Genomic DNA, 259,979 nt, shown 5'->3' on the forward strand with positions numbered 1-259,979 from the left:
AGCCGACCTTGGATCCCTGAGGGCACCTTCACTCAGTAGGTACCTTATTGTAATTAACCTGATTAATGGCGCTGTCAGCGCTGCGTCCAAGGCCAGGGGCGGGATCAGAATCCCACCTTGAGAATCTATTTCCTGCGAGTCTGCTGCCAACAGTCAGGGTTCAGTCTGGAAAACAGAAACCGGCTCTGCTTTTTTTGGACTGAAAGAGCATATTATTTTTTAACATTGGCATATAAGGAGCTGAAAAGGTACAGAGTGACGGTAAGATAAGGCCAAAACACACACACACACACACACACACACACACACACACACACACACACAAACGGCAAGGCATAGCTAGCACTCCCGGGACAGGGGCAACGAAGGGAAGAGGCGAGGTTATGTAGAACCTGGAGGCAGGTGGTGCTGCCTCCGAAGCTCAGAGAAAGGGCCTGCAGAGCGGGGACCAAGACCTGGAGGAGGGGGCCCCGGCCAGCAGGTCCTGGTATTCTCAGGGGAACACATCAGGCTGGGTCTAGGACACCAGGGGAAATACCCCGAGAACTGGAATCCAACAGCCACCATCCCGAGGAAGAGTCATTGCTGGGGTGATGCTGGTAGAGCAGGAAACAGAGAGGAGGGGGCAAGCCCCTGGTCCCCACTGCAGCTTTCCCGCGACCCTCAGCGCCCCCTGCTGGCAGAGCTGGCAAAGACCGCAGAGTCCGCTCCTCACATCACACAGTGGAGAAACAAGGTGAATCGGCAACTGACCGACGGTGGCCTAATAACCCACTCGGGTCAGTGGAATTGTTCAGATTTTAACAGATGGGGGAAGGAAGGCTTAAGTCCACAGCACTAGCAGAGGCAGGAGCCAGAACTTAAAACCCACTCCGTTTACTGCCAGCCCTCATTTACTTTGGGATTTTCTTTTACCTTTTAATTTAGGACATGGTTAAGATACTATTGTAAGTCGACAAGCCTCATTTGAAAGCTTTTAATCCACACACACCTACTGTGGACCAGAACTATAATAGGGTGTCAGGTAAGCAGCTCTTGGAAAAACAGGCAATGCTTCATGCAGACATGACCATTTAAAACAAAACAAAACAAAAAATACTTCCTAAGAATGATTTGAGTACGAAAGTTAAATTTGGACTTGTATTGAAAAGAAGCTTAAGGTAAATGCATTTAAATAGGTTGTTGAGTCTACTTTGCAAACACTATTAACATAGACTTTTAAGGAATGGTCAAAATTCTAAAATTACTAGCTTCATGATATCAAATCATTATTTGCTTTGGCTTACAATTGCATTTAAAAATTACAGATTATAGAGGCGCCGGGCTGGCTCAGTCAGAAGAGCATACAACTCTTGATCTTGGGGTCGTGAGTTCGAGCCCCATGTTGGGTGTAGAGATTACTTAAATAAATAAAATTTTAAAGAAATTATAGATTATACAGGAAGTATAGCCTAAGGATACTTTATTGATAGAAATAAACTTTACTGATATAAATATAACTCACGAATATGCTCGTATTACTCATGAAAGCTAGCTTTAGCTAAAATGCTCTATTCCTGTGGTTTTCATAAACCATGTGCAGCCATAGAAAGGATTTAAGTGAATCCAAAGTTTAAAATATCAGAAACTTAATTTAAAATGAATTCTAGGGCGCCTGGGGGGCTCAGATGGTTAAGCGTCTGCCTTCGGCCCAGGTCATGATCCCAGGGGCCTGGGATCCAGTCCCACATCAGGCTCCTGGCTCAGTGGGGAGCCTGCTTCTCCCTCTGCCTCTGCCTCTCCCCCTGCTCATGCTCTCTCTCTCTGTTTCTGTGTCTCAAATGAATAAATAAAATCTTAAAAAAAAATTAAAAAAATAAAATAAAATGAATTCTAAATGCAGATGTCAAATTTGTGTAAAATATTAGTGCTTAATTTGCTGATGCTATTTGAGTGTCCTTATTGATTTTTTCCTTCTAAAGCAATTAATGATTTTTTTCTTTGTATATATTTTTCTTCTTTCTTTCTTTTCTTTCTTTCTTTCTTTCTTTCCTTCCTTCCTTCCTTCCTTCCTTCCTTCCTTTCTTTCTTTTCTTCCTTCCTTCCTTCCTTCCTTCCTTCCTTCCTTCCTTCCTTTCTTTCTTCCTTACTTCCTTTCCTTCCTTTTTCTTTCTTTCTTCCTTACTTCCTTCCTTCTTTCCTTCCTTCCTTTCTTTCTTCCTTTCTTTCTTTTCTTCCTTTCTTTCTTCCTTCCTTCCTTCCTTTCTTTCTTCCTTTCTTCCTTCCTTCCTTCCTTCCTTCCTTTCTTTCTTTTCTTTCTTTTCTTTCTTTTCTTTCTTTCTTTTCTTCTCTGTACCCAGTGCAGAGCCCAAGGCAGGGTTCAAACTCACGACCCTGAGATCAAGACCTGAGCTGAGATCAAGAATTGTATATATATTTTTTAGGATTTTATTTGTTTATTTGAGAGAGAGAGAGAGCATGCGCAGGAGTGGTGGGGGGAGGGAGAAGCAGACTCCCCGCTGAGCAAGGAGCCCAATTCAGGACTCAATCCCAGAACCCTTGGGATCATGACCTGAGCTGAAGGCAGATGCTTACCCGACTGAGCCACCCAGGCACTCCTATTTTAACCATTTCTAATTGGAAAGTCTCCTCCTCTGAGCATTCCTTTTTCTCGCTAGTAACTTGAAAGTGTGGCCCTGCATTAGTGATTTTCTCTAAGGCTTCTTGAAAGTATTATATGGATTCTATAGCTGTTGATGAAGTATAGCCAATTCTTGATTATGTCGGCCACTGACAGGGATAGGGATGGGGGTGTAGGTGGGGGTGGGAGGACTCAGGCCAGGGAAGGCTCAGCATAGCTCTTGGCCCCAAATTCCATTTCATTAAGATAGCTTCAATTTTGTTGGTTTCACACGTTGGGGTTGGTTTAGAGAAAAATCTCAAAACGATATTTGAGAACTGATGGGCTACATGATCTCCAGAGCCCTTTCCAGGTGAGACATCACACTGACATCTCGCTTGTTCGTTCCTCAAGAATCTTCTACACCCATGGTCTTGCTCTGCAGACTCCGTAGGTCCCACACATGCCCTTCTCAGACACCCCTCACTTACCTATGAAATGCTTCACCTATAGCTGTAGAAGAGGGCAAACAAACTACATTTAATGGGCATGAAAATTCTGGAGCCAGTGTCCACTTTGGTCCTTGGTCACTAAGAAATATGCCCTCCCCAATGGCATTCTTAAAGTGGTGAGGATGTTTTCATTCTGGATTAAGGTTTTGCGCCATCTGCTGGACATTTATTTTGCACCTACTCTAGGAACTAACGTTTATTCTGAGACTTTTAAAATATGTATTACTGCTTTTAAAAATTGTAAAATATATGTTTATCCTAGGAAATGGGCCAGTGTAGAGAATAATAAAGGGTAAGACAAAAACCCTAGAGATACCTACTGTTCTTAATGACATTTCCTTGTACACAAACACACACAAGAATCTGTTGTCTTTTTTTTTTAAAGATTTTATTTATTTATTTGTTAGAGAGAGCGTGGGCGAGAGAGAGTGAGCGAGCAAGGGTACAAGCAGGGGGAGCTGCAGGCAGAGGGAGAAGCAGGCTCCCTGCTGAGCAAGGAGCCTGATGCGGGATTTGATCCCAGGGCACTGGGATCATGACCTGAGCCGAAGGCAGACGCTTAACCGACTGAGCCGCCCAGGTGTCCCAGGAATCTGTTGTCTTTTGGTTTTGGCTTGTGTGTGTGTGTGTGTGTGTGTGTGTGTGTGTGTTTTAACACAAATTTGAGATCAACACTATACTGGTTTAGGCTGTGGCAGTAGTAAAAGGAGAGGACACATTGCGTGTCTAAGATTCATGGGGAGGGACTATTAGGTGATTCACTTTTCCTATGCAGGGCAGGAATCTTATGTTCCAATTTAACCGGGCAAGGTGGAATAGAGGTAAGGTTAGGGGTGTGGATGAGATCCTGGAAAAGTGCCTAATATTGCTCAGAGTCACAGGAAACAGATCCCCAAATTATTATTTCCAGTGGCAAATGTGGCATCACGCTTTTCTGTTAGTAGATATATCTTTAGCCCCAATGTTCTAGTTGCTGAGACACATATTATAGAACAGAGACGCCTTATAGACCCAGGAGGAGACAGACGTGTGTATAGAACTAACTAGAAATATAAGCTTGGAAACACAGAAGCAGGGGTGCTTATCCTAATCGAGCAATGGGACTGTGAGAAAAACGTAAGTGGGTCCTGGAGGTGGGGGCCTTCCTGGCATTTAGGAATGGCTAATGGAAGTCAGATTGATGGAAGGAAAGGAGACTTAGATCACATCATAGAAGGCCTGAAATACATACTGAGGATCACAAAGCATCACCAAGGTTTAAAAGAGGAAAGTGACACAATGGGACCCATGTTAGGAGGATGTGACTAAGGCCATGCTATGTGGAGATGGAAAGGACCAAAGGCAGAGAAACCAGGTTTGAGTCTGAAGCTGGCCTGGTGAATATGGGGGGTATTAAACAGAGATGAAGATTCATTATTCTGTGCCCCTAGAAAACAGAGCACAATCAGAAAACCACAACCCATAAATAATTACTGCTAAATAAAGCAAATTTGGACCCACTTGTGAAAGACATTGGAAAGCAAACATATGGTTCTGTGGATCTTTAACAATACACAGTCCTCCACATTGCCTAGAGCACCCTGAGGGAAACCGGAAATCCTTGGGATTGCAAGCCTCAGATGGGCTTCCTGAGCGTCCCTCTGGCCTGAGAGACATCATGCAGTGACAGAGGAAATGGAACGGAATGGGTACATGAACAGACAAGCTACTTTGCTACCGGAATGGTAGGGAAGTACAAACAGGGTGGATGGCAGTCAGCCCTGCACACGCCAACCTTGATCAGCACAGGACCAGAGGCATTCCAAACTTAATTGTAAGCCAGGAGCACATACAGAGCCTTGTGCCCAGAGCAGGGGGTTGGTGGGAAAATTTCCAAATCAACACACCTCTCCCTATTCTGCTCCCCCCCCCCCCCCGGTTCATCTCCTCAGTCCCTCAGTCCCTCTTCCTATTATCCTTCATCAAATAGCTGTCTCAGAAAGAATGGCAGCCACACAAAGGCTCCAGATAATCAGAAAAGATCAGTATAGAACCTCCACAGAGGCATTGGAAGAAAAATAACAAATAACTGATAAAGAACACATGGGAGAAGAAATATACCATAAGCAGAAGAAAATATGAAAAAACTTCAACACGGATTAAAAAATTTAGCAAACATTTCTTCTTTGAGATAAGAGATCAAATTACATGTAGGACTCGAAAGAAATATGTTAAAAGGAGAGAAGAAGGTAAGAAATAAATCGAGCTGGCGAAGCGGACCTAACAAGATTTATATCCACAAATGCTTGTATTAGACCAAAAAAAAAAAAAAAAGGAATGAAAACTAATGAGCTAAGCATACATCTTAAGACGATAGAAAAATAACACAAAACATACCCAAAATAGAAAGCATGAAATAGAAACAAAAATATAAGAATGAAATGAATGAATGAATGAAAAGAAAGAAGAAAGGAAGGGACAAATTTAGAAAGGAAGGAGGGAAGGAAGGAAAGAAGGAAGAAGGAAGAAAGAAAAGAAAGAAAGAAAGAAAGGAAAGAAAGAAAGAAAGAAAGAAAGAAAAGAAAGAAAGAAAGAAAGAAAGAAAGAAAGAAAGAAAGAAAGAAAGAAAGAAAGAAAGAAAGAAAGAGAAAGAAAGAAAGAAGAAAGAAAGAAAAAAGAAAGCTTTTCCTTGACAGGATGAGAAATGTCTAAGAGAGAAAGCACACATAACATTAGGAATAAAAAGGGAGACAACCACAGATATTTCTGACATAAAAGAAAACATAATGATGTTTTGAACAAATTTATGTCGATAACTGAAAACTTGGAAGAAATGGCTAAGCTCCTAGAAAAATGTGATTTACCAAAATTGTCTCTAGGAAAAAAGAAATACCCTCTAGATTCTCATTGTGAAATGTGCTTTCTTAACAATCACAGTGTATCTTTCTTCCTGCCAACAAATGCATTTCCACTGTATCATTTTAATGGCTACCTTGTATTACATAATTTTGTTTGCTAACAGAGTTGTTAAGTTTTTTTAAAAAGATTTTCTTTATTTTAGAAAGAGAGAGCGAGCAGGGGCAGAGGCAGAGGGAGGGGGAGGTGGAAAGAATCTCAAGCAGACTCCATGATGAGTGCAGAGCCAGCACAGGGCTTGATCTCACAACACTGAGATCACGACCTGAGCCCAACGAAAACCGAAAACCAAGAGTCGGTTGCTTAACTGACTGAGCCACCCAGGTGCCCCCGAAGTTGTTAAATTTTTACTCTCCCAACCTAGCCACTCTATAATCCAGCAATTAATACAAGATACTAAATTTTTGGAAAGAGCTTGATCTTTCCTTAAAGAAAATTCCCCAGAGTAATTGCTGGGTCAAAGATACCTATTTTAAGGCTTTTTTTTTAATGCCCCACATGTCTATAATTTTTTTAAGACATGATGGGAAGGCATTTCTAGAAGAGAAAAGAACAGAAACAATTTGAGGTACAGAAAATACAAACTGTGTCTGGAGAATAGGAAGTAGTCCATGAAGTAATAATACATGTACTATGACATTAGTTAATGAAATTAGCACAGCAATATTTACATAATAGTTATACTAATAGCAATGGTAAATATACATACTATACGTCATAGTAGGCAATGTAACAGTAATAATAGAAAAACAATCTTTAAAAAAAAAAAAACTTGTTCACTTGCACATGATATAAACTTATCCGGATCTCTGTTCAGGTTACAAATTGTGTAAAGTCATTTTACTAGTCTTCCAGAACAGAGCTGCTGGAGCTCTTGAAACTGCATACCTCTGCTTACTCTCTTCTCCCTTGCCTTATGCCGTCCGCCGGCCAGTCCCTCCATTTTTGTCACTGGGAAAGACATTTATTAGATTCTGTATAAATAGATGCTACTGCAGTGCGCTCGTGGTTTCAGCCTTATCATAGCCTGGACAAGCCCTCCCCCTCCCACGAGACCCTTCCGAGAGATGTAGACTTCTGCTACATTCGGCTCCTGCTCAGAGCAGGTCCATCTACCTAGAACGCCCTTTCCACTCCCTCTCTGCCTGGTGTTCCCTGTTCATCTTTTTCTTTCTTACTTTCTTTTTTTTTTTCCCTAAGATTTTTATTTATTTATTTATTTGACAGAGAGAGAGAGAGAGAGCATGAGCAGGGGGAGGAGCAGAGGGAGAGAGAGAAGCAGGCTCCCTGCTGAGCAGAGAGCCCGACTCGGGGCTCGATCCCAGGACCCTTGGATCATGACCTGAGCCAAAGGCAGCCAGGCGCCCAACCGACTGAACCAGCCAGGCACCCAACCAACTGAGCCACCCAGGCACCCCTTCCGTGTTCATTTTTTTAAAATTAACTCAATTGCCACTTCTTCCCGGGAGCCCTCCTTGATACCTCCCTTCCCAGGGAAAGCCATCAGTCTCTCCACTCCCTCCCCTGGCCCCGGCAGAGTCCTGAGCAATTGTGATGCACATGTAGTATTTATTTGATTACATATCTGCTTCTAGACTTACGAGCTCTATAAAGAGGCACCATGTCTTAATTGTGTTGTCATCTTTCACACAGTTCCTGGCACGTAACAGGTATTTAATCAATGCGTGCTGAGTGAATGATGGATACCCCCTGGGCACCTCCGGAGATGGAGCCACTGCTCCTGGCTCAGGTTATCAGCTCCGTGCACTCACTGGACCTTCTGGGTGATTCCCACTAGGAAGTCTGCCTTTGCAAAAGGACAACTCATTACCAGTTCATAGTGTGACAGCACCTTAATCAAACACCAGCCACAGTGAACCTGCCACAATAGTACCCAGAAAATAAGAATTATTCTCAATTGGATTTTGTCATCAGTCCGCTAATAAACCCATGAAAGCTCGTTCAGTAACTGCTGAGGAGGCTAACATATTTAGCCAGATAAAGCTGGAGACTTTCCTACTGTAGCCCCTCCCTAGATGCTCATGACTCTCAGAGCTGGTGACTTTTTAATTATTTCATAAGCCATGCCCTGCGTTATATTGAATTGATTGAAATTATTTGGCTACAAGTAATAAATTGTGCATAGGTAGTGTACTTCCTTACACGGAGGGTAAATACTCTGTTGTACTCTGTTATTTTCATTAAATGGTATAGTCTGTAAATCACTCCATATCACTGCATAGAGATCTTCCTTACTCTTTTCTCACAGATGCTTTGTATTACATGCTTGTGGTACACATGGAAATACCATGGTTTATTCAACCACTTGCCTATAAATGGGTATTCCAATATTTTGCAATAACGAATGATACTACAGTAAATAAGCTTCTGAACTGTGTTACTTATAAAGCACAGTGTATATTACACATCAATATACAGCTAGCTACAAACTGATAAAATAAGTTAATACAACTCACAAACATAAAAAGTTTTACTCTCCAGGAATTAGAAAGTGAACTGAGGAGTGTTTTAGTATGAGAATCCTTCACTTGAAAAAGCAACCAATTTTAAATTACATTCAATTTATGCTCCAGAAAATCTGAGGACATCTAAAGAGCAAGAAATAATATCTTCTTAGCAGAAGTCATGTTGAAATTGCAATAAAGGGGTGTGCCTGGCTGGTTCAGTCTGTGGAGATGCAACTCTTGATCTTGGGGTCACGAGTTTAAGCCCCATGCTGGGCATGGAGCCTACTTAAAATAAATTCGGGAGTAGCAAATTTGCGAGGTATTATTAACTTTAAAAAATACTCCATCTTTTATGATTAAATTTTTATCTTTTTGAAAACGTGTTGTAAAGTCTTCTAGAGGGTTGCCAGTTAAACCATTAGTTTGAATAGCTAATAGATTTTGTAGGAGAAACTTGGAAATAATATAGGATAATTATTTCGTATGATTTATTTTCCTTCTTACATTGAAGAAAGAAGGGGAAGCAATAATTTTCAATCCTCTGGTTCACTATTCTTTCTTAGCACTTTAATTTTTTTTTTAAGTTTTCAGTTGGGACTTCAGGTTAATGAAAATCCTTATTCTTTAAAAGACTTTCCTCCATCTGGTTTTTAGAGGATTCCTGTCCTGGCATTTGGCCCTTGACGTGTTTGTGCTTTCTGTGTTCATCTTGTGTGGTAAAATCAGGGAGGGCTCCCTTTTCCTGTTGGGTGTATAAGAACAAAGCCAAACGTGGGTCCAAGAATGTTTATCTGTAAGGTGTGATTGTGGAAAAGCCTGGTAGGATTTTAACCCCTTTGAGGTTTTTCAATCCTTAATTAGCAGGATGGGATTGGCAATCCTTAAATGGCAAGATGGTACCTTTTTTATAGGCAAAATTTCCTGTGCGATCTCAAAAATGTAGCCGTTGCTTAGCGGATATAAAGTTCAGATGAAATATACTTAATTCTGGCACCACGCCAAGAAATTGTGTCATTGCCGGGTGGGTTGCAAGCTCTTCTGACTGAAGATTTTGTTTCATCTCCTTGCTCTTTGTAACAAAAGTAATTAGGGTCGAAATGGAGGTTTCTACCCTCTAATTCACCAGCGAGCGGGGTGGATATGAACCTGCCAGTGAAGTGGTTTTAATGACTCACAGCATAATAGCTGAGCCTTCACAGCAGAGGCCAATGGTGAGGGGGCTGTGATTTAGAGATTAATATATATATTTTAGGCACAACTTATAAACATGATCTAGTTTCCTCTTGGGATGACATAGTTTTTTCCTAAGTGGATTTTAGCTTAAATATATATTTTTTTAAATTTTGACATGCAAAGTTTACTGTGGTTAATCTCAAAAATATAGCAGTTGCTTAATGGATGTGAGGTTTAAATCAAAGATAATTAATCCTGGCACAACCTTAAGGTTTTGTAGCATTGCCAGATGGGTTGCAGGCTCTTGTAAGTGAAGAATTTTTTTCCTTTCCTTGTTCTTTTCAAGAACCTATATATGTACTTGATACATATACTATATAAATAAGAATGTATAGATAATATGTAATATATTACATAAAGATGATATAATATAAATAATATATCTTATATATAAGTTATATATGATACAAATTATGTATTATATGTTATATATAATATGTTATATATCTATTAGATAAATAATATATGTTATATAATAATGTAAATAATATAAATAATAAATATGATAATATAGAAACAATATATAATTTACAGTGATAAAGTATTAATATACTTATAAATTATATAATATAAATTATATAATAATATAAACTATACTCTCTATATACTATATATATGTGTGTGTGTGTGTGTCTATGTGGGGGTGTGTGTGCTATTTGCACTGAAATATAAATATAGCCGGGGGGGGCAATTGGTGTTAATATTAGTTGAACATTTGAAGTCAACATATGAGACTCAAAAGTAGAGTCAAAACTAAAGCTCGAGATTCACTGCTTATTGTGGATGCAATCGTTCCCTGATGTCGTATGATTTTAGAATAGGCTGTCGGTGGAAGAGAGAGTTGATATGGCTAACCAGCCCCCACCTCCCCGGCTTCCCACCTCTCCTCCTCTCAGCCATTATTAAAAAAGCATTCAATTGTAGGAGCACCTTGGAGGCCTTGTGTCTTTCTCCCCAGAGGGCTCTACAGTTTCTCAGCAAAACAAAGGAAACAAGGAAGTACAGTTTCTCTTATGTTCAGTATTTCTTCCTTCTTATTCATCCAACGGAAAGGTATGTGCACTTTCTCTTTACCACTGGCCACGGCGCTTGCCGAGGCAACTGTCCTTAGGAAGGAGTGACAGAGGTAGATCAGTCCTTGCAAAGACACTCTTTTTCTAAGGATGCATTTACAACTTGATTCCGTTTGAGGCTGGTAGGGAGAGATGAGGCTAAAGCTGGCCACCAGATGTTGACTCTGAATATATATTGTGGTTAAGAGTGGAAGGGAATTGGTGTCCTTTTGTTGCAGCATGGACTGAAATAAAAATGGAAGCAAAGAAATGAGCATAAGAGAACCTTCGGGGTCTGGAGAAAGAACCTCGAACCTCCACACTTAAAATGTGGGATGAGTGGTTGGAAGTGTATTTATCAGGACAATGCTGTGTCAGGGAAGGAAGAATTTCCTCTGCCCTTCAAGATTCTTCTAGCTGGACTTAGAATCAAGTTGACAGTAGACGAATTAACAGGAGAAAATCAAATGTAATAGCGTACGAACAGGGAATCCACACGGACATGGGAATTCCAAAGAGAATGGGGCAAAAGACACTTATAGGAGCTAAGGAGAGGGGCAGGATTTTGAGGATACAAGGAGGAGGAAGACCATTGGCAGGAAGGTGAGAGGAGATGTTTGGAAAACAAAGGGGTTGCCTGGTTATGTCCGTATGTTTCTTCGGTAAAGGGGAGTGTCTGTTAATAGCTCTTTTCCTAGTACAAACAGGCAGTTGAGCGGGGAGGTAAAGAGCTTTTACTGAATCTGCTGGGTTTTGATTGCTTTTACCTCAAAATAATGTTCATGACACAGTGGCCCATTTTGGGGTGGCCTGCCCTTGGCCCCTACAGCTGAAAATGGCCTAATCTTCTGATCTCCTTAAAAAGTCGCCTTCCTTCTCCCTTTTTCCATTGACAGGGCCAACTACACACACAGATTTCTGGTTTTTGTAATCTTTAAAATTGCAGGGAAGAGGGAAAATGTATAATTCAGGAGATCCAGATTATGAAGAAGGTGTGAGGGGAGAGGCCCTCATGGTTGCAGATCTGTTCAGTGAGCCAGATGGGCTTTGCGGGAGGTTTGGTCTCAGAGCGATGCCAGATTGCCACATTCTAGCAGCAGCAAGAACAGCTCTGTGGTCACACTGTGCTCCTCCCCTGAGCATCCCTTCAAATTACTTTAAATACAGGATATTTGTTTTCACTTTTTTGTTTTTTAAGAGAGAGAGAGAGCAGGGGAGGGAGAGAGAGACTCTCAAGCACATTCCCTGCCCAGCATGGAGCCCAATGTGGGGCTCAATCTTACGACCCTGAGATCGTGACCTGAGCCGAAATCAAGAATCAGACACTTCACCGACTGAGCCACCCAGGCGCCCCTGTTTTCACATTATTTTATACTGAGCCACAGAAGTGTGTGTGTGTGTGTGTGTGTGTGTGTGTGTGTAGGAAAATACAGCATAGGATACACACTTATATTTTGTAAATAAAATTGTTTCTAAAGCATTTACATTGTTTATCTAAGAACACTCCCAAAAGCTTAGATGCAAATTACTGTTCATTCTTATGGAAAAATGGCCACGGAGATTTTGTTGGAGGTTATTGTGCAGTTTTGTGGCTTTGAAAACAGCTGACTGAGCTGGGAGGGAGCAGCAGGGGAATGACTTATTTGATCACCAGCACCACGTCTGTTTCTCTCTCCCACCCGCGTCCCTGGTGGGATCTGTCTCACTCGTCCATTACTTCAATGACTTGTCATTTTTACCAAGTAGAGGAAACAAAGACTGGAGACAGAATGAGATTAAAACAGTTTGAATCTGTTCTGTGATTCACAGCTTTTAATGAAAACCTTTCCATTAAGTCACTACTGCATTACGCATTTGAATGTTCTCTGTGGATGTCTACGTGTGAGTCTTTTCTAAATTTTTCTGGGGAGTGTCTTATAGATAGTGTCTCAGAATAAATGGCTTTCTCAGCTCCTGAATAAAAGCAGAGACCAACTTTTTGGCTAGAATTTAAACAGGTTTTTCTTGCTTTGATAATCTGTTAGTGTCCTTAGGGATAAAAAGTAGAAAAAAATACTTTACTATGCAAGATATAATCGGTCCTCAAAAACTCAACTGTATGGTGCTGGGGGGCATCCTAAGCATGAGTGTGGGTGACTCAAACATGAGCCATTTTGCCTGCCTTGCCTTCCCTGACCAGGGTGAAGGGGAAGACGATCCTGATCCAGAGCTGTTTCTAGGGCAACCCAGTCCCCAAGGCCCCCATAGAGTGAGCAACTTGCCAGGGAGGTGATTCCGAGGTTTAAAGGTAAACAATTTATCCATGATGCCTCCTATGCATAAGCCAACTATTTCATTTGATGTTCAATCTAAGAAACAATAATCTATCCCATTGCTGGTGAAATGTCTGGCTATATAGCACTGTTCCCTATGCAGCATTTTCTGAAAGCATTTTCAAGGTAATTTTGTCTGCATGTGACTTTCTTCTGCTGCTTCTTTCTTTCTTTCTTTCTTTCTTTCTTTCTTTCTTTCTTTCTTTCTTTCTTTCTTTCTTTCTTTCTTTCTTTCTTTTTTTGAGTGATCTCTACACCCAGCATGGGGCTGGAACCCACGACCCCGAGATCAAGTGCTGCACGCTCTCCTGACTGAGCCAGCCAGGCACCCCCGGGGGCTTCCTTCTTTTATGCTGTCTTCCCAGTCCCATCCTGAAATCAGATGTGGTTCCTGTGCCTGAGATAGGGGCAAATTTGAGATTATCTAAAGTGCATCCTTCCTTATTCCTTCTCCATGCTTCTCTTTGAAAAGGCTCTGTGTGGCTGGCGTTAACCACATCCCCTCCCTCGGCTGTGTGCTGTGTAGACATGGTGGTCATCATTAAAACAAACCTTAAGGCTGTGTAACCTCCTGAAAAAAGCTTAGCCTGGGGACCCAGATAGGTCTGAGTTTCAAACTCATGCAGCCTATGTGTACCCAGGGGGACGAAAGGATCTTGCTGGGCCTCAGTTTGGTCATCTGAACGATAGAGATAACATCTAATTCACAGTTGTCATGGAATTGAATGAAGTAGTATATGTAAGATGTTTAGCCCAGTGCCTGACACATAGTAGGTCTCTAATAATTGGCATCCACTAGCATAATATTCATGAGGTATCTACTGAGTGTTGTATACTGGTTCCAGGCTTGCTGGGGGGTAGGTAAGAAAAAGGTGTTAAGACTACTTCCAGAGCTAAAGACCTAATAGAACTCCAGTGCTTCTCAAGGTCCCTGATCTGGTGAATTACAGAGCTTGTGCCAGAATGTATTCTCGGTGAACGGCCTCCTCCAGGAAGACCAGCTTGCTATGAAGAAAAATGTCCGCTAAACTACCCAATATTCTTACTGAGTCAGTGGATTTCCATTCCAGCCCAAGCCTGCTACTAACAAGTGGCCCTACCCTTGGGCTGCACTTGGAGGAGCCCTGCTCTGTGAGTCTGTGCCACCCCCACCCCGAGGGGAGCCTCTTCTTTTTGTGCTAGACCGTATTTTGGCTCTTTCAGATGTAATCGGTTGTAATGTTAGGACAAAACACAGAGTTGGTCAAATTGATGTCCTCCACTTTGTGTTCCGTTGACTGCAGTAACCTAGGATAGACTGCACTGTTCCCCGCTCTGTGCTTGAAAACGAGCCTCTTTGACAGCCAGAATCTGTGGTTTTTTGTCTCTATGATCAGCGAAGGTGGGAGCATGGGGTCCTCCCTGCATCTTTGCCAGGGTTCTTAATCTTACTTTTGTGTCCTGGACCCCGTTGGTCAACTGTGAGATCTATGGACAATTTCTCAGAAAGTTTGTTTGTTTAGAATGATATTTTAATTTTTTTAATTATTTTTTAAAAGATTTTATTTAAGGGCGCCTGGGTAGCTCAGTTGGTTAAGCGACTGCCTTCAGCTCAGGTCATGATCCTGGAGTCCTGGGATTGAGTCCCACATCGGGCTCCCTGCTCAGCAGGGAGTCTGCTTCTCCCTCTGACCCTCTTCCCTCTCGTGCTCTCTGTCTCTCATTCTCTCTCTCAAATAAATAAATAAAATCTTTAAAAAAAAAGATTTTATTTAAGAGAAAGAGAGAGAGAGAACACTCAGGAGCATGGGGGAAGGGCAGAGGGAGAGGAAGAAGCAGACTCCCTGCTGAGCAGGGAGCCCGACGTGGGGCTCCATCCCAGAACCCCGAGATCACAACCTGAGCCCAAGGCAGGCACTCAACTGACAGAGCCACCCAAGTGCCCCTTTTTAATTATTTTTTAAAAATTTTTTATTTATTTATTAAGATTATTTATTTATTTATTTGACAGTGAGAGAGGGAACACAAGCAGGGGGAGTGGGAGAGGGAGAAGCAGGCTTCCCGCTGAGGGGGTCGAGTCCTGATGTAGGGCTCAATCCCAGGACCCTGGGATCATGACCCGAGCCAAAGGCAGATGTTTAACGACTGAGCCACCCAGGCACCCCTAAAATTTTTATTTATTTAAGTAACCTCTCCACCCCGCGTGGGGCTTGAACTCATGACCCCAAGATCAAGACCCACAAGCTCCTCTGACTGAGCCAGCCAGGTGCCCCTGGAATTCTTATTTAATTAAATTAATTAATTAATTAATTAATTAATTAATTTTAAGATTTTTATTTATTTATTTGACAGAGAGAGACACAGCGAGAGAGGGAACACAAGCAGGGGGAGTGGGAGAGGGAGAAGCAGGCTCCCATGTGGGGCTCGATCCCAGGACCCTGGGACCATGACCTGAGCTGAAGGCAGACACTTAACCACTGAGCCACCCAGGCACCCCTGGAATGCTATTTTTAATCATATGAAATAAAATCTGTAAGGTTGCAAAGGAAATCAGTTATCTGGAAATACACTTACCAAATGTTAAAAACAATTTGTGGTAGTAATGTGTGTGTTTCATTATTAACCTATCAAATACATCCGAGCAGTGGACCTAAGAACTGCCATCATTTTGAAGAAGTGAGAAGTGTAAATAACATCTTGACATAGATCTATAGCAGCTCTAATGGGAGATGAAAACATCTGTGTTTTCTCAGGCAAGAAAGTCACAAGTCCTGCTAACACTGTTATTTGTTGGCTGCCTTTTATAATAGAAGGAAATGCCAGAATTTCAGTTAGAGGTTAGTGGGAATAGATGTGTGCTGTATTCTTTACTCATCCAAGATTAAGGGCCCTGTATTCCTTCTCTGGTTAAGAGCCCCTGTCTTGGGAAAGCTACGCAGGGAAAAAGGGGGAATTCAGCACACTTTCATTACTTTTTGTGGGACAGATAATTTGGGCTCAAAATAAAATCCAATTAAATTTCAGTCCCCAGTGAAATTCGATTATTATTTCCTTTTGCTTTATTTGGAATATAAAGGAGCAAGTCTCCCCCCGCCCCCGCCCCCGAAACACACAACCTCTTTGTGGAGAACTGTATTTCACAAAGGACTTAAATAAAAAGCCTCTCAGGCAGAGGATTTTCATAAGATACTCATTTCTCCCCTTGTAGTTACATGGATGCTGTTTTAGGAAAAATTCTCGTTTGCAAAGATGGTCATAAGGTCATATTTATTCCCATGAGGAGGAAAATGTATTACATGAAGATGGTAGAGCGTTTAGGGTCCCTTTGAGGGGGAGTTTTCTTGAGGAAGCACCACAGAGAGCCCCGGGGAAGAAGGGGCCTTCAAGGACTAGAGAGGTCAGGGGAGGTTTCTGGAGGCTTCTCGGAGCTGAGACCAAGGTTCAAAGGTGAAGCGCTGAGTTAGGTAGGAGATGGGAGGCGTGTTTGTTAATGGGAGTGGCGAGGTCAGGTAGGCTTGGCCCCAGAGGAGGTGTGCGGGGAGCTGAGCCTAGGCAGGTGGGTTGAGAGTAGTTGTGAGGGACCTTCTCTGCCATGTTGAGCTTGTGGGATATTATTGGCAGAGGGGAGTCACTGAAGTCTTTTAATAGGAATGAGATAAAGAAATATCTGATTTAGGAATATGAACACAACCGCAATGGTTTGGATGAATTTGAGGGTGGGAAGAAAATACAAACAATAATTTTAGGATCAGATGGCAAGACTGGATGGAGAAAATTCTACCTACTTTCCCTATCTTATCTCTTCCCATCGTTGCTTAAGGAGAGGATTCTCCTGCGGGGCTTATTAATTATACAGATTACCAGGATTCTCCTCTGCACGTTATAACCCCAGTAGGCCTGGAATTTGACAGGGTAAGTGGGGCCTCGGGGTTCAAGAACACTGATTCTGGGGCTCCCAAACAGACCAGGTTCGGCTACTCTCCGCTGACAAAGTCCAAAGGCAGAGAGAGACGGGCCAACAAGAAAGGAATTTATTTCTTGTCCAACAAGAAAAGAATTTATTTCAGTGAGGCCAACACTGGGAAGACAGCGGAGGAACAGCTCAAAGACCATCTCCAAAGTGCTAGAAATACTAGGTTTATACAAGGAAAATGTGGGACGAAGGTCGGTGGGTAAGTGCAGTAGAGATCAGGTGTATCATTGTCTTGGGGTCAGTCACGGGGTCTTGCTGGCTCACGGGGGTAGTTTTGTTCCCATCGGGGGATGCCTTGCCCGCAGGGTCTTTTGCCTGAGTTAAGAGTTAAGTTGGAAAAAAGAACTTAATTAGGAAGTCGAGACTGAGGTCCCACTGGAGAGAGTTTGAAGTCCTCTTTCAACAGGGAATTTCTAATTCTTCAAACAGCTCCCTGTGATTTTTTTCTGCAGTCTAATTGGAAAAGACTCCCCAAGAATGTTTGGCTGATCAGATGTGAAGTGGCATGGGAAGGAATTGCAGGAGACAAAGTTAAACAAGGCAAAGAAGACTTGATTCAAGGCTGTGGTGATGGGGTGGGGGTGGCGTGGGGACCGGAACTCAGCGTGAACTCAGCGTGAAACAACAGGCAGAAGGAAAAGGCTGGGGGACTTGAGGGAGGTTCATCCATGGGATGTGTCGGGTACATGGAGTTATTCCCGAGTTTGCAAATGTTTTTCTCTGTGATTAAGCCACCTGTGTGTGCTAATCGGCACCCACCAATTAGCAAGTTAGGCTTCTACCTTTCCCACAGAGACTGGCAAAAACAGGCGCCATCTTTCTGGCTGATTACATTTCAAAGGGACGCCTCCTAATCTTTGAGGAAGACATTCCTGGGTTGTAAACCTGGCAAGAGGCTAGGAGAAGATTTACATCGCAATGGGACAGAGAAAGAATGTACAGGGATGAGTTTTCTTAAGTAAAAGCTCTAAGGTAAAGGAGGTCAGGGCCAAGAGTCAGGAAGAGAAGCCTGGTGTGGGGTTTTGTCAAGCTGACAGGAGCGTTAAGGCTGTCTTCGTCAAGGGTAAGTAGTATTAATACTACTACCCTATCTGGAGGTGGATTCCGTCCAACAGCAAATGAAAAGGAAAATCAATGTTAGGGATGCTAGGAAAGAAACATCAGTTTCTTAACCTAATACTGGGAACTGGAGAGGGGGCGGTCAACGTCTAGTGACCCAGACCTGGGAGTATAGAGATGGACTGTCCAGGTGGCAGGCAGGTCGGGGGGCCATGTGACCCAGACCCCCTTGGTCAATCATAGCTCAGACCCCTTTAGTAGAAACAGTGCCCTGAGCATGGCCCCAGCAGTGGAAATGGGAGAAGAGAATCAGAGGGCTGTGGAGACCTCCTTGGGAGCTTGGTCCTTTGTCTTTTCTGAGCGAGCACTGCAGAACAGCCTGGACTGTGCATTTGTGATTAGCATCCTGTGTTGACTTCACCCGAGTCACACACACATCACGGTGCCCCAGGTATACAACCAAAGTAAATTACAGGCGTGTCAACAGCTGGGTTTTATGGAAAACCGGTTGTACTAGAAATTTGTCAGAAAATTTAGCCCCAGTTGTACTAGAAATTTGTCAGAAAACATGAGTGAGGAGGTCAGGGATTTTAGAGGCACCCTGAGGGACTCTCTCTGCAAAGAGGTGACAACCAAAACCACGGGAGGGGATAAGATCTTCATGGCGTTACTGGGGATGTAGGACATCAATGTGTCTTCCTTCTTTTCAAGGGACTGAGTGTAAGGAGGGGAGAATGGAGGTCTAAGAATTCATACTCCTCTTAAAGAGAAGTGGATGGTCCCCGTGTTGCCTGCTCCAGCAAGGTCTGCGATGCTGAGAACTATAAAAGGTACGTTTGACTTGCTCATGGAACATCCAGAAGAGAAGAGTGTCCGTCAAGTGGTCTGAGTGGGTGTGGGGGGCAGATGCAGGGTCTAAGAGTGAGCGGTAAAAGAGCAGCCAGGAGGGTGGATGGCTTTTTCAGGAAACCTGGCTTTGCAAGAAAGCAAGCTGTAGGGCAAGAGCCGGAAAGTCGCCGGATGAAGTTATTGCAGACGTGTGATATGAATGTGTCCTACTTTTTCCCCCCATTACTCTTTTCAGGGATCAGAAATGAATGAACAATCAGACAAAAGCACTTTCACCCGCGAGGGACGCACAGGTCAAAGTTCTCCTGAGAACAACTGTCGGATTGGACAGAAGCAACTGGTATGGCAAATGGGTATTAGGGTTTCATGGTATTTGGAGAGGTCTCAACTTGGGGATCGCGGAGGTGAGCCTGGACTTGGATGGAAGGTGGATCCAGTCAGGATTTCATGGGAAGGTTCTCCGCTCCTCTGTGCTGATGGGGCTTCCCCCTCCCCCTTTTCACTCAGCTCTCTGCGGGGCTGGTCTCACTTCACGTGCCTCCTCTCTGTCACTGACCTCCCTTGATTTATAGCCCAGTGTTCTGTGCAATAAAATCCCGCTCCCTGGAGAAGAATATTTGTGGAGAATATAGTGTTTTTATAGTGTCCAGTGTTTTTATTTTAAAAAACCTAGTCCCCCCCCTTTTTAAAGATTTTTACTTATTTATTTGAGAGAGAGAGGGAGCATGAGCAGCGTGGGGAGGGGCAGAGGGAGAAGCAGACTCCCCGCTGAGCAGGGGACCAGGACCCTGAGATCATGACCTGAGCCGAAAGCAGACACTCAACTGACTGAGCCACCCAGGCGCCCCATGATTCTAAAACTTTGCATATATTAATTCACCAAATCCTTCTCACAAGATAATCCTGTTACCCCATTTTGCAAAAAGGAGACACCGAGGCTCAGAGAAGAAGCTTGGTCAAGGCACGCCACTAGCAAGTGGCAGAGCCCAGATTTGGACACAGAGAGGCTTACCCTCGTGTCTCTGTTCCTAGACTGAGAATGGTAATGGACGGTCCGAAGTTGTATTTTTTTTCACAGCCATACCTAAATACGTAATTCTCTCATAAGGTTAAGTTTGTAAAAAACAAACCCGTACACACACACCGAGATGAAAATTTAAAGAAATATATTTATATTATTTTAGATAGCCTGGACTATTATTAAGATAAATAAATGGCATATAAGGCTGAGATTCTGTTACTAATCTGTTACATTGAAATTCACACTTTGAAAGTTTCCCTTTTGTTTCCTGGTAAAGTATTTCATCTGTATGTCAGTCTGTGTGTTTGGGGGCCATTCAGATTATATTCTTTTTTTTTTTTTTTAAAGATTTATTTACTTATTTTGAGAGAGTGAGAATGAGAGAGAGAGAGAGAGAGAGAGAGAGTACATGAGAGCGGGGAGGGTTAGAGGGAGAAGCAGGCCCCTCGCCAAGCGGGGAGCCCGATGCGGGACTCGATCCCGGGACTCCAGGATCATGACCTGAGCTGAAGGCAGTTGCCTAACCAACTGAGCCACCCAGGCGCCCCAGATTATATTCTTCTAAAATCTTTCAGAAGATCATTCCCTTCCCTCATGATATATGTGCTACATTTTTGAAATAAGGTATCAGGATTTATTGAAGCATCTTTGTTGCTCTTCTCCATTAAGCTCTGTTTCTTTTCCAATTGTTAATGTCTCCAGACGGAGTCTTTTGAAACTTTCCGCTAACACTCTAGAAAGCTATTCTAGGAAATTTTTTTTTTTTTCAAATCTGGCTTTTACTGAGAGTGGATCATTCAGGTGGCTGCAAAGCCCTGATGGGGTCCACACGCCCAAGGTCATGATTATTCTGAAACATATCTCAGAACACTAAAGGCAGGGGAAGGGGGCTGTGTGCACCTTGGGTCTCACGTGGTTTGAAACACTTCAGGCATTCCACCTGAGTTTGTCCAGCCAACAACTGCAGAAGGGTTTTAATCCCTTGTTCTTGTCCTCCATAAATGCTAATTTGGACTTTCAGACCCATCAGATTTGAGAAGCCAACTGGTATTTTGCAAGTATAAAAGGAATTCTGTTCCTGCTTGGTTGTTTATATATATTATGTTTATATGTTATATATGTATATATTTTATACTTATATATATTTGTATTATATATTATATCATTTAAATATTTAGATATATTTATAAGTATAAATATGTATTTTTATATTTATTTATTTATTTTAAAGTAGGCTCCATGCCCAGTGTGGAGCCCAACATGGGGCTTGAACTCACAACCCTGAGATCCAGACCCAAGCTGAGGGGCACCTGGGTGGCGCAGTCGGTTTAGCGTCCAACTCTTGATTTTGGCTCAGGTCGTGATCTCAGTGGTGAGATTGGGTCCTGCGTGGGGCTCTGCACTCAGCAGGGAGTCTGCTTAAGACTATCTCTCCCTCTCCCTCTGCCCCTTCCCTGCCTCTAAAATAAATAAATGAATCTTAAAAAATAAAACAACAGAAAGACCCAAGCTGAGATCAAAAGTCAGAGGCTCAACCGACTATATTTATATTTATTATATGAGATGTATACTATGGATTTCTTTATTCAGAATCACCTAACTTGAAGAAATTTACAACATCTTTTGAAACTTAATCAAATTAAGCTGTTTCTTTCGCTAGGTAAAACATCTGTACTTTTGTGACATTATGGCAAAAGTTACAGAAAGTTTATTTTGATACAACATAATTATCCAGTTCTTACTCCAAATACATATTATTTGTTTCATAGCAACAGATAGAGCGGCAGTTAAAATGCTTGGCGTTTCAAAATCCTGGGCCACAGGTAGCGGACTTTAATCCTGAAACAAGGCAGCAGAAAAAGAAAGCTCGGATGTCAAAGATGAATGAATATTTTTCTGTAAAATACAAGTAAGATCATGATTTATTATATTTGATTTGTGGATTGTAAAATGCATGAGTTCTTCTTGACAAAGGAAAGATTGCCTCTTTTTTATGTTTTAAAAATATCTTTTCTGAAGTAGAATATCGCTCAATGTGTTTGGAAGTTAGGAACTTCAAGAAGTAGACAATAATCCCAAACCAGGAATCAATTTTTTTAATACTTCAGATGGTTTGAGATGCTTAGAGTAAAAGCTTTAGTAAGAAAGATGATTAAAAGTAAGAAAGATGTATCATTAGATGGAGAAATAATATAACTGTGGGAATGAATTCAGGTATCAAATGTGTGCAGATATATCATAAGTGCAATGATAGTTGATGTAGGAAAGATGGGCCTTGGAGCTGATGGCCAAGAGAGAATTCCTGAGACGTCTTTGGTGCAAAAAGGTGATTTTATTAAAGTAGAGGGACTGACCCGTGGGCAGAAAGAGCTACACTGGGGTCATGAGGGGTGGCCCATTATATGCTTTCAAGTTGGGAGAGGGTTAGAGATAGTGTAAGTCTCTAAGGAATTTTGCAAGCAAGGTATCCAGACCTTGAGGGGGCTAGCCATTGTTGGGAAAAGGTCATTTATTACCGTCTAATAAAACCTTAGTCACGAGACCCTTCAGGTGTATATCGGTGGGCCATATGCTTGGGGGATGATTGTCAACACAAATCTTAGGGGGTAGAGATAAAGGAAGTTTCCAACGGAATTTTTATATGTGAAAGTAGACTAACAGGGTCCTTCGGGTCGGGCTAAGATTGTCTTTTGCCCTTAGTAATGTATCAACAGAGAGGCAGCTGAGTCCCTAGAGGAATGTCACTCTGCCTGGTTCAAGGACTTGTGAATGGGCTGTAGGTAGTAAGGAAATTTAATAATTTTTCCTTTGCCTTTGTTTCCCACATTAATTGCTAGCACATCACAAGTATAAGCAAACCATTAAGCAACCAAAAAGGTTGATGAATTTGACTACATTAAAATTAAGAATTTATACCCATTAAGAGACACCTTAAAAATAATGAAAGACAAACCACAAGATAGGAGAAACTATTTCTAATTTGAAAGATCAGTATCCAAAATACATACAACCCAATAAGAAAAAGATAAACATGCAAAGAGAAAAATGAACCAATCAATGAACAGGCATTTCGTAGAAGAAAAAGCTAAATAAATCCTCAGGATACAGAATCTCATCAGTGTAGTATGGGGCAGCACCCCACTCCCCAGAGAGGCAGCATGTAGTCCGATGATATCAGTGTTGATGAAACTAATGGACATGAATTGAGTGTAATATGTGTACAATCACTATTTAAAAACAGGCTCGTATAACCTATATACCTTATGACTTAACATCTTCACTCCTAGATATATATCCTGGAAAAACTCTTATATATTTACAACAGGAGACACATTCAGGGGCACCTGGGTGGCTCAGTCGGTTAAGCATCTGCCTTTGGCTCAGGTCATGATCCCGGGGTCCTGGGATCGAGCCCCGCATCGGGCTCCCTGCTCGGCGGGAAGCCTGTTTCTCCCTCTCCCACTCCCCCTGCTTGTGTTCCCTCTCTCGCTGTGTCTCTCTCTGTCAAAAAAATAAAATCTTAAATAAAAAAAAAGGAGACACATTCAGAAATCTCATAGCATTGTTACAATAGTAAAGAAAATAAGGTAGTAATAATCAAAATGCCCATCCATAATGGAAAAGATGAGAAACTTGTATATTCTTACAGCGGAATGCGTATAGAAGTGAAAATATTTGAATAACAGCTAGTACCATCATGGATGAATCACAAATCACAATGTAGGGAAATGCAATGTGCTTGGGGATTCATACACATGTAACTAAGGCAGGGAGATGAATTTTTTTTTATGCCCAACATGGGTCTTGAACTCATGACTCTGAGCCCCAGGACCCCAAGATCAAGAGTTGCATGCTCTACCAACTGAGCCAGCCAGGGACCCCAGGGAGATGACTTTTGTAACAGCAAGCTGTGGTTCCTCTTGGAGGGCGGGGTTGAAGGATGCAGTGGGCGGGGCATGAGGAGGACCTCAACCCTGTTATACCTTTTTTTTTTCTCCACCTGCCAATCCAGCAGAAAGGCTTTTTAATTTATTCCTGGAAAATTAAAACAATGACAATAAAAGATCAACTAACCGGGTTCTTGTAAGAAAAGTCACCTTGGAAGGTGGGTCATCTACATGTCTCAGGTTCTGAGCTCCCTGCCACCATGGGAGGGACCCAGCTCCTGTGCTGGGGGGAAAGGACCCTGTTATACCTTTTATCACGTTGGGCAGGGAGAATGTGGAGGTTTGCTTTATTCTTCTTTATCTGTGCACGTGTGTTTTCCATACTTTTGTGTGTACGATAGTTTAGAATTTTATAAAAGATAGCATCAGGTGGGCAGGAAACTATAAAATTTGCCTCTTGGTGTCTGAGTTAAGGCGAGGGAATATTTGGGTTAAGGCAGAGGGACAAGATCCGATATGGGCAATCTGGTGGTTTCACGACCACCCACTCCCATGATTTCCATCATGGATTTTAAATCTCCTGGTCTGCTCATACCTGCATTTCCCGGTGGGCATGGGAAGGAGTGGAGCCCTCCTCCCACAGATGAAATGCTTCAGATCTAAATCCCCATCGGAAGGTATTCCTGCCCAAGTGAGAAAATCAGGCAGCAAGTTTCCATAATGATCCTTGGCCTTCCCTGCCTTGTTAGGAGAGGGAAGAAGAGAGAACAGCATTACTTAGCCTGAACAGGAAGGAGAGCAGGTGTCAAACCTGTTTCAAGACAAAGGGTGGAGAAGTTCATAATCTCACCACACCAGCTGAGGGCCAGCCTTTTTTTTTTTTTTTTTTTTACTTCCAGCTGTTAATAATGGATACAAGCTGTCTAGAGATACTTGGTCCTCCTCACGCTTTCAAGCAGCTCAATTCTGAAGGGTTTATTTCAAAAGGGCCTGGTTTTGAGAAGGTGGTAGAATTCCTGTGACAGCTTCTGTTTTCTGGGCACGTTGTAGGGGCTGACAGAGAAAGTGTGGGGACTCAAGTGGGGTGTAGTCTCTGGTGCGTTCCTCTGGCACAAAACACCTTGCCTTCAGTCAGAGCTTCAGAGAGAGGCCGCCATCTTGGTCACCTGCCTTCTCGCTCCACACTGGGTGACAGAATCAGAAAGGAGCTGAAGCGTGGCACCTGGAGACTGTTACCAAAGGAGTTTTGTGTGTGGGGGTGGGTAGGTGTATATGTGTGTTTTTCTGTTAATGATGATGGTGCAGTCATGGACAGTTCTTCTATTTATCTTGAGTCATTAAAAACCATAATCATATTATTCACTAAGAGTGCTTTTTTGCAGAAAGGAAAAAGAGCGTAATTTATCAGGGAAAAATCCCATCAGGAATGATTATATGTTTAAAGAAAAATGGGGGGGTGGCATTTGTAGGAAGAAGCTTTTACAGCTCCTCTTTATAATCGACTTCGGTGGCATATCACCTTCCTGGGAAAACGAAGGGTCCTGTCAGTGACGAGCACGGGGCACATGGGCTGAATTTCCTGGGGACACCACTGCCATCTACTATTGGGAATCGTGGCTGGGGAATCCTCTGGGTGCCGGTTCCCTGGAATCAAGGGATTGGATTTAGGGAGGTGGCTGCAGAGTGGTTCATGCTCCGTGCGGGGGGAACCTGGCACTGTCTTCTGTTCTCCCCACAGAGTTAGGAAGAAGTATGACAAAAGCGGCAGGCTTATCTGCAATGATGCTGATCTGTGTGATTGCTTGGAGAAGAACTGTCTGGGCTGCTTCTACCCTTGTCCCAAGTGCAACTCCAACAAGTGCGGGCCCGAGTGCCGCTGCAACCGACGCTGGGTGTACGATGACATTGTCACCGAATCCGGGGAGGTGGTCAGCTCGCTGCCCTATCTGGTGTCTGACTAGGGGCCATTGCATGCGGGCTGGTTTGGTTCTTCTTCCCGACAGCTAAGCCAACCTCTTTCTCCGGGATGGATTTTAGGGCGTGGGGAAGATGCTGGGAAAACATACGGAAGACTCCTGTTCCCTGAAGCTGTTAGAACAATATAGCATGAGTGGTTGCTCTGTTCCCTTTTCCTGTGTCTTCCCCAATGCCTTCACCTTGTACCCAGAGAAGGATGGTGCATGATCTCAGCATCGCCTCCCCGGGACACCTCCATCTCCACTCTCAGTGAAAAATCTCTTGCCTCTTTACTGCCTGAGATCGTGTGGTTTTAAGAGTTTCAGAATACTGCAGCTCGGAGCTTTTCTTACATAGCACGTACAATCAGACCTACTGACCCTTGCGCCAGTTCCAAGTCAGAATTGCTCTTTGAATGAAAAACACCCCCATGTCTTGTGATTTTGCACTGCATATGCATAGTCTTATTTTTTAAATTAATGTTTTAATAACATTCTGATTAATTTGGTCACAGCTTGGCAATATTTTTATGAACAATTTGTATTTTACTTGTCAAATTGAGAAATTGGGACTTGAATGTCCTAAGAGTTAGTGGTTTCCTTTCCCCCTCCCCCCATCTTAGGATCAGTATTTTCAGAATTTTTTTCAAAAGGAGGAAACAAGTTATTATATAAAAGTGTACTGTTTTGTGTTAGCTCAGGGAGGGTATTAATATACAGTTGACTGGACACATGATGTGATTTTTTTTTCAATTCTGAAACATTGTGGGAGGTATGCAGAAATTTGAACTAAGCCTTCTTCGGATTTGCTTTTTTTTTTTTTTTTTAAAGATTTTATGTTTAAGTAATCTCTAGACCCAATGTGGGTCTTGAACTCACAACCTGAGATCAAGATTTGCATGCTCCACTGACTAAGCCAGGTGCCCCTCTTTTTAGTTTCAAAAGCCTTTATTTCTGCACAATCCACAGGTGTCAGAGAAGGTTCCTAATAATTCTTGACTTGTTACGTGACCATATATTTTGGGACTAAAGTAACAAAAAGCCTAAAAGCCCTCCTGTGACTACAGTTTTCCTGTATGTGTAGCAGGAGAACTTACCCTGTTTTCCGCATAATTTCCTGGGGTTCCGGATTCAACTCACTTTTACTGAGCCTCTACTGACTTTTGTGAGCCAAACAGTCATGCTAAGTGCATCCAGTTCATTACCTTGAACCCTCCCATCCTATGAAGAAGGCATGAGATCAAGTTACCCAAGTCTGATCCTTTGAAATACTTATCAGCGATGTGCCAAGCAAAAGGAGTGGGTGCTTTATTTATTTATTTTTTTTGGTTTATATTTTGTTTGGGTTTGAGAATAACTATTGTTTTGTACATGGCTGACCAAATGAATTGTTTTATTACTTACTTATTTTTAGAATCATATAATTTTTACACTTGAAAAGGGATCTTGCCTGTTGTCTAGCTAGTGAAGTAGTCAACAAATAATATCTGGGAGGTTCTTAGGTGCCAGGCACCAGGCAAGGCACAGGGGACCCAGTTGTGAGCATAGCCCAGTGGTTCCTGTCTTCAAGGAGATTATAGACTAAAACCCTTCTTGTTCTATTTTTACAACTGTAGACTTAGCCCCGGTAAGATAAAGTGACTCAATTAAGGACACACAGAAGAGCCTTAGTGTTTTGAACACCATGACTAGGTCAGTGTTCTTTCCCTGACACCAGGTATTTCCCGAATTTGCCTGATTGCAAAGCTTCTTCAACTGCTTTTAATAATACGCATTCCTGAGCCCCATCCCAAACCTCAGGAATCAGAACCTCTAGGGATGAGGCCTGGAAATTCTCACTTGTCATCTAAGACCCCAGGTCAGTCTTGTGTTCAGCTAAGTTTGAGAAACACTCCCTTATTACTAGCTGTCCTATTCTCGTATTTAAAAAAATAATCTTAGGCAAATTAACCTTCAAGTATCTTTCCCTTTTGTCTCTTCTCATCTTTTAGTCTTAAACGTTAGATGAGATCATCTCATTTAAAACGGACTGGTTTAAAAAGTGTGTTGGCAGATTATGTTGGGAAGTTTTCCAAGTAAAGCAAAAAATGAAGTAAAAAATCGTATGATTATGAAGCAGACACCTCATACTGCTTTTATGGAACCCTAGCAAAACATTTGATGGAGTGCTTTTTTAGAAATCACATTATTTCATCTGGCTCTAATGCCATTTCTATGCATTTTTAAAAAGGCTCCCACACTAAATGATCAGTGCACAAATAAATTTATGTGAATTGTCAGAAACTTATTTTGCAAGTGTCTAATTTTGTCACAAAATGAACAAAGCTCTTCAGAGATTTTAACGAAATTCAGATTAGCAAGGAATATAGCTGTAATGTCTGGTGACATTAACCAAGGAAATTGTCTTGTCAGTAGAACAAGATATTCCTTTCTCTGCTTGGCTCTCTTTCAAAACTGGTGGTGTGTCTTCATGAATATGTATGGCAATTGTAGATATCACTGTGTTGTTCTGTAATGCCTTGGAAACCGAAACATTTATTTGAGCCGGTCGGCAGTGTTTGGCCAGCTAGGATATTTGCTGTGCATTCAGGGGGTGCCTTTCGCATGGACGACACTGCCAGCAGCACCCCCTACAGTTGTTCAGCAAAGCGGCCCTGCAAGCAGGTGTCATTTGATGTGTGGATTTCTTGATTTCTTAGGATGTATTGACAGTATGTGGTAGGCATTGAATGGTTTAGATCACCTCATATTCTTGTATAAAATAATGGAAAGAAAGTCCTTATTTTTTTTTTTTTAGGTTTTATTTATTGGAGAGAGAGAGAGAGGGAGTGAGAGCGTGAGCGGGGGGGGGTGGGGGGCAGAGGGAGAGGGAGAAGCAGGCTCCCCTCTGAGCATGGTGCTTGACATGGGGCTTGATCCCAGGATCCCAGGAGCCTGGGATCATGACCTGAGCTGAAGGCAGACACTTAACCCACTGAGCCCCCCCAGGCGCCCCAGAACATCCTTATATCTTATTTCTTTTCCTTCCTTCTCCATGGTGTCGACAACAGCAGGATTGAGTTTTCAGGTTATTCAGGATTGAATGGTCCAAGCAGTTTTATACTATGTTTCTTTCTCAGCATCTCTATTTTAATCCTGTATTTGGTATGTTCGTTTTCATCTTCTCAGATTGCCTAAAATTCTTCCTTTTTGCATGGTACTGTTCTTCATTCTGTAGAAAGGAAATGACATCATCACTAGTCATGGCTACGAAGCAGTTGATTTTTGTTTATGGTTTGTAGTTTTAGCAGATACCCCCCCTCACCTTGTGTGTTCTTACATTGGCCAATGTTTAGGGCATATATAATAAATTCAGAGGTCAGGGACTGAGTTTAATTGTTTTTTCTTCAATAGTGTTTTCGATAGTCCTTCATGCTTAATAGATCCACTACTTAGTGATCCCTCATTCATTGATTTATTCATTCATTCATTTACCAAGCACCTCTTACTTGCTGGACACTTTATTAGGTGCCAGGGATACAGTGGGTAAGAAAGAAAGAAAAAATCCTAGGCTATATGAAGTAAAAAGAAAACCCTTGCCCCTTCCCAGTGTAGCCTTCCTTCTGTCTGAGGTCCTTATCCATCTGCCAGCCTCTCTCCACCTTTCAGAGTCCTCTTAATGTTTGTTTTGTTTATAATGTCCGTCCTTATCTGTACTTACTGAGAGGAATAGAAAAGATACATCTACCCCATCTTTCTGGAAATGGAAGTCCCTTGTTTGGGTTTTGATATCCAGGTAATGCTAGCTTCATAAAAGGATAGAAACTACTTTCTCTTTTTTCTTCTCTGGAAGGCTTTGTTTCACATGACATTCTTTTTCCTTAAATATTTGTTGGAAATTGCCAGTAAAGCCATTTGGGCCTGAACTGTTTGTTTGGGGTTTTTTAATCCATTTTAATTAAATTTTCAAATTTGTGAACATTAAGTCACACAAAATAAACTGTTCTCATTTTTATGTAGAAAATATCTTCCCCAAATTTTAACTACAAACCACTAAAAGTGTAATGCAAACCAGTATCCTTTCAATAAATTCCTTTCCCCTCTTAGATTGGGCCAAAAAAGGGAACACCCTGACTAATGCAGGTACCACCTAGAAAATGGAGAGACACTTATACTTGCAGCAAATTCCTTTTCAACGAACTTTCATGAGAAACCCGTTCCTTTTCTTTCCTGAGGTAGCCCTGAGGCCTGATTTCAGAGGTCTGTGTTAGAGGCTCTCTGGCTTCTTCTCAACACACCTGTTTCCAGTATGAACCAGGACGCTCCCAGCAGTGACAAGTGAAAAAGTGTTGTTATACAATTCAGAATGTATAAGTTGAAATAGAATACAAATTACCTACTTTTCAGGAGTTATTACAAGCCAGTCCCAGAGAGGGAAGAGAGGAAGAGAGAGGAAGGGAGGGTGGGGGGGGGCGGAATCCTTCTTTTCAGAACTACTTGAGATTCAGAATCTCCCTCCAGCTTTAAAGTTTTCCATACAGCACGTGGCAGCAGAGTAGCGTTAAGTTATATGATTTCTATGATTTTTGCATATCTTTTGGGAAGATGAGGTTCATTTGCATTTTGCAGTTTTTAATAACCCATTTTCCTAAAAGATTTGTGAAGAATAAAAAGTTACATGCGTGGTTTTGGCTCCCTCTGCTGGCCATTCTTGGGTACTTTAAGTTTTACTCTGCGAACAAAACCAACGTTCCATTCCTGAAATAGATTTGGGTTTTTTTCCCCTCAAAGTTGAACTCAACATTTTAGTTTAACATTTCCAAATCTATGACAGACCTTTAGGTTTGGTAAATAAATTTTTATTTTGGTACTTTTTTTTTGCTTCAGAACTATAACTGAAAATGATCCATTTAGCAGAAAAATAGTTTAGAAAATATTTCAGATAAAAAGCGTAACTCCCACTATGTCGCTTTCTCAAGCTGTCTGTGGTGAAGATACCCAGTTAGTTATATGGACTGATATGGGGCCTTTTTTTTTTTTAAGTTTCTTTGTTGGTTTTTCACGATCACCCTATAGACATGCTCACAACGGCCAGGGTTGTGCAACTACGAAGAACTCTGGCTAATTGAAGCCCAAAAAAGGGCCCATCACATATAAGGAAATGCACAAGAGCTGGCCTCGGGAAGAGCAGGTGCCAGGGCAGCTCTATCGGGCTGGGTAACCTTGCATTATAGACCGTGACCTCCAAGACTAGTTGTCAGATGCTCAGTTGAGCTGAGGGAGAAATGGGTTGTTAGGTGTCACAGTAGCTGATTAAAGCTACTTGATAGGAGTGGAAAGGTACTAGCTACTGAGTCAGAGTGGGGAAAAGTGTCTCTTAGATTCCCTCCCTCCCCCCCCCCCCCCCCCCCCGCCATAAGGAGCCCTCAGCAGAAGTGCCTGAAGAAGACCGGTGCCCAAAGCCTCAGATAAAGACACCAAGGAATGAAGGCACCTGGAGAGAAATGCAGATGTGCCAAGAGCATGAGCCAAAGGGGCTTAGTCCTTGACTGCAACTCAGTGCACTAGCTGTGTGCACCCCACTGGCATGGGGCGGGCAACTTTCCTCCTGAGATGTGCCAGGGAAGGTTTCCAGAAGGTCAGGCTGAAAAATCACACAGAGGTTTTTAACCCGGACTCCACATCATTGTTAGGGTGAATCAACTCTAACCATTTTTGTCCTGGTATCAATCACTCACGTTTTAAAGTCCTCAGGGACAGTGTTGAATGGTCCTAAGGTGGGTCAGAACCTCCCCTCTCCCCTGCCTCAGACTTCCAGTCCTGACAAGACAGCATGGAGTGCAAGAAGAGGAATACTCAAATAAAATCAGGTGCTGTTGCAAAACCGAGTGGAAGAGAAGCTAGGCAGGTCAGCTCAAGACCCACGCACTACCATGCTCTGATCTCCCCATTCTTAGAAAAAAAAACAAGCAGAACAAATTATAGAAAAGCTCCCTCTTTGGGTGGATGTCTGTTGCTGACCTCTCCCATTATCTGAACGGTCAGGCTTCTAGAAATAATACTCAGCACTCAGTGTATCCATTTCTTCTTTAATTTTTTTAATTTAAAAAAAATTTTTAAAGTAAACTCTACCCCCAAGACGGGGCTTGAACTCACAGCTCTGAGATCAAGAGTTACACGCTCTACCAACTGAGTCAGCCAGGTGCCCCTCCGTGCGTCCATGTCTGTCACATATTCATTTGTCAACTCACTGTGTTTGTCATTGGCTCCCCCCACCGCCGTGGACCTCAAACTTCCCTTGCCGAGATCCCCAAGGACCCCACTGTGTTTAAAGCCCAAGGATCTTTTCTTTAAAAAAAAAAAAAGATTTATTTATTTATTAGAGAGAGAGAGAGAGAGCACGAGCAGGCGGAAGGACACAAGGAGAGGGAGAGAATCCCAAGCAGACGCCCCTCTGAGCATGGAGCCGGATGCAGGGCCGATCCCACGACCCCGAGATCACAATCCGGAGATCACGACCCGAGCCCAAACCAAGAGTCAGATGCTCAATTGACTGAGCCACCCAGGCACCCCAAGCCTAAGGACCTTTATATCATCATTTTGCTTGACCCCTTCTTGGTATTTTGATGTTGCTGGCCACACTCTGTCTGGCGAGAGCCCTCCTGAAGGTCATGCTCCTTGCTACCTTCAGCCTTTATGGAACTGTCAGCAGGACAGTGGTTAAGAGCCGGGTCTGGAGTTGGCACTTGGCGTTCAGGTCCTGGCTCTACCCACCACCATTGAGTGACCGTGGGAAAGTCATGCAAATTCTCTTTGTGAGTTTCCTCATCTATGCAAGTGGACCTGCCCACAGGACTGTCGTGAGGCCCAATGAAATAATGCTCGTAAAGCGCTTACCACCGTGCTGAGCACACAGTAAGCATAGCTTGAGAAAGGGTGAGTATCACCGTGGACTCCGAGTATCCACAGTGACCCGTGTTCACATCAATCATGGCACTCTTTTTCTACTTTGTGTTGTCTTTTTTTATTTTTTATTGTTATTTTATTTTATTTTATTTTTTTTTTTTTGTATAAATTTTACCTGCGTTTGTAAGTTCTTCGCGGGGAAGGACTGTGTTTTTTAAAATACCGGATCTTGGATTACTATGGGCTATTTGTTACAATTAATAAACCAATACTGATACATTACTATTGACTCAAATTCATACTCTATTCAGATGTATGAACTTTTACCTAATGTCCTTTTTCTGTTTGAGAGCTTATCACAAGGGAGAAATGACTCCAGTCTACACACAGAGCTGAGAATGGGCTGGCATGTTGTTGGAACAATGAGGAAATTGGGTGAAGTGTCGAACAGATCCTACGAGTTACCAGGGGTTCTAATGAGACCAGTTAGGACCTCTCTGGATATTTTTGACTTATTAGAAGAATCGCATTATCTTCAGTAATGCTATGCTGACTGATTGTGAAAGAAAGTAACCGCGCCCCCTCTTGTCAATTCACTAATCTAAGCAAACATTAAAGGGAAAACCTCTTCAAATCCTGTGTAAACAAAGGATGGGCAGTTATGCTGAAGAGACAAATGATCACATTCTTTCCAAATGCAGTATTATTAATAATTTACTTTGAACCTTTCTTTTGTTTTTTTTTTTTTTAAAGCAGGGGGAGTGGGAGAGGGAGAATGCGGGGCTCGATCCTGGATTCATGACCTGGGCCGAAGGCAGACGCTTAACAACTGAGCCACCCAGGCGCCCCTGAACCTTTCTTTAACACTAAAAAGACCTTAAGTGAATTCTGATGATGATTAATGAATTATTATTATTTACAAATTACCACGAGAAACGATGTCAATATTTGGGTCACTCAAAATAATGTTATTGATATATAATCTCTTTTAGCACCTAATGTAAAAAAAACCTGGGCACATAAGTAATTCACTTTGTTTTCATTATGTTTTGAATGATGACTTTACTTTTTCTGTACAAACAACAATACATTCCCATTAGTGGAAATTCCAGCAAGACAGAGAAGTACAAAGTAGATGGTGAAAAATTATAGAAAAATCTTACCAACCAGAAACTGTGAACATCTGCTAAACTGAATTCTAGTTTTCTCTGTATGCGTATTTATGTCTAGGTCTCGCTCTGTATGTGATATATGCAATCTACCTATAGACATATAGAAATGATTTTAGTAAAGTGGTTAAGGGAAGGAAAAGAAACCAAAGAAATTATTTTAGATTGTTGTTTCTTTAACAAAGGCATGTGTGTTCCTAAAATACTCCTCTAAAGCAGGGGTCTCAAACTCAAGTGCCTTCAGGAGTAGAATATGATTCATGAAGCAAGCTGTAAATATCAAGTCACTTTGTATTGTTCTCAAAATAAAGATCTCTCTGGTTACATTGCCTCTGTCATCACCAAGGAGATCAAACAAAATGAGCAAAATATTTCCACAGGAATATTGATGGACCATATTCAGACCACAGCTCTCCAGATTGTTACCCTTACAAAGATTAAGAAAAGATTAAGAAGTTATAGTCAATTTATTGCTTAAGTGACGTATTTCATTTAAGACAGTGTGAAAGATTTAGAAATTAGTACTCTTAAAACTTGATTGCACCTATTTTTGTCCATTCTGAAACTAGTTCTCTTAGCAATACATTAATTTTATACTACCAAACATTAAAATACTTATACTGAATTTCATCAACCTAATTTCCATTTTAACAAAACCTTGGTTCTATATGGATTTAATGTTCACTAAATGCCGAAGCACCGCAATTCCTGACTTCTTTATTTTCATTAATCTCTTGGTTGACTTGTTTTCAGCTATCAGCTTTCCCAAAAGGAACTCATAAAAACGATGAAATGCAGTCCTGGTTGAGAATATGTAACTTTTGCTTAATAATTGAACAGCATCTTGGCTCAACATAAGCATTTTTTCCCCCTCAAAACTTTGTAGACATTGCTATGGAGAAGTCTGAAATTTGTAGATTCTTTTTCCTCTTACCTTTTTCACTTGGATGCCCAAAGAATTTTCTCTTTATCCTTGGAGTTTGACAACTTTACCAAAATATGTCCCAGGATCGTCATTTTATATCAGGTTCTTCGGAACACAATATCCTCTTCCATCAAGCCACACACACAATTTTTCCAGTCTTATGGAGAAATGTCTTCTGGCATATATTTGTTGTGATTGTCCCATAGAAATGAAGTGGACTCGCCCCCAGCTGGAACGGGTGGCGAGTCCGATAGTGAGGCTTTCTGGGAGGAGTCTCCCAGGGAGGTCCATAAATGGCTTGGGAGAAGGGAGAAGGGCTCTTGGCATGAGGTTGCGTGGTGTTTAGCGAGTGGGGCCAGCATGAAGATTATCCCTTCTGACCAGCAGTTTGTGTGTTTTGAACTTCTTGCCAATGCCAAAGGAGGGAGCCCCAGGTTTCCTGATCAGTCGGCCTGGGTATGGGGCAGCACGGGGGAGGGGGTGATGGGGTCTTGAAGGCTGTGAGCCCTCAAACATCAAAAATGGAGTCAGACTCCTTACTACAATATTTGAATGTGTTTTTGTGTCTATTTGTTGGGTTCTTTGCCTTGGGGACATAGTTATCGTTGGGTCGGCCTTTCTGTGTTCTCGGCATCTACTTTGTGTTTGTCTCTCCTTTGCTGTGAATAGTCCTTCCTTTCTGTTAAAAATTCAATTTGCAATTGTGTTTAGTCTGTTTCTCTCCATTTCTAGTTTATGTATTAGTTAGGAAATGGTGTGCTTTTAGCCCTCGTTCTCTTTCACTGGTTTCACAACGCCTTCTACAGCTAATTTTGATGTTTTTTCAAGTTGTCTTTTAGCTCTTGTTCCACTGAATTAATTTTCTTACTAAGTGCTATCTTGAGTATTCACATGGGATTATCTTCTACCTCTTAGGCTATATTTTATTCCAGATTGCACTTTTCATCTGCTTTTTTTGCATACCATATCGCCCTTTTCTGTGTATTTTCAGGATGACTGCAGAGTTGCCATGTCGCTTTTTCTCATCCTATGTGTTGTGGAGCGTGGACAGTTCTGCCTAGACCTCTGATGTGGTGCCAGAGTTTTCTAGTTCTTTTGCCTGCTACAGTGAGATCTGTTTGCTTTTCCATCCAGGATGCCAGCCCGATGGCTCAGTATTGCCTTCCATCTATTTCTCTCCAAAAACTTAAGGGGAAGTTGGGGCTGAGGGTAGCATTTTTTTGTGCATTTAATTTTCAATTTCTCAACTCTGAGATTTTATTCACTGTCCTGTATTAGGATTTACTCCACTTTTAGGGGCATGTTCAGTTCCTGAGCAGGGATGCCCTAGGTTTTAGATCAGCCCTTCATTAACTGTGGTACCACAGAGCCTCTGCCTCCTCCTGAGCCAGCCCTGATGCTCACTTCCCTATTCCGTAAGATTTGTCTTATTTATTTATTTATTTATTTATTTATTTATTTATTTATTTATTTATTTTTGAGGTGGGAAGGGGTAGAGGGAGTAGGAGAGAAAATCTTTAGCAGGCTCCACACTCAGCATAGAGCCTGATGTGGGGCTCAATCTCAGGACCCTGAGATCATGACCTGAGCAGAAATCCTGAGTCAGATGCTTAACCTACTGAGCCATCCAGGTGCCCCTCACTTCCCTATTTCATTCTTTTGATTTCCACTTCGTATAGGGGAAGGGCTGTGGTGCCTGTGGATTTCAGCCATTGTTAACAATGGAGGGGGGTGCCTGGGTGGCTCAGTTGGTTGAGCGACTGCCTTCGGCTCAGGTCATGATCCTGGAGTCCCGGGATCGAGTCCCGCATCGGGCTCCCTGCTCGGCGGGGAGTCTGCTTCTCCCTCTGACCCTCCCCCCTCTCGTGCTCTCTATCTCTCATTCTCTCTCTCTCAAATAAATAAATAAAATCTTAAAAAAAAAAAACAATGGAGGGGGTGGGGTGTTGAGGGAAGTCTATTTTCACTGCAGCTTCAATGTAACTGTTCCCATGGCTTTTGTCTACGGATATCCTTTCTTCTTATTTTCTCTTTTCTTTTTTTTTTTAAGATTTTATTTATTTATTTGAGAGAGAGAGAATGAGAGATAGAGAGCACGAGAGGGAAGGGGGTCAGAGGGAGAAGCAGACTCCCCGCCGAGCAGGGAGCCCGATGCGGGACTCGATCCCGGGACTCCAGGACCGTGACCTGAGCCGAAGGCAGTCGCTTAACCAACTGAGCCACCCAGGCTCCCCAATTTTCTCTTTTCAAATTTCCGACTCCTTACTCCTCATTTGGAATACTAGATATAGTTTTGTTTTTTCTGCCTTACCACTCTACTTTTTCCCTTGCTCAGAGGCAACAAAAGAGTGATTCCTGCAGGTCCCTCCACTGAGTCCTGTGTCAGCCTTCACAGACTTAAAGCCTCCAGGGATTTCCCACACCTTCCCCTTGGCTATTTACCTCCCATTCTGCTCCTCTCTAAATTGGGGAATATATAAACTGAGGAATTCTCATGGCTTTCTGGATGCCTTCTTTTTCTAGCACTGTTTTAGCAGGTGGGGGATCACTTTAGAGTCCATCTTAGGCAGGGCAGATGCTTTGTTTCTTTTCCTGGCAGACACTTTTTCAAATGTGTTATTAACTTACGCTTTTCTCGTTTGCCATTGAGGAGTGAATTTTTCTTTTTCTGTTGCACGTTTGTGGTGTCTACCACTTTTATTTCTTTACTAGTCACTGGGTAAAAGGCAATCTGTAACAGCACCACATGCAATACGTGTGGGAAGCGCCATCAACTTATTTTCCAACTGTGTTCACTGGTGGAAATTACCGAAGAAACCATTTAATCTTTCACACCTCTTATGTGTAAATATCAGTCCCGTTAATGGCACAGGCCTCGCGGAAGTAGAATGGAGGAAACTAGGTGCAAATTAAAATGGAGGGGTGATAATTTGAGATGGTTGTCAACTTGAAGAATAGATCAGAAAGGGATCTGTTCATGTATCACAAAGTATATATTTGTCACATTTTATTTTTTTATTTTATTTATTTTTTAAAGATTTTATTTATTTGACAGAGAGAGACACAGCGAGAGAGGGAACACAAGCAGGGGGAGTGGGAGAGGGAGAAGCGATGCGGGGCTCGATCCCAGGACCCTGGGATCGTGACCTGAGCCGAAGGCAGACGCAAATGTGGCTTGATGCTATTCCTTCTCTTCTCTTCTCTTTTCTTTTCCTTTTTTCCTAAGTTTCTCACTTCCTTTCCCCATCACAGCCTGGTGTGCAAATACTCAGAGAACAGATGATGCTCATGCATTCTTTATTCCTGATGTATCTCACACCAAACAGGAACAGTCATATGACCGACTCATAAATAAAAATATGCAATTTTGAAACTTCATTCCCCTGAGAACTGACGGAGAAAATGTGGAAGGAACAATTACATGTTTCTCATCTAGAAGGGTGTTCTTCAGTTCCACTCCAGCTGATTCCCTCACACCTATGAGCAAGTGCTGCCTAGAGAGCTAAAAACAGGGCTCACAACTGTGACCGAGGCTTGGTGTGGAGAGGGGGAGGTGTGTGTTCCGTGTGGTGTTGAGGAGGAGAAAAACCGGGCCGATGGCTTCTGCAAACGAATGCAACAAAGCAGCTGAATGTGAATTTTGTATTTGTAGTTGTCTGGGGATAGGCCGGTGAGTAGCAGATAGCTCTAGTCCTCCACCCTATGTGACTCTAAGCTACCTTTGATAGTTCACCTGAGAAACTCAGGATGAGTTGTAGGACTACAGACTTTCACAGAGTTAAGGACCTGGGCCAAATGCTTAGCTAACCCACTTCCAGGCTACTCTGGGTGCATAAAATAAAATGCCTATACGCCTCAGTTTGACAATATATATCAAGGGCTTACTTACAAGTTCGTCCCAGCTGGACTGGGTTTCCTGGGGCTCAGATACTAGTCTGTTGGGTGAGTAGGTGTTACCCTTCCTCCAAATATAACCGTTTGCATTGTAAATGCACCCAGGGTTTACTTATGTGTTGGTGGAGACTTTGGAGATCGGGAAGGCTCAGATCTTGTATCTACTTCATTGAGTGTCAAAGATATAAATCATGCCTAGTGGGGAGAGAGTGGGTGCAGGCTATATTGCAGGAAATGGCCATGGGGCCCTTGAGAAGGAACTCACCCAGAGGGGCAGGCTCCAAACAGGACAAGGGTCACACCCAGAAGGAAGTGTTAGCTCCCAGGACACAGTGGACCTCACTCCAACCTGAGCTGTTGTAGACTTGGCTAAAACAACCAGGCATATGTGAACTAAAAAGGCTGCATCACCAAAGAGCTAAAAAATTCAAGGCTCAAGCAACTCTTCAGGTGAGATTCCACCCAAGGCGTAAAACTCTCTCTGAGTGATGTACCTCTCCAGATATGCTCAGCCTGACTGCATCTCAGGCAGTGCATTGTTCAAATTTCCCAATAAAGGGGCCCCTGGGAACTTTGAACTGTTGGTCTTAAAGCCCCTGCCGCTTGCTGCCATCCTTGGCAGGTGGGGGGGTGGGGTGGGTGGGAGAGGAGCATCTGGAGAGGAGGATGGGCAGGGATCGTGCCCTGAGCTCGCCTCTCCTACAGGTTTGGAACTCGGATCCCACTCTAGATTTTCCAGTGAATGCCTACAGGTGCCAGGGGATATACCCTGTGAGTCCAGGGGAGGTTTGAGTGGACAAATTCTGATCAACAAGAGACGGAAGATTGCAAAGAGTCTGCAGACAAATTTGCTCACTCCCCCCTCTTGGCTGTTTGAAGGCACAGTACCTCAAAATTGTGTGTCTGGAAATATCACAGTGCTGAGAAATAGACCAGGTTTTCAATCTGTAACCAGCTGGATAACACACCATCTTGTATTTGCTTCCCTCCTGTCCGTCCTTCCCTTTTGCACTCACTCCTAATTCCCTACAGTGACAGTCCCCATGGATGCTCTAGCATGTAACTCAGGCTGTTTTCTAGAGAACCCAGGCTAACACAGAATGAAAGAAAAAAGTTGGATTTGGCAAAAGTTGTAATGAAGGCAAGGATATGGAAGAAATTTGGGGGCATTCAGAATGTTTCACAGCCATAACAGATCAGGGGCAGCTGATCTGGGCTCTGGATCCATCAGCAAGATGGGTTGACAAGTCTGAGGGTTAGGGGCAAAGGGTGCTATGGAACGGTGTCTCCAGGAAGTACATATCCTGTCTCTAGCAGGTGGCCACAGGTAGACAACTACAAAGGACTTTTCCATGGATCCATATGGAACCAGAGACCACAGAAATATTTTGGGTGAGGGTCTCACCTAAGGGGTGAAATTATTCTCTGCCTCAAGCCTTTATAGCAACAAGTACCAATACTTGAAGAAATTAAGAGAAATTAAGAGAAATCCTGGAGACTTTTTTGCTAAAGCCTTGGAAGTCTATGCTTTGTGTTATAAAGGAGGGGAGAGTGCTTCTCCCTTATACACGTCACACTGTTTAATTCTTACCACAGCCCAGGGGAGCGAACACACATTATTCCCATTCCCATTTTACAGATCAGGAATAAGAAATTTAAGGGAGGTAAAAGTGCTTTGTTCCAGGTTACATGGATTCAGGGCTCGAAAAATCCTGATGCCCTTTTGCTCAAAATCCCAGCTATGGTTGTGAAGGAGCTGAGGAGGTAAATTTCACTAGAGATTCCAAATGGTTTTAGCTGGTTAGTGGCCCTACTTCAGGCAATGAATGAAGACAAAGGGAAATTATTCAGAAGTCGAGGGAACTGGGGCCCTTCTAAAATTATGCCAGGTAAAGTAATCTGTGTTTGTATCAGAGACCTATAATTTATGTAGATTCACATACATCTTTTTCAGGTACTGCACAAATTGGGGAGTGTGTGGAGTGTTGTGGAATTAAATGTATTTGTATGTGTTCAACACACTGTATAATTGACTCAATTATCCATGTAGGGATTATTCACTTTTAATTTGCAATCTGGCTTCTCCTTTCAGTTAGGATGTTTTTGGGGCTGCTCTAGGAATGCCAACTAATTTAAATAATAATTTAAGTAAAACGTAATTAGGTAAGAAAATTAAATTCAATCTTTTGCCAGCTCCCGAAGATTCTACAGCTGAAATGTAACGCTAACTCACTTGCTATTTTTTTTTTTCACTCTCCAAAGCTATTTTACTACCACAGGGTTTATTGCTTTCCATAGATTATTGCAATAGTTCCCTGTTTGACTTTCTGCTTACCTCTTTCCAATCCAATCACCATTCCGCTGACAGTAAGCTTCAAAAGACAAAAACCAAAAAGAAGACAAAAAAAGAACAGCGGCTCTCATCACAAAAATTTCTCTGCATGAAAACGTTAATGACTCCCCATTTCTCACTAGCTCAAGGGCACCTCCCGTAATCTATCATTCAAGACCTCATGCCACCTGCAACAGGAAGTTTTCCTGATCCTACCCCTGGGGTTTTACCACTCTTTTCACCTCTGAATTCCTGGAACGCCCTACATGTTTTTCTCTGAGGCATACAAAGGTATTCGTGAACCCACCTTGGGTCCTTGCTCTACTGTGAGATTCTGAGTGGCAGTCTCGGCGGGGATGACTCCCCCCTATTATGCAGTACCTAGCTCAGCACCAGACAGCAGAGGGCGCAATGAAACTTGTCCGTTTGGCCTGCCGGCAAACCCCGAGGGCAAGAATTTTGGTCTTTTGTATCCCAAGGGCCTAGCACAGTATCTGGTATACAGTAGGTGCTCAATGAATACAGGGATACAGATACAGGAAGGGCTGATAGCACAGTGCCAAGGCTGGAGCTGGTGGCATGACCTCTCCTGCGGATGGATGTGTGACATCCCCGGGCTGCTTTTGGGGAGAGCTTTCCACTGCCTGCCCCTCTGTCGCACAGGATAGTCACTGGCTGCGGTGGGATACTTATACTTTCTGTTAAAAAAAAAAAAAGTCTATGTATAGGTACACGCACCTAAATATATGTTTATACATGCCGACGACATAAAAATCCATATCCATATCCAGATATATGTACAGTTGACCCTGGCACAACACAGGTGTGAACAGTGCAGGTCCACTCATGCTCGGATTCTTTTGATAAATACAGTCCAGCATCGTCGTGTATTTTCCTTAGGATTTTCTTAGTAACATTTTCTTTTCTCTAGCTTACTTCCGCTTATTTTATTGTAATAATATAGTATGTGATAAATACAGCATACACGAGTCCATCGAGTACGTTATCGGTAAGGCAAGGCATCGGGTCAAACAGGGGCCTGTTGGTACTTAAGTTTTGGGGGAGTTAGAAGCTACGCGTGGATTTTTGACTTGCGGCAGGGTGGGCAACCTTAACGGCTAGCTCCTCAAGGGTCAGCTGAGCATGTATAATAGTGTATAATGTATAAGATAAATAGATAAATATAATAAGTTAAAATAGGCAAACAGGCTTAAGGCAGAGCAGAACAGTGACAGCGGCGGGAGGACAACGAGGAAGGTCCCTCTCCCCCTGGAGGACCCGGGGCACGATCCGGTCCCGCGCCGGGAGGAGGAGGAGGAGGCGGCGGCGGCGGCGGCGGCGGCGGCGCGGCTTGGGCCTTCCGCCGTTCCGTAGGCCTGCCGTCATTGGCTGCGCCGGAGACAGCTGACCGGCGGCGGCAGGCGTGGGAGCTTCGAGGATGGCGGCCGCCGCGGCGCTGATCCTGCCGGAGAGCCCCAGGTAGCCGCCAGGGGTGGCGCGGGCGGGGCTGCGCCAGGACGCCTCTGCGGGCTGTCGCCTTGGCTCCGAGGCGGGGCCCGGCCGAGGGGGTGGGCGCGGGGCTGGCGAAATCGCGGTGCGGCCCCGCAGGAGTGCCGGGCGCTGTGGGCGTCCCACCCTGTAGGCGGCTCGCCTCCGTGCGGCTCCGGTGCGCCCGGCCGCCGGGGTCGGTAGGACGGTGTGTGGTGTGTGTCATCGTTGCCAAGAGTGTGGCATCTGGAAAACCCAGGCCTGCCTGCAGTGGTGCTGAATCACGTGCAAAGCTCTGCCCTTTCTCTGTTTTCGGCTCGCTCTCGGGCCTGGTTATGAGAAAGGCTCGCAGGGGCGCCGGACGGTCGTTAATCCCTAACACGCGTCAGTATCCCTCTTCAATCCAGTTGGAATAGCGCTCAGGCCGGGAGTTTGGGGGTCACAGTACCTAGCCAGAATTTGGTAACATGGCTTTTGATTTCATTTTATTTATTTTTAGTTCATTTCTGCTTATGGTAGGTAAGGTCGGCTGCCCAGGGTGGTGATACAAAGTTCTCTCCTAAAATGCGGTTATTTAAATAGAAATGACTCCCATTTCATGAAAAATAAATACTAGAGCAGGTAGTGTGCGGATGCGGAAAAAGTGCTGAGGTCTACCGGTAAATAATTGGAGTTGGAAAGTAACTTCCTTGTCCCTGAATTGGGCAGGAATCTTGAAGAAGAGAGTTGTCATTTCAAAGTTTTTCCCTCTTTCTGGATGCGTTGAGTTCTGATGGCCGGTTCCTCCCGTCACATCAGTGTCCTGGTTAACACTCATCACATGAGTAAGCCATAACCAGTAGTGTAATTTAAAGTTGATTATTACCATTGAATCACAGTTTTTTTTTTTTTAAGATTTGATTTATTTATTTGGGAGAGAGAGAATGAGAGATAGAAAGCACGAGAGGGAAGAGGATCAGAGGGAGAAGCAGACTCCCCGCCGAGCAGGGAGCCCGATGCGGGACTTGATCCCGGGACTCCAGGATCATGACCTGAGCTGAAGGCAGTCGCTTAACCAACTGAGCCACCCAGGCACCCCATTGAATCACGGTTTTAAAACAACTGTGTACTGTTACCCCAAATGATTTTATGTGTTATATATATATGTATACACACACACACACACACACACACACACACACACACACACACACACATTCCGTTATCTGCCATGCAGCATTCTTTTCCTTGTATTTTGGTGTCATTGTCACGTTCCTCCTGCCATTCTTTCCGTAATTCCTCTTTGGGTTGGGTGGGTATTGAATATTCACTGCAGAGTTAATGCCGATCCTCACAGAGTGCAAACTTCCTCTAGTAGCCCGCCTTGCCCCCCCCCCCCAAAGAGAAACTGCCAAATGCACGAAGTATTTTTGGGAGGCATCTTTTGGAAATGTCCTGCCTCTGCTGGCCATCATCTGTTCTTCTTCATAGCAATCAGAGTTGTCGAAATGGAACCTTTGAGACAATAGCAATTGTAGACAAGTGTATTTATGGCAGGAACAGTTCCACTTGGAAAACTCATTTTAAAATTTTGTTTTACACATTTATTTAGCATGAAAAAAGCAGTGTCGCTGATAAATGCAATAGATATAGGAAGATTTCCACGATTGCTCACCCGAATTCTTCAAAAACTTCACCTGAAGGTTTGTATTTTTGCATTTCTATAGTTTCTGTACTTTTCATGTGATTTCTTGTGATTGCCCTGAAACTCTTTGTTTGTACTTGAAAAACTTTTTCTGAAGTATAGTGTTCTCCAGCGTGTCCTTGGCTCTCTAGGATATTTTGTGATTGTCCCATGGTCAAAAGTTTGGGAAATTCTCTCTTCATTAAAGTTAATCTTTTTTGTTATGGAACTTTTCAGAGTGTATATATTATATATATTTTTTTCAGAGTATATTTTATAGTAGTGTTTACAGTAAATATTTAAGGGTGAATATGAGGTACAAGATTTTCCAAACGTGTTTGACCTTGGAACTGTGGTATCGTGCTATATATTTTGGGACTCAGGTTCTGTGTAACATGCTTTGGGAAAATTCTGATTTCATTCTTCCTCTTAAAATAATGCTGTGGTTTTGCCAGCACCCAGTATTTAATCTTTCATTTAATCTGCCTCTTCTACTTTTATTTCAAGGGTGTGGTTATTTTGGACACATTGATGTTTAGTGATTCACGGCTCGGTCACTACTCTAAGTTAACTTCTGAGTCAGGTTATAAAAATTGAATTCCTTCCAACACATGTTGATGGTGCACCTAGTAACTAGTAACTGCTCTTGCCTGGTGGTGCTGGGCATCACCATTAAATGAGAACCTGGACTTTTTTTAGTTTTTATTTAAATTCCACTTAGTTAACATGCAGTGTAATATTAGTTTCGGGTGTATAGTGTAGCGATCCAGCACTTCTTAGCACACCTGGAGAACCTGGACCCTTTCCTCTTCTTTTTCCTGGGAGCCAGCCCCCTTCTGAGCCCTTTCTTCCCCTGACATGTCTCTTAAATCCAAGTTCTCTTCGTAGTCCTGGTTCAGATCTTTAACGTCCCTGCCATAGACTACGGTAACTGCCTTCAAACTGGTGTCTCTGCCAAAAGTCTTCTCCCTCCTGTCGCTGCTTCATAATGCTAGTCCATTTATCTCTCCAAATATTTTTTTCCTAAAAAACAAAAAACCAACAAAAAACCCCCAGTTGATCATATCTGTACAGTGTTTAAAGCCATCATTGACTTCCCATCGTGCCATGGGAAAAAGTTCAAAATCTTTAACACTGTATTATATTATAATCACCTTATAATAACAGTATAATATGGCCACAAGCTATATTATTCCCACTTTGCAAGTGCTCCAGTCACACTGGACTGTGCTCTTTTGCTAGAACATACTGTGAACTTTTCCAGCTCTATGTCTCCCTTACCTCAATGTCTTCCCTTCTATAGTGAAAAAACTATGCATCTTTCAGGGATTTGGCCCTCTTGCTCTCAGCAGTTTGTTTTTTGTGTTTCTAAAACAGTCAGTTCATTGTCACCTCATTTTAGTACTGCATCGAAAGTATTTGTTTTATGATGACAAGGTCTTTCGCTGACCTTGAATACCTTGAGTGTCATGTTTTAATTATCTTTACATTTCCCATACCTAATACCTTGGTGCTTATGCAGTGGGCGCTCAAGAGCTATTCTTGGAGTTAATTCTTTGCCTTGCATGGAAAACACAAAACAAATGCAGGCCCTCTAAATTCCTGGCTATAAGGAATCTGTGATACAGATGGAGAGACAGGAAGAACTACCACAACAAGCTAAAAGCAGCTGCATTTGTGGTATTTGTGATTCACAGTTACATTGCTCCCTCCGATACTGTTCTAATGGCTTTGTATTATTAATTTATCTGATCCTTACAGCAACTTTAGGAAGTAGGTACTATTGTCATCCTTACTTTATCCACGAAGAAACTGAGATGGAAATCAGTTAAATAATTTGTCCAAGGTCTGTTTCCAGAATCCATTCCTTTAACGCATTACAGTAAACCTCAGGAAAGAGTACAGAAAAGTATATAAATTAGTCTAAAAGCGAATGATGTAGGCAATCACTACAGAAGTTCTGCTTTGATTCCCTGAGCTGATGGCTGCCTTCTTACACTTATTAAACAACATGGGACAAAAAGCTCTTAGATACATCTTTTGTTCTTTATAGTGAGGGAGGATAGGACATTTGTAGGAAAACTGTGATATGCGGTTTGTCTTTGACCCTCTCCATCTAATCGAGCTGTGAATAAGTTAGTGTCTTATCTTAGAGTAAGTGGGTGGCCAGAGCATTCCACAGAGGTGCTTAAATGCGATGCTGTCAGGAGTGGGGAGTGGACATGAGAAGGTGAGGTTGTTGACAGCTGAAGCAACTGAGAACAAAAACTTATGTAGATGATAACTTGCCTGCTAAGAAAGAAAGGAAAGGTGCAATTTTTTTTTTCCTGGACAGTTTCAGGGAATGTTCTTCCAGAGGGGCTCCTATTGTGATAAGAGTGCTTATCAAATAAAGTTTGCAGTGATATTCAGGGTCTGCCAGCTTTCTTTTATGTACTCTTGGTCTGTTAAGTGGGCCTTTGCCTTGAGACAAGCAGAGCCCTTAGAACAGTGAAACCTGGCATGGGTAGATGGGTGAGGAGTTTTAGGGATTGGGTTGCTGTTCTAAATGTTATCAGCTTGACACTTTAATTTGCTTATGGGCAGAGGATATCTGTTTTTATCCAGACTGGTTCCTTGGATTCCCTAATTGGAATAAACATACGGAAAGTAAGCTGAGGTATAGAATATGGATGTGTCTCAGCATGAGTCTGGGAGTCCTCTTTGAACTGGTCATCTTCCGGCTCATCCTAGCATATAGAAATACTCGGGAAGTTTTTTTTGGGGGCGTTTTACAATGTGTGGAGGCTGCTGTTGGCATTTAATGCCCAGGAACTAAATGTCTTGCAATGTGCGGAATGGTCCTGCCCAAATTGCCTTGTCCAGCATCCTAATAGAGTCTGCACTGGAAAACACTGACAGAAGTCAGAGTAACTTCCATAGCTGAGGACTTAGAGATAACAATTTATGGCCTCTGAGTTAAAAAAAAAATGGCTTTCACAACTCATGCAATTAAAAAGACTCATGTACCTTGCTCCACTGGGAAGACTTATAGGTCATCACACAAAGCCTGTTGATCTAACTGTGCTGTATATCTCATTCTGAAAGATTAGCTCTCTGGATTTCTGGCCATGGCAGACTAGACCCAGCCAACTCGGGGATGAAGAAACGCCTGTGATGGGCATGTAGACAGTTTCAGGAATCGATGGCTGATCATGGAATGAAGTGGGAGAATTATGAAAATTAGACACAAGAAATTGAAATGCCCAGAAATCTGAGGGATTTTTTCTGAAATGAAAAATCATCAGTGTGCCTTAGGAGTTTTTTATGATACTGTACCACAGAATTCTGATGCTCATAATTGTGACCTGACTCATAAGAAATGAGTTTAATCCGATATACTGTGTTTATGAAAGTCTAGAATGGGTGCTATACATGTCAGAAAGATTGCTTTCAAAGTTTAAAATAAAAGATCTTTTATTTGATAGATTCACTTGTGGGTACCTCTCTTTTCCCCCATTATGACACACAGCGAAATCTCATTATGTGTTAATAACATAAAGGACAATCACAAGTGTGAACCCCAGCCTATAGAAATGCCTCAATTTTTCTTGGCTGTTACAACATATGGAGGCTGCTGCTGGCATTTAATGCCCGTGACTTTAAATGTCTTGTGTGCAGGAGAGTTGTGCACAAAGGAGCATTTGTCCTGCCTATTAGGACCAAAAAGAAAAGGTTGGTTTATCTAATAAATACATTTATTTTGTAGTTAATATAAGATGAAAGCCTTCTTACAAATTGTTTTATTGGGTAAGAATATACATATATTCACTTTAAATTATGGTATTTGCAGAGTACTAGTACTGTGCGTTCTTTCATGGAGGTCTTTGTGTGTATGTATGACTGTGGATGTGAGTCATAGCTTGGGCTCTGGACAGCAGGCCTCTCTGTCTCTGAATCCTTGCTCTGAGTTTTTAAAATCTAATTGCTTTTGTAATTGTTTAGATAATATGCTATCTTCATAGAATAGAGGACATCTCTCATTTTCTAAGGAATGTGACCTGATTTCTACTATATGTGAAACTAAGGTTAGTTCACTCATCATGCATATTAAGAAAATTAATTCTTCAAAAAAAAAAATAAAAAAAAGTTGGAAGAATGAATTTTTTTAGTTTGCTTTTTTTGTGCCCTTCTAGTTCAAAATTCTTAGACTGCTTAATTTAAGCATCTTGATAACGTGTTTTAAATTTCATAGTTTATGAATAAGTTTTTGTTTAAGAAATTTAAGTAGTATGGCAAACTGAAATGTGCCCTTGGCTAACTTTGGCCCTCCTTCTGTCTTAATTCTCCCCTGTATTAGTTATCTATTGCTGAATGACAAATTACCCCAAAACATAGCACCTTAAAACAATAAACATTTATTATACTCATAGTCCCTGTAGGTCAGGAATTTAGGAGTGGCTCCGCTGGGTGGTTCTGGCTCAGGGTTCTCAAGAGGTTGCTGTCAGATATTGTTTGAGCTGCTGTAATCTGAAGGTTTGGCTGGGGTTGGAGGATTTCCTTCCAGTATGGCTATCTGGTGGGAGGCCTCAGTTCCTTGCTACTCAAGCCTTTCCTCCCGACTTGGAGGTTGGCTTCTTCCAGAACCAGTGATCCAGGAGAGGGAGGTGTGTCCTTTCTATGACCTCGCCTGGGATACCACATAGCTTCAACATTTACTGTATTCTTCTTGTTAGAAGTAAGTCACTAAGTCTGGATCACATTCAAGGGAAAGAAATTAGGCTCCATCTTATGAAGGGAGGAGTGCTAAAGAATTTTCAGGTATCATAAAACCACCACACCTTCCCAGAGGTAGCCTTTGTTACCAATTTGGTTTTTCCATGTTTCCATCTTTTTCCATGTGTTAATAAATACAGATATGCATACACGTCCATACACATAGGAATGTGTAGTTTGTATGTTTTCATATACCTCCTTCACTTACCACTTTTATCAGAGATCATTTCATGTGAATCCATGTAGTACTACCTTGTATTCTTTATGTGTTGTTTTTCATTTCTGCTTGTGTGTGTGTGTGTGTGTGTGTGTGTGTGTATTTATGGCCTACTCTCTTTAAACATGTAGAAAAAAATCATTCATTTTTCATTTTATGAGACTGACATGCTACCTACTGCGCTAACGAGGCACCTTCATTTTTCATTTTAAAATTTAAGTTTCTTGGACACTTGCTCCCTAATTTTATAAACGTGGGCCTTAATTTTTTCCCATTGAGAGGATAAAAAAGAATGTGTCTCCTTTACCTTCTCTTTTACTCCCAGATATGTGTGGGTTGCTTTTGGTAGACAGAAATAAGTGAAATTGCTGCTTTTGTGGAAGCAAATAGAGGTATTTATCTACCCAAGGTTGTTTTTGGAGCAAGGTGTTGACTATATGTTTGGAATTTTGTGTACAGCTGTATTCTCTGTGTGCCCTTTTGCTCCCATATTTTAAGCTCCACCTTATTTTAAGGTTGCATGCCTGGTGTTCCGGTGGATGGGGGAAGATAAATATTCCCTGTACCCCTTCACTCCAAACCACTTTATTAATAGAATGCCCTTGAGAATCTTGAGAATGTCTCCCTCTCTCTTTTTTTTGCTGTATCTTTTTAAAAAATCTCCCTTCCTTACACATATTGGGGACACTGAAGTTTATTTTTCTACCTGCTCAGTCACTATCACTATTTTGTCAAAGCAGCTTATTTGATGTATGTTAAAAGGAATCAGAGTGACTAACTTGGAAGTTAAATTATAAATATCCATTGAATTTAATGGAACATGTGGTTCAGTGATTATATAGATATACATAATACTGTTATTATAGTCCTCATATTGGTAAACTCTGGTACCATAGGTCATTATTTCAAGAAGATATATGGTAGTCACAGAAATTCTGAAACTTTTAAGTCAAAACATTGCTCTTGAGGTAAGTGATGGGCATTTTGGCCAAATTAGGTTCATGATTTTCTCAGTCATAAAACAGGTAGTAGGGACTGTTAGTTCTGATGACTGGCCTCCCAAAATATGCTAGCTGAAGTTCCGACGCTGCTTTGGTTCAACAGCCATGTAGGTGTGCATCATCCTAAGCTGTCAAGGCAGGGACTTGTGGAACTTCTGAAATTTCTCCATATTGCTGTTAGGCGGAGGCAGCCGTAGGGAAAGGTGTTTTTAGTATGTGTTGATAGAGTAGTTATTTGTATTTTAAAGTTGTTCTAGTAGTGTACATTTTTCCTACTTTAAAACCAGTGTCTTTGGATCAAGGAGATTATTTTGGATATGAAAGAAAGGAGACTAGTCACAGGTTCTACTCAGATGGCTAACTATCTTCTTTGATATATTGATTATAAAATTAATGTGCATAATGTGGAAGTTTTGGAAAATATATATTAAAATTATAAAAAACTTAATTTCCTGCTTTATAGATGCTCTTGTAATAACCCACATTTTTGCGGAACTCCTCAAAACGAAAATTACTTGAATAACTATTTGTTTTTAGATGCCTTTCTAACTAGGGTATTGTGTACGTGAGGACATGAACAGTCTTTCTCTGTAGCACATAGTAAATACTCAGTAAATATATTTGAGGAAGATGGACATTAGTATTAATTATTGTTAACATTTTGGGGTTTTATCTTCTAGTATTGTTTTTTCTAAATGTCCATTTCTTTTGGTATTTACTATTAATTTCCACCTCCTGTAAATCGTAGAACTTAAAATATTTTTTTTTATTTACAGTGAGCTTGATTTGGCATGATCCAAATACTGAATTGTACTGTGATTTTGAGATATTGAAATTTACAAACACATCAGTTTCTTTCACCCTGGATTCACTTTTTCTTTCTGCTTCTCATCCATGTATGAAAACATGAATTTTCAGAGACTCTTGTGTCGAGTATCTAAGTTTTGAATACCTGAATGTGTGCTAACAGCTTGCTTTTTGTGTTGTAGGCTGAGAACAGTTTCAGTGAAGAAGAAGAAGAAAAACTTCAGGCTGCATTTTCTCTAGAGAAACAAGATCTTCGCCTAGTTCTTGAAATAATATCGTTCATTTTAGAACAGGTATTCTGAGTGCCCCGAACTTCCTAACCATGGTTTGTTTACTGCAAATTTGTACTGCTATGATAGGTATAATATTTTATTTCTTTAAAAAAAGTATACAGGGCGCCTGGGTGGCTCAGTCGGTTAAGTGACTGCCTTCAGCTCAGGTCATGATCCTGGAGTCCTGGGATCGAGTCCCACATCGGGCTCCCTGCTCGGCGGGGAGCCTGCTTCTCCCTCTGACCCTCCCCCCTCTCATGCTCTCTCTCTCTCATTCTCTCTCTCGAAAAAATAAATAAATAAAATCTTTAAAAAAAAGAGTATACAGATGGAAGCTATGAATATATTCTAATTGAGAATTTTAATGTAGTAAAAAAAACATCGAATGTATGGGTTTTTTCCTACAGTATTGCATTCTTCAAAAGAATGTGAATGTTGAGTAGCATGAGTAAAGTATTTGACAGCATGAATCAAGACTTCATTGACTTGAGGGCGTCTGGGTGGCTCAGTTGGTTAAGTGTCTGCCTTCAGCTCAGGTCATGATCTCAGGGTCCTGGGACTGAGTCCCACATCGGGCTCTCTGCTCAGCCAGGGGTCTGCTTCTCCCTCTCCCTCTGCTCTTCCGCCTGCTCATGCTCTCTCTCTCCGTCTCAAATAAAATCTTAAAAAAAAAAAAAAGACTTCATTGACTTGAGACGGGTATAAAACATTTTCATTTGTTGTTACTTGGTATGATAACTTGGAGAAACGAACACCTTTTATTTAAGAACTTTAATCAATGATTTGGGGGGATTTCTTTAACTAGGATGATAAATAAAACATTTAGAAGAGAAGTAGTTATTAAAAGGCCTTTTGTCATACTAGTTCTTCCTACTGAGCCGCCATTTTGCTTCCCTTGCTTTTGTCTGTGTTCAGCGCATTGTTTTTGTTCAAGTCCCATCTCTCACTGCCGCCACGACCCTTACACTTGGCAGTCTTCCCCGAATTTGGATGCCTTTTATCCTTGGCTTGTCAGAGTGGAGCACATCGTTAGTCTTTCATCATTTCCTGTGTGTCAACCTTCCCTAGCTTTTGAATTTGTGAGGGACCTCTCATATCTTTAGCTCATCTTCTATAAACCTAGCACATTGCTGCGCTTAAAACAGGGTCTCTGTAAATTCCTGAGGGTTGACTTAGTAGAATATTTGTGAAATAAAAGTTTAAATGGTACTGTAGCTTCATGAGCCTTCCAGTGAACAGGTGCTGGTAGGAGGACAAGCTCCCAGGCATCTACTCCATACAGCCTTCTACACATTGCGGATCATAAAGACGACTACTGTTCTTAACCCTGGGAGTTTTTAGTAGTAGTAAAGGATAATCAAGTAGGACAGAGCAACATGGGGCTTACGAGAAGGTTGTTTCAGAATGATGTTAAGAAAGAACAGATGTTATTGGAAATGTTTATAAGATTTTATTATACATTACCTAGGAAGTTGGTAGATGAAGGTAGTTTTGAGAAAGTGCTTTTGGAAAAATTTTTGTGGTACATTTCTTTGTTTTTTGTTTGTTTTAAAGATTTATTTGGGAGAGAGAGAAAGAGCATGGGGGTGGGCAGAGGGAGAGAGAGAATCTTAAGCAGACTCCCTGCTGAACGTGGAGCCCAACACAGGGCTTGATCCCACGACCCTGAGATCATGACCTGAGCCCAAGGGAGATACTTAACCGACTGAGCCACTCAGGGGCCCTGAAACATTTCTTTGAAATCGTTAAGTGAAATAAGGAGATGATATTTTCATTAGGGCACCATTTCCATAGCTAAAGCAGAGAGGAAGTTTTTCCATTAAGTGGTCTTAGGATTACTTAAAACACAGGCAAAAATGGAGAAGGGTAGCCCTGCATCTTCCAGTTGTGTGTATCATTATTGCTAAAATAAAAAAAAAAATCTACAGTAGAAATAGGTGCTATTCTTTTGATTTAAATCATTTAAAAATCATTTTGTGTTTGGTTACAATCCAATACTGGGGCTACATGTGCTCGCTTTCCTTCTCTCGCATAGGCGGTGTATCACACCGTGAAGCCGGCCGCTTTGCAGCAGCAGTTAGAAGCCCTTCATCTCAGACCGGACAAAGCAGAAGCGTTTGGCAACGCTTGGTCTTCTATGGGTCAAGAAACTGTTGAAAAGTTCAGGCAGAGGATTCTTGCGCCCCACAAGGTATGGGATTCTCTTACGTCCCCGATGTTTTTCAGTAAGAATGGCAAACGTTGTACTGTAAGGGTTTTAAAGGTGGTAATGTTTTGTAGAGAGGTAGTCAGGAAAAAGAAAGAGTAGATACAGTATTCCTATAAAATTATTTCCAGAACACATTGGCAACCACAGTGTGATTTAGTTTTAGTTGCCAGTTTAAAATTTGCCTCTGTGACTTCAGAATAGGAATGAGATGGTCCTTTTTTTTGTGTTTCTGAGTACTGGGGCAGAGTTGGTTTTTCTTGTTAACTGTGTACCCGTGTGTGAGATCATGGGATTATTTTGTTTTTGTGTGTCTGTGTCAGTGCCTAGCAGAACGTACTCAGTATTTCTTGAGCAGCAGTTAGTGAACAAAGTGAACACTGTGGGACAAATATAAAATAACAACAGCATTTCCAAGCTCTTCAGTAACCTTTAGTTAGTGGAGGTTAAGAGGATCATAGAGTTTTTGACCTTTTTCTCTTAGTAGGTTCTATCACATAACTGATTTTCAGGTTTACAACCCACTCTGTATTCCTGGGATCAGTGTCACTTGCATGTGGAGTATCATCCTTTTTATATGTTGCTATTTGACTTGCTAATATTTTGTAAAAAATTTTTCCATCTGTGTTCATGAGAGAGATCAGTCTGTGGTTTCCTGGTGATGTTTTTGGCGGGATCAGGGTAAAATTGGCATAGCAAAACCAGCTGGGAAGTGTTCTCTCTCCTCTGGTTTCCTGTAAGGATTTGTGAAGGGTTGGTATTACTGTGCATTCTCCCCAGCATCTGTGGGAGTGCCTGTTCCCCGTCAGCACTTGGTATTGTCAGTGGCTTTTATCAAAGCTATTCTACTAAGGTTTGTAATGGTATTTTGTGTTTTTAATTTGTGTTTTCCTAATAACAGATTATGTGTATGATCTTTTTATGTGCTTACTTGTCTCCACATATCTTCACAGGTAAAACGTCTGTTCAGATCTTTTGCCTGTTATTGCCACACTATGACAGATAAGGAAGTTCCATGATAGTAATCTAAAGGATAGTCTCAGGTGTAAATCCTAGCATATGGAAATGCATGGGAATGTTTTTGTTCTGGGTTGTTAAAATGTGGGGAGGGTGTTTGTTTTCCTTCTGTTGACTCTTTGAGTTCTTTTTTTTTTTTTTAAAAGATTTTATTTATTTATTTGACAGAGAGAGAGACACAGCGAGAGAGGGAACACAAGCAGGGGGAGTGGGAGAGGGAGAAGCAGGCCTCCCGTGGAGCAGGGAGCCCGATGTGGGGCTCGATCCCAGGACCCCGGGATCATGACCTGAGCCGAAGACAGACGCTTAACAACTGAGCCACCCAGGTGCCCAGACTTTTTGGGTTCTTTATATCTTCTGGGCATGTGTCCTTTCTCCAGTGGGGTTTGCAGATATTTTCTCCTCGTCCATAGCTTTCCTTTTTATTTTCTTGACAGTGGCTTTTGCAGAATAAGAGCTTTTAATTCTGATGAAGTTTGACTTATCAGTTAATTTCTTTTATCGATCCTGCTTTTGGTTTTGTATCTTAAGAATTTATAGCCTAATGCAATGTCATGAAGATTTTCTCTTTTGTTTTCTTCTTTTTTAAAGGTTTGTGTTTTACATTTAGCTCTAAGATCCATTTTGAGTAATTTTGTGTAAGGTGCAGATTAAGTTTCCTTTTTTTCTGCATAGAGATGTTCATTTTAGATGTTCGTTTATACACGTGCAGCATAATTTGTTGATAACATCCTTTTGTCACTGAATTGCCTTGGCCCCTTTGTCAAAAAACATTTGATGTATTTGTCTGGACTCTGTGTTTGGTTCCATTGAGCTCTGTGTCTATGCCAATATCCTACTTCCTTAATTACTGTACCTTTGTAGTAAGCCGTCAGATCAGGTATTGTAAGTCTGCTAACTTTGGGTCTTTTTTCATAATTGTTTTTGCATATTCTAGTTTCTTTGACTTTTCATATAAATTTGAAAAGCAGCTTTTCTAGATCTACAAAAAAATACGGCTGGGAGTTTGATCGAGATTATGTTTAACTTATATGGTTAGAGATCATTTTGGGGAGAAATGGCTTCTTAGCAGTACTGAGTATTGATTTAACTCTCCATTTATTGAGGTTCTCTTTGATTTCTTATATCAGTTTTGTTCATTTTTCAGCATACAGATCCTGCACATAATTTGTTAGACTTGTGCCTAAAAATTTCTTGTTTTTGGAGTTGTTGTAAATGGTACTCTTTTTAAAATTTTGGTTTTTAATTGTTTATTGCTAGTATGTAGAAGCACAATTGATTTTTGTATATTGACCTTGTATTCTATGACCTTGGTAAACTTGTTAATTAGTCATAGCAGTTTTTTTGTGGATTCCTTGTGATTTTCTTTATAGATAGTTATGTTGTCCATGAATAGAGACAGTTCATTTCTTCTTTTCCAGTCTGTTCAGCTTTTATTTGTTTTGTTGAGCTTTTTATTGTTTTTATTTGCCCTATTGCACTAAGTAGGACTTTTAATATGATGTTACGTAGGACTCATAAACGCAAACATCCTGCCTTGTTTCCAATAATTAATTAATTGAAAAAAAGATTTTATTATATTTTGAGAGAGAGTGAGTGAGTGAGCGAGCATGAGCAGGGTTAGGGGCAGAGGGAGAGAGAGAGAGGGGCAGAGAGCGAGCAGCAGACCCCACCCTGGACAGGGAGCCCAGTAGTTTATTTTTGCTTTTATTTCCCTTGCCTGAAGAGACACATCTAAAAAAAATATTGCCATGGCTGATGTCAAAGAAGTTTACTGGCTGTGTTTTCTTCTAGAAATTTTATGGTTTCATGTTTCACATTTAGGTCTTTAATGCATTTTGAGTTTAATTTTGTGTGTGGTCTAAGAAAGTGGTCCACTTTCATTCTTCTGCATGTTGCTGTCCAGCTTGCTTGTCTCCATATTTATTGAAGACACTGTCTGTTCCCCATTGTCTATTCTTGCCTCCTTTCTCATAGATTAATTGACCATATAAGCGTGGGTTTCTCTCTGGGCTCTCTCTTCTGTTCTGTTGATCTCTGTGTGTGTTTTTGTGCCGGTACCATCCTGTTTTGATTACCACAGCTTTGCAGTGTATCTTGAAATCTGGAAGTGTGATACCTCCAGCTTTGTTCTTCTTCCTTAAGGTCACTGCAAACATTTCATGTGTTTATTGTGCTTTGCATCTTGTAAAATCTTTTAATAGTCATAGTTTGTGTGGAAAATAAAATTGGGGCTTAGAGGGATTAAATAACTGGTTCAGGGTCATACAGCTAATCGGGTGGTGGAGCTGAGATTTGACACAGTCATCACACTCCTGTGCCATCATAGGGTATTTCCACCTAGATGTTAGCTCCACAGTTTTCCTGTGTCAGGCACAATTTTTTTGTGTACAGGCTGGTTTACATAGTTTTGTGTGTATGTACGATATCTTTGAAAAGGAAGAAGAAAAGACCTTATAAAGTGTAACTTTACCACGTCCCCCCCAAGTGGTCTGTGGTGAAGCTGACATGAGAATCACATCTGTTTCTGAAGCCTTGTTCCTTTTAAATCATGCTGCCTCCAGCAGCTGGAATGCTGTCTTCCTTTTTGGCTCTGATAAGTCTTTAGGCAATGTGTGAAAATAGAGCCCGTCATTTAAATTGCAACAAACGTAGATGGCAGAGACTTCTTAGGTAATGAACCAAAGGTGTATTTACAGTGACTGTTGTTTTGGGTGATTTAGGGGCTCACTCGCCTGAACTCCTCATGCAGTGCTTGCAGTGGTACATCTTTGGGTAATAAATCTCAATTCAAAGAGTCAGATTCAGTTAAGTTATACGTTAAAAATCACAGGTGCTTATTTTTAATTTCATTTTTAAAAACACCCCGGTTCATCTTTTATTGTTTAGGTCCAGTAAGTGAGAGACAGATTGAAAACTGATCTCAGTGGTAGCTTTTTGCCAGATATGATTGAATGATTGAAGGAATTGTAAAGTCTTACCCCATCTTTTTTTTTTTTTTAATGTACTTCATCTTAATCTCTCTGGAGACTTGCGACTGAAATGTCACCACTACTCATTCGCATTTTGTTTTCTTCCCTCTTATCGACGTTGCCTGTGTCAGCAGTATCCTCTTAACAGGGCTTTCTGTTCCTTTTTGTTATAATGCCTCTGTTACAACATTTATTAAATTGTGAATTTCCCTTCGGACCGATCTTAAATCCTTTATTCAGTTTTACTCCTAAAATTCTGTTCAGAGTTCTCCTACATATATTCCTAAACGTAAAAACTTACCTTTCAGAAATTATTGACAGATTTGTCTATTTTCTGAGACCTTGAAGTGGCAGAGCTGGGATTTGGCACAAATAATCACGGTTCTAAGCCATTAAGCTGTAACACCTAGGTGTTAGCTGCATGGTTTTTCTGTGTCCTGTGATAGTAAAGAATATTTTTATATTAATGATATAATCCCCCTCAAATAATTTTACATTCCGAATTAACTCTGCTCCTCAGTAACAGATATGATGATGAGAAATAGATGTGAGGCGTATTTTAAGCACTCTTAGTAGCCTGCTCTTTTTCTTAAGATGCACTTATATTTTTGTTAGGGAGTTTTAAAATATATATTTGACACTTAAATTTGTTTGAAGTAGGCTTACTGTCAATTTGTCCTATTAAGAGTGTTCTTAACATTACCAATTATGTGGCAAATTTATTCATAATATTTACTCATTTCATTGTATACTAATGAAATTTCATCATATCTTCCTGCAGGTTCTTAAGAAATTTCCATTTAAAAGTGGATAGCTAATGTTTCTAAGATCATAATGTTCCTATAACATTCTTTTTTTTTTTTAAGATTTTATTTATTTATTCATGAGAGACCGAGAGAGAGAGATAGGCAGAGGGAGAGGGAGAAGCAGGCTCCCAGCAGAGCAGGGAGCCCAATGTGGGGCTTGATCCCAGGACTGTGGGATCACAACCTGAGCTGAAGGCAGACGCTCAACCGACTGAGCCACCCAGGCGCCCTGTTCCTATAACATTCTTTTTTATTTTTATTTTTTAAATTTTATTTATTTGACAGAGAGAGATAGAGAGAGCAGGAACACAAGCAGGGGGAGTGAGAGAGGGAGAAGCAGGCCTCCCGCTGAGCAGGGAGCCGATGCGGGACTCGATCCCAGGACCCTGGGATCACGACCTGAGCCAAAGGCAGATGCTTAACGACAGCCACCCAGGCGCCCTCCTATAACATTCTTAAAAATATATCCCCTTTAAGCCATTATAGTACAATTTACTTTATTAAGTGTAACGCTAATTGTTTGCTTTAATTATTGTTAAATACCTGTTTTTTGTGTGGAGTATAAGAAATTAGACATTTGGATTTGATATTTGTAAAATTTACTGTATTATTTTGCTTTAGCATTTTCTTTAATATCCATATTATTTTATTTCTTTTGGAATTCTAAGGATGGATGAATAGCTTTATATAAAGAGGGCAGGAAAAGCATACTTCATGCGGCTGAATCTTGAAACACAGTATATAGCTGGGAATATGTATTTGAACACTTCTTCAAGATATAAATACTTCTTAACATTGTCATCTGCATTTATAGGAAAGGTATTTTGTTGTAATTATATCCCACATGCAAGTCAAATTTCTGCCTCTGTTGTTACTTTAGTTGTTGGCATGTTATGAATCAAGTGAAAGGCATATTTTTTCCATGTGCTGGGATTGACTGAATATAAATGTTTATGAGGTTTAAATGCTGCTAGATTTATTTATTGTCTTTTATTGAAATATAATTTACCTGTAGTAAAATTTAGCACAGATTTTAAGAGTTCAGTTTATGAGTTCAGAAATTATGTACACCCATTTCATCACCATGCATAACAAAATAAAGAAAATTTTCATAGCCTGGAAAATGCCTCGTGTTGATTCCCCCACTCTTGCCCTCACTTTCTATCACTGTAGATTGGTTTTGTCTCTTCTTGGATTCAATGTAAATGGACTCAAATAAATATGTCTGACTCATATCTCTTAACATAATATTTTTTTGGATTCATTCATGTTGTTACTTGTATCCATCATTTTTTTTTTTTTTTTTTTGTCGCTGAGTAGTAGTTCATCCTATAAAAATATCACAATTTGTTTATCCATACTCCTGTTGATGGACCTTTGGGTTGTTTCCATTTCTGGCTATTGTGAATAAGGCTGTTGTGAACATTTGTGTACAAGTTTTTTTGTGGACATATATTTTGTGGACATATATTTTCTTGGGTCAGTACCACTGAATGGGTTTGCTGACCCGTTGAGCCAGATCCGAGGCTTTCTCTTTTTTTGAGCAACCCATGCTTCATGGATTGGGGAAACTCATATAAATGTGAATCTGTCGCCTTGTGTGGTTCCCGTCCTGAGTGAGTTGAATTCCCTTAACTCCTGTCTGCTTTAAGTTGTTCTCCAATGCTCTCAAATCATTGTTTTTAAAATATTTTGTCTAGCGGTGCCTGGGCGGCTCAGTTGGTTAAGCATCTGGCTCTTGATTTCGGCTCAGGTCGTGATCTCTCAGGGTCGTGAGATCAAGCCCCATGTCGGGCTCTGCAGCTTCAGGATTCGCTCTCTCCCTTGCCCTCTGCCCCTCCCCTACTCTCTAAAAAATGATAAAAGAATAAAATATTTTGTCTAGTGGTTATAATTTTTATTTTTTGAAGAGTGTAATATGATATAAACTGTTCCCTACCATTATCAGATTAAGAACTCTAAGTGATTTTTAAATTAAATTTAATTTTTTTTAAAGATCTTATTTATTCATTTGAGAGAGAGAGAGAGTACAAGCAGGGAGGGGAAGCAGAGGGAGAGGGAGAAGCAGGCTCCCCACTGAGCAGGGAGCCAGATGAAGGGCTCGATCCCAGAACCTGGAGATCATGATCTGAGCCAAAGGCAGACACTTAACTATCTGAGCCACCCAGGTGCCCCACAAAGGTGATTTTTTAAAATTCTAAATCTTATTCTATCCCCACTTTGGTCCAAATCCACCAAAGGCTTTCCATGCGTTTTACAATAGAAGTCAAATTTCTTACGATTGCTTTTAAGTTTCCTCATGATCTATAACCTCCTCAGTCCACTACCTTAATCTTGTTGACTTTCACCTTTTAACCTCCTTCTCCTGCCTGACTTTGGTCACATCCAATCTCTTTACTTCAGAAGCACTTCTCCTGGAGGTTTTTATGGCTGGCTCCCTTTTTTCAGCTCTTTGTTGTAATGTCACATTTGTCATTGAGTCTTGCTCTGATCATAATAGTGAAAAAGGCCCACATGTCTCTATGGTACTTTGTTCATTTTTTTTAACATAACATTTATTCCCATCTGGCACGTTACATATTTTGTTTATTTTTTAAATTTTCTGTCTCTTTTACTAAACTGTAAGCTCCACAAGAGCAATTGTTCACTATTGTATTTCTATTACTTTAAATAGCCCTTGAGGGATAGTGGGTTCTTAATTAATAGTTGTTGAATGAGTAAATGCACAATATGTCTGCTTTACAAATTGTGCTATTTTGAAGTGCAGTTTATTAGGCTTTCTTATAAAGAAGGATATTTGTATTTATTGGAGAAAGAACAAATAAGGGGGTATGGATTATATTTTTTTATTTCCTAGTATTTATTTATTTATTTTTAAGAATTTATTTAGAGAGAGAGAGGGAGAGCACGAGTAGGGGAAGGGGCAGAGGGAAAGGAAGAGACAGAATCTGAAGTAAACTCCACGCTGAGCGTGGAGTCTGTCATGGGGCTCAATCCCATGACCTTGAGATCATGACCTGAGCTGAAACCAAGAGTTAGACACTCAACCGACTGAGCCACCTAGGAGCCCATATTTCCTAGTATTCTTTTTTTTTAAGTTTATTTATTTATTTTAAGTAATCTGTACCCCCAGCGTGGGGCTCGAACTCACAATCCTGAGATCAAGAGTTGCACGCTCTTCTGACTGAGTTGCCGGGCACCCCTCCCAGTATTCTTTTGTGTTTTCTCTTTGGTTGTACTTCAAACCTTTTGTGGTTCATTTATTTCATGGCTCTTGAATTTTGCTGGAATACTTGACTCAACCATTTACATTTTTTCCACAGAAGAATGGCTTTAGCTTGAAATGGAGATTCTCCAGGAAAACAAGGTGATGTCATTAGCTGTATTGCTGGAATCAATTTAAAGAGCTTTAGATCTAAGAGACCCTTAATCAGTCTTATTTGAAACAGAAGTGTGTTCTCTGCCTTATAAATAATTGCCTAAAGCCAGAACCATTAACAAATAAAGATTTTACTAACGCCAAAAATTGTGCTGTTAGCAAAATTACTCATTATGTGCATAGTATTCAAAGATCGCTAAATCAAGTTTATGCACTTTTTCAGAGTGTTGCCAATTGTGAGAACATTAGTTGAATGACATTTCAGTGTCCTCAAACTTGTGTTATCATTTTCATATGTTCTTAGTAGGCAGTGGGGGCCAACAGTTTGGAGGATGGTTCATTGATGTTTTCCCTCATCACTTTACAGCTTGGTTGTGAAGACCATGATTAGGTATTTTGGCCATGTCGGTGAGTCAAAAGTATAATGAAGTTCCATGCCACCCTAGCAGTGAGAACTAGGTTGACTTTAGTGGCATCTGAACTTAAGGATATAGGTTAGGGAGTATCCCTAAGTTGTGATATTTGTAATCAAGCATTTGTACCTCTTAACATGATTTGGTGTAGCATCAGCATTAAAGAAGGGCCTTGGTTTAGTCACTTTTGGATTTTTGATGTCTTCTGGAGATTGCCTAATGTGTAGCCCTGTGTGGTATGATTTATGCAGTATGTTTTGTCGAGATGGGCCATCACCTGGGTGCAGGGTAACTCCAGTATTAATTCAAGACATTTATCTGCATCTTTGTGATACATTGTCATATACTCACATCTGTGTAATATGGATATTATATTGCATAATAGTCATCTCTGAGGTCCTGGCATTGTCTTCATGTACTTAGAGATGTCACAACTGAGGATTCTTTCAATAGGATGCAAGCAGTTGTATGGTTTGGTCCTTGGAGGCTTATTGACCCCCGTTCTTGCCAATGACTAGATGATGACAAAGAGGGTGGTGGGAGTGGGCAGCTGGACATGTGCTCCCATTGCATCTGTATATTCTTCTATTATAACCTTTAGTACACTGTATCTTTTAAACATAATGTTACTACATTATAATTTACATAGTGTAAACTGCTTTCTTTTAAATTGTACAGTTTGAGGAATTTTGATACATGTGCACTCAGGAGATCACTCCCATCATCAAAACACAGGGCATTTTCATCACCTTCAAAAGTTCCCTCACGCCCCTTGGAAGTCCCTTTCTCCCCTAACCCGGGCCCAAGGAAACCACTGATCTGCTTTCTCTCCCTATAAACTGCATTTTCTAAGATTTTGTATGAATAGAATCAGACAGATGTACTTTTTTCTATCTGGCTTCTACCACTGAGTCAGATTTTGAGGTTCATCCATATTATTCTATGTGTTAGTTTGTGCTTTTTTAGTGTGGAGTAGTATTCTATCACGTGGATATATCACAGTTTGTTCTTTGATCTGCTAATGGATGTTTGGGCTATTTCTGGTGTTTGGCTGTTTTGAATAACTCTGTTAATGTTCACGTTTACATCGTTGTATGGACGTATCTTTTCTTTTTAAGATTTTACTTATTTGAGAGAAAGAGAGTACACAAGCAGGGGGAGAGGGAGAAGGCGACTCCCTGCTGAGCAGGGAGCCCCAGGTGGGGCTCAGTCCCAGGATCCTGAGATCATGACCTGAGCTGAAGGCAGACGCTTAACTGACTTAGCCACCCAGGCACCCTGGACATATCTTTTCATTTCTTACTTAGTGGTGGATTGATTGGGTAGCTGTAACTACCAAACAGTTTTCAAACTGGTTTTACTAGTTTACATTCCAGCCAGTCATTTTTTCACATATTGGTCAACACTTGGGATTGCCAATCTTTTAAATTTTAGTCCTTCTGATAGGTGTAAGGATAGTGGACGTAAAGATGTTGAATATCTTTTTATGTGTTTATTGGCCATTTGTGTATCTTCCTTTGTGAATGACCTGTTCAAATCTTCGCCCATTTTTGTATAGATTTCTTTGTCTTATTCTTACTGAGTGATAAGAATCCTTGATATAGTTTGGATACAAGTCCTTTGTCAGTGTATGTATTGTGACTATTTTATCAGTCTGTGGCTTGCCTTTCCTTTTTCTTAATGGTGCTATTTGAAGAACAGAATTTCTGATTTTGGTGAAGTCCAGTTTATAATTTTTTTCTTTTATGGTTAATGCTTTTAATGTTCCATCTAATATCTTTGCCTATCCCAGGATCACAAAGATTTTCTTTTGTGTTTTCTTCTAGAAGTTTGATGGTTTCAGCACTTACATTTAGGTCTGTGATGCATTTTGAGTTCATTTCGTGTTTGGTGTTAGGAAGGGGTTGTTGTTCATTTTCTTTCTGTTTAGATAGCTAGTTGTTCCAGCATCATTTACCTTGGCATCTTTGTCAGAATCAACTGATGGGTCTGCATTTCTGTTCTTTTGCCAGTGGTGCATTATCTTTATTGCTGTGGCTTTATAATAAATCTTGAAGTTTGGTAGTGTAGCTTTTCCAAACTAAAAAAAAAAAAAAAGAAAACTGCTTTGGCTCTTTTATGTCATTGCCATTCCATTTAAATTTTAGAATCAGCTTGTCAATTTCTATAGAAAGTGCCTGCCGGGTAGTTCATTGGATTGTCCTAAATCTGTAGATCACTTTTGCTGGAACTGACATTGTAATAATATTAAGCCTTTCAGTTCATGAACATGGTATATCTCCATATACTGGTACCTTCTTCAGTTTATTCCAGTAACTTTTGTAGTTTTTCAATGACAAGGATTTACACAGATTTTGTTAAAGTATATCCCTGTGCTATAGACTGAATGTTTGTGTCTTCTGAAAATTCGTAAGTTGAAACTTAACCTTCAAGGTGATGATATTAGGTGGTGGGGCCTTTGGGAGGTGATTAGTTCATGGGAGCAGATCCCTACTGAGTGGGATTAATGCCCTTATAAAAGAAACCAGAGAGAGCTGCTTTACCCCCTTCTGCCATGTGAGAACACCAAGAGAAGTCAGCAGGCCTCAAACCACCATGGTGGCACATTGATCTTGGACTTCCAGCCTCCAGAACTGTGAGAAATATTTATTATTATTAAGCTGTGTAGTCTATTGTATTTTGTCATAGCAGCTGGAACAGACCAAGACACTATGCTTTGGCATGATTTTGGTTGCTCCTACAAATGGGATTGTGGTTTTGATATTTTCTAGTTGTTTCTAATATCTTGAAATACCATTGATTTTTCATAAGAATCTTGTGTGCCGTAACTTTCCTGAAATCATGCACTAGTTTCTGAGCTTTTTAGTAGATTACTTGAGATTTTCTACATATATGATGTCATGTTACGTCAAAATTGTTTTTGTACATGTTTGTCTTCATCACTAGACTTAGAACTTTGAGGACAGAGGATTGTGAATTTATTCATTTTTTGTTACCAGAACCTAAGATGGTATAAAAGGCAGATCCATAGTTCTTGGTTTTTCTTCTTTTTGGCTGCTTTTTGAGGTCATGTTTGCTACTTTCTCCTCATTTCCACACTTTCGCATGGTACCAGGACTCAGTCCCTGGTTCTCTTCTATTTTCTTCTGTATTTTCCCTGGCAATTTCATCTAGGTATCAGGGTTTAAATGCTAGTTTATGAAAATTTTTTTCTCTAGCCTGGGCCTGCCTACTTGATAATTTTATTGGATGTCTAATAGGCATCTCAGACTTAACATTAAAAAAATAAATAAACTGATCCTTGGATCGTTCCTTTTTGAAACTATTTCTGTAGTTTTTCCATTTCAGTTAATGGTAACTTTGGTTTTTTTGTTTTTGTTTTTCTCCATTTGCACAAGCCAGTCTTTATCATTTTGCCATTGTTCTTTAAAAATGAATAGAAAACCAGGATGACCATCTGATTCTTTTGGTAAGAAGTGGAGGTTTCTTAAACTTAATGGAATTTATATAAAGATAGGAATCATTAGTATCCTGAAAGCACCAAGTTTTTTCTCAAATTGGATACTTGTGTTTAGGCTGATATCTATGTATATAATACTTAAGAAAACCACATACATAAAATGCTGGAAATTGAAGATTTGTCTTAATCCTAAGATATTATTTGTTATTAGCCATTGGGTGAGGGGACTTAACTTTGTTATGTTTTGAGTTTTAGGTACTCCTCCGGTTAGGACAAAAGTAGGGAACCACTTGCATTTCTTCTATTAAATTGCTTTGTAATTTAATCACATTTATAGTGTTATTCTGTTTGCAGATTCATTCTGAGTTCCACATGAGACGTTTTAGAATGCAACATTGTAAGTTGGGCACAACCAGCTTGAAAATGGGGAATAAAATTTGGGATCTCCTGGAGAGCCTCCAAATGATAGACTGTGTAACATTTTGCTAATTTGATTAATGAATCTTTATGAGCTGATTATAAGTACCTTCTTCATAGTTGATAGCATTTTCTTTCCAAAGAAGGTAAAAAATTGAGCAGTAGTCATCTGTATACTCTTACTGGTATATAGAACGTTTCCAGTGAAATGTACTCCTAAATTGGTAGTGTCATCTTGTGTCCTTTGGCCTGTATTGCTTGAGGAAATAAATCTCCATACGTTAAAATGGAAATAGTGGAAACTTCTCTGTTTTAGACAAATGTAAAAATTACTCTGACTCTTATCATTTTAAACAAAGATTAATTGCACATGCATACATATACCCATGCTATTATTGAGAGATCATGAATATGACCTTTTATATATTCAAAAATTGATTTTCCCAGCAGGTATTGCTTTCTTGTGATACATATTTATAATGAGAAATGCTTCAAAGAAGCTAACCTTATTAAACATATTACATTGAATTGAAAAACTCCCTTTTCCCCTGTGTGAAAGATGTGAAAGAAGTTCTTATCTCATGCTTTATTTTTATATGTGTAATTTTTGGAAACAAAGAATATGGAAAAGCCACTTAGAATTACAGGGACCTTGTAGAGCAGTAGGTTTTCTTTAAATGCCATAATCTTGGGCGCCTGGGTGGCTCAGTTGTTAAGCGTCTGCCTTCGGCTCAGGTCATGATCCCAGGGTACTGGGATCGAGCCCCACATCGGGCTCCCTGCTCCACAGGAAGCCTGCTTCTCCCTCTCCCACTCCCCCTGCTTGTGTTCCCTCTCTGGCTGTGTCTCTCTGTCAAATAAATAAATAAAATCTTTAAAAAGAAAAATAAATGCTATAATCTTGTACCTAAGAATGAGGTGTAAATACGAATTTAGCAGAATTTCCATAATTATTTACATTTATTAATCATCTTTCTCCTCTTCTTCATGCTGTTCCGTATTTAAGTGAATTAGCCTTTTGATAATGATAGATATACATGCAGTAGGACAAAGTAATACAGAGAGATCTCATGTACCCTTCACCCAGTTTCCCCCAGTGATAACATCTTGCACAACTATAGTACAACATCACAAGCAGGACAGTAACATTCACACAATCAAGATACAGGACATTTTCATTACCACAAGGTTCTCTCATATTACCTTTTTTTTTTTCTTTTGGTCTCATGTTACCTTATATGGCCATACCTTCTTCCCTTTCATGCCCATCCCACACCTTTCAGGTAACCATTAATTTCTTCTGTATTTCTATAGTTTCTGTGATTTCAAGAAGTGTAATATATATGGAATCATACAGTATGCAATGTTCTGGGGTTGACTTTTTTTTCCACTTACCATAATTTTCTGGGTATTCATTCTGATTGTTAGAGGGTTTTGTTTTGTTTGTTGAGAGAGAGAGGTGGGGGGAGGGACTGAGAGAGGCAGAGAGAGAATCACAAGCAGACTCCTCCCTGAGTGCAGAGCCCAACACGGGGCTTGATCTCACGACCCTGAGATCATGACCTGAGCTGAAATCAAGAGTCAGACGCTTAAGCAACTGAGCCACCCAAGCTCCCCTCCGGTTGTTAGAGGTATTAAATGTTTATTCCTTTTTATTGCTATGTAGTATTCCCTGGTATATACGTGAAACAGATTACTTAAGCCCTTAGCTTTTGAAAGGTATTGGAGTTGTTTTCAGTTTTTGTTGGTTACAAATGAAGTTGCCGTAGACATTTGTGTTTAGGTTCTTGCATGAACAGAAGTATTTACTTCTCTTGAACAAATACTCACGAGTGCAGTTGCTGGGTGGTATGGTAGTTATATGTTTAGTTTTATAAGAAACTCTCCAACAGTTTTCCAGAATGGCTATATCATTTTGCATTCTCATCAGCAGTGTATGAAGGATCCACTTCCTCTGCATCCTTTGCAGCATTTGGAGTTGTCACTATTTTTTATTGTAATTGTTCTGATAGGTGTGCAGTGATATCTCATTGTGGCTTTAACTTGCATTTCTTGGATAACTAATGATGTTGAACACTTTTTCTTCTTTTATTTTGCCATCTGTATATCCTCTTCAGGGAGATGTCTCTATGCCTTTTGCACATTTTCTAATTGGATTACTTCTTAAAAAAAACAAAAAAACTATTACGTTTTGAGAGTTGTTCTTATATATTAGAGACGTATCCTTTCAGATATGTGGTTTGCAAATGTTTTCTTCCAGTCTGTAGTTTGACTTTTCATCCTCTTAATTAAGGTCATTTGCAGAGCAAAAATTTTTCATTTTGTTGAAGACCAATTTATCAATTTTTCTTGGAATGGATTTTGCTTTTGCTGTCATGTCTCAGAACTTTTTCCCTTGCCCTAGACCATTTAAGCACTCTTGGCTTAGTTTTTCTTTTTCCTAAAACATTTGTAGTTTTATATTTTTTATTTATGTCCATGATCCCCCCCCTTTTTTTAAAGATTATTTATTTGAGAGAGAGTGAGAAAGAGAGAGCATGAGCAGGGGGAAGGGTAGAGAGAGAAGCAGACTCCCCGCTGTGTAGGGAGCCCGATGTGGGACTTGATCCCAAGAGCCTGGCACCATGACCTGAGCTGAAGGCAGACGCTTAACTGACTGAGCCACCCAGGCGCCCCCATGATCCCTTTTGAATTAATTTTTACATAAGGTGTGTGAGTTGGTTGAGGTTAATTATTTTGCCTGTGGTTCTTGAGATTCTTAGATCCTTGATTTGAGATTTTTCCTCTTTTCAAATTTAAGTATTTGGTTCTTTAAGTTTTCTTCTCAGCATTGCTTTAGCTGTATCCCACAAATTTTGACATGTTGTGTTTTTTATTTTCAAGAGTTCAATGTATATTTGGATTTTCCTTGAGACTCAGTGATTATTTAAAAGTGTGTTGTTTAGTTTCCAAGTGTTTGGAGATTTTCCTCTTTCTGTTATTGATTTCTAGTTTAGTACTATTGTGATCAGAAAATACATCCTATGTGATTTCAGTTATTTTTATTTGTTAAGGCATATGTTTTATGGCCCATAATATGGTCTGTCTTGTATACATTTTGTGGGTGTTTGAAAAGAATATGTATTCTGCTTTTGTTGAGCAAAGTGTTCTACAAATATCAGTTACATTTTTTGGTTGATGATGTTGTTGAATTCTTTAAAGCCTTGCTGATTTTCTGTCTAGTTATTCTATCAGTTGTTGAGAAACAAGTTTTGAAGACTCTAACTATAGTTGTGGATTTGTCTAGTTCTTTTAGCTCTGTCAATTTTTGCTTGACATATATTGCAGCTCAAAGACCTTTAGCGTTGTTATGTCTTGGTGTATTGATCCTTTTATTGTTATTTAATGTCCTTCTCTGTCTCGGATAATTTTATAGCCCTCCCTGCTTTGTTTTGATTAATGTTTGCATGATATATCTTTTTCCATCATTTAACTTTCAAACTGCCCATGTCATTATCTTCAGAGTATTTTTCTCCAGACAGCATGTAGTTGTGTCATTTTTAAAAAATTGAGGTTCGGGCGCCTGGGTGGCTCAGTCATTAAGCGTCTGCCTTCGGCTCAGGTCATGATCCCAGGGTACTGGGATCGAGTCCCACATCAGGCTCCCTGCTCTGCGGGAAGCCTGCTTCTCCCTCTCCCACTCCCCCTGCTTGTGTTCCCTCTCTCGCTGTGTCTCTCTCTGTCAAATAAATAAATAAAATCTTTAATAAAAAAATAATAAAAAATTGAGATCCACTTGGCCTATAACATTATATCCATTTCAGGTGTGCATGATTTAGTATTTGTATATCTTGTGAAGTAATCACTACAGTAAGTCTAGTTAACGTCCATCACCACACATAGTTAGCAATTGTTTTTCTTGTGAAGAGAGCTTTTAAGATATACTCTCAACGAAGGTGGGGAGATCGGAGCGGGAGGCGAACCATGAGAGACTACGGACTCTGAGAAACAAACTGAGGGTTCTGGGGGTGGGGGTGGGGGGATGGGTTAACTTGGTGATGGGTATTAAATAGGGCACATATTGAATGGAGCACTGGGTGTTATACACAAACAATGAATCATGGAACACTACATCAAAAACTAATGATGTAATGTATGGTGATTAACATAACATAATAAAAAAAAAGGTGTACTCTCTTAGCTACTTTCAAACATGATATAGTAGTATTAGCTGTAGTCACCCTGCTGTACATTATATCTCCAAGACATACTTATTTGGTAACTGCAAGTTTGTGCCTTTTGATCACCTTCGTTCATTTCACCCACCTCCCTCCCCGCATGGCCCTCCACCTCTGGCAACCACCAGTCTTTTCTTTGTAGCACTGGGTTTGGTTGTTGTTGTTGTTTTTAGATTCCACATATAAGTGAGGTCATAGGGTGTGTCTTTCCGAGTCTGACTTATTTCACTTCCTATAATGCCCTCAAGAGTTCACCCATGTTGTTGCAAATGGCAGGATTTCCTTCTTTTTTGTGGTAGAATAATGTTCCTCTTTGTGTGTGTGTGTGTGTGTGTGTGTGTGTGTGTGTGTCTCATTTTCTTTAGCCATTCATTGGTCTGTGGGCACCTATGTTGTTTTCACATCTTGGCTATTGTGAATAATACTGCAGTGAACATGGGGTTGTAGGTATCTTTTTGAGTCAGTGTTTTCAGATAAATATCCAGAGGTGGGATTGCTGGATCATATGGTAGTTCTATTTTTAATTTTTTGAGAAACCTCCATATTTTCCATAGCCGTGATACCAGTTTACATTCTCATCAACAGTACACGAAGGTTCCCTTTTCTCCACATCCTCACCAACACTTGTTATTTCTTGTGTTTTTGATAGTCATTCCAACAGGTGTGGGTGATATGTCATGGTGGTTTTGATTTTGACTTGTATTTCCCTGATGATTACTGATGTTGAGTGCCTTTACATGTACATGTTGGCCATGCGTATGTCTTCTTTGGAAAAATGTCTATTCATATCTCTGCTCATTTTTAAAACAGATTGTTTATTTTTTTGCAGTTGAGTTTTCTGAGTTCTTTATATATTTTGGATATTAACCCCTTATCAGATATATGATATGCAAATAGTTTCTCCCATTTGGTGGGTTATGTTTTCATTTTGTTGATGGTTTCCTTTGCTGTGCATAAGATTTTTGGTTTTAGTCCCACTAGTATATTTTTGCTTGTGTTACATTTGCTTTTGGTAAAATTCCTCACCAAGAGTAATGTCAAGGAGCTTACCATTATGTTTTCTTCTAGGAGTTTTAGGTTTCAGGCAGGTCTTACGTTCAAGTCTTTAATTTATTTTGAGTTAGTTTTTGTGCGTGGTGTAAGATAGCATTCCAGTTTCATTCTTTTGAATGGGCTCTTCAGTTTTTCCAACACTGTTTATTGAAGAGATTGGGCTTTCTCCATTGTATATTTTTGGCTTCTTTGTTGTAAATCAGTTGACCATATATGTGTGGACTGGTTTCTGGACTTTGTTTTGTGTTCCACTGATATATGTGTTTGTTCCTATGCCAATACCGTGTTTCAATTACTATAACTTTGTAATAGAGTTTGAAATCAGGAAGCATGTTGCCTCCAGCTTTGTTCTTTCTCAAGATTATTTTGGCTACTTGGAGTCTTCTCTGGTTCCATACAAATTTGAGGATTGTTTGTTCTATTTCTGTGAAAAATACCATGGAAATTTTGATAGGGAATGCAGTGAATTTATAGATTGCTTGGGTAGGACGGACACTTTAACAGTATTCTTCCAATCCACAAACATGGAATGTTTTTCCATATATTTGTGTCTTCATTTCCTTTCATCAGTGTCTTGTGATTTTCAGCATACAGGTCTTTCACCTCCTTGGTTAAATTTATTCCTAGGTATTTTATTCTTTTGATGCAATTGTAAATGTGATTGTTTTCTTATTTTTCTTTCTGATAGTTCATTATTAGTGTATAGAATTCAATAAACTTTTATATGTTGATTTTGTATCACACAGCTTTACTGAATTCATTTACTAATTCCAAGAGTTATTTGGTGGAGTTGTTAAGATTTTCCGTATATAAAATCTTGTCATTTGCACTGGCAGTTTTACATGTTCCTTTCTAATTTGGATGCTAACTATTATTTTTCCTTGCCTAATTGCTCTGGATAGGACTTCCAATATTTTGTTGAGTAAAAGTGGCAATAGTTGCCATCCTTGTCTTGTTCTTGATCTTAGAGGAAAAGCGTTCAACTTTTCACCATTGAGGATGATGTTAGCTGTGGGCTTGACATATCTGGCCTTTATTATGTTAAAGTATGTTCCCCTTATACCCATCTTTTGAGAGTTGTTTTGTTTTGTTTTTATCATAAATGGATGTTTAATTTTGTCAGATGTTTTTTCTGCATCTGTTGAGATAATTATATGATTTTTATCTTTGATTTTCTTAACGTGGTATGGCACAATGATTGATTTGTGGATGTTGAACCATCCTTGCATCCTTGGAATATATCCCACTTGATCATGGTGTATGGTCCTTTTAATGTATTGTTGAATTTGATTTGGTAATATTTTGTTGAATTTGAGAAGGATTGGTATTCATTCTTCTGTAAATATTTGGTAGAATTCACCAGTGAAGCCATCTGGTCCTGGACTTTTATTTGTTGGGAGATTTTTGATTAGAGATCCAATCTCCTTATTAGGAATTTGTTCAGATTTTCTTTCTTTTCTTTTCTTTCTTTCTTTTTTTTTTTTATGATTCAATCTTGGTAGGTTGTATGTTTCTTTTTTTTTTTTTAAAGATTTTATTTATTTATTTGACAGAGAGAGAGAGCAAGAGCAGGAACACAAGCAGGGGAAATGGGAGAGGGAGAAGCAGGCTTCCCACTGAGCAGGGAGCCTGATGTGGGGCTTGATCCCAGGACCCTGGGATCATGACTTGAGCCGATGGCAGATACTTAACGGCTGAGCCACCCAGGCACCCTGGTAGGTTGTATGTTTCCAAGAATTTGTCCGTTTCTTGAAGGTTGTCCAGTTTGTTGGCATATAATTGTTCATAGTATTCTTTTACGGTCTTTTGGATTTCTGTGGTATTAGTTGTAATGTCTCCTCTTTCATTTCTGATTTTATTTGATTCTTTTCTCCCCTGCCCCCCTTTTTTTTGGTGAGTCTGGCTAAAGGTTTGTTAATTTTTGTTTATCCTTTCAAAAGAAAGTCAGCTCTTAGTTTGATCTTTTTTATTGTATTTTTAGTCTGTTTATTTCTAATATTTGTTTTTTTCCATCTCTCTACTTACTTTGGGTTTTGTTTGCTCTTTTTCTAGCTAGGGTGTAAAGGTGGGTTGTTTGAGATCTTTTTTTGTTTCTTGATGTGCAGACACTTATTGATATGATTCTTAGAACTGCTTTTGTGGCATCCTATAAATTTTGGTATGCTGTATTTTCAGTTTAATTTGTTTCAAAGTAGTTCTTTTGGTTCTTTTTGATTTCTTTTTTGTTGCATGGCTGCTAACATTGTATTATGTTTTGGTTCTCCAAAATCTATGTCCTTTTTTTTCCTTATGAAGCCCTCAGATAATTGTTCTTTGTATTTTATTGAGAGATTGTAGATATTTGTGGATAGATTTTTTTTTTTTTTTTTTAGGTGCATAGTCCTTGATACCAGAAGTCACTGTTTCTTAAATTGGGAACTTCATAGAATTAAGTAGATTTAGAAGAAAAAATCATCGAAGTCAGAAGTGGTTAAGAAAAAATTTGTGGAGCAAGTATTTAGCTAAGTTTTACAAATAGGGTTATGTTCTTATATGAAATATTTAGTCAACTGCCTAATTTTTGTATCTCATTAGAGTAAATAGAGGTGTATAGTTTCTGTAATGAGCCATACGGAAATGAAATTTCTGCTTATGGTATTTACTAGTTATAAAGTAAATGTGGCTTATAGCAATAGAATATAGATAGTGTTTTCTATTTTAGCAGTTACAGCTCTAATTTTATGTGTTTTCATGATTTATTATGATAAATAATAAAATATTTCATGAATACCTACACACATAGTTCCTAAAACTCATTCAGTATTTCTGAGCAGTATTTTTCTAACTATAGATAGCCTGAAATATTAGTGGTTTAGTGGGTAATGAAATCAGTTTAGAGGGTTTTTCAAGTAGCATTTTCAAAATGAAACATAATAAAGCTTGTTAAAGAACATGGCTCCAGGTAAAAATTTTTCTGTGGAACTTTGGGATATGTATATCAGTTTGCAACATAAAAAGTATTTCTTACTGTATTGTATGGTCCAAACAGTGGCTACTGTTTTGGAGCACCCCACTAGTTAAAATCTGGTATAAAACTTTACATTTTCTTTTTCCATTTAAAAGGGTTAATATAGGGCGCCTGGGTGGCTCAGATGGTTAGGCGTCTGCCTTCGGCTCAGGTCATGATCCCAGGGTCCTGGGATCGAGTCCCGCATCGGGCTCCCTGCTCCTTGGGAGCCTGCTTCTCCCTCTGCTTCTCTCCCTCTCTCTCTCCCTCTGTCCCTCATGAATAAATAAATAAAATATTTAAAAAAATAAATAAATAAATAAAAGGGTTAATATAATCATAATTTTGGCTGATTTTGTAAGAGCTTAGAATTTTGGTTTACTTTCACTTATGAGAATTTAAGCTTATGTTGAGGTCATTACATGGAAATATGAGATAGAATGAAGTTATATATATATATATATGTATTTTTTTTAAGTCATTGTATTTTGAACTGACATCTTAGTAACATCAGGTAAGAAGTAATGTTAGTGAGATGTATAAAAACTATCATTTAAACAGTTTGGCTTGGGTTGAAAAACATTAAAAATATCAGTGTCTTATTTTTCTTGTGTTTTATGTTATTTTGGTGACATTTAAATCTAGGATGTTTATTAAGATATAAGGACTCTTAGATTTAAATCTGTACGAAATAAGAAAAATATTAAAATGGTTCCTGGTATTTTAATATACAAGTGTCTGCTGTACACAAGGCAAAATTTTATTTTAAATAGAAGCAAATATAGTCAAGCTAATAAAAGTCAAAATTCTATACTAGATTTTCTTGTTTTATATGTAATTAAAATATTGATCACCATTGCATTTGTTTCTTAGTTATGAGTTGCCAAGGAATAATGATTCGATAGTATACTATACAATTTTCACCTATGCGGTGGGATTTTGCTAACTCATATTTCTATTACTAGTGCCAATTAGAGACACAGCCAGTAATATAGTGGTATGTTATAAACAATTTAAGGAATTACTTCTTTCTCCGCTTTTCTTTGTTTTTTTTAGGACATTTTTGTTTTTGAAGCGTATGTGTCACTTATTTTTCATGATGTTCCTCAATTTTTCTTTTTCTTTTGTTTCTTCATAATCAAATTCATGTTATGATTTCTTGGCTAAAAAGGTACACAAATGGTGTTGTGGTCTTGTATCACAGCTAGAGACACATGTTTGCCACTTTTGGGCAATACTAATTTTGATCTTTGGTTAAGATCTTTGTTTTCTTCTCTGCATAATGACTATTTTTGTTTTGTAACTAACAAGCAGTTGTGGGTGGAAACTTTGTGACTGCATTTCAAACCAAACTTTCCCCACCTAGATTTAGTATCTGTTGACTTTTAATTGAATCAATTTCTTATAATTTTTTATTTTGATTTTTATGTAATTTTAAACAGAGAAAAATTACAATAATAATATAAGGAACTTTTATATATTCTTTGTTTCCAATTCACCAGTTATTTACATTTTACCCATTTAAGCTGTAAAATGAGTATGAGTCCCTCTCTCAAGTAGTGTTGATTTTCTTTGTCTCCTAGTTTCACTGAAAAGGGTTTATTTGTGTTCTTCTTATTATTACTGTGTGTAGTTGTAAAGTATTTTTTTATAATTCTAGTTCTTTCTGTATTCCCTCTTCATTTAAAGTTTCTGAATACTGATCATTTTCTGAGAAATTTTCTGTGTGGGTGTGGGTATGTGCACATAATACATATGAACTTAGCAATTCTATTTACTTTTTAAATTGCTCTTTAAAATGGGCATGGGACAAATATTTTTCAGTCACAAAGTTCCATAGAAAAGGCTCTGGAATTTAAGAAAGCCAACCCACCAACTCTTTTAGTCGTGACTCTTAAAAATTACCTTTCCTTGTGAGTATTCTTTGATTCATTTCAGTTCAGTTCAGTTCATTTCAGTTCAATTCAATTCAACAGATATAGAGTGTCTACTGTATCTAAAAGATACTGTAGAAAAAATCAGGTATTAAAAAGCCTTTCATTTATAATGTTTTGCAGTTTCCAAAACACCTTTGAATACACATTTTCTTCATTGTTATTACCAGTAACTCAGGAAAGTAGATGGTTCAGATAGATTTATTCCCATTTTATATGAAGAAATTGAGATCTTGAAAGATGGTGACTTAACCGTGGTCCCTTAGCTAGTGAGTGACATCTGAAGCATGAACCAAAGCATAAGCTCAGGGCTCTTGTAGATTTTCCTTTACCACTTTTATGCAACGACAAAGGATACATTAATTTATGCAAATTCCTGGCCACAACAAGGGTGTGTTTTTATTTAGTCACTTAATATTTATTTTAAGTGCTTCAAGGGCTGGGATAGGACAGTAAAATAAGATCAAGACAGTATCTCATAGGTTCATCTGAGTAAGGTGCTTTTCAAGTAAGGCAGTGAGCTGTATCAAAATGCTTGGAGTGGTTACGGCATGCTTTTTCTTGTTTTATTGGTGGGTCTGTTGCACATGACCGTTGGAAGTAGTGGTGGGCTGGGATTAGAGACTCTGATTACTGTGATCCATGAGTCAGATCGGTATGCTCAGGATCTTTACTTAACATGCACCATCAAATTGATGTTTTCCTTATGGCATTGTGGGTTATGTCCATGCAACATCTTCCCTATTTTTACCCATTACCCCTCAAAGGTTCGGTGCCAGAAAGAACAGTACTGTATCTTTATTTTCTCATCACATCCTCTCTCGAATAAATCTTACTTTCATGGCTGTCTTTCCAATTTGGCTCTGAGTCACTGCTGTGATTCTAGCTGTTGAACAGTCTTTCAAGTTAGCAGTTAGCATTCTGGTTAAGTAAAAATTGTCATGAGGCTGCCATTCTTACCAGTATAGCTAGGGTAGTTTTATTAAATCAGTTATTAGGGCCCAGTTGTCAGAGGCATGTAACAATTGCATGTCACAGTCCTCCCTAAATATTGATACTTGAGATTTACTGGAAATTAAATCTAAAACTTTATTTTACTTCTAGTTCTGAGGTTAGAGGAACCAGTTGTCTGTCAAGTTCAATAAAGCCACATTTGTGCTGTTTAATATTTTAAAAGAAAAACTGTTGTAGTCTGTCTTTACTATTTTTGCCTTACCTGATTAAATTTTGCTGTTGTGTTAATTAATAAGTTCAAAGGAAATGTTCTAATTAATTTCTGTCATAACTGGGAACCATAATAAGTTAGAGTACTTTGGAAAGCATGGTAACACCTGCTCACTAGTAAATATCAATTCTTTGTCTGGCTCTTTTCCAGTTCTACTGTGTCTTAATGTGTGAACCTCTTACCATCTGGGTACTTCAATTTTCCTCTAAATTTAAACAAACAAAAAGTCTTACCTGTATTCTACCTAATACAGTTTTGAAAGACAATGGGAGGTCATTGAAGTGCTAGTTAAAATCTCTAAAAATCATTGGCTTTAAATATATACTATCTTTAAAAAGTAATTTACTACTTAAAAGCCATTGACTCTTTTAGTGTACTACATTGCTTAGTCTAAGACCTCTATTTTTAGAATACAGTGTATTTGAAGACCAAGCTTTATTGTTGAATTTGACAGGCATGGCACAAGGCCAGTGTAATGAGCCCAAAGGGAGAATTTGCAGAATATGCAGGTTGAAGGAGCCCCGGGACTGACTTTCCACTAAGTCTAGGCTATCCGTGTTCATTCCCGTGGATGGGAGATTTGCTTAAAGTTGACTGCTGTCTTCCTTCTGTACCATCTGATTCCAATCTGCACTTGTCTTTTATAGCTCGAGACGGTCGGATGGCAGCTTAACCTTCAGATGGCTCACTCTGCTCAAGCGAAACTGAAATCTCCTCAGGCTGTATTACAGCTAGGAGTGAGCAGTGAAGATTCAAAGGTAAGAACTGGTATCTCATTGAAATGTATATGTTGTTTACTAGGTCTTGTACTTTATTGTTAGCAGGGTCTTTGCCCTCTGGATTGAAAATTTAAACAATTAAATAAGGATTAATGAATTGTCAGCTCTTTATTTGTGACAGTTTTTGGTATCAGACGATTTATCACTTTATTATTCATTTGAAGAAATGTCTTGCAGGGTACCTTTCTTGCAAGAGCTTTTCATAATGTCTTCTTTTAAATTCTGCAGTGGGAAGACTTGGTAATGCCAGATGAAAGTCAGATATTTAATGATTCAGATATCTGTGGATATTTCTGGTTTTTTTTTTTTTTTTTAAAGATTTTATATATTTGAGAGAGAGAATGAGAGATAGAGAGCACATGAGAGGGGGGAGGGTCAGAGGGAGAAGCATACTCCCTGCTGAGCAGGGAGCCCGATGCGGGACTCGATCCCGGGACTCCAGGATCATGACCTGAGCCGAAGGCAGTCGCTTAACCAACTGAGCCACCCAGGCGCCCATTTCTGGGTGTTTTAAGCTGCATACATATGGTGGAGGGAATACTGTTGTCTAGCCAATGCCTGGATTATGAAGGTAACATGAGTTGTATTTGTGTGTGTGTGTGTCTCTCTGTATGTGTATAGCACTTGTGTGCATGTGTTTAAATCCTAATTCTTGCAAAATAGAATTTTGGATTCATTTTTTACCTCATGGTGATTTCTCCTTTAGTGTTAATTTCAGGAAGCCTGCACATGTTATCAAGTTTAAAGAATTGGTGTGAAGTATTTTCTTTACTGTAGCATATAGAGAAACATATATTTAAGATATCAATAAAAGCTGTTTGTTGTAATTTTGTTGTAATTGATTATGTTTCTGAGATAAAGGGGAGTGACTTTTCCCCCTAAATGAGGAGACTTTGCTTCATTTTAAGACAAATAAAATAGAGGTGAGAGTGAAGTAGGAAGATCTGAGGAAGGAGAGATTACTATGCCTGGATGTGATCAGAGAAGGACGTGAGAATGTTACTGGTTATGATGGGCATTGAAGGATGGGAGTATTATTACTTCTTTGTTAGAAGTTTCATTATGTAGTATGTCATACACATTTTTGTCTTCCATAAGAACTGGGGCCAATACCTAGCCCACGTTCCATGTCTGTAAAATTTTAGGCAATTGTGTTGGGTCTCACTGCCTATAATTTATTCATTCATTGCAGTGTTTCAGAAGTATTTCATTTCCCACATTTTACGTTAATAAATATAATATAAATAATAATATGTAAAATAATATAAATTTAGTGGTTAAGAGTTGAACTGACTGGTATATATATTCTGGAATTTAGTAGCAGTGTAGCTTGGGGCAATTTACTTAATTAATCTTTATGAGTGTCAGTTTCTTCACCTGTAAAATGGGGATAATAATACCTGTCTCACAGGGTTTATATGAAGAGTAGATGCCCAATGTAGGGAGTGCTTAGTTCAATGCCTAGTATTAGGTAAATGCTCAAAAATGCAGGCTGCTACCACCACCACCACCACCATCATCATCATCGATAAAATGTTTTTTGGCCATTGAATAAATAAATGTCTTTGTTTTGAACTACAGCTGACTTTAAACTTTTTTACTGATGGAGTTAACCTTTTCCCTTTCTTCGCCTTCTTCCCTCTTTTATTTCTTGATTATGTTTTTCATATTTAGGCTAACTGGGAATTGGGGAGGCAAAGGACAGCCTGGAAAGTCCTTTTTTTCTTCCCATAAACTAGGTGGGGAAGCCAATCCTTTAGGTTTAGGATAATAATCTGGAACTCCCTGGTGTAGACTGGGCCTATTCTGAGTGAAGACACCCGTATGTACCTGGGTACGTTGTACATACGTACACACCTGCATACATTCTCTAGGGGGCCATACCCCTTGACTGCTGCATTGCTCATGACTACCGTATGTTACGTCTGAGTAGCTAAATGCAATTTATAGGTGGGACGGATACTATTTTGACCATATATTGGATATACTCTAAGTATCGTGGTTTAGGCAATGCTTGACTTTGGGATGCATGACTCCTCCCAGCTCCTTTATTATGTCTTCAAAATATGTTTATATGTCAGTTATATTTTTATTTTTTTTTTTAAAAGATTTTATTTATTCATTTGAGAGAGAGAGAATGAGAGATAGCACAAGAGGGAAGAGGGTCAGAGGGAGAAGCAGACTCCCTGCCGAGCAGGGAGCCTGATGCGGGACTCGATCCCGGGACTCCAGGATCATGACCTGAGCTGAAGGCAGTCGCTTAACCAACTGAGCTACCCAGGCGCCCTGTCAGTTATATTTTTAGGCAGTAGGAGGGAATGAGTAATGCTTCTAGTAAAAGAGTCATGTTTTTAATTCATATTATTCAGAAAATCTCTACAGATGTAAAATTCAACTCACTGGAGATAGAGGCTTGAGTACATTAGATTTTCCTGCACATTGCTAGTTTGAAATTTTGAATGAACTTTTGGTTATCCTTACAACTTGTAGAGCTGGAGAACCATTTTCATCAGCAAACAGACCCTTGGGAAGAAGAGCAGCACCACACAAAAGCAAAGGTTACTTTCGGGGCGCCTAGGTGGCTCAGTTGGTTAAGCGTCTGCCTTTTGCTCAGGTCATGATCCCAGGGACCTGGGATTGAGTCCCGCATCGGGCTCCTTGCCCAGCGGGGAGTCTACTTCTCCCTCTCCCTCTGTGCTCTCTCTTGCTCACTCTCAAATAAATAAATAAATAAAATCTTAAAAAAAAATAAAGGATATTTTCATTTTGTATGCAGACTTAAGTCAACCTCTTTGTCTGTATTGCTTATTTTCCCTATAGCACTGTGGGGATTTGGCCCCTGTTTGTTATGTCTGCTACACCGGAGACACTTAATGAAGTGTCTGCCCCCTGTCAGCCTGGACAGACACTTGCCATCTCCAAGTGATGTGTGTCCTAGCTCTAAGGACTAGCTCTAAGGTTGACTACCACACCCCTGTTCTTTCATTGAGCTGCTGCTGGGAAGCATACTTTTTTTTTTTTTAAATATTCTCTCTTTTTGTATGATCGTGTACTCTATTCTTTGTACTTGAACGAGAGTTTGGGAATTCTTGATGGGTTGAAATATTAGGTGAAAGGAATGGGAATATGGAGCATGTTTTAAAAACCAAGTTTGTTAAAAGAAGGCAGAGCTTTTATTCAAAGAACCATGAAAAGCTAAGTGGTTAATTTATGATGCGAAGTATCTTAGAATACAGTTGCCATATGATGAAATTGGCATTCGTTTAAAACAGGAAGCATTAAATAAAATTCTCTTAAGTGTATGTGACACAGGGCAGTTATCCTGAAAATATACATGCATTAAAATAATTCTGAGAGGATTAGTTAGTAAATATTATGAGAGAGACTGTTTTTGATGGTGTTTATTTTTGAGCTGCTGAACTGAAAACTTCCTGTAATTCACCAAAGTATGTTGTTTCTAAAAATCTTTCTTCTCATTCACTTCCAACATACACATGAAAAGTGTAGCCTGCAGTGAAGTTTTAATTGCTATCACATTAGATAGCATTGTCGTACTGGTCTCCTTTCTCTCGGAACTTTCTTGTCTCAAGGCTTTCCTGTTTTGCTACTAATTTTATCATGAAAACTGGATGATTGTGGCTTTTCCTACAGTACTTTGATATATATTCTAGTTGTTTGCAGTTAATTATCTTAGTATTTGTCTACTGCATTTAGCAGAGTAAGATGATTTTTCTGTTCCAAGATACCTCTCAATGAGAATTTTTTTTTTTTTTTTTTTTGGTTTATTTCGTTAGAGGGCAGTAGAGCTCTTTGCTTACCTAAGCTCTGGCATTTACAGTGTTATTTGAAGTAACATTCAAAATAATGTGTGAAATCAGTAGTTGTGGGAAATGCTAAGTGTTCACATTTCTAATCTGTATATAACAATAGAGTGCTCTTGTTTCCGTTAACAAAATTAATGCCTATTAATCAGATATGTACAGAACAAATAAATGAAATCATTATGATTTCATTGTTTGTTAATTTCTTTATTTGCCAAAATGCAATTTATTAAAAAGCCTTTAACACTATTGACATTTTTGTTACATTCTGTCACTTGTATTAATTTCTGTATGAGAAAAGAGAACAAAATAATCCCCAAGATAGTTGAATGACTCTAATAAGTTATATAGTGTAACTAGTTCCAGGCTAATCATAGACATTTGAAATTTTTTTATTTATAGAGAATAGCAATTTTACACTTAACAAACATTGGTAATTTTGAATATTCAAAGCACTTTAACTTTGACTATTCCTAAAACACTGAAATATTTTAATTTTGCTGTAAAGTGTACGTTATCGCATTTTCCCCAGTAACTTTCCATTTATGTCATGTTTTGTTAGTACAGTGGTTCTAAGTTTTTTTGGTACATCTTTTAAGAAAGAATCTTTGTGTTTCATTCTTCTCTTCTTTTGAAACAACTGGGATAAAAATCACCTTGAAAGGGAACTGTCATTTATCCTAATGTTAAGTTGGATTATGCTCAGGTTGCACATGGTACTTTATGGATGGGTAATTATGATTTCAGGTGAATTTAGGACTTTCAGTACCAATTTTTTGAGTTAGAGACCTTTATTCTTATCTCCAAAGTGGATGGCAAATTCTATTTAGAGTGAAGAAAAAGGAGGGAAAACCCTGTTTTAGTGCTTACTTTGTGCTAGGCATGATATCTCCTCCATTATTTAAACTACTTCTTTCAGGTGTGAAGTCTTATTATTATCCTTATTTTATAAAAAATGAAGAAATGGAAACACATACACATTAAATTATTCCCTCAGGTTATACAACTAAAAAACAGCAGAACTAGGATTTGAAACCAGACAATTTTACTTCAGAGCCCTGTGCTTTATTCATTGCTAAGATACTGTTTTTTTTTTTGCTTATTTAATAATTTAGTAGTTGATCCTGTAATATGTATATATGTTTGGGGGTGCTGAAAGCTGTTCTTCTTTTTTTAATTAATTTACTTGAGAGAGAGAGAAGGAGGAGGAGCAGAGGGAGAGGGAAAGAGAATCCCAGGCAGACTCCATGCTGAGCGTGGAGCCCGACAAGGGGCTCGATCCCAGGACCCTGAGATCATGACCGGAGCGGAAACCTAGAGTCAGACGCTTAACCCACCGTGCCACTCAGGCACCCTAAAAGCTGTTCTAATATGCAATTATTGTTTTATTGTTGTTGGTTGTTGTTCTCCATAAAGTGATAGGTATATGGATTCTCAATTTCCTTTTCTTTTTCTTTGATTAAATTGAAATAATTTTACACCTTAAGTGAATGCGAGATGCTACTAAACACTTTTACATAGTAAAGTTATTTGTTTTGATGTTAGTTCAGTAGAGTCTCCATTTCACTAACACAATTCACTGTAACAGGTACATGGCAGCATTGATGTTGATACCTTATGAACAGAGAAATAGGCTGTATCATTAAAAAGAAAATGTCCTTAGATCTGTTTATGACAGATATCTTAGTAAAAGGAAAATACATATGTGGTTCAAATTATGAACTCTTGTATTAGAAATTTAAAGTATTTTGATCTCCTTAAAAGTGATGTTTGTATTGACTGATTTTTGAAGGACCTTCAAATTTCTCTGAGCTAACTCTGATGAACAGGTCTGAATTTTACAAATGTTAAATTTTTTACAAATCTAATCCACACAGTGAATAAATTTCAGCATATTCTCTTGAAAATTTCAGTTTATTTTTCTCTTGTATAACAGCTGGATATTTATAATGGACATTTTGAAAAATATAGGGGGAAAAATCAGTTAAAACCAAGTATAATTCCAATACCCACAACACTGTTTGGTTTTGCTATAGGACCTTCCAGTTGTTTTTTTCCTATGGGTTTCTTAACTTATAAGTGATTTTTAAAAAGTAGTGATTATGTTTGGCTGAGGCACAGGAATTGAGGTTTTATTATTACTGTTCGATACTCGATGTGGTTATGAGAAGATAATCTCATTCATTAGTCAGAATTTTTTTTCCATTTTGATAAGAAGCAATTATTATCTTTTCTACAACATGCTCTCTATGACCTGAAGAAACATTCTATAAATTCTTGGGCTTTTTACCCACCGATTTTGATGAGTAATATTATAAAATGAGCTTTGCCTCCAGCAGTTCTGTATCAAGATACTAATTCTCATTTGTATTATTTGGGATGGTTATTTAGGGTTCAGAAAGTTTTGAAGACAGGTCAGTGGTTTTTCTTCTCAAATGAAATGATTGATAAATACTGATTTTCTTTTTAAAAAATTGTGGATTTTTTAATTACTTAAGTTGTATATATTTATTATAGAAAACTTGAAAATTCCAGAGATATAAAGAGAAACTAATAGATTTACCCCCAGCATGCAGCCAGTCTATTTGATCTCTTTTATTTTGGTGTTTATTCTCTGAATATTTGGAGAGGGGATCATATGAATTCTTTGATTTTATGTATAACTGCTTTTTTCACATAACTCTGCAAACCCTTTTCCATATTGCTTCAAACTCACCATGATGTATTTTAAATGACTGCATCATGCTTTGGCTCTGACATACTGTGATTTTCTAACAGTTCCTCTATTGTCAGATAATAGGTTTGTTTCCAGTATTTTCCTATTAATTGTGATAAACATCTTTGTGTATATGGAGTAGGTGCTCAACAAACATTTACCGAATGATCGATGAATGAATGAAGCCTCCTTGGTATATAGGGTTATACCCCAGGAGTATAATTAGTAGATGAAAGGTCTAACCTAAAAAAGAGGTCTTCTTAGTTTCATAAATGGCTTTCCATAATTATTTTGCAAACACACACAGAAACTCAAAGGTTGCATCCAAAGGATTTAAGAGCTTTTGGAGAAAGGTATAACATTACTATCTCAAATATAGGTTCTTAGATAACTAGTTAATTAATTACTTTGGATAATTTTAGGAGACCAGTGAAAAGCTCAGGTACTTCTGTAATATTAGAGAGCCCTCTATTTTATGATTTCTGTATTCCAGTAGTGTACAAATTAAACAAGCTTTCTTTATACGTGTTTTATTTTATTATAGAATATGCAGAAGCAATTTGATCAAATACTCCAGCAGTTAGAGAAAATAGAAACAGCCCTTATTTGTGAGATAATTGCCCAGATACTCTGAGAACAAAGCCTGGTTCTTTGGAATCGAATTTATTTAAGTATCCCTAAAGCTTTGTGGCTCTCCTTTTCTGATTCTTAACTTTGTTTTGTATCCTTTTTAATTGTGATCAGTTTCTCAATGATAGTGTCCTTCAGGTGTCATGTTTTCTACATAAGAGCAATACAAAATATTTTTCCTCAATTTAGTGTATTTTTTTAATTTTGTGGTCAATTGGACTTTCTAAAAGACTTTATGTTGATGTACCTTGATGTGTTCTGATCATATATTATAGGTCCTTGATATCACAGTGAACCCCTTTGTATCTGTGTGAGAGTGCGTGTGTGTATGTAAACTTTTTTACAATGCTATTTCAGGCTCCCTAATAGAAATGCTGCACTTATCCATGATAGGACTTTATAAGCTAAAAAAAAAAAAATACTGTTTTGGACGCTATCTTTGATGGGTAAAGATAAGCAGAATATACACAGTACACAATTAGAGTGTGATAGAATTGAGGATTCATGTGGAGGAAATTATAAAAGAGTCTTGGAGGAGAAAATCCTTTTTAAAAATACTCCAGAAAGTTCATGCATTTCAGAATTAAAATATCATCTTTTTACTAACATTCTTTTTAAAAATCTTGTGGGATTCCAAAGTAGGGAAACAAATAATATCACACTTGTTTGTCTTTCCTAGCTTTGTAACCTTTTTAACTTTTTATATCCAGAGGCAATTGATAATTATAGTATTTCACAGGCAAATAGAATATATTTAGAAATACCTTTAAATTTTGTTTGATGTATTTTTATGGATTAGAAATGACAATAATGGAAACCCATGGTTTGAGTATTTGAAATAAAAGTGTTTACAATGAATTAGACAACTGAGCAAATAAAATGCAGTTTCATAATTTGAAGAAGCAGTAACTTTAAATAGCTCAAATTCCATTCAAGAAATATTTATTAAACATTTCCTATGTTAGAGATACTAGACAAGGTATTACTGAGATGGAGAGGTCTTATTTTTCATCATGGAGCTTCTGGTCTAGCAAGCCAGTAAATAGAAGTTTAGTGACTATTACAAAAGAGGAAATATCTGGAGCTCTGGAAACTGACAGCAAGGAGTTAGATACTGTGACAGGTGGGGGAGTTTCAGGTGAGGGAAAGAGTACATGAAAAAGGATAGAGACAGATCTTTTGAGGTGTGTGGAGCATGACATAGCTGTGATATCCAGGTGGAGACTGTTGGCAATCTGGGGCTTGGGAGAAATTATAGACTAGAAATTGAGGTTTGGAAATCATTGAGGTTTAGACTATAGTTTCAGTCATAAGAATGGAGGAGATCAATCACTTAGGGACGGAGTATAGAAATTTATGAGTTCCTAAATTTAAAAGGCAAGTAGAGCTTATGACAGCGATTGGGAAGGAGCAGCCAGAGACCAAAGGAAGAACATTTCTTGGAGAGTGAATTATGTCACATGCTGCTAAGAGGTAAAAGAGAAAAAATAAATAAATTACCTAATTTCACCCTCACAGCTATGAATTAGGTACTGATATTTCCCCTAGGTTGCTCAGTGGTTAAATATCAGTACCTAGGTTGGGTCCTAGAAAGGGTTAGAGCCAAGATTTGAATCCAGGTCCATCTGACTCAATAGCCTGAACTTATAATCACTATTCAGTTGTAAAAAAATAAATAAATAAATTTAGTGTCATGGAGATCAGTGGTGATCACTGTCTGGGGCCAGGAGGAGATGTTTAAATGGAAGGCAGTATCGAATGCTATTGAGGGGTCAGGAAAGAGAACAGACAGGTGAGTGAGGGGTTTGATTCGATGGACTTCTCTGATAACTTTGACAATTGTAATCTGAGTTACATTTGAGAGGAAGTAGAAACCTGATTGGATTAAACCGAGGAGAGAAAATGGGGACACAGAGTGAAAGCCACCATCTAAGTAACTCTTTCAAGAAGCACAGAGATAGGATAGTCAGTGTAGGGGGTGTGGATTTAGTGAGTACCGACGAGAGGGGAGGTTGGTATGCTGCTGCAGATCCCTCAGGGGAGAAATTGATAATGCAGGACAGAGAGGGCTATAATTTCCTTGAGAAAGTGAGAATTGAGATCCAGAGCATGAATGGAAGGGTTGGACTATGACAGGAGTGGGAACATACCATTTGTTGTAATAGGAAGTAAGGAAGAGTGTGGGTGAGGTAGGTAGTTTTGGGTGTTGGAAGAGAAAGTTGTGTCTCTGATTGCTTCTGTTTTCTCCATGCAGTCATTCGTTGGGAGAGTGGGTAGGTCCAGGAGGCTTGAGAACAGAGGAGAAAGTATGAAAGAGTATTTTTGCATATGGGGAAAATGAACAAACTAGGTATTTTAGTCTACTTTGCTGTGTTGAACAGTGCTGGTTGCCCACTTGAGATTTGTGGCCATGGATTCAAGATGAGAACTGCTAGAAGGTTGCACATTTTTCTTAATCCATTTTTAGTTGCTCTGGTATAGAGATGGAATAGGTGGATAATTGGATTTAATCAGGGTTTCATCTTTGCCCAGTGTTTTCAGATGAGGGGAGAAAGGGAGAAAGGATGCTCCCCCCACCCCCACCCCCCTGCCACACACACACGGGAGTGATTCTAAATCAGGTCAGGTGGAAAGTGAGGCTATGATGTGTGTTGGGGGTGGGGTGATGGAGAGGAACCGGCTGGAAACAGAGCTAGAACCCTGGGCCATAGCCTCCCTAGAGTAGTTTGTGGTACAGAGGACCCTCAGATGGACACATTAGTTCCAGGATCACTCAGGGACTTTTTGTTTTGAATCTTCAGACGTGTATGGCTTGGTCTGGTGTATAGCATATCCTTTAAGAGGGAGAAGTAGGTAAAACTAAGACCTAATATCTGATCTTGTCTGAACTTTTACCCCTGCATCCACTTGGAAACTGATGTGGTCCAAATATATGAAGATTTGCTCTATATCGTAGGGTTCTTAATGTGTGGCCAGTGCCTACTCCTTGATCTGTTGCTTCCTTGGTTGACGATATACCCAGCACCTGGAAAATACTGGAGTAGTTCATAAGGGGCCGTCTATACCAATGATACTATAGCTAGAAATCAATTAAAATGTGAACGTTTTATATCTCAGTTGAATTTATTGGCTTTTGAACATCATTGGTGATTTTCTGAATTGCTTTTCTTTTTTTTAAATTTTTTTATCGTTATGTTAATCACCATACATTACATCCTGAATTGCTTTTCTAAATCTAGTATTCTAATTTTGGGATGGCATTAAAATTTTATTTTATTTTTATATATTTTTTAAAGATTTTATTTATTTATTTGTCAGAAAGAGAGAGCACAAGCAGGGGGAGCGGCAGGCCGATGGAGAAGCAGGCTCCCTGCTGAGCAAGGAGCCTGATGTGGGATTCGATCCCAGGACCCTGGGATCATGACCTGAGCCAAAGGCAGATGCTTAACTGACTGAGCCACCAAGGCCTCCCCAGTATTATAAATTTTAGATTCAAGACACAGTAAAGATAGCTAGATTAAGTTTTCTCTTGAATAAATTGCATTGTTGAATATTGAATCAGTCCTAATAATTTTGGCACAAAAAGGAGTTGGAGTTGACAAACACTTTTCTTTCCTGGCCTAGTTTATTTATTTATTTTTAAGATTTTATTTATTTATTTGAGAGAGAGAGGGAGAGCAAGCAAGCACACAAGCTGGGGAAGAGGCAGAGGGAGAAGAGAAGCAGGCTCCCTACTGAGCACAGAGCCTGATGCGGGGCTCAATCCCAGGACTCTGGGATCATGCCCTGAGCCGAAGGCAGACACTTAACCAACTGAGCCACCCAGGTGCCCCTCCTGGCCTAGTTTAAATGAGATTTTAAGCACTTTTGGTGTGAGGTTGCTATATGAATGCTTAAATATATCTTTAATGGACTATGTAAATTGTGTTCCTTTCAAATTTTTTCTTTGTATGAAAATCATTTAGAGGAGATTAAATTTATATTAAGAAGAGGAGTCACTTTTATTATATAAGCTATTTCTCCTCTCAGAGCAAATTATTGGGCACTTTTGATGGTTGTGGTATTGGGGAAATAAAGGTTTTTCTAATATGTTCACATATAAAATCTGTTTTTTTTTTTAGCTTTTCAACTGTCCTTCATACTTATCATCCACCATTATGTAATCTTTAAAAAAATCTCATATCCTGTATATAAAGTGCTTTAAGGATTTAATCAAATCCTCAGATCTTGGGTCACCCGCCCTCTTACTTGGGAACGTGGCGGTCCCCAGATGCCTCGTCACACTGAGTCTGTGGCTAGTTACTTGTTTGTATGTAGCAGCAACTTGGTGTCACCAGTTCTGTTTTTGGTCTGTCTTTGGATGACATGTCTGAGAGTCAGTGCGCAGAGAGTGGTCACATTCAGTTACCTTCTATAATGGGGAATGAAATTCATAAGCAGTAGGAACATCTTCTAACTAGGGCTTTTAGATGAACAAGGAGGTAGCGGTAGGGGCTGGGGAAGCAGTGTTATCCTCCTCTTATCACTTACCCCACCTCTTGCTCCAGCAGAAACAAGAGACAGAATATAATCCCATTTCTGAAAATCTTGATAACTTGTTTCTGAAAAATTTTGATCCCTGTCTGATGAATGACATAACAGACTATATGTGCTTTTCACAATGTCATATTTTGTTTTTAAAAATTATTTTGTTATTATCTGGAGTTTACGTACATAAAATTTGCTTATACTCAGGAACTGTGCTGTTATAACATCAGTGAAACACTGGTTATTTGTTGCTGTGGTTGTGGTTAGTTAACCAAAACGCATAGCTGACAAATGACATACATGGGGTACAGATAAAATGTAATAAGAGTGAATGTGTTAAAAAGAAGTTCTCGTTTATAGATTTTGTTTTTTTAAGGAACTAAAAAGTCTTTTGTACTTTTCCAAATTTATGCAAGTAATTACATTGTAGAAAAATTAGCAAATATAAGAAAATAAAACTTAGCTGCAATCCTACCTAAAGATAATAATTTTGAATGAGATATTTAATTGGTATATGGCTTGCCAAGTAGTACATTTATTATAAATGTTTTTTTCCCACCATAGAGCATTACATTATAAACATCTTTCATTGTCAATAGATGAACTTTCACTCAGCAACATCATTTTAAATGGCTGCAGAATATTCTGTTGTTTATATATTTCATCTTCTTATTTTTCTTTTTTGGTAAAGAGGGTTTATTTTTCTAGTAATCCTTCAGCAATACCTTTCCTTTTGAAGCCATATTTAAACCTTTTGGTAGATATTAGCATATTGGCTAGTTAAAGTAAGGGAAGTGGATCTTAGAAATGCTGCATGTGTTAAAATTCTAGTAACTGCTAGACTAATGAATTTTAATTGCAGGGTAATCTCTCTTTTCCAGGGATTATCATGTTTGGACATATAGTTTGGAATATCTTTTTAAAATTATATTTATTTTATACATTTTTATTTAAATTCCAGTCAGTTAACATACAGTGTAATATTAGTTTCAGGTGTACAGTATAGTGATTCAACACTTCTATAACAGCACGTGGTGCTTATCACAAGAACTCTCCTTAATCCCCATCACCTGTTTCTCCCATCCCCCCACCCCTTCCCCTCTGGTGACCATCAGTGTGTTCTCTATAGTTGAGTCTTGTCTTGGTTTGCCTCGGTCTCTTTTTTCTCCCTTTGCTCATTTTTTTTTTTCTTAAATTCCATATGTGACTCAAATTATATGGTATTTGCCTTTCTTCGACTGACTTATTTTGCTTAGCATAATGCTCTGTAGTTCCATCCATGTTGTTGCAAGTGGCAAGATTTCATTCTTTTTTATGGCTGAGTAATATTACATTGCATATATATATACACACATTCATCGGTCAATGGACATTTGGGCTATTTCCATAATTTGGCTCTTGTAGATAATGCTATAAACATTGGGGTGCGTGTTGGAATGTTTTTTAAATTTCTGTGTGTGTATTTATTAATTCATGAGGTTCTCAAACAGAGAGAATTTGCTTCTTTCCTTCCTCTCTTCCTCTCTCTATTCCTTCCTCTTCCTTTCTTCTTTATAATGGAGAAGTATAGTTTCTTTAGAGATAACCCATTTTATCTCAAGGACTTCCAGCTCATCCATCTTAACAGGGTAATTTTATCCAAACTTCAAATGCTGCCACTTCCTTAATAAGGACAACGTAATGAATACTCCAAAATCACCCTTTTGTAATTCTCAGCAGTAAAACAAAGAGAGTTATTCAGGTACAACCGTATTTATGGAACTGTAAAGGCTTATGGAGTTTTCCAGCAAGAAGATACCTTAGATGGATTTGGCAACAGATTGTTAGATATGACGTCAAAAACACGAACAGCAAAAGAAAAAAGATAAATTGGACTCATCAAAATGAAAACCTTTTGTGCATCAAGGACATTATGAAGAAAATGAAAAGATAACCTAAAGAATGGGAGAAAATATTTGCACATCATATATCTGCTAAGGGATTTGTATCTAAAGTATTTCAAGAACTCTTGCAACTCAACAACAAAAAGCCAACTCAAATAAAAAATATCCAGATGACTTGGATAGACATTTCTCCAGAGAAGTTGTACAAATGGCCACCAAGCTCATGAAAAGGTACTCACCATCATTGGTCATTAGGGAAATGCAAACCAAAACTGCATGAGGCATCACCTCACCCTCATTGGGTTGGCTATAATTACAAAGAGAAAAGGAAGGAAGGAGGAGAGAGAAGGAATATAGGTGTGGGTAAGGGTGGGGGGATATTAGGACCCTCATAATTGCTGGTGGGGTTGAGCCACTGTGGAAAATACTTTGTTAGTTCCTCAGAAATTCAAACACGGAATTATCATATGACTCTGCAACCCCAGTCCTAGATATGTACCCAGAAGGACTCAAATAAGTACATGTATGTGCATGTTGATAGCAGTACTAGCCACCATAGCCAAAAGGTCCCAAATGTCCATCAGTGGACGAATGGATAAACAATGTATGGTTGATACATGCAATGGAATATTAATGAGCCATAAGAAGGAATGAGGTACTGATACATGCTACAGTGTAGATAAACCTCAAAGACATTTGTTTAGTAAAAGAAACCAGACACAAAAGGTCATATATTATGTGATTCCATTTATATAAAATATCCAGGTTAGGCAAATCCATAGAAACAGTAAGCAGATAGCAGTTGCCAGGGGCTGGGGGGACGGGAGGTGGACGAGTGACAGCTTAAAGATTTTGAGTTTGTTTTTGGGGTGATGAAATGTTCTGGAATTAGTGGTAATGGTTGCAAACTCTGTGAATGCATTAGGAGCCCTTGAATTGTATTAAAACAATAAATTTGAAAGAGAGAGATCAAGAAAGAGAATATGGGAAACCAGGGATTTTTTTTTTTAAGATTTATTTATTTGAGAAAGAGAGCAAAAGAGTGTGAGCTGGGGGAGGGGCAGAGGGAGAGGGAGAGGAAGAGAGAGAGAATCTCAAACAGACTCCCCACGGAGCCTCATGCAGGGGTCTTGATCTCATGACCCTGAGATCATCACCTGAGCCAAAGCCAACAGTCGGACACCCAGGCACCTTGACTTTAGGAATATTTCAACCTTCTGAGTTTATTGATGAGAAAACTCAGGCCCAGTGAGGTTAAATAATCTGTCAGTTGATTATTGGCACAGCCAGAAGAGACCCTAGTCTGACATAATGGATGGGACTGTGTATTGAAAGTGACAAAACTGAGTTTAAATTCTTAGAATGTGGGCAAGAACCTGAATCTTTCTGCAGCAAATTCCTAATTTGAAAATGTGGCTGGTAATACCTGTCTGTTAGGATTATTGATAGAATTAATTGAGATAACGTCAGCGAAATGCCTATTAGAGTGAGCCTCACATAGAAGGTTCCTAATATTAATTAAATTTGAATTTGCAATGTGGTTTAATCCTGTGTTAGGAACATAAGTTATCCTGGAAAATATTTTGAGGAATATATTATCTTGAAAGATAGTTGAGTATTGGCTTGATAGCTCATATAATAGTTTGCTCTTTAAAAAAATATTGTTCAGTATTACCGTATTCTAGTTTGTAACCATTGAGATTGAATTGTCTGTAGCCATCATTTTTAACAAATCACTCTTCCTTTTCTCTTAATTAGTAGAAAGGATTCCCAAATGAATATAGAGGAAGAATACTGCTTCCGTAATTGCTAATATTGCCTTGTAGGCTACTTGAACTCCCTGTGGGATTTTTTTTTTCACCCACAGTAACCTTTCATAGAGTATGTGCTCTGAAAGAACAAGTCCACAGGGGTAGTAGCATGGCAGTATGCCAATTATCAATGTAATTTTCTATGATGTTAAATCATCTTTGCTTTTATTTGACCATTCTTTGTATTTACTTTGTGTTTACTTAGTAGCTTTCAGCTACAGGGCTCAAAATTCTTTGCAAATATTGAGCCTCAAAACACTCCTTTGAGGCAGCCATACTGTGATTATCCTTTTGGGTTAAAAGAAGAGGAGGATGGTATCATTTAACTGTTAATGCTGTAATAAGAGAAGAAATAGTCTACGAAAAATAGGTTGCTAGTTACAGGATGGTTTTGTTTTAAAATGAGAAACCAGAAGTTTTTCTGCCTCATTAGCTGATGCTCAAGATTTTCATCCCCATTTTAATTTGGCCATTTTTTTTCCTACTTTCAGCTGATTGTAAGGTGAACTGACTTCTTTTGATTCTAAGGTAGAAGAAAATAAGAAAATGGTAAGCATGTACCTAAAGTAGTTTGATTGAACTATGTAAATTTGTCAAGCCTTTTTGCTCTAGACAGATGAGTAGAATAATTTATATATTTCTTTTTTTTAAGATTTTATTTATTTATTTATTTGAGAGAGAGTGGGGGGGAGACCTTGAGGGGGAGGGAGAGAGAATCTTCAACAGACTCCCCACCGAGTGTAGAGCCCCACAGGGGGCTCGATCTCATGACCCTGAGATCAGCAAGAGTTGGACGCCCAACTGACTGAGCCACCCAGGCAGGTGCCCCTATATATTTCTTAGCTTTGAAAGTGAGTACTATGTAGTCAGTTATAAGTTACATAATAGTCACCTCCTCAGGAATTTTAGGTTGGCATGGTAGTGACTATTTAATAATACTGCTGCCATGTGAGTGTGTTTATGCTGCTCTTTGATGATGTATTTTATGACTAAAGTACTACCTAATCCTCTCTCTTTTGGCTGTTTGTTTCTTAAATGGTGATCTTTGGAGATGGGGAGATATCCTATAGGTTAAGATACAGAACAAACTAAAAATACAGTTTAAAATGGGGCCTCCTTAATAGTAATTCCTAAAAAATGATAAAACATGACTCATAAATTCAGTTTATGTTAAGAAGTAAAGCCCTAAGTTGCCTCATGTCAGTTAACATGGGTCAGGGCCAATTTGGAGACCGAAGGGACATCTCATTTCTTCATAACAGTATATACAATTTGCAGGAGGTTGAGCTGCGTCGTTGTCTCTTCTGTAATTGTTTCTTGTTGAATTTTGGTCAGCCTGGGTTGGGGGAGCTGATCAAAACCAAATCTCAGTATCTGCAGCACACGGACCAGTAACTACTACACCGATCCTACCACGTTCAAACAATCAAGAGGATGACAATAGTAGATAGCATTTATTGACCACCTAATATATGCCAGGTATTATTCTTTGTGCTTTTATGCTTTGTCTCATTGGATCCTTGAAGTTAATAAACAGTGAGTCACTTTTTATTATTTGCCCAGGAGAACTGAAAATAATTTACAATTTAATACAGTAGCCACCGTGCTTCCATAATGATTACTTTGCCACCTATCTTTAGTGAGGTGCGTGGCTCAGGCCTCTTCCCAGTCTTTATGGTTTTATCATGCTCCTAAACATTTTGTTTGGAGAGCCATGAAAATCTCCTGAGGGTAGGTGATTTATTTCCATTTGCCAAGTGTGCAGAGTAAGAGAATGACCTTGATAGAGATCAGACTGAGAATTGGTCCTGTTCTTTTCTGGCAGGGCTGTCTGGCTGATAAAGTACTTGTACTAGAGAATCAGAGAATTTCTGGTAGGAAAACAGTCCGTACTGAATTTTTCTAGAGCACGGCTCCGCGACTGAAGTGCACAGAGCTAACAGGTCAGTGGGGGTACTGACTGAGCCCTTAGGGCCTTGGGCAGCCAGGCTGTGTCCCAGCCAGCCACCCAGCCTCAAGCTGACTTGTTGGCTCACCACACTGTAAAGTACAATCATAGCATTTTTTGTCAGTGCCAGAATGGCAGTTAGGCTCAGGAAACATAGTTTATCCCCCCAAATGGAAAGAAGTAGAAATCATATTAGATCTTTTTTTTTTAACCTAATTCTCTTGTTTAATTGTTGGGTGGGTGGGGGGGAGATGTTGGATTTAGACCTTGAAATTTGTATTCAGCAGCTTATTGTTAGTGATCTCAGAAGTTAGCAGTAGTGACTTGCATACAAGTAGAAGCATTTCCTGACTGGTAGGTCTCCTCGCTGATTGTGTAGATTGACAGAGGGCAAACTTGACCTGTTTTTGGGGGGTGCTTTTTCCCCTCCATTATTCTTTTGGGGGAAGTTTGGTTTACTAGTCATTTTAGGTAATTTTTGAAGCTCTGACATAATTCTTTCACCCAGTCAAGACTTACTTTATCATTGATTAATGTACATTAAGTGGTTCATATGGCAAGCTGACCCGAATCAACTTCAAAGTGGATTCAGAGACTACCTTTATGAGTCCTACACCCTCTCCCACAAAACTTCTCAGTCTTCTTTTTGCATATTAATGTTAAAAAGAATGATGGCCACTTTTTTTTCTTTCATGTACAGTGGCACGTCATCTTATGGACAGACAGGTTTTAGAGTCCCAAGGCCATGCAGGTGCTGATGATCTCATAGAGACCAGACTATTCTTAGGCAGAGGGAGTCCCTTAGGAATGTGCAGCATTGGATCCCAGCATCACATTCCTAAATAAGCCCATTTCACCCATCTTACTGTCCTTTAGGACTTTGTTGAACAGTTTGCCAGTTCTTTAGCTGAACGTGTAGAGTTCATGTATGTCTTTTAGCACTTGAATCGCTGTTAGCCCACATAGGCCCTCGGCACACGTTGAATGAGGTACTGAAGATTGATATTTTCCACCTCACACCAGGACTTACACTCATTCAGGGAAATGGTGGACCTAATTGCCTGCATTATTCAGTTCTCTGTTTGCAAAATGTATGGTTGAAGTCATATAAGTGCATCACAATAGTTGAATTCACATAAATTCGCTATCATATCCCTCCTCTGTATTACCTGATGACCTGTGCTGTATGTGCTTTGTTTCTCAGATGTTTCACTTATGCCTTCAGAGTCTTCAGTCTTCTATTTCTTAGAATTTAAAAAGTACTGCTGTGTTCATTAAGAAAGTCTCCTGCCTATTACCAACCTCCTACTGATTTATAGGATTAGAGCCTATTCGGAGAGAGAAAAGGTTCTTAAATAGAAGCTCACTGATATTCCGTATTTGTTAGCTAAATATATTCTTAGGAAATCTTGAAGGTAAACATTCTGTGTGCCCAGTGAAAAAGGGGTAAGATCGTGAAGGTGATAGTTGCTAATTTTTAAATTGACAGGGAGGAGTGTGAGTATACTGACGTAGTAAGTGCCAGTCTGAAGAATATGAATTCTAATAGGATTCTGTTTTCCTCCAAATATATTGAGCTGGGTTCTGTTGCTACCAGCCAAGTAATTTTAATTGGATTTAGATTCAGATATGACTGTCCCCCATGGTTTCCACTCTTGTAGACTCGACTTATGCCACTTTGTACAGTAGGGGTTTGCCTTAATTTATATTAGCAACGTTAATCACCTGTTTATTTTTCATTCCAGGCCATTAAAACATATTACATTCATTAGTGTAGGAAGAATTCTAAAAGTCAATTATCCTAACAAATTAGGACCTGAAAATTTTGAGAACTGTTAACGTTTAATTTATTATATTTTAAAAGGTCTGGTTGAAGATTACTATTTGTGGGTGTTTTTTGTTTTGTTTTGTTTTCCCATGTCAGTATTGTTGCAGAGAGGGATTAGACTTTGTTACTAACTAGCTGTGTGTCCTGGGACAAAGCATTTCACCTCCCTGATCTTGGTGCTTTCCTGTCCAAGATAAAGGGCTTGAGTGAGGTGGTTTCTCCCATCCAGCTCATAAATAACTCCATATTAGATTTGACAATGGAGAGTAAGGCGAATGACTTTGAAGGTGGCATTGATATGCAGTGAAAACGACTCAGGTTTGGGAATCATACTGTTTGCCTCTCACGAAGGAAGTGGCTGAAGAATCTCAAGCAGGTTACTTATCTCTTGGAGGCTCAAATTCTAATCCGAAAATTTGGACAATAATAGCTACCTAACAAGGTTTGTCCAAGAATTAAATATGGTAGGAAATGTAAAAGGTGTCTATGACAGTTCAGTTTAGTTAATGGGTATCTTTATCCTTTAAAGATAAGGTTAGGACAGGAAAATTGAAATGCCCGCTCTTTACAAGGCCATTACTGAGTTTTGCCAAAAGTGGAGCTGACTGTGAAAGTAGCAAGCATAAGGAAGATAATTCTCTGAATTTGCAAATATCCTCTCTAATATCTTTAGGATAGATTGCTATTTGACAGCAACTGGAAGAAAATATTTAAGGGACATCTAGGTCTGTCACAAGACCTTACTGAATTTTTTTCTTTGGTGCTAGTAACCTACTTTTCCTGGAGCATTTGAACTTAAATCAGAAAAGAATGCTAAATAAGCATTCAGGCGAAAAGCTGGATCCAATTCTATTGCTTTTTGAATGACTCTGCGCTAATCACTTAACAGCTATGTATATCTTTAGAGATAATGTCAAATTTAGGGGTACTAGAATATATGCAATATTTTGAATATTTAAAGGAAACTTGTTATATATTTAGAAATATAAGATCAAAGAATATGTACCATCAGAACATTTTGGAGGAGATGGCTCACTCACACAGATAGATTGTACAAGCCAATAAATTTGTCAGCATTTTCTCTTAGTACCTCATTGGTAGGCAGTCTTAATGCAGTGGACTGTCTTTTGAATTTGTGGCTATATAGTTAGTATCTTTTAAAAAATTGCTGGATATTTAATTATAATCTGGCTTGCATGTAGCCTTTAGCTGAGTGTATTTGGTAATTATCAAGTACTTTATATACTGATTTGTTAAATACATTATTGATAGATTAATTATAGTAGTGGTATTTGAACTTATGCTTTGTTTTATCATCTTCTGTAAGGATTGCAAAATCTTTTATCACTGGAGATGGGGTTATTGTGTTAGCTGTGTGACTTTTATGTAGAAAAAGTCAATAAGATTCTGCAATGAAAAAAATTTCAAAAGCTGTATGCTTAAGAGAAAGCTTATCCCTTTGTTTACAACAAATTAGAGAATAGAACTTTGATGAATGCAGGACTTTGGCAAGAGTTCTGAATATACCTGCTCAGTTTTTTTTTTTAAAGATTTTATTTATTTATTTGAGAGAGAGAGAATGAGAGAGAGCACGAGAGGGAAGAGGGTTACAGAGGGAGAAGCAGACTCCCTGCTGAGCAGGGAGCCCGATGTGGGACTCGATCCCGGGACTCCAGGATCATGACCTGAGCCAAAGGCAGTCGCTTAACCAACTGAGCCACCCAGGCGCCCCTTCCTGCTCAGTTTTAAAATAAAAAAGAAGTTAGAAGTAGATTAGAGTATAAATTATGGAAAAATGTATAAAAGAAAAATTAGGGAGAGTGGAGGCATTCTAATTTTACATTTGTAATGAAGTTATGAAAAGTTAAATGAAGTGTCTTCATATTTTGAATTTTTAACCAGAAAAAAAAGTTGTTTTCTGTGAATACTTCTTTCAAAAAATAGCCACCGACTTCGTTCTTAAATATTTAGACTAAGTCCTGTAGAAATTTCATCTGAAATGGTTTTAGCAGCATGCAGTTTTAATAATTGTAATATAAATCAGCATGGTGTTTGGATCTTCTAAAACTGGTTCATGAAATTTGCTTAGTGCAATTTTACCCCAATGTATTAGTGACCTTGAGAATTTTTTCTTTCTTTTTAAAAATTTTTATTTTAATTCCAGTAGTTACCTTACAGTGTTACACTAGTTTCAGATGTACAATACAGTAATTCAACACTTTCATATATCGCCTTGTGCTCAAAATGATAAGTGCACTCCTTAATCCCCAAGAATTTTTTTTTTTTTTACAGTACCGGTCACAGTGGTGTCCTGTCAAAGAAGTTTCAGTTAATTTGAAGCTAATTTAAAAGTACTTAAGATTGGCACTTGGTCAGGAGAAATTGTTTCACCTGGCATTTCCCTCAGTTGAAAATAACATAAGCAGGGGCGCCTCGGTGGCTTAGTTGGTTAAGTGTCTGCCTTCTGCTCAGGTCATGATCCCAGCATCCTGGGATCGAGTCCCACATCAGGCTCCTTGCTCAGCAGGGAGCCTGCTTCTCTCTCTCTCTCTGCTGCTTCCGCTGCTCATGCTCTCTCTCTCTCAAATAAATAAAATTAAAAAAAAAATAACATAAGCAAAGGAGTAGATTTTTAAAATATTGGTGAGTTTTCTTTCATTAAAGCCAAGAAGTAAAATTATAACAAATTCTATTGTTGGTATAAAATATTTAAACTTAAAATGTTACAATTTCAGTTTTCCAGTTGATGTTCTGGAAAAATATTAACCACTAAAATATGCATTCAAATATGAATGGTGTGCACAGTTTTTTTGCCCGAGGTTCCAAGCACTCGTAAGAACTTTATGGTAGGATACTACCATTTCCTTGCTCCTGACCTTTTGCTGCTGTTGTAATACATTTTTCTTACATTTGTCATAAACCTCACACTGTATGATTATTTTTGTTTAAACAGATAATTATCTTTTAAAGAAATTTCAAGTCCCAAGTCAGTTGACCTAATAAGACAGGGAGATTCTTGGGGTGGCTCCGACCCATTCAGGTGTGCTGTTTAAAAAACAGCAAGTTTTCTCTGGCTAGTAGCAGAAAAGGAAGTCAGAAAGATTCACAGTGTGCGAGGGACTCCACATGTTGTCGGTTTGAAGATGGAGAAATTGGTGAGACAGAATGAGGACAACCTCTAGGAGAAGACAGTGTTCTCTGGCGGACAGTAAGGGAACGGGTGAATGCAGATCATTAGCTTTGAGAACTAGATTCTGCACCAAGCTGAGTGCTCAGCTCAGAAGCGGATGCTTCCCCAGAACCTCCGTATAGAGCCCACCCTGAGTGACACCAAATGGTATATAACCCTTGTGAGACCCAAAGCAGAGAAGGCCAGCCAGGCCTGTCTGAAATTCTGACCTGCAGAACCATGACCTAATACTTTGACGCTTTTTTAAGTCCCTGCGTTTCTGGTAGTTATATAGCAATAAAAAAACTAATACACCTTGTCAGACCTCTGAGGCTCTGTGTTAGATCCTTCTGAAGTCTCAACATAGGATCTTCCAGTCCCACTCTAGATTTGATCTTTACCTGGAAGCTGTTTGATTCTTTGAGAATCATTTATCACTTGGAGGTGCTTGTTACGTCACAGAGCTTTATTGTTTAACCTGATGCGTCCTTGCCCCTTTAGAATTAATGGTGTATTCTTTAACTCACCTCTTTCCTCTCCTGTGTTATCATCATATGCAGTGAGAAGAAGCCCCCTGATGCTTGCAGTCATTGATTTCATTAGGAACATTTCCTCTTGTCAAGTTTTGTGCCAACACAGTATTTCTAAACTTCCTTCCAAAATGAAGCAAGGATCCCCGCAACCCTTGCTAGGTCTTCAAGGCTTCTGCTAACCCTTTCCTCAGCCTGGCCCTTTGGCTTTAATGTTCTCCATCTGGTTTCAAGGCCAGTGGCCGCTAAAGTCCACAGGCGAGCATCCTAATTGAGAAGTGCATGGTATTTCTGTTGCCCAGCCCCAGAAGTCACGTAGCACCATTTCTGTTGTCCTCTGTTGGTTGAAGTAATCACAAAGGTCTGCCAGGTTCAAGGGGGAGAGGTCTGGACCTCACTTCTCTATGGGACAAGTCTTAAAGTCATATTGTTAGAGAGGGATAAGAGATCCTGTGTCTATATTTGGAGAATTAAATCCTCCACAGATCTCAGCATGTTAGCTTGTATTTTAAAATTGCATTTTGTCCGCTTTGTAGTGCTTGCAAAATAAAATGGTACTAATCTTCTAGCCCGTTTTGCAATTATGGATTCATAGGAAAATGTAAAGTTTTGTTATACTAGTCTTATGGTATATCCACTCCTAACATCAGCCAACTGGTACATTCTAAATTTAATTAAAGTTATTAGGTGCCAGTTCAAGCAGAATTTTCTTTTTTTCTTGTTTAATGAGTTTATAATTTTAAAGAAAAGTATTGTCTTAACTGAATCCATCAGTAATTCTTTTATACTTGTGTTACAGATTTCAAAACCTGTTCAGCAGTAGACTATGAACTGGACAGGTATGAGTTACAGATGATTTTTCAGCATTTGTTTTATAGTGGTGCTTTTTTTTTTTTTTTAAGAGAAAGCCCTAATGGGAACTAGGTAGTATAGTATATTATTATTCTGTGCTATCCATGTCTCTTCTCACATAGGTCAAGCTGATAGTTAACGGGGGATATGGCACTGAAGCCTTGAGGGAGGTCATATCTTGTGGGGTCTCTCATCTCTGGTCTTTCCCTCACATAGAGGTCTTGTGCTTTCAGCTGTCATGGCACGAGGAAGGAATTCTACTTAAGTGTTTCTCGTCACGTAAAATTCCACACGGAACTTCTGAAGAGCAACTAGATAAATGATGGGCGAATCCTATTTTAACATAACGGGACTTTGTGAATTGCTGGGGAACACACATCTCAGGAAACTATTATTGAAAGCGAGGAGTGCTCCCACTGAGACGCTCTCGCAGCTCATGTCGTAATACGGTACCTGCTAGATTTTATGAGGATGGAGCAAACACAGGCAATCCCTTTTTACCCCTCTCCTCTTAAACAGGCGGACAGCATGAATCAGTGTTGCTTTGATTACATGTACCAAATAAAGTCTTACAGAGCATCTCCTTTTAAGAAATAGTTCTCTTCCGTGGTGCTCGCGAACCTGGTCAGCTGTTTAGTTCTGTGGCTCCCGCAGTCTGACCTGTAGCACGACTTACTCACATCTCTCACACATGCCAAACTGTGTGTATCCAGAAGCATGCATGAAACAGAGGTACAGTTATTCATAGAGCTAGCATCTGCATAACTGCCACCAGAACAAGGTATAAAATATTGCCAGTGTGCCAGAAGTCTCTTTCGCTTCCTCCAAATAAATTCCCGCTCTTTTCCCTCTTATCATTTTCCTGTTGTCTTGATATTTTTATCCCTTAATCATGTATCTCTAAACACCACAGTTTGGCTTTGATGGTTTTATTTTTTTACCATATTTCATGTAAATCATATTGATTGTGTTCTTTTGTTCCTGGCTTCTTCAATGTTCTGTTTGTGATATTCATCCTTGTCACGTAGAGCTGTAGTCTGTTCATTTGCCATATTGTATAGCGGTTTATTATATGAATAAACCACACTTTACTTATTATGATGTTGATAAGCATTTGGGTTGTTTCCAGTTTTTAGCTAATATATAGACTGTTGCTATGGGCATTCTTGTACATTGCCTCTTGTTAACATAGGGTCACCTGTTCCTGTTGGGTGATCTGCCTTGTGAGTGGATTTGCTGGGGTTTATGTTATGCCCAAAGCCACACTGAAAATTCTTTTTGAGACATACCTCTTTTGGTAGACCTCCTTTGGGCACATCAGACTTTCATGAGACAACTTCTTGAAGACTGGGAGGCTTTTTATTTAGCTGAGAGGCTCTGGTAGGCTCTTCCATAGTCCATTAGGGCATTAACTAAGGATTTTACGTCTAGTCCCTTGATTTGATCTACAGTCCTAGACAGTACTGTATTTGGAGAATGTTTTCCAGCTGAGAGACTGGAAGTGAGAAGCAGTTGTACTTTCCAGCCCAGCAAGTCCTGGCCCCTCTCTATTTCTCCTAAATTTTCCTTGTATAGCGATCACTTTTTTCTCCAGTTCATCTCTTGCTTGCCATTATTACCTTATCATGCATGGCTAGGAACAGTGAGCTGACTTTCAGCATTTGCCTGGAGATCTCAAATGTTCATTAAGTAACTTTTTAAAGCAAATCCAAATGTTCATTAAGTAACTTTTTCACCTTCCAACTATTATATAGGTAACACAGTTTGCCACTTGGTTTTTTTTTTTTTTAACTACATACACAGGCTCCTAAATTTTTCAGCCTTCAATGAAAATTTTCTTACCCTTTTCCAGCTTTTGCTAACAGTTTCCTCACCATTTTCCCAGCCTTACGCCACTGTTTGGTTCCAGAGCCAATATTACATGTATAATATATGTATATAATTACATATAATTATAGGTATAATTATGGCAGTCCTTCACTTTGGGTACTGTTAGTGATTACTTTAAAACAAACCGCTTCAAAATTCAGTGGTTTAAAACACTAACCATTTACTAGTGTTTGCGAGTCTGTGAGTGGGTAAGGTAGTTTGCTCTCCGGGCGCAGCCGATCCCAGTTGGGCTTCCTCGTGTGTCGGCGGTTTGCCTGGGGAGGCCAGTTCAGGATGGCTTTATTCTCTGCGGTGACTGGGGTGCTTGGGCTTCATGTCCTTCATCACTGAGCGCCTTAGCCGGGGCTTGTTCGCTTGGTTCAGAGGGAACATGAGGTGACACCGGGCTTCTTGAGGCCCAGGCACAGAACTGGCCCCCTGTTGTTTTCTTCACATTCTCTTGGCCAAAGTAGAGCCAAAAGTAGGGAAATCGACTAATTATTTGTGGAAGACGCTACAGAATCACATTTCAGAGGTAATGTCTGTAGTAGGTGTGAAGAATTGAGGTCATTTTTCCAGTCTACTGAAGTTTGTGTATGTTTCATTTTAAAGTAATTTTAGGGAATACACTCACACCAGCAATGTAGCAGTGTCATTGTTTGTCATTGTTACCAGAACTTGGTAGTAAGTCTTTTTAGTTTTAGCCTTTTTGGTGAATGTGGCCTTTACTTTGTTGTGGTTTTAATATTTATTTTGTAAATTGCTAATAAGATAGCTTGCCTTGGCCCCCTCCCCCACCTTTTTTTTTTTTTTTTTTTTAATTTTCGTTTGAGTGTCTGCCTCTCTTAAGGAGGAAGGGAAGAGTGCCTCCCAGGGCCTGGTTTACTTCCATGGGCGCTTCAGGATCCTGAACAAAAGTCATTACTTTGTTGTCAGCTCTCCAGTGCTTTCAAGGGAATGTTTTTGAATTTTTGTTTTTATTATTTTTTGTCGAGTTTTTCTATTTAATCCTTGGTGGGAGAGAGTTGGTCTTAGTCTCCCAATCCTGGAAGTATATAATTCATTCCTATCTTTGTAGTTTGACTTTCATGAATCTGACAGATTTGGACTTGTGCATCTAAAGCTTTAAGGATTAATCTACCTTATGGAAAAACCTTTGTAAATGAAGTGTCATTTGGCTTGCAAACAATTATTTTTTCCCCTAGGTCTGACTTATTTGTTGGCAGACAGTTTTGTTGTGCTTTGACATGTAACAGGTGCTAACATCCTTTGCAGTCTTGTCGCTGGGAACAGGGGGCCTGGGTCACCACGTTCGTTAATTAAGTCCAGGAAATTTTATTTCTCCTGTGGCTAATCATTTATACTTGACAAGCATCTGTCATCTGTGCCTCTAATCTCCCTGCTTCTGCCTTTTTCTCTGAAGCTCGTCTTTCTCACAACAGACACAATTTTTAAGCATAGTTCAGATTATGTCATTTCTCTGCTCAGTATACTCTGGGGCTTCCCTTATTACTCAAAGTAATGACCCAGAGGCCTTAGCATAGCCTGAAATTTCCTCCATGAGATACCTCCATGCTGTCTGTTTAACTTCATACCTGCCCCCCGTGCTCACTCTGTTCTAACCATAGAATTCACCTTGTTTTTCCCTGCAGTCCTTCAGACCTGCTCCTGCCTCCTGACCTTTGTACTCCGTTTCCTCTTCTAGAATGCTTCTTCCCTTCATGTTCATGTGGATTGCTGTTTCCCCTGTTAGGTCTCTGCGCAAATATCTTAGCAGAGAGAGGCCTTCCTGGAACATTTACAGCGGCCCTCCTGTCACTCTATCTCCCTTCACTTACTCTCCTTTTCTTCCTAGAACTGTCATCCCTAACATCCTAGTACTTCGTATTTATTTATTCACTGTTCCCCAGACTCCCAGAGAGCAGGAACAGTGCCTGGCACACAGTAGGTCTTCAGTTATTACTATATTTTTAATGAATGAATCAGTGGCCACCACAATATTTTTATTTCACACCTACAGACTGTTCTAAAACGCTGAGCTAAATCATTCGGTTGGACAACAGTAAAGCACAGAAGCTTTTACCAGCAGATAGGACTGAGACTTCTCTGACCGAGCAGAAGAACAGTTTTGAGCCCTGAGTACAGTGGGCCAGGGTGACGTGAAAGACCTCTCTTCATGCAGTGACAGGGATGATTAGGGCATTGCCTTTCTGATTTTAAAAACTAACAAACCTCCAATTAGGAACTGATTACAGAGGGAAATAGTTTTTCTACATCTTAATCTTGATAAGAATTTAAAATTAGTGTAATTATTTTAATTAAGCATCTATTGCTAAGGAAGCTGGCTATATAGACAAATATTTTGTTGACTAGAATATGTTTTTTTTTCCCCAAAAATTTTTATTTAAATTCCAATAGTACATTAATACACTACAATATTGGTTTCAGGAGTAGAATTCAGTGGTTCATCACTTACGTGCACCACCCAGTCCTCATCACAACAAGTGCCCTCCTTAATGCCCATCCCCCGTCTAGCCCATCCCCCCCCCACCTCCTTCCATCTACCCTCAGTTTGTTCTCATTGTTAAGAGTCTCTTATGGTTTACTTCCCTCTCTCTTTTTCTCGCTGCCCCCCCCATGTGTTCACCTGTTTTGTTTCTTAAATTCTGCATATGAGTAAAATCGCATGGTAATTGCCTTTCTCTGACTCTTTCGCTTAGCATAATACACTCGGGCTCCATCCACAAAATATGTCTATTTTAATGGGAAATAGGGAATTCAAATTTGGCATTTTAACAAATCCAACATTTTACTAATAAATGGATTTGGGAATGGACTTATTTTAAAATAAATTTAATATTTTAAAATAGTGATTTCAGCATCATCAGGGGATAGTTTTCTCTGTGTGCCTGTACCTACCTTCTCTTGTCCTTCCACCAGTCAGAAAACTCTCAGGATAGTCACACAAGTATTTTTTGTGTTCTTTGTTAGACATCTCTCTTTCAGTACATTGGTCTAAAGTAAGACTGTCATGACTGATGGAATAGGGCCAGATCTGTGTCACAGGGACAACAGTGTCCATGTCCTGGGTGTTTAGTATGTGCTGGTGCTTAAAATACATTCTGTAATTTACTCTTCACAATAGTTCTGTGAAATAGAGACTATTTATTATCTCCGCTGTAGAAATGAAGAAACGGAGCAAGATCATACAGCTAGTAAGTAACTTGAGTTGAGATCTGAATATAGAACTGACTCCACTGTAATAAATCATGCAGTGAATAACTCCCGATTCAGAGACAAAGTTATTTCAACAGTTGATTTTCTATAGAAAATGGGGGGAAAGAGTCAGAAATGAGAATACGACATGTGGAAAAATATATTGATGCTGGGCAATTATTTAGGTCTATTTCAACCATAGAAGAAAATCAAGAATCAGATTTTGCATTAGAATAATAAAACCTGAAGGTGCTGATGAAATTATCTATTATATTTTGGGTGAATACAAGTGTATATTTCTGTTAATAGAATGCATAACGTTAAAGTGTGAAAATCTGTTCAAAACCCATTATGTGCCATGCTCTGTGGTAGGTGGTGCTGCATGGAGAAAAATGGGTATGAAGGTTTCTCCTCGGGACAGACAGTGATGTGAGCAAGGCTTGGAAACAATGCAGTTAACTGGGAAATTTGTTAAGCTCCTAAAATGGTGCCAATATACTAGATACTTCTAAATGGTAATGAGTTATGGAGGTTTATTCAAAGTGCAGTGTGAGCACATATATGTATGGGATTGATTTTTTCTAGGTCTGTAGGGAAGACTCCACAGAGGAATACATGAATTAGGCCTTAAAAAGTGAGTGAAAAAAGGAATGGGTGTGGGAAGAGTATAGGAGTAAAGGAATGGGAATGAGTAAAGGGAAGAGTATACACGATGAATGACTAAATTTAGTAAGATTGAATCCTAAATATGTGGCCCAGAAAAATGCTTAATTCACCTTCTTTGTGTTTTTTTTTCTTTAAACAATTAGAAAGCATTTTACTTACAATGTGAGTAGATTGTTCCAAGAACATCGTATTATGTCCCTTTTTAAAGGGAGTCAGTGACAAAATCAAGAATATTTATTTTAATTTTTTTATCTTTGTGCAATGTAGTTATATAATCTAACTGCACTGTGTAAAGTACAGTACGTCAGGATACTATTTAATCCTTAAAAGAATTTTCCAACTATATTGACCTATAAGAATTATTTCATAAAACCAGGAACCTTATTTCCAAGTGACTGTTTAGAAGCTTTAGGCATCCAGTGGGTATGCTCCATTCTGAGGACTTTTGAGAATAAATGAAGATGAAGTAGTAATGGATCAGGGATTGGAGGTGGTAACATACCCTCACGTGGTGCCTGATACACTAGATGCTTATAAATGGTCATCAATTGTAGAGGTCAGTTCCAGGTGCAGTTGGGCAGTAAACAGCAGGTGGTTTTCTGTCTGTCTGCCTCCCTTCCTAGACCTGTGATCCCATCCTCTGCCGAGTAAGTCAATGAAATTACAAATATAGTGCTTGGAAAAAGGTAAATATCTAGATTTCCTTTTAGAAAATGTTATCAAAACATGAGTATTTATAATTTATTGTGAAATGCTTATATTAGTGACAAGGATATACTTTAAGGGGGCTTAATTAAATAAGAAAATTATTTTTTAATTGGATAAATGATTAAATGAGAAATATCACAGAAACACGTTTCTCTGCATTTTGAATGATATCAAACATATAGAGTGATTTTCCTTCTTCCTTTGTAAACACTCTCATGGTTGGTAGTGTTCCTGTCAGAATACAATATCAGCCATTCTGTGGCCTGTGGGACTATAAGGGAATAGTCAATAGAGATGTTTAGACTACTAAAGTATCCAGAAATTTCCAGAGTTCTCATGCCAGCAGAGAAGCATTGGAATACAATCTGAAATTCCTTGTGTTTATTATTTAAATATGGAAGAGCCTGTACCAAGTATTTAGATGTCTACACTTAGAATTCTTGTCTTTTGCTACTCTTCACTGTTTGGAGGACAAACTATGAATTTATTAAAATATAAATTCATTCTGAAAATTTAGTTCAAATTCATTATTATTTACATATTTTTCTGGCTTGGCAGTGAGCTAATAAATTCATTATATACTGACCCTCAAAGAGTAACTGCATCCTAATGTCAGATGCTGCATCAGAGCATGAGAAAGACACGGGCTTTGTTCTTTTTAATTAAATGTGATAGGTAAGGCTGGAAAGACAGGAAAGCAGCTGAAGATGGATGAGTCTCCCAGGCAGGAAGTAATAGGTTTATTCTTTTTAACTGCTCTTTTGATTGCATCAGGTGTCAAGAGTTTAGTTGAAGGAAAAACCTCAAGAAGGACCACTGTCTGTGAAGATACATAGTAATACTGAAAATGTTCATTTGTTGGTACCAAAGCTTCTTTACCTTCTTTGTAAGCCTCTGGTCATTTCTTTGTCCTCAGACCTTTGGCTTATAAAACTTCGAGAAAACCCACAGCTTTGGTCAAGGCGACATGCATTCTTACCACCTGGGTACTGAAAATCCGAAGAGCATGTAAGACAGGGTTTTAGGTTCTGTGTTTTACTTCCCTCTTACTGGAAACAGCGTGCTTCACTTCACTCTTCTCATCTTCCAGCTGGAGGCTCTGTGCTGGTCTGTGGTGAAAATTGTGAAATAAGAAACAAGCCCTTTGAAGAAAGAACAGTTTGACAACCTTTGATAACTGTTCTTTCTTCGAAGGGCTTGTTTCTTCTTTTGTGATTATGTCTTTCTATTATTTTTCATGGCATTGTCCTTTTGTTTTAGAAAATAATGCTGATGGTAGATAGTAGAGCTTTAGACAAGTGGGTGATTTCTTAGAAAATAAAATGTTGCCAGTGTCATGAGGTCCCCCAGTGTGTGTGTGTGTGTGTGTGTGTGTGTGTGTGTGTGTGTGTGTGTGTGTGTGTGTGTGTCTGTCTGTCTGTGTGTGTGTGTGTCTGTGTGTCTGTGTGTGTCTGTGTCTGTGTCTTTGTGTGTTGTACTGGTCTGTGAAGTCCATTTGTGGGAACAATTGTAACTTTGTGTGTCAGCTGCATTCAGATAAAAGGCTTCGGAACTGCTGACACAGAGGATAGATCACAGGCTTTGGATTCAGCAAACCAGGTTCAGATTCTTTCTCAGGTGTGGTGCTCTTTCTCATCTCTAAAATGGGTTGTGAATACCTATCTCCTAGGGTCGTTGTGAGGATTGACTGTGATAGTGTGGATATAATGGTGTCATGCCAAGTGCATGATGGTGTGGAATAATTTTAGTTTCCTCTCTTCTTTCTTCTTAGAAGTAGTTGGGGGTGGAGGGAATCTCAGGTAAAATTGCCATCCAAATTGAATGTAAACCCAAGAGAACAAAATGAAGAAAGGGAAGGACCTTGGCAATCCACAGTTTGATGAACCTCTTAGCAAAAGGACATGCAATAGTGCCTTGTACATACTTGGAGTTTAACAAATATGTATTGACTTTAAATTATTAGAAAAGGTTAGATAAGAGAGTTAATATAGTGATTGAGTATAAAACAAAGAAAAATACATCAAATTTAGAGAAAATTTGAGGTTTTAAATTTTATTGTTGTGGTAAAGTAAATCAGACAATGAACAAAATACCATTTTTACATTAGTAAGTCGTTTTGTTAAGTATTAAAAGTACATTTTTCCAATCTCATTATTTATGCTTAGAACCATAATTGGTAGTAATTCAAATATGTGTTCTTTATTGTTCTAAAATATTTTTACACATTATGTCATTGATGCTTCTAACTCTGTACTGTGCATGTTCATGTTAATAATAATAGGTGAGAGAGAGCTGAAGGCAAGATGACTAAGTGACTGGCATAGTTGTCGTGGTCGGTAAGTGATAATCAGGACCAGATCTTAGAGTTATCTTTTGTTTCTGTTGATGGAGACAACTCTAGTCGGACCCAGTGCATTTTCAACATTTTACTTTTCTCTTTTGCTTCCTATGAATCATTTTAATCCTTATTTTTATAAATTGGCAGTTTTATAAAGAGAGAGAATGATTTCCTCAAGGTCACATTAACGATCTTATCATTCTGAAACGGAATATATCTAATCACCAAACTCCTTTACTTGCCCTGATCTGAAAGTGCAGGCAACAATTGTTGCCATGACAGTTGGATAAAATCAGCCAAAGGAAATCTTTCTTGGTGTAGACAGTTGGAACAGATGTCCCAGATACCAGGTTTATTATGAGCAACCAAGGTTTTCAGATTTACATATTTTAGAGACCCTTTTTCAAATTGCTTTAAACATCTAGAGGTTTCCATGTAAAGCAATTCAACTGTATCAAACATATACAAATCAAATCAAACATATACAAATCACAACTATATATCTGTATATATAGTGTCAACTGTATCTTTTTTATGATATGTGTGTGTAAGGGGAGGTGTTTAAAATTTTAAATGGTCAAAGGTTACAACCTTCAGTGGTTATTGTTTCTGTAATAAGGTTCCCTGATACCTGGCAAGGCTGTGATCTAACCAAGTAGTTTTTGGTAAATTTCTTTGCTATTAGAAAGAATGTATATATTGGAGGTGCAGGGTGATCAAGCCAAGGGCCAGCTGGGTTGATTATGTCTATTCATCATTCTTGATAATTGAATTTGGTTAATTTTGAACTAATTGTGGTTGAAGACTTTAAAGTATGGATAACCCAACACTACAATGAGTAGCAAAACTGTGCACCTTCTTGTGTGAAAGAACAGTGTGTATACTCTCTTGCCAATTTTGTGAGATGAAGTTGAGAAACGTTAAGTCTTTTGGAAGAGATACTGGTACATGTCCCCATCAGTGTCTGATTATCATCATATAGAGGATCTTACTTTGAGATCTTACCTTATAGGATCTACTTTGGAGCAATAATTTTACACCTGTTTTAGGTACAAGAGGTTGTCTTTAAATAGATCGGATATTCAGACCTGCACCCCCCAACTCTGCCCCGCTCTTAATCTCTCTGTGTATGTGTGTGCATTTGACAAACATGGTGCACCTGTTATTGGGTAAATTGGAGTAAGGGAACCAGGCATTGTAAGTAATTTGGCCAACTCATACGTGCCCCTTAATTCCTGGAAACCTCTCTACTGCCTTGAAGGCTCCTTGTCACTTCTTTAGGGGTTCAAATAAGAAAAGAGTCTTCCAACATAAAGAATAAGCTAAAGGGAAATAATTATTTACCTTAGTGAGAAGTTTTTAAATACATCAACTAGATATATACAAATACTGTTAATATCAAAATATAAAACATTTGTTAGTATCTCTTTTTTTGATCTTTTTAAAGCATCTTACTAAAATTTCTTTTTTAAATGTTGGTTTTTTCTTCTTGAGAAAAAACCTTAAATAGATCTATGATGAAATTTAAAATTTTCATCAGTTTGGAATAAGTCCTCCTAGTGAGCATGCCTTTGTTGTCAAATCTTCATTCTATTCCTGCTAATGAAATAAAAATGTCAAGGTAAAATAGTATTGTAAAAGCTAACTGTCATATCTTGCAAATGACCGCATATATCTTTTTATTTTTATTTTTTTATTGAGGTATAGTTACATACAAAATTATATTAGTGTTAGGTGTGTGTTGTAATGATTCAACATTTGTATACACTGGGAGATAAGCACAATAAGTCTAGTCACCATCACCATAAAAGTTACAAAATGTATATCTACATTTTATAACTTTATATGTATACATTGTATAAGCTTTATATATATATATACGTATATATGTATTTAAACTTTATGTATCTGTGTAGTGTCTGTATGTGAGAGAGAGAGTGCATGAGCAAGCTTCCAATATCTACTCTCCCAGCAGCTGGAAATCTGCACCCTAATACCACTGTCACCATGCTATAAACCATGTCCCCATGACCTGTTTATTTTAAAACTGGAAGTGTGTACCTCCTGACCCACTTGACCCATTTTGTCCACCTCCCAACCCCCTCCCAGCAACAGCCACTCCGTTTTCTGTATCCATGAGTTTTATTTTGTTTCGTTTTTTTTAGATTTTATATATAAGTTAGAGCGTATGGTATTTGTCTTTTCTTTGTCTGACTTACCTCTCAGCATACCTTCACGGTCTTTCCATATTGTTGCAAATGGCAAGATTTCATTTTTTTTCATGGCTGAGTATATTCCATTTGTGTGTGTATCTGTCTGTACACATGTGCACATACACACACACACACACACACACACACACACTACATCTTCTTTACCTTTCATCCATCAGTGGGCACTTAGGTTTTTTTCTGTATCTTGGCTCTTGTAAATACTGCTATAATGAGCATAGGGGTGCATATATCTTTTCACTTGGTGTTTTTATTTTCTTTCAATAAGTACCTGTAGGTGGAATTGCTTGGATCATATGGAAGTTATATTTTTAATGTTTTGAGGACCCTCCATTCTGTTTTCATAGTGGCTGCACCAATTTACATTCCCACTAGTAGTGCAGGAGAGTTCCCTTTTCTCCACATCCTTGCCAGCAGTGTTATTTCTTATCTTTTTGATGATCAGGTGTGAAGTGATATTTACAATAAGACCACAATAGGTTTGATTAGCATTTCCCTGGTGATTACTAATGTGGAGCACCTTTTCTTGTACCTGTTGGCCATCTATGCGTTGTCTTTGGAAAAATGTCTGTTTTTCAATCAGATTGTTTTTTTGTGTTTTGTTTTTTTTTTTGATGTTTAGTTGTATGAGTTCTTTATATATCTTGGCTGTTACCCCTTATTGGATATATGATTTGCAAATATTTTCTCCAATGCAATAGGTTCTCTTTTCTTTTTGTTGATAGTTTCCTTTCCTGTGCAGAAGCTTTTTAATTGATGTGGTCGTGCTTGTTTATTTTTTGCTTTTCTTGCCTTTGCTTTTGGAGTCAAATCCAAAAAGACATCTCCGAGACTGATGTCAAGGAGTTTACCCCCATTTCTTCTATGAGTTTTATGGTTTCAGGGTTTCATTCCAGTGTTTAATCCATTTTGCATTAATTTTTGTGTATGGTATAAAAACCTAATTTCATTCTTTTGCATGTGGCTGTTCAGTTTTCCCAGCATCACTTATTAAAAGACTGTCCTTTCCTCATTTTGTGTTCTTGTACCCTTTTTCGTGAATGACTTTATTTCTAGACTCTTCTCTTCCATCGGTCTGTGTTTCTGTTTACATGTCAGTACCATAGTATTTTGATTACTACAGCTTTGAAATTAGGGAACGTGAAACCTCCACCTTTGTTCTCCTTTCTCAAGGTTGCTTTGGCTATTTGGGGCCTTTTGTGGTTCCCTCCAAATTTCAGGATTGTTCTATTTTGGAGAAAAATGGGAGGGGACTTTGATGAGGGTAGCATTGAATCTGTTGACACTTTGAATATATTATACCACTCCCTTCTGGCCTGCATTATTGTGCTGAAAAAACTGCTTGTAGTCTTATAGGAGTTTCCATGTATGTAACAAGTTGTTCTTTTTTTTGCTCTCCTAAGATTCTTTCTGTATCTTTAACTTTTGACATTTTAATCATAATGTATAGTGATATGGCTCTTTAGGGTTCATTTTTTCTTGAAACTCTCTGGGCTTCTTGGATCTGGATGTTCGTTTCCTTCCCCAGGTTACAGAAGTTTTCAGCCATTATTTTTTCAAATAAGTTTTCTGTCTCTTTTCTTTCCGTTCTTCTTCTGGGGTCCCTATAATATGAATGTTAATCTGCTTGATGTCCTGTGGGTCCCTTAAGCTATCTTCAGTTTTTCAATTTCATTTTTCTTTGTGCTTCTCTGGTTGAGTTCTACTACCCTGTCTCTAGCTTCTAATCCTTCTAATCCTCTGTTTTATCTACTCTGTTATTGAATCTCTCTACCGTATATTTCATTTATTGTATTCTTCAGCTCTGTACTTCTGTTTGGTACTTTCTTATGTTTTCTCTCTCTTTTTGAAGTTCTCACTGTGGTCACCCGTTCTGTCCCCAGTTTTGGTGAGCATCGTTATTACTTTGAACTCTTTAGCAGGTAAATTATTTATCTCTCTTTCTTTAAAGTGTTTTTTCTAAGAGGTTTTATGTTGTTCTTTGGTTTGGAGCATATTCTTTTTTTCTCATTTTGCTTGACTCTTTGGGTTTTTTTCTATGTATTAGGTGAAACTACTACCTCTCCCAGTCTTGAAGGGGAGGGCTTGTGTAGGAAGTAAGCCTTACCTTTCAGGCTTGCCTTAGCTCTTGGTTGTCTCTTAGACTTTTGTGATTTAGACTGTCTAAGCAGCCTGATTCATTCTTTTCTTTTCTTTTCTTTTCTTTTCACTTTTATTTTTTATTTTTTTATTAGAGTATAAATATTTTCTATTTTTTTATTATGTTATGTTAATCACCATACATTACATCATTAGTTTTTCATGTAGTGTTCATGATTCATTGTTTGCATATAACACCCAGTGCTCCTTGCAGAACATGCCCTCCTTAATACCCCTCACAAGGCTAAACCATCCCCCCACCCCCTCCCCTCTAGAACCCTCTTTGTTTCTCAGAGTCCATCGTCTCTCGTGGTTCGTTTCCCCCTCCGATTTTCCCCCCTTCATTCTTCCCTTCCTGTTGTCTTCTTCTTTTTTTAACATATAATGTATTATTTGTTTCAGAGTTACAGGTCTGTGATTCAACAGTCTTACACAATTCACAGCGCTCACCATAGCACATACCCTCCCCAATGTCTATCACCCAGCCACCCCGTCCCTCCCATCCCCCACCACTCCAGCCACCCTCAGTTTGTTTCCTGAGATTAAGAATTCCTCATATCAGTGAGGTCATATGATACATGTCTTTCTCTGATTGACTTATTTCGCTCAGCATAACACCCTCCAGTTCTATCCACGTCATTGCAAATGGCAAGATTTCATTCCTTTTGATGGGTGCATAATATTCCATTGTATTTATATACCACCTCTTCTTTATCCATTCATCTGTCGATGGACATCTTGGCTCTTTCCACAGTTTGGCTATTGTGGACGTTGCTGCTATAAACATCGGGGTGCACGTACCCCTTCGGATCCTTACATTTGTATCTTTGGGGTAAATACCCAGTAGTGCAATTGCTGGATCATAGGGGTAGCTCTGTTTTCAACTTTCTGAGGAACCTCCATACTGTTTTCCAGAGTGGCTGCACCAGCTCGCATTCCCACCAACAGTGTAGGAGGGTTCCCCTATCTCCGCATCCCCGCCAACATCTGTCGTTTGCTGACTTGTTCATTTTAGCCATTCTGACTGGTGTGAGGTGGTATCTCATTGAGGTTTTGATTCAGATTTCCCTGATGTCAAGTGATGTTGAGCACTTTTTCATGTGTCTCTTGGCCATTTGGATGTCTTCTTTGGAAAAATGTCCGTTCGTGTCTTCTGCCCATTTCTTGATTGGATCATTTGTTCTTTGAGTGTTGAGTTTAGTAAGTTCTTTATAGATTTCGGATACTAGCCCTTTATCTGATATGTCATTTGCAAATATCTTCTCCCATTCGGTCGATTGTCTTTTGGTTTGTTGACTGTTTCTTTTGCTGTGCAAAAGCTTTTTATCTTGATGAAGTCCCAGTGGTTCATTTTTGCCCTTGCTTCCCTTGCCTTTGGCGATGTTTCTAGGAAGAAGTTGCTGCGGCTGAGGTCGAAGAGGTTGCTGCCTGTGTTCTCCTTTAGGATTTTGATGGACTCCTGTCTCACATTGAGGTCTTTCAACCATTTGGAGTCTATTTTTGTGTGTGGTGTAAGGAAATGGTCCAGTTTCATTCTTCTGCATGTGGCTGTCCAATTTTCCCAACACCATTTGTTGAAGAGACTGTCTTTTTTCCATAGGACATTCTTTCCTGCTTTGTTGAAGATTAGTTGACCATAAAGTTGAGGGTCCATTTCTGGGCTCTCTATTCTGTTCCATTGATCTATGTGTCTGTTTTTGTGCCAGTACCATACTGTCTTGATGATGACAGCTTTGTAATAGAGCTGGAAGTCTGAAATTGTGATGCCACCAGTTTTGCTTTTCTTTTTCAACATTCCTTTGGTTATTTGGGGTCTTTTCTGGTTCCATACAAATTTTAGGATTATTTGTTCCATTTCTTTGAAAAAAATGGATGGTATTTTGATAGGGATTACATTGAATGTGTAGATTGCTCTAGGTAGCATTGACATCTTCACAGTGTTTGTTCTTCCACTCCATGAGCATGGAACGTTTTTCCATTTCTTTTTGTCTTCCTCAATTTCTTTCATGTGTATTTTATAGTTTTCTGAGTACAGATTCTTTGCCTCTTTGGTTAGATTTACTCCTAGGTATCTTATGGTTTTGGGTGCAATTGTAAATGGGATTGACTCCTTAATTTCTCTCTATTCTGTCTTGTTGTTGGTTTTTGGAATGCTACTGATTTCTGTGCATTGATTTTATATCCTGCCACTTTACTGAATTCCTGTATGAGTTCTAGCAGTTTTGGGGTGGAGTCTTTTGGGTTTTCCACATAAAGTATCATATCATCTGCAAACATTGAGAGTTTGACTTGTTTTTTGCCAATTCGGATGCCTTTTATTTCTTTTTGTTGTCTGATTGCTGTGGCTAGGACTTCTAATACTATGTTGAATAGCAGTGGTGATAGTGGACTTCCCTGCCATGTTCCTGACATTAGGGGGAAAGCTCTCAGTTTTTCCCCATTGAGAATGATATTTGCTGTGGGTTTTTCATATATGGCTTTATGATATTGAGGTATGTACCCTCTATCCCTATACTCTAGAGTTTTAATCAAGAAAGGATGCTGTGTACTTTGTCGAATGCTTTTTCTGCATCTATTGAGAGGATCGTATGGTTCTTGTTCTTTCTTTTATTAATGTATCTTATCACATTGATTGATTTGCAGATGTTGAACCAACCTTGCAGCCCAGGGATAAATCCCACTTGGTCGTGGTGACTAATCCTTTTAATGTATTGTTGGATCCTATTGGCTAGCATTTTGGTGAGAATTTTTGCATCCATGTTCATCAAGGATATCAGTCTGTAATTCTCCTTTTTGATGGGGTCTTTGTCTGGTTTTGGGATCAAGGTAATGGTGGCTTCATAAAACAAGTTTGGAAGTTTTCCTTCCATTTCTATTTTTTGGAACAGTTTCAGAAGAATAGCTATTAATTCTTCTTTAAATGTTTGGTAGAATTCCCCTGGGAAGCCATCTGGCCCTGGGCGTTTGTTTGTTGGGAGATTTTTGATGACTGCTTCGATTTCCTTAGTGGTTATAGGTCTGTTCAGGTTTTCTATTTCTTCCTGGTTCAGTTTTGGTAGTTGATACATCTCTAGGAATGCATCCATTTCTTCCAGATTATCTAATTTGCTGGCATAGAGTTGCTCATAATATGTTCTTATAATTGTTTGTATTTCTTTGGTGTTGGTTGTGATCGCTCTTCTTTCATTCATGATTTTATTGATTTGGGTCCTTTCTCTTTTTTTTTTTTTGATAAGTCTGGCCAGGGGTTTATCAATCTTGTTAATTCTTTCAAAGAACCAGCTCCTTATTTCATTGATCTGTTCTACTGTTCTTTTGGTTTCTGTTTCATTGATTTCTGCTCTGATCTTTATTATTTCTCTTCTGCTGGTCTCTCTCCAGCTTCTTTAGGTGTAGGTTCAGGTTGTGTATTTGAGACCTTTCTTGTTTCTTGAGAAAGGCTTGTATTGCTGTATACTTTCCTCTTAGGACTGCCTTTGCTGCATCCCAGCCTGATTCATTCTTGATAGGTACAGTTGTTGAGTATGTGCCAAGACCTGTCAGTGTTCCAAAGTGAGAGATTTAAGTCAGCCCTTAGTTTCAGGCTGATTGGAAGCCAGACCCTCAGGCAGCTTTTTTTTAAAGTATGCAAATATATACAGTCCTGTAGTCCTGTAATCATAATCTATGCTGGTCTGCAGACCAGGCCATCTGGAAGTGTCCTCTTGGTAACAGTTGCAAAAACTTGGGGCTTCAGTTGAACATATATGCTCCTTTTGGGGAAGTACGGAAGTTGTAGGAAGACCAAGGAAGAGCATGAAGATGGCGTCCCCTGTCTTACATTACTTAAGAGTACCTTTGTAGCCTCTAGATGTGTGGCAAACCTGAAGTCTGACCGTCAGGTCAGATAAATCAATAGGCCTTGTTCATGGAAAGAGTGGGGATGTTTCCCTCTGCTGTCCGTGTAGTGCTCGGGGAGTGATAGCCTGTCAAGAGCTGTCTCTCTGATTGTTACAGTGCTGTGGGGCCCAGGAGTCGAAGCTCTCCTGGCCACCAGAGCTGCGTGATGAAAGAGCATCCCCTGAGTGAAGGTGAAGAGGACTCCATGTTCCATGCTTTCCTAAGGCAGTGGGGCAGTGCAGGGTCAGGGTGTGCCCACCTGCTTTCATGGGGCAGCAGAAGAGCACAGGGCCACAGCACACCAGCAAGCTTTAAAGCAGGCTGCGGGGGAACGCAGGGCTAGGGTGCGCCCCCAGTGCTGTCAGCGTGGAGGGAAAGCACACAAACGGCACCTGCGAGCACCTCCATACCCAGAGAGAGGCCTAACAGGCCCCTTCCACCAAGCAGGTGCTTTAAGATTAGCAAATGAATCTCCACATATAGTCTTGGCACTTTTCAAACTGCTGTTTTTGTGCTGGTCCCTGGGGTGAATGAGTCTGCCTGTGAGCCCTAAAGACACCTTTAAGAGAGGTATCTCACTTCCCTACAGCCCTTTGGGTCTTCTGGATGTAAGTCCATTGGTTTTCAAAGCCGGATGTTTTGGGGGTTATTTCTCTATTGTAGGTCCCAAGGGTTGAGGTGTCTCATGTGGGGTATGGACCCCTCAGTCTTCATGGAGAAGCTCCAGAATTGTGAGATCCCTCCCAATTGTTGGTCACCATTTCGGGGGTGGGATTTTTGGCAGGATCCTGTCTCTGTCTCTCGTACCTATCTCGATGTGGCCCTTTTACCATTTGTTGTGAAAAACCTGTTCAGCTAGTTTAGATTTTTCAGAGGGAATTGTTCCATCTGTAGTTGTAGACTGTGTGTGTCTGTGGGAGGAGGTGAGTTTAGGGTCTTCCTGTGCTGCCATCTTGGACCCACCCCTCCACATATATCTTTATTTCAAAGAAGCTTATGGGTTCCTTCATTTATTGACTCATGAAATAGAAAGACGTAAAAAGAAGATTGTTCTGTGGGCTTTACCACTTTCTAAGACTCAGTTTCATAATTTGGGGGGGAAAAGGTTTAGACGTTTCTTAAGAGATTTTGTTGTACTGATCCGATATATTTTACATACCGCCACTTAATAAGCTATAATGTGCTCTTGGCAAAATAGAACAAACGGTGGTTATAGTCTGAGCCTTAGAATCTGTTTAAAGTCCTCGGAGGCTAGAGTAAACCATACCTAAAGACTTGGGAGTGAAGAAAACGCTTTGCCCTCTGAGAGTTATCTTGTCTGTACACAGAATGATTCATGGCCAAGATACAAAAGGTCACCGATAAAGCCAGTATTTATCTCAGTCCATAAGTTATAGCCGTTCCAGTTTATTAACATATCTAATAAAGAAAGTGTGCACCCCTTTGAAGTTGCTGTTGTGGCCTTGTGCTGTTGAAGGCCAAAGAGAGCCTCTCAGACCCGGACCATGATTGGCAATGCATAACGAAAGCAAGTATAACTCAGAAAAGTCTGAATAATCTCGTTCTCTTGTTGAGGGGGTGTCTCTGTAAGAAGGATATTTTAGGCCGTTAAAACATCATACCCTTTAAGCTCCCCTGGTTTTGTTTCTTGGCTCCAAGCACAGTTCAGTTAAGGAATACAGTTGACCATGTCATATTTTTAGTAATTGTGCTTTCATTAGGTAAAGTGTTAATTAGCCACTCTTGTAGCTCTTATGTACATAGTATATTAGTCTTCTAGGGCCACCATAGCAAAATACTACAGATTGGATGACTGAAGCTGTGAACATCCTCACAGTTCCAGAAGCTGGGCAGTTCAAGATCAGGGTGCCAGCAAATTCAGTTTCTGGTGAGGGCTCTCTTCCTGGCTTTCTCACTCTGTCTTCACCTGGCCTTTCCTCGGTGTTTGTGCTCAGAGAGAGCAGGTGAGCTCTCTACTACCTCTCCTTGGAAGGAAGCTCATTGTGTCATGGCAGGGCTCTGCCATTGTAGCCTCATTTGACCTTAATTCCTTAGGGGCGCCTTCCAAATACAGCTGCATGTGAGTTTGGGGGAACTCAAAGATTCAGTCATAACACTTGGATATTGTGTATGCGTCTCTGAGAGATGTCTAAACTGAGCTGCCAGTGGTTGGTGCCCCAAATAAAAGATTTTACTTAGTGATATGTCTAGAGCTTACAGAAGAATAACCCAAGACTGGAAAAATACATCTCTTAGCCCAGCCACTGTACATATTGGTAAGTTTGAAAAGTGTTAAGGAAACATCCCATATTGCCTTACCAGCTGGTTAATAGCTAAGGCTGGATGGAGGTGGGGAGCAGAGTAGAGAGAAGCTTTGAATTATTACAGGACTGGGAAGGATATTATGTGCACTACCTCAGGGCTCACAGAGGAGGGAAGAGAGAGATCATATAAAGAAAGATTCTGTGCTGACGCTAATTGCATTCTTTTTCCTCCTCTAAATTTGCTACCCCAGATTATGATGCACCTTTAGTTTTTTGGTTTCACAAGAGCATAGGACTTGTTTCCTCAGACTGGGAGCATTTGCTAAGACTGGACATTGCTCTGTTGTATCTGTCCTAGGTAGGAGATATTTAAGCGCTTTTTCTTCACTCTTACAGTTTTAGGCCGATACCTTAGAAAACAGATAGGAGTTCCCATTTGGAGAAACGATTTACTTGAAGAGTTCTGTGTTGTGAAGCCATCAAGCTTCTTGGGTCTCTGCTTCTATAGCCACAGCCTTGGCCCAGGCAAGAACCATGGAGCAGAGTGGAACAGGGACCAGTGCCCCTGAGTCCTGACTGTGCATAGGAGTAGGTTAACGTTAAAAATACTGACTTAAGTCACCTGTTTGAAGTAGTGAGGCTTCGGGGCTTGAACTCTCTGTGCTTTTTAACTTTTTGAAAAAGTATTTAATATTTCAGTGATTCTTGTAAAATTCAGTTATTCTTGTAAAAATTTGAGTAATACATAGATGAGTTAGTATGAGAAGACAGCTTTAGTAATTTTATTTAATATAATCAAACCTTTGTCTTTTGCTCTTATAAAGTTTGTAAAATTTAAATGACCTAAAATTATGTTAGATTGTAGTCTTCATTGAGGTTTATAATAATGTAAATTAATATGTATAGTCCTCTATTTTGTATTCCTGTTTTCTTCATCTTTTTTTTTTTCTTTTGAGAGAGAAAGAGTATGTGCTGGGAGCCGGGGTAGGAGGAACAGAGGGAGTGAGAGAGAGAGAGAATCTTAAGCAGGCTCCACACTCAGCACAGAGCCAGACGCGGGGCTTGATCTCACGACCCTGAAGTCATGACCTGAGCTGAAATCAGGAGTCAGATGCTTAATCAGCTGAGCCACCCAGACTCCCCTATTCCTGTTTTCTTTTAATATATAATGAAAATATTTAGGTAATAAATGTTATTACCTAAGGGATGTTTCCTTAACACTTTTCAAACTTACCATTATTAAAAAATAATAAGGTCAAGACAAAGCCATATAATCTTAATTCATCTAATAGTTATTTCTTGTTCCCTACTTATTTCATTTTTAAAGTAGTCTACAAATGAAAAAAGCCTTGGCATTAAACCCCCTTTCTTAGAAGTGAGGAAATTTCTAAGTTAGACTTTCTCTAGTAACCATATTTCAACATTATTTCTATGACTGTAGTAATTTTCAATTTTCCTGTTATATATACCTTTTAAATGCTGTATGAGCCAAGTTAAGCAAGTTAGTGACAGAGTAGGAGAATAAACTTTGCAATTTCCTCACTCTTAAAATTGTAACTTTTTACTTTGGTGGGCTGGATCATGCAATTTAATTTATGTAGTAAGTATAGATATATTTGTATTCAAAGAGGTTGTGGTTATTTTCAGCCATCACACTGTGAAGAGCTTTTAAAAAAAGACGAGTTTGCATTGTAGATAATGAAGTACTTGGTGTTTGCCCTTCACTTTTGGTAGCTTTCAATTTTCACCTCTCTAGCTATGATCAGAAGTCATTCCAAAAGCCACAGTCAGATTTTTTTTATTTTCCGTAGTTGCAGTTGAATAACTATCCACCTTCTGTAGATATATTTGTACAAATACAAATAGAATTGTGTGTGCTATCTGAGGAAGCCAGTGCATTGGGTGTTTATGTTCTTGTTGAAGTATTTTTCACCTGTGCGTCTCCCCAATGAGGACAATCAGATTACTAGTAAGAAGGATTCATTCATTCCAGCATTCATCTGACAAGCTTGTGTTGAAAGCATCTCATGTGCCAAGCGCTTCTAGGTAATTGGGGATAGAGTAGTAATCAAAGCAAAGTCAAAGTCCTCGTCCCTCTTAGATATTTCGTTCTAGAAGGTAGAGAGAGAACATAAAAGGATTGAATAACTATATATTCATAGCATTTATGCTCTGAAGAAAATCTAAGTGGAGTAGGGAGGCAGAGAGTAATGATAGGGTACTGTTTTGGATGGGGTGGTCGGGGAAGGCCATGTTCTCTGATAAGGTAATAGGTAACTGGAGACACATACAAGGTGTGCATATCTCAAGGGAGAACAATCCAGTAAGTAGAAGCAGCAAGTGCAAAGGCCCCATGATGGAAATGTGCTTGCAGGAGTCCCAGAACAACGAAATTACTGCCGCAGGAGTAGAAAGCGTGTAGGGAAAAAGAGTTTACCATGATGGGTGAGAGCAAAAATGGGTGTAAGAGGACATGGGATCCTGTCATGCCTTATAGGCCTTGGTAAAAACTTTAAAATTTTACTCTGAGTGGAGGATGTGGGGCAGGAGATACATTCCAGAATGGTATTCCAGAATGACCGATTAGTAGGTTAGTACAGTAATTCAGTCAAGAGATGATAGACCAGAATGCCACAGGAGGTGAAAGGGGGATTCTGCAATACTTGGAAGGTAAAGATGGTAGGATTTATTGGTTAGAGATAATGTGTGAGAGAAAGTGAGTCATTAAGGATGACTCCAGAGTTGACCTGGATCAACTCTCAGTTGCCTATTGCTGTGTTTACAGAAACCCTTCCCTCATCATTCTGGTGACCCCCCCCACCCAAATAGTAGCCCCTGTGACTTAACATTTATTAAAACTAGCAGTCTTCCTTTAAGTCTGTTGAGGTGTCCCATTTTAACTTTCCTGTGAGAGAATGGTCAAATTAATGTTTCCCAAATGTTTTGAAATTCTTTTAGACCATTTAAAATAGAAGGTTAACTTTTTCTGGGGTCTCGGATAAAATGGAGCCTGCTGCTGAGAAGACGTGGAGAATTGGTTGGCTGGGGAGCACGTCTGTTTCGCTCTTGGAGTCTCTCAGAGCGTTCCTCTCCTGCCCTCAGCCTTCTCCTCACACGGCACCATTCCGAGAGGACTTCTCTCACCACTGCCCCATTACTTTCTGTCACCTCACCTTCTTCTGTCTGTCTCCACGAATTTATCCTCGTCTGTCATGCTTCTTCTTTATATCTCCCCACTGAGATATCAACTCCGTAAGGGGAGTGGCGTTGTTTCCCTCTGTTATAGTCTCAGGGTCTAGAATGGTACTTAACATGTAGTAGTTACTCAGTAAATAACTACACATGAGTTGAATGAATGAATAGCACGGAGTGGCTGTTTATCAAATGGCAGCATGAAAAGAAAAATGGCCATCCTTGTGCCTTGTCAGGGAGAGTATAAGATCACACAGCCACTGTGGAAAATGGTATTGCGATGCCTCAGAGAATTAAATCTAGAATTACCATATGATCCAGCAATTCCCCTTCTGCATATGTGTCGAGAAGAAGTGAAAGCAGGAACATGAACCTAATTTGTTCGCCCATGTTCGTATCAGTGTCATTCACAGTAGCTGAAAGGTGGGGCAACCTCATTGACAGATGAATAGATAAAACATAGTAAATATACATAAAAGAGGATATTACTCAGTCTTAAAAAGGAATGGAATTCTGATACATGCTACAACATGGATGAACCTTGGAGTTATTATGCTAAGTAAAATAAACCAGTCACAAAAGGACAAATACTATACGATTGCACTTATATGAGGCGCCTGAATTGTCAGATTCATGGAGACAGAAAGCAGAAGGGTGGCTGCCAGGGGGTGTGGGGAGGGCAGAGTGGGAAAGCAGTGTTTAGTGTTTAGTGGCTATAGAGTTTCAGTGGGAGAAGATGAAAACACTCCGGAGATGGGTGATGCTGATGGTCGCACAATTATGTGAACATACTTCATGCCACTCAATGTACACCTCAGTGTGGTTAAAATGGTAAATTTTGTGCTATGTGTATTTTACTACAATTTTAAGAAAATAGAAAAATGGGCCCGAAAGCAGGCTATTTTGAGTTTGAATTTCACTTTGACCTTCTCAGCTTCCTGGACTTTTTCATGTTATGCTCTAGGCTTTAACAAACGGAACCTGAAGTTATTCACTGAAACAGGGTCTTACCAGTCTTACTCTGAGGACTTTAATTTTGTGTTTCCTCATTTCTAGGTACTTGAACTCAAAAGTATTATGGTTATTTTCTGTAATATAAAAAATGTTATTATGTATCTCAGATTCTTAGTCTAAAGCTTTAAATTCTGTTTTCTGATGTTTAGGTCCTATCAGGCTGTATTCTCAATAGAGGGTTTACTTTCATTTTCTCATTTTGTTATTTATGAAAAAAATTTCCTCGTTATTCTCATGTTCTTTATTGTCAAATGGTAAATTACTTATTTTTACTATTGTTAGCAGAGTTTCTGGGTCCCACAAAGTGATTTAAACAGGGAAGCTTAATATAGAGCTATTCAGCTACAATAGATGCGTAACTATAAACTGTAAACAGAATGGTAATAGACACACTAGGGCTGGAGGAGAGTGTTCAGGGAAGGAAGACCTCTAAAGAGGGGACCCCTCCCCAGAGTCGGAGTTTAGACCTTTCTAGAGAAGATAATGATTGCCGCCTCCTGGGCAGTGGACATATTTGCTGGGCTGTTGGGGCCAGAGTTGGTCCCTAGGCACCAGGCAAGCAGGATACGACCCTGTGGGGCACAGTCAAGCTGAGGCTGGTGGGTAGGCTTGCAGAAGTAGTTAGGGGGCCACTGACTGGCAGCATGAGGCCTAGAGTGCAGGCCACAGCAGTGGGGTCAGGAATCCTATGGATAGAGTCCTGGTGGAGATGGAGAATCTGGAAGGAGTTGATGGTATTGGGTGGAGCAGAAAGAAGCTGAGACATGTGGAATGGGTGTGAAGAGAAAAGGAAGAGATTCAAGAGAAAACTTTATTTCTCTCTCTCTTCTAGTCCTCATATATTTAAAATATGTACAAGTACTGTAAATGCTACTTTTATTAATATCTTCCTCCCATCCTCATTGCTTTAGCTTAGGCTTTCATCATCTCCATCCCAGGGGACTGCTTTAGTCTCCTAATTTATCGTCCTTCCCTCAGGAATCTTCCTCTTCCAGTCTAGTGTCATTAAAAATAAATAAATAGGGGCACCTGGGGGGCTCAGTCGGTTAAGTGTCCAACTCTTGATTACAGCTCAGGTCATGATCTCACGGTTGTGGGATCAGGCCCTCTGTCGGGCTCCCCGCTGAGCGGGGAGTCTGCTTGAGATTTCCTCTCTCCCTCCCCTCTACCCCTTCCCTTGCTTGCCCACTGTCTCTTTCTCTCAAATAAATAAATCTTTAATAAGTAAATACACACATAAAGATCTGACATAACATTTTGCTGCTTATAATTCTTTGATGATCCCCCCACCTCCATCCCCACTCTGAGTGACTCCACGCTCCTTTGGTGGCATTACGAGGCCCTGTAGGTTGCACCTCTGCCTTCCACCAGCCACCTTAGACACTTTCTGTATTGAATTTCTCTAAGATCTCCAGACATCATTTTCTTCCCTGCATATTTTGTCCCCTCTCTTGTCCCTTACCTTGCCATCTGGAAAATACCTACCCATCCTTGAAATCTTAAATGTCACCTATTATGTCCCTGTTTTCCTTAGTGCAAGGTGACCACTTTACTTTTAACATATTTCTATTTGTTGATGTGTGTCTCATCCCACAGTGGAACTGAGGTGTCCTTTTTCTTTTACCTTATGTCTTAGTCTGTTCAGGCTGCTCTAACAAAACTACAGACTGGATGGCTTATAAAGAGCAGAAATGTATTGCTCACAGTCTGGACGGTGAAGTCCAAGGTCAGGGTTCCAGGATGATGGGGGGAGGGCCCTCTTCTGATTCTGACACTTCTTATTGTATCCTTACATGGTGGAAGGGGCAATGGATCTCTCTGGAGCCTCTTTTGCTGGGTGTTAATCCCTTTCATGAGGCTTCCATCCTCATGACTTAGGTACTTCCAAAGGCCCATCTACTGATACCAGTATGGGGCGGACACACAGACATCCAGGCTATCACAGCCTATTCATCTCTTCATCTTAGTACTTCATGTAGCACACAGCCCATACATAGTAGGCCTTAGGTGTTTGTTAGGTGAACAAATGAACTGTCTCCATGCATACTTGGCTTCCAGTAGTTTTTTTACTCAAATAACATGATCACCTGCCATAACTTAAAAAAACAGACTTCAGAAGAACGTACACTGTGATTTAGAGTTATTGGGGTTCTATGTGTTTATACCTGTATAAGAAATAATACCTTAATTTCTATACTTCTGTTTTCTTAATGCTTAAAGATATATTGCTATGTGATCGGTAGAGCAAGTTAGAGATAAGAAAAATGAGGTGAAAGTGAGCCAGTTGGGTAGATGAATGATAGAGTTGAAATTAGAAACCACTTTTCTTTAGATTATCTTCTTTTAGCCTACTAGTCTTAAAAATCAAGCAGACACTTATTTATCGAGCCCCTTTTATGTAAGATTGTGTTAGATCTGTGACTAGGTACTCTTCCATATCTCAGATTCTGTGATTACTTGGTGAGATTTAAGCTTCAAACAAAACATATTTAAATGTTTTCCGAATGTGGGTGGTTTTATTAAATATTTATTAACTCTATTGTAAAATTATCACATTAAATAAAATACAATAAGGTTATATAATATACAGTGAACACTGCTGCACTCCTTGAGGACTAAAAAAATGTATCTTTTTATGTCTGCACATGCACATATTTACCCACAATAACATGTATGCATATTTATGATTTCTAAAATTGGCACATAAATTAATAATTTTTAAAATTTGCTCATAAACATAAAATGGATGATGATGTCCCTGCTTTGAGTTCCTGGCTCTGAAAAAATTGTACCATTCTAATTCCTGAGAAGCATGTAAAATTTTAGTACCAGGAAATCCAGCCTCTTTGGCCAAGTTTGTTTTCTAGCCTAGATAAGGCCTTTTGTACTTGGTTCTGCTCTTCCTAGTAGCCTTAAGGAAAATTGGTTTGATAAGATTTTAACAAAAAATTCAATGCCCTGACATCCTCAAGAGTGGTTAGCTGTTAAAACAGCCACTAGAATATATTCATAGAAACTATCTTCCATTCCTGAGAGTTTGAAAACGTAATATTGTATGCCTTAATCATTCAGTTGCATTAGATATAGGTTATTCTATAACGCACCTGGACCAGAGACATAGGAAGTCCAGATACTCTGTTAAAGGGATACAAAGTAAGCATGTTTTTAAATGTAACTCATCATGCTTTCTGGGCCCTTGTTTATCCATGTAATTTCATGATCCCATAACTAAAATAAAATAGCTGAAAGGGAACCAATATGAAAAAAAACAACAGTATTTTGCTAAAGTTGCTAAATGAGCTAAGCTAGAGTTTGCCACTCTTGCCACAGAATAATTTTCTGAAATACTTATTATAGCTAAGTATTAGCAAAAATATTCTTACAGGCTTCCTAAAAAGAAATTCTCAGTTCGTGCTTTATCATTTGCTACTTAGATTAATTGAGGAAAACAAAAGGAAGGGAAAATTTAAAAAGCAAAACAGACTGCCTCCCATATCCTAATTTCATGTTTTTGAAAATTATGAGATTATTGTAAGGCTTTATTACTTTAAAGGGTATTGCTTTATTTATCTTGCTTGATGTAAGCAGAGGAGTTGTCAAAGTTAATCAGTCCCATGTATTTATTAAGGATCCTCTTATCAAACAGTGTGCTAATGTCTTGTTGAGTTTGCAAAAAATCTAATACATAACTTTTATCCTCAGAAAGTTTATAACCTAGTAAAGAAGATTAAATATAGATGAAACCTTTAATGCATGATTAAGTGTTGAAGGATTAAGGCAGTTAGTATTATAGGAGTTTAGAGAATTTTCAAACCAAGGGACATTTTAGAGATAATCTAATTCAGTTTCTCATTATACTGATGAGGAAACAGAAGTCTGGAGTAGGTGTTACCTCAGAAATCTGCCCCAAGTCATCATACTGGATAATGTCAGAACCAGAGGTAGAACCTAGGCTCCCTGACTGGAGCCTTTTTGTAGTCCTTTCTGTTTGTAAGCAGCCATGAATCTGTATGGGTGGGCTTGATTCAAGACCAAGGAAGACGTGAGTCCTTGAAGGGGGGTAGGGTTAGACTGTGGACAAAAGAGCAGATGTTCCATGATGGAGCAACATTGGAAGACCTGGGGAAGAGCAAAGAAGGGAACAGCCTTACGAGAGTAGAAGGCACAGAGTAGGGACTGTTGGTAACCTGGGGTTGGATTAAGGAGTCCTTTCAAACCAGGTAGATTTTTTTTACATTGTAGGCATTGGGGTGCTTTTATAGATTTCTCAAATGGAATGAGTTGGTAAAAATTGTGTTTTGGGAAGGTCAGTCCATGTGATGAACAGGAAGGATGGAAGTAAGAGAATTCAAAGGACAGGTAGGTTGGGGTATCAGGTTGTGGTAGTAGGAACGAAGCAGAAAATTCAAACCCGCAAGGCATTTCTAGAAGGGGAAAACAATAGCCCTAGATTGTAGTTTTATAAAGAGAATGAAGGGTTGACGAGATGGTCGTAGATGAATGGTATTTCCATGGACAGAAATAAAATAACTTGGATGAGGACTAATGTGTATTGAGTTTTTTTGTATAAAAATTTGTGTAAAAGTTGTAAAGGATTTTGGAAATCATCTGTGCTGAGTTTGGGGACAATATGAGATCATCTAACTGAATGTATCCCTTGCTTGGGGATTTGGAAATATAACATTGAAATGGAAGGGCCAAAATAGAGATTTGAGATCTTGTCTATATGATTGTGTTGGAATTGTCAGGAGATCGGAGGACACTAAAGAAATAGGGGTGGAGAAGAAGAGACAGTCTTAGAGATGTTACCTACAGCTGTAGCGGAGAGGGAAAAGTAGAGCTAAAAAGGAGACAGAAAAGAATGAATAAAAAATGTTAGGAGTGGTGAACATCAGTTAAAAATTATGGACTTCAGTCCCACATAGACCTAGATTGAAGGCCATCTTCTATCTCCAGTTAGCTTTGTTCCATTGGATAAGTCATCTTTTTTTAAGACTTGGTTTTTCTCCTATGTAAAATGCAATAGCAATAGTACCTACATCTTTGGTAGGGAGTATTGCAAGCCTTAAATAAAGCCACTAAAATGCTTAGCTAGCTCAGTGTTTGACACCCAGATACATTCAATAAATCTTATAAATAGGGCCATAGGATCTACAAAGAATAAAGAAATGACAGTGTATCTGAAAAGCAGGAAGAGAAACTAACAGGTAGCATCTGAAGGTGGGTTTTGGGTAAAGCAGTCATTATAGAGTCATAATGCTGTTAACTTCATGCATGTTTGGGTAAAGCAGTCATTATAGAGTCATAATGCTGTTAACTTCACGCACGTTTTTATGCAGGTTGTGCAGTGGTGAGTCAGCTTTGAAGTAGAATTAAATACATTCCAACTCAAAGAATAAGGACTGAGGAAGCTTTTCCTGTTGTTCTTGCTTTTAAAAGGATTACTACCGAGTGCTGATGAAGGCTTACTGTAAGTGTATTAACATTTAACCTAAAATAGGATTTTAGGTTTTCATTTGAGAGTTTCCCATATCTTTGGACAGCCAATAATGAAGTTTTTGCATTTTAATTTAGGGTTAATAAGCAGTTGTACCTGCTGTGTACCCTTAGAGACTGTTAGGTGATCTCTGTACGTTTCTTATATGTATGAACAATTTTGAATGGAAGGCTACTTATATTCAAGTTTATAAAAACCACTATGGGGGCGCCTGGGTGGCTCAGTTGGTTGAGTGTCCCATTCTTGGTTTCAGCTCAGGTCATGATCTCATGGGTTGTGGGATTGAGCCCCACGGTGGGCTCTGCACTTGGCTGGGAGTCTCTCTGAGATTCTCTCCCTCTGCCCCTCTCCCCACTTGTGGGTGCATCCGTTCTCTTTCTCTGTCTCTGTAAAATACATAAATAAGTCTTTGGAAAAAACCCCACTGTGGATATGGTCTAAATCTAATAGCAGTAATATACCTCAATTTGTAATTGTGATTGCTCTTTTGCTTATTTTTTTTTAAAGATTTTATTTATTTATTTGAGAGAGAGAGAGAGAAAGCAGGAGAGGGAGAGGGAGAAGCAGACTCCCCGCTGAGCGGGGAGCCCAATGCGGGACTCGATCCCAGGGTTCTGAGATCATGACCTGAGCTGAAGGGAGATGCTTAACCGACTGAGCCACCCAGGGGCCCTGCGCTTTTGCTTAGAATGCATTGTTAACATGTTCACCCTTCTCCAATTAAGTTATTCATTTACCTTTTGTTTAGATCCTAGGCCACCAAGATAGAGGAAAATATAAGAAATGGGCATTTTTTTTCCAGTTCAGTTTTTTCCTGTATTGTTCTTCAAATAATGGATTTACTTTTTCATACCACACGCTAGTGGTGCCTCACATTTTTAATAATACTTGCCTAAATGAGAGTACAGCCCTATTGTGACATTTTCTATTAGCAATTCATTCATAAACATTTGAGAAATCGTTAGCTCTTACCTGTTTGTGGCCTCTAATCTTACAGTTTGTTTGAAAAACAAATGTAGTAAAACTAAAATTAAAAAAAGATCAGCCCTGGGTGCTATATGCAACAGATAAATTATTGACTTCTACGTTTGAAACTAATGATGTACTATATGTTGCCTAATTGAATTTAAATTAAAAAAAATAAAGAAGGAAAATTTTTCCTGGTTAAAAAAATAAGTTTTTAAAACTGTTTTCTTAAAATCAGTTCTTTTAATTCAGGAACATTTAGGGAAATTATGTATATTGTAGTATCCTATCAGCTCTTGACTACATTTTTGTTCTTGTCATATAAAAGACATTTTTTTTGCTGTCATTTTGAGGAGAAAATGGAGAAATGTTTGTTAATAAATCTTTATTATTCTTGCCATGCATCTGTTTTAATCACATTTTATTTCTCAGGGGTACTTCTCTGAGATCTTTGGAAATGTAGTAGTATGTGGCAGTCTGGTGTATGGCTGTTCTATTTGTGACTTCTAAAAGCTGACTTTTATGCTATGGATGTTTATTGATCAGTGTCCTTATTACAGACATCGGTTATGCCTTGTATCCATCATCTTCTGCAAGTGTATGAAACAGCAATATAAAGCAAACTAAACCAAGCTAGTGATTTGTCACTAATGTGTAAGAAATTAGTAGAAATCAGAGTAGTTTAAACCTATGTACCATATATATTACTTCTGAGTCACAGATTTAAAAAGCACAAAGCACACTTAATCATGAAAATCCACATACAGAAATAGGGAAACAGTAATAGGGAGTCTGTTTAGTTGAATTCAGCATTGTTGGAGACCCATCCTTTTGAAAAAGCACTGTGATCCTGGTACTTCTGGTCCAGGGCGGACCATCTTGAAGTCATCAAGATGAGAATGTGAAGGAAGATTTTCTAATGCAAGAAAGTTATTTATAACCTCTAGCATCCATGGTCTTGTTTACCACAGCTGTATGTATTATAAAATTGACCAGCATCTCAGCATTTCTTTATCTAAACTTTCCAGTGTATTTATTAATTTATTCAGTAAATATTTGCTAAACATTTAACATGTGCCAGGCATATTTAGAGCAGGAGGTAAAGAGTAAGACAGAGGGAGGTAGTTCCTGCCTTCATGGAGCTCACATTCTCCTGGGGGCCACATAGAGACACAAACAGGTAAACAGACAAATTACGTAGTTTCCAGGTGAAGCGTGTCATATGAAGGGTACACACAAGAGAAAGAAGATTGAGAAGATCAGAAAGCAAACTGTGTTAGCTACGGTGAAAGGCATGACACTGAAGTTGAAACCCAAAAAAGAGAAGGAACCAGGTCTTTTAGAAGGAGGGAGGAGCATTGCTTTTATAGGGACAATTCAATGTGCATAGGCCCTGAGGCAAGATTAAAATTCTTTCTTCTAATAACTGGAAGTAGACTAGCCTGCTTATAAATTTGGGGTTGGGAGCCAGGAGGTAGGTGAGGGGGAAAAGGAGAGAAATTAAGGGCAATCCTTAGGTTTCTGGCTTTTGTAAATGGATGCGTGGTAGTGTTGTTTATGACAATGGGGAAGAGTTGTGTGTTTAGGGTCAGGGGGAGCTTAAGTCTGTTTTGAGAGAGTTTGGTCAAAGAAGTGGTCAGTTGAGGTGATTAAAATTGTTACTATATTAAGGTAAAATTACATGGAGAAGAAACTTTAATTATTGCTAAGAAACTTAGGAGATCCCTCAAATGTTAATAAAATTTAGGGAGCCAAAGCAGTATTCTAAGGAAGCACCAGGGCTATTAAGGATTTAGAAAAAAGCAATCTGTTTTAGGGGATTTAAAGTACTTTGACCCCCACAAAGATTAAAAAGTTAGAAAGTCAAGTAAAAAGGTATTAAAATTCAAGCCAAGTGGAAAAAGATTGATTGTCCAGAAGGTAAGTGAAAATAATAAATTAAAATACATAATCATCGAGATTGTTGGTGAGAGAGGCCATTGGCTCATCAGATAATAGAGAAAATAATTACTATAGACACAGAACATCTAACATTATAGTTAAAATATGAACTGTTAATATTCATGGGGGATACTGAAGGGATGAGGCCAGAATTGAAAGGAAAAAGAAGTTTCTAGAGGATTTAAAACCTAAAGATTTTAGCAAACTCCTTGAGAATAAACTTTAAATGCCTGAGTAGTTTTAAAAATCCGGGTTTAGCCAGCGCATGGCTGAGAATTTCAATGACCACATAGAATATCAACTCATTAAAATGGGAGTCAATCTTGTTTTTATTTTTAATGTGATATTTCCCAGTTCTTTAAGACTTAAATAATCCATGTCCTTACAAGAGTGAATGATAGGCCTCCTTGAAATTACTAAGGGTACAAACTTCCAGAGTAGCAGTCAGTGTAAACTTGTGACTTTCTTGGGAAAGAAAACTTCATTCTTGGGGAACTCTGGTCTTTTACGTCAGAGAGAAGACCATGTCTGTTCTGTTCACCAACGTGTTCACCACACTGAGCACAGTGCAAGATCTATAGGAGGCTTTTAGTAAATACTTGGTGAATGGATGTAAGTTTTACAGTCAGTTTGGAGGTTTTTGGGAAGCTGTGGCTCTCCAGAGCGGTTCATTTGTAGGGCCTGAGGAGCTGTCTCTACCGTTACTGTCGACAATACAGCAGCGGGGCTGGACCTGATTGTGATAGTGCTGATTGTCAGAGATGGGGAGAACATTTTGGAGATTATGTTGTCCATGCATTACAGAGAGTACTGGGGTTATTTTAAGCCAATATAACTAACTTCCTCTTAGAAGTTTTGTGGACTTTAATTATTTTGATCATTCTCTTCTTTGAAGTTAATAATTTGTGGTTGACCATGTTGTTCCTAAATTCCACATACTAAAGGATTGAGTTCTTTTGAGAACAAATACTGTCAAGGACTGTTGAAAGAAGTTTTATAGATGATACATGAGATAGCCCAGGACCTCATTTTACTTGGATATATTTCTGGAAGTCCAGTAGATGTACTTAGTACTGTAGTCAGATGCAGAAAAATGGCAGACCTCTCTATCTTCTCCATAGTTCTCTAGTTTTTTAACCTAGCAGATCAATTCTTCTGTATTCACTCCCTAATTTTTTATCCATACTTTATTTTCCCTAATTATGTGTCTGACTGACCTTCTCTCTTTTTTTCTTTTCTTTCTCCACTCCCCTCCCCTCCCCTCCCCTCTCCTCTCCTCTTTTTTCTGAAGCTCTTGATTAAAACCAAGTTCCTGGGGTGCCTGGGTGGCTCAGTCATTAAGCGTCTGCTTTTGGCTCAGGTCATGGTCCCAGGGTCCTGGGATCGAGTCCCACACGAGGGGGGCTCCTTGCTCAGTGGGGAGCCTGCTTCTCCCTCTCCCGCTCCCCCTGCTTGTGTTCTCTCTCTCTCTCTCTCTGACAAAGAAATAAATAAAATCTTTTAAAAAATAAAATAAAATCAACTTCCCCCTAGAGTAATTTGAATTGACTTGGGCTCCCTTTGTCACAGTCCTGTAATTCAGTGTTTATCTTCACAAGTATTTGTTTCCATGTCTGTTCCTTTTACGTCAGCACATTCTAGTGGTTGCAGTTCCTCCTCCACCAGCCTCTCTGGAGAACCGTGGTGGTTCACGCTGCCTCCTAGGATGGACCGTCGTCAGTCACAGACCTGTAGGTAGGATTAGGACAGAGGACTGAAGAAACAACATCACCTTTCCCTCCGGCAGCAGTGGGGAGCACCATTATTTACCCAAAGAAAGCCGATCGAGAGGAGGTCAGTTAGAGTGACTGTGTTCTGCACTATTACTGAAAAGCAGTTCTATGAGAAATTCCCCAGGGTTGAGCTGTTTTTAATGTTATGTATGAGAAAGCATTCTCTGGGCTTAGAGCCGGGAATTTTATATATAAATGGTAATAGAGGAACAGTGTAACATTTATGAAGTTGGAGGCAAGGGGATGTGAATAGACTTTGGGGCCTTGGGATCAGGTGCTTCAAATCCTCATGCCCTTCACTTAATAGCTTTGTAACTGTGGCCAAGTTACTTTGACCTCTCCAGGCCTCAGCCTCCTGTTTTGCAAAATGGAAATGATATGATTTCCTCACAAGAAATTTTAAGAGAATTGAATGCAATTACATACGGAAAATGCCAGATGAAACGCTTGACACATCTAGATTTTTTCCCCCAAAGACAAATAGTTCTATTGCTAAATATGGAAAGGGAGATGTAAAAAACGTTTCTCCATGATTCGCTAGAGCTCTGTGCCCATAGGCCTCTGTATTGTCTCATCCTAAGTGAGCCACCATGATCCCAACAAGGACGTGTGTTTTAAAAGGGCATGGAATTTTTATATTTTTGTTTGCCTTGAACAGTAGGTGAATTCGTGCTCTGGGGTGGTAGGTGGCTGCTAGAGATAAGGATAGGGGCAGGAGGAGCTTGAGCAAGGGTAGTTTAACATGCCCCCGTCCTCCTTTCTAGCAGAGTAGCTAAACTTTTCAGTTTTACCTTTTGTATTTTCGTGGAAGATACTGATTGAGCAAAAAGGTCTGTGTTTTTCAAAAAAGTTTGAAAAACCAAAAGCAGGCTCAAGCACTCCATTCCTTGACTTCCCTTTCTCTCAGGTCTCACTCTGCTTTTCCCTTGGCCTTTTCAAGTTTGTGGGAAGGGGTGGTGCAGGGAGAAGGGATGGAGGCAGGGCTTTTCCAGGCTGTCTTATTGGTAGAGTTCTCAGCCAACAAAGCAGCACAAGAGGACAAGGGTCCTATTGCAAAGAGGGCACTCTTGGTGGAACAGTTCTTGACCTCTACCTGCACAGCTGATCACCCACACAGCTGATCTCCCGCACAGCCGATCACCCGCACAGCTGATCCCCCTCACAGCCGATCCCCCGCACAGCCGACCTCCCGCACAGCCGATCTCCCGCACAGCCGATCTCCCGCACAGCCGATCACGCGCACAGCCGATCTCCCGCACAGCCGATCTCCCGCACAGCCGATCTCCCGCACAGCCGATCACCCGCACAGCCGATCTCCCGCACAGCCGATCACCCGCACAGCCGATCTCCCGCACAGCCGATCACCCGCACAGATGATCTCCCGCACAGCCGATCACCCGCACAGCCGATCTCCCGCACAGCTGATCTCCCGCACAGAGCCACATTTCCAGCCAGTCTCAGAAACGTTCTAATTTTGACATCACAAACACTGTACGCACATCTTGCTTCTGATTACTTCCTCCTCGCTGCCTTTATTGGGATCTCTTCAGTTGACCCTCTCTATTTTCCTTTTCTTCTTTATCCATCTTGGACTCTTGACTCAGAGTTCTAAAGCTCTTTCCCCACTGCCCTTCCCCACACGCACCCCCAAGAAGTCTGACTCTGGGTGACTCCATCTGACTTCGTTCTACCAGCCAGTGCAGAGAAAACAGCACGTGGGGTGGGTGAGTTGCCTGCCCTTTCCTGCGCTCTGGCTGCTGTCCCTTCTGGTGATCTCAGTGGTCTCTCTGTGCTCCATCCTCCATATGCCTCTCTCTTGGCCTTTTACGGACAACGTGTAACCCTGCTCAAATGAATCCAAGCATCACATGGAAGTAACAGACGAGTCCATCCTCTGTTTGAGTTACATCTCACAAACTTTCATTTAAAACACATTCATTTTCCTGGTCCGTGCAGTTTCTGCTCCTATAACTGAAACTGTTTTTGTAAATTTGTTTTGCTTCCCTGCAAATGTTTCGCAGCTTCTTATTACCATGTGAGAGTGTCCTATCCCTTGCCTTACATTCATGCCCTTCTGCTCCTCCTTTCCAGTCATGCACACTTTGTCCTTCCTCTCTGGGTTTTTACAGATTCGGGTCCTTCTGTCTAGAAAACACTTCTCCTCAGACTCACCGTTCAGTTGTCCAGTGTCATCTCCTGAAAGATTTTCCCCCTGACCCAGCCTGACCTGGCTTAGTCTTCCTGCTTCATTCACTCCCTCTTCATAGTCCTTGTCACAATCATGATCATTCATTTAGTGTCTTTCTTCCCATGTCTTTTAATGTGGCTTCTAGAGAATAGGGATCTCATTGGTCACGGGACCCAATACTCCTAAGAAGCCCAAGAAATACTTGCTTGAGAAGTGACCAAGTAAAGGAACAACATAATCTCTCCCTGGCTCATTAGATCAGTATGTCTTTGACTTTGTGAGAACTTGTTTTCCTTGGCAGAATAGTAAGTTTTAAGTGGAAATGAAAATATTAGTTTCTCTACTGGAGTTTACTGAGCCAATAGTGCAATGTACTCAGTAGTGCCTAATAGCTGCACAGCATACATACTTTTTCCTTATGGTCTTCTGCCTTGTGCCTTTTTAAAAAACTAGAAATACGTAATTTCAAACTTTTTTTTTTAACAATTTTATTTATTTATTTGTCAGAGATAGAGCGAGAGTGAGTGAGCACAAGTTGGGGGAGGAGCGGGCTCCTTGCTGAGCAGGGAGCCCGGTGCGGGGCTCGATCCCAGGACCCCGGGATCATGACCTGAGCTGAAGGCAGACGCTTAACTGACTGAGCCACCCAGGCATCCCAATAATTTCAAACTTTTCTTAGAAAGTTGAGTATTTTGTTTCTTGTGGCATTTTCATTTTTTTATTTTTAAAGATTTTATTTATTTATTTGAGAGAGAGAGAGGCAGGGAGGGAGAAAGAGCACAAGCAGGAGGAGAAGCAGAGGGAGAGGGACAAGCAGAATCCATGCTGAGCGCAGAGCCTGACTTGGGGCTCGATCCCATGACTCTGAAATCATGACCTGAGCCCAAACCAAGAGTCTGTCACTTAACTGACTGAGCCACTGGGGTGCCCTTCTTGTGGCATTTTTAATTAAATCACATTTATTGAATACTAGTCAGTGCATGCCCCAAATGAGAAGTTAAGATATAGATAAAATACACTTCAGAAACAGTGTGGAAATACATATCTCTAGAGGAGACCCTAAAAATTCTGTTTTTTACCTAAACAGTGTAGAAATACATATCTCCAGAGGAGATCCTACAAATTCTGTTGTTTTTTTTACCCAAAAGTATCAGACCTTTCTCAGTTTCTCATGCGCTAGTCCATAAAATGTTACAAAACCTTTATAATTAAGAACTGACAGCTAAAATTACAGCTAGAAATAGAACATAAATTAGTGGGTATTTGTAGGAGCAAATAGCAGTGACAATGTATTTGTTTTGTAGAATTCTCACTTACAAACAAATGACAGTGCGTGTATTTAAATACTATCGAATTTACACATATACGCCGAGATTGCTGCCATATTTTATGGATTAGTAAATAGCATTAGAGTAGAAGTTAGTTTAGTGTTTAAAAGTAACTTTTATATTATTGGCACAACTACTTTATTGATTTAAAAATATATATATATCCCCCATCAACCTATCCAGATACGGATATGACAAAGAACAGTGACAGGATTTGGGCTGCCACTACAAAGTAGCTTACATGATCTTTTAATTACTACTTGTATTAACATTTACATGTAAATATGTTCCTAGCATATTCTAATTCAAACTCACAACAGAAATGTAGAAATGACTGTAGTTTGTATTTAACCGAGCTGAGAAAACATATTGTAGTAATTAAATTTTTTTTTAAAAAAAACAAAGCTGTTTTATAAATAAAATCACTGGCTTCCAAGTACTTGTACTTTAATGAAAACAACTGTACATTGGAAGCCAAATTTTCCTCTTAAATACTTCCTTTGTATCTTATACTTCATTTTTTTTAAATTATAGCTCTGTTTTGGGTAGAATTCTGAGAGAATAATAATGGATTTTATCCCGCAACCACAAAAGTAGTTTGGTAATAGAGGAGCCAGGTGACAGCTTTTTCCCTCCAAGTATACAGACCCATAGTCTGAACAGGAATCTGTAGGGTTCAGCTAACACACTATTCTGTCATTGATGGCAGAATATTGACTGTCAGTTTCCAGCAGCCATAATGGAAATCAACCTAGATGCACAGTGCTACTCACTTTGAAGTAAGTGACTGACTGCTTGACCAGATACACTCATGGTGGAGAAAGAGATAACTTGTTTATGACCTGCCATAACCTACCCCAGAAGTCAAACTTTGATTGTCTCCCAGGTTTATTGATTGCATTATTAAGCCCACTTGACTTAAATAAAGCATGTTGCACAGGCAGGGTAAATGTTGTGGGGAAGAGACGGAGTTTATTTTTAAGGAATTCTTTTTGCTGGAATTAGAGCCAAATAGGTGATTCAGAATAATCAGTTTTGCTTACTTTCTACCAATAATTGTGTGATTTGGGAAATTATCTTTGTTGTGTTCCTTTTTAATGATGATCTGTCAGTCATAGAGGACCATGGTGAAAACAGTACTTGCTGCGTAATTACATAAATTCTGCTTTTAGGAGAATAATAAATTACATTTATTAAGGGCTCATTGTAGGTTAGGGTTCACTCTGAGTACTGAGGCCGCCATCTCCTGCTGTGTGGAGGCACTGCTGCCAACAGTGATGGTTCTAGCATTTTCAGCAGAGGCTTCCGAGCCGGACCCATCCTTCAGCGTGATTTTGGTTACACTTCTGGCTTCCTCATGCCCTTTAGTTCTAGCTTATTCCCAGGCCTGTTTCTTTAGCTTCATCGTTCTGTGTCCTTTTCTGCCTAAGTTCTTTGCAACTAAGAACTGATTGGTACAATTATTTTTGGCAAAAATTGGTCTCAATCTCTATTTGTAAATAGATCCTTTTTTTTTTTTTTGACCTGGATTTTAGTGAACAATGTAAAAGGGAATATGAAGGGTGGAAAATAGAAGTTTTTAATGCTTTAAGTCATGGTATCAGAAGGAAACAGCAATGAAAGCCCAGTGAATACTATTTTCAAGAAAGTGTTCCTAGTTTTCAGCCCACTAAAAAACTTAAGGCATTTTTTTTGTAGATGTTATTGTTCATATCATTTTTATTATGAAAAGATGTAATTTGCATTGGGCATGTATCCCTGACATTCTGAAAAACATCCTCTTGATTTTCCTTTGAAGAATCCCTCCCTTTCCCTCTCTTAGGGTCAGTCCCTAGCCACCCACGGTCTCAGAGATGGTGGATGTGAGCTCCGTCAATCAGCAGTCAGCACATTGCGCCTCCTTGGACACACTCTTTGGTCCAGATTGGCTAAGTACCTATCAGTATATTTTGGAAAGATGACTGCAGCACCTTCGAGCAAGTAGAAGGAGGCCAACATGCCAGAAAGTAGCACTAAGAGGGTGGAGAGAGAGAAACTGAGTCCTGATGATGTATTTTGAGGCCTAAATCCACTGAGGCCTGAAGCAATCCCTGTTCCTACAGTTATAATTCTACGAGACCATAGATTACCTTTTAGCCTTTCCCAGTTGGGTTAGGTTTTCTGTCATTGGCAATCAAGAGTTTTAGTTTCTTTGGAAAGGGAATGTTAAATCATCTTGAATTGCTGTCATGATACATTGCTACCGCACTTTCGACTAACTATTTATATCTTAATTATGTATAAATTTGAATCTGAAATATTAATAAGGAAAAGCAACTAATACTCGAAGGCGAATTACCAATCCAGAAAGAGATGAGCATGAAAATTCAAACCTTAAATTCTGTAAAACTTTGAAGTAGCTGCATTTTTACTTTCTATATGATTTAAATCTGTATAATGTAAGTTGGGAAATGGAAACTTAAAAAGAGTATTTAAGTCATGTAAAATGTGTATTTTAACAAATCACATTAAACAAACATAATTCCAGACATTTGCTGGATTGTATTTGTGATTTGTTGTAAGCATTTCCCTACCTTTTATACTATCTCATTACCTTATTATATGACTTTCTACACTTTTGACATTGTAACATTGTGGTTTTCTGTCAAACAACATGACTGAAAATAGGACTTCATGGATGAGAGTCCTGCTCCTTCCAGATTTTGTACATAAATATCCTAAGTAGGAAAATACATCTATAAATACTGCCTTTCACTGCCCCAACCCCATTCTGTATGCCTGTATTTACCCTTCAGTCATCATTCTGGAGCTGAAATTGAAATTGCTTTTCTTTCTTTTTTTTTTTTAAGATTTTATTTATTTATTTGTCAGAGAGAGACATAGTGAGAGAGGGGAACACAAGCAGAGGGAGTGGGAGAGGGAGAAGCAGGCTTCCCGCTGAGCAGGGAGCCCGATGCAGGGCTCGATCCCAGGACCCTGGGATCATGACCTGAGCCGAAGGCAGATGCTTAACAACTGAGCCACCCAGGCGCCCTGAAATTGCTTTTCTTCATTGGGTAATGGAGTGGAGAAAGCAAAGAACTAACAAACACTCCTGATGGAGGATGGCCTCAAGAGCAGACTCTAGAGAAACCTATTTATCAGCCTTCTTTTTGGTGCAAGCATTGGAGACCTAACACAAATTAACTGAGTCACAACTTACTAGCAACTGTGAAACAAGAGGTGAATCTCTAGCCTCAGTCGCGGCAGGATTCAGGGCTTCACGTAACCTCACCACAGCTCTGTCTCTGCCTCCTTCAGGGCTGCCTTGCTCTTGTGGGCTTTATTCTCAGGCAGGTGCTGTCCATGGGCTGCACGTGTCCAGAGGTGTATCATTCTTACAGTCCCAGATTTCAGATCAGTGTGAATGACTGTTTGCCCAAGGGACAATTAAAAATCTCCAGGGAAAGCGAAGTCCTGGCCCTCCTTGTTCTCATGGGCCACTAGGGTTTGGGAGAGGAAGGCCATGTGATTGATAGTATCAGTGAATTGGTGCAGTGATATTTACGGGAGGAAAGTATACATGTCCTCTTCTGGAGGGCTGGTCCACTGCCCATGGCAAGCTGTTCTGCTTAGTTTTGTTTCTCTATCTACTATACCATTCTTGAATTCAGTTAAGTTGCCTCCTTTTTAAAAGATGAAAATACTGCTTCTGGTAGGGTTTAGTTACTTAAGTTCAGTGTACATTAGATCAGAATAGTTTCTTACGTGTATCACCTGTATTGAAGGATTGGGGATTCGTGCTGTGGAAAGGAAAGTCTGTATTTTGAGCGTGGCTGTGTCACAGCGTGGTGGACAGCGTGGACCTTGGGGGTCGTGTGGACCTCCCAGCTGTATGACTTTAGGCAAATCGTTTCATTTTTCAAAGCTTGATTTTTCTTTAATATCTGTAAGATGAAAATGATACTTATCTCATACTGGCTGTGAATCACAATGCCGAGCACACAGTGGGTGCTCAGTAAGTGATAGCTAATATTATTTCTACTCCTTATAACAGTAATAATAAACACTTGGCCCTTGCCACCCCTGTTTCCAAGCAGTCCCCAACTACGTAGAATTAAGAGTTCACAGTGGTTCCATAGTTCAGCTACATTAGGGCTCACATCAAATTTTACAAAAGAGTTCAGAAGTCTAACTGTTGTTCATGACATTGGTTCTATGGAGAAATTTTTTTTCAACTTGAAGAAAATATATTTTTGTAATATAACTCATTCTTCGGTGGAGTTGGCCTCTGTTTGCTGTGTTTTTCAGTTGTATCTAGTTGTACCTTTTATGGGGGGCAGGCAGTCAAGTAAGTCAGGGTCAGAGTCTGCTTAATAAATTCTAAAATAAAGTATATTCACAGAGGGTTCTGACGGCTGTGTATGAACTTGTATTACAGTCATGTGGCTTGCTTTGGGGGCTGCTTCACTTGGAGCCTTAATTAAGCTACAAATGAAATTTCAAGCTTGTTCATTTTGGTTATGTATTCAGATGTTTAGCATTTCACTTGAAAAGTCCTGTCATAACTTGTGGCCCTTTATAGTGATGGGTTGATTGACTCAGTATGAGGAAATGTGGTTACCACAAGCAGGCAAAGAATTCTCCTGGACTAGAGACCATTTATTGTTACAAAGACTGATCTCCATGAAAGCTACACAGATGTGCCAGGATAAATGCACAAGCCATGTAGTGGGTGGTCAAGTGGATCTCTTGTCCCTGGTTTGATCAGTAATGTACAGTGCAGATGGGTATTTTTATAGGCTATTTGTATTCAGAGGATTGAGAGGAATTGTATTTATGTATATTTGCAAAAACTATTTTCTACTTTCAACTGCTTTGTTGTCAACGAGAATAAATTCGTGGGTAAACAGTTTTGGATATGCAGAGCTATAAGGATGAATTTCTAGTATAAAAAAGCTTAATAGCCACATCTCTTCATACTCCCATGTGTGCTTTGGTTCAAGCAGTGACTATCCCAGGATGTTAAAGGTGTCAGAGTTACAGAGTTGCTAACGTACTGGCTTGTTTTAAGAAAGAAAGTTCACTATTTCTCGCTGTAAATTGTGTATGGCATGCTGTTTTCACACATCCCTCATGCTGTTGCTAGTCACAGGAGTATGTATGTGTGTGTGACTGTTTCATCCCAGTGTAACATAATGATGGGAGAAATGATGGGAGATGTGTATGAGTAGCATGTTACTAATTTTTAAATGTATCAAGAAGACACTAAAAACCTAACAAATAATGGATATTGTTTTAGTGTGATGGATGATTTTCTAAATAAAGCTTGGCAGCAGTGTGTACCTGTCTTCCTGTCTTCCAGTGTGCACACAAGTAACATCTTGATGACAAGTGTTCTCCCTTTATAGATTATTAGTAATTTCTATCAGAAGTGTATAATCAAGAAAGGACAATTGTTTCTGCCAGGTAAGTATCCATCCTTTTTTATCTTTTCTGCAGTGAACACTTCTGGCATTTTTTAACGTGGGGGTTGTCTTTCATACTTCACATAGTGTGGTTCATGAGGACAGGGTCTTCGGTTTGGGAAGAGACCATAAAGGTCATTTCATTCATCCCACTGTCCATTTGATGATAATGTGCTTTGGAGATGTTATATGAAATTAACACCATGGGTAACACTTTACTTTCTAAGATGCCATTGTCTTTTGCGTAAACTGTTTTTTCTCTTTCTTGCCAATAAGAATTGTAAGTACAGTTGAGGACAGAATTTTATTTTTGCACAAATAGAACATCTGTGGAAGAACTGCGCTGTGTTTGTTACCTTTCTGAAAGTGCAGTGAAGTGTAAATTCCCGTAAAGGCCCCCCTGGAAGTGGCCAGTTACCCTGTGAGTGGAATCCAGTTCAGAAGCTGAAGCTTCTGAACAGAACAGAAGCTCGGGAAGCATGTTACATGACCTGTCTACATTAAATATTGAGTTAGTAGTAGAGGGAGGCTAGAGGTGTACTAGCCCTGATTCTCAAGTCGGTTCAGCCCCGCTCCAGAGCCATGGAAGCCTTGTGCTTATCACATGGAAGGCTCGACGACCAGAGATGTTGCCTCACATCGTGTCCCCCTCCCCTCCACTGCCCTCCATGCCCTTCCTTCCATTCCCCTTTCAACAGATAGAGTCTCAGTGATTTTTGATAATTTTTTCTACCACCTATACACATACCACCACCCTCCACACAGTTTTGATTAGTTTTTGAAAACCTAAGGCCTTAAGTCAAGTTATCCTCAGAAATGGCCGTTGCTTCCCTTAAAGGGAAAGACTTTCATATTAGTCCCAGTTGGGAAAAGAAGGGGAAGCGTAGAAGGAGCAGTTTGATTTTTCAAGTGCATTTTGGTTTCCTCCTTGCTAGGTGGCAGAGATGCATGCTTTTTAATAGGTGTTCACCTGTAGTAGCCAGTCTCTTTACTTTACCTGATACTGTAAAGGATTCCTAATCCTGGACTGACATCAGTTTGGTTGCTGTGGAAATGATGGGAATGTCATGAGCTGCTACCCTGACTTACTGTAGCATTAAATGTAGGGAATGAGAAGTTGCTGTTGGGTTTGAAGTCTGTAAAGCCAATTCCTGGAAGGTTTTGGATTTATCCAAAGTTGCATATCCTGTAAATGACAGAGGTGGGACTAGAACCTAACTATTTGCACTCTCAATCAAATTTCTTTCTCCTGCACCAAACTCCACTTTTCTGAAAAGGAATACGAATGGTTCATGTAGGGAAATGTTACACTGGGGCTTCAGTTACTATTTCTGATCACATACTCATTAGGTGTTTTCCTCCTTTCTTCTGCCTACCTTCTTTATTAATTTTCCTTTTGGATCTGGTTCCTTGGCTGAATAGTTAGATGTAAATGGCAGGTATTTATGCCATTTTGAGGAGAGAATAATGTCTAATGATGTAACCGTTTCTTTATATTATAAGCAGAAGGAGAACTGGAGGTCAAATCTGTCTTTTCCTCTTACTCATTGGAATTTACGGAATATGTTAAAATCAGTTGTAATATGCAAATGAAAGCATCGTGCAGTTAGAGTACTTAGGTGCTTAATAAGAATTCAACACAATAATTAAATTGCCAAGTTTAACCGCATTGTACTTCATTTTAATGTGAATATTTTATCTTCCTTATAATGGATGTCTGCATGTAAACTTTTTATTTACTGGGGAGGTCGTAGTATAGGATATTAAAGAAGACATTCAACTAGAACTCGATTTGCCTTATGAGCTCCCAGATTCCCATAGCAATTTTAGACAACACATGCGGTTTTACTGGAAGAGTAACTAGAGGATAGAGTCTGATCACTCTCTCCCTCCCCTGGTAAACCTTCTGTTTGTTTTGTGAATTTAGTAGCTAAAGGTGCATGATAAAAGTCACCATCTCTGTTAGATGCTGCTAAATCAGACAGTAATAAAATGGCTCCCAGGCTCCAGCAGCTCTTCTTTTTATTCCATTAAACATCGATTGTCTCGATGGTCATACATCTGGTGTGTCACAGGTCTTACTCCAAAAGTGCTAAAATCTACGGTGTACATTTTAAACTCCAAATGAAAAGGAGAACAGGACTTCCTCATAAGTGCGAATGTTCTTCCAACAAATGCCAAAAAACAGAATTTTTGTACGAATTTATTTTCACTTCTCTAACCATCATATGATTTGCCTGGCAATATAAAAACGATTCCCTGCAGTCCCTCCCATTTAATTGTTGAAGCAGAAAAGTACATTAAATCTTAATTAGCCATACTACCTATGGTAGCAGCTGGTGTTACTGAGTTTTTGCCCACATCTAGAAGCAGTGCAGTGATCATTCCTAACCTGGAAGAAAGGGTTCCACCATTCTGTTTCATTAGGTAATTTTTCTAGTCTCTCAGTTACATGATTTGTTGAACAAAAATTATATATTCATTTACATGATTTGTTACAAAAATATACATATGCATACATACATACCCATATGCCTACCTGTGCATAGATACGTGTTCCTATACGCACATGTTTGTTGTATGTTTGTGTATATATACGTATGTTCCTTTCTAAATAATATTATATTTTATGTCTTGGCAAAACATAAAATTACAACCAAGAAAATAAGGTTGTGACGGCTTCTTCTTAAGAAACTAAGTTATGTCATCACTTTCTTAAGTACCTTCACAACACAGATATTAGGAAAAGTTGAGGATTATTAATTTGGTTTAGACATTTTTTTTAAGGTTTTATTTATTTGAGAGAGAAAGAGAGCGCATTCACGAGAGAGCACCAGCAGAGCGGGGTTGGGGGAGGAGGGAGAAAGAGAAGCAGACCCCCCGCTGAGCAGGGAGCCAGATCCTGAGCTAAAGGCAGACCCCTAACCAACTGACCCACCCAGGTGCCGTGCCCCTAGACATTTTTTTAGCATCTGTTTGGTGTTTACTTTGTTTCCCTGATACTCAGTTATATATTTGCTTCCTATTATTCTCAGTGTTTCTTATTTGCCTAAAACACTTTGAATTCTACCTCCCCGGATTCTTTTCCCTCCTTTGTTAGTTTACATGCATTACTGATGTGCTAGTATCTGAAAGTAAAAAGGCAATTTAGAAACAAAAGTCGAAGAAAATTTCATCATTCTTATTTCTGAAAATTGCCGACTGAAACTATTAGCTCCTTGCTGAATTGTCTTCAAGTCAAGCATTCAGGATATCAGCTGCTAGGTGCTTCGTAATTAGTTTCTGGTTGCAGTATATGATGGTGTACTGTGCAAAATTCATGAAGGAGATTTCTACAAGTTTATCATGAATTTTTGGCCAACTGAACTTTTAAACTTCCTAATCCATGTGTTCCGCTGAGTAGTGTTAGAGTTGAAACAGCGGTTTTCACTTCCCTCATGGGTAGGTGAACCCATGCACATATTTATCACTGATTTCCAGCCCTGGAAAAATGTAGAATTTAGATGAGTTTGCTCACTTATATTTAAAGGAGGGGGGATATTTTGAGGGAGTTTTCCTGAAAATAGGATTGGTGAAATAAAAATTAAAATTCATACTGACTTCATGGAGATAAACTGCCAGAAGCAAACCTCTTTGGCAGATGTTTGAGTCAGAGATACATTCCAACCAAGGCAGAGTCTTCTTTCTGACTTTCCTTTGAGAAGCAGGGACACCCCATGATGTTGGGCTGACAGGCATAAGGAATTAATCACCCCTTCTCCTCTCCCTTCCTCCCAAAATATTATAAGTAGAAATGTGTCCAAATAATGGCAATGATACAATGTAGCTTTTCACTTCTCCTATTTTAGTAAATTTTTATCTTTTTAAGAATTAAAGGTTAGTGAACTTGAAGAGAGAATGGGAAGTACTTTTTAAAGCGTTTTGATCTTATTGAATTTAATTGGATAGATTTCTCTATTAATATAATTGTTGAATTACTATGTGCATTATATTATATGCAATCTGGAATACTTGGTCATTTTACTCCTATAATCTTGAAATAAACATTTAATTTTTAGGTATTATAAATGTCTAATAGCTGTGTTTTGAACCGATATGAGTTGCATTATGTTTTGTTACTAATAGTTTAGATGAATCTGTATATCCAAGTCTTGGCCCACTAAAATGAGTAATGTCCTGTAGAGTAGTAGGGTGAGAGATTTCTTGGCTTCCTGGATTCTTCTTGTGGGTCCTTCAAGAGATGGCGTAAAGATAATGTAGGTGTTTTGTTGTATTCATCAGGTTTTCTCAGTTGGTTTCAGATCATTGCCTTATCAGAGAGAGGGAGAAAATCATGATTTTTTTATATCACACTTACCACCTCTAGCATTGCTTTTCATTCTTTCTTTTGGTCATTATTTAACTAGTGCTTGCGTTGGCCTGACATTGTACAAAGCTCTACCAACAAGTGACCTAATAGTTCTTGCCATTATGAAGTTACCATTTAGTAGAGATGGCGCATAAGAACATGGACTCTTAAGTCACACTGCCTTGGTTTTACTCTTGGTTGCACCACTTCCTGGTGATTGGACAAGTCCCTTAATCACCTGTTTCCATTTTCTTCCTACTAAAATGAATGTAATCACTCTATAGTAAATGAGATAACACGTGTAGAACACATACCAAACATTCAGCACTGGGGTTAGGAAAGGGCGCATATCAGCTATCTCTAACCCTGTTACAAAAGTGAGTCAGCCAGCTTTATTCAGTTTATAATCATTTTATTTCATTTTGGGAGCCTTTTCCCAGCTCTGCTATAATATTTGGAATATATTCTGCTCACGTTTCCTTCTTTCTTTCAAAGAGCTCCTCATTTAACATCTCCTGGCTGGACACTGCCATACACATGACACCCACAAGTTCCTGTTGCACTCTGTGTAATGTTGTTTGTACATGTTGCTAATGCGGATTGTTCATTTATTTATTTGAGTGAGACTGCGTGATGTCCTTTCAGTTATATATTGTCTATTATTATAAAGAAGACCTTAGAAGAGAAGAGACCATGGCAATCTGCACAGTAGGCATTTAATATTGGAAAGAAGTAAAAAACAATTTTCATTTTCAATAGAAGTAAGCATAAGCTTTTTCTCACCAGGCTGTTTATGTGGCTGAGAACAAACCGGGCTGTCAGAACTGTCCTATTATCTTATGCTTTAGAGGCAGAAGCATACTGGTTTGTATTGAACCTTTTGTAAAATGAGTTGCCTTTTTCATTCTTAAAGCATTTACAGTTCTATCTGTATTTGTGGGATCCAGGTACTGTTTCTCCACTGTAGCTCATTTGTTAGATTAAAATTTGGGAATGTCTTATTGTGAATGGTAATTTTCTAAATTTTTACTTTTGCTTTTTGATTTTTCTGCTAGATTGTTACTTTCTTTTCTGAGTTACTAACATATTCAACTTTGATTCCTTTCCCATAGTCATTCTAACTTTTTTCTGTCTTACTCTAAAGCCTTTCAAAGCTCTACAGTTAGATTAATATTTCTAATTCTGTGTGGAAATTTTCATTTTCTTTTTTTTCCCCTACTTTCATTATAGAAACAAGGATCAGGTATAATGCTTTCTGGATAAGTATATACCAAGGCTTTGTGAACCAGGCACTTAAGATTCTCATTGTTTTACCAGAGAAAAGGTTGTCTTAACTGACTACTTATCGCATAGGCTGCCATTTTGGTGTGCCAAATCTGTCTGTTAAGACTGATTTTCCAGTTAGTGTTTCTTGGCATAATAAAACCAAAGCTATCGAGGACTCTATATGATTTTTAGTTCTAAAGAAGTAACATGAAAGTATTGCTATTCTTATTTTGTAGAGCAAAAAGTAGGCTAGAAGAGTTAAAGAGACTTATTTATCCATTCATATTGTTAGTGGTATTGGCTAGTATGTGGCGGTATTACTAAACTTAAACCCAAGTTACCTGCCTCTTTGTTGAATTGTCATAAATTAAAATCAAAACACTAAGAAAGAAGTCAACACTAGAAATACAATAGCAATTGGTAGTAGTAGCACAGGGTGTAAAACTTTAGCATAAGTCATAGTATGCTTATTAAAACATTTAAAATTAAAAAAACATTTAAAATTAACTTCCTCAAGGCACTTCTTAAAGGGTTTTTTTTTTTTTTTTAAGATTTTATTTTATTTGAGAGGGAGAGAAAGAGAGAGAGCACAAGCAAGGGGGGAGGTCCAGGGAGGGGTGGAGGGAGAGGGAGAAACAGGCTCCCCGCTAAACGGGGTGCCAGACACAGGGTTCAATCCCAGGACTCTGGGATCATGACCTGAGCCACCCAGGTGCCCCTTAAAAGATTTGTTTTTATGTCCTGAAAAAACAAAAACAAAAACAAAAAAACAACTTGGCAGATTTGGCAGTCTTCTTTAAGATATTGCTAGTACTGATGTATCAAAATAGTGACATATTAATTAGAAAATAACATTTTATGTAGTTACTTGCTTTGTTAAGTTTAAGCATTTGACGTTATTAGGATTATGTATATAGGGGCACCTGGGTGGCTCAGTCGTTAAGCGTCTGCCTTCGGCTCAGGTCATGATCCCAGGGTCCTGGGATCGAGCCCCGCATCGGGCTCCCTGCTCCGCGGGAAGCCTGCTTCTCCCTCTCCCACTCCCCCTGCTTGTGTTCCCTCTCTCACTGTGTCTCTCTGTCAAATAAATAAATAAAAGATTAAAAAAAAAGATTATGTATATATATACACACATACACACAAACACGCATATACAGACATAGTCATGTTTGTTTCATTTATAAATCTTTTTTCTGGAAAGAAGAATAATTCTTTGTTTACAAAGTTACTATCGACTGACGGGATGACAACAGAGGAATATTTGAAATATAATCTAAGTATTATTATAGAGGACATACTCAGTACTTTGAAGACTGCCTAATAAATTAGTGTGCATTTGTTGACAGGATCATTCTACAAACTTGTTATTAGATATTGTTACTCATCCAAACATTTATGAATAGTCTGTCATAATCAGTGTATTCACACCCCACATCCAACCCATCACAAATCATTTTATCTCTCCTTCCAGAATATGTAGATGCTAAATGTAACTACTTCTCACTACCTTTATCACCTACTTCCTTATTTCAGAAACTTATTTTACCTTCTTAGAGACACCTTCCCTGTGCATTGTATCTAAAATATGCCCACATTCCTCCCCCTTGTTCCACTTAATTTTTTTCACTAGCATTTTCTGCTTTTTGATATTATATCTTTTTTAAATTTATTATTACCTGTGTTTTATTGTTTGCCTCCTGATTAGAATGTAAGTACCATGAAGGCGAGGAGTCTGTCCTTCTTGTTAATTTGATGGTCTCCAAATGTAGAACAATGCCACAATGCCTGGCTTACCTTAGGTTTTCAGGCAAATGAATATAGGAAGGAATGATTGCTATGGAGATCTAGGAACTTGGTGTTGACCATACTCGCCAGGGTCAAGTATAGTACCCTAACACATTTTTGTTTGATGCATTTTTCAAAATTAGGGAAGGAATGAATGAATGAGTGAGTGCAGAAATTAGGCTTTGGTAGTCCATTTTGCAAAACTATTTGTCATTATCTTGTAAAATTGAACATACATGTGCCTTGTAACCCAGAAATCCCACTTCTCAGTATATACCCAGCGGATGTACAAATACATGTTCCCCAAAAGACATGAACAGTGTTGTTCATAGCAATACTCTTCATGAGAGCCCCAATATAGAAACTAACCTAATGCCCACAAACAGTAGAATGGATAAATACACTGTAGTATGGTGATACAATGAAATACTATACATACATCAGTGGCAGTATAAGAACTACAGCTGTATTTAACACTGTGGATGAATCGCATAAATACAATGTTGAGTGAAAGAAGCCAAAGGCAAAAGAACACGTTACATAATTTTACTTATATTAAGTTCAAGTCTGGGTTGTTAGATGTCAGGGTAGTAGTTACCCTTGAAGACACAGCACTGGAAGGGGACATGAAGAGAAACTTCTAGGGTGCTCTAATGTTTTGTACCTTAAAGATATGTTTTATATTTAAAGGTATTACAACACAATGATCCCAGCCTTAGAAGAATTAACTTAATAAAGGAGCAACAAACCAGCACTAGGCTGATTAAAATAAATGATGTATAAAGTGCTTTCAGTATGCAGAGGATGGAATTACTAATTTTATTGAGGTGTGCGTGAAAAGATGACATTGTAAGTACTTTTAATGTCTTTAATATTGTGCCAAATGTTTTTATAGCATAAAACTTAGAAGTACTTTTCTTTTTAATCAATAGAATCCTCAAAACCAGGTAAGTTTGTGTTGAATAGGCCAAGGACTTTTTAACGAAATTGCCCTAACTAGTGGCAAAACTAGAACCTTTCCTAAGAGGGAGAAATTATATTTCCAGACTTAAAAGCTCATTTTTTAAAAATGTTTAAGTTATACCAACTTGAAAATGACCATTAAAATATGAAAATACCATCACAATACAGTGTGAGCATTAAGAAAAATAAATTTTTATATCAGTAATAAATTTCATTGATGAACCAATGGAGTATCAGGTAACAAACATGGATGAGATAGTATTTGGCATACCCATCAAGTTGACAAAAATGGAAAGGTCTGATAACTGCCAAGTATTTATGTAGGGAAATGAGAGCTCTTTATACATCTCTGGTGGCAAAGTAAATTGGTATAGACAACCCTATGACCCTGAAGTTCATGCCTCCATATGTCAACACCAGAAGGTATTGCATATATATAGGATGATCATTATACTTGTAATAGCGACAAAGGGAAACAATATGATGGCCTCTTCTAAGCAGATGATTAAAGGAGTTTCTTTGTATCCTGAGATATAACAGTCAAAATGAAAAATTTGACTTCTATATTACCAACATGGATAAATTTCAAAAAGCAGTGCTGATTTTTTAAAGCAAGTTGCAAAATGAAGTATACAAGTTTGATAACAATTTTGTAAAATTATATTTATTTTTTTTAAAAGATTTATTTATTTGAGAGAGCACGCATGCCAGGGGAGGGGGGCAGAGGAAGAGAGAATCCTTAAGCAGACTGCCCGCTGAGCATGGAGCCTGACTAGGGGCTCGATCTCATGACCCTGAAATCATGACCTGATCCAAAATCAGGAGTTGGATTCTGAACTGACTAAGCCACCCACGCATCCCAATTTTGTAAAATTTTAAAACAAAATAATAGTATACTTTTTTTATAATAAAAGTAGCAAGTCTGAAGCTGTTCTCATAGCCCATAAAGTATCTCTACAGAGAAAATAAAACAGTATAGGTTCCTTTCTTTTGCAAAGATTTGACTAGAGATTTGGGGGGACGAAAAGTAAAGTATAAAAGTTACTGTTATTTGAAATTGCCATTAACTTAGCAAAATTTCAGTTTATTGCCTGATATATTACCAGGAGATCATGTTAAGTATAAGAATTTGGTAATAATTATTATTTAACTTGCTACTTTTACTCATTAGTAATTCATATAAGTTTCTGTAAGGAATTTCTAGTAAGGTTCAAATCACATATACAGACATTTTTAATTGCTTTTTCAAATATATGCAAAATTTTAAATACATGGATTTTGAAGATCAAAAAAGGTTCAGCTATCTCTATTTAAAACTATATTTTAGGGCCAACAGGGTGGCTCAATCAGTTAAGCATCTTGATTTTGGTTCAGGTCATGATCTTGGGTCCTGGGATCGAGCTGGAGCTGCGAACCCTCAGGGCTCAGGGCTCAGTGCTCAGTGCTCAGCAGGAAGTCTGTTTGAGATTCTCTCTGTCTCTCTGCTCCCCAACCCCCAAGCCCTCATGTGCTTGCTTGCTTGCTCTGTCTCTCTCTAAAATAAATACATCTTAAAAAAAAACAAAAACAAAAACTACATTTTAAACACACACAATCAACAACTCAAGATAATTATATTATACAGTGGTATTAAAGATTATGTTGTACAATGGTATTTAAAACTTGAAATATACACAGAAGACAATGATGTGTAGTGGCTGAGAGGACACACATGGATCAGATAGAACTGCATTTGAATTCCAACCCTGGCAAGTTAACTTAGCTTTCTCTGGTTTTCTTACGACTTGTTAGTGATAATTCCCATTTCATTGTGTTGATTAAATGAGAATATATGTAAACCACCTCAGTACAGGGCCTCCTATCCAGCATACTTAGTTAACCATCAGTGTATTAATTCTAACTTCTTTCTCCTAAAAAAACAATCTGGTAAATACCATTTGGATTTCTGTTCCAGCTCTCCAAAGTTGACTTGATCCGTAATGTCACTCAGTAATATAAATAGCGCCTAGGGTGGGGCAACTGTCTGTAGCAGTGCTTTGTTCTGAAGAAATACAGTCAGAGTTCCAGTTTGAGAACCCAGAAACTACTTTCCCCTCATAAAGTTCTAGGAATAGAAGCAGGAATCCCCTCTGCAGGCACCCTTTTACCTTTTGAGGAGTAGGAGTAAATAAACCCACACACCTAAGCCAGTGGTGGTGGCTCTGGTTACCTGGGCTGGAGCTTTTTGCCTTAGCAAGGAGCTTGAAGATGAGAAATGAGGTTCCAGTGATAGGGAGGTGCTGAAACAGCATGCATGTGCTCGTTGGGGGAGATGGATAAAGGAGACTGTAAAGTGGGGGCCGGAATGATCGGTGTAATAGAACTTCTGATTCAAAAAAACAATACCAAACATGCCAACTATATACTATTTCAAGAAATTATTCTCGGTATTTTGTTGAAATTAGATAATGAATTCAACACATTTTATAATCCCAACCTTGTTCAGTTTAAGAGAACTAACTGGATTTCTAATGGTTTGTCTTCCTGTGACATAAGTCAGTACAAACAGTGAAGGCTATCAGCAAACCCATGTTAGAACTTTAATGATTATAGGAATTGAAGAATACTGTAAATATATCTGACACTTCTAACTACTTGTTTTAGGGTGCCCATAATAAAACTTCAGCCATGTAGTTCTTTGTGGTATTTTTAGAAATAAACTTAGTGTGGGGTGCCTGGTGGCTCAGTCCATTAAGCATCCGATTCTTGACTTCTGCTCAGGTTATGGTCTCAGGGTCGAGAGACCACTCACAATCTCTCTCTCTCTCTCTCTCTCTCAAATAAAAATAAATAAATCCTAAAAAAAAACCCAAAAACCTGTTTCTATGAGAACATCAGATTTGTCATATGTTTCCACTGAAAGCCCAAAAAAAAAACCCCTTTCTGGTCCATGTAAACATTGTACACACATACACATTACATGTAGTTTATGTGATTTTTCTTTTTCTCATTTTTGTAATGCAGGTAATTGAGAAGTGAGTAAAATAATTTTCTGAATTAATAGAAACAACAGGAAATATTACAAATAAAAATCCTAAAAATTCAAATTTTCTCCTCGATGTGAAATCTGATCAGTTTGCTGTCTATTCTTTTTCCAAAAATAAAAACTTTATGTAATGGTTGAAAATACGTATCAAAGGAAAAAGAATTTCCTTAATGTTAATATGCTTCTTTTGTATGTAAAGCCATTGTATCCAAAAATACTGGACAGTGTGTTCTTTTAGTATTAAACCTCTAATCTAACTGCAGAAAATTATCAGTGTTGGAATGGTCTGCAAAACAACTGTCCCCTTGATATTAAATTCCGTAAATGTTAAAGCTTTTCCTTTCCCACTGGAGGCAACCTCAAGAGCGGCTTTGTTATTCTAATCTCGATAGTAAGAAGGAAAAAACTTTCTTCCAGGCACTCAGTTTGTCTTCCAATATTTACACCAAAATTTTCCTCACAGAAGAAATCTTCAATTAAAAAAAAAAGCTCCAAATTGATCTACAAGTAATTAGGAAATATTAAAAATACCAATTTTAAACAAATGAGAATAAGGGAAAAAGCCATTTATTTTTAAATTAAATGCTATACCTGCATTAACAAAATATTGAATATAATCTTCACCAATGTCTTTTTAACTTGGCCATAATGCATCAGTACTAGCTATAACACTGAAAATAGTCGGAGGTTATTATCTTTAAATTTTCTTTGTATACTTCCATCTTTATACGATGCTGACTTACACAGATAATAGAACTACATAAAGCATCATTCACATTTTATCAGTCACATTCAATGACACTGCATTTGCATTGAAATATGAATTCACATTTTAAAAAAAAGGAATACCAACATATTATGGAAAGGCTACACATTTTCTGGACTGTAAAATTAAAATGAGACTGATAAACCCACATGGTGTCTTCATCCCTCCTGAGGTATGTGCTGTCTATCAAGGAAATGAGATGGCAAACCTCCGAAGGGGTTATGAATCCACTGGTCCTTAACCTTTGTGGATTTGTAGACTTGACAGTACTCATAAATGCTACAGAACTCTTCTCAGAAAAAAATGTGTGTGCACATAGACACAAAATGTAGCAGACAATTTTAGGAGCTTCACAGACCTTCTGAACACAGAACCCATACCCTTACATAAACACCTTGATATTCACTGGCTATTTGCATGGTGACCCAAAGGTCTAGGGCCTGTGGTCCTTTGTCATTTTGCTGGGGCACACATTTGAGTCACACTAAAATAAAGCTGGAAGGCCAATGTGAAGCAGCAAGTCAGCCGGTTAGTGGAGGAGCCTGGCACTCGCATCTCGGTTTGACTCTGGCAGCTTTACAACTCATCATTAGCAGAATAATTATCAAGAAGTGCTTTAATGGTAATCATTAAGGTATTCTGAAGGTCTCTGAATTTCTCATAATAAAAAGGGTTCACTCTGCTTTCATATATCCTAAGCCTCCTCAACAAATTATACCACAATTAATCTCTAAAAGAAAGCAGGTATAAAAAAATAAACCCATAAAAAATAAAGTATATTATCACCATAGGCAGTCATTTATTAACAGATTTATTAAATCCCTAGTCATTGTGTAGTTTACAAAAATAGAAGATACATACTCAATCTTCTAAGATCGTTCGATATTATGCACTAATTTTATATTTTTTAAGATTTATTAGAGAGAGAGCGTGCATGCATGTGCACAGGAACGAGGGAGGTGTACAGAGAGAGGGAGAGACAGAATCTCAAGCAGATTCCCCACTGAACTGGGAGCCAGATTTGGGGCTCGATCCCAGGACCCTGAGATCATGTGACCTGAGCTGAAACCAAAGAGTCAGCTGCTTAATTGACGGAGCCACTCAGACACCGTATCATAGAAATGATTTTTAGAACATTAGGTAATGTATTTATTGAAGACCCATATTTCACCAAATTATTATAAGCAGCATAATTAATCACCAGTACATTTTATACATGTCTAGCATGGAACTTTCTAAAGTGCATATAAATTAAACATACCAGTTCTGAATTGTAATTTTGTTCAAGTTTTCATTATCTTTTATAATTCCTGCATTAGAAGCTGAAGTAACAAAAAGGTGAAAACTTTTAAATTAGGTTTGTAAGATTCACAAAGATCTGGGGAGGGATAGGTTTTAATAGATCCTTTTAAAGATACTTTTGACTACACACCGTCATTCAATAGCCATTAAGAAACAATGACATATATTTTTACAAAAGGGTTTATTTTTATTTATTTATTTATTTTTTAAAGATTTTTATTTATTTATTTGACAGAGAGACACAGCGAGAGAGGGAACACAAGCAGGGGGAGAGGGAGAAGCAGGCTTCCCGCGGAGCAGGGAGCCCGATGCGGGGCTCGATCCCAGGACCCTGGGACCATGACCCGAGCCGAAGGCAGACGCTTAACGACTGAGCCACCCAGGTGCCCATACAAAAGGGTTTTTTAATTCTGAAAGTAATAGATGACCATTATAGAAGATTTAGAAAATACTGGCAAGTATAAAGAAGGAAAGAAAATCCCCCCAATTCCACCACCCCAAATCAACCATTCTTAACAGTAAACTCATTACAAATACTACTGCGTAGATTTCAGTTGTTTACAAATTTATACCATTAAAAACAGTTTTGCCTTGCACAGTTTCTAAGCATACTTACTAATGAAAACACCACACAATTTTCTAAGTAAGTTGACCCAACTTAGTAAACAAAATTAACAAGTCTTTATTTGGACCTTAAGGACGGTTCATGGGCTTACTGTTGGAGTTTCCCTGATGTAGGTTTGGCATACGTTTTCTGGAAGCAGGGAAAGTGGAGTCATAGGTGTAGGAAGCAGTCTCTTATGAGATAGGGAAGAACAAAGAATAAACACTGGGAGAACCCTTTAGGGCCAGTTGTGGGTTGTAGAGTAATAAGGGCTCAAAAAAAACTTGTATTCGGTTTTTTGTCATGAGGACATTTTAACGTGCCTTGACTAGGGCCTTGACTCTCCCCTGATATGAACCTTTTTAGAGAGTGTTGTGGACTCACTTGTTTACCCAAAATTCGTATGCTGAAGCCCTAGCCCCTGATGTGATCGTATTTGGAGATAGGTCCTTTAAAGAGGAATTAAGGTTAAATGAGGTCATAAGGGTGGGTCCCTAATCTAATATGACTAGTGTCCTTTTAAGAAGGGGAAGAGACATCAGGGATACGTTTGCACAGAAGAGGCCACGTGAAGACAAAGCAAGAAGGCAGGGTGACCTGTAAGCCAGGGAGAGAGGGCTTGGTAGAAACCAACTCTGTTGGTACCTGATCTTGAATGTCTTCCAGAGCAGTGAGAAAATAAATTTCTGTTGTTTAAGCCATCCAGTGTGTGGTATTTTGCATGGCAGCTCTAGCAAACTAATATTGAGAATAAAGCTTTTTTTTTTTTTTTTTAAGGGAAAGTGTGGTAGGTAGAATCATGGGTCCCCCAAAATATCAGGTACTAATCCCTGGGCATTGTACATATTATCTTATAAGGGAAAGTGTCTTTTCAGATTTGATGAAGTTAAGGATTTGGAGATGGAGAGAATATTCTGGAATATCTGAGTAGGCTCTAAACATAATCACAGATGTCCTTATGAGAGGCAGAGGAGATTTGACAGACCTACATTGGAGAAGTTGATGGGATTCCTAAAGATAGGGCCATGAGTCAAGAAATGCTGAAGTAGATTCCCAGAGAGCACAGCCCTGCAGACACTTAAGGGTTTGGCCCAATGCCACTGTCTGCAGACTTTGTGAGTAAATACATTTCTCTTGTTGAAGCCATCAAGCTTGTGGTGATTTGTTATAGCAGCCATAGGAAACTAAACAAATAGCAACTAAACACACCAAATCCTTTTAGCATCTTTCCATGTAACATTAGGTTTTGTATCAGATGCTCTTGGCTTTTTATTTTATGAAATAATGAATTATATTGATTATTTTTCTATTGTTGAACCATCAAGTTATTCTTGGATAAACTCTACTTAATTCTGTATTATATTTTGTTTTTAATATCCCCGTGGGTTTGATAATATTTTAATGATTGTTTAGCATTTTTTTTTCTGTATTAAGGAATGAAATTGGGCTCTAGTTTTCCTTGTTGATACTGTCTTTGTCGTAAGGTTTTGATCTTAAGATTATGTCAAGTTTATTTGAATATGTAGCCTGAGCCCAGATTATGCTAACTTTGGAAGTTGAAGCTTCCTGTGATAGGCATTTGGGAGCTATTGCTGGTTCTTAAGCAGTAGAGAGACTTCATAAAAGGGGCAAGGGGTAGGTAATAAGACATAACAGTGGAGCCAAAGTCATCTATAATTACCTGTAGAGCATTATCAAGTAATACAGTTTCAGATAACAAACCCAGGTATTGAGTTTCTCAAACATACTCCCCTCCATTCATGTTCTTCAGGAGTGAAGACTTAATGTGCGTTACAGGGCATTCAGTCAGGAAGCAAAAGAATTCTAAGGCACTAGAGAATGTCCTAGTGGGTGACCAAGAGTTGACCATGTTTATCTCTGCCTTGTGATTCTTTCATTCCATTCTGTTCTTGCCTGGAAGAGGTAGGCATCATAGACTAATAAACTTCGGGAATGTTAGGGGATGATAGGAATGTATTTGTATGGATCACGGTTTCTGAGCAGATGGCCTTGGCCTGTGGTGGGAGAGAGACAAGTAGGGTTATTGCTGAGGATCCATTGACCTCTATTTAACCCAAACATTATCTAAACACTGAAAAAGTAATACAGCATATATCTGTTATTTCAGATTTTCAGATATACTCAATTATTTCATAATTCATCTGCATCACCAGCTGAACATTTAGGTGTTTGAATTTGTGGTACATTTGGTTGTTACTGTTTTTAAGCAACAGGTAGTAAGAGTATATATACCTCTTGTCCTATGGTAATCTGTAAAGGGTCTTGTTTTTGTTTTTGTTTTTTTAAAGAGACCGTCTTCTAAATAAACACCAACCCCTTTATCTTCCTGCTGAGGATATTCCTGGTGATAGATACTCATGTTTACACAACTAGTCAGTCACAGACTCCTTGTAGGAGCCTGTGTTTCCAAGATTCCTTAGAAATGCTATGAAAAAGAGTCCTAAGTTTTACAATACTAATTACTGGTGTTGAACTTTGAAAAAGTATAGATACTTGCATCTCTTGACCGTGGGCTATGTAGAGATCGAAAGTTCTGTCATTGCTTTCGGAAAGTTACAGGATAGCTTCTGTTTTTATAAAATTGTTCTTAAATTAAAAAAAAATTTTTTATGTACTTTTCAATTTAGTAAGCTATGCTTGAGGTGGCTCTGCTGGTTGTTTTAGATGTTACATTTTAGTTCTAGCCTCTGTTCTCAGGGTAGATTTTTGGAATCCTTTATTTTCTGAGATTTTTTTCTGACCAGAGGAAAAATAACTAGATAGATAAGTAGATAGTTGGGAAGACAGACAGTTCAACCAGGAAACAAAACCAAAACCAAATCTGCACAGCAGGTTTGTGAGAAGATAGACTGTACTGAGTCCCTCGATAGGTATATGTCCTTCATTGAGCATATGGGCATGGGGATGCCTGGTGTACCAGCCAGCATTGATTAAGGATGTGAATATGTTCCAAATAGATGTGTGATCAAGGGAAGAAAACTTGTTAATGCTCCCTGGGGTATTAAGGAGTTGGGGGGAAGATGCAGAGTACAATTAAGAAGAAATTGTGGTGTCTGTCTAGGGATAATTAAGTTCACTTTAAGCCTGTTATTCTATTTTCATGAAAATGTTCCTGAAGTAGAAAAGAATAAACAGTAAGACAGTTTATGTGGATCTTAAGAAAAGTTAGTTTTGACAGTTGGAACTAAATTTTAATAGTTTAATTTGGGAATCTACTTATCCTGAAATCTCTGTTGGTAAAAACATGGAAACTTGTAATACGGGTTAGAATTATTTCAGTTAACAATTATGATTTCTGTACCCATTAGACTATCAAACTCTTATATTCCAAAGGATTTTAAATTGACTCATTGAGTTATCTAGTTAAATGGGAATATGCTGTTAAAAGTAGAGTAGAGTCTCCTTGTAGTCATAAAGTTGACAAGTGCTTTATGAACAAATTTAATGTTCTATTCAGGAACATGAGGTTGGACAGAAAGATAACCTTACAAGAAATTATCTCAGTTATTCATTCTGACCTTTTGTTCACAAAAGAAACTAGAATTCAAAAGAACACAACATTTTTTTTTAACATTACGATTCTTTTAGTTGATTGGTATCTGCAGATTGCTCTTAATTAGACTATATAAAATATTAATAGTACTTGGTGTTACTTTAGTTTTGTGTATATGTTTTTCCTTTCAAGTTGACATCTTTCACCGTATTTTTGCTGTCCACCTGTAAATTATACATTACAAGTCTTTATAGGAATCAGATGTATTCTATATTAAATGATTTTTTTAAAAGACTTTATTTATTTGACAGAGAGAGACAGCGAGAGAGGGAACACAAGCAGGGGGAGTGGGAGAGGGAGAAGCAGGCTTCCCGCGGAGCAGGGAGCCCGATGCGGGGCTCGATCCCAGGACCCCGGGATCATGACCTGAGCCGAAGGCAGACGCTTAATGACTGAGCCACCCAGGCGCCCCTAAATGATAAATGATACTTTTTTTAAAGGGGAAAAAAAAACAGGAGAAAATGTGAAGAAATGAAGTCTAGGAACTACTTTGGAAATGTCAGTGTATTTCTACTTACTCGGTAACGAGGAGTGCAAAATAAGTTAAATTTATATACCAAGGAAAAGAGATTTCACTACAAAATAATACGTGAAGCAAGAAATAATGAGTATGCTTATCCATATTTTACCTGAATGCCATTTATTCAACAGATATTTATTGAGTTCCAAACTAGATGCTAGAGACTTTCCTAGGCTCTGGGAATATATTTGCAAATATTGGTGAGTCATGTATTTCATTTGTAATTAGATATTTTAGGAGTTCTAAGAAGGAAAAGCTCACGGTACCTTCAGGGGCACAGTGCAGGGACCCTTAACCTAGACCAGGGAACTTCAGGAAAGATCTAAGCTGAGACATGAACTGAAACTATACGGTTGAATCAGAGCCAGAGCGGGGGGAGGGGGGTTTGGAGAGAATGTGATAGGCAGTGGGAATAGCATGTTCAAAAACTCTGAAGAGACTATGATGTACTGTAGCGAACTCTTAAAGAAGTTCATGATCGCTGGCATGCCGGCAGTGATAGGAGGCAAAGCCAGACTGGAGTGATTCAAAAAGCAACACTTGAAATCATCTGATTAAAATGAAGTACACAGTGTAGCCTTAAGATTGAAGATATTGCAGTTGGGTTCCTTGCCTAACTGCTTCAAGCATTTTTATGTTTCTGAGAGCTGAACTCATTGGATGTATTTTTTTTTTAAGGAAAGCATGTATTAGAAGTACCGTTATAAGTCTTTGGAAGTGGTTTTACTATTAATCTATTTTGTTGTTGTGGAACATTTTAAGAACAAAGCATTTTGAGCTTCCATCTCCAGGTCTCTCTTTTACAAATTGAACTAATACTTTTTCATTGAGAAATAGTCCACAAATCTTGCTGCTCAAATAAGTCATTGATGATCTATATGAGGACTTTGGTAGGGAACTTGCTTAATGTTTGTTCAGTAGAATTGGAAGGATGTAGATAGGAACCACCTCTCTTTTTACTTGTCATTGTATCTCCAGTGCCCAGCCATTTCCTGGTCTATCATTGATGCTCTATATTTGTTCACTGAATGAGTATGAAATTTTATTTTTGTTTTAATGCCTGCTCTAGACCTAAGGTGGATGAAGTACTACAGTATGACTTGAGTAATTTTCTTTTAAATTTAAATATAAGATGGAGAATATTATTTTAAGTTTGTATATCACATAAGAATTGGTATGTGAATGTTCAGCTTATGAGGCTCTTTTTGAAATCATTGTGTGATATTAAGAAGACATTCGTTGTAGAATAAAATGAATAAGAATTGTATTGTTCACGAAGTTTTACACTTTAGTTGTATTGGGAATCACACAAAGCAGTCATATGTTGTAAACTATCACATTTTCATTTCTAGGGAGACTAAGTTTTACTAGGCTTACATCAAACTTTAAAAAAAAAATAAACACTTCATTTACATGCCATAAGATTTACCCTTAAATGTCAAATTTAATAATTTTTCACCAATTCATAGAATTGTACAACCAGGGCACCTGGGTGGCTCAGTTGGTTAAGCGACTGCCTTTGGCTCAGGTCATGATCCTGGAGTCCTGGGATCGAGTCCCACATCGGGCTCCCTGCTCAGCAGGGAGTCTGCTTCTCCCTCTGACCCTCTTCCCTCTCGTGCTCTCTATCTCTCATTCTCTCTCTCTCAGATAAATAAATAAAATCTTAAAAAAAAAAAAAAAGAATCGTACAACCATTACCACTGTCCAGTCTTAGAATATTTGCATCACTCTAAAAACTTCCCTCAGGGACCTTTGTGATCATTCCTTGTACCCAATTAGTGATGTGCTATCTGTGTATATAGGTTTGTCTTTTCTGGGAATTTCATAAATATGTGGTCTCTTGTGTCAGAATTCTTTCACTTAACATCATGTTTTCGAGGTTCCTTGATGTTGTGGAATATATTGGTGGTTGGTTACTTTTTGTTGTTTAATAGTATTTCATTGTATAAGTAGATCATATGTGTTTATCCATTCCACAGTGGGTGGACATTTGGATTTTTTCCAGTTTAGGACTGTTATGAATAATAGTTCTGTCACATTCATGTGCAGGTCTTTGGACACATGCTTTTCATTTCTCTTATGCTAATATCTAGGAGTAGAGTTGGTGGCTCATAAATGGTAAGGTTATGTTTAACTGTTTAAGAAATTGCTGGACTCTTCTCAAGTAGCTGTACTGTTTTACATTTCCACAAGCCTAGTGGGAAGCTTTCAATTTTCCTTCCTCTGTAACTGTTGATAATGTCAGCCTTCAAAACTACAGCCATTCTGTCAGATGTGTAGTGGTGTCTTATGGTGGTTTTCAATTTGCATTTCCTTACAGACTAATGACATTGGGCATCTTTTCGTGTGTGTTAGTTATCTTACATCTGTGGTGGAATGTCTATTAAAATCTTTTGCCCATTTTTCCTGTGTTGTCTTCTTATTATGAGTTACTGAAATTTTTATATATTCTGGGTACAAGTGCACTATCAGATTTGCAAATGTTTTCCCCCAGTCTGTGGCATGTCTTCATTTTCTTAGTGATACCTTTTCAAGAGCAGAACTTTTTAATTTTGTGGTGCAGTTAATCAAATTTTTCTTTTATTGATTATGCTTTTGGTGTCATGTAGGAAATCTTGGCCTAGCCCAAGGTCAAACAGATATTCTCCTAATATTTTCTCCAAGAAGTTTTATAGTTCTGTAGAGGAAAGGATAGTCTTTCAACAGACTATCTGCTGGGACAATCAGATAGCCATGTGGTCTCTTCTTTCCTTCATAAAATTCCCTGGTGGTACCTTTGTCTGAAATCAGTTTATCATAAATGGAAGGGTTTATCTCTGGACTCTCTATTATGATGCACTGATGTAAATGTCCATCTTTAGACCAATAACCACACCATCTTGATTACTGTAGCTTTATAGCAAGTTTTTGAAACTGGGTTATAAACCTTCCTTTCTTCTCCAAAATCATTTTGCCTACTTTACATTCTTTGCATTTCTGTATATAAACTATGTATTAGATCGGTTTGGTAGCTTTCAGTGAATAGATTTGTTTTTGTTGCTAAATTTATTGCTAAGGATTTTATTGTTTTTTAAAAGTAGAATTGTTAAAAAAAGTAGAATTGTTTTCTCAATTTCACTTTCGAATTATTGGTAGTATATAGAGATACAAGTTAACTTTTACTATTGGCCTTATAAGCTGTGACTTAACCTCAATGTGTTTATTAGTTCCAGTAGTTTTTGGAGGGGGTAGATTTCTCAGGTTTCCCTACATAGAGGATCTTGTTGTCTGACAATACAAACATTTTACTTGCTTTCAAATGTGTTGGCTTTCAATTTTTCGTTCTTAACCTTATTTCACATTCCAGAACTACCCATACATTGGTGAGTAGAAGTGACTGCAGGGTATGTATGTAGTTTGTTTTTATTAATCTTTGTATGTTATCATTGTTGTCCTTGGCATTTTGTGTGGCGACTTCAGTCATGACCAGAAGTTAAACTTACTTATCCTTATTGATTTTAATAGTACATATATTTTTAAAAAGCCTCTAAACATTCAATAAAATTTGAGTCAAGTTTTTAGATATTAACTCGTACCTCAACTTTTCCAGTTTTGTGTCAATAGTTTATACTTTTTTTTTTTTTTAAGGGACGCAAATTTCTATTTTAGCTGATGTGCTGTCCTCCGTTTCTATAATTTGTGTGTGGGTGTGTTTAATAGTGCAGATCAAGTCACTATTCATTCTTACCACTGTCAGATTGCTAGGCATTTAGTTGGAAATAATTTGGCACTGGGCTTGGTGGTTTTTGGGAAACTTGGAATTTAAAGGCAGTGCACATATTTTTTATTCTCAAAGGAAAATGTTATGTCTTACTGTGTTGTTGAATACTTTGTTCTACTGTAAACTAACCAACCCATTTTTATGTTTTCTGCAATGACTAGTACGGTGCCTACTATGCAGTCAGAATTTATTGATGATTCCCAGGTTAAATCAGTAAACAGGTTATTGTCATTTGTATTTGATTTGGGACTGTTTTCTCTAAGGAGACTAGAGCTTTTGTTTCTCCAGCTTTCCTCACATATTATCTCTATTGTTAGTTATTTTAAGATAGTTTCATGAAATTACTGAATTTTACAGCCAGAAGAGAAACAAGTGATTGGTACTACAACCTGCTTACTTTATTGATGACAAAACTAGAGTACAACGAGGTAAAATGCTTTACTGGTTAAATACTAATATGTCCTCTCAGAACTAGTTCTTGAGTCTCACTTCATCATCTACTCTGCTACACCTAATTCTGCTCCTTCCTCAAAAGACTGACATGTTGTCACCTTTAAGGAGCTTTCATGTCCCTTTCAGGAAACCATCCCAGAGGCATGTGGGTGACTCGGTTGAGCATCCCGACTTTTGATCTCAGCTCAGGTCTTGATCTCAGGGTCATGAGTTCAAGCCCCGCATTGGGGGGGGTCATGGGGGTCAAAGTGTCAAAATGTCAAAAAAAGAAAGAAAAGAAAAGAAACCATCCCACCCCCAAATTATAAAATTTTCTTACTCTGTATATCTAGATTTGATTAGCACATGCAGCTTCTTTTGTTAAGTTTTCAGAGTATCTTTAAGCTGCAAAATACTTTAAAAATTTACTTGGAATGAAACATCAGTATATAGTTGTGTTTTTTCTGAGAAGTAAATACTTTTTAGAAATTAGTTCCAACAGGAGTTTTAATTATGGAGCATGCTTATTTTATGCAAATTATCTATTAAATGGAAAATAAATATGGAGATGGGCAGATAAATAATACCTTAACTAGTGTTGTAACATAAGATCAGGATATTGGAATGCCCCAAATAATGGCAGAGATTCCTGCTGTCTCTCCGTTCCTGTTTCCCTCCCTCTCCACCTTCCTGCTTCCCTCCCTCCCGTCCTTCCTTCCTTCTTTAACTAGTCTGTCCTAAATCATAGCTCTTTTTCTTTTTCTTTTTTTAATTAAATTTTAGGTAGTTAACATACAGTGCAATATTGGTTTCTGGAGTAGAATTCAGTGGATCATCACTTACATCACCTAGTGCTCAGTACAAGTGTCCTCCTTAATGCCCATCCCCCACCCACCTCTCACCATCAACCCTCAGTTTGTTCTCTGTCTTTAGGAGTCTCTTATGGCTTCTTTCCCTCTCCTTTCCTTATTTTCCCCTTCCCATATGTTCATCTGTTTTCTTTCTTAAATTCCACATATGACTGAGATCATATGGTATTTGTCTTTCTCTGACCGACCAACCGACCTCACTTAACATCATCACTCTAGCTCCATCTGTGTCATCATTCATTCTTTTTGATGACTGAGTAATATTCCATTGTGTGAGTGTGTGTGTGTGTGTGTGTATCACACACACACACACACACACACACACACACTACATCTTTTCTTATCCATTCATCAGTCAGTGGGCATTTGGGCTCTCTCCATAGTTTGGCTTTGTTGATAATGCCACTATAAACATCAGGGTGCATATATCCCTTAGAATCTGTATTTTTGTATCCTTTAGGTAAACACCTAGTAGTGCAGTGGCTGGATTGTAGGGTAATTCTATTTTTAACATTTTGAGGAACCTCCATACTGTTCAGAGTGGCTGCACCACCAGTTTGCATTCCCACCAGCAGTGCAAGACAGTTACCCTTTCTCTGCAACCTCACCAACATCTTTTGTTTCTTGTGTTATTCAGTTTAGCCATTCTGACAGGTGTGAGGTGGTATCTCCTTGTCATTTTGATTTATATTTCCCTGATGATGATGTGGAGCATCTTTTCATGTGTCTGTTAGCTTTCTGGATGTCTTTTTTGGGAGAGTGTTTATTTGTGTCTTCTGCTCATTTCTTATCTGGGTTATTTGTCTTTTGGGTGTTGAGTTTTGATAAGTTCTTTGTACATTTTGGATACTAGCCCTTTATCTGATATGTCATTTGCAGATATCTTCTCCCATTCGTTAGGCTGGGAGAAGCCTTTTTGTTTTGTTGACTGTTCCTTTGCTCTACAGAAGCTTTTTATCTTGATGAAGTCCCAGTAGTTCATTTTTGCTCTTATTTCCCTTGCATTTGGAGACATGTCTAGTAAGAAGTTGCTATGGCCACATAGCTCTTTTTCTAAAAGGCCCTTTGAGTGCACTGGGACTTGGATGTTTGTTTTGAAGAGTTTTACAGTTTGGTGTAATGTTACCTTAAATTTACTCAAGGCAGAAACTTAGGACTCAGCCCTTAATTCCTTTCTCGCATTCCGCCCCCATCCATTTCTTAGTCATATGGCTTCTCTCTTCAGATTGTATCTTGAGGCACACCTGGGTGGCTCAGTCAGTTAAGCAGCCGACTCTTGATTTTGGCCCGGGTCATGATCTCAGGGTCCTGGGATCAAGCCCCACCTTGATGGAATCTGCTTGAGGATTCTCTCTCTCCCTCTCTGTCTGCCCTTCCATGCCCCCGCTCGCACGTGCTCTCTCTCTAAAATAAATAAATCTTTTAAAAAGTTGTGTCTTGAATCCAATTCCTCTCCTCTGTCTGTTGCCACTTGTTCCCGCGTGTCATTGTCATTTGACTTCCCTGGCTCCCACTGCAGCCTCTCTGATACATTTTTATATAGTTTAAAGTTGACCTTCTTAAAATGCTATTTGGATCACATCACCCCTTGCTTAAAACACTTTGCCAATAACTCTCCACTGTACTTAGCATAACATCCAGACCCTTTTCTGTGGCTTATGATACCTTGTCCATGGGGCCCAACCCTCCCTCTCGCACCTGATCTGGTTCAGTGGCCACAGTCACACTGATAGCCTTGTAGTTCCTCACTGGCTAGGAGCTTTCTGCTGCAGTTTATTTGCCGTGCTTTTTTGTCTACCAGCTCTGCACATGGCTAGCCCCTTCTCCTACTTTCTTAACTCACACATACGTCCTTAGGTCGGTGTGCCGTGACTACCATGTCCGTCCTACCCATTGTTAATTTCCTTTTCACCTGTTAATACAGCTTGTAGTTCTTTTGCCTATTTTCTTATATTTTCTTCTTTCTAAAGTATAAATTTCACGAGGGTAAGAGATCCTAAATCCACTGTCTAGTCCATAATAGGCATTCAGTTTTTACCAACTGCTTGAATGAAAGAGTTTTTTGGACAAGTAGTTCAGCTTAAGCTAGAGAGTCTATAGGGGGATAAAATGGGACCTGTAAAAGGTAGTTGATTTTCTCTAAACTTGCATTTTAAATATGGCCATAAATTTATTTTGCCACTATTAAATATAGCATTCAGTATGTAACATTAGACTGTGAATGTGTCTTAAAAATTTAAGTGTTGGTGTTCCAGACTACTTATTAACTAGAATTATGTCTTGCTTAAACATTTGTCATTTTTAAATGATCATACATAAACTAGCATGACCATTTTGTATTTGGGCTTCTCATTTGTGACATTTTGTGTCATGTATGCTTATCATTTATTGCTTATTTTGAAGAATTTATTGTAGTCCATTTCCTATGGAGTGCATACAGAGGGTTTTTATAATTCAAGTGGTAAACAGTTTCCAGCACGCACTTTTGAGAAGCCGAGTGGTGGTTAGGTCTGGAGTAGAGTAAGACAGTGGTTAGGTTTTAGGCAGGATTCGAGTTATGGGTTCCACATTCGCATTTGTGAACTAGGGAATGCTGACTTCCCAAGGTTTGAAAGGAACCTGGAGGTCAGCCTGATAAGACCAAAGTCATCTTCATTTCTTAGCCTCACTCCAAGCCAATTGAATTGGAGGAAATTCTTCTTCTGCCCTTACCCTGAGGAGCCATGACTTTCCTTGATAGGGAGGGAACCCTGGGAGAATTCCAGCATATTGCGGAAACACTTTAAGTACCACAGAGCCAGTCTCAGAATACCTGAACTCTACTCCTCTTCTGGTTAGCCTCAAGGTGGAGACTGAGGACATGGTTCATCACCAAGGCCCTATCCCTGCTTCTGGCCTTGGCTCATGATACTCTTGGGTTTCCACGCTGTGCACTCTCAGTGAAGCTTCCAGAAAGAATGCTTCTGTAGCAGAGGTCTTGCCAAAACGTCCCTAAGCTGCTGCCACCACTTACCTTCTGTGGAACCTTGAATAAAGTCTCATAAGCTCAGTTCCATTCTTCACACGAGGTTCAAGCATGGCTCTGCCGTCCTCATAACACCATTGTGAGAATTCAGTGAGTTCATGAACAATAAAGTGTTTTTCACGGTAGGTGGCACTAGGCAAATACCACTGTTGTGGCTGTCATCATCATGCATAAGAAAGCCACCACCACCGGGTCCCCCCAACAGCACCATTAGCGATGTTATAAAGAATGTCACTGGGGAGAAGACTCCTTTTCTAAGCATTATAGAATTAGAAGTCTATTCTAGAGGATGTGCTCTTCCCCTGACCTTCACCCTTTGCTAAATTATTCCCTCTCCCTTATGACATCTGTTGGAATAGAACATTCTCAGAGACTCAAGACCCACCATTCTGGGGGTTCACATGCAGTCATGTTAATGGTAATATCTCCGTGATATTGGTTCATGCCCTACCTGTGACCTCCCTGTAATGTGTTCCCCAGTTTATTCCGGTAGTCTGCAGGGCTGTTTCACTAGTGCACACAAGCTCCGCGTGTCCCTCTACTCTTGTTTTGTCCTGCATTAGCAGGAGGGTAGATCCTCACCACCCCCTCTGTAATGCATGCCTTGGGTAACTCTTTGTCATTAGAGATGCTGTCTCTTGATGCTCTTACAGATGCAAATTTCAGAGCTTCCAAAATGGCATTGCATTCGCCTTAATCATCGCTACTGTACTTGGACTCCAGGTCTCACAGAATCCTTCCTGAAAACAACTTGTGTCTATAGATTCCCTTTGTATAGGCCCAGCCTAAGCCTTTTCTCCCTTACCCCCCCTTGCCGCAAGCCGAGGGCCATTAGGTGTCCACTCCCTGTGCCGATCAGGTCATACGCACACTAGCGGATGTTCCTTCTCTCCCATACCGCCCCACAGCAGGCATCCAGGGACCTCTGAGTCCCAGCATGACTTCAGCCGCACCAAAATTCCATATTTATTCGTGAAAATCGCAGTTATGATTTATTATAACCCCTAATATACTATTAGGAGTTTTTCATATAGACAAATTGCTGATCTTGACAGTTTAAAACAGTAAGTACTCACTGTCAGACTTTGTCTAACTGCTTCTTCATTTTGCACGAATTCACATGATTTCTGTGCCCAAGGCCCAAGTCCTGCACACTCTGCCTGACTCTCTCACTCTCTCTTGTCTTCCTGGCTCACAGGGGTGGTAAGCAGGACCCGTTTCCCTCAGTACTCCAGGCTCACTATCCTTGGCACAAGTTAGAATCGATCATTTAAGAAGCATCATCCCTTAACTACCCGATTTGGGCCGCGGACAGAAATCCTTTTCTCCTTATTTCTCCTTATTTCAGGGCCCCAAGCCTCCTCCCTAGCTCCCTCCTTGATAGAGCATCGCATTTTCAATCGACAGGGCATGGGTTTCTTTGAGCAGACATGATTATTCCTACCAGTAATTTTAATAACTTGGTGGTAAATTGGTTATGATTACCCACCCGCCCTTTCTTCTTCATCACTTCATTTGGGGTACTTTTCTACTTTCCTTTTTCTATCTTTCACAGTATCTTTGAAAGACTCCTTGATTTTACATCTGTAATCTTGTGCTACCTGCAGAGACTTCTTATCCTGCTCATACTTCCTGATAATTTAGCATGGAATAGTACTGTCCTTGAAATTCTGCATTTAGTTTTGTCTCAGATGCCTCCCAGCGCCAGTCCACTGTTACCTGTGGGGAGCAGGGAACATGGCCAGAAATGCTAAGACCACCCATTTAGGTGGTTTCATTCCTGTTACCTTTATTTCCCAAGGTAGTGGCTTTGGGATTTTTTTTTTTTAAAGCTTGCATTATTATAGGGCTTTGTTTTCCAACTTGACTGATGATGCCAAGCATTCAGCGCTTTTCAGTTTCTGAGTTTAGAAGCAAGGAATTTTTAAAAAGTCACTATCGATGCCTTTTATCATGAAAAAGACAAGTAGAAGGAATTAGTCTCTCTCACCCAGGGATGTCAGTGTGTGTATACCAGTGGGAACCAGACAGCATGTCTAGGTAAAATCACTTATCACAATGCAGCTACTTTTTCACTATGGTAATTTTAGCTGAACTGGGTCACGTTAGAAATGTCAACAAGGCAAGGGAGGGAATAAAATGTCATCAGAATAATGCACATATGCTTACATTTCAGTGGAGCTTAAAATCTTTTATAGGAATCAGGATTAGAAGGGAATTTTTTTCATTGTAGCGATAAATGTGAATGCAGTTACTGTCACTGTGACTCTTAGGTGTTCATTTTGGCCTCATTCCTGCTTTCCTTAAATTAGAGGGGGAAAAAACTCAATTTTGCCAGTGGAAGTTGGTACAGGTGGGAGTTTTTCAGCTAAATAGGTAATAGTCATTATAGTGGGTTGATTTAAAAATACACTTTGGATTCACCTTTAAAAAATGGGTTAGGAGAAGTAAAATCTAGTGTAGTGTGAGCCACAAAACCACCATTTTGATACTAACATCATTTATATTCTAGGCCAGAGTTTTAAAATTGGAAAAATAGGGGCGCCTGGGTGGCTGTCATTAAGCCTCTGCCTTCAGCTCAGGTCATGATCCCAGGATCCTGGGATTGAGTCCGCATTGGGCTCCCTGCTTAGCGGGGAGTCTGCTTCTCCCTCTCCCACTGCCCCTGCTTGTGTTCCCTCTCTCACTGTTTCTCTCTCTGTCAAATAAATAAAATCTTTAGAAAATAAATAATAAATAAATAAAATTGGAAAAATAAAATACAATTTCATTCATGATTGTCGATTTTGCCTTACACAAACTAGATGTTAATTTTAATTTAAATTAATTTAGGCAAAGTGAAGTTAAGGAAATAACACATTTATCATGTTCATAAATAGTAATTTTTTTATTTCAAGTAAGAATTAGAAATATAAAAGTTATAATAAAATAGATTTGTCAAAGAACCATTATAGACTACTGCTTTATTTTTTTCCTTCGGTTTCAATTAAATCTGAAAAGATGATATAATCCTGCTGTGACTTTAAATGAATGTTTTCGTGACTGCGTAAATTGTGGTTTATCATGAGTTGTAGGATTGTAGATGACAAGTAAGCCTAGATTCTGATCCTTTTCCTCTCAAGCTTACTAAAATAGGACCTTCTGGGACTACTGTGACTGTCTCCTCAATTAGTTTCATGTTATAACTTAACCCTGATTATAAACAGGTTTTAACTACTTCGTAGTTCAGTTTAATCTTTCTGCATTGACAAAGAAAAATTTATTCACTGTAAATAAATAAACATTGGGACGTGGTCTTATATTTGGAAGATTAACTTACTATGAGAATTGTGCTTTTGATTTTGACTCCCAGCTTGTGATAGGACTAAGGTCAATTATTTTATCTCTTTATAAAATAGTGTAAAGTAAATATCTGCCTATAGGCATTACAATTCACTTGACCTTCACATTTGAACATAAACATTGCCAGTACATAGAAAACATTTGCAATTTATCTAGTTTAAAAATAATTACTTTTATAATTTCCCTTTTTAACTATTTTTTTAATTCCCATTGATAGAATGAAAGATATAGGCAGTGAACTTTAATATAGGATTGATCATTTGTTTTGAGTCAGGTGCAGGCTAATAATGACAAGTCTGGTATAGCTGTTTTGGGTTCAGTCTCCAGGTAGACAGGTACTGGTGTGTAATAAAACTCACCACTTGAACTGGCATTGTCATTGTTGTTGATAATCCTGGTGCGAGCAGCATTGATTGAATAAATGTAAAGATTGAATTTGCCTTCTTCTAGCACGGTGGTCACAGAAGCAGGGCGAAGTATAAAAGCTGACAGCACCACAGCATTAAATCTATTCCACTGTACTTCAGAGAAGGGAAATGACAATGATTAAGGGTCCTGTTCAATTCCACAAGCATTTACGGAGTAGTTCTATAGCCCAGCACTGTGTTAGCTACTAATAGATACAAAAGGAGAAGGCAGTCCGGTTACCCTAAAGAAGCTGATCATCTAATTTGGGAGACAAACGATTCATAGAGAAATAGAGGGAGAGCAAAACATGACAGTATATAACCTAGTGTGGGTTTGTCTGTGCATGCAAAATACATGCACAGTTATTTGGCAAGTGAGAAGATAAATCTGTATCATGTAAAATTCTGTGTGGTGACATGAAGTAACATAGCCTGAGTTATTTGAGATTTCTGATTATTTAAAAGGAAAAAAAAAGTAATTTAAAAGATGTTTATTTAAAAATCGTTGAGCCGAACCCAAACACCAGTTAGAGACATGATTAGGTACGTGAGACGGCAAATAAATTCAAGAACGCTTTACTCCCTTTCTCTGGCTCAGTCCATTGAATATAAACTTCATTAGCTTTTATCCAGTATTCGTTCTTTTCTTCTGATATCCTAAAGATTCACTCAATAAGTCTTCTATGTATTCTGAATATAGTTTATTTTTCCAATGTCCAGGTATTCTGAATCATGTTTATTAGAAAGTTCTCCTCAAAGAATATAGTCCTCTACTTAGCTTTACGTAAGGAGACCATGTGGCCCAGCGCACTACCCTCCGCTTTTTTATTATTTTTTTTCTTCATTGCTTGCTGAGTGGTAATGGTCTAGGAAATTTATAATAATAATAATAATTATTATTATTATTATTATTACTGTGGTAAGAACAACTAACATGAGATCTTCTCTCAACAAATTTTAAGTTTTAATACAGTATTGTCAGCTCTGGATAGATGCAGTGTTATACAGCACATTTTTTTTTTTTGAGATTTTATTTATTAGAGAGCAAGAGAGAGAACATGAGCAGGCAGAGGCGGGACGGGGAGGGACAGAGGGAGAGGGAGAAGCAGGCTTCCTGCCGAGCAGGGAGCCTGATGCAGGGCTCCATCCCAGGACCCCGGGGTCATGACCTGAGCTGAAGGCAGACACTTAACTGACTGAGCTGCCCAGGTGCCCCTGCACAGAAGATCTTTAAAACTTAATCATCTTGCATAACTAAAACTTAATGCTTATTGTAGAGCAGCTTCCCATTTTCTCCTCCCCCAGCCTGTGGCAACCACCATTCTACTCTCTGCTTCTATGGGTCCCACTATTATAGAGACCTCATATAAGTGGAATCATGCAATATCTGTTCTTCTGTGACTGGCTCATTTCACCAAGCATAATGTCCTCAAAGTTCAGCTGCATTGTTGCATTTGGCAGGAATTTTTTTTTTTTTTTTTTTGGTAAGGCTGAAAAATACTGCATTCCATTCCACATACCACATTTTCTTTATCCATTCATCTCTTGATGGACATTTGAGGTTGTTTTGACATCTTGGCTATTGTGAATAATGCTGCAGTGAACATTAGTGCAAATATCTCTTCAAGACCCTGATTTCACAGTTCTTTTGGATAAAGACCCAGAAGTGCAATTGCTGGATCATACGGGTTTTTTTTGTTTGGTTTGGTTTGGGTTTTTTTGAGGAACGTCTATACTGTTTTCCACAGAAGCTGCACCATTTTACATTCCCACCAACCGGGTATGACAGTTCCAGGTTTTCCACATCCTCGCCAACACTTAATATCTCGTGGGTTTTTTCTTTTTCTTTTTTTTTGGTGACAAAATACAGCCATCCTAACAGGTGTGAGATGATATCTTATTGTGGTTTTGATGTACATTTCCCTGATGACTAGGGATGTTAAGCATGTTTTCATATACCTGTCGGCCATTTGTATGTCTTCTTTGGAAAATTATTCAATTCCTTTGCCTATTTTTTAATCTAGTTACTTGGTTTTTAGCTACTGGGTTGAAAATGTTCCTTTTATATTTTGGATATTAACCCCTTATCAGATATTTCATTTTGCATCTATTTTCTCCCATTCCATAAGTTGGTGGCTTGGAGTGGTTCAAGTTCAGAATAAATACAGTCCCTACCACTCCATACTCTTAAAATGGTTTTGCCAACTCCTCAGATAGTCTAAAATAAGGTTGAGCTGATGCCACAGTCTATTCGTAGTAGGCATTAGTGCTGTTATTTTGGCTAACTGTTATTGACATGAAATACAATCACTGATCCAGTTAATAAACTTACTAATAATTCACCTGGAATTTTTGGTGTTGCAGTTTTTCGTAGTAGACCTTTTTAATGTCCACTAGTTTAGTTTTGGCCAGACTGTCTTATATTACTCAAGTGCTTAAACACCAGGATATTTGGAGACTAACACTCTGTCTGGCAAATAGGAAATCTTCTATTTTATTATTTTGAACTGTTTTCTTCAGCGTCATTATTTCCTTACTCAAGATACCTAAGTTTTCCCTTCTGTAGGTGATATTTCCTGGCTAGGAATCGTACAGGAAATTCTTCAGTTCAATTGAAAAGAATAAAATTGGAAGTTTTTGCTTTCGTTCACTAGGCTTTCCCTGAATACCTGTTTCAAATGCAAATTGAGGCAGCATGGTTTTAGCTTTCTGTAGTGTGGTAGTCTTAAGAGCACTGACATCATATCTAGACCATTATATGTTGCAGAATATAGTAGCTACATCACACCTTTCTGTATTCATGGTGTGGTCAGTACTCACCAGAATGTAACAGTTTGACCATTTTTTTCTTTGTTCCCCTTAGTAGCACTTCTTGGACATCACAGTCACTTCAAGCAGTGCTCTGAATCGCTGTCTAGAGCATTGTTTTATAAACATAAAGAGCACATTAAAGGAAGCATTCTAAAAATGGACATTTTCGGGGCACCTGGGTGGCCCGGTTGGTTGAGCATCCAACTCTTGGTTTTGGCTCAGGTCAAGATTTCAGGGTCGTGGGATCCAGCCCTGCATCAGCCCCGCACTCAGCAGAGAGTCTTCTTAAGATTCTCTCTCTCGCTCTCCCCTTCCCCACCACGCTTCTCTCTCTCTCGCTCTCTCCAATAAATAAATAAGTAAATAAATCTTTAAAAAATTAGCATATGAAAATTCAGGTTACTTTATTAATGTGGCACCAGATAAGTTCTTTCAACTTCATCAGAATTTTATTTGTTTGTCCAAGTCCACCTCAAACGTACTTCCTTTTTTAAGGCTTTCCATTCTTTCCTCTCCATTCTGTTTTCTCTTTGCCCTCCTGAGCTCTCCTTTCTCTTCCCATATTTCTTTCTCCATTTAGCTCCCTTTTCCCATGGTACCTCTGCATTCTGCATTCACCTGGATTCACTTCTTTCTCATTGCTACCTATCTCCTCCGTGGGCTTTTCTGTCTTTCCTTTACTGACTCTTAAAAGGGACACACCCCGACAAACCCTATGTTGTTCTCCTCTTATCTGCCTGTCCTGTGTTCATTTTTATGTGACAAAGTTGAAGGGAAATTGAGAGTTTGGATGGGTGCAAGAGAGGTTCATTTTTAAAAATATTTGTTACTAACTTTAACAAGTATTGTGATGATTGTTAATTAACCTAAGAGTGGGTAAAATCCACGATGATCCCTGTGTGAAAAGTTATGTCAGTATAGATTTTTGGTGGAAAGTCATGATTTAAACAGAGTATAGATTTGTGACTGACATTAAAAATACACATTGCCATTCCCTTTTCTTTAATTAAAGAGACAATAGTTAAGAACATTGATCTCTTCAATGGAAGACATTTATTTTTTAAATTCAACTTGTTGATGCAGTATGTTGCTATAGGATGCCATGAATTACTTTAAGCTTGAAACAAACAAAACCAAAACCTTGGACAGCTAAACGCAAAGGCTTCAGAGCAGTTTGGGATCATCCAAATGGTTAGTCCAAACAAGTAAAGGCATTAAACAGATCCATATTTGGAAATGACAGAAATTATTACTGGTTTAAGTATTACCCAGTGGTACCTTGTCAAAGGTAAGTCTCCATCACAGTCCATTCTGTGCTTTGTTGGGCCCATTTCCTGGGTGGTTGTCCCATATAAGGGGTATGGGTTTGGGTTTTCATATCATTGCCAGTAGAAATGGGTTTTTATACCTTAAGTAGAATTGATATTGCTCGCTTGACTATGAACTCCTAGAGAGTGTACACATTAAAAAAGTTTGTTTTAATGTTGAAATACACTACTAATCCTGTTTTGAGCATTGAGGGTACTTGCTTATGGGGTTCTCAGAGCAGAACCTTGAGGTTTGTTGAATAAAACTTAATGGGAATTTAAGCTGGTTTCTAACTGTTAACAGATGTAATGTTTAGGGAAACAATTAAAATTACATTAAACCAGTTAAAAGTGGTCAGGAGAATCATCAAAGATGTAAAAGTTGCCCAGTCTAGATTCATTGAAAACTCCTGCCTTTAGCCTATTGATCATGAAAATGTTCTGTTCTTAATTATCATATGCTCCAGAAAATTTGGGCAGTTTTTCTATGTCACCAGTGCTGTGAACAATCAGGCTGACAATTTCCTGAAAATTTTTTATTATGGTGGTTGCACGCCATTCTGGAAATAGTATTTTAAGAAATGTGTTGCTCAGAAGCATTATTTCTTCCAGGAAGGAGCCTTTCATATTGGTCTAAAAACTTCAAGGATATGGCATCCTGTTGGAACTCTGGGGTATTACTATTTTCAGACCTTGTTTGTATGCAACATGAGCCATATTAATTTCCAGATAATATGAATTGATTCAAAACTGGAGATTGTCACATGCTAGGGCCAGATCGTTTTTAGTCTTATTAAATTTACTTGGATTACCACTAAGAAAATTACTTTGAAATACCAGTGACATTATATTCACACCCCTTCCCTTTGCTTTCATTTAATCTTAACCAAGGATTCTACTGTTAACCTTCCTCTTCTCAGTAGGAATTGATAGTATTAGTACAAATCAGGAGACAGACGATTTAACAACAGTGTTGACTTGGAAGAAGTGCAATACATATTTATTGCATTTAAAAAAAATTAATCAACTGAACCTTGCTAAGTAATAATTTGACCATATAATAAAAAGCAGATTAGAGATGGTAACTACTTACATGATTGAAATATTTTTCTGGGGCACCTGGGTGACTCATTCATTAAGCATCTGACTCTTGATGTCGGCTCAGGTCATGATCTCAGGGTCTTGAGATCGAGCCTTGTGTTGGGCTCCACACTGGGCACAAGCATGCAAACTGTCTCGCTCTCTCAAAAAAAAAAAAAAAAAAAAGCAAAGAGGGTGCCTGGGTGGTTCAGTCGGTTAAATGTCTGCCTTCAGCTCAGGTAATGATCTCATGGTCCTGGGGTCAAGCCCTGTGTTGGGCTCCATCCTCTGTGGGGAGTCTGCTTCTCCCTCTCCCTCTGTGATCTCTCTTACTGTCTCTCAAATAAACAAATAAAATCTTTAAAAAAAAAGAAAAATTTTCTAAGAGTACTACAACTTACAAATCTTGCATACAATTTTTTTTGGGGGGCATCACTACAATTTAGAATAAAGGCATGGTGTGGTATTGTTCTTTTTCAAAGTTTCTGGGCTTATGATAGAAATAAATTAAAAATAAATCACATAGTTTTTATAACTGGAACATTAAATCTATTTTAATAATACTAATGAAAGAGGAAATGCCTTTTTAACCGTGCCAATTTAACCATGCTTTTTACCTTGCAAAGACTTGCCATTTTACTCAAACTGAGAAGTCTCTGTGTTAGCCTTCAAAATCCTAACTTGTAGTGCCTTCAAGGTTTCCTCTCTCATCTTATTTTTCACTCTTCTCTCTCCCTCAGTTCACTTCAGCCATGCTAACCTTTTTACTGTACCTCGAACATGACAGGACCTTCTACTTTACGGTCTATCACTTTCTAACATATTGTGTACTATTTTTATTTTTTAAGAACATAATGTGTGAAATAAAACACAGACGGCTCTTCAAAGGTAATGGATGTGCACAAATAATGTTTGTGCACTACAGATAGGAAGTTAAGGAAAAAATGATTTTTGAAAAATCCCAAGACCTGAAGAAAACTGTTAATCTTCAGATGGAAGGGCTAAGCATATATCAAGCAGAATAAAGGAATAAAATATTCCCATATAAATACATACTCTTAGAGTTTCAATCCGCCAAAGATAAAGAAGAAAATCTTAATAGACTCCAAAGAAGGAAAACAAAATAGGTTACCAAAAAAAGAACATGAATCAAACTGTTAAAGTCATCAGCAACCCTAAATTCTGGGGCACAAGGAAAAAGGGTCAGGCTCTATATGAGACTCGTTTTGAAACCAGACGTGTGTATACCCAGCCAAACTATTCATGAAGTGTGAACACAGGTGTGTATATACCCAGCCAAACTATCCATAAAGTGTGAACGCAAGCAAAGATAACTCAGACATGCAAAAACTCTGAAAGTTGTATCTTCATTAAAATGACCAAAGATGAAGAGATGAGAGCTAGGAAACAGTGAATCTAGCCCCAGGAGTGTAATAGGAAAGTGTAAAACACCTGAAATACGTATGTGACAGCTTTGCAGCTGTCCGAGAAGGCAGCAATTCAGATTGACGCTCCCCATCTAACAAGCAGCAGTCCCACAGTTAGCAGCCACAGGGAATTACAGCTTTTATAATTCTGAATCCCGAAGGACCAGAGAGACCCCTCTAAGGAATTAAAAGTATTTACTATCTCCATTTAATCTGTTTCTGAATGATGAGCTGCTTTATTAGCCCACACTGTCTCTTCTTAACTGTATCAGTGTTTTTTGTTTAAAAAAAAAGGTAGATGAGTAGATTCTGGCACATTTCACAAATGGAAGAAAATAAACAGTAATGTTCATTGTATATCAACTATGTATAAAAAAAACCACAGACCTGAAATTATATCACGCAAAGGATTGATGTCTGTGTCCTCTTACAAATAGTACCTTCAAGGTTGAAGTTCGTTGTTAGGGTATAGACAGTGGGATAGACGGAGTGAGGGTTTTCTAGCAAGATGAAAAGTCACAGACTGCTGTGACTTGGACTCTTCACTGAGTGGCCAGTTAGTAGCGCTGTTGCCCTTTTTCCCCCAGCACCCCCGAGGCTCTGCGTCACCTGCTTCCTCTGCTCCACCAACCATTTATATTTCAAGGGATCTCGTCACAAAAGGGGCTCTGAGACCCTTTTAAAATCACCTCTCTTTAACCTTAAAGACAAAATTATCCTATTGGGTATGTTTTTAGAACTCATACTATTTTTTAGCTAGTTCATAACTCGATCTGTGTTTAAATTATTTACAGATGAGTACAGTTCCAGCCAAATTCCCCTATTTAAATGCGTCATTACTGGACACTTCAGTAGTTTATCCATTGAACACCAAATCTTACTTCATTTCAAATATGTTTGCCTAAGCAGTCTGTGTCATTCCTTATTCATCCATTTTACTATATTAAAGTAGCAGTTTTGCCCATCTTCAAAGCCATATGCATTAGATTATTACTACCATGAGAATTTGTATGCAAAGTATTTTCCTGTTTTCATGACCTTATTTTAATGATTGTTGCAAAGTTGAAATGGTTTTCAGTGCTATCCAGTACTTTTTTGTTTGTTTTTAGAACAGGCAGTCTTTCCAGTGCCTAACTTGAGTGTCTGTTAGTTAGCAGAGCTGTCCAAATGACGTTCTCTGTCTTTCCCTGGGAATATTTCTTTGAGGAATTCATTACATTACTCTGGTGCTGCTGACTCTGCATTCCCCTTATTTCTGCCTCCACTGTCAACCTGGCATCCATAGCAGATTTTGTTTCAGACCCATCTTCCCAGCCACAGTGACAGTGAAAATTGAGCCTCTTCTCCGTTCCTTTCTTACTGCCAAAAGGGACCCTGGCCCTTGGGACATGTTCACTTCACTTTTTACCATCCCCCTATTTTTGTTTGTTACTCTTAGCCTGTTCTATTAAGTTAAAACCTCAGTTTTCTAGTTACCAAGGATTCTTACCAAGCCCTTAAAACCCCAGATACTTTGCATTTTCTGTGCAAATCCCTCACATGGCTTCCCATCTCCGAAGAGTTGCCAAGATCCTGACAGTGGCCTCTTATAATGTGTCCCACTATGATTTCTCTTAATCAGTCATCCATTAATTGCCCTCTTGCTTGCCGTGTTCCAATCATAATGTCTCCTTGTTGTTTCTTAAAGACACCATACATCCTTTCTCCTCAGGGACTTTGTACTTGCTCATTTCTTTGTCTAGAATGTGCTACTCCCAGATAATCCTGTGCTTTATTCCTTCACTTCTGTCAAATCTTTATTGAGATGCCACCTTATCAGTGAGACCTTCCCTGTCTACCTTAGGAACTAATAATTCACCATATTTTTAGCATATCCCATGCCCCATAGCTTCAGACAAACTATATATTTTATTAGATAAATTACATATTTTACTTACTTGTTTATTGTCTCTTAGCCTCCCCTGGAATGCATACTCCGTGAGAGCAGGGAGCTTTAGTTTTATAAACTGTTATGTTCCAAGCACCTATAGTGCCTGGCCCCTCATAAATAAATATTTGTTGAATGAATGAATATAATAATTGCTACTATGCTCCATATTTTATATGGCTGTACATTTTAGCTAGAATCGACCAGTCTCTTCCAGTATGAGCATAGAATTACAATCCAGTTACTTGGGTTCAAATACTACTCCTGTGACCTTGTACAAGTACTTAGCATCTCTGTGTCTCACACCTTATCTCACAGGTTGCTTGAGGATTAAATGAGTTAAAATGTATAAAGCAATTTTAATAGTGTCTAGCACACATAAGTACTTTATAATTTTATGTCTAAGAAAATATTCAACATCATCAAATTTGTGTTTGTCATTTTTTTCAGTTTATCAAGCATTTTTATTTGTGAATATTTATGCTAAGGTTCTTTTGAGCCCAGAGTACTGGTCCTGACACCGTGGATTGAATTCTGTTCTAACTCATTTATCTTTGTTTTCTTATGATTATTTTGATACTTCAGTATAAAAAACTTTATTTAGGGGGCACCTGGGTGGCTCAGTCGTTAAGCGTCTGCCTTCGGCTCGGGTCATGATCCCAGGGTCCTGGGATCGAGCTCCGCGTTGGGCTCCCTGCTCGGCGGGAAGCCTGCTTCTCCCTCTCCCACTCCCCCTGCTTGTGTTCCCTCTCTCGCTGTGTTTCTGTCAAGTAAATAAATAAAATCTTTAAAAAAAAAAACAAAAAACCTTTCTTTAGGACAGAGAGATTTAGCTTGTATGTCCTAACAATGTTATAGAAACCCACTTGTAGACCCCTACCTTGTAATATCTTTGAAGGCTTTGACTTCTAATCAGAGCTGCTTTGGTTCAGCCCAGTTTGGTTCAAACCAGTTTGCAGGTGGGTTATTCACAAAAGGCAGCCCACGTGCTGCTGGAAACAAAACAAACATGCAACTATAACCCAGACTTCTTAAATAGCTGTAGTATGCACTCCTGACATGCCATTAGGGACAAACCCTTCAGAACGTGGCAGTGAAGTTTGTGGTTCTCGAGCTCCCATAGAAAATTCAGCTCAGTATGAAGTGGTTCTTGAGCTTGACACAGTTGAGCACAACTAATTTAGATAACTTCTCTGCATGGAGGGAGTGTGCAGTAGTGCTGTTCAGTCCCGAAGTAGTTGTTTTCATACGTATCTTAAACAGTTCTTTAAATACGACTTTTCTTTTATGTGAAAAACATTTCATTTTCTCCGCATTCTCTGTTCGTTTTTGGATTATATTGAAGTAATTGCTCCACTGTTCACGTTCCCCTGTTATTACTTCCCAACTGGTTTCTCTGAAGACTTTTAAGTTTCCAGTGACAGTTCTATAAAAATTAAAAAACGCACTTGCTAATGATGATTTTTTTAAAAAATGAGAACATTTTAGCAATTACACTAAAATACTTTTATCTTTCCTCCCTTGTTCGGGTTTTATGAAAAGTCAGAAGAAAAATTTGCCCATTGTTTAAGAAAATAATAAATTCATCTTCAGACCAAAGTTGATGAAGGCAGCCTTTGGTGCCCGTATGTTTAATAAGGTATAGCATACCTACAGCTCAGTGAGGTACTACGGAGTGAATATGCCTGTGTAACCACCACCCACCGAAGAAGGAAAACATCTGTGTCTCCACAAGTCTGTTATTGATTCCTAACCACTACCCCTTTTTTGCTCCCCAAAGTTAACCACTTGTCCCACTATTCTGATATGCTGGACTAGATTTATTTTTTTAAACTTTGTATACATTGAATCAGTCAGAATGTACTGTTTTGTCAACTTTGTCCTTTTGCTCAACTTTGTACGTGTGAGAGTCCTCCCTATTTTGTGTAGCATTACTTTTGTTCCTGGCTGCACAGTATTTCACCATTTGGCCATACCAGAGTATACTTAGCCATTTTTCATATTGATGGAAATTTGAGTTCGTACTCTGATGGGAGCACATGTACATGCATTTCTGTTGAGTCTGTACTTAGACATGAACTGTTGGATCACAGGTTTAGTTTTAGTAGATCATCCAGTTTCTCAGAGTGGCTGTACCAGTTTGCTTCCCACCAGCTGTGTGTGAGAGCTGTGGTCACTACCCATCTTCTCAAAACTTGGTATTGTTGGGTTTGTAATCTCTGGTGAGTTTGTAGACAGGTGTCACACTGAACTTGTAGTTCGCATTTCCTTTCTTATTAGTGAGTTGAGCATGTTGGGCACGTGCCTTGACTATTTAGATAACCACTTATATAAAGTGCCTTTTCACATCTCTTGTCCATTTATCTATCAAGTGGTCTTATTTTTCATATCGATTTGTAGATATTCTAGATACAGGCCTTTTGCCAATTGTATATGCTGAAATTATCTTTTTCCACTCTGTGGCTTGCTTTTAAACTGTTTTAAGGTATCTTTTGAGGAAAAGAAATCTTTAATTGTAATGTGATACAATTTATCTCATTTATTTCTCAACCTTTTCTTTCATGGTTTCTACTTTCTGTGACCTACTTAAGAAATAATTCCACTCTAATGTCATGAAATTTTCTTCAGTATTATTGTTAGAAAATTTTATTTTTTTTACCTCAACCTTCCTTGATTGTATACCCTATCGATAAAAATATAGGAGTATGCACACTCTACGTATAATTTATGTATATTTATCATCTGTGTGCAGTATACTCATTTTTACATAAAAAACTGAAAATAGAAAATACATGTCTTTACTTCCTCACCTCAGTATATTACATTATGCATTTCCTGATTTATACATACCGCACTTTATGTCAAACTTTTTAGAATCAAATATTGTCAAGTAAGTTATTTAAGCCATCACATAGGAGGGAGTCCCCCCCCCCCACCCCGTACTTGCTAGATGGGATATGGCCCAATTCATGAATCACTTAATAAAGCCAATTAGATCTTCAGAATAAATGAATAGATGAATGAAAATATACTGTCAAGTAGGAAACTTCACTCATTGGCAGTCCAGCCAGAAAGTTTTATTTGGAAATTCACCTGATACCAGTTTGAGGAAATATTCTATAAGGCAGAAGTTATTTCCCAGATTTTTATAAGTTGTAATTTAGAAACTACCATAGTCTCAAATTATTTAGGCATATGACAGATACTCAGCAAATAAGTTGATTCTTTCCAAAATGCAGATTTAGTTTTATTTCCCTACTTTAAGTCCTTAAATGATTCACCAAACAGCTCCTCACATCATACATTTGTGTAAAGATTTTCTTATGTTTCTAAGATTTGCTTGGGTAGACTAAAGACTTGAACTAACAAATGAAATGTTAAGGGAAAAAAATGGCAATTTTTTCCCTTTTTTTTTAATATCTGAGCAAAGATTTTTGTATTTTAAAGAATTGTTCTATCTTCCCACACATAAATTTGTGGATTGTGATGACTTCAGTCACTAAGCCCAATACATGTCCTCCAGCTTTCTTTGCTCAGAAAGCTTCTTATATGTGGGATCATCAGTCCCAAAGTTAGACCTTTTACAGATGGTGTTTTGGAATGAAAGCACATTTATATTATCTGTTTTCTGCAAGAATTCACATATTTTTAAAAGAAATCGTCTCTCAGCTCAAAACAAACTCAGATTTGTCTGTTTATTTGACCTTCTAATCTATTCCTATCTTGGACAACTTAATTTGGGATTTTTACCAAAAAAAAAAAAAGGTAGAAAATAGGGGTTATTTCTGGTTCTTAAGTTATTATCATTTTAATGTTCAAGTATTCCCTTGCACCAAAAATAAAATCCTATGACTTTTTCTTAATCTCTATGTGAGGGTAAGGTCAAAAGAAAAACAATTTAAAGAATATCTTAGTATTAATTAGGTTTCAAAACAAGCAAGAAGGAAATAGGTTTCCTGGAATTATTTAAGCATCTGGTTTTCCAATAACCTCCACTATGTAGCCATTAGTTTTTAAAGGTGATTACATAGTTATCAGAAAATCTAAATTCTGCTGAAATGAAATTTTAATGCATTTGGGCTAGAGTAAAACATTGTAGGTTTGGATATAAAGAGTGAAAAATAAAGGCTGGTGTTACCAGAACTCGTACTCAGGGCACCTTCTGAAATATATGCATTTCATTAGCACATATACATAGTCTGAAGGTTGATAAATTGTGTATGTTACATCAAAAGATCAGTGTTATTATTATATTCATATAAGCTTACTAATTGCAGAATAAGTAAGAAATTAGAAATTATTAAGGTGGAGGGGTGCCTGGGTGGCTCAGTTGGTTTACCATCTGACTCTTGATCTCAGTGCAGGTCTTGATCTCAGGATCATGAGCTCAAGTCCCACATTTGGCTCCACACTGGGCATGGAGCCTACTTAAAAAAAAAAAAGAAGAAGGAGAAATTGTTAAGGAGGATAAAATCCATTGCAAAAACATTATAAACATTTCCAAAAATGTAAGAGATTGCAGGACACGAATTTCAAACCAGACCACCATACATCTGACCATTTCTAGGCCACATCATCTGTTTAAATCCAAAAGAGGGATACCATGCAAAGCCACTACAATAGATCCCCTAAAATGACTGATGAAGATTTCTTATCACTGAGAGATGTTTTTGACTGAAAGATTATTGAAGTTTTTCCCTTCATATTTCTGACTTCCAAACCATCTTGGGATATCCACTGGAATCTGCCAGGATATATCGTTGAGTTCACCTGCACTACTTTTCACCAGAAACTCATGCTCTTTGTCATGTATTGCTTTTCTTAACTGCATAAAGGATCAAAACCTGTGTCTTTCCCCCTATACCATACTACTGTATGCTCAAATCAGAATAGTCATTAAACAGTCATCCCTCTGTGACCTTGAGTTCCCCTTAAATAAAATTTTAGGGTGTATAAGTTGACTTCATTGTAGCTTTTGGGCAACATTGGAGTTTCACTTCTGAACTGCAGGGCAACCCTATGAGGAATAATTAGAGAAAGTACAATGTCAAAGTCAGGAAAGGTGATGGGGATTAAGGAGTACACTTGTGATGAGCACCAGGTGATGTGCGGAAGGAAGTCTTGAGTCACTATATTGTACACCTGAAACTAATATAACACTGTCTGTTAACTGGCATTAAAGTCAAAACTTAAAAATTCAGAGAGAGAGAGAAAAGAAAACCAAGAAAGAACGAAAGTTTGCAGAGGTAAATGACAGAGGAAGAATAAAGAGTCTTACACCAAAGACACGGAAAGTCAAGGAAGACATGAGAACGTAAAGCTGGTCTGTGCCAGGTGTTCCAGACCCTGAGCAGGCATCAGAACAGCCTATGCAGTTTTGTGGGTTTTGATGTAATTTTATTTTGTTTTAATGCTTCTATCCTGGTCTAAAGATTTACAGGACCTTTGTGGTCCTGAGCATAGAAAACTTTTAATAGTAGTCCCTGTTGGTTCTGTTAGAACCAGAGTTGAAAACCACTATGGCCTGGCTGTGCAGATAATCTTATTTTTCTTTACTTTCCCACCAGGCTTTAAAAACAATACTAGAATAAAAACCAAAAAATAGCTCAGTATACATTATTATAATTTTATGCTCTGTTAAATGTTCGTAATATTTATCTTTAGCAATTTTTATTGTTTTTAGTGAAAGAAAAAAATGTATTAAACTATTTATTAGTTCACTTCAAAGCATGGTTACCAGCATATTCTTCCTTTAAAGTCAAAATTTTACCACATACTGTCTTTACCTTGATCTATTCAAGACTCTTATGGTTGGGGCTATTTCAAATATATAAATGATTACAAGTAAATATTTTTATGGAAAAATCCTTTGCTTTTTGTTTTATGCCAATAGTTAGGTAGGTTCCCAAACATTATTCCAGTGATTGTTGTGGATCAGCATTTGGATCTTTCATCTGTCAGACATCTGGATAAATTAAATGACCTGGCTGTGACCGACCACAAAGTCTGATTTTGTAGTGCTCGTTTGTCTTAATGTAGGATCTTAATTCCAAACACATTTGTCTCATGTAGGATTTTGAAGTTATTGTGATATTAAATGAAAAGTAACTTTTATTTCTAATGGTACTAAAGCATTAATAAGTAAAGAACTGAGATTGTGAAATTGACTAGAGAATTTAGAAATGAGAAGACAGTGTGGAGGTCAGGTTATTCCCTTTTCCCACCTCTACCATCGCGCTCCTCTTCCATACATTAAATTTGAATTCTAAAAAATTAAAAGATAATGCCAGCATGGCAGAGATGTTCTGTGGATTTAGATCACATAAACTGTACTATTTTGTAACTTTTCAGGATGTTTTCCATAGCTTATTAAAATCTTAAAAATAGAGTATAATATGGTACAGACTTTAAGCTGCCTTTATATGACTTGTGCTTCTTGTTATACTTCTGTTTCTTTGAGAATTCTTGGCTAAAGATCAATTCCACATCTGATTTTATGAACCAGCAATGAGACAATGGCAGTAAAGTAATAAATCAACATAATGATTCAATTAATTGTGATTCACATCATCACTTAACAATCACATTTGTTATTCAGTGGTGTGTTTGTCATAAAGTTAGTATCTGTTTCTAGAATTTTTAAAGATTATATTACTGCTATTTTTTCAAATTTGATTTTATGAATAATGGCAAACTGTATTGCCCTATACTTCCATGTCCTATTGTCACTGATCCTTTTGACTCATTGCCTTCTTGAAGGGAAAAAAAAAAGCAAGATTTTTATTATCATTATCTTGCTGATAATTGCTGAGTTAATTGGAAAAAAATACATTTGACCTTTCAGTTTGTAAGGAAACCCTTGAACTTGAAACAGAAACTGAATCTTCTTAAGATTCACTGGAGGCATTAGGTTTTCTTAAGTAAGCATTGGGTGTAGCAATAGTAATTTGTTATCATTCAGGTATGAAAATCACTGCTGATTTCCCACCAATTTATATTAAATTGAAATGCTGTGGAGTTTTAAACTTTGTTTAGAGCTGAGAAAGGTTAGCTGTTCACAAGTTAGCAGAGAAGACTTTTATACACAATTACAGGCACTAGCTGGAAGAAGTCTGGTTAAAATTTTTGAAAAGTAGTCCCAGCTGGTCCAAGATGGAGGCCTGACTGGACTGGTAGACTTCTTGTGCCTCCTGACACTTCACAAAAATAGACACATAGGAGCACCTAAAGGAGTAGATCCATGCAGCACAGAAAATCTGAGAGACTTACTAGTGCATGCAAGTTTTCAAGAAGTTAGTGGGAGAAGGAAAGAGGCAAATGAGCTGATGAAACAAGGCCTGAGGGGGCCACAGAGGTGAGAGAACACCCTCCACCTGGCTGAACCCGAAAGAGGCTCTGTGCTGAAAATCTGTGAGTGTGAACAAGGGCAGGAAGATGTAGAGCTGAAATCAGGAAGATTCATTACAGGTCTGTACATGAAACCAGGACAATAGACTTCCCTATCCCACATCTGCATCCCCAGGCCAGAAACCAGAGCCTTGTCCCAAAAGAAAGGGAGTGAACCTATTATGGGAAGGGGCAAGGTTTCTGTTGTGCATCTTGGTGCTGCACAAATAAGCCTGCATTATTCTGGCCTTTGAGAGATGCCAGCCATGCAGATGGCTTCCTATGTACTCACTACAGCTCCTACCAGATATGGAGCTTGCCTGTGTCCAGGCGTACCCGTGTGCACAGCACTACTAGTTAATGCTACCAGTCAGGCAGAATGACAGAGGAAAACCTGTTGTCATCATTATGCCTGTCCATTGTTTCTGAAGCCCTCATATTATTAGAAATGCTCAATTTTGTGTTATGTTATCTTCATTTTTATTGTTCATTAAGTATTCCCAATTGTACGAATTTTTCACAAATTGAAGCAGACCCTCTTTTCAAGAGTAATTCACTTTTGGTGGCCCAGTCTTAGGAATCTACCAGAAACTACATTTTTCCTCTGAAGACATTTTCATTTGGTCATCTATTGATGGGATATAATTTAGGAACTATTAGTCTTTACATTTCATGATTTTAGTTTGAATTTAATGATAACATAAGCCGACACTGATATTTAATAGTGTACATTTGCTAACTGCAAATTCAGATTTATTTAGACTCTTGGATTGTATCTTTTTGCCTGTAAGAGATATAAAATGCTTTATTAAAATATTGAGAAATGTTGATCTCATTAAGTGGGAGAGAAGAACTTATTTCTTGTCTTTGAAATATGTACTAATGTGAATTGAGTTGCAGTGTACAGAAACATTGCAGTTAGATCCAATCTTAATTTTTCTCATTTTCTTAAATTTTCATGGATATGCATATGGAGCTATTTTTGTATTCATTCTCAGCTAAATAAATTAGCCCAAATATGCATGACTGAAGTTACCTTCTATAAAAATTTCCAAAAGCATTTGAAAAATATCCCAAGGGTGGCAAGTCCATAATATTTTACCATATTAAAATGCTGTGGCTGGCTTCTGGATAGATATATGATCAGAAGAAAAGAATCTAAAATGTAGTGAAAGTTGACCATATTGTTGTAAAGTCCAAAATGGTCTTGTATCACTGAATGAGACTGAACTTGGGGACTTGGGGAAACTTCACATGGTACAGTTTGCAACTTTTATTCATTTTGGAGTTACTGTTTGCAACTTTTATCCATTTTGGAGTTACTAAATACATGAAGAACACTGTTAGACCTGTTCCTAAAAGTCAGTAAGCATGGACAAGATTCTGCTGAAGTATAACTTGGGTATTATTTTTAATCTGTAATAGACTTTTATGTTTTATATTTGGGGGGCTATAGAAATTACCAGTTGCATGCATCTATATGACAGTTGAAATCTGAAGAGTGTTGGTTAATGGTCCTTGGATTTATGTTTCAAGAAGGTAGAGGATGGGCAACATCTCCCCTCTGTGTCATATTGACATATGGGTTTTTTTTTTAAGTTTATTTATTTTGGGGGGGCAGAGGGAGAGAATCCTCAGGCAGACTCCCCACTGAGTGTGGAGCCTGAGGTGGGCTCGATCCCAGGACCCTGAGATCATGACCCAAGCAGAAACTGGGAGTAGTTGGGCAGTCAACCGACTGAGCCATGTAGGCGCCCCATATTGACGTTTGAAACAAGATACAAAAAAGTCTGAGGCATCAGCTCAGGTTATGATCTCAGGGTCATGAGATTGAACTCTGTGACAGTCTCTCCTCTCAGTACGAAGTCTGCTTAAGATTCTCTCTCCCTCTGCCCCTCCCCCATCTTAAAACAAAAAAGTCTTCTGAATCTTCTAAAGACCCTTTATAGATTATTTTAAGTATATAGTTTGTTGCTTACTGAGTAGTGTTAAAAAAAAAAACAACAGAATTTAACTGAGTAAATTTTAAAGATTTTACTAGCCTTTTTTTCCCAACCATTTATGAATCAGGCAGCATCCCATCTAGCAGATAGAAAGGAGCTCCAAAGAGCAGCACAAAGATTTTTAGAGGCAGAATGGAACAGCATTCTTAGCAGAGGTCCCTCTACCTGAAGTCATGGTGCTAGGTTAGGACTTGCTGTTCTTTTTAGCAAATACCAGTTCTTTTCAAAATTACATACATTTCTTAGAAGGAAAAATAAGGCATCAGACTTGCTTACTGAACAAAAGGAAGACCATTGTGGTGGGTTCAGGTCAATTTTGAATGGAACATTAGCTATAGATAATTTGAAGATTCTCATGTATGGATTGCTTTTATACAGTATAACTCCAGGATCAAGATTCTGTGGTCAGGAGAGGAAGATGGTCACAGAATAGAAGGACCCTAGGCTCTCCTCATCCCAAAAACACAATGAGGTAACTGTCAATCATCCTAAATACCCGAGATATTGACCTGAAGACTGATAGAACAACTCCACAACTAAGGAGAGAGAGAGGGGCCACATTGAAGAAAGAGCAGGAGACATAAGTGGCTTTTCTAACACACAGAAGAGGGAGAGACTTAGACAAAAATGCCAAGATGGAGGAATTTATCCCAAATGAAAGAACAAGATAAGGCCATGGCTGGAGAACTAAGCAAAACAGATATAAATAACATGGCTGCTAGAGAATTTAAAGCAACAATCATAAGGATACCCACTGGGCTTGAGAAAAGAATAGAAGACATCAGTGAGACTCTTACCACAGAGATAAAAGAGTTTTAAAAGAATCAGTCAGAGATGAAGAGTGCAGTGAATGAGATTGGAAACAGGCTTGACATAATGAACAGCAGGCTGGAAGAAGCCGAGGAATGAATTAATGACCTAGAGGTCAAAATAGTGGAAAATAATGAAGCTGAACAAAAGAAAGGAAGAAGAATTAGGGAACATGAGAACAGACTTAGGGAATTCAGTGACTCCATCAAATGTACTAACATTTGTATTATAGGAATCCCAGAAGAAGCGAGAGAAAGGGGCAGAAAACTTATTTGAAGAAATAATAGCTGACAACTTCCCTAATCTGGAGAAGGGAACAGACATCCAGATCCAGGAGGCACAGAGAACTCCCATCAAAGTCAACAAAAGCAGGCCGACACCAATACATACTGTATTTAATTTGCAAAATAATAGGGATAAAGAAAAAGAATCTTAAAAGCAGTAAGACAAAAGAAGTCCTTCACTTAAAAGGGAAAACCCATAAGGCCTAACTGCCGATTTCTCAACAGAAACTTGACAGGCCAGGAGGGAGTGACACGATATATTTAAAGGGCTGAATGGGAAGAATCTGCTGCCAAGAATACTCTATCCATCAAAGCTGTCATTCAGAATAGAGGGAGGCTCAGTCGGTTAAGTGTCTGACTCTTGATTTCAGCTCAGGTCATTATCTCAGGGTCATAACATTGAGCTCCACATCAGGCTCCACATTCAGTGGGGAGTCTACTTAAGATTCTCTCTCTCCCTCTCCCTTTGCCCCTCCCCCCACTCTCTCTCTCCCTGAAATAAAGAAGTCTTAAAACAAAAACAAAAACAAAAAAACAAATGAGAGATAGCTTCCCAGAAAAACAAAAACTAAAGGAGTTAGGGGCCACTAAACCAGCCCTGCAGAAATTTTAAAGGAGACTCTTTGAGTGGAATGGAGAGACAAAGACAAGAAAAGATCAGAGAAAATCTGCAGAAACAATGATAAAACAAGTAATAAAAAGGCAAAAACTCATATCTATCAGTAATTACTTTAAATGTAAATGGATTAAACACTCCAATCAAAAGACATAAGATGTCAGAATGGATGAAAAAAAAGAGACCCATTTATATGCTGCTCACAAGAGACTCATTTTAGACCTGAAGACACCTGCAGATTGAAAGTGAGGGGATGGAGAAACATTTATCATGCAAATGTATGTCAAAAGAAAGCCAGAGTAGCAATACTTATAAGACAAACTTGACTTTAAATTAAAGACTGTAACAAGAGACAAAGGAGGGCACTATATAATCATAAAGGAGACAATCCAATAAGAAGATCTAACAATTGTAAATATTTATGCACCCAACATGGGATCACCCAAATATATAAAACAATTAATAACAAACATAAAGAAACTAATTGATAATAATACGATAATAGTAGGGGATGTTAACACCCTGCTTACATCAATGGACACATCATCTAAACAGAAAATAAACATGGAAATTATGGCTTTGAATGACACACTGGACCAGATGGACTTAGCAAATATATTCAGAACGTTCCATCCTAAAACAGAATACACATTCTTTTCAAGTGCACATGGAACATTCTCCAGAAGGATCACATAATAGGTCACAAAACAGGCCTCAACAAACAAAAAAAGTTTGAAGTTATACCATGCACCTTTTCTGACCACAGTGCTTTGAAACTACAAGTCAACCACAAGAAAAAATTTGGAAAGACCTCAGGTACATGGAGGTTAAGCAACATGATACTAAAAAATGAATAGGTCAACCAGGAAATAAAGAAGAAATTTTAAAAATACCTGGAAACAAATGAAAATGAAAACACAATGGTCCAAAACCTTTGGGATGCAGCAAAAGCCATCCTAAGAGGGAAGTTTATAGCTATACAGGCCTACCTCAAGAAGCAAGAAAAATCTCAAGTAAACAACGTAACCTTATGCCTAGAGAAGGTAGAAAAAGAAACAAGCAAAGTCTAAAATCAATAAAAGGAAGGAAATGATTAAAGATTAGAGCAGAAATAAATGATATAGAAACTAAAACAAAAAACAAAAAAAGAAAAACAATAGAACAGTCTGATGAAACCAGGAGCTGGTTCCTTGAAAAAATAAATAAAACAGATGAACCTGTAGCCAGGCTTATCAAAAAGAAAAGATAAAGTACCCAAATAAATAGAATCACCAATGAGAGAGGAGAAATAACAATACCACAGAAATACAAACAATTATAAGAGAATATTATGAAAGCTTATATGCTAACAAGTTGAATGACCTAGAAGAAATGGATAAATTCCTAGAAACATATCAACTACCAAAACTGAAACAGGAAGAAATAGAAAACTTGAACAGACTGATAACCAGCAAAGAATTTGAATCAGTAATCAAAAAACTCCCAACAAACAAAAGTCCAGAACCAGACAGCTTCACAGGCAAATTCTACCAAACCTTTAAGGAAGATTTAATACCTATTCTTCTCAAGCTATTCAAAGAATAGAAGAGGAAGAAAACTTCCAGATTTATTCTATGAGGCCAGCATTATACCTTGTCACCAAAGCTAGATAAAGACACCACTAAAAAAGATAATTACAGGCCAATATCCCTGGTGAACAACAGATACAAAAATTCTCAATAAAATACCGGCAAACCAAACCCAACAATACATTAAAAAATCATTCACCATGATCAAGTAGGATTTATTCTTGGATTGTAAGGGTGGTTCAATATTCGCAAATCAGTCAACATGATACACCACTTTAATAAAAAGATAAGAGCCATATGATCATTTTAATAGATGCAGAAAAAGTATTTAACAAATTCCACATCATTTCATGATAAAACCCTCAACAAAGTAGGTTTAGATGGGACATACCTCAACATAATAAAGACCATATATGAAAAACCCACAGCTAATATCATCCTAAATGGGGAAAAACAGAGGACGTTTCCTTTACAGTCAGGAACAAGACAGGGATGTCCACTCTTATCGCTGTTATTTAATGTAATACTGGAAGCCCTAGCCACAGCAATCAAAAAACAAAAATAAAAGGCATCCAAATCGGCGAGGAAGAAGTAAAAGTTTCACTATATGCAGATGACATGATACTCTTTATAGAAAACCCAAAAGACTCCACCAATTCAACAAACTTAAAACCTTGAGAATGTGGACGTGAGGATACAGATGTAAAAATGGAGACACGTCAATGTTCTTCTCCATAGAGCTAGATCCAGAGAATGAGATTGATGGACACACGGACGGAAATCAAGTTTCTCTTTCCCTGAAATGACCTAGGACACTTCTCTTCTAGTCACCTCCTGTCCTGCTCCCCCAACCCAAACAATCTCTCATCGGACCTTCCCCTTTTGTCACCAGAAAGCTTTTCCACTCCTCTGCCTGGCCTGCATTTGCTTGGCGTCTCTGCCAGACCAGGCGGTGGTGGCTGCCCCCAGACTCTCTTGCCCTCAAGAAATGATACCTGTTCTCATGTGGGTGATCTTTTGTTTATCTCCACAGAGGTGATTAGTTTGGGGAACAAATAAAAGCACTCAGAATAAAAAAAAAAAAACTGCTAGAACCGATAAATGAATTCAGTAAAATCACAGGATACAAAATCATTGTACAGAAATCTAGTTGCATTTCTATACGCCAATGATGAAGCAGCATGAAGAGAAATTAAAGAATCAATCCTATTTATAATTGTACCAAAACCCATAAAATACCTAGGAATAAGCCTAGCGAAAGAGGTGAAAGATCTATATTCTGAAAACTATAGAGCACTGATGAAAGAAATTGAAGATGACACAAAGAAATGAAAAGATGTTCCATGCATATGGATTGGAAGAACAAATATTATCAAAATGTCTATAGTAGTCAAAGCAGTCTACACATTTAATGTAATCCCTATCAGAATACCAATAGCATTTTTCACAGAGCTAGAACAAACAATCCTAAAATTTGTATGGAACCACAAAAGATCCCCAATAGCCAAAGCAATCTGAAAAACAAAAGCAGAGCTGGAGGCATCATAATTCCGGACTTCAAGTTCTATTAGAAAGCTGTAGTGATGAAAGCAGTATAGTACTAACACAAAAGTAGACACACAGATCAATGAAACAGAATACAAAACCCAGAAATGAACCCATAGCAATATGGTCAGTTAATCTTCGACAAAGCAGGAAAGAATGTCCACTGGGAAAAAGTCTCTTCAACAAATGGTGTTGGGAAAACTGGACAGCAACATGCAAAAGAATGAAAGTGGACCCCTTTCTTAAACCATACACAAAAATAAATTCAAAGTGGATTAAAGACCTAAATATGAGACCTGAAACTATAAAAATCCTAGAAGAGTATACAGACAGCAACTTCTTTGACATTGGCCATAGCAACTTTTTTCTAGATATGTCTCCAGAGGCAAGGGAAACAAAAGCAAAAATATACTATTGGGACTTGATCAAAATAAAAAGCGGCACAGTGAAGGAAACAACAAAACTAAAAGGCAACCTACAGAATGGGAGAACATGTTTGCAAATGACATATCTGATAAGGGATTAGTATCCAAAATCTATAAAGAACTTATAAAATTCAACACCCCCCAAAAAATCCAATTAAAAAATGGGCAGAAGACATGCATAGACATTTTTCCAAAGAAGACATACAGATGGCCAATAGACACGTGAAAAGATGCTCAACATCACTCATCATCAGGGAAATACAATCAAAATGAGCAGTCACCTCACACCTGTCAGAATGGATAAAATCAACAACACAAGAATCAACAGGTGTTAGTGAGGTTGTGGAGAAACAGGAACCCTCTTAACACTGTTGGTGGGAATGCAAACTGGTGCAGCCACTCTGGAAAACAGTATGGAGGATCCCCATAAAGTTAAAAATAGACCTACCTTGCAATCCAGCAATTGCAGTACTAGATATTTACCCAAACAATACAAAAATACTAATTCAAAGGGATACATGCACCCCGACGTTTATAGCAGCATTATCTACAATAGCCAAATTATGGAAACAGCTCAGCATCCATCAGCTGATGGATGGATAAGGAAGATGTGGTGTGTGTATGTATACATATGTGTGTGTGTATGTGTGTTACATATACAATAATATATAATGGAATATTACTCAGCCATAAAAAAGAATGAAATCTTGCCATTTGCAAGAACATGGATGGAGCTAGAGGGTATTATGCTAAGCAAAATAAGTCAATCAGAGAAAGATACCATATAATTTCATTCACATTGGAATTTAAGAAATGAAACAAATGAGCAAAGGAAATAAAAGAGACAGAGGCAAACCAAGAAACAGTCTTAACTATAGGGAACAAACTGATGGTTACCAGAGGGGCGGTGGTTGGGAGGATGGGTTATATGGGTGATGGGGAGTAAGGGTAGGGCATTTGTTGTGATGAGCACTGGGTGTTGTATGGACAAGTGTTGAATCACTGTATTATACACCTGAAACTCATATTGCACTGTATGTTAACCTAGTGGAATCTAAATTAAACTAAAAAAAAAAAAGTATGAAACCTAAAAAAATATTCTGTGGTCATCTGAATTTTGGAGGACGTGTTTTCCAAGAATTAATACTGAACCTTTCTGAGTCATAATTTCATATATTCGATTTCATTGTTTGGTTCCACTCCATATAGGACATTCAATGCCATATATTAACATTTTGTCTAATTAGTTTTAAAAAGGGCTCAGTAGCTCCAGGAACAGTATTATGGTGATTTTTACATACCAATAAGGATTTAATTGATGTTTAAATATGGGTATATCTGGAGACAAGCAAGCACAGAAATTGAACCTTTTTCTCCCTTTTTTTTGGGCATTTCTTTGTATAACTGAGTAAAAGGAATATTTTGAGAACATCTAAAAGCTTTGCTCTCACTGAATGTTGGTATTCTTTCAGAACAGTATCTAGAGCTTTTTAGTATATGTGTATTATTTCTTCCCTGGTTTTATTTTAAGTTACTTTTGTACCTTAATTTTAGATTGTTATTTCTTTTTAACATTATGTATCCGTAATTATTTAACTTTAGTTTTACTAAATTTAATTTAGTAAATTGAGTTTTACTGCTTTTTGGCATCACAATTTTATTGTACGTCCTCCTCATTGTTTTGTTTTGTTTTGTTTTGTTTTGTTTTGTTTTAGTAGAATTGACCATTTAGTTATTCTTCTAGATTATATCTGAAGGTATAAACTAGCCTGAGTCTTTGCATGACTGAAAGTGTGCATTTAATCTCTCGCTTGATTGCTTATTAGACTTAACAGAGTTCTCCATTTAAGTAACTGTACATTAGAGTTTTGAAGACATTGCTCTAGTGAGTTTCATTATCTGATTTTGTCAAAAAGAATTTTGATGTCAATATGATTTTCATATCTTTGTAGATGACTCCCTCTCTCCTTTGGTCTCTTCCCCTCCTCAACCCCCCACCCCCCCAGAAGATTTTGAAATTTGTGTCCACAGAATTCTGGTACTATACCAACATGTGATTAAGTATCTGTTTTTATTATTAGTATTCTCCTTCAGGTGCCTCCACCCACTTGTATCTGAAAGCCTGAATCTGTTCTTAGCCAAGGAAAATTTTCTTTTATTTCTGTGATTACTTTTTCGCCCACTTCCCTCTGTTTTAGCCTTCTGTTAGGTAGCTGCTGGAGCTTCTAAATCTACCTTCCATTTCTCTTACTTTATGTCTTTCTCATTTTGCAGTGGATTGTGGAGAATCAATCTCGTCCTTCTTGTCTAGGCTCAAGGATTTGATCTTTAGATGGGTCCTTTATGTTTATCGTCCATTTTGTTAGGCTTTATTTTGTCATTATTTTATCAGGCATGTTTTTAATTTTGTAGAAATCTTTTTCAAAATAGCCTTTTTTTATTGAAGTATAGTTGACTTACAGTGTTCTCTTAGTTTCACATGTACAACATTGTGATTCAACGATTCTATACATTATACAGTGCTTACCACAAAAGGTATAGTTATCATCTATCACCATACAAAGTTATTGCATTGTTATTGACTATATTCCGTATGCTATACTTTTAATCCCTGTGACTTATTTATTTTATAACTGGAAGTCTGTACCTCTTACCTTTTGCCTAACTCAACAATACATTAAAAGGATTATTCACCAACATCAAGTGGCATTTATTCCAGGAATGCAAGGATGACTCAGTATCTGCAAATCAATTCATGTGGTATACCACATTAGCAAAATGAAGGATAAAAACCATGTGATCATCTCAGTAGATGCAAAAGCATTTGACAAAAGTCAACATCTGTTCATGATTAAAAACCCAACAGAGTAGATATAGAGGGAAAGTGCTCAATATATTAAAGGACATATATGAGAGACCCACAGCTAACAGCATACTCAGTGGGGGAAAACTGAAAGCTCTACCTTCAAGATCAGGAACAAGATAAGGATGCCCTCTTGCCACTTTTATTCAACATAGTACTAGAAGTCCTAGCTGCAGCAATCAGACAAGGAAAAGAAATACAAAAAGCATCCAGATTGGTAAGAAAGAAGTAAAGGTGCCACTATTTGGAGATGACATGATACTATATATATATATATATATATATATATATATATAGAAAATCCTAAAGACCACACTAAAAATTATTAGAACTAATAAATGAATTCAGTAAAGTTGCAGGATGCAAAATCAAAATACTTTGCATTTCTGCAATGCATTTCTGTTGCATTTCTATACATTAATAATGAAGTAGCATTAAGAGAAATTAAGAAAACGATCCCATTTGCAATTGCATCAAAAAGAATACCTAGGAGTAAATTTAATCAAGGAGGTGATAGACCTGTATTCTGGAAACTATAAGATATTGATGAAAGAAATTGAAGGTGACACCAAAAAAGGCAAAGATATACCATGCTCATGGATTGGAAGAATTAATATTGTTAAAATGTCTATACTTACTCAAAGCAATCTACAGATTTAATGTGACCCCTATCAAAATACCAATTGCCTATTCCTTTTTTGTTGTTGATGTGTTATCTTTTCATTTCACTGAAAATTATAATTATATTTTACTCTGCTGGTATGTTATTTCTTCAGTTTAAATGTGATGACTTTTTTGCTAATGTTTCCTTAAATGATTGGTGATTTTTGGTTGTATGTATAATGGAAACTCTTTAGGTTGAGCAGTTTTGGTGGTTGTACAGTATTTCCTCCTCAGTCCAAATGAGAATCCATTCTTTATTTCTTGGGGGTAATAAGGTTTGTATTACAGAAGGCTTCATCCAGTGATTTACAGGGCAAAATAAGAGTATGGCTGGGCAGGCTGTGCCTTGTTGCAGGAATTTGTCATCTGGGTTTAGGACTTCCTTCCCATAAGTGACCTGCTATCTTGCTTTGTTCCTCTAATCCCACTGTCCACTCTGGGACTCTGCATGGTCAGAAAGCACATTTGAGAAAATATGCTCCCCCTTTAATATTTACTGACCATGAGCTTTGTTTTTCTAAGCTTATATAGCAGCTTCTCCTTTGCTTATTTTTAGTCCGGTTTTCTCTGATTTGATTTTTTTTCTTTAATCAAATCTCCTCTGATTTGGGGGTGCCTGGGTGGCTCAGTCATTTAAGCATCCGACTCTTGATTTTGGCTCAGGTCATAATCTCAGGGTTGTGGGATTGAGCCCCATACTGGGCTCTATGCTCAGCGTGGAGCCTACGTGGGATTCTGTCTCTCCCTCATTCCGCCCCCTGCCTTGCGCTCTCTCTCTCTCTAAAAACAAAACAACACAAAACAAACTTCTCTGATGCTTAGCTTATAGAACTTCCTCAAGTTTTCTGTTCTGTGATGGTATTCTTTCTTGTTTTCCTGGATTATTAATGTGCTTTTTCTTAATATATTTGGAATTTGAGGGGAAGAAGTAAATGTGTCCTTATTTGCCATCATGATCCATTTTCTCTTAAAGTAAAATTGTGAAAAAGTACAGATTTTGAAATTAAGAGAAACTAGGAGAATGATGAAACCATTTAATGGAGGCTTATCAACATATTTTAATGGAAGGAAAGTGTTATGAATGTTTATAGTGCTTAATGAGTCTGTAAAAGCTGTTTATTTAGTGTTAACCTTTTTCGTGGGTTCATTTTCTTCCCCCAGTTCTTGGGCATTGCTTATAGTTATTTATTTAAGAAGAACTTGCTTAAGTGGTATTTTTATTCCAAGGTAACGTGGAGTATTTTGATATATTCAGTACTCAGTTGACCCATTTTATTAAGTAGGTATGTTGTTTTCAAAGTAGCATGGTGTATCAGCATTTCGATCAGTACATTTTAACTATCAGTATTAAAAGAAGTAAACATGTACCTTAGTGGGCATTATAAACGAATGTCACTGTCTTATTCTAGACAAGACTTAATAGAAAGAGAAAATCAGGTATTAATAGTCATGCAAAACAATAGCTAATGTGTGCTAGTAAATTATCTGCTAAAATGGACAGATTGATTTCTTTATAACCTCATTTTAATTATATTTTTGGAAAATGCAATTTAAAATTAGACCTCAGGTTTGAATTTGTCGTATTTTTCTTAATTGTATTTTAAAACAAAGTTTGCTAACAGGTATTTAGAAAAGAATAAGTAAAGATTTTAGTTTACAGTACTGATTTATTTATGGGTAGTATTGTATGCTTTTTCATTAAACTCTTCAAAAATAGGAAGACATAAAGCAACATGTTCTTTTTGTGAAAGATGGAAATTAGTAACAAATCAGTAAGAGTGGTTTTGTCCATGAACTGTCTCATGGAGACTTACAAAATTTGATCTCACTTTTAATTTTTCTAGCAAAACCAGTTTCTACTTTAGAAACATCAGTAGCCCATGGAAATTTGTTACTTTTCTTTTAAAAGTGCACCTGCATCCAAAACTGATTAAAAACATACTTAAAAAGAAAACTGCCATAATGAATTATGTTTCTCAGTACTACCTGATTTGCCAATATGACTAGTTTTGATTAAAAAGAAGTTGATTATAATGTTCAAAACTGTTTATTGAACAGAAAAGCTGGATGCAATCAGAAATCAGAGGTGTACCCATGGAGATACTGAATCTGAAAATCTTGATGTGACAATTGCTATTTCCTTTTAAGGTTTGGCCAGTCTTGCCAGGGTAATACTAAGTAGCTTTTCTCCAAGTATTTGGAGGCATGGGGGCATGGGGAGGGAGGTGATGTTTTTTATTTTTATTTTTTTGTATCAAGGTTAGAGTGATGTTAATGTGTATTCTTTTCATATGTTAGTAAATTTCTTTCATCAAATTGATTAGTCCAGCAGGCAGCTGGGTACTTCCAAAAATATGTTACCATGTCTAGACGTTTTCATTTCAGTGCATTTGACATCTTTCTGCTTATATTAGTGACCAAAACACCTGACTCCTGCCTCTTTTTTTTTTTCATTGTTACTTTACAGCCTTTTGCATATGTATAGCTCTCTGGCTTTTACATTCCTATCAACCAGCACTGAGTTTTAGTTTCTTACTTTTATCGTCACTTACCGACTTCAATTGTTTTTGTTTAAGATGTGCCGGCAGATTCCTTGCTCCTGTTCTGTGTCTTCTGGCTCTCTCCTCAGTCCCTGGCATTACTAGCCAGCCATTTGTAGCGTTTGGGCTTCAGAAATAACTGTATTTCCCTTAGTTTTTAATAATATTAGTTAATGTTTCTTGAGCACTTCCTTCATGGCATTTGCTATTCCAAGACGTTACATGCCATACGGTCTTCACGATTATCCTGAGCGAAGTTACTCTCGGATAAGGAGTGTGAGGCACAGAGAGATCACTTTCTGTGAAACCCTGCAACTTAGTAATTGGTAGACTCAGGATTCAAGCACAGGCAGTCTGACTCCAGAGCTGGGACTTTAAACTGCTCTCATCTTTTTCTGTTTGAGTCTGTTTTCATGTTGTCGTTTGGCCCACACTTAACTATTATGTTAAGAATTTCTACATCCCTCAAAACTGTCCAAGTATCAGTTAATGTAATTTTCAACAGAGTGAAAGTTTAATACACGTTATGGACAGATTTCTTTTTGTTGCCCTGTGTAATTAAATTTAAGGAGTCCTTACTAGGTTCAAAGTTAGACCTAAGAGGATTTATAGGTGACATACGTACGTGTTTTTACTTTATCGGTAAATCTTTTTCTTAATTGCCAGTACCATAACAAGACATTATGATGCGTGGATTTTATCATTAGCAATTAAGGTATGATTTTCTTAGAGTTGGAGAGTGAATGTAGGGCCAGTTTTTTCAGTACTAATTATTTGGAAATGTGTGACTCTACTCGTTAGAAATGGATTATTTCCTGAGTATTGGTTGTCAGGTCCAAGTCTGTGCTTTCCCAAGTCTTTTATTCTGAAGTGAGCTGAAGACGAAATGCCTCTGCATTTTGTTCTTTACATTTTGTACCTGCACAACGAACATTATTTTTTTGAGCTTTGTTCCTCATTTCCAAAATAATCTGAGGTATAAGTTAGGCCCACTTGTACAATATTTGGCAATATTTCTGTGTCACATAAATGTACAGTCTTGCTTTAAAGTGGCCAGTATATTATCAGGCACTGTTATTTCCTTTGTGAAATGAGTAAAAAATTTGAAAATGTTGCTTTGGAAATTGTCTCTTTAGTCTGTAGTAGAGACAGTTCATGTAGCAAAGGAAAAAACTCTAAATGAGGTTTGATATTTGGTTGTCATGACTGAACACGTCTATGGTTTTACAGAAGCCCTTCGCTAATATATTAGCAGGTATTTATTTATACACACACACGCATTTTAGAAAATGAGTAGTTCAATCTTTGCTCTTCGAGGACTTTATTTGAACACGCGTTAAACGCTAAAATGTATTTGAATCGCAGCAAACCATACTTCCCAGAAAGATTAAGAATTAAAGAGAGCTGGACTTTATCCAGAGTGTGAACCTGGTACTTGAGAGCCTCTTACTAATAGCGTGGCGCCTAAATCAAGCCAGGCTGTTCCACGTTCTACCCGCCTCTTGCTGTGTAGGGTGCGTCTGGCTCTGCTTTCTCGGGTATACATTTTCCTGGGCTGTGATTAAAGTGCAGGACATGGTGGCCAGTGGGAGGCAGGGTTTTATCTTGCCAATTTGCTCAGCGGTAGTTTAGGTCAAATTTTCAATGTGTGTATGAAGCCATGCTACTCTTTAATATTCTAGTTATTCCCTTCAGGAGACAGAAAATGCACTGCTTCATGCAAGTTCAGCTACTCAGGATATCCTTTCCCTGAAATCTGGCTCTGCTGTTTTTGCAGCATTCCATGGCACCTACCACTCCCATTACCCCCACGACAGCACTTACTGTGCAAAGACTCCATTTTCTATGAGTCTTAGTTTCTTCTCTTATTAGCAGAAGATAGAAGGGCATTAACCACATTGCCATCTAAAACACAAATCAAGGGGCGCCTGGGTGGCTCACATGCCTTCGGCTTAAGTCATGATCCCAGGGTCCTGGGATCGAGTCCCACATTGGGCTTCCTGCTCAACGGGGAGCCTGCTTCTCCCTCTCCCACTCCCCCTGCTTGTGTTCCCTCTCTTGCTGTGTCTCTCTGTCAAATAAATAAATAAAAATCTTAAAAAAATAAATAAGCTAAAACACAAATCAGGGCCTAATCTGAAAATAGAAGCATGCAGTTTTGCAGCCTCCCTATTTTTTTTTTAAAGATTTTATGTATTAATTTGACAGAGACACAACGAGAGAGGGAACACAAGCAGGGGGAGTGGGAGAGGGAGAAGCAGGCTTCCCGCAGAGCAGGGAGCCCGATGCGGGGGCTCCATCCCAGGATCCTGGGACCATGACCTGAGCTGAAGGCAGACCCTTAATGACTGAGCCACCCAGGCGCGCCCCCTGCAGCCTCCCTATTGACAGAAAACACACAGCGTTGTGATCTCCATTATGACTGTTAGGTCTGAGCCCTGCATTGTATTGCTGATTTCTTGCTTGCCTGTCTTAGCACGTATTTTTCCTAATTAGGAGCTTGATGGAGAGAGATACTGTTTCTGTCATTTTCTATAAAATATCTTGGCCTCTTTGAAAGGTAGGTGTCCTCTAAATGCAAACTGTGGTCTGTTCTTTTAGTGTGAGCATTTGAACTTGCCTTGCCTTTAAGAATAATATTCACTTCTTTGGAACAAGTCTGTACTACATATATATACAGCTGTATAGTACTAAGCCACGAGTAAGTTCATGTCCTAAAAATACCTAGAAGGTGCAGTTTTAATATGAAGCAATGTCATGTGGGAATTTCAGAATTGTAACCATATTCTGATTATAATCACGCAGTGCTTTTACACCCTTTCCAAAAAGTTAATGTATTTGGACAACATTTATAACACTCTGTGTGTTTACTTGTTTATTGCTTATTTAAAATGTTACATTTGAGAGAGTTTTTGCTTTTCTTTTCCCTAGTCAGTATTTTACACGTGGCTTTATTTTCCATCTGATTTGAAAAGCCAAAAAGTATCCTATTCAACTTAGCAAGTACATATTAAACATCTGTTCCAGTCAAGGCTCTGGGCTAGGTACACGTGGAGCATAAAATACAAGGATGGTGATGACAGTGATTGCAAACACTGGCTTAAGTGCTTCTACATGTAGTACTTACGTAATCCTCATTTCCCTGTCAGGTGGTGCCGTTATTATCCCCGTATTACAAATGAGGAAACTGAGGCACAGAATATCTCATAATTTGCTCAAGACAGTGACTTATAAAGACTGGTTTAAAACACAAGCAGTCTGACACCAGGGGTCACACTCTTAACCATGGTGCTATATATATGTATATGAAAGCGAGGACAAGAGCCTACCCTCAAGAAGCTTTTCTCTTACTAGAAAGGTAATGATAAATTTAGGGGGGGATATGCAATACCAGGTAGAAGGTGTCAGGTGCTGCACTCCTGCCTCAAGTCTGGAAGATATTGAGGCTCAAAGGGAGAGATGCATTCCTTTTGGGAGGCGGGGGAAGGCCTCATGGAAGAGGTGTTTGGGCTGACCCCAGAGGAATGGTGGGATTTGGGCACGTGGAAGTTAGTTAGAGGGGTGTATTCTCATTGAAGGAGGCAGTGGGAACAAAGGCATTGTTCTGAGAAAACACAAGTGTTCCAGGGTAGTAATTAGCAAATTTGTATAGCATCCTTGGGGAGGTAATAGGAAGAAGATAATTCAACTTGAATTGTGGAAGGATTGAAGTGGCAACCTAGGGGATTTGAACTTCTGCCAGTAATGAAGAATCTTCAAAAGATCTAAACTCTAGAAAAAGAAGTCCATGATCAGAGTTTGATGGATTGAAGCAGGAAGAGAAGAGTGGCCCTGGGACTTTTCTTAAAACTTGGACAGAGAGCATATTGAGGAATTGCATCAAATATTTAAAATAAATTTTACTCTGTAACTACATGAAAACTAGGGCGGCCAAAGTTAGTTTGACTATATAGAAAAGAAAAATCTTTGTGCTCACACAGATCCTTGAATATCATACACATGATTTTACTTAAAATTGGAAATTTTACATCATTTTTGAGGTGTTAGTAAATTATAGATCCAAATTATAGATTTAAGTGTTGGAGACTAGTTAAATGGAAAAGAGTTATCCAAACCAGAATCTGGCCAATGTGCTAAGGATTCGCATCACTTTCTTGTAAAGATGTTATAAAATATTTTACAGGTTTTAATGTTGTTTTACCTCTAATCTTAAAGGACGCTATCTGTAGCTGAACTAATAGGTCTGTGTTGATGCAGCAAAAATAAACCTACCTTCTAAAGCATGACTCTTAACTACACTTTTTAATTTAAATCTCTTTCTGTAACTTGCCAGTATTTAAAGTATAACATTAAAGAGAATTGCACTCACAACAAAATGAGTTTACTGTCACGAGTGCACATGAATACCTTTTTTCCAAGTACTGAAACAGTATTCTCAGAACACAGTATTTTTAGAGGGGGATTTCCTACCAAGCCTGTCAGGGGAAAGCTGATACACTTGGAGAAATCTTGGATCTCCTACCAAACCTGTGATTTCCCCGACGTACTTTATGAACCAAGTTATACTGAAATCATTATGCAGTCTGTGATTCCTCCTTAGGACTCTCACATTTTACTTCATTGGTTATACTGACTTTTGGATTTCAGGCAGTAAATAAAAAATCTTACTGTGTCCATGTTAGAAAAGATTGGATTAGTCTGAGCTGTATTTTTGCCTGGTGTCTTGTCAGGCATTTTCATGTTACTTTTTGTGATTTTTTTTAATATAATAGATTGTATGTTTTTAATTTTAGGCTTAATCTTCATCTTTTTTAAGAAACACATTTTAAATACCACACTTACTCATTTTCAGATATTGTAGCCCGTTAAGCATCCCCCAAATTTTTCATGGATGCAGCTATGTGCTGAGAAATATTTTTTTTTTTTAAGATTTTTTATTTGACAGAGGGAGACACAGCGAGAGAAGGAACACAAGCAGGGGGAGTGGGAGAGGGAGAAGCAGGCTTCCTGCTGAGCAGGGAGCCCAATGTGGGACTCGATCCCAGGACCCTGGGATCACGACCTGAGCCAGAGGCAGACGCTTAACGACTGAGCCACCCAGGCACCCCTGTGCTGAAAAATAATTTTGGCCAATTATTTTGGTCCTTTAGATTGCAGGCCGTCTTGGTTTGCACACATACAGGTTTTTAAAGAAGGAAATTGTCTCCCTACCCCTCTGATCTCTGCCTTGCCAGTCTTAGTTTTCTACTTTTTGGTAGAAGAATAAGGGATGGAGGTGGGAGAATTAGTGAATTCTCTTAACCCATTTCTGCATATCCGAGTCGTATGTCCAAACACCAGGTCTGATCTCAACTCTAGCACAAGTTTAAAATGAAGGTAAAAGAGGTATTAATTGCCATTTTATTGTTACCTTCTTTTCAACTTTCCAATCTAAGATTAATAAATGGATAGCATTTAAAAAATAATTCTTATCTTGGTGTAGTTAATAATTCTGTTTTACATTTTTAAGTCTTTTGTTCATTGTCTCTGATTCCCTACTTTACATTTTTATGTCCAGTAAGTCTTCGTCTTCCTCAAGGGAAGGATGTGGGATGAGTGGTGGCAGACTTTAGGCATATTCTTTATCTACTCTTTCTAAAGGCAGAATTGTAATATGAGGTAGATATAGGTGTTGGGATAATACATGAATATCTGCCATATTAGTCCCTATAATTTTAATATTAAATATTTTGTAATTAAAAAGGAAAAGATAGACTGGGACCGGTTTATTGGAAGTTTTGACCTATAAGGCAGAAGAGATAAAACTTTAACTGAGGGTCCTGGTAGAGATTCTGACCACTTTCACTAGAAGAGCAGCCTAATGAAAGCCATGCTTTACAAAGCTGAATTTGGCCTCCATATTTAGAACGGTCTAGAGAATGATGGGACTGAAGAAATGGAATTGAAGCAAATTCAGCATTCTGGTTTTTGATAAATAAGTTCTTAGACCAGGTGATGGCATCGAGAATAGAAAGGAAAGAGGAAGGAATACTGCTGCTTTATATCATCACTTTTGGTAAGCATTCTGGAAGGAAAGTTAGAATGTATTACCAATTCTGCTTAACCCATTGTGGATACTACCCATCTTAGATCTAATTGTTAACTGCTTGAACATAAGCACTCTCCATGAGCTGGGTGAACGTTTCCAAACCAAGACCAGACTGAGATCATGACCTGTGATATGGTCACCCATGTGGAAGATCATCTAAGAAATGCCTCAGTTAGCTCTGTTACCACCAGTACGGATTTCAAATTAGCCTGGCCCATCCGCACAGAGCCTGTGTCTGTTTGGCGGAGCTCTGATTTGCAACACAGTCTTTGGCTGCTTCTGCAAGTTTCTGCAAACTTTTATTTAAGCCAGTCTCTTTATAAACATCTAAAAGAGAAATCCTTATACCATTATTTCACCCCATCTTAAATAGCGTTGCTCCTCACAAACATTCTGTGTTTTTACAAAAATCACTTGACTTCTTCCAATTCCATGACAGAAATGAGTAGTTTTTTCACAATTATTTGGGTAAATCCTGCCAACCTTATCAATTTAATATTTATTAACTCAGATCTGACTTGAAAGTAAAAATTACCTGTAATCACTTTGGGGTTAAACAGATATAACCTCTTCCGATACTGTATTCCAGTCATCTATGGAATAATATACATCTAAATTCCCTGTTCCCTTAATCCGTGATTTTTGAAGCAGCCCTATGTGACCTGTAATCAAAAAGCAGTGGTTAATAGATGCTTTTACTGTTCTGTCATTTTTTTCCCCCATCCAGGATAGGAAATGCCTTTGAAACCCTTGTTTATTTTTTTTAAAATTCTGTAATTTCAACTTCAAAATTATTGAGAACTTCTTAATAGGATATTTAAAGTTTTATGTTTATTAACTTGGCCTAAGTTACAAAACTCATTAATATTAATGACTTAGACTAGAGAGGCATTAAGGCTCTCTAATCATCAACAGATACAAAGCATTAAACCAAATTGTGTAGCTTTATTATGAGTCATTCCAGGCAGAGACCACATAGGACAAGCAAAAGGCGAACAATTTAGTTTTAATGTTTCTGATTCCAACCTTTGGTTTCTTACTTCTTTTTGTAGATAAACTGGAGTTTTAAAACTGATACTCAGACAAATTTTTTATGGATTTCATAGGAGTGTATGACTCATTAAAATAAAACCCTTGGAACTAATCCTTCAAAAAAGCATTTATTAGCACTAAACTTTAGAAAAGAGATAAAATTTGAGCCAGTATTTACTTTTTAAAAAATAACAATTTTTAAATCACACTTGTATTCTCTTAAGTGTGCATGAGGTAAGACTTTACTAATGTTTGAAAAGTTATATAAATATGAGCTACTAAGTAATGTATTCTACATAATCAGAAGATAGGATCTAACAGCCTCTGGGCCTATCAGCAGCACATTGGATTGTAGCCGGAAGTTTTCAACCTTGAGATGAATAATAATTACACTGTATTCAGGACAGGTGATTTTACTTACCTCCCCATGCATATAAACAACTGGGCCTTTTAAATTGTGAATATGGAATATGGATAGTGATTGGGTCATTTTTGGTATATAGAACTAATAATTGGAGACATTTGTCTACCGTAGGGGTTGGCAAACTGGGTTCTGCAAAGGGCCAAATAGTAAATATTTTAAGCTTGCAGGCTATATAACTCTGCTCTCGTAACACAAAAGCAGCCATAGACAGTACCTAAACAAGTGAGTGTAGCTGCATTCCAATAAACTTTTATTTATAAAACCTGATGGCAAACCAGATTTGGCCTGTGGACTAGAGTTTATCAGCCCCTGGTCTACATTCATTTGACTTCCTTACTCTATACTCATGCCTCTGATCAGCAGGGATTAGCTTCTCCCCACTGAGCCACCGGAAATACTTGGGTCAGTGTCACTAACACTCTCTTGGTCTTGGAATCTGAAATAAAAACTTACCAATCCTTGTCTCAGTTGGTTCTTGGGATCCTTTGACACTTGCATCACACTTTCCTTCTTAAAACTCTTTTCTTAGGGTCTATGATAACACTGTCCTACTTTTTTTCTGGTTTCCTAGTTTTATCCTATCTCTCAAGGCATTCTTCATTTTTTGTGTGTTTGTGAAGTTCCACTTGTTTATACCATTCCTTAAATATTGGTGTGCATTAGGGATCTGTTTAAAATTTGTATCGTTCCCCAGAACAGGCAAATGTACAGGCCCAGGAAGTAGGTTGTCAGTTTCCCAGGTCTGGGGTCAGGAAGGTGGGTGGGTAATATCTCTAGGGTATGGGGTTTCTTTTAGGGATGATGAAAATGCTTTAAAATTAATTGTGATAGTTTTACAACTGTGAATATAATAAAATACCACTGAATTATGCACTTTAAATGGGTGAGTTGTGTGGTGTATTAATATCTACATAAAGCTGTTAAAAAATTACTAGTTAATGGGGCACCTGGGTGGCTCGGTTGATTAAGCATCCGACTCTTGGTTTCTGCTCGGGTCGTGATCTCAGGGTCGTGAGAGTGAGTCCCACCTTGGGCCCGTGTTGGACTCTGCCTTTGGTAGGGGGATGCTGGAGATTCTCTCCCTCTCTCTTTCCTCCTCCCCCCAGCTTGGGCTCAGTCGTGTGCTCTCTCTCTAAAATAAAATAAAATATTTAAAAATTATTAGTGTTGAATTCTCCAATGTTACTATTTTCCCTAGATTAAAAATAAAACCCATGTTCCACCCTTTCCTCAAATACCATAATCCCAAGTGAACTGTCTGCCAGCATTATCTGTGTTGAATTCATCATAGTATGCCCCAGACATAGTAGTATACACCATTAATATATATATTAATTATTAGTATCTACATTTGCCAATACCAGTACAATACTTTCAAACACACTATTTTTACTGGCTATGTAATGTTCCATTGAATGGTGATGAATTTCTTTGAAATTAGTCTTGTTTCAACTTTCTTTTTATTTCTTAGGATGGATTTCTTGAAAGAGTATTACTGGGTCAAAAGCATGAACTTTTTTTGAAAAACTAATATGTATAAGCATATAGTATATTTTACATGTAAAATGTAACCTTTATTGTAACCAGATATACTCAGGATTATAGAAAAGTGTCAACTCGTTAGAACCATTTCATTTTTGGAATATGCAGTGTTAATTTCATGATTCCAAGAGGATTGTGCAACTCCTAATCAGGTAATTAGGTTAGCAGGGAACTAATGTGGATGGAAAAATGAGCTCAATCTTCATGTGTCACCATTACAAGTTAAAAATTTGTAATGGAACAACGTGATTACAAGATAACAATTTCTTCTAGACAGTTACTGCCTTAAATTAATCCCATAATCAAATTAGTTATTGTCCCATCAAGTGTTGAGAGTAGAATGGGGGGGTGTCTTATGATTGTATGATTACAGGTTTGCAAACAGTGCGTTCTCAGGTGTCCTTTACATGATGAATTCAGTGCCCTTCAGACCATGAAGCAAATGTTGAATTTACCCTTTTTTATTTCCCAGAAACAGAGCTTCCAATTAGCCAATAAGAAGTATAAATTGTAACTAAACTGAAATTAATACTCATTTAGGTGCACATATTGGTCCTCTTTCCCTTGAAGACTAACATGACAACACAAGATAGAAAAAAATTAAACCAACATATGTTTTTAATTACTTTTTTCTTAACACTGTGAATTACATGAGGTTATTTAATTTAGGATGCAAAATCCATGGTAGCTCTTGAAAGTCCACACACATCATCCACATTTCTGTCTCTGAATACAATAAAGTGATTGTATGAACAAAGGAGAAACCCAGTTTGGGCCTTGAGCTCACAGTCTTTAAAAACCACGCACGGGGAACATGAATTCAATTTAGTCTCTAGTTTAGCTGGCATCCCTCAGCTGGGATACTAACACATGTTTTGAGAGGTTAAGTCATGCAGCCGTTTGAAATCTGTAATGATAATGCTTCAGTAATCAGATAAGTACTTACAATTAGAATAAAGAGCAATTTCCAGAAAAAGATAGCATCACCTACAATATTTACTACAGAAAAAAGCTCCATTTTGTAGCTGTCAGTGCTCTTAACATAATTTCTCACTACATTTAAGGAGCTTCTTGTAATCATATTCAAAACCTCTTATCTTGCTGATTATATTCAGCAACCATAGCTAAATATTTCAGTACCAGAGCTGAAAATCATAATGACATATCAGCATACACATAATAAATTATAGTTAATGAATATTATAGGAGGTGCATGTTGATTGGCTCCAAGTTTGTGATCTGCTCATGCATAGCACATTGTAATTTTTAAGAGGACAGAAAATATGGTGATGGTACACCTGCCAAACATACTGTTTTGTCCCTGCAAGAACAAAGTAATATTTTAGCCAGAAGGATGGAAAGGGCATATACAGATAACGGGTTAAATGCCCTAGCAGCTGAAGTAGATACCTCTGATGAAGCATTTTGTGACAATATGTCATGCACAGTTTGACAATTTTTATATTGAGTAAAGGTTTCTGCTCAGAAACGGTTCTTGAGAGCCAAAACTTGTGTTTTTAGCTAAATATGTGCAAAATCTCAAATCTTCTGATTTCACCAGTTTAGGCAGGGACCTTCAAGTGTGAAAAGCCATTTTTCAAGCTAAGTAGGAAATCAATAGATGAATTACTGTACTTTGTAGTGCACACATATACTGAATAAACAAGACTTATAAGACTCCCAAGACTATTGTCATTAGTGGGGCAAATGTTATATAGAATGATTGGAAAATATTGTCATTTAGACAAAATCCAGTTATTCTGATACTCTCTATCATTACTCTCATTTAAAAAATTAAAAGGCATATTTAAATTTAGCAACCACCTTTTCTTAAAATTGAACTTAGTAGGGGGCATGTGGGTGGCTCAGTCCATTGACTCTTGATTTCGGCTCAGGTCATGATCTCTGGGTGGTGAGCTCGGGCCCTGCCTCGGGCTCTGCCCTGGGTGTGGAGCCTGCTTGGGATTCTCTCTCTCCCTCTCCTTCTGTTCCTGCCGCCCCCTTTTGCACGCACATGCGTACCCTCTCTCTTTCTCAAAAAATAAAAATGAAGCGCAGTAAACATGTATGTTACTAAGTACTATAATCAATACCATACTTGGCTATTGGTCTACAATAAAGAAGGCATAGCCCCTGCCCTTGAAGAGCCTACCATCTGTAGTACAACGGGGTCATCCACCCCGTATAGTAGGGAAAGGTAGTGATTGAGATATGCACAAGGGGCTGTTATGTCAACTGAATTGAGAATTAAAGGATCTAGCCAAATGCATGTGTGTGCTCCAGGCACGTGCAGGAGCCACTGGGAGCCCTCCTGAGAGAACACGGCACAGTATGAACAAAGACCCAAAGGGCAGTGTGCGGCACGTAGCTGTTCTGCTGGTGTATACAGTGTGTTGAGAGGATGCTGGAACTCGAGGCTATGGGAGGAGTCAGGGGCGAGATTTTTGGAAGTCTTGAATTTTACACTAATAAGCATGAAACTGGCTTTTGCTATGTATATACTGCCTTTATTCTTAAATAGACAAGCATTTTGTCGAACTATATTTTTCAAAAAGATTTAAAAAAGAAAAGTTACAATTTGGTCGATTTAACCTGAGGAAAATGCCGTTTGTGGCTTGTATTCCATCTATTTGTTGACATTGTCCTTTTGCAACTTTTATCAAGCCTTGATATCAGCTCAGGTTTCCATGTTGCCTATTCCCCTCCTCAAGCAGCAGGGCCATGCGTTCCCAGGAGTCGTTGGAGCCTGCTGGACTGGACAGTTATTTTCAGGAAGAGCCTTTGGAATTGCAGGGTTTGGTGGAGCGATCAAAATCACCTCCATAGTCAGGTGCAAGTGATTATTTCTATCTGTGATATACTGTATTCATTGGGCTGACATATTTTTATTTGTTTTCAGTTAGAATTTTAAACATGGCAGTGGTGTTAGCTTTTGTGAAATACTCCCAGTGGTTCTTATTTTTTTTTAATTAATTTAAGACAAAAAGATTAGCTTTTTTTTTCTGAAAAGTTTTGAGGATTTGAAGACTTTAACGCACATTATTTCTCCATTACTTAAGACACACTGGTGCCTCAGCAGCCATATTTATCAAAATATTTAGCCTCAGCATCACTTTTATGTATTTCTGTGTAGACTCAGAGAGGGGATGTAGATGTGCAAATTCATGGAGAGAACTTTTTTCTTTCTTTTTTTTTTTTTAAAGATTTTATTTATTTGACACAGAGAGAGACAGTGAGAGAGGGAACACAAGCAGGGGGAGTGGGAGAGGAAGAAGCAGGCTTCCTGCCGAGCAGGGAGCCCAATGCGGGGTTCAATCCCAGGACCCTGAGATCATGACCTGAGCCGAAGGCAGTCGCTTAACCAACTGAGCCACCCAGGCGCCCCATGAGAACTTTTTTCTATAAATTAGCTTGATCTGCAGGTGAAAGTGCTGTTTTATCTTGAGTGATCATAACACTAAAGTGGAAAGAACAATGATTGGTCTCCCCATAATACCGCTTCCTGTTGGTTCATCTTTGTGGGACCAGCTACCTCATCTTTTGAATAAAAGGGTTGAACTAAGTTATTGCCAAAGCTCTTTCTTACTGACATTTTGTGGTTCTCTTCACGACCTCGTTCACCATGTAATTTGCTTGTGTAGGTTTGCCTTTCCACATCTTCAAGCCCTAGAATTGAAAAAGACCTTGGGAGGTCATGTAGTCAAGCTGCTTCAGAGAAAAGTGGAAATTTGCCTTCCCTCCACCTATAGTGCTTTTGCTTGCACCTTCTCAAGCTGGCATCTTCTGAATCAGAGCTGATTGTAACATCTGTTACCCCTTTGGTTGCCAGGATTGATTCCACTGATCTGACAGATGGGCAGAGGATCCCTTCCTCCCTTCTGTCCCATGTACCTTCTTCCTGTAGTTGGGAGCGTAGCTATAAAGGGCAACCAGCCTACGTAGAGAAGGACCTTTCTTTGGTCAAGGTTATACCCCTTCCTGTTTGTCGTTGTATTGGCACTCTGTAATGTTTCTTGAATGATGAAATATTATGGGCGACAGAAATGGCTAAAGCTTGTATGTATTAGTAGAATTTCATGGGGTTTTGTTGTTGTTGTTGTTGTTGTTTTCAGTCTGTGGTGAGAGCTTAAATTACATCCCTAGTTTTTTTGAGCAATAATAGTGAATAGAGATTCTGGAGTATATTTACAATTACCTGTTACTGCATATAGTTAGAACATAATCTGTAGGTGTAGTTATCAAATAAATGGTGCCTAATGATTTTTGCTTTATAAGCCCATTCAGCATTCAGCAGAGCTTGAAATCTTATTTACGTGTTATCTTTGCCCTTCATTTCTGTCAATGAAAAGGAAAAAACTTCCTCTTTAAGTACCCAGCAAAGTATTTTTAGATTCAGTCAGAACAGGAGGTTAGTAGTTTTTCTTTTACTGGAATCCTTCACTCCTGATTTTCTAGTTGAAAAGCTAAATGTATCATTTCTAATTCCGATATCCAACTTAGCAGTGTAAATTTGGTTTAACTCTTAGCTAGTTGATATTTGTGTTATTTAGAGGATGTTTTTACTTGGATAATTTGTGCAGAGGCTAATGCATTTCTCTCTTGGAAAATGTGTATGTGTTCCTAATTCCTAACTAATGGGAAAGCAGAGGATATTTTTACTGTCAGCTTTCATCAAGTTAGACCTCTCTGAAGACTTTACTAAATTTTATTTCCATGGGAATTTTGCTAATGGGTATATGCAACATTATCCAGGTGCTTGTAGACAGGACTCCAAATTAAAAATGAAAAAGAATGGGTGAATACATCTTTCTTGTGTTTTAAGAAGGTGGCAGAATTTTAATCTCGCACTCTCATTTTCACTTTGCAGTGTGTTCAGAGAAGATGAAGAAAGTCTAAGTTGGGTTTTAATGCAGGAGACCAGCTGAGGCTTTATAAGCAATGAATTTCCTAAATGGGTTCTTGGTTATAATCTTATATGTAGAAGGCAGAAGAAAGAGAGTAAATCTTCTAGTCTGTGTATGTTTACCTAACAATATCAGTGACTTTAATGTGTTTTACTGGAAAATGGAAGATTGAAGACATATTTAAAAATAAGCTACCCAGTTTTATTGCCTGTATACTAACTCACTAAATTATTTTGATCCATGTAATAAATGCCCACCATACATTACCACGTACCATGCAGCTGTCAGTGCTCTTAACTTAATTTCTCTGCACATAATTTGTGGGCCTGGTGGTACTTGTCATTTATGGAACACCCACCTACCCTAGATACTGGAATTCCATAGGTTTCAGCCCCAGGCTTCCCTTTCTTTTCATACTGCATTCTTTTCCCGTGCAATGGCAACCACTCTTGCAGTTTTGTTCTTGTTTGTTTATTTGTTTGATTTTTAAGATTTACTTATTTTAGAGAGAGAACACAAGCAAAGGAAGGGACAAAGGGAGAGGGGCTCGACCCCAGGACCCCAAGATCATGACCTGAGCCAAAATCAAGCTGGCCGCTTAACCAACTACACCACCCAGGCACCCTAAGAGAGAGAATCTTAAGCAGGCTCTGTGCTCGAGATTTATTTATTTATCTAACAAATAATTTTATATTTATATTTATTTAACTTATTTAATAAATATTTATTTATTTTAGAGAAAGAGCATGAGCAGGGGTGGGGCAGAGGCAGAGAATCCTCACACCGACTCCCTGCTGAGCACGAAGCCCAAAGTGAGACTCTGTCCCACAACCCTGATATAATGACCTGAGCCGAAATCAAAAGCCGGAGGCTTAACTGATGGAGCCACCCAGACACCCCACACTCTTGCTGTTTTAAGTATCAATATATCATAACAAAATATAAAGTATGTTTCTCTTACCTTAGTCTCTTTTTTGGCTTTCTAGACTTATTTCATTTATTTTCAGGGAAATCTCACATAATCAAGCTCATTGTGTTCTGGAACTGCCCCGTTGATTCTCTCCTTCTTCAAATCTCTAGAGTTCCCTTATCTCCGCTGCTGCCGTCCAGTTTCTCTTGCCAGAAAGCTGAGAGTTATTCTGACTTCTTCTGTTCCTTCACACACACACACTCTTACTCAAATCTCTCACTAAGTGCTGTCTCTTCCACCTCTAAACCATATCTCAAGTTTTTCTACTTTATCACTGTTGCCATCACATTAGGTCAAATCACTATCTGGCCTGGACTAATGCAATAGCCTCCTAACTGGTCTCTCCACATCCAGTTTGGCCAACTCCATTTACAAATAAAAGCCAAGGGCAGTTGTTAATATGTAGATACAATTATATCATTCTTACACTTAAAACTCTCCAATGGCTTTCCATTTTTCTTAGAAGAAAGATCTCTTCTGTCCATCCCAGAAGATGGGGTCTATCTGAGTTTGCTAGGGCTGCCAGAACAAAGTACGTCAGACTGGGTCACTTATAACAGAAGTTTATTTATGCACAGTCTGGAGGCTAGAAGTTTGAGATCAAGATGTCAGCAGGATTGGTTTCTTCTAAGACTTCTGTCTTTGGCTTGTAGATGGCCATATTCCCCCAGTGTCTTCACATGGTCTTCCTTCTGTGTGTGTCTGGGTCCTAATCTCCTCTTATAAGGGCACCTGTCATTGTTGGACTCAGGCCTATCCACATGACCTCATCTTACCTTAATTACCTTTTTAAGACCTCAACGCTCTATACAGTTACAAATTGAGGTACCAGGGTTTAGGATTTCAATGTGAATTTTGGGGAGACACAACTCAGCCCACAGCAGGGCTTAAACTGATGGTTGAGGGAGGAGTAAACATGAATAAAATGCACTACTCTGAGTAATGTTTATTTGTTCTTATGGTCTTGCTTCCACTATCATCTTTTCATCAAAATCTTAACTGCTATTAGATCCACATGTTGCCCTAAATAGCTGTTAAAAAGATACTAGAGACATTGGTGTACAAGTATCTGTTTCAGTCCCTGTTATCATTTCTTTTGGGTATATATTCAGGAGGGGAATTGCTGGGTCATATGGTAATTCTTTGTTCAACTTTTTCAGGAATTTCATGCTGTTTTCCACAGCCACTGCACCAATTTACATTCCTACTAGCAATGTATATGGATTCCAATTTCCCTACATCCTCACCAACACTTGGGTTTTCTCCTCCCCACCCCCCAAAATTATATCCTCCTTAGTTTCTCATTGCAATTTGATTTGCATTTGCCTAATGACTGATGTTGTTGAGTATCTTCTCATGTGCTTACCTAACCATTTGTGTATCTTTTTTGTTCTGTCCTTTGCCTTTTTTTTTTTTAATTGGGCTTGTCTTTTTGTTGTTGAATTACAGGAGTTCTTTATATATTCTGGGTATTATACTCTTACTAGATGATGATTTACAAGGATCTTCTTCCATCCTATGGGTTGTCTTTTTTCTCCCTCACTTCTTTTAAATCTTAACTCAGATGTCACCATCTCAGTGAGACCTTTCCTGGCCACCTACCACTGAATCTCCGCCTACCCACCTCCAGACACACATCTCCTTTCCCTGCTTCATTTTTCTTCCTAACACTGAACACCAACAGACATTCCCACATGTATGTATGTAGATTGTTATTGGTGGTGGTGGTAGTGTTACAAATCTTATTTGTTGTCTGCTTTTATTAACTAGAAGGAGGGGAATTTTTGTCTCTGTCACTACTTAAGTATATGTAGTGTCTAGACCAGACCTTGTAGATATTTAATCCGTATTTATTGAATAAAAATGAATGAATGAACTCAACACCTAGCAATGCCATCTTTTTTTTTTTTTTTAAGTCAGGGAAATACGACACACATACAGAGAAAGAGTGCAGTGATTTGTAAAAGAGCACCTTTGGCCCCCCATGATCAAGAAATCTATACAGTATTGTCATTACATCAGAAGCCTCCCTTATGCCTCCTCCTAATTACTTCCTCCTCTGTCTGGTCACCCAGAGGGGATCACTATTCCGATACTTCTGGTAATATCTTTGTTACTTGCTTACTTTATAGTGGTCCCACATAAGCATTTGTCTCTAAAACCTCTTTTGCTGTTGTTTTTTTCAGTCCTCATATAAATGAAACCAATCAATATGTGTCTTCTGTGCCTTTCTCTTACATTTAGATATTTGAGAGTCGTGTGTGATATCACATTTAGCTCTGGTTTATTTTCATGTCTGTATAATGTTCCATTGTGTTGCTATACTACAGTTTATTTATATATTCTTCTGTTGAAAGAAATTCCGGTTACTTCCATTTTATGGTTCTTTTGAGTATTGTTTCTGTTCATTATTCATGTACCAGCCTCATGGTGTCCAAATGTGTACATTTCAGTTGAACATAATACTAATACTTAGGAGTGAATTTTGGGGTCATAGGGTATGACAAGTTTTCAGAGTAGTTACACAGATTCACAGATTTTCATGTCTTCCCACAGTATGGTTGCTAATGTATTTTCATATGGTTTTGGCTGTTTGGACATCTTTTGTGAAGTGACTGTTCAAGTCTCTTGTATGTTTGTTTTGTTTTTCTTTTTTTAAATCAGAGCACGGCTGTCAAGCCAGGGCACTCTTTAGCAGCCTGGACGTACCCCTCTCTGGTTCGGGAAACTGCCAGGAAACCTACCAAGAGGAGGTCTGTCCATAATTTCTAGGTTCTTTCCCACTTGTATTCCACAGGCAGGCTTCGAGATCAGCACATTAGCTGCAGTCCCTTTTAACAATCTCATCTGGCATCATGCGAGTCTCCCACTAGTTCATTCCTTCACGCCAGCCAAACACTACCACCCACTTGGCTTTCTTTTTGTCTTTCGTGAAGTATAATTGACACAACATGGTATTAGTTTTAGGTGTACAACACAATGTTTGGGTATATGTTCTCATCCATTTTTCAACTGAGTTTTTCCTCTTTTTTATTGATTTATAGGCATTTTTGTATATTCTGCATATGAGTCTCTGGCTTTCCTTTTAGTCTTTTGATGATGTGACTCAATGAATGGAAGTTCTGGATTTTAATATATTCTCACTGATTATCAGTCATTTTCTTTAGAGTTAGTTTATTTACTAGCAGCTTATTTGCCAACTAAAGATTATATAGTTAGCGTATTTTCATGTCATTTTAAAGGAGTCTTTATATACCCCAGGGTTATAGAGAAATTCATGAATATTTTCTTTTAGCTTTTTCATTTTATCTTATCCATTTAGAACTGCACTCCATCTGGAAGGAGATGAATAAAAACTGGCAGGAAAGTGGGGGATATTTGGGAGATAGTATAGCAGTTTGGAATACAGAGATTTTTTTTTTATTTTGGCGGGGAGACTCTTCTGGGGAAAAAAACTTTTTAAGTTAGATTAGGGAAGATTGTGTAGAACTAAGAAAAATATTATTCTGCCCTGTTCTCACATGAGCAGGTGTCATTTATCGTAGCATCCGAAACATGTTGGGTACAAGCACTTTTGTCTCAAAAAAGGGAGCGTGTAGTAGTGTGGATGACTCAGTACACATCACCCACCCTCTTTACCCCCAACCAAACAATAACAACAAAAAACTATCTTACTCACTGACTTCCCTGTTAATGTTTAAAAAGTCTTCATTTATGTGGAGGAGTGTGTATAATACTATCTTGACCTAGTTGGATGTCGTTAAATTACTTCCCTTTTTTCTAGTAACATTTACCTATTGATGGTCATCCATATTTTATCTCACGTGGAAAGAACAGTTCAGGATAGCCCTTAACTTCCTGCTCTGACTCTTCTAGTTCATTGTCCATTGTTACCTGGTTGTTTTCCTCGGGTGGCTTTCTTACCACAGTGTGCCTCCAGGCGCTCGTCTTTTAAAGAGGAATATTTTATGGCATGCCTGCCTCCTTGGACTGTTTTAAAATTAATAGGAGGTATTGTAGGTGATTACCAGTGTCAGGGCTTTCAGAATACATATCATCATATGAGCCTATTCTTTATTTTTTACTTTTTTAATCAAGTATTTTTTTTAATTCAAATTTTAGTTAACATACAGTGCAATATTGGTTTCTGGAGTAGAATTCAGTGATTACATGCAGCACCCAGTGATCATCACAACAAGTGCCCTGCTTAATGCCCATCAGCCATCTCTCCCGTCCCCCCCCCACCTCCCTCCATCTACCCTCAGTTTGTTCTCTATCATCATGACTCTCTTATTGCTTGTTTCCCTCTCTCCTTTTCTTTTCCCCTTTCCCATATGTTCATCTGCTTTTTCTTAAATTCTGCATATGAGTAAAATAATGTGGTATTTGTCTTTCTCTGACTGATTTATTTTGCTTAGTATAATACCTTTAGTTCCATCCACATCATTGCAAAAGGCAAGATTTATCCTTTCTGATGGCTGAGCAATATTCCATTGTATATATGTACCACATCTTTATCCATTAATCGGTCGATGGACATTTGGGCTCTCTCCATAGTTTGTGAGCCTATATTTTATTTGTGTATGAAAAACAACCGTAATGCTTTGTATTTAAAAGCACATTTATGGAATTTCGTGTTGTCTGCATTTAGAGGAAGAAGGAAGATAGAAATACATATAACCTGACAATTTTTGTGGGGCCCATGTAGTCCATCTCTAAAAAGAGTTTTCCTAGGAGTTATCCATTACATCTAAAACCCTAGGGTGAATTTTCTTTTTCTTAAAGTATAGTTGATGTACAGTATTATATTACAGGTAACCCTTGAACGATATGGATTTGAACCAGGCAGGTCTACTTATACATGGATTTTTTTTCCATTAATACAGTACAGCACTATAAATGTGTTTTCTCTTCCTTATGATTTTCTTAATAACATTTTCTTTTTTGTAGCTTACTTTATGATAAGTATATACAGTATATAAAGTAAAAACAGTATACAATTCTTGTAACTTACAAAATATAGATTAATGGACTGTTTATGTTGCCAGTAAAACTTCCAGTCAACAATGGACTATTAGTATTTGAGTTTGGGCAGAGTTAAATGTTATATGTTGATTTTTGACTTTATGGGGGGTTAGCATCCCTAACCCCCACATTGTTCAAGGGTCGACTTCAGCTTCAGTGAATCACTTCAGTGCAAGTGATTCAACATTTTATGTGCATTGCAAAGTGATCACCATGATAACTCTAGCTACCATCTGTCACCATACATAACAATTACATAATTATTAACTATATCCCCGTGGTGTACATAGTATCCCTATGTCTTATTTATTCTGTAAATGGAAGTTTATCCCTTTTAATCCTTATTTCCTGTTTCACGTATCCCCTCACCTTTCTCCCCTCTGGCAGCCACCAGATTGTTCCCTGTATCTGTGAGTCTGTTTCTGTTTTGTTGGTTCTTTTATTTTGTTTTCTATATTCCACTTGCAAGTGAAAATATGCAGTATTTGTATTTCTCTGTTTGACTTACTTCACTTAGCATAATACCCTCTATGTACATCCATGTTGTCACGAATGGCAAGATTTCCTTCTTTTTTATGATTAATATTCCATTGTGTTTATATATACTATATCTTCTCTGTCCATTCATCTGTTGATGGACATTTAAGTTGCTTCCATGTCTTGGCTGTTATAAATAATGCTGCAGTGAACATAGGTGTGCATATCTCTCTTCAGATTGGTGATTTGTTGGTTGTTGTTGTTTTTCTTTCCATAAACACCCAGAGATGGAATTGCTGGACCATATGGTACGCCTGTTTTTAATTTTTTGAAGAACCTTCATACTGTTTTCCCCATAGTAGCTCCACCAATTTACATTTCCACCAAGAGTGCAGGAGAGTTCCCTTTTCTCCCCATTCTTGCCAACACTTGGTATTTCTTGTCTTTTTGTTAACAGCCATTCTGACAAGTCATGAGATGATATCTCACTATGGTTTGGTTTTGCATTTCCCTGATGATTAGTGACATTGAGCATCTTTTCCTGTGTCTGTCTGTTGGCCATCTGTAAGTCTTCTTTGGAGAAATGTCTATTCAGTCCCTCTGCCCATTTTCTAATCATATTTTGGGGGTTTTCTTTTTCCTATTGAGTTGTGTGAGTTTTTTATATATTTTGGTAATTAACCCATTATCAGTTATATCATTTACAAATATCTTCTTTCATTCAGTAGTTTGCTTTTTTGTTTTGTTGATGATTTCCTTTACCATACAAAAGCTTTTTAGTTTGATGTAGTCCCATTTGTTTACTTTTGCTTTTATTGCCCTTTCCTGGGGAGACAGATCCAAAACAGTCTTGTTCAGACTGATATGAAGAGCTTTTGCCTGTGTTTTCTTCCAGTAGTTTTGTGGTTTCTGGTCTTAAACTTAAGTCTTTAACTGGTTTTGAGTTTATGTTTGTATATGGTGAAAGAAAGTGATTCAGTTTTATTCTTTCACATGTAGCTATCCAGCTACATTTATTGAAGAGACTGTTTTTTTCCCATTGTATGTACTTGCCTCCTTTTTTGAAGATTAATTGACTGTATAAGCATAGGTTTATTTCTGGCCTCTCTGTTCTGTTCTATTGATCTGTGGTGTGTGTGTGTGCGCGCGTGCGCACACAGGCATGCTGGTACCATACTGTTTTGATTACTACAGCTTTGTACTATATCTTGATATCAGGGATTGTGATACCTCCAGTTTTGTTCTTCTTTTTCAAGATTGCTTTAAGTTATTTGGGGTCTTTTTGATTCCATACAAACTTTAGGATTGTTTGTTCTATTTCTGTAAAAGATGCCATTGGTTTTTTGATAGGGTTTGCATTGAATCTGTAGACTGCTTTGGGTAGTAGTAACATTTTAACAATATTATTTCTCCTAATCCATGAGCACAGAATATCTTTACATTTGTTTGTGTCATTTCCAATTTCTTTCATTAATGTGGTTTTTAGAGTACAGGTCTTTTACCTCCCTGGTTAAATTTATTCCTAGGTATTTTATTCTTTTTGATGCAATTGTGAGAAATACTGTTTTTTAAATTTCTCTTTCTGATATTTTTTTGTAATTGTGTAGAAATGCCACAGATTTATGTATCTTAATTTTGTATCCTTCAACTTTACTGAATTTATTAGTTCTAGAGGTGGAGTCTTTAAGGTTCTCCATATTTAGTATCATGTCATCTGCACAGAGAGTTTTACATCTTCTTTTCCAGTTTGAATGCTTCATTTCTTTTTCTTGTCCAATTACTATGGCTACGACTTCCAATGCTGTGTTGAATAAAAAGTGGCGAGAGTGGCATCCTTGTCTTCTTACTGACCCGAGAGGAAAAGCTGTCAGCTTCGCACCACTGAATGTGATGTTAGCTGTGGGTCTGCTGTAGGTACATTCCTTCTATATCCACTCTGTTGTGGGTTTTTATCATAACTCCATGTTGAATTTCATCAAATGCATCTTCTGCATCTATTGAGATGATCATATGATTTTTATCCTTTTTGTTAGTGTGGTGTATCCCATTGATTAATTTGTGGATGTTGAACTATCTTTGCATTCTTGGAATAAGTTCTACCTGATTGTGGTGTATGATCCTTTTAACGTATGGTTGAGTTCAGTTTGCTCATATTTTGTTGAGGATTTTTGCATCAGTCTTCCTCAAGGATATTGGCCTGTGAGTTTCTTTTTTATGGTCGCTTTGTCTGGTTTTGGTATCTGGGTAATGCTGGCCTTATAGGATGAGTCTGGAAGCATTCCTTCTTCTTCAGTCTTTTGGGATAGTTTGAGAAGGATAGGTGTTAACTCTAGTTTAAATGTTTTGTGGTAGAATTTACCTATGAGGCTGGTCTAGGACTTCTGTTTGTTGGGAGGGTTTTTTTTTTTTTTTATTACTGATCGAATTTCATTACTAGTGATCAGTCTGTTCAGATTTTCTCTATCTTCTGGACTTAGTCTTGAAAGATTGTATGTTTGTAGGAATTTGTTCATTTCTTCTAGGTTATCCCATTTGTTGGCATGTGATTGTAGTACTGTCTTATGATCCTTTGTATTTCTGTGGTATTGGTTGTAATTCCTCCTCTTCCATTTCTGATTTTACTTATTTGGGCCCTCTCTTTTTTTTTCTTGATGAGTCTGGCTAAAGGTTTAGCGATTTTGTTTATCTTTTCAAAGAACTAGCTCTTAGTTTCATTGATTTTTTTTTTTTTTTTTTTTTGGTCTCTATTTCACTTATTTCCACTCTGATCTTTATTATTTCCTTCCTTCTACTAACTTTGGATTTTACTTGTTCTTTTCTTGTTCCTTTAGGTATAAGGTTAGCTTGTTTGAGATTTTTTTCTTGTTTCTTGAGGTGGGTCTGTATCACCATAAACTTCCCTCTTAGAAGTATTTTTGCTATGTTCCATAGATTTTGAACTGTTGGGTTCCCATTTTTATTTGCCTCAATGTATTTTTTTATTTATTCTTTCTCTGTTGACCCATTGTTTATTATTAGAATGTTGTTTAGCCTCCACATGTTTGTGGTTTTTCCAGCTTTCTTCTTGGGATTGATTTTATTTTCATACCACTGGGGTAGCAGAAGATGCTTGATATGATTTCAATCTTCTTAAATTTATTAAGACTTGTTTTGTGACCTAACATGTAACCTTTCCTGGAGCATGTTCCATGTGCACTTGAGAAGAATATGTATTCTGCTTTTGGATGGAATGTTCTGTGTATGTCTGTTAAATCCATCAGGTCTAATGTGTCACTTAAGGCCAGTGTTTCCTCATTGATTTTCTGTCTGGATGATCTATTCATTGAAGTAAGTGGGGTGCTGAAGCCCCTACCATTATTGTATTACTGTCATTTTCTTCCTTTATGTCTGAATTTACTTTTTTTTTTCCTTCTTCACCAAATCTGCTAAATGTTACCCATGAGTTATCATGGATAATAGCAGGTATCTATTGATATTCCTTTAAACACACAAGCAGTAAAAAGCCCTCCCAGAAATAATTTTTAGTACCTAACTAGTCATTATATTCCTTCAGAAGGCAGTATAAACTCCCTGTTAGAATTACCATTTTTTTAAATTCTTTCAACTTAAAGTATAATTTGCCTTCTATGAAAATGTTGTTTGTATCTGATTACTGGAAGAATGGGGATATAATGTTCTCATAAACTTTTTTCTTAAACATTTGGCTATGTAAAAAGTAAAATACAGTACTATCTAAAGATATGTCTATATACACATGTATATAAAAAATACATACATGTATTAGTTTGTTTCACCAAGTGATTAGAGGTATGTAGTTCAGTTTAAAACACTTTTGGTATATGGTTGACAAAATGACAGTGCATTTTGATTACTTGCAACTATAGTTTTATGTCGCTAAGATATTTCTCTTCTTATTTAGTATGACATAATAGGCCACAGTTTATTATCGAGACTATCTTTCTGATTCTTTTAAGGGGGGGGGGGAAACGGGACCAAATAGTCAAGTCTCATTATCTATTAGCAGTGGTAGGAAGCACATGGATAATTAAACCCATTGTCAGATATAGTCTAAGAACTACTCTAGCCATGATTTTCTACATCTTCCTCCTGAAAGCTTGTTGTTAGAGTTGTGACTGATAGCTGAGATGGCACTGGTTTGAATTTCATTTTTATTTTCTCTTCTTCCCTTAACAAAAATACTAATGAACCATGAGTTGAGTCAGAGGCCCAGAGTGTTCACAGAGCTAGACAGTCCAAGCCCAAGCACCCCTGAAATACTAATAATTGGACTCTTGTTAAACTTAATGCACTTCTTATATCCTTGTTGAATCTCGACTGCCACTGATTTGTGTCCAGACATGAAACTGAAGAGAAGTTGTTTGAAAATATGTTTCCGTAGTGAACAGAACGTTCCATACATTTTCTGAAGAGTAAACAATGAAGCTAGAGAGTTGATTGTGGTTTGATAAAGCAGATTTGTGACTTTCTAGTTAAATTCTCAAAAAAGGCTAAGAGTGTGTTTTCCTCCTAAAAACATCATGGTCCAAGGAAGGATATTGATCACACCCATTCCTGATATTTGCGGGACCTAAAGCAGGAGTAAAAATGGAGGTGTTGGGCCATATATCTCAATTTAAAGTCATGAAGTTATCACACTACTAAGTAAATGCGACCTGTACTCTTTTCTTGATAACATACCTTAAATAATGTCCTGGAAGGCGAGATTTAGATATAGAATTCTTGGGCTTTCTAGGGTTCCATGTCAGAACATGACAATGCGGGGAGTTGGCTCTTAGCCAGCCCCCCTTTCCTTTTTGTCCTACATATCTGAGTTCCATCACTACCCTCCTTAAACAACTGCCCTTGGCCACCCCTTGGGTAAACATAGATTCTCAAATTCTAAGAATAATCTCTGTACATGTAGATACGGAACACTTAAAGCCACTCCTGTATTCTCCCATATTCTCGTGGTCTTCCCTAAGTCACTGTGAGTTGAATGAGAAATGATAATGATAATAGCTATCAGTGATTATACCTGCCAGACATTGGCATAAGTTCTTTGCATATTTTATCTCAGGTATCAGCATTTCCCCTTCTTGGGGCTAAGTATTTCAGTAAAGCAAGACACTAAATATATATACATATCTTTCCCTATATATATATATATATACATACACACATACACTCAGGTGCGCATGTGCACACATGTTAATTTAGCTGTTGTTATTTTAAGAAGTATGTTTTCAAAGTCACCTTCCTTCCTTTTCCTCAGTGCAACCTTTTAGGAAACACTAACTTGAAACAAAGCAAAATCCAGGAACCAAGAACCCAGCTTAGCTGTGACCTCGGGTGTGCGAACAGCAAGCCAGTTGTTCACAAACTGATTCAGTCTTCAGCCCCTCCTAACGTTTGGATTGGGGGGAAAGTAATAAACTTGCCTTGCTTTTCCGTAGGGTAAACTGAGGCCTGTCTTCTCCCTTTAACTGCTGGGAGGAAATACAGCACTGCTAGATAATGCTGATTTGAACCTTTGGAGGTTCAATGGTGTGTGTCAGCCTACTACTTTTTTATCCTTCCTAAAGGATGAGCCTTTAAAGCAGATATGCTGCTTGATTCATTTTAAAGCTTAACTACCTAGGTAGGTGTTACAGGAGCAAAGAAAATGTGTGGAATTTGATCCTCTGTACCTTGGCTTCTTGAAAAAGGAGGTGCCATATCTGAACATAGCCCCATTGACCCTCCTGGAGTTAGCTGGAGATACTTCATTTTGAAAATGTTGGCTTTGTAAGTAGAAATGGAAAGCATTAAAACAGATAAGACAAAGAAAAAAGTAGCCATAGAAATAGAAGGAGAATTAGGAGAATGTTGGAAATGACCTCAAGCAATTAAGTACATGAATTCATGTCTCTTTTCAACCTTTGTCCGCTTCTTCAGTTCATGGTGCCCGTTGGATGTCCTGTGAGCATGACAGTGTGGTCAGAGCAGGAAGCCCATTCTTGGCCTTCTCTCCTCATTAACTTTCATTTGCCAGAGGTACCTTGAATAAAACAGACAGGTTTGACCGATCTTCAGAAACTACTTTAAGTGTTCCCTCAGTTTACCAAGTCAACCCAAAGCAGGTTGGTGTGAGCCGGATTCCTGTTGCAGTCGGCTGCACTGTCGTGCAGACGTGCCCAATATCCCTCAGCACCCATGGCTCCCACGAAGGTTCCCCCGTCACATCTGAGGGTAAAGGAAGGAGCATGGTTAAGTCTCCGCTTTGAAGCTGTCATGTTAATTGTGGACTTTTGCTGAGTCTGTACATTAGGAAAGGTAACCATCTCAGCATGTTAGGATCGTAACTGCTAGATTAATGCTTGGAGGCAGCAGCTGTGCTGACGGGAGGCATTCATGGCTGGATGCGTTCAATCAGATATGCTGCCTCCAGTGTCTTGCGTAATGGTATTTAGTAGATTCCGAATGGACTGCTGAGAAAGATGAAATACAATCTCCTATATTATCTCTATCTTGAAAAAAAATAGATAATGAAATTGTTCTCTTGCTGGCTTCTATTTTATTAACCTTTGTGGAGTCAACGTAAAGAACAGATGTCCCTATAGAGTTGAAACCTTTTGCTAAAGTGGAGTGTCATTAAGCGCGTCTGTGAGTTCTAGCAACAGTGGGGTTGAGTGGAGCACGTAAGTATTTTTTTTAAACCATTCATAGAATAATAGGGCATATTCTGGGGCTAGCCAGAGAGAAAAAACTGCAGTGTGCATTGTATACAACTAAATTCATTCTTTCTTTTTCTTCCTTACAGAGCGTGGAGAAAGTTCTTGTGGAATTCAGTCACAAGGAATTGTTTGATTTCTATAACAAGGTCTATATTTTTAAAATAATTTCTGCTATGTGGGGTTTTACATAATGTTGCCTTCTTTTTATGAATTCTTATTTTTAAGTGACCTGTTATGGAGCTAAGTTCTTTAAACATCCCTTGTAAACACCGTATGTTTCACGGCGGGAAGCATTGCTGAGCCGAAGAGAATCTGACAAACTAAATCAGGAAGAAAGTGGAAATGATTTTAATTAAAGCTATGGGATTGTTACTTTAAAGCAAAGCATTCAGTAATGAACTACGTGGTACTTAGCCACACTGGCACTTTAGGTATATTTAACATTAAATATTTTAATTTCTGGGCCCAAGAGGAAAGGGAGGTGCCAGGCCTATAAAGATTTATCTTTGGGTGTTTGTCATGTTTCTTTCCAAATCCTGACTTTGTGAGCCAGAAAGATGCACTCCCTTACCCCCCAACTTCAAAAGTCTTGTGTAGTGATCATTTAAATTAAAACAGCTGAGTGTACTTAAAATAGTAGAATTTAGAAATCCTCCTTGGCACATTGGAAAACTTAGATCGCAGCCATGAATTCTAATACCTTCATATGAAAAGAAAACTTCCCTACGTGGTGAATCTGTTGCTATGTGAATGGATTTAATATGCATGGTTGCCGCTGCCAATCTGTCCCTCCCCTCGGCAAGTTTCTGAGCAGCCCTTCATATGCATTTCTTGCCTTTCAGCAACTTTTCTCTTGTTTTGTCTTTATGAATAGCTGGAGACCATACAAGCGCAGCTGGATTCCCTCACATGATGCTCCTAAAGACTGGCTTCTCCATCACACTCCTGCCACCTCATCATTCTGAACTGACGATGGGCTGCCAGGTTATGTTTTCTGAAGGATTCAGTAGCTTTCTTCTTGTAAATGACAGAGCTTACCGCTTCTTAGAGAAATAACAGCCAAGGAAGATCATTGTTTTGAGAGCTTCTAATACACATTCTCTCCTGTGAGCCAATGGCAAACAATTGTAAAGAATGCTTTCGCTTAAAAGGAAACAGTAAATACCATAATGTTATTATTGTCTTGTTTTTGCTTTATTGTCTGACCTGTTCATTTTTTACATATTTGATGACACCTTTATGTATCAAGGAGGGTTCCTGGATACAAGGGATAATGTGTACCTTAGAATACAAAACTCTGGTAATTATCTTATTAAAGCAAGAAGGCAACCAAATGCAATCAGATACTCTATTTTTCCTTGAGTATAATGATGTTTTGCTTGGGAAATAACATAGGAAAGAAATTTAAAAGAGAGCTGGTAGTAGTTTATCAGTTAATTCCAGTGGGAGCTTCTCAGTGCACTTTAATATTTTTGTCTGAGTGTAATGATCTAATAATAGTCCAGGTTTCTGTGTGCTTTTCTTTGTGCTGCAAGTTAATAATGATTCACTTCATAGTAAGGGAGAGATTCAGATCATAAATAAAAATAATTGTCATGAGTGCTAAGTCATTATCCTTAAAATTTCAAAACAGATACCTTTTACATTTTCTTTCTATAAATATGTTAATTAATTGTAGTCAATAAAATTTTTATGTTTTAGAATTAGGTGAACTGAAGTACACAGTATTTTATGCTGTGACTATATATAAACGTGAGTATGGTTGCCTATAAAAAAATATTAACCAGTTGGATCTTTTATGAATGAAATATTTGTTCTCTAGTTTCCACAGAGAGAAACAGAGCCGGTGGGAGTGGGGAGTTGGGAGGGGAGAAATTGAGGGAGACATGGACATTGATTTGAGTCAAACGTGACTTTCTTCATATGAAGGAATTTGATCTCAGAAAGGTCCTTTGGTTAAACAAACAGCCATTGAAATTAAATCACAGTCCTTCTATGAGGTATCTGTGTTGAAGGTCTCGCAAATAAATGTTCAGTGTATGGAGTTTATGCCCTTATTTGTATGTGTGCTCTATGTTGTTGCTTAGAACGATTGCAAGTTTGGATGATTTCAGAAAGTAGTATAGTTGCTGTGGGTAGTTGATTAATTTGAAAAGTTCTGTTAACTTAAAACTTCCATTGACAAGATATCTGGAAGACGTGTTTCTAAGACAACAGGATTTATTTCCATATGTAGCTTATGGGAGCTGTCTTATTTTGTTACACTCTGTTCTGCCACTTCCAGAGGGAAAAACCTGACTACTTACACATTTTGGTAACTATTCCTTCAGACTTCTTATATACAAAAACACATACATCATCTCAAGTTGAATTTGTTAGGGCCTCCTGACAGTGACCATATGGATAGGTAGAAGTTTTCGTTGGTTTAATGGCCAATTTAACTCCCAGTGTAGGTATCTAAATTAAGCGTGACAGTCCAAAATGAAATTCTCGATTAGTAGCTCATTTTATGCTCCCTAAAAGACCTGGTTTTATACTCTCTAGGAGTATTACCTAAAACTGTGCAAAAATGCGGTAAGTGGTTTCCTGTTGATGAGTCTAGTTTAAGAAAGTCTGACCAAAGGCATTGAAGAAAGGACAAATAGAAGGTCTGATTCCAACTGAGAAACATAACTATTCCCAAAATATATTTAATTGCAGATCATGTCATTCTTTAAGGTGCCAGCGTTGCTATGATACACAGATCAAAGAAAATACCATTCCCAAACAGTGCTGAATACCTGTGACTTTTTCATAGAAATAAGGGAGTTGGAGGGTCAAGTGCTGGAACCCCGTCTCTCAGCACTCTTAACATGAGTGCCTGACCAGAGGACTGAACACAAATAGACTTAGGCCAGAAAGGAACCAATGTCCTATTTTTACACCTACTACAAATAATACCTGCAATGCTCCAGTAGTAATTTGTGATTCTTTTTAATGATGAAAAACCAAAAATCATAAAGAAATAACCTAAAAGTATAGACTCTTATCATCCAAAATGGCCATTTCATGACATTTTGGTAGATTTTACTGTAGTAGGTTTTTTTCTACCCATATATCTTTCTCGTTCTTTTCTCTTCCTTTCCTAACACATGGGAGTAATGCCGTAAATACAGCTGAATACTTTGCTTTGCTTGTGTAACATTACATGTGAGCATTTTTCCTGTCCTTATTATCTAAGACAATTTTAATGTCGTTACCTAATCTGTTGTTGGCACATTTAGTCTATTTGCATTTTTTTAACATACTGTAGAACTCATTGATGGCCTATCTTTATAACGCCTGGACCACATCTGTCATTATTTTATTAGTATAGATTACTAGAGGTGGGATTACCTAAGAAGTATGAAGATTTATTTCCCATTTTTATCTTTAATGGTATTTTATTATAAAAATCATAGTTGCCCATAGTAAAAAAAAAAAAAAAAAAAGTTCCTGTTTTGCCAGTCTCACTCCCACTTCCCAGAAGTGCCCACCTAAACTCCTTGGAAATTTTGGTCTATATCTTTTCAGACATCTTAGGCAAATACATAAACACACACACATGCCTTTTTGTGTATGCTCTTATGTTTTTACTTAAACACTTATTTATTTATGTGTTTGTTTATTTTTAAGTAGGCTCCATAGCCAACATGGAGCCCAACATAGGGCTTGAACTCACGACCCTGAGATCAAGAGTCAGATGCTCAACTGACTGAGGAACCCAGGCACCCCTACTTACATTTATTTTAAAGTCATTTTGCATATTGATGAATTCTTTTCCCAAAGGCCCATATCCATTTATACCGTCACCAACAGTAAAGGAGAATTCACCTGCCTCAAGACAACTTCACCACTCTTTTCTCCTACTGCACGTGTCGTTCTCCACATTCTCCTTAACCTGGGACCAGGTTTTGGGAAGAGCATTGGGTGAGAGAGAACTGGACACTGGAACATCCCTAATTACTTGGGCTATGTCACACTGGTAACTTCTATAATCAGCAAATGTGAGCGGTACTAGCATGGTATTTAAGTGTAAGGACACTGAAGTCAGACATTCATTTCCTCAACAAATATTCAGTGAGTGCCTGTGATTCTAGGAACTTCATAGGCTAGCACCGTGTTAACAATGATGAAGAAAATAAATATGGTTCCTGGCTTCTTAAAGCATAATATGTTTAACAGTCAATTTTTAAAAAGCAAGAAAATGTAATAAATTGTGAACAAGTATGGGATGAAAAATAATTGGCTTCTATTTAGAGAAAAAGATAGGACCAAACTTAGATCGGGGCATCAAGGAAAGATTCTCTGAGGAAGTGAGATTTGAAGTGAGTCCTGTGGGATGAGGTAGAACAAAGCAATTGAAGAAGAGAGTAAACAATAGAAGACTAGAGTGAAAAAGCATTCTGGACAATGAGAATGGCCCATCCAGCATCCCAGAGATTGGAAAAGGCTTAGCACCTTTCAGGACCAAAGAAGATCCATGTGACCAGAGTGTCGTGAACAAGGAGAGAGTAGAATGCGTTACAGTTATGAGGTAGCCCTGTCACCTCTACCACCAAAATGGCTTGCAAATGTATCTCCAGGGCACTGCCATTTCCAGGCTATACCACCACCTTTGCCCTGGCCTTCCTGCCTCCGCTCTACCCCTCTTCAACCCTCTCTTCACACAGAGCTGATATTTCTGGAACGTTAGTCACATTAATTACACCATCTCTCTGCTTGGAACCCTTCAAAGGCATCCTATTACACTTGAAATAAGACTTAAGTGTCTGGACCCTTGGGACAGACTAAGAGTCATGTCCTAGTTCCACTACTTTTTGTGGTGCTCCATTTGCTCAAGCTCAGTTTCTTCATCTTTGTAATGGGAATAAAAATAATCTACATAACATGGGAGTGTTCATGTAGATTAAATGAGAGAATTCATGTTAAACAACATAATTCCTGATTTGCAATAATCACATAATAAATGTTGGCTGTCATTTTCATAATCATTAAGAAAATGACCAGGGTTTCTATTGAAATTGTTCCAGGTAGGTTTGAATTTAAGTCGGAATTGCAGAAACCTTGCTATGGAGCCCCTTCCCTTTAAATTTACTTGGAGTTCTAATAAAAACTCTATCCTATGATCACCGGTTTCAAACATGATGCCAATCTATCTCACTTTTAATTTTTTATTAACATGGTAAGATAATCTATATCTTATAGGATAGAATCAGAATACGAAATTTTTCTTCTAGGACTCTCTTTCTGTATAGCTCTCCTGGCTCTGACCAATCTTTTGCTCTAACTCTATTCTTTGAATTTCTATCTCTTACCTTAAACAATGTCTTCTACACCTTATTCATTATTCCAGGGGTCAGCAAACTATGTTCAGCCCATCCTTTGTTTTTATCAAGTTTTATTGGAACAAAGCTATGGTAGACAGACTCCCAGTCATCCCTGCCTTTTGGTATTCACATCTCAGTACAGTCCTCTGTCCTCGACTGTGGGCACCACCTGTTACTTGTTTCTAACCATGCAAATGTGGCAAAGGAAATGGGGTGTCCCTCCCCTGGTTGTTGCATTATGTAAAATTCTATTATGCCATGAAACTTACTCTAGAGATTTTTTCCCTTGTTGGCTTGGAAGAAGCAAGTGGCCATATGGTGAGGAACTGTGGGTGACCCCTAGGAGCTGAGGGCAACCAGCAGCTGGCAAGAAGCCGAGGCCCTCTGCCGGCAGCCCCACAGCCACGGGAAATAAATCGACAAACAACACAAATGAGTTAGGAAGTGGACTCTTTCCCAGTCAAGCCTGCAGATGAGAATGTAGCCCCAACTGACCATGATTGCAGCCTTGTGAGATTCCACGGGAAGGACTCAGACTCCTGACCCACGGTAATTGTGAGATAATAAATGTGTGTTGATGTAAACTTGTAAATGTATAGTAATTTGTTTTACTGTAATGGATGTGTAAAACAATAGCCATGCTCTTTTGTTTACATATAGTCATATAGTCTATAACTCTTTTGCTCGACGACAGCAGATGTGAGTAGTTGCCACAGAGAGTATGTGACCCAGAGAGCCTAAAATATTTACCATGTGGCTCTTGAGAGGAAAAGTTTGCCGATGCATGCTTAGACCATGCTTCCCTGGGGCCTCCCTGGAGGATAGAGCAGTTGGCAGGGGATACAGAAATCTGTAAGGTGGATGTGGTGTATCTTTCCATAGCAGCACTTAATTTTTGCCAGCCACATGGCCATCAGTTGGAAATTATATTTTCTTTTTTTTTTAATATATATTTTATTTATTGACAGAGAGAGGAAGAGAGAAAACAAGAGCACAAGCGGGGGGAGGGCGGCAGAAGGAGAGGGAGAAGCAGGTTCCCTGCTGAGCAGGGAGTCTGACATGGGGTTCGATCCCAGGACCCCAGGATCATGACCTGAGCCAAAGGCAGATGCTCAACTAACTGAGCCACCCAGATGCCCCAGGAATTGTATTTTCCATCCTCTGCAGCTCCTGCATCCACATGACTAGGTCTTGCCAGTGAATGTGAGTGGAAATGACATTCCCCTTTAGTTTTCTTTCCCCTTTCTAGGACTAAAACATAGATCTGGAGCTGGGTCAGCTTTGACTGAGCAGACAAGGATAATGCCATAAGGGGTAGGGAGCAACAAGATGGCAGGAAGCTGGGTTCCCGAATGTCCTGTGGAGCAGAGCTGCTATTAGGTACTGGACAAGCTGCCGTCTCTACACCATCACATGAGGAATTCAACGTCTCCTGTGAGCAGCTCTACTTGGGGTCTGTTTGGTTGGACAGCTTAGCCTAGAGCCTAATATGGGGGCAACATGATTTTAATTAGTTATTTAGAGCATTTATATTTTTTAAAGAGACACGAATGTTTTATGGCATAGAGTTCAAAATACATATACATGTTAGGGAGAAAATGGGAAACGTTTAAATATCTTTTGCTTGCAACCTGCAACCTCGGGCTAAACCCTCAGAGCTCCTGGGAAGATATATTTACCCTCCTCCCCCAGCATGGTTCCTTGCAAGGAAAAGTTTGAGAAGCTATGGGTGTATATCGTAAATTTCCCCCCAAAGTCTTCACAGAATCCTTTTTCCACTGTTGAGGATGAGGGCCAGGACAATTCTGACTTGTTCAGGCTCATTAGTCAGAAGCTGCTCAGGAATTAGAATTTAAGTTTCAGATGAGTCCATTTTGCTTCCCCGAAACTTTGATTTTTGTCATCATTATGCAAATAGTTCTACTCGATACACCAGCCTCATTTAATGCTAAAATTAGGAACACATTAATTTGAAGGATTTTATAGTAAAGCTTAATGGCATTTATAATTTTAGAGAATTTCAAAGATTTTATCATTGCTTCTTTTCTGCCTCCCCCCTCCCCATACATGTACTTTTGAAGCTTTTAATAGTCTTCTGCTTTTCTCTGAGGTGTAAGGTTGTACTAGCTGCTGAAGGCGTGTGATTTAAATCCAAGCAATGGCAGTTTTCACAGTCTGCTTTGTTTGTTGTATTTGAAATGAAAAGTTAACAGTTTTTCTTTCAAAAGAAATAGTCTGCACAGACAAGACAGCTGAAGCAGGTCCAGTCTAAAAATCTGTAAGGAGGAGGATGCTACAGGATTAGAGAAACTGGCAGGAAAAATAATGAATATATAATAAGGTTCCCTTTGTAAAAACCATTTTTAACATCTTTTAATGAGAATCCGAGAATCTCATTTTCTAAATGACTTGGGTTTTTAAACTATCTTTTCTTCAAAGGAATCTGGGTAAAGGACAGAAGGGGAAAGCAGTTAATAGCAAATGTAATAGTTGCACTTATTTCTGGAACTGAGTTTTAAAGAACACAATACATCCCACCTGAATTGTTTAAGGAAAAGTCAATAATAAGGTTTTTCTCATCTGTAATAAATGCAGATTGGCTGCAAGGCGTGGAGCTCGGTGATTTCTCAAGGTCTCTCCCCATCCCTCCTAGCCCCTGATTCTGCCAGATTTCCTTTGTGCTCTGGTTCCTGTCCACATCTCACGTTTTTCCTGCAGGGTTATTTCAGATTCTTCTCCCAGGCTCCTTAGGAACAAAGCAAAAAGCCATCCCCAGAAACAGGCTGTTGTATCCCTCCCACCTCGGAAGCTTCCGCATCCCTCCCTGTCCAGAAATGTAGTTATGCTCTGGTAGCAGAGCACAGTAATTTTCCAGGTGATCAGAGAAAAGTGTAGTGACTCATCCGTCCCTGGCCATGTGCTCTACTTTGCAATCCAGCCTCTCGCTCTATTACATGCTGATGTCAGTCATCCTGTGAGCCTCAGGGTCCTTAGGAAATAGTGGCTGAGTGAATTAACAGCACATAACTAGTTTTTCTCCCCGTGCCTCACTTATTTGCATAGTACCATCTGAATCCTTAAAAACAAACAGAACCATCCTAAATCTCGGATTTACGAGAGTATTTTTCAAACTGATTTAGCAATACATGGGGGCATCCCACGGGGGAAGAGCCACATCTGTTCTGGGGAGGATCTCCTGAAAGTCACCGAGCAGGAGAGGTTCATGGAGAGAATAACAGCCCACGAACCTGCTAGAGACCCAGCTCTCTCCCATCCAGAATGCTAGAGCCCGTTCTCCCACTGCTGTGAGATTTATGATGGCCACGAAGTTGACCTAGACATGCGTTTGGTGCCATGCTGTGAAGACTGGAAAGCAATGACGTTCCTACCAAATTCAGAGATGATTTATGGGCCAGGGGCAAATGAAGTGCCCTGGAAAGACATCAGCAACCTTCTTCCATAGAGATCTATGATTAGTGTGTATAGATTTTGTGAGCCCATCATCCAGATTTTCATCTCCTGTGGAACAGCGTGTTTTGATTCAAGACACACACATATACATGCTGCCTACAAAGAGGCTTTCCTCACTCAAGTGGGGCAATTCAGTGACACTGCTTTAGAGAGATCTCCTCTTATCTGGCCCAGATTGTTCCAGGTTATCACAAATACCAAGGCTGGGCAAAAACCCAAAAACGTTCACCTAGACAATGCAGAATGCAAGCAAGATGCAGAGAGCCATGCAGAAGAGCTGTAGAGCAACATTTTAATTAAAAATTTCCCAAGGCAACCAACTGTGTCTTTAGACGTAGAGTCCAATTTGAGGGATTGGTTTCTTCTGGATAGAGTGATGATTTAGAATATCCAGCTTTTCTCCCTCGTGGCAGAAAAGGCCCTCACTGTCAGCGTTTTGGTGTTTCTTCCTACAGAGTATGTCCTGTACTTGTGTGATCCAAAATGATCAGGGGAGTGATCAAAAGTCAGCAAGTTTGGATGCATCTCCTTTCTGGACTCGCGGATGACCCAGCGCAGGCACGCCTCACCCCACAGGCTTGGAGGACTCTGGGAACGGCCACCTTGGCTAGGTATGCTGTTAACCACCCTTGTATGTTTGGGTCCATGATCTTACTGAGTTCTGCTTACATGTGTTGATAGGTGCCCTGAGCAGATGGGCCAGGAGAGTGTAACCATCATATGTGGGGTTATTCCTTCAGGCACTCTGTGGGAAATCTGCCCAAATGTACCGATCTTACACTGCTAAGGTTCCCCTCTGCTGGCTTCCAGGAACCACTCCTCCCAGCTCTGAGTTTCCTGGATCATATTCCTTGGGTTAATGCTAGTTCCTTAAATGCATTTATACTTGTGGATCCCTTTTCTTTAGGTTACTTTCAATTAAATTTACAATCTGGGTAATCTGAAAGACATTTTAATTTTTTTTTTAATCAAAATCCTCAACAGGGTTTATGTTAAAACAAAAAGTTTAAGCATTCTTACATGCTAATATCATTCTGCTTTAGCCCTTTTTCTGCCCTACTTCGGCATTGTATGCAATTTTCTATATCTGTCTTTATTTTTTTTTATTTTAGTTCCAGTAAAGTTACCATACAGTGCTTAATATTACTTTCAAGTGTACAACATAGTGATTCAACACTTCCGTACAACACCCAGTGCTCATCACAGCAAGTGCACACCTCAGTCCCCATCACCTGTCTCCCCCACCCCCCACCCACCTCTCCTCTGGGAACCATTGTTTTTGTTCTCTGTCATTAAGAGTCTGCTTCTTGGTTTCTCTCTCTCTCTCTCTGTCTCTTTTCCTTTGCTCATTTGTTTCTTAAATTCCACATATGAGTGAAATCATACGATATTTTTCTTTCCCTGACCAATTTATTTCGTTTGGGATTATACTCTCTAACTCTATCCATGTCATGCAAATGGCAAAATTTCATTCTTTTTTTTTATGGTTGAATAATATTCCATTGAATATATATGCCACGTCTTCTTTACCATTCATCTATTGGTGGACACTCAGGCTGCTTCCATAATTTGGCTATTGTAGATAATGCCGCAAAAACATAGGAGTGTATATATCTCTTTGAATTAGTGTTTTTGTATTTTTGGGGGTAAATACCCAGTAGTGTGATTACTAGATCGTAGGATGGTTCTATTTTTAACTTTTTTTTTTTAAAGATTTTATTTATTTGAGAGAGAGAGAGAGTGAGCATAAGCAGGGTGAGGGGCAGAGGGAGAAGCAGACTTCCTGCTGAGCAGGGAGCCCAATGTGGGGCTTGATCCTGGGACTCTGGGATCATGACCTGAGCTGAAGGCAGCCGTTCGACCAACCGAGCCACCTAGGTGCCCTATTTTTAACTTTTTTAGTAACTTGCATACTGTTTTCCAGAGTGACTGCACCAATTTGCATTCCCAGCCACATCCTGGCCAATACCTGTTGTTTCTTGTATTTTCAATTTTAGCCATTCTGACATGTATGAGATGATACCTCATGGTAGTTTTGATGTGCATTTCCCTGATAATGAGTGATGTTGAGCATCTTTTCACATGTCTGTTGGCCATGTGTATGTCTTCTTTGGAGATATGTCTATTCATGTCTCCTGCCCATTTTTTTAAATTGGATTATTTGCTTTTGGGGTGTTGAGTTTTATAAGTTTTTTATAGATTTTAGATACTAACCCTTTATCAGATATTCCATTTGCAAATCTTCTCCCATTCCATAGGTTGCCTTTGGTTTTATTGGTTCTTCACTGTGCAGAAGCTTTTTATTTTGTTGTTGTCCCAATAGTTATTTTTGCTTTTATTTCCCTTGCCTCAGGAGACCTATCTAGAAAAATGTTGCTATAGCCAATGTCAGAGACCTTACTGCCTGTACCCTCTTCTAGGATTTTTATGGTTTCGGGTCTCATATTTTTTTTTTTTAAGATTGATTTATTTCTGAGAGAGAACACGCACACACACATGTGAGTCAGGGGAGAGGGAGGGAGAGAGAATCTTTAAGCATACTCCCCTCAGAGCGAGGAGCCCAGTGCCAGGCTCGATCTCTTGACCCTGTGATGATGACCTGAGCCAAGAGTCCAATGCTTAAGTGACTGAGCCACCCAGGTACCCCTCAAGTCTCATATTTAGATCTTTAATCCATTTTGAGTTCATTTTTGTGTATGGTGTACGAAGGTGGTCCAGTTTCATTCTTTTGCATGTGGCTGTCCAGTTTTCCCAACACTATTTGTTGAAGAGACTGTCTTTTTCCCATTGGATATTCTTTCCTGCTGTGCTGAAGATTAATTGACCATATAGTTGTGGGTTTATTTCTGGATTTTCTTTTCTGTTCCATTGATCTATATCCATTTTTGTGCCAGTACCGTAGTATTTTGATTACTACAGCTTTGTAATACAGCTTGAAGTCTGGAATTGTGATGGTTCCAGCTTTGCTTTTCTTTTCAAGATTGCTTTGGCTATTTGGGGTCTTTTGTTGTTCCGTACAAATTTTAGGGTTGTTTGTTCTAGCCCTGTGAAAAATGCTGGTGGTATTTTGATAAGGATTGCATTAAATGTTTGGATTGCTTTGGGTAGTATAGACATTTTAACAAAATTTTTCTTCTCATCCATGAGCATGGAATGTCTTTCCATTTCTTTGTGTCGTCTTCAGTTCTTTCATAAATATTTTATAGTTTTTCAGAGTACAAGTCTTTGACCACTTTGGTTAGGTTTATTCCTAGGTATCTTGTTATTTTTGGTGCAGTTGTAAATGGGATTTTCTTAATTTCTCTTTATTAAAATGTCTCCTCAAGCAAGGGAAACAAAGACAAAAATAAACTACTGAGATGACATCAAAATAAAAAGCTTTTGTATGAAGGGAAACCATCAAGAAAACAAAAAGCATCCTGCTAAATGGGAGAAGATATTTGCAAATGATATATCTGATAAGGGATTAATATCCAAAATATATAAAGAACTTAGACAGCTAAACACCAAAAACACAGTCTGGTTAAAAAATTAGCAGAGGCCCTGAACAGACATTTTCCCAAAGACATCCAGATGGCCAACAGACACATGAAAAGATGTTCAACATCACTCATCAAAAACACAATGAAATATCACCTTACACCTGTCAGAATGGCTAAAATCAAAAAGACAAGAAATAACAAGGGTTGGTGAGGATTTGAAGAAAAAGGAACCCTCGTTCACTGTGGGAATATAAATTGGTGCAGCCACTCTGGGAAACAGTATGGAGGTTCCCCAAAAAATTAAAAATAGAAATACCCTATGATCCAGTAATTCCACTACTGGGTATTTACCCAAAGGGGAAAAAAAGGCTAATTCAAAAACATATTTGCACCCCTTCGTTTATTGCAATATTATTTACAACAGCAAAGATAGGGAAGCAGCCAAGTATCCATTGATAGATGAATGGGTAAAGAAGATGTAGAACAATGGGAATATTGCTCAGCATTAAAAAGGATGAAGTGTTGCCATTTGTGACAGCATGCATCAATTAGAGGGGTGTTATGCTAATTCAATATGTCAGACTGAGAAAGACAAATACCAGATGATTCCATTCATATGTGGAATCTAAGAAGAAAGAAGAAGAAGCAAAAAGCAGAATCAGAGAGCAAACTAATGGTTGCTAGAGGGGACGTTGGGTGGGTGGGCGATGGGCAAAATGAGTAAAGGGGAGTGGGAGATACAGGCTTCTGGTTATGGAAGAAATAAGTCACAGTAATAAAAGGCACACCATAGAGAACACAGTCGGTGGTATGGGAAGAGTGTTGTATGGTGACAGGTGGTGGCTACACTTGTGAGCACAGCATAATTTATAGAGAAGTTGAATCACTGCTATACACGTGAAATTAATGTAAAGTCGTGTCAACTGTACTCAAACCAATTTTTTTCTAAAAATTAAGAAAATGAAATATTGGCCATGTTTACCAGTGAACAAAGTACTGTACACAGACCCTGTCTGTGCATGGTCATCCTCTCTTGCACTTCCTGCTTTCACTCCATGAGTTGGAATGCTAGTGGAACCAGGGATCCTTCAGGGTCTAGCCATCTTTATCCACCTTAGTAGAACGTTATTGTTTTAGTTACATGCCATATAGTTGGCCGGAGCTAGTGATACTCCAAAATTGTGGGGTGAAGCAGAGGTATGTATAGGGGAAGAGGGTGGACAGGTCATTCCCAAGCCTTAAGAGTGAACCATGTGCTCTAAGCGAGCTTTATCGAGCTCTGAAAGGTAATAATATAGTGTCACTTTGTTTCCCAATTGTTATCAGTTTTCCTGTATGCAGCTCTCTTGGGAATGTCAAAAGTTGGGGAGTGATTGACAGGACAAGATTTGGGCACTTGGAGGTTCTCTAGTCAAGTGCCATTAAGTGCAATCATAGTGTTCTCTCTTTCCCTTACAGCTCTTCTTAGCAGATCTTATTTTTCAGTGGCAAACATGTTAGAGGGCTGTGGACAAAATATCTAAGCCATCATTTAAACCTTTCAATTCTGAAGTAGGCACTGAGGAAGAGAAGAGGTCTTTAAAACCAATGACTGATTCTCACCGAAGAAGACCAGCTGGACACCTGTAGCCCTCCATTCTAAATAAACAAAATACCTCCTTCTCTGAAAACGGAGGGGAGATATTGCTGAGTCCATTTCAGATGTTTTTTTTAATTTTATTATGTTATGTTAGTCACCATACAACACATCATTAGTTTTTGATGTGCTGATCCACGATCCATTGTTTTCGTGTAACACCCAGTGGCTAAGTCCATTTCAAAGGCTGGAGCACCTGCCCCAACAGAGCGGTGAGACCAATTTCTGCCGGGCGGAAATTGACCTCACCCTCACCTTCCTCTACATTTCTGAGAACTTGAACTTCAGCCTCTCCCTCCAGTCCCCTAGGAAGCTAAGGAGAAATGTACCTTTGGTAGCCTGACATGTTTCTGTCTTCTGCCCATTTGCTGAATTTGTGGAAGGACAAGAACAATCGAAAACAGTGCTCTTCTCATTCCAGACCACGTGTTTACAGTGCAACACAGTCAAGTAGGAAACTGAGCAAAAAAGTGCATGAGATATTAACTGACTGATCAAGTTACCCTTATGTGGTACAGGAACAGATGACACTTCACGGCTACCTTTGTGCCTCCTTTTCTCAATGTGTTTCGCTATCTGCAGGTAGGTCTGATTCACATCAGATTTGCCTCAGGCCTGGGAACGAATGAATTAAAGTCTTATTCCATATGTTAGTTTCACTCAGAGGTGTTTAACCCATCCCTGTGTGTATCAAAAGCAGAGCAAACTGATTCTGCCATGCCAAGTTGTTTCTGCCTCTGACCGTTAATCACTGCTATCCTGAAACCGATGAAAGTGCTCATTGGTTGGAACTTCATCCACAAAATGTGTCATCGGCAGGACAAAAAATACTCTCACTGCATTAGTGACGTTGAGCTTTAAAGAGCTTGCAGTGCTTCAGTTCCCTGCAGGGAATCTCTGAAATGTCCTAGGATGTGTTTGGGACTAATTAAACTGGCTTGCCTTTTTCTCCTTCTCCTTCAGGACTGCCATTGGGGAGGAGAGCCAGATGGCAGGAGGTTTCTCTCCTAGACTAATCCACATGTCCACAGATTTTGCCCCCATCCAGCCACGGCTTGCTCCCAGCTCTCTCCCCCACTGAATCAGCAGCAGTGCCAGGACCAGCAGATTGGGAGGGGCAGACCCCCAGGAACTTACCCTTTACACAGAGACTCCTCAGACCTCAGAGAGCGGTACCCATGATTTCCAGATAGAACCCTGCTATATTCTGTGGGCTTTCTGCTGCAAAAACCCAATAAGCGAATGAAGAAATCAGCAATTGCTTTGCATATATACCCATATTTCTTCATTAATTTTTTTTTAAAGAGAGAGAGGAATGGATGGAGATTTTTGTGTGCTTTTTAAAGGGGTATATTTAAGCAATGATTGATTTTGGCAGCCTTATGATTATCATACTCAAATAGGATGCTGGGCAAGACCTTAGCTGGGTGACTCTGTTTGCTTATTCATTCATTCATTTATATGTTTATCCACCAGCTGTTTAATAGGTCAGCAAGTGGGGTCCTACTGGAACCCCTGTTCTACTTGAGTATCAGGATCTGCAACAAAGGCACTGCCCCGGGTCCCCAGGAAGAGGCCGATCAGGAGGCAAAGAGGCTCTCCCCAGTGACGCCTCCAGCAGCTTTCTGATGGTAGGGAAAGGTGGGGCAACATCCCTGTGAGCTACAGCGGATCCATCACTGGTCAGATACAGCCTTACCTTCAGCTTCAGCTCCTCAGTTCCTGAGACTGAATGAATAAGTAAAACAGTATAGTTCCTGTAACAAAGATTAATTGCCTGCTTGCTTTGTCTCCGAGCGTGCTAGGTACCAGCAATTCAAAATAAATAAGACAGGATCTCATCTCCGAGGCCTTATGGCCAGGTGGAATGTCACCCACCCTGATGGGGCAGCGAGTGTAACACTGACCACCGCTAACACAACAATGACCCACTGCGGACGTGAGGCACCTCACACTTTACAAAAGCCCTTTTGCACTCCTTACGGCATCCTCACAGTAGTCTTGTTTAATACATTAAACAGGCCTTATTTCTGTTGCATAAATGAATAAACTAAAACTGAGACACCCAAGTTGCAGGTGCCCTTAGAATTTCTAACCCCCAGTTTAGGGCTCTTTGCGATCAGGTTTTGCCTCTCGGCTCCAAATGTCCCCTTCAGTACCTGCTCTGAGATAATGATTGGAATTCCTTTAAGCTCGTCTTTACAGTGATCACCATGTTAAGCTTTCTCAGCGGAGGGCGCTGGAGGAACAAGACAGGAGGAAGAGGCTTCTCCTGCAGGTTCTGCCAGCTACCCTGTCGGTCACTCGTGTGGGCGTGAGGACACCTGGTGACGCTCCGCCCCAGCCATAGGTCCAGAGCACTCAGTCCCTGGGTGACCTTGCAGCCCTGGCCTGGCTTGGTGAACACTTTCCCATGGTCCTCCCAACACAGACACCGCATACCCTAGGCCTCCTGCCCGGAGCATTACCTTGCAGCCCCTCCATGGCCCAACTCACCTGCCTATTTTGATGCCTGACACACTGAAGGTCCTGAATAAGGACTGGTTAACCAAGCATAACTTAATTTTAACACTCCTATTTGACTGGAAGCAGTCGCAGCCCACAGAGAGAGCCAACATGCAGGGTGGAGTCAGGAATTTGTTGTTGTAGGTGTCTGTTCATTCATTTGATCCGGAAAGTTGATCTTTGTTGATTTTCTGTTCAAGTGATCTGTCCATTGATGTAAATGGAGTGTTTAAGTCCCCTACTATTAATTGAGTTGTTATCAGTGAGTTACTTTATGTTTGTTATTATGCTCCCATGTTGGGTGCTCCCATGTGGGTGCATAAATATTTTACAATAGTTAGATCTTCTCATTGCAGTCAAGTTGATCAAATGCCGGTTGGGAGCAGCAACATTGGCCCTCAACTGGGAGGTCAAGTAAAGGGTTGTTACTAAAAGACAAGTTAAAGGAACATTCTGGAAAAAACATGGAAAGACCCAGGAGGAACTAGGGGAATAACAAGTGTGGTCTAACCACTTGGGAGGTTCAGAGAAAATAAGTGACTAATCAAAAGTCATTTGGCCTCTTGTGGGCTGTGCGTGGAGCAGAAAGCAGGTCTCATGATCTTTAGTCTGAATCCTTACCATGAATGACATTGTATTGCTTCTTCCAGTGGGGTGCAAAGGGGTGGTGATAGAAACTGCCATCTGAATACCCCAAAACATGGTGATCTCTTACCTAGTAGTTCAAAAGAGTCTATTTGGAGATCCCAGGAAATTCTCCCTGCCAATGCTGTTACCTTTGGGAAAGCAACTAGCTGTCTGTTGAATATGTAGAATTTAGGGTTTGTCACTCATTAAGGTAATTAGCCACCTGTTAACTCTCAGCATCCCAGGCTTGTGGGGCAAAGCAAAATATTCCCTGCCCTACCCTCCTCAAAGCATCACTGGTTTCTCTGACGTGGTCTTACACCTCACATAAAGCCTCTCCATCACTTCTTTATAATATCTGTGGCTCAATTGTGCGAATGACTTCCCTTTATCATGTTGGTTTACTTAGCAGGACATTTTGCTATTTCCAGTCAGTTGTTTTCCAGGGAGCCAAGGCCTGTCTTAGTGGAGGAGAACCAACAGAGCGTGTTCCACACACTTCTCTGAAGCTTCCCCAAAAGCATGACTTCTAGCTTGAATCCTACAATGAATGTATGGGCATATGTGACATACTGTGTATCATTAATTTCTCAACAGATGGGTCACACATGAGCCAAGGAGGAGTGTGGATGTAGCAAGAGCTGTGTGAACTAAGTCAAGCCATGTTTAGAATGTCTTTGTTGGCTGTCATTGGGAAGAAGCCCACGCTGATTAATTGATTTGGGATGTGCATACACTTCTGTGGTGGGAAGCAAGAGACACAAGGGTGCAGAGAAAATAGGCCTGCCTGTGAGTGGCCTCGGAGAGGCCAGATGCTCTGCAAGGGGTTCCAGTGAAATGAGAATTGCACTTAGCAGGCTGGCCCGGACTGGAGATGCATCTTGTGGAGAGCTGCAGGTGCACTGGAAATAAAATTTCTCTAACTGGGGAATCTGCTACCGTGAGGATGGCTATTTTTACCTGGCCCCGCAAAATCTGTGAAGAAGGACACTGCCAGGATTTGCAAATGCTTAGGATGTGCACTTCATAGCTGGGGCTTGCTCTAAGAGCCAGTACTGAGGCACTTCCTGGCCTGATGATTTTCTTTGAAGTCACTACTTTGCTTCCTCCCAATCCCCCTCTCTTAGTTTTTGCCTTTGTACTGTTCTGGAGATCTAAGGTTTCCTCTGGAAATATGCTTCTTTCACTTCTGTCTTATTCATTCATCCAAGAGGCACTGTGCTAGACTCTGTGAATACAACAGCTCCTGATGGGACTTCCTCGTTAGTCAAGACTTCATCACCTTCTCCTAACACCTAGGAGAGCGTTCTCTGAATAGAGACATTCAGAATCATGGACTTCTAGAGCTGAGCTGTTCCTATGTTTGAAGGAAAACAGTCCCAGGGCTCTAGTCCAGCAGGTGCATACGTCTCAGGCCTTGGGATGGCATAGCTTACTCCATGGCAATGCATCAACCCTAGTTGTTGAGATCCATCTTTAATGACTATACTTTCAGTAAGTTTTGCCATATGTGTACATAGATTCACATGACCACCATTGCAGTCAAGATATAGAACATTTAACCTCCTGAAAGATCTCATGTGCTTCTTTGCACTTCCACCCGTGGCCCCAGGCAACCACTGATTTATTTTCTTTCTTTGTAGATTAGTTTTGCCTATCCTAGAAGAATCTTATGTCAGTGGGAAGTACACAGTATGTCCCTTTTGTACCGCACTTCTTTTGTGCTGCATATTTTTAAGATTTATCCATGTTGTGGTATGTAGGCAAAATTTGCTCCTTTTCATAGCTGAAGAATATTCCATTGTATGCATTTGCCACAAAAGGTTTATCTTTTTATCACTTGGTATGGAACCTTGGATTATTTCCAGTTTGGGGTTATTCTGAGTAAAGCTGCTATAAACATTTGTGTCTGTCTTTGGTTTTGATTTTTTCTTGTGGAAATGCCTAAGAACTAAGGAGTTGTATGGAAAATGTTTAACCTACAAGAAATGGCCAAACTCTTTTCCAGAACAGTTGTACCACTTTACATTCCCACCATCCATCCACCAGGTTCTTACTGATTCACATCCTCACCAACACTTGGTATTATCAGTCTTTCTGATGTTAGCCTTTCTAGAGGTGTAGTGGTTTTAATTTGCATTTCCATGATAGTTAATGCTATTCAGCAATTTCTCTTGTGCTCCTTGGCCATTTGCATATCTTCTCTTGAGAATCAGCCTTTCAAATATATTGCTTGCTTTTTTTATGATAATTATCTTCTTAATGTTGATTTATAACAGTTCTTTATATTTTCTGGAAATATCTCCACTATCCATTATATTTACCACATAGATTTTCTCCTTGTCAGTGGCTTGCCTTCCAAAAGCAGAGTGTTTACTTTTGAAAAAGTCCGCTCTTAGCAATTCTTTTCTGTTATGGTTCATGCTTTCTCTGTCCTAAGAAATCTTTGCCTTCTGCAAACTCACAAACATTTTCTCCTGTACTTACTTTTAAACATAAAAGCTAAAACTATAATTTATTTTAAGGTAACTTTGATAAATGATATGAGGTAAAGGCCAAGGTTCATTTTTTTCTAAATAGATATCCAGTTTGCCAGTATCATTTATTAAAGAGTATCTTTTTCCCTGTTGAATTATTTTGGCACCTTTGTCAAAATCTATTGATTATGGGGTCTATTTTGGACTCTTTACATGGTCTCATATTCTTAAGCCAAACTCACACTACTTGATAACTGCAGCTATATAGTAACTCATGAAATAAACTTCATTCTAATTTTTCAGGATTGATTAGGATAGTCTAGATCCTTTGTATTTCTTTCTAAATTTTAGAATTAACCTGTCAATTGCTACAAAGGGAAGAAAAAAAACCTATGGGATTTTTTCTTTTTTTTTTTTAAACATTTTATTTTTTTTTTTTTAAAGATTTTATTTATTTATTTGACAGAGCGAGACACAGCGAGAGAGGGAACTCAAGCAGGGGGAGTGGGAGAGGGAGAAGCAGGCCTCCCGCTGAGCAGGGAGCCCCATGTGGGACTCCATCCCAGGACCCTGGGATCGTGACCTGAGCCGAAGGCAGATGCTTAACGACTGAGCCACCCAGGCGCCCCTAAAACCTATGGGATTTTGACTGAGACTGCATTCAATCTATAAATCAATTTGGAAAGAATTCACATCTTAACAATAGTGAATTTCCACTTGTTCTTTAATTTCGCTCAGTAATGTTTTTTCATTTTCAGTGCACAAGTCTTTTATTCATTTTATTAAATTTATCTCTTAGGGTTTCATTTTTTAATGCCACGTTAAATGGTATTTTTTATATTAAACTTTCTAATTGTTCACTGCTAAGATCTAAAAATACAACTGATACTTGTATTTTCATCTTGTTTCCTGTCAACTTGATACATTTGTTTCTTAGTGCTGGTAACTTTTTGAGGATCCCTTTGGATTTTCTGCACATGTGATCAGGCAGTCCAAGCAAAAGGATGGTTTACTTCTTCCTATATGATCTCTGAACAGTTTTTTCTTATTGTACTAGCAGTGACCCCCCAGGACAATATTAAATGAATGTTAAATATTGCACTAGCAGTGACCCCAGGGATGAGAACAAATAACATTGCCTTGTTCCCTATCTTAGGAGGAAAGCAAGTCTGTCTGTCTTTCCCTTTCTTTCTTTCTTTCTTTCTTTCTTTCTTTCTTTCTTTCTTTCTTCCTTTCTTCCTTTCTTTCTTTCCTTTCTTTTCTTTCTTTTCTTTCTTTTCTTTCTTTCTTTCTTTCTTTCTTTCTTTCTTTCTTTCTTTCTTTCTTTCTTTTCTCTTTCTTTCTTTCTTTCTTTCTTTCTTTCTTTCTTTCTTTCTTTCTTTCTTTCTTTCTTTCTTTCTTTCTTTCTTTCTTTCTTTCTTTGTTTCTTTCTTTCTTTCCTTCCTTCCTTCCTTCCTTCCTTCCTTCCTTTCTTTCCTTTCTTTCCTTTCTTTCTTTCTTTCTATTTAAATTCCAGTCAGTTAACATACAGTGTAGTATTAGTTTCTAGCATACAATACGGTGATTCAGCACTTCCGTATAATACCCAGTGCTCATCACTAGTACACTCCCTAATCCCCATCACCTACTTAGCCCATCTCCCTACCCCCTCCCCTCCGATAACCATGGATTGGAAAGCAAGTCTTTAAACCATTAAGTATCACATTAGTTCTAAGGTTTTGGTGTATGTCATCCATGAGATTGAGAGTTCTTAGATTACTGAGAATTTTTATCCTGAATTAGTTTGACAAGTGCTTTTGCTGCACTTACCAAGAGGAAAATGTCTTTATTTCTCCCTTATTCTATTAATATGATAGATTACATTGACTGATTTTTGAATGTTCAACCACACTTCCATTCCTGGGATTCAATCCAAATTTGTCACTGTATATTGTGTAGGATTAGTATTTTTTTTAAGTTAATAGACTTGACCATAAAGCCACGTGAGTTTTATTTGTGGCAAATGATTTAATGACATAGTTAGTTTCTCTGTGTTTTTGAATTATCCTTGAGTCTACTTTGATCATTTGTTTCTTTAAAGGAATTATCCATTTCCTCCAAACTCTCAAATTGATGGCCATAATGTTATTCTTAATAATTCCTTGGCAGCTTTTTAATATCCATACAGTCTGTGATAATACTCATCTTTTATTTCTAATATTGGTAATTTGTGTCCTTTCTTTTTCTTGAGAAGTCAGATGAAAGCATTATCAGTTTTATAGAGCTTTTTAAAAACTCAGCTTTTAGATGATAGATTTCTCTGATGTTTCTCTGTTTTCAATCTCATCGATTTCTACACTAATCTTTATTAGTATTTTTCTTTTTTCTTCCTCTTTGGATTTAATTTATTTATCTTTATCTTGCTCCTCAAGATAAAAGCTTACATTAATCCTTGTAGATCTTCTTTTATGAAGATATACATTCTTTTATAATATATAAGCATTTAATACTATGTATTTCTCTGTAAGCACTGCCTTAGCTGCATCTCACTAATTTGACACATTTTGTTTTGAATTTCATTCAATTTAAATTTTGTTCAGGAGTACGTTGTTTAATTTTTCAAGTATTTGGGGGTTTTCCAAAAATCTTTTTATTATTTTCTAGCTGAATTCTGGTATGGGCCAAGAATATACTTTGGATGATTTCTGATCTTTCATAATTATTTAAAAATTTGATGGGCCACAGAATTGGCTATCTTAGCAAATATTCTGCATTTGAGCAGAGTGTGCGTTTTGATATTATTGGATGGACTGTCCTATAAATCTCCTCTAGGTCAAGTTGGTTGGTAGTGTTGTTTAGATCAAATATTCTTACTGATTTCTGCCTACTTGTCCTATCAGTTACTTAGAAAGGAGTATTAAAATCTCCAAACTACAATTATGGATTTGTACATTTCTCCCTTTAGGTCTGTCAGTTTTTGCCTTATTTGTTTTGAAACTCTGAGGTTAAGCACATACACATTTAGGATTATTGTGTCATCTTGGAGAATTGACCCCTTTATCATTATGTGAAGCCCCTCCTTATCTCTGATTATATTACTTGTTCAAAAGTCTACTTCATCTGAAATTGAAATAGCTAATCCATTTTTTTGTTGTTGTTTAGCATACATTGTATATCTTTGTCCACTCTTTACTTCTAACTTATATATGTCTTTATATTTATAGTGGGTTTCTTGCTGATGGCTTTTTCCACCCACCCCCAGATCTGACAGTCTCTGTCCTTTAGCTAATGTTTTAAGACAACTTATATTTATTGTGATCATTGATGCTGGATTAAAATCCACTTGTTCTTTCCTTTTTCCTCTTTTCCTGTCTTCTCTGTATTTACTTATTTTTTATTCCATTTTACCAGCTCTTTTGACTTATTTATAATAATAAGTCACTTCAATTGACATATATTTTAGTGGTTTTCCTTGGGTTTACAATATACATTTTTAAAGTACTCTGAATCTACATTCGTATAATATACTAACTTATGTGTAGCTTAAGGACCTTGTAACATATCACCAGTGCCTCACGCTCATCCATGCTATTGTTGTTATATGTTTTACTTCTCGATAAGATATAAATGCATAATACATTGTTCTTTGCTTTAGACTATCAGTTGTCTTTTAGAACAGTTAAAAATAAGGAAGGTAAAATACTTCATCTTCATTCTTTTTTATTTTTCAACCTCTTCATTTTTTTGTATAGGTCTAAATTTCTGACCTATGTCCTCTTCATTCTGAAGAACTTCAGTTAACATTTTTTTGGAGAGTAGGTCTGCTGGCAGAGAATTTGAATTCCCCCAGTTCCCCTATTTTTGTTCATCTGAGAGAATCTTTATTTCTCCTCCATTTAAAAGGATATTTTTACTTCTTACAGCATTCTGGGTTGACAGTTTTTTTTCTTTAAGCCCATTTAAGATCTCTCTTCATTGTCTGGCTTGGCTGGCTACTGATAAGACATTGACTCTAATTTTTATGCGTGTTCTCTTATTGATAATGTGTCTTCTTTGTTGTTATTTTTCTGGCTGCCTTCAAGATTTTCTCTTTGTCTTTGGTTTTCAGCACTTGGACTATGATATGTCCACCTAGGTTTTTGGCTTTGTTTTCATTTTAATCCTTTTTGGTGTTCTCTGAGCTTCTTGCATCTGAGTTTGGTGTCTCGTGTCTTAATTTTGGGGAAAATTCTTAGCCACTGTTTCTTCAAGTATTTACTTGAAGAAGTAAATTCTTATTTTGCGCATATCAGGCCATTTGATAGTGTCCCACAGCTCCTTGATGTCTTTTTTCGTTCTTTTTTTTTTTTTTTTCATTCCCTGTTCTCTTTGTTTTCAGTTTGCATGAATTCTCTGGACTCTTCTTCAGGTTCACTGATTTTTTTCCCCCATCGACTGTGTCATAGGTACTGATGAGCCTGTTGGAGTCATTCTTTACCTCTTTACTGTGTTTTTTATTTTTTTACATTTCCATTTTTTTCTTTCTTATACTTTCCATTTGTCTGTTGAAATAATCTATCTGATCTTATATATTGTTTACCTTTTCCCTGATAGCGTTTAATATTATTAATCGCAGCTGTTTTAAATTTCCTGTCTGATAGTTCCAACATCTGTGTCATATTTTAGTCTGATTCTGATCATTACTTTATCTCTTTGTACAGTGTGAAGAGACATCATGTGTTCATGATGAACAAAATATTGCTGAATTTTTCATTTGCCTCAGGTTCCAATGTAGCTCAGAATGACACTGATCTTACCTTTATTTAAAATTTTGGTATTTTCATCAGCATGAAAATTTTGTATTAATTCTGATTTTTTTTAATATTGCTAAAATATTATATACCTTGATTGCAGCATCCCTCCAAACTTTGTGACTGAGGGAAGTGCCTCATTGCCTACCCTAGTCCAGGACTTCTGCTTTCCAAATCTTGAAGCTAAAAACATTGGTATTTTGATAAATCATGTTGAAATAAGGAACCCTAATATCAATGCAGAGGGATTTTAGGATGAAAAGCCTTCTGAAAATGTCTATTTTAGACAGTAAAGCACACACTTCACCTGAGCTCTTAGATTGGGGAAATGTGTCTCACTGACTTCTCACAGAAGGGTTTATGTAACTGTACTCCTGATAAACCTCACAGAGTGTATTCCACTGTGTAGAAGTAAAGTGTCTCCCAGAAGCTACAAGTGAAGTCTCAGGTAGGTGCAGCATCGTGTTTTCAAGAGTTATTAGCTCTCATCTGAATGCAGCCAGAGGGAATCTGGGGCTTATTCTCCATAAGACAAAGTACCCAGGGCTGACCAGGTCCTACTGTTGAGGGGACCAGCACATAAAAGAGCCACCACCTTTTAACCACATGACAGCATCTGGGGCTTGAAAAGGTAACACTGTGGGAGAAAGTGCTCATCATAACACCTTCCTGGCCCCCTCCAGTGAGGGAAGCCAGGAGAAAGAAATGGAACCAAAGGTAGCACTTTGGTGTCTCCTTTTTCTGACCTTCATGAGGTCACCAGGCCTTCCCTGCATTGTGGGAATCACACAGAGGTGTGGAAAGGCCCTTGCGACTGTCTCCCAACCCCAGGAGGTCACGTTTTGAGGAGGAATGTATGCAGCCACTTATTTGGCTGTTTTGCTTTAGCTGTGACTCTCATTATGATCTTAGCCCCTACACACATCGTAATTCTTTGCATGAGAAAAGGCTCAAAGAAAAAAATAATAATAATAATAATAAACTTTTTCTGTGTCAGTGCTGGTGAAATCACTGAAAACTGAGCCACTTCCTTAGAGACCCAGGGAGTGAATCCCAGGACAAAAAGACCAAAAGTCTGCTTACAACTGGATTATGGGTTCTGTAAACATTGTGGCTCTAGGTACTGTTCTAGCGGTTCCAAGATAAAATGACGCTCCACACCCTTTCACCTCTCACAGTCAAATGGCAAGTCCCTTTGGGTCCAAAACACAAGGCTGCATGGCTAGAGGTTTTAGGAAGTATAATTAAGATTTCCTTTACGCTTAAGTGACATTCTGTATCATTAGAAGCTTTAAGTTACAGGAACAAGCTTTCCAAAACCTGATGAGCCATTCCTGTGCTTCAGAACTGGTGACTGTCCCCAGGTGAGTGATGATACCTGTGGTGGACAAAAAGGCACAAAGCTTAGACTTTTCTTAGTAATTAAGTAAGCTCTTATAAAGCATTTTCTACAAACTGATAACTAGAATCAGGATATGTTTTTAGAAATAGGTATTGTCGGGGCGCCTGGGTGGCTCAGTCAGTTAAGCGTCTGCCTTCGGCTCAGGTCATGAGCCCAGGATCCTGGGATCGAGCCCCGCATCGGGCTCCCTGCTCCGCGGGAGGCCTGCTTCTCTCTCTCCCTCTCCCCCTGCTTGTGTTCCCTCTCTCGCTGTGTCTCTGTCAGATAAATAAACAAAATCTTTAAAAATAAAAAAAAGGAATAGGTAGTTTTCGCTAAGAGCGTGCTAGGGCAAACTTCACTGTAGCCCGTAGGGAAATGTTAAGAACTCTTTTTACGAGGCCTCACTGTTAGCATAGGTTACTTACCTCAGTGCCTCCCAAACTTTTTCTCACAGGATGGTCTGCACAGAAAATACTTGTCCAGCACATGGGAGTAAATCCTAGAGGAGTTTTGAACCCTCAGCTACACTACTTATGGCTTGAAAAATTGAAAAGATATTTGTGTCAGTGGGAAAGAGCTATATCCATGAAAATATAGAGTTTCCACCTCAGTGAAATGCATAGGGACCTGGTTAGTGGTCAGGTACCTACCAAACAAGTTGCTGAACCTTAAGTCCTATTCCATTAAAGAGAGGACATAATGCTTGGTGGGCTTATTTGGATTCTACAAGTAGACTGTTTTTCACTGGGTTGGCAGCTTTGCCCATTCAGCAATTACCTGATTAAGATCTTTAGATCATCTAAGTATTGAAAATATTTTGCTACCCTAAGTAATCCAAAATAAAATTCTAGTTTATGAAAGAATTAGTATGTTTGCTAAAATTAAAAATGTCTTTCTAGATTTTTAGATTTCAAAAATCTAAAGTTCACTGAAGGTAAATCAATCAGTATCCCTCTCTTCCTCTCTTTGTCTGTCTCTCTTTCCCCCTGAGCACATACTTACTCAGTCTAATGTATAATCTAGCCTTTATTTGCCATGTGATTGTTTTAGATTTTTAAAAAATTTGTTTATATTTTGGACATGGGGCACTAAGTGACTCTATGATCCAAACCACCCCCAACATGAATGCTATCTGTTCTCCCTTTCTGTAGCGATGAGCAGGCTAAGAAGCATTCCATTATTGGCTAAAAGTGATGTTTATGAGACCAGGGCCTGCCACATACATCAGGCCTCATGGAAAGTTCCCTGTGACCAGCTACCTGAAGGGGAAAAATTAAAATTCAGGCCTAAATTCAGATGGTTTTGCATTAAATGTTGGCAGCTGCAAATATTGGAAAGGTCAGCTACAGTGTAATGGTCCTACTCAAGGTACATTGAAAGATGGAAAGGCAGGAAAATCTTCCCAGTAGGCAGAACTTCTTGACCAGTACATATTGTCCCTTTGTTGGAAAGTGGATGTCACCTGAGCCCAGGAACATAGCCTGTGCTAATTCCATCAGGAATTTGCACAAGGATTGAAAAAAACTGGAGCTCCTACTTGATATGTATAAAGTATATGAAGGTCATGGTAGCCACATAGCCACTGTCTTATCTACATACCTGAGGGACTTCCAGACAGGAATTACAGGTTTTACCCATTACAGGTGACAGGTAGCAGGAAAAATATATCCTTGAGAATTGGGGTGAAGTCACTGAATTTTTCTCCAAAGGCCTCAAATAAATTCAGTTCAACTCAGCAAGCATTTATTAAGCAAGCACTTACCTGGTTCAGACACTGTGCTCACTACTGGAGATACGGCAGGACACAGGGCATGGTGCCTGTCCCAAGACTCAGTGGGATAGCTCCCTCACACAGTCCAGGAACTGAAATGCAAATATTTTTTTTCAAGGAGCCAAGGCCAGATCTCTATTGCACATTTATGTACTGCTAAAGTTAAGAGATTGGCTTGTTCATAAGTATAGAGAGCCAGATGGTTGTGAAACATAGTGGGGGTTTGAGAAATGATGCATGAATTAATGACTAAAACTATATTCCTAAACCCTCTTTCTACAAATGTTGGCAGCTAAAGCCGTAAAAAATTCCCAGTGGACTCCTGCTGATGATCAGATCCTGTGATAATCCTGAAAGCCCACCCCACTTGAGGCATGATTCTGAGCACATTCTGACCTCAAAAGCTGAAACATGGAGGGTCATACTAATTAATAATTAAACTGAAACTGCATTCCATTATGCCTGTGGTGGGTGGTGGCTTGGTTTTGAATTTAGTTCTCAAAGTTTTAGCTACAAGCTCCTCTGGCTGTCCCCAGAATGCATGAGGCATTAATCAGTCATAGACTTGGACTGAGTTTACACACAGAATTAAGGTGTGATTTTCTCTGGCTCTCTCCTTTCCAACATTCCCTCTTTTTTCTTTAATGGCTATGGTTGTCCCATGCTTCTTTCTCTGCTTCCCATGGACAATAAATGGGTGGATTTTCCTATTGAAGTTTTAGTGACCTGGGACTGTTGTCACCACATCTGTGACTACCTCAGGGTAAAGTGACCCAAACAAGAAATTTATTCTGTGCCAAACACTTTCCTAATTTCAACTCCCTTCCATAATTATCCTGTGTTTTTAAATTTCCAGAGCCTTCAGATAGTTTTTCCCCCTTGTTTTGTAGCTTTTTGGGGTTATAGCTGTTACTTGAAGGAGCATAGGCTTATTAGGATCTCACTCCTAAACTAAAAGCAGAGCCTCTGAGATACTTATTTTGCAGTTTCACGATGTCAATTTGACTTTTTTTAAATACAGATTCAAATTCTTTGTTGTAATGATTCACGTTTTCCATTCAGTAGTTCTGACCTTTTTTTCTATTAATCTGATTTATTTTGAAGGCCTTGTCTGCAAAATTCATGTCTGGGTCATTTCTCATTCTGCTTTTATTAACTGTTTTATCTCTTGATTATGAGTCACTTTCCTGCTTCTTAACTTTAGTTTTATTTTGTTGTATACTGGACACTGTGTATTTTAAACTTTTTAGAGGCTTCAAATTATGTTCTCTTTCACCAGACTTGATTCTCTCTTTCCTTTATGAGGCCTAGTCTGGGGACTGATGACTTAGTCAGAGACTGAACTAAGAAAATGCTTAGCTGCAATTTTTCTAAGTCTCAGTCTACCTCTGGTTCATCCCTGCTCGAGGGTATAGTCCTCCAGGTCTGTCCTGATGTGGTCATTGTGTGTACCCATCTTGGTAAGTCTCAAACTCTAGTCTTTGTTTTCTCATCATTGTGAGACTACCCCAAAGTCCATTCTGCTTTTCACAGGTTTTCTACTTAGCTTTTTAGGCTCACAATCAGTGTAGCTTCAGAATTTGGGAAACATCTTTAGGGAAAAACTGGCGGTATACTGAGGCCACTCAGGTTTCCAGCCCTGTGAGATGACT

The 259,979-nt window shown here is 38.6% G+C and overlaps 2 protein-coding genes across 4 annotated transcripts; both read left to right on the forward strand.

Moving 5' to 3' along the window:
• The first annotated feature begins 18,826 nt into the window (after window positions 1-18,826).
• Window positions 18,827-26,213, forward strand: ARL14EPL (ARF like GTPase 14 effector protein like). The gene is made up of 4 exons (XM_028092646.1): window positions 18,827-18,912; window positions 19,167-19,271; window positions 21,722-21,861; window positions 25,578-26,213. Exons 2-4 carry the CDS (start codon window positions 19,176-19,178, stop codon window positions 25,798-25,800), a joined length of 459 nt encoding a protein of 152 aa, XP_027948447.1. The 5' UTR covers window positions 18,827-18,912; window positions 19,167-19,175; the 3' UTR covers window positions 25,801-26,213.
• Window positions 26,214-42,408: 16,195 nt separating this feature from the next.
• Window positions 42,409-232,032, forward strand: COMMD10 (COMM domain containing 10). 3 transcript variants are annotated; one of them, XM_028092648.2, is made up of 7 exons: window positions 42,409-42,478; window positions 44,079-44,169; window positions 51,113-51,223; window positions 53,238-53,393; window positions 77,935-78,045; window positions 230,944-231,003; window positions 231,732-232,032. In XM_028092648.2, the coding sequence occupies exons 1-7, from the start codon at window positions 42,438-42,440 to the stop codon at window positions 231,768-231,770; spliced, it is 609 nt and encodes a 202-aa protein (XP_027948449.1). In that variant the 5' UTR covers window positions 42,409-42,437; the 3' UTR covers window positions 231,771-232,032. The 3 variants fall into 3 exon arrangements, with proteins under 3 accessions (XP_027948449.1, XP_027948448.1, XP_027948450.1); XM_028092647.2 differs by lacking the exons at window positions 230,944-231,003; window positions 231,732-232,032 and adding an exon at window positions 135,333-135,518; XM_028092649.1 differs by lacking the exons at window positions 230,944-231,003; window positions 231,732-232,032 and adding an exon at window positions 130,637-130,666.
• The last annotated feature ends 27,947 nt before the right edge of the window (window positions 232,033-259,979 follow it).

The sequence above is a fragment of the Eumetopias jubatus genome, unplaced genomic scaffold (genome assembly GCF_037043125.1).
Source record: "Eumetopias jubatus isolate StellerSeaLion01/CBP00866 unplaced genomic scaffold, mEumJub1_p1.0 scaffold_5, whole genome shotgun sequence".
NCBI lineage: Eukaryota > Metazoa > Chordata > Mammalia > Carnivora > Otariidae > Eumetopias > Eumetopias jubatus.

Excerpts from the sequence above, each read along its gene's own strand:
- ARL14EPL (XM_028092646.1), top strand. The coding sequence starts at position 19,176 with ATGAATGAACAATCAGACAAAAGCACTTTCACCCGCGAGGGACGCACA. Across the intron at positions 19,272-21,721 it reads GGATTGGACAGAAGCAACTG|CAACAGATAGAGCGGCAGTT; the intron begins GTATGGCAAATG and ends TTTGTTTCATAG. Across the intron at positions 21,862-25,577 it reads TATTTTTCTGTAAAATACAA|AGTTAGGAAGAAGTATGACA; the intron begins GTAAGATCATGA and ends TTCTCCCCACAG.
- COMMD10 (XM_028092647.2), top strand. The coding sequence starts at position 42,438 with ATGGCGGCCGCCGCGGCGCTGATCCTGCCGGAGAGCCCCAG. Across the intron at positions 44,170-51,112 it reads TTCAAAAACTTCACCTGAAG|GCTGAGAACAGTTTCAGTGA; the intron begins GTTTGTATTTTT and ends TTTGTGTTGTAG. Across the intron at positions 51,224-53,237 it reads TATCGTTCATTTTAGAACAG|GCGGTGTATCACACCGTGAA; the intron begins GTATTCTGAGTG and ends TCTCTCGCATAG.